Consider the following 257,777-nt stretch of genomic DNA (forward strand, 5'->3'; position numbering starts at 1 on the left):
AACACAAGACCAAACATTACAAAACATCATCATAGCTAGCTTGCTTTAATGCAACATGAACTCTTTCGAATTCCTTTTAATAGACCAATTAACTAATATTATTTTAACTATTTATTAAATAATATTTAATTTCTTGAATTATAGTGACAACTAAATGTATTTATATATTCACTACAGTCATGTACTCTATGACCTATCTCACCTCTCAGTGTTAGTGTCATGTCCTTCCTTCCTAATCATGTATCATCATCTTCACATCACATCACACCACCATTTGTTCAGATATTTTTTTTACAATCATTTTGCTCTGCATTTCAGAACCCTAATATCATTTTTCAAAACTCTTAACACAAAATTCACAACCATTGACAGAATTGCACATTTTACAAAACTCTTAACACTTTTTTTTAATGCTTGGATACAATGCACATAAGTCAAAGATACTTTGTTTATTGAACTACAATCCCCTGTTCAAAATAACACAATTTAACATCAAATTAATTTCAAAATGTTTCAAAATTTAAGATATGTGATATCAGATATGTGTTCTATAGTCCCGTGTATCACTTTTACAGACATTGTTTTCATACTTGACATTACTGTACATGCAGGAAAGCCCAATCACTGCAGATCAATGTCAGGCCTGGATTGGCCAGAAGGTACTACCCTGGACGTGTGACTGATGAATACATGCACTGTGATGTGGAGGAGACCCTGTGGCCAAATCCACGAGACCAGACTGATGGAAACACAGAACCTAAATAGACATCTGATAAATGCAAATTACACACGTGACACTAGTTTTAATTTAATATTATTTTAATAATTATACTACTTTTATATATATATATATATATATATATATATATATATATATATATATATATATATATATATATATATATATATATATATATATATAGATGACTTAAGATATAGCTTAGAAAAATAATATTACTGGCGTTACTTGTAAGGCCTTACCATCAACAATGTTTATTTACTAATTACCTATTTAATCATACGTCATTACACCATCTTTTGTTCAGTTAAAGTCGGTGCACGTAAATTTTTTGTTCCGGCTATTTGTTTTAAGCTCTCAACTTTACCGTTTTTCTTGCTAAAAAGCTAATTAAAACTAAATGTGTAGAATGCTGATCACAAATGTTTTTCTGGGTGACTTTTAATTACCCTTTCTGTTATAGTTTACGTTGAGGGACACGAATGCTTTGATCCACTTACTCCGTAAAATTTATTTTACACGTCATGCAGTAAAATAACAAGATGTTGCGCTGCTGCCCTCTGCTGGTGAAAGATGGTGATGCGGTAGTTAAATTTGATAACCGGTTCCATGTGCTTCAGTGTTCACATATAAAGCAAAAACCCTGAACAAACTCGACTAAAGAGTAGAAAACGTTCAAATAGTCTTAAATAGCTGCAGATGACGTTGTTTGTCTAATGGTGTTGAATAATCTTCAGGTAAGTGGATTCAGAAGTTAATTGAACGAGAAATCGTCAGATTAACAAGACGTTTATATAAACCATCTTATACTTATATTTGAATTTTACATTCAAGCCAAGCTCACGATTTTCATGAAATATCTTATAAGGGTAGCATAATGAGAGGTTGACATTATAAAATGATATGACAGAAATCATACATGTGACTTGTGACAGTTAATAAAAACAACTAAGGTAAATCATAACCTGTGCTGGTCAAGAATACCGCAGCAGGTATACAGACAGAAATATAAAATCAGGAGTACAGAACTGTACCACTAGAGGGCAACATTCTGTTTTCTGAAATGCAGACAATGAAGCCCTCTTATAAATCAATGGTTTTAGGCTAAATTGTCCCTAGTGTATTTGTGGGAATGAGTGTGTGTGGATGTTTCCCAGAGATGGGTTGCAGCTGGAAGGGCATCTGCTGTGTAAAACATGTGCTGGATAAGTTGGCGGCTGAAAAGAAAATGAATGAATGAATGAATGAATGAATGTTAATAATGTCAAAATATTAAAAAACTTTTTATTAAAAAAGAAATAACAAAAATACAAATTTCAAGTTTCCCACTGGGTTGCAACTGAAAGCACATCCACTGAGTAAAGCATAATATGCCAGAGTTGTTGGTGGTTCATTCCGTTGTGATGACCCCTGATAAAACAGGGACTAAGCCCAAGGAAAATGAACAAATGAATGAATGTTCCACAGTCCTCTCAAAAAATTCTTCAACAAATTAATTATATATGCAAAAAACAACAAACAGAAAAACCCCTAATTATCTCAGATACAATGATTGATCTGTCTATGTATAAATGTGCTATCTAACAAGGAGAAGGGCTAGCTTTTGTTTCATACACCCTTTCTTTGCTTTGATAAGATACTGCAACAATGAGCAATGACATCACTGGCAAGCCCAGAAAGCATTAATATTGTCAAACACGCACATTCAGAAATAATCACTTTGCAATTTAGAAAAGCAGTGTGTGTGTTGTATATATATATATATATATATATATATATATATATATATATATATATATATATATATATATATTACTGTTACAATTAATAATAACAATAATAATAACAATTATTATTAGAGTGATTTCTGAAGGATAATGTGACTATGAAGACTGGAGTAATGAAACTGAAAAATCATCTTTAAAATCACTGGAATAAATAATTAAATTAAATGAAAATGTACTTTTGAACTGTTATTTTATAGAGCAATAACATTTCACAATTTGTACTGTATTTTTGATGAATAAATGCAGCCTTGGTGAGCAGGAGAAGCTTATTTTAAAACATTTAAAATTCTACTGACCCCAAACACACCGGCAGTGTGTGTGTGTATATGTATTTTTCAGCATTATAAAGTTGCATCCATGGATGATCTTCATGACATGCTCAAAATACATATAGTTGATTTCCTAAGTGGAAAAATGAGCATGATCATGTTATGACCATGACCTAAGATACTTTGAACCTCAACCAACAAATAAAATCCTCAAACAATAGCAATCAGGCATCTTCAGCCAGCATCACATACTGACCGTGAATGAACAGTAGTACGTCAGAGTTTCAGAGAGGACGACGAGTTTTGAGGTTGCGAGTGTGTGAATCACTGATGAAGTCCTGAAGCGGGGTGTGATCTGAGCTGGGCTGAGGAACAGCTGTGGTTCATTACATCTGCAGAGGGATGTTCCTTGAGCTCAGCCAGGCTATAAGTTTCAGCTCCTCAATGAAATCTCAGTTCGGGAGGAGAGCAGGTCAAGGAGGAGGTGAATAAACCTGTGTAAAGATCTGCCAGGTTAAACAGGTATGAGACCAACACCGACTGATTCAATATGATTTATATAGAGATTTTTTATTTAATATTATAGACATTATATTTAATGATATCTAATAAATGAGAAAATACCAATTTACAGGATTGAACAGGTATGGGGTTAAGTAAAATATTATTATTGTTTTATTCTATAAGAAGCTGAAAACATTTCTTCTGAATTTCAGATAAAATATTGTAATTTACAGTGTTTTCCTCAGAAAAATGATAATTGAGTAACAAATTTAGTCATTTGCTGTGATTGAAAATCAAGGTTATTCCAGTAAATATTCGTATTAAATCTTCTGAAATTAAGTACATTTGTATTGTGCTGACTTAATATATGAAAACACCGTTTATTTTATGGAAAAATGATCTGTTTGGCCTTATTTTAATTTGAAATTAAAAAAAAGTTTTTATTCAAACACATTACTCAAGCTAACAATCAGAAATGTACTTTCTTTTATATAAAAGCTGTGATATTTGTATTATTGTTTTATTATTTGTATTATTGAAATACAGTATTTTTATTATTTCATATATATGTTTATATTAATACCAATATATATATATATATATATATATATATATATATATATATATATATATATATATATATATATATATATATATATATATATATATATATTAATATGAATGAATATATAAATTAGTCTGAAAAAATGGTTTAAAACATTACTATTGTTCTATTGTTAAGTACTATTGACTGTGACTATATGATGCTGACTGCTAAAATAGAGTAACGTTTTCATCATGAAAATAATTCTTTTTCTTTTTCATTATTTCTAGCATCTTAATGTTAAAATGGACCTCAAGCCAGTATTAAGGAAATTTGTGTCTCTGGTCCGAGCCATTCTCACATTTCTTTTTGCCCTCCTGGTGCTCGGTGTGATGTTATGGGCGTACATCGATGGTTTCCAGATCGCCACATCTCCATTCGGCATCATCTCCTTCGGTTTCTATGGAGTGCTCCTCAGCCTCCACGTCCTAATTCAGAGCTTTTTCGCCTTTGTGGAGCATCGGCGCATGAATGCGAGGCGCAAACCTTGCTCTTACAGCAAAACCATCGGCTTTACCATATCAGCCTATCAAGAGGATCCTGCTTATCTGCGTGAGTGTCTTCAGTCGGTCCGGGCTCTTCAGTATCCTTCTGAACTTCTGCGTATTGTGATGGTGGTGGACGGAAACTCAGAAGATGACCGCTATATGTTGGAGATGTTTCGCGAGGTCTTCGCTGATCAGGATCCTGGCTGTTATATATGGCAGAACAATTATCACTCATGGAACCCCAATGGGCAAGACAAGGGTGCAGCTAAAGGCCCTGATGCAGATTATGGGGTGCTGTTTGAAGACCCTCAGCGCTTAGAGGTTGAAGAACTCATTAGGACCAAGAAGTGTGTGTGTGTCATGCAGAAATGGGGAGGAAAGAGGGAAGTGATGTATACAGCGTTTAAGGCACTAGGATCTTCAGTGGATTTTATACAGGTCAGTGGTGTGCAAGTACAAATGAGCTTCAGGGATACAAGCAACTTGAGTTGTTGATGTGACATTACATTTTCATTGTCTCACTGGACAAAAAAAAAAAAAGAATATAATTAGTATTGTCATTATTTAAACCTAACTCATTGTCATGTTATTATTATTATTAATATTATTTTATTATAATAATAATTTTTTTTTTAGCCAAATCTGAAAACAGTGCTACAGTGTGACTGTCTCAAGCATAGTTCAATAAAATACAGCTGTTTTAAAATAAAAATAAAATTGTAGCATCATTAATACATATCTCAAACATATCTCTTAACAGCAATCTTTTTTTCATCCATATTTCTAAAAACATAGATCTACATTTTATCACTGGACACACCAAGCATTAAAAAAAGAGATGTCTAATAGATGTCTAACAGACATCTAAACCTAGTCATCTTGGCTAAAACAAGCTAAATGTGAGCTGTCAGTGAAAATCTAATAGACGTCTAAGAATAGGCCAAAATTAGACTAGTCATCAAACAAACAGAAATGAATGATTACACATATAAAGTCTGTCTAATCTGTCTATTTGGGCTATTCTTAGATGTCTATTAGATTTTCACTGACAGACCAAGTTTATCCTTGTTTTAGCCAAGCTACAGGTATGTAGTTTAGATGTCAATTAAACGTCTAATAAATACAAAATTGTTTGCTGGGGAGCCATGTCCTCTGATGCACATACTAATTTTAAATCTGAATTCCATATGAAAAAATATGATGGACCCCATTCATATGACTGAAGCTCATACAGTTTTTATCTCAATTTTATTTATTTATTTACATATTTAACTTTTTTGAAACCTCTATAAAATTTCAAAAGGTTTTATGGATAAAAGTTTTGGAAAGTTAAGTTTTGTTCTTATTATATTCTCAAACATCAGACTTCAAAAATGAGAGAACACTTTTTGCTGCCTATTTGTGAACTACCCACATGTATTTGTGAGAAACACTTCAATGTTTTTCTATATTCTTGTATTTTTCAATCAGGTATGTGACTCAGACACAAAATTAGACCCTCTGGCCACAGTGGAGCTCTGCAAGGTGCTGGAATGCAACCAGAAATATGGTGCTGTGGGGGGAGATGTGATGATACTTAACCTTAAAGACTCCTATATCAGCTTCATGAGCAGCCTGCGCTATTGGATGGCGTTTAACATTGAGAGGTCCTGCCAGTCCTTCTTTGACTGTGTCTCCTGCATCAGCGGCCCCTTAGGTAATACAGAATCTTACTTAAAGTTTGCATGAAATCAATATTGGCACTGTTTCTAAACTCCTTTTTCGGTTTCTGATCAACTTCACAAGGCTGAAATTAAGTTCAGTTCTTCTTTTTTCTTAGTGAATATACTGTCACTCAACATACAAAATACTCAAAATACATTTACATTTTTACAAGTAAAATGAGTTGCAAATGGTTTGTTTCTTGACTTTCTGACAATTCTTAATCATTTACGAAATATAAGTCAAAACAAGCTTAACTATTAAAGTATCTTTATTTTTGAAATATGTTTGAGAAAAGCTATCCATTTCTTAGAGTAAACATATTTTGAACATGATCCTGAACCTCAAAACCAGTCATAAGGTTTTGAAAATTGAGGTTTTGATATACGGATTGTTAGGATAAGAGAATATTTGGCCGAGATGCAATTACTGGAAAATCTGGAATCTGAGGGTTCAAAAAATTGTGAAATATAGAATATAGAAAAAAGCTAATTTAAAGCTGTCCAAGTAAAGTTCCTAACAATGCATATTAGTAATAAAAAATTAAGTTTTGATATAATTTAGGAAGGAAATTCACAAAATGTTCTCATGGAACATGATCTTTACTTTATTAAAGAAAAATCGACATAAAGTCTATTTTCAACTATTCCCACAAATATACCTGTTCAACTCAATACTGGCTTTTTTTTCCACATACATACATATAAGGTTTAGTAATATTGCTCAGCTGTATTTAGTTGTTTTAATGATATGGGCTTTTATCTAAATGTTTTGTAGGGTGTGAAGGATTAACTGATTTTCTTGATCTTTGCTTCAGGTCTTTATAGGAATGACCTGCTGCAACAGTTTCTGGAATCCTGGTACAACCAGAAGTTTCTTGGCACTCACTGTACTTTGGAGATGATCGCCATCTCACCAATCGAATGCTTAGCATGGGCTATGCTACAAAGTAAGTAGTAGAATAATTTCATGAAGTCACGTAAGTCATATAAATAATCAACAATTATTCATCATTAGCTTAAACAGTTCTACTTGAGCACTGTTTGGGACATTTTGATAAAAAAAAAAAAACATTCATCTATATTGACACAACAAAAGAGCATTCTGATCAAGTATTTATCTATACAGTATTTTCCTGCAACTGTCTCAGGAGCATTTTAGTACCTTAAGAGATATTTTAGGACGTTACCTTTTTCTAAAAAACATTTAAAGGTAAAAAAACTGTTATACAGTGATAACCGTAAATTCACTTTTCCAGAATTCCCCTGCATGACCCGTTTGTTAACATTACTATGATTCTTTTTTTATTTTTGCTCTCATCAGTTATGTACATTAGAGTTTTATGTTACAGTTAATGTTGATATATAATGTTTATTGCATTAGTGTCATTAGTGAAATTGAAAAATTAATTTTTACATTTATTTACATATCTTCTGTATACTTTACTGTAAAATTCCAGAAACCACAGCTGCTATTCTTTAACAAAATTTTTTTAACAAAAGTTTTTTTTGTATTGTATTGTATTTGTATACATGTAAAATGTCTAGTTATAATTTTATACTTATTAGGAGTGGCTATAACCCCTTTCACACAGTGATACCAATATCTGGAAAATTTCCGAAACGACTTTACCAGTAGTTTAAAAAAAAAACGCTGTTCACACAGGCAAGAATGTTCCGCAATAATTCCGGAAAAGACACATACACACATCCATTCCAAAATACCGATAAATTCTGACATCAGTAACCAGAAATGACCTCTAAACGGCTGCGCTTGTATTGGTAAACATAGAAGGAGTCAGGTTTTTTTGATGGTTTCACTTTATTTAAAGCTTTAGCATTCATGCAGCTGCTTTGTCCCAGAGACATCCAAAGGCAGAAGAGCTAACTGCAGCTAAATGTTTACACATTTGACTACATAACAAATTCTGTGTAAGTAAGTATTGTGAACAAGTTCGATGAAAACTTATGGAGGAACAGTTTCGCATGTCGAGATGTACATAATACATGTGTGTGCTGGAGCTCACCAGAGCACTTCACGTGCACACACGTCAAGCAACTGAAGCAGAGCTTGAAGGTAAACAAACATCGATTTATCAACAGTATTTTATCGATAATTATTTACACAGTTGGGATTCTGAATGAATCTAGAAACGTTATCTGACTAACGTTAACAACTAGCAGCTAAATGTGTCTGGAAAAACATTCAAAGGCTTTTATTTTCATAAACAGTGCGGATGTGAATGAATCTGAATGTTCTGATTGGCTGGAGTACACGTCTCACGTCAGCGCGTTCGAAGTATTTTCGGCAATTTTCCTTCTGCGTTCACACAGAGCAGCATTCCGGCAAATTGCTGGTAATGTTACAACCTCTCTTTCCGGAAAATTACCAAAACAAATTTAACGGTATTTAAAAAAAAAAAAAGGCGTGTTCACACATAATCCCTTTTCGGAAAATTGCCGGTAATTTTCCGGAAAGGTCTGTTTGTGTGAAAGGGGTTATTGTTACATCAGATATATATGCCACTTTTCTCATCTGATTGGTCAAATTTGGGTTTGTGATTTTTAACCCAAAATAAAGTTGCTTTAGCCATATAACAAATATTAATATGACAATAAATCTGATTAAAACCAAACCATATTCTTGAGCCCAAAATCTGAACTTATCTGTGTAAAAACCTCAAACTTGCTTTGTGCAACAGTCTTTGGAAGCTTCTGACTACTGAGAAACAAGCGAAAATAATCCAATATGGTGTAGGCACAGTGCTACGAACAGTGTTACGATGGTTTTATAACAACAAACCATAGCATCCACATTATTATCCTGTCAACTGCTCTCTGAAATCACAGTTCATGTCCTACAAACATTTTGAACTGTTATTTTGTGTTCCCACAAGGTACACAGCCCGCTCCAAATGCTACACGGAGACCCCTGCTCAGTTTTTGCGCTGGCTCAACCAGCAGACCCGCTGGACCAAATCCTACTTCCGAGAATGGCTCTATAATGCTATGTGGTGGCACAAGCATCACCTATGGATGACCTATGAATCCATCGTCTCAGGCATTTTTCCCTTTTTTGTCACAGCCACCATCATCAAGCTCTTCTGGACAGGAACTCTATGGGACATTCTGTGGGTCCTGTGCTGCATCCAGCTAATCGGGCTGATAAAGGCCGCCTATGCCTGCCTCCTACGACAAGATATAGTCATGCTGTTCATGTCCTTATACTCTGCCCTCTACATGACCAGCCTCCTGCCTGCCAAATACTTCGCCATTATCACCATGAACAAAAGCAGCTGGGGTACATCAGGTCGGCGTAAGATGGTGGGCAACTACATTCCCCTGGCACCACTTTCAGTGTGGGCGGCCATCTTGTTGGGAGGCCTGGGATACACAATTTACAAGGAGGCTAAAAAGACTTGGCTGACAGAGGCAAAACAAGAAGAGATCAAGTTTTTGATATTTGGAGCCATAGCTTATGTTTGCTACTGGCTTATAATGATCTGCCTCTACTGGATTTGGTTTCGGAGATTATTCCGCAAACGCTCTCAGACTTACACTGTGAATGTTTAGGACAATTTATTCGGGCACATTTTTTATTTATTTAAGAACACTTGCACATTTTGAAAAAAACAAAAACTAACTCCACGGTTTACATGAAATGTTATTTATAGATTTCTTTTTTACTTGCAGTTTTATTTATGATTATTTTTTTGGTTTAGGAATATTTAATAATTTTTATGGAATTTGCAGAAGTACCAGGAACATGAAAGTATTCAAAAATGACCACCATAAAGTGACCAATCTTTATGAAGTATAACAATTGTTATATGTATAACAGTATCAGTATTGCATGTACTGATATAAATCTATGGTCTTTATGAAGTTTAAGAATGACCATGTGGAATGTGCAGAAAGCAACCAGTGATAATATAACATTAAATCTAAATAATAGATGCTGTTTTTATGGAGGGGATATGGGCTTACCGAAGTAATATTTACCAATTGGGTGTACTGAAGTGATCTTTATGTACTGTTGAGCTGACCAAGCAAACACTAAGATTTCCTGTTACAACACATTATTTATAGTTCTGAGTTACAAATCTAACACAGTGAACAGCACTGACCATGAAATTGCAGAATGACTACTAACCAAAAAGTGATTGTGCAGGAATTTCCTGATGTTTATTGTAATATGTGTTCATTTTCCTGAAAATGTCACAGTGACAGGGCATTTAATGTTGTATTTTAGGACTTAAAAGAGGTATTTTATGTCTGTATATTTATTATGAAGTATGCTTTGTTAATGTGAACTCACAAATATTTATTGAAACAACATATGATTAAATAAACTATTTTCCTAACAAAGATGCATGGTATTTATTTCAAACCTATTTACTGACTAAACTACTGAATGAGACCATGAATCTGATTAAAAAAAAAAAAAAAAAAAACACTATATTAATTCAATTCATGTTTATTTCTATAGCGCTTTTACAATGTAGATTGTGTCAAAGCAGCTAAACATAGAAGCTCTAGTAATTTGAAATTGTGTCAGTCCAGTTTTCAGAGTTGAATTTCATATAGAGAATAAAGAAAATAATTAGCGTAGCTGCTGTTCATAGTGTATTTAAACAAGAAATGCAAAAATGAAGTGCTATAAATGTAAATAGTAGTTATATAAACAAACATGGAAACAAACATGTAAAGCACATGAGTATTTCTAACAAGATGTCTGGTGCATCAAGACAGGAGGAGTGTGTCCTACAGGTGGTTGTCAAGCTCACTCGCCTGCATGGAGCACATTCATGCATTATACCGGTGTGTGATGCATTGAGTGTATGCTTTACTAAAAAGATAGGTCTTTAATCTAGTTTTGAACTGAGAGAGTGTGTCTGAGCCTCGAACATTATCAGGAAGGCTATTCCAGGGTTTAGAAGCCATAAATTATAAGGCTCGACCTTGTTATTCTAGGTACTACTAGAAGCGCTGAGTTTTGAGATCTTAAAGAGCGAGTTGGATTGTAGCGAGACAGAAGGTTGGTTAGATAAACAGGAGCTAGATTATTTAAAGGTTTTTAGGTAAAAAGCAATATTTTACAATCAATACAGAACTTAACAGGCAGCCAGTGTAAGGAGGATAAAATTGGGGTGGTCACATTTTCTAGACCTGGTAAGAACTCTATATATGAAGCATCTCTTTTTTTATCCAGCTCTAGATTGGAATGAAAAAAAAAACAAACAAAAAAAAACGTACATTTGATTAAAAATTGTTCGTTTTGTTTGGTCACTTTATTTTAAGGTACAATTTTTGCTGTTAACAAACTATTAAATATGACTTGGCTCCATAAACTCATAATTTGCTGCTTTTTAAGGTAGTAGTTAAGTTTAGGTATTGGGTATATGATTAGGCTGTACAACCCAAAATCTGAAAGTTGGAACAGTATGGAAAACGCAAATAAAAAGGAAAGTAGTGATTTCCAAATTTACTTTGACTTGTATTTCATTGTAGACAACATGAACAAAAAATATTCATGTTTTGTCTGGTCAGCTTCATTTCATATATCCTTTTTACTATCATTCAGCCCTGCAATACATTTCAAAAACTGTTGGGACAGTAGCAATTTAGGGGCTAGTAATCAGATAAATTGATTAAATAATGGTGTGATTTGAAACAGGTGGTTGTAATTATGATTTGGTACAAAAGTAGCATCTAAGGTCAAGTCCTTTAAAAGCAAAGATGGGCAGAGGATGGCCAATTTGCCAACAAATATGTGAGAAAATTATTGAAAAGTTTAAAAACAATGTTTCTCGAAGAAAGATAGCGAGACATTTGGATATTTCACCTTCAACAGTGCATAACATAATTAAAAGATTGAAGGAATCTGGAGGAATTTTGGTGTGTAAAGGACAAGGGCGCAAGCCTAAGCTGGACTACCATGATCTCCGATCCCTCAGGTGGCGCTGCATCAAGAATCATCATTCATCTATAAGTGATAGATGAGCTGAGGACTACTTTGGCAAACCTTTGTCAAGTACTGTAGTTACATGCCAGTTAAAAATGTACTGTGCCAAAAGGAAGCCTTATGTTAACAGTGTCCAGAAGTGCTGTCAACTTCTCTGGGCTCAGAGGCATCTGGGATGGACCATCACACAGTGGAAATGTGGTCAGATGAATCAGTATTTCAGGTATTTTTTGAGAGAAATGGATGCTGTGTGCTCTGGACCAAAGAAGAAAAGGATCATCCAGACTGTTACCAGCATGTCCAAAAGCCAGGGTCTGTCATGATATGGGGGTTGTGTCAGTGCCCTTGGAAAAGTATATAGAGATTTTGGAGCACAATATGCTGCCATCTTCTCCAGGGACACACATTCATATTTCGAAAATTTATTATATAATTACAAAAAAATGTATAATTTAAAAGTGAATTATCGAATTTCCAACTGTATGTTCCTTTTTCCAATTTTAGTTTTAAATCTAGTGACAATAGGGCATGATCTGAAATGAATCTATTGTGATACTGAGAGGACGTAGCCATTTTTATTAAGTTGGAATCTAAACAAAAAGATTATTCTAGAGTAGGATTTATGCACTGAAGAGTAAAATGAATATTCTCAAGAAGATGTATTTAAGTGCATCAACCATATTAATATTCCTAAAATAATTATTTAGTGTAGTTGCAGACTTATACTTTTAAAGGTACGACTAGGCCGTGTAACTTACATTGGATCAATAACGCAATTAAAATCTCCCCCAATAATTACATTTTGTAAAGCCCCATCCGGTACTTTAACTAAGAGTTTATTGAAGAAAGAAGGGTGGTCATAATTGGAACCATGCAAATTAACCAGTGTGAAAGGGACTGTGTTTAATTCTCCACGCACAATTATATATCTGCCATATTTATTAGATATTGTCTGTTTATGTATAAATGGTAATTTTTTCTTTATTATAAATGCCACTCAACTAGTTTTGTTAGAAAACTTTGATTGATATTTTTGAGCTGCCCAATGAGGATTAAGAAGTGCCTTAGCAGTCTGTTTTATATGAGTCTCCTGCAGAAATATAATTTTTGCGCGTAACTTGCTTATATGATTATACACTTTACGTCTTTTCACTGGGTGATTCATACCTCATTCCAGGCATTCCAGGTTAAAAGCCTTACTATCTTTTCTCTGACTGTTTGAACTATTCTGTGTTTTAAAGTAAAAATCTCCATCTTGGCATCCGACTAAAGATAACATAAATCAACAAGCCTTTCGCAAGAACTATAAGTGTAACCCCTTCCCAAGAACAACAAACAAAACAGGAAAATACGAAGATGAACTCCCTCCCCACATCTAACATCAGATGACTTAGTTCCACGTTAATGCTGGATAACTCACCACCGAAGCAATGTAATCTTCTGTATTCCTGAGAGAAGCAAAGAATAAAAGAAAAAGAAAAAACATGCAAACTCCTGTTCCTCCGTTCAATTAAAGTACCAAATTAAATCCGATATGATCCTCTTATTTGACCAGAACATACAACGTCATTGTCAATGTTATTTAGATTTATTCAAGTTTTGTACATCCGTGTTTCTTATTTTAATTCGCAGACCAGTCGTCCACTACACGCGACAGGTAGGAGCTTGCTTTCTCTGGTGAATCAAATTTTTAATTTCGCCATTTTTTGCGGTAACGATGAGTGACGCTGGAAAAAGAAGTCCATGTCTGATGCCATTAATCTTGTATTTCTTTTTAACTTCGGCAAATCGAGATATTTGCTTCAACACCTCCGTCGTCAGGTCTGGAAAGATATGCACTTTTGTTCCTTTGTATTCCAGGGATTTCCCTTAAGCCAACTTCATGATGATCCTTTCGTTTGGTAGTGATGTAATCTGATGACAAATGCTCTCGGGCGATCATCTTTCAGTCTTCGCTGCGCTCTGTGTGCTCGATCTACCTGTACTGGTCTGATGAAGTTTTCTGGGCCCAGCAATTTTGGGAGTAGTTCCGTGATGAATTTGGTGGGTCTACCGCTTTCTTCCTTTTCAGCAATTCCTACAAATCGAATGTTATTGCGCCTGGAGCGGGATTCGAGATCATTGCTTTTTTCTCTGAGTCGTTTGCATTCGTCCACTAATTCTGCACACTGCTTTTGTACTGCTGACAGGTGTACCTCAAAATCTGTGCAAGCCTCTTCAATCGACACAATTTTTTCTGTGACAGTTGTCAGCGTCATACGCGATTCTGCAATCGTTTGCATAAAGGCATGAAATTCTTTATTAATTAAGGCATTTAAAGCTGTTATAGCGCTGTCCATAATGTCTTGATTGTTAGGAGAAGTTTTGCCACCATTATTGACAGCTTGCCTCAGCTCCTCTGGGTGGCCAGCTTTGCCGTGGTCGTCGTCGACCTCTTCTAGTAATCTGCTTTCTTTTTTCGAGTTTTTTGGCATTATCAAGGCTTAATGTGTTCTTGAATCTCTTGAGAACACGTTTGATGATTAATTATTAAATCTGAGGATCAATTATTTTAAATTATTTGGAGGATTGTTGGAGCTTAGACGCGAGCAGCCTTCTCCATGCACCCCAGAACCGGAAGTCATATTTCGAAAATTTAATGCAAAACCACATTCATCATGTTATTCTGAATACATATCATTTTTAATACCTGTTTATTTTAAAGATAAAAGATATTTAGAATTTGATATTTAGAGATTGTAGACAAGTCAATTATGGATATAATACAAATGGTTTTGTTCTTGCACGTGTAAGTGCTTGCTGCACTGAAATACAATTGCCAGACTTCAAAGAGTATGCTTGTGTGACATAAATTGCATGAATGGCAAAAATTTGAGTGCTTTAATATTATAGAATTTTTATTTCCATTACATTAAAATCTAATTCCTTAACACATAATAATGTTTAAACCACTTAAAACGTAAACAAGTAATATATGTGCCCTAAAATACACAACTGATATGTGAATTAAAATGACTCCAAACTGATTTAAATTGGATTGTTTTTGAAACACAACATTGCATCTTCCTACATAGCATGTGGTAAAACTTTTTTTTTTTTGCAATCTCTGAGCCAAAGACAGTATAAGGGAGGATTCCCTGACATTTGTACATCCAGATCAGCACTGACATAAATCAGTTTGAGTGTCATTTACAGCAGAATCAATAACACTGAAGGATAAGTTATGGCTCTCATAATTGACCTGTGGAATTATATATGCACGATCAATTGAAAGTAAATGATTTACCCTCTTGTGTGATTTAAGGGCATCTGGTCATTCATGAACACAGGCTGAATCAGAGCAGGGTTGGGGCCGTTCGGGGGTTATTGCTTTATACAAAACATTTATAGAGTTTAAACATGTTTAGACTGTTACCAAAGGCAACTAAGGAGGATGTCAAATTATAGGTTAAAATTTGTTTCAATAAAACCACATACAAAAAACAAACAGAAAAAACAGCATAGCATTTCTTTAAACACAAGCTATATAACAAATGTGTTTATGAGAATGTAACCTATTTAAGTGTTATTACTTAAATTTATTACATAATAAGTCTTGTTTTTTTTTAAACAGTACAAAAACTTAACATTTCAAAACATATTAAACATCTGTTGAATGTTAGAAGAAGAATTAAATGAAAAAAACTCCTTAAGCATATATTTAAAGAAAAGATAGTTTAAATATAGGATGAATTCAGGTCAATTGGGACACTTTTTGTGATTGAAATGACCAAGGAAAAGTGTCCCAATTTATCTGAATTCACCCTAAATTTTTACATGTATTTATTTATTATTAAAACTTCATTTATTAAAAGTAAAGCGATCACAAAAATTCAGCAGTATCTTTTTTCTGTTGAATATAAAATAAGATTTTGGAGAAACGGTAGCCATTGACCTCCATAATTCAAAATAAAATTATAGAGAAGTCAATGGTTATCAGCTTCTAACATTCTTCAAAATATCTTGTTGAGTGTTTAAAGGCAGTTTCCCAAAACTGAAAATTCGGTCATTAGTTACAAGCCTGTTTAACTTTCTTTCTTCTGTTGAACATTTAGGAATATATTTTGAAGAAAACTGGTAACCTGTAATCATGGACTTCCATAGTATTTATTTTTCCTACAATGAAAGTTAATGGTTATTGGTTTGATCTATTTTGTGTGTTCAACAGAATTAAGAAACTCATGAAAGTTTGAAACCACTTGAGGGTGAGAAAATAGTGAGGCAGTTTTCATATTTGGGGCGAATTTTCCCTTCAATAGATTAAAGAAACTGAAGTTCTATTCATGTGATCTGTAAGTAAATTATAACAAAAATCATTTTTGGGTGAACTATACCTTTAAAGTCTGCTTGAACTGGAAGTTGCTGACATTTTGGCCTCTTTTTTAACGATAGGCGCAAAGTCTAAAGAGCATGGGCGCAAAAACATTAAGGGCATTCACTAGCGAGAAAACAGTTTAACAGCCCATCTGCAGAGAGAGGATAAAGAATGAGCCTCCTTTATTCGGTCTCTTTACTTTCTCTTTATTTTACTTTTACTCTTTTACATTCGTGGATAAGGAAACAGTGTTTTACGCACTCCACTGAAGACATCCATCAGCCTACATATTTAATTTTGTTTGTTAAGCGTAAATGTTTGTTTTAAAACGATTTCTAAATTCAGTTTTAATTTCCAGCAAACTAATAAATGAACAATAATAAAGTGTGGTAAAAAAACTCCAAACACACATTCTATTCTTATGCCCCATATGGTGATGAATATAGGCTATTTGGTCTCCAAAACCTGACAGGTGGACAAATCTAAACTTGTTTTTATTAAAACAAATATAAATATGCATATAATAAATAATACTGCTAATAATAATAACATTGTAATAAAAATGCAAATTGTCATGAATAAACTGTAAAAAGACCCCCGACATGAAGGCATGGCATAGTGGTTTTTATATTTATGTAAAAAATAATAATTTTTGTAACATTTTAATCCTTTAATTTTTTTCATATGTAAAGATATTTGTGTATTGCTGTACATCCTGTGTGTATTAAGCAATGCGTGTAACAAACAGGACTGACAACCACTCATCCAGCCAGCAGAGGGAGCCCTCACCTGAATTCTGACTGCCAGTTCTTCGTTGGTTACTTCCTGTTTGGTGGCCAAATTAACCGGGCCACACCAAACACTCAGTGCAAAGTATTGCCAGTATATGCTGCCTTACAGAGCGTTTTCTCACTGTTTTATTCGGCCTTTCTGTTATGACCTTTGAGCCTGTTTTTGTTGACTACTGATTTTTGGATTACTGTTTTTGCCTTGGTTGCCTTGGAGGACTTTCTGTTCGTTACTCTGAACTTGCATGCTTACCGACTCTGATTTAGCCTGGTGATTTGGATTTGTTTGCTGAGAACTATTAAACTTCTTGCACTTAGATCTAATCTGTTTCCATGTCGTCACCACCGCCATTGTCACAATGTGTAAACGTTTAAACCGTATAAGCGCGTAACTAACATGCTCTCCACCGGACTTCAGACAAGCTTTCAGTTGGTCAATGGCACTGTCTATTTCAGTTCCTCAAAATAGCAACACGCCAACAATGCGCCTTAACACACCTCCTTTTTAGTCCAGCACACCTATGACTCCACAAAGTAGCTCAAATGCATTTGCTATTTTAACAAAGCGGCGCAAAACTTGAAAATTAGGATTGTGCTGCTCTGAAAATAGCAACAAATCACGGCAAACACGTCTCGCGCCTTATTGCGCTGGGTGTATGATAGGGCTCTTTATCTCAGTATGTTGATATACTTCGAACTGAAATGGAATATTGTATAGGGACCAGTGGCTAAAAAGCAGGTCAATAAAAATATTATTTTTTACCTGTGTCTTTGCAGTGACTGGGATGGAGAGATTGGAGTAAGAGCTGCCAGAGGAACACACTGGGAAAGAGAGGACAGCCTGAGAGAGCATTCACAGCTATTCATGTTTAATTTTACAATAAATATTCTTTATTCTAAAAGAGTCACAGACACTGCCTTCATTCTCACCCACACATTACAAACTTTTACACAATTTTAATTCAAACTTTAGTTACATAGTTACTATGAAAGCCCTCAGGTTGATATCAACAGTCACTCCAAAAGCGAAAGAGTTTGATTTGAATAAAAAATTCTAATTAAAGATTATCAAAACAAACATTTTGTTAAGTGGATTAAGATTACTTATTCAAGAATAACAATGTGAGTAAATTAAACATTGTAAATTTAGATTTCATGCAAACTGTAGGAAAGGATAAGGGTACTAAGAATAGTAAAAGGCATAACGCTTAATAAATGGTAAGTGAAAGAAAGTGCTTAAGAAAATTATGATTCATCTCTTGTCTCTTGTTAGAGAGTTGCAAAAATGTTTACAATCTCATTTCCATAATTGTCATGTTCATGACTGTCATAAAAATTACAATAATGTCAAATTATGTAACTGGTGATAGTGATCCATCAATGTTATATTATCATGGAAGGGTTTGGTAAATAACCAAGTCATTTAAATAACCATTATTCATAGTAGTAAAATGACTTGTAAATATATACATCAACCACGTTAATGATTTATGTCAAACAGTATGTATATTCAAGCATTCAATGCCAAAGAGGTTTTTTTTTTTAAATCTGCGACTAGTTTTAAACAGCCTATAGAATTGATTTTTTAAGCAAGGCAGATAAAACTTGTGGGAGAACAAATATTCTTGTCTCGTTATGTTAAACATCAATCTTCACTGCAAGAACTCTATATGATTAAAACATGGAAGAAATTTCATCAGTGAAGGTCATCACCAGCAGTAGTTATTGTGATACAGAAAGCATAAAGTCATACAAAAGTCACTGTCAAATCAAGCAAAATAATAATAATATGTGCATTTGACCTGTATTTTTGCCCGTAGGTATTTAACAGACCTTAAAGTGACTTACAGCAGGGATCAAATTAGAGAAATCTAGACCAGCCTCTCACAAATCATCGCAAGTCTCTTACAGACATCACTAGTCTCTCACAGACATCACTAGTCTCTCACTAGTCTCACACAGACGTCACTGTTTTCTCAGTAGTATGCCACAGGACAGCAAGTGTTTATTGATAGTCTGTTGTTTGTGCATTAAGGCAGTAAATTAGAACTAACATTTTAGCATTACTATAATTAATTATCATGTTTGGTATATGATATTTTGTCTTTAATACTTTATATTTTCATACTTGCACCATGTTGGTATTATAAGAATCTGTACCAGTTTGTCCACAAACAACAAAACTGAGTGCTTATGTAAATCGCCATGCAAAGGGTTGTAAGTTCTGCCTAAAAATATACTTTTTATGGGTTCCTTCAGCTCCCGAGAATGTGGCATCATCATCCCTATAAACAGCTGGAGCACAAGGCCATTGCCCTGCTTTATACTGTCAGAGGTCAAAAGGAAAATCTGATGGTAGTCTTCCTAAACCACACCTAAACCTGTGCAAGGCTTTGGCTTAGTCTTCATTTCTTTCCTTGTCACTCACAGCTCAGTACATACATTGCTATATTTCAGATTAACCAACGCCAACTGAACAGGATCATCAAGGATGCATACATTACAAAGCCACAAATAATGGAAGTATCATTTAAAGGTGCAGTAAGTGATTGTCTTCAGAGACATTTTTATTGTGCTGGTTGAAAGTCTCTTCACATTCCAATAGTAATGATTAAAGTAAATGATCTAAATGTTTTTATACGTATTTTTATATTTTGGGTAAGGCATAAGACTAAAAAATATTCATCTAATTAAAATTTGTCAGGTCGACGATTCCTATAATTCTGATAAGTAGCCCAAACTGTCTGTCAACAAATGTAGATTTGCGCATCCGTTCGCGCAGATCTGCCGTTTGCACGCACATACTTTAAAATTCTGAATCAATATTGGAGTTACCTTGCACGCTGGAGGAAGGATGACACCATGGCTGAAGTATTTCTTTTAGACAGGTAATGTTATGTTAAAATATGTAACTATTTTAGTCACGCAAAGCTGATGTAGATTGTGTTGTTTTACAAATGGGTTATATGCACGGAAGTGTTGCTCAGCCACTGAAATCTTCCAGCAAAAGATTGATGTGACTATTTTCAGTTTCATAAGAGACCTTTTACAGCATCGATAATTCATTTTCTTTTCGGCTTAGTCCCCTTTATTAATCAGGGGTCGCCACAGTGGAATGAACCACCAGCATCGATAATGTAGATATTTATTTAGTTTAACTAAACCAAACAGCACTATTCCGCCTAGCCTGCTTTACTAAGGTGAAGTTGGTTTTATATACACATTGGTTCATTTTTGAACAATGACAACCTGTGACTCGCTCCCTATATTGTTTACCATGCTACTCTTAATATTCGATCTGAAATAGCATGTTAATTTGGCTTAGTAATAAGTGTAATTCCTGCACGCTGCCAGCCAAACACTAATCATACAGTAGTCGCTTTAGGATAAAGCATGTGAGAGAGTGAGACCAGGGATCTTTGCATGCATAAAATATAGCACATATAGCTCTTTTTGAAATAATAGCAATTCTGTTTTCTTTGCTAATCTGTTTGTGTTACTGATGTCTAAGTATTGCCTGGCTGTAGTGTTCTCTTCCCTAAACATTGCAGTGAGTTGTGTTCTGAATTGTAGTGCTGGTTAACAATAATCCTGCAATGACTATCCACTTGTTAAGTGTGACGCAAATCGACTTCCGGGTCCAAGCGCTCTATCAAACTGTAAACTGTAATAATAAACATTTAAAAAGCTATGTAATATGAAAATCACGATCACAATATACATATATATTCATGTCTAATATCTAATGGCCAGAAGTTGATTCATTTTTTATAAATTGTTAAAATATTGGTGTCTCTGAAGCAGCAAGTCCAGAGACTGTAGAGTATACCATGATTTTATATAAAAATATTTTCTCAATTCAAATGAGTAGAGACTTGGACCCAGAAACAGTATTTTATACATCACCAATATGTCACGACTTAACAAGCAGATTGTACAGTGGCCGAGAGAGCTAAATGTGGTGCAATTTAAGAAAACAACTACAAAAAAAACAGCAAATTAAGAAAATTTCTTTATCTGTATGACAGCACTCATGCTGCAAATCCTCACAATGCATACACATTAAAAACGCTGCATTTTCTCACACACTTGCAAATATTACGGAACACAATGGAAATCAAGGGGACCCTAAAACGTGACGGATAATGCTGCAGAATGTATATTGTGCCGTGACTAGTGCTCAGTGAAGTTGCAGGTGATCTTTAAAAGGTGAGTTTATTTGTTTATTTAAACATCCTGATTCATCTGCGCAATAGCCTAGTGGTTAGCGTGCCAACATATGGTGCAGTAGCACTTCAGGGTGTCCTGAGTTCGAATCACTGCATGAGGACATTTCCCGACCCTACCCCCTTCGCTCTCTCCCACCTCCCTTCCTGTCTGATTAATGTCCTATCTGAAAAAAGGTTAAAAATAAATCTTTGAAGAAAACATCTCGATTCCATTGTCTTTTGTATTTCATTAGCCTAAATAAACATAAGTTAAATAACCGGGTCCATCACGTTTTAGGGCGGGACCTTCTTCACCTCGAGGGGCTTTGAAATCCATCTCTTTTGTAGTCAGTTTATTCACGATAATTTGCATTTGTAAGCTGCTATTATTAATAGTATTATTTATTATTTGCATATTTAGATTTGTTTGAATAAAAACAAGTTTATATTTGTCCACATGTCGAGTTTTGGAGATGTATGCATCATCATATGGGGAATAGGAATAGGAAATGTGTTTGGATATAACTCTTTTTCTTTTTTTGTACATTAGTACAAGTAATAACTGCAATTTATGCTCAAAACACACCCGTAACTCATTAAGAGGATAAGCACAATCCTTTTAGACCATGTGCTGGGGCACAGACCTTATTTTTGGGTCACTGAAATGCTTTTGCAAAATGAGCTTTAGAAATCACGCTTAGATCGTAAAAATAGAGCCCTTAGTTTCTTGTACATAACTTTTGAAAGTGTAAGCATGACTGATAAGTTGTTGCAAGCTGCAGTTCACTTTACAGCCACCATTGTCGCCATTGGCAAGTTTCTGAATTCTAAATACAACCAGAGTTAAGACTAAGTTCTGAGAAATTTTCCAGCTAGTAAAACAAGCACAAATGTAAGAGTGGTGATATTAGTGAAATTTTGCATTAATTAGTGAAGCTGCTATCAATAATTCCAGCTGTTGGGTTACGGGTAAGGATTTGTATTGAAATGACTGGATGCTGTGATGTAATTTTTTTTGACAAGTAACAATTAACATACTAGCAATATAGCAACATTTTAGTATGATTTTGTGGTCAATATAAAGGTTTGCTCCTACAGAAGTCTCAAACAAGCAAGAAATCTGTGTAAGGGAACTTTATCACCATCAGGTGATCCTCCCAATCTTATTAAAATGACCAGGTAACAGAAAATGTGCTCCTTTAACTAGTTAAAACACACATCTTATATGGAATGACGCAAACAACGAACTAGAGCTTTTCAATAATATAATATAGTACTTCCGTTTGTAAAAAAAATGGCCTTATTTCATGTTAAATTCCAGTAATAGACCTGCCCTGCATCATTCTTACTCACTGAACTCTGAGAGGTTGATACGTGGTCAATACTGACACTAACCAGTGATTTTCCAACCGGAGGTTTCTGTTTTGTTTAGTCATGTTGTACTTGGCTTGATACACACTGGCAATAATATAAAGATGCAATGACCTAAAGACATAACACTCATCGTGATTACGCTTGAGAAAAATGAAGAAACCTCTTACTGGTAGTGAGCCCATGGCAAAAATTACGCTTCAGCCTCAACAAATGTTTGCAATTATTGTGCTTCTGCCCACCCAGTCTCCATTCGCCTGCTTGCGTCAGAGGGTCTGCAGACCCAGACCGCACATGTGGCAATGATTAAAAGAGGAAGCAGAGCTGTGTGAGTAAGAGACGCGCAGTGTAGGCTTCATACAGTATGTTCATCATCCTGTCATTTCTGTTTCACTTTTCACACGCTGCACTCACCACAAAGCTTCACCACCATAGCAACCACAAATGATTCAGAGTCACTGATAAAGCTAATTCTACCTTTCACTGTACTGGTATTTAATTCAACTAACTAATATTTGCATCCCTAATGGCACATGACTACAAAGATCAGCCTTTACATGCACATGAACTTTAATGACATCTTAATATGTGGGTTTAATATGGTGTTGGTCCATCTATTTCAGATATAACTGCTTCAACTTCACAAGATTTAGGAGTGTGTTTATGGGAACTAGAAGCGCATTTGTGAGGTCATGCACTGATGTTGGACAAGCAGATCTGTCTCACAGGTCTAATTCTGCTCTAATTTTTTATTATGTTCTTTCAGGTTGAGGTCAGGACTCTGTGCAGGCCAGTCAATTTCTCTACACCAAACTCCCTAATCCATGTCTTTATGGACCTTGCTTTGTTCAATGTTGTGGAACAGGAAGAGTGCATTCCTAAAATATGCCCACAAAGTTGGGAGCACGAAATTGGCATTAAGAGTTTCTTTTAAAACATGGGATGCCCATGAAAGCCCATCCCATGAAAAAACAACCCCTTACCGTCCCCTTCCACCAAAGTTTACACCTAGCACAATGCAGTCTGGCAAATACAATTTTCTTGTCAACCACCAAACCCAGATTCATCCATTGTAATGCAAGACAAAGTATGATATCATTTTTTGTTTTTTTATTTAATTGTCGTGGATTTGTTTCCTCTTTGATATAGTATATTAACAGTTGACTGTGGAATATTTAGTAGGAAGGACATTTACCACACTTGAGTTCACTGAGCTCCTAAGTGCAACCTATTGTTTCACAAATGTTTTCTAGAAACAGTCTGCATGCTTGCTTGATTTTATACACCTGTGGGCATGGAATGGCTTGGGACATCTGAATTGAATGATTTGGAGGGGTGTCTCAAAGCTTTTAGCTAAATAGTGTTGATAAAAGTAGATGCCACATTCAACTTTTACGGTCAACAATATTTTAAAACTAATTGACTTTCACTCTTTCATTTACAGACAAAAACAGCTGAAAAATTGTTCTAAATATGTTCGAACTAAAACCATACAGGTTTGGAGAAGGAGTAAATGGTGAAAGAATATCTTATTTTCATTCAATCTTTACTTTAATATAATGAATATTACAAATAAAAATCTTTCTGTGGGTCTTTTATTTTCTTATAAGGTAAATAAAGTATTTTTAAATACATTTTATTTTACAGTTCTCTATAGTATGCCCCCTACAGTACAAGCAAGTATACAGTTTAATAATATAGTTCAGAATGTTCTTAAAAAATATGTAAATGAAATATTTACCTTAGAATATAGGGACGTAACGATTAACCGTGAGTCAGTTGAAAATCGATTCAAATATGTGACGATTCAAACCGGTACAAATGAATCACGATACATGTTTTGAACAGAGATGGCGCTGTGTTTACTGGTGCAAACTCGCTTTATCTTCACATCAGCGGTGAGCAAGAGGGGGAGCAGCAGACTAAACAGCGGTGATGTGTGCCAGACAAAACACAAACTGTGTGCAAATACTGCAAAAAGACGTGTACTTACAGAGAACAGTCAATATGATACAGCACAGTGAAAAGCTACTGTCACAGACGTTTATAAGCAAAAAGCTATAGGCCAAACCATGCGGATTTGAGGATTGACAGCTCCGCTTGATCCGATGAGTGCTAACATTACGGAGATCCCACAGTGCATCAGTGTTTTCATATGAAAGTGTGAAGATGTTTTTCAGACTGAAAGAGAAAGCTGTTCTGTTACAGAACCAGATATTCCAGGTGTTCCTTTTTAACCCTCTCTTTTTCAGTTTAGTTTATGTATCTTTTAGTAATTCGCTAATTATATCATATATTATAATCAGTATTTTAAGCTAGGGGCCAGTCCTCTGGAGCAGAGGACCTATTGACCACCTCTGTACACCCTGCTCTCTGGTTAAGTAAAGACTTTCCTCTCCACACCAGCCATCTCAGTCCTCAGTGAAAGAGTTTTTTTCATCAGCAGGGCACATTGTAAATGTGCAAAGATCCCAGCTTATGCCAGAAAACATAGATATTCTGATATTTCTTTAAAAAATGTAAAATCCCAGCAGTCCCAGTTTTAGTTTGTTTGTGTATTAAAGTGCCTTTAATTTGTAATGTTCATTTTTGATTTGGAATTCGTTTTAAATGTACAATTTAGCTGCACAGTCAAAGTTTTAGTTTGTTTAAATTAAAGAGTCTTCTTTAGTTTGTATTATTCACTTTTTTTATTTGAATTTTGTCTTAAAATTCCGAGCTAGTTATTGCAGAAATAATTTTATTTTGTGAAAAAAAGTGCAGTATTTGAGAAAAAATAAAAGGGCTCTTGTTCACCTTAAATTTATCTCAAAATAATTTTGTTAAAAGAAATTGTGACTAAATCGTGAAATTAGTATCGTGAATCGTATGGAATCGTGAGTCATCCCTATTAGAATATAATCACTAGCAAAAAGCTTTCCGTTTGGGGTCCATAGTTCTAATATCTTGTTACCACGCCAATAGACTTTTTTGATCAATAAAAATTTATATTTCTGACTACAATAATATAATCTGACAGATAATTTGTTCTCAGGACTGGCAGTTCCTATAGAAGAAATATGTTTTTTCCTCTCAATTGACATCCAATTACAGACACGTTCTGCTGAACTCCAGCTGTGTTTCTTTTTCTTTCTTTCTTTTTTATTATAAATTCTGTACCCACAGTCATTTCATGTGGACTGACATTAAACATTTTATAAAAAAAAAATTTCAACTCAGAAAAGTTCTCCTTAACATCTTTGAAAACAACTTTTCTATGACACATCTAATAGTTAGATAATTCTCTCAATGACACCATTGAGAAAAAAATGATCAGACATGGCTATTTAATTTACACTTTCCCAACTTTGTAATTGTTCCGTCAAGGCAAGAAAAAAGAACAGAAGGCTCATAAAACAATATCTGCACCAACATTTTTGTCTCTCTGTCTAAATCTATTTGTTGCATCACACACATACCAATTATTTTACAGTTTGCAACTGAGACTTTGGCTGATGGTTGTCGTTTTTGTAGTTTGATGCTCATTCTAACAGCCAGCAAATAAAGACTCATAAAATCACCCGACACGAAATCCAGAAGCAAGGGCAGAGTTTGTCTTTGAATTAATATATATTGTTTTCCTCTTTACTTTGACACCACGTCGTCTTCTATTTTGGGTGTTTTCTCTTAACAGCCATGACCTCAGCATTGAATTGGCGGACATCATCTTATCTTACTGCAGATAAATAGAGCTAAGAGGTGCCAAAGGAGACGAAAAGCAGAAATCTGACTGGTGGAAATTTTAAAAAATCAGCTTGTTTAGATTTATTACAAATTTTTGAAAAGGCCATTAAATCTTAAGCACTGTAATAAAATCCAGACATTGTAATAAAGTTTGCAGCTCTAAAATACACATTGTCCTAACAAACATTATGGAAAATTGCAGTTCTGTACAATGAAGCATTTCCCTCGCCCAGATTGAACTTAATGGGTTGTTGGGACAACAGCATCAAAACACTGAGTAAAAACTGTAAAAGGAGTTACACCCTGAGTCACGTCTGGCTATATTTAGTAGCATAAAGAAGCCTTTATAACTGAACGTAGTGGTGAAGTCACATTCATACGCTCAGATTCACTGCCTCTAACATTTTCTCCCAGAGGTCTTCAAAAGCTCATTTCTTTTTAGTAAAATTTGAAGGGATTCATTCTAAAAAGTTTTAATTAGGAATTACCTTTAGTGTTGAAACGCTCTTATGTTTTTCTTGTGTTTAGCAGTGAATCAAGTATTTCTTCTCTTCTGTCAGTATTGTTTCTTGGGCTGGATCAAAAACGCTGGTCCTAATTTGATACGATAACCAATACAGCACTCTATAGACAAAGAGAGATGAAATAAAACAATAGACAACATTTTTGAAAAGAAGACTAACAGAATACCCCCCCCCCCCAATAAATTTGAGCACATGTTTATTATTAAGCGTGTTAAAGGTTTTTTGACATTGTGACATTAATTTCATAAGTATTTTCTCAATACATTCTTAACTGAGTTAAAGAAAATAAATAATTGATGAAATACTAAAACAATGTCATAATGCATTCTAAACTTGTATGTAAATGGTACACCTTATTTTTAAGCCAAATTTGTATCACATCAGAAGATTTTCCTTCATAAGATTATAACATGTTTTTTGGTATTTCAAATTGTACGGTGTTATTTCCCTTACAATATGTTCCATTGTTTGTAAATTGTCTCCTTTACTTTTTACTGCCATTGTTGGTGCTTTCATGAATTTAACAACATTTAATGAAAAACCATGTATTTTTATATTTTTTTTCCCACGGCCCACTTGAACTCATTCACTTTTTACTCACCTTTGACTTGTTCCATACCAGACTGACATTTTTTACATTCTGTTGAACACAAAGGAAGATTAAAAAGAACTGAAGAATGCTGGAAACCTTTAGCCATTGACTTAAATAGTATTAGTTTTTTCTACTGTGACTGTCAACGATTCCCGATTTCCAAGATTCTTTTGTGTTCAACAAAAAAAAGAAACTCAAAGTTTGGAACAAGTCAAGAATAAGTAAACGAAGACAGAATTTTCAATTTGAGTAAACTATCCCTATAATATGTTATACTAATTCTTCAATCCTGCCATCTAGTGGTCTGTTATAGCGTGGCAGAATGACTGGTACAACCAATAACAAGCAGTGAGAAGTGAGTGCTGTGTCAATTTCAAAGAAACTATAAAACATGTCAAATTAATTTTTTTTTTTTTTTTTAATAAATAAATGATTGTGTGTATTCTGATGGATTTACACACTTGCAAAGTTTCATTCTCTAACTCAAAAGATCTCATTCATTTTCTTTTTGGCTTAGTTCTTTTATTTATCAGGATTCGCCACAGTGGAATGAACCACCAACTTATCCAGCATATGTTTCACGCAGCTGATGCTCTTCCAGCCGCAACCCAACACTGGGAAACACTCATACACACAGTTTCACACACATACACTATGGCCAATTTAGCTTATTCAATTCACCTATAGTGCATGTATTTGGACTGTGACTGAAACCGGAGCCCCTAGAGGAAACCCAGGAACATGCAAAATCCACACAGAAATGCCAACTGACCCAGCCGGGGCGTGAACCAGCGACCTTTTTGCTGTGAGGCTATTTTGCTACCCACTGCGCCACTGTGACGCCCCCTAAAATAATATCTTCAAGGTAAAATAGAATTTTTAATAGCAAAATTTGGATTAAAGATTATTTTACATAATCTTTCTTTAAACTCAAGAGGACTACATTTAAATATTAAAAGGTCTTTGAAAATGTGGCAATGCGCTAGTTTTGGACTACTGACTGTAGTAATTTTTTATTAGCAGTCATTAAAGTATTAGTGGACTGACTGCTTAATAATCTACAACACTTTGTTTTGATGCTCCTGCAACAGACATTCTGTTGATTATAAGTAAATTTACCCTACTAACCCCAATCTGACTCAGAGTCAACATAGCAGCATATCTAAAGAGTACCACCAAAATAAAGTGTAATAAAATGAGAACTAAATAAAATGTAACTATTTATCATGATGTTCCCTACAGACATTCGGTTGACTACAAAAAATCAAAATCAACATGAAATTATTTTTGTCAACTTATCACCTAAAACAGGGGTCTCAAACTCAAATTGGCGGGGGACCATTTCAGTGACACACAATTCAAAGGAGGGCCATTTTAACATTCAAGCACAATAAAAAAAGTGGAAATCTGACATACAGTGCATCCGGAAAGTATTCATAGCGCTTCACTTTTTCCATGTTTTCTTATGTTACAGCCTTATTCCAAAATGGATTAAATTCATTTATTTCCTCAAAATTCGTCACACAATAGCCCATAATGACAATGTGAAAAAAGATTTTTTGAAATTGTTGCAAATTTATTAAAAATAAAATACCTGAAAAATCACATGTACAGAAGTATTCACAGTCTTTGGTGTGAAGCTCTAAACTGAGCTCAGGTACATTCTGTTTCTACTGATCATTCTTGAGATGTTTCAGCAGCCTAATTGGAGTTCACCTGTGGTAAATTCAGTTGATTAGACATGATTTGAAAAGGCACACCTGTCTATATAAGGTCCCAGGGTTGACAGTGCATGTCAAAGCACAAACCAAGCATGAAGACAAAGGAAATGTCTATAGACCTCCGAGACAGGATTGTCTCAAGGCACAAGGCTGGGGAAGTTACAGAAAAATTTCTGCTGCTCTGAGAGTTCCAATGAGCACAGTGGCCTCCATCACCCGTAAGTAGAAGATGTTTGGATCCACAAGGACTCTTCCTAGAGCTGGCCGGCTATCTAAGCTAAGTGACCGGGGGAGAAGGGCCTTAGTCAGGGAGGTGATCAATAACCCGATGGTCACTCTGTATGAGCTCCAGCGTTCCTCTGTGGAGAGAGGAGAACCTTACAGAAGGACAACCATCTGTGCAACAATCCACCAATCAGGCCTGTATGGTAGAGTGGCCAGACAGAAGCCACTCACCGCCTGGAGTTTGCCAAAAGGCATCTGAAGGACTCTATGGAACCATAGAAACAAAATTCTATGTTCTGAAGAGACTAAAATTGAACTCTTTGGAGTGAATGCCAGGTGTTAAGTTTGGAGAAAACCAGGCACCACTCATCACCAGGCTAATACCATCCCTACAGTGAAGCATGGTGGTTGCAGCATCATGCTGTGGGGATGTTTTCAGCAGCAGGAACTTGAGGACTGTTCATCTTCCAGCAGGATAATGACCCAAAGCACACTGCCAAAATATCAATAGAGTGGCTTCACAACAACACGGTGAATGTCCTTGAGTGGCCCGGCCCAGCCAGAGGCCAGACCTAAATCCTATTGAACATCTCTTGAGAGAAAAATGGCTGAAAATCTCTGAAAATGGCTGTACACTGTCGCTTCCCATCCAAACAAGCTTGTTTATTCAAAAAGACCTGAGGCTGTAATTGCTGCCAAAGGTGCATCAACAAAGTACTGAGCAAAGGCTGTGAATACTTATGTACATGTGATTTTTCAGGTTTTTTATTTTTAATAAATTTGCAACAATTTAAAACAATCTTTTTTCACATTGTCATTATGGGGTTTTGTGTGTAGAATTTTGAGGGAATAAATGAATTTAATTTATTTTGGAATAAGGCTCTAACATGAAAAATGTGGAAAAAGTAAAGCGCTATAAATACTTACCGGATGCACTGTAATTGATGCATCTTAGGACAACAGACATGACGTTTATATTTCAAGCATTACATTTCACCAGTGATAATGCAAATCAGCACGTTTATCGTGTCACACATCAGCTGCTGAAATAATATCTGTGTTTGTGTGTATGGCTGAGTCATTCTTTCACAGTGTATATGCAGTCAAAATTCTAGCTTTTTGTTTCTTGTTATACATATTGAAGGCATAGTTTAAATTGCTATGAAAATACTACAAATAATAGGCATAACAATTATTATTCTGTCCCAGTAGCGTGAGAACAGCAGAAAGCAGTTTGGGTAACTTAAGTGACATTACTGGCGATTGTTCTTCTCAATATCTTTCTTTTATTGTAAAGCTACAACAAAGAGGGGGAAAGTGTGTACATTTTAACTTTTACTTTAACAAGTGCAAATCAACTAGCAGTACAATTTTACTAATGTACATAGTTTTTATGCAAATCTTAATAAGCATATGAGGAAAATCTATTAATGAGACCATTTGAATCAAATATTAGCAAAACTATTATATTTCTTACCCCACCAGCATAACGTGTAAGCCACGAAGAACTGTTTGTACAACAAAATACAAGTGGAATAAAACTGATAATAATCAACGACCCTTGAATATTTACAAAAATAGAGCTTTAGTAAAAATAGAGCACTTATGGACATACTGTATATCTTAACGTTTAAATCAGCCACAGAATAAAAATGCATGTGTGTTACTCTCGACCGTACACTGAGAGAAAATGAAAGTAAAATCAATCTGAATGCACTACTTTAAATGTCGACTAGGTGGGTGGGTCAAAACCACATGGGGCTAGACGCGACTGCACAACAATAATAGTGGTTCAAAAATAAATGTTTCGGTGGGCTGAATCTCGTTATATTATACGTCAGTTGTGGGCCGGAGGAAGGAGGAGGGCGGGGCGTATATGGCCCACAGGCCGGCAGTTTAAAACCCCTGGCCTAAAATATTAAGTCAACTTATCAAGTCATAGAAGCTGATTTAAGTTCAAATTTAAGGTTAAATTGGTTCTAGATAAACATTTAAGTCAACCAATAATTATTTACTATGTATAAGCAACTTATTCAACTAACCCTAAGTTTACATGGTTGACAAGTACTTTCAATGGTACTTCTAGTTAAGAGTGTTGAAACAGAAAAATTACAGTGAAGAAATGAAGACATTTACCCCAGACTGAGGAAAATCAGCAGCATGATTGCGGTCAGGCAAGTGGTGAGGAAGGCAGGCCTGGGCAACCAGTAGCTGAATGAATCTGTGCTGGACAGACGAGGAAACTGGCCTTCTGGAAGTAGAGCCTGAGCAAAGACATCCTGCAGGTGTACATGACCAGTCTGTGCCACAGGAATCACTGAGGGGGGAAAAGCACAGACATTATTGCGTAGAGGTCAGAGATGTGTCTGCTTGTGATTTGTGTGTGTGTATGTGTCTGTGGGTTCACCTGTGAGGTAGAAGTAAAGCCGGACGAGTGATTGCTCCTGAGAAAGCACTTCACACTGGTAGGTTCCGGATTGCTCAGGACGGGCAGAGGGGATGGAGTATAGAGGATCTGCTCCAACCGTCACATCGTCAAACCGCTCCCTCAGCATCGTTCTGTCCTGTTCGTCGAATTCAGAGGTTGAGAGTACAGAAGGAGTTAGAAAGAATTAGCAAGTACTAGCACAATCTTACTAACTTTAAGTTCAAGTAGTGTCTTCCACATATTAATTAGATTATTCATTCATTCATTCAATTATTAATTTTCTTTTCGCCTAATCCCTTTATTAATCCAGGGTCACCACAGCGGAATGAACCGCCAACTTATCCTGCACATTTTTACACAGCAGATGCCCTTCCAGCCGCAACCCATCTCTGGGAATCATCCACACACACTCATTCACACATACACTCATACACTACAGACAATTTAGCCTACCCAATTCACCTGTACTGCATGTCTTTGGACTGTGGGGGAAACCGGAGCACCCGGAGGAAACCCACGCAAACGCAGGGAGAACATGCAAACTCCACACAGAAACGTCAACTGGGCCGAGGCTCGAACCAGCAACCCAGCAACCTTCTTGCTGTGAGGTGACAGTACACACTACCTACTGTGCCACTGTCACACTTAATTAGATTACTTAATGTTAAATGCACTACTTTGCTAACAAAACAAATTTAACAACAAACAAACTGTTCATACCCCTGGCAAATTCTGACTTAAATATACTTTAATTCAATCAGTTAGTTTTTTTTGACCGCAAACACGCTGGTGTCTCCCAAAAGATAATAAGACTATGTACAAATAGATCACTGTAAAAAAATTTTTTTTATTAACATTAAATTAGAATTTGCCAGGGTTATTAATAACTTCAAGGGTTTTTTGCACGATATTGGAAAAAACTGACATTACAGTATTTTCATTTACTGCGATATAAATTGTGATACAAATGCAATTTCACCAGATGACTTGAATAGCCTGTAAAGAGTGGAATGATTGTGTAGCGGAGCATATCTGCATAAAATATCATTTTAAAATGACAAGCATAGTTAAATACAACAGACAAAAGATGCAAATAAACAATGACTTATTATTTTTTGGGGAGTCAAACAGTATTCAGAAGCACAAATTAAATAATCACTGTATATTAATAATAATAATAATAATATTATGAATAATAATAACGCTATATCATTTTAATTATGTATAAATGTACAATTAACCTTTAAGCTACAAATGTTTAATTTATTGTACCCAAATCAAAATTCCTTAAGTCAGGCCTTAAAAACACTTGCAAATATTACACTTTCACTTAAAGGTTAAAATTTGAAATTACTCCACTGTTGTTAACTGTAATTACTGGTAAACTATAATCCTGACTACACTGCTGATCCCTGCGATGTGACTGTTGCGGACTCGCACATTGCGATATCGATGCTGAAACCATATATTCTGCAGCCCTACTTGACTGTGTATCGAAGATAGAATATATATATATATATATATATATATATATATATATATATATATATATATATATATATATATATATATATATATATATATATATATATATATATATATATATTTATATAGAATAATAGAAAAATGAAAAAAAATTATGTATATTTTACTGTACTTCTGTTTGAAGCTAAATGGATGGATGATACATTTAAAGTTTTAAAGAAAATTAAAAACTGCAAAAAGAATATTGTAATTTTCTCATTATAAAAAGGTTCTCATTATAAAAAAGGGGTATTTGGAGCATACACATGATGAAGATACTTAAGTTCAATGATTTGGTTAAATTTAACACAGCGCAATGTACGTTTAAAGCTAGGAATAAAACACTGAAGATGCATACAAAAGTTTTTTGAAGAAAGATATGGGGGATATAATCTGAGAGTGAACCAATTTTTAGGAGGTTGAAAACAAGGACAACTTAAAAAAATTGTCTGTATGTGGTGTGAAATTATGGAACAGTCTAGAACAGATTCTCAAACAATGTCAGGATATTAATCAATTAAAAAAGTTGTATAAATACATATTATTAAAGGAATATAATGATGAATAGAGGTGATTAAAAAAGAATAAAATTAGATAGGTATGATGAAATTGCAATTAATAGCTGTTTGCAATACTATATATTTTTTGGGTCTATGTTATAAAATGTAAAAGTACAAATGGAGTCAAACGTATAATATGTCAAAGATGCCTCATGTATGTCTCATGTAAAGCTCATATGTCTCATGCAAAAAGAAGAGATAAGTAAAAGAAGATATAAGTTGAAGTAATAGACGAATGATGTGTGTGGTAATTGGGTGGGGAAAATAATAAGCTTGTGCTTGTATGTATTTTTTATTTAAAGAATTGTTTTATGAATGATTTTTCTGTTCGAAATCAAATCAAACAATACATTGCAGGAAGAATATCCTTTCATTCATTTTCTTTTCTATTAGTCCCTTTATTAATCAGGAGTCGCCACAGCGGAATGAACCGCCAACTTTTCCAGGATATGTTTTATGCAGCAGATGCCCTTCCAGCTGCAACCCATCACTGGAAAACATCCATACACACTCATTCAGACACATACACTACGGACAATTTAGCCTACCCAATTCACCCGTCCCGCATGTCTTTTGACTTGTGGGGGAAACCGGAGCACCAGGAGGAAACCCACGCATCACGGGGAGAACATGCAAACACAACACAGAAACGCTGACCCAGCTGAGGCTCGAACCAGCGACCTTCTTGCTGTGAGGTGAACGTGCTACCCACTGCACCACTGTGCAGCCCAGGAAGAAGCTATGTAACTAAAATACATTAAAATTTCTGTCTGAATAAAATGAATACAGGAAACAAACAAACAACTTCTACTGACATTAATGAGCATAGTGTGCAGAAAACAATGGACTGCCTAATTATAAACCAATTAGTTTTACACATTGGCCATTTCAAACCTTGCCAGCTACTCGTCTATGGTTTTCTCTTCACCTGTGCGTATCTCCAGACTATCTCTACATCTGCAGGCAGCAGGAAAGGGACACTACACCACATCTGAGTCCTGTTGTTCTCCTGTACAGTGATTTCCTTCCCTGCCAAAGCACGCGCACACACACACAGCAGTACATCAGACTCAACTCTATAACACTTCACCTTGCAATTGAATGCCTTTTGTCAACAGAAGAACAGAATCAGCCCAGTCTGCCCACCTTTTACCTAATTATAATATTTAAAGCGAGCCTCTAGTGCGAGCAGCCGAAGAACTGATCCGCCGAGCAGTAATTGTAGCTGTGCAGAGTGGAAATGAATACGGTGGTGTGTGGGAGACGGCCTGCCATCTTAGCTGACCCACAGGGCTATCTGTGCGCAATGATATTATGTGTGAAAGTGTGTCAAGACCCAGGGTTTCGTTTAACAACTTCGCCGTGCTCTTAAGTGGAGTTAAAAGCTGGAGATGTTTGTGCTGCGTAAATGCCGTTACGTAATTACAGAGGTGGTTCTGTCAGGTTGAGTTATAACATATCCATCATGTCAAGTGTGGAGAGAGCGGTGGGTGAGGGGCTGCGCTGAAATACATATCATAGGAGATTGAACAGAAATGTGGAGATGTGTGGGCTCTTCAAATGTGGAGAGTTTGTGGACTCACCGGGACAGTCCAGCGGGAACTCACAGGAGTCATACTGACAGGTCACGCAGTTATAAACAGCACCCTGCACCTGGAAACCTAAACAGAAAAGTTGAATCCTTATTGATCGTAATAATAACACATTTTTACTTTGAAATAATGCAACTGTATATTTAAAGACCAGAGAGCATGTAGGCTGACTTAAGTGAAGAGAAGATCTTGAATCTTGTTTTATCTACACTCAAAAATAAAACACTCAAGATTTTTGCTACTGTGGACCCCCAAATATAATCATCTTATTGCAAAATGTCCTCTTTCTCAGGCAGCTGAATATTATTATACGTAAATATGTATCCATTTTTTATTGTGAAAGATGTATATTAGGGCTGCACAATGTATTGCTTCAGCATCGATATTGCAATGTGCACATCCACAGTAGTTACATCGCAGGATCTATAATGTTGAGTTATTATATTATTGATGAGTTATTATATTATGATGGTAGTCCATTAGTTCAAAATGGAGTGAAAGTTTTTCATTTGCACGTTTTTAAGCCCTGACAGTGTTTAAAGTATTCAGGCACAAGAAATTTTACCATATGTAACTTTAATAAAGAATATTTTTATTGAATTATTTATACAGTAAAGGCATTTTGCAGTGTTATATTATAGTTTATTATTCAAATTCAATACCTGAATGCTATTGGACTGCCCCGAAACCATAAATCACTGTTTATTTCACTTTTATCTTTACTTTTAATTCATTTTTTTGACATTTATGAATGACTCACTTCCCTACAGAATCATTCCAATCAATCTAAATTCTTTCTAAATAGCAGTTTTCAATCGGTCATCTGATGAAATTGTGAATATACTGTATATATATCGTATCATCTGGTGAAATGGAATATAAATCACAATATTTATTGCAGACAAACAAAATATAGCAATATCAGCATTTTCCAATATCATGCAGCCCTAATGTATATTATAAATATGCACTTCAAGAAAATTCAGGACCCACTGTTAACATGATTCGATGTAACTTTGCAAAAAATTATTTATTTCTCCATGTTTTGTTGTATTTTAGAGGTTAAATGAAACGAATGTTATGATATTGCCATTTCCTTGGAATTTTTTTTACAGTTCTTGCAAAATATTAGCTGGAACCTGACCCTATTTCTTTTTTTTATGCAACCACATTTTATTGCATAAACACTAAAAATGTTACCTCTCATTCAGAAAAAAAGAGATTGTAATAGTAAACCAAAACTTATTTTTTTTATACATTCAATAAACAGCATAGTCTAAAAAGCCTCTTCTAAACAACTATTAAAGAAAGGTCCCACAATTTTTTTTATGAATTCTAAAGAGGAACAGTAGCTCTTACATCTTCATATAAACAGTTGGATGGGGCCTGCAGTATATTCCAGTTTAAGCCAAATAATGACTAAAAACTAGAATTTTCATGACCTTTAATGAATTGAAAACCAGGCCGCTGTTGTGCTTTGATTAATGTTTAAATGGTTAGCTCGATAGTCATTTTTACAAATTTACATTTAGTTTTTCTGTCATCTTTTTAACACCCAGTCTTTGGATATTTTGAAGCCAAAGAACCTAAAATTTATATTATTATTATTATTATTATTATTATTATTATTATTATTATTATTATTATTATTATTCACTGATATTACTTGACTTGGACAAAATATATACATACCCTGTCTTTCAATGTCTGGAATAGCCAATGATGAACTTCTGGTGAAAGGTTTATGTGACTATTTTCAATTTCATAAGGTTCCATTTATGGCATCAATGTTGTATTGTAATTAAAATATAATCAGTAATATGTATGGGATGACAATTTGCTGGAAGCCCTGGGGCCGGCTGACTGAAATTAAATGTGTGCATATACCCAATTAAACAGTCAAGAAAACCCAATACAGTGGTTCTCACAGGTCATGAAAGTTCTAAAATTCAGAAAGTCAACTCAGCTTTCAGTGAATGCTTTGTAAGATTGAAAGCAACAGTGGAGGTCTAGGGTGTAACAATATGTACAAAAAAATAATAAAAATAAAATAAAAAATCTATAACTATACAAGTAAATAACTAAATAAAATAATTAGAATTGTATTAAAACAAATGGATAAGCAGATTTCTCAGAAGGGTCAAGATCAGCTCATAATAGATGCAACTCACCACATGGGGGCAAACATCCAGATGCTGCAAAAACAAACAAACAAAACAGATCAAAACATAAAAACAGATTTTTACATATTGCTGTTTCTAAAAAAGAAGACAATTGTGATAAAACTAGAAAAAAGTGAGAGCTGTGGTTTTGAAGTAGAAGGCTCGGGTCTAGATTTCATGTTTTCTCAGGCACAAGAAATGAAGTTATAATGTAAGTCTCACCTCTGGGCAGGCTTGAGGCCGCTGCAATGAAATTGTTTGCTGCTGCCTGTAACCTGGACTCATACTCTGTATCTAAAGAAGAGAGGAGATGGAAGAAGGACAGCACCATTTGTCTCAATGTTACTCAAAGTGTGCATGTCAAAGATTATCTGTCTCCTTCAATCAGCATTTCTCTGCCGGATATATCATGTCAGTCTATGTCTGTCTTTTCCACTCTCCTCAATGTGAAAGATCCATCCTCAAAATGGCGCATCCACAACTTAATTACAGAACAAACAGAAATCACCTGAAGCCAGCAGTTATTTTTGAAATGGTTCACAGAGGGGAAAAAAACATTGTGCGTTGTTTCTGTCTTTTTTCTAAAGGATAAACGATTTTGTTCTGATATTATTGCAATCAAACCACTAGAAATGACAGGTTTACATTTTTACAACATCCAGCATCTCATAAATGCACTGAGGGTGTGGAAAGTGTAGACAAAGTGCTTCACATTTGCACACCTCAGTTTTCAGTGAATGTTATGTAAGAAACTGAGCCTGTTTATTCTGTTGTAATCTAAGTACTGTTAGCGTTTACGATACTTTTCTTATTTATAGATGGATCATGTCTGAGAGTAAATATTTACTGTATAGTCTCTTTAACAGGTCTTTCCCCAAACACTGTTATTGGTAATTAGATTAACCTGTTACCGTAATTTAGCTGCTGGTCAAATTCCTCCACTATAGGCATAATCTCAGCCATCAAAATATTCTTCAGCATCGAGTCATATCCTCTCCCTGAGAAACAGATAAAACAACAACAATATAATAGTAACAACAATTCGAAAGACCCACCCCCAACAGACAAATGTCCAGAATTTGTTCCATACATGACTCATTTGTCCTATTTTGACTGCTAAGCTATCATAAATTGTGAAAATAACCCATCAAAGGCTTTAAGACCAAACGGAATCTGACGTAAGTAAAGTCATGTTTTACTTTATTCTAAGTCTTGGACCTTGTTCTTAAAAGAAAAAACGACCAATAAAAAAGTGTGAAGCATCAAAAGCGGACCATATTAAAGTTCTAAGAAAAATTTGGCTATTGTTGTTATCTATAAATTAAATAGAGATGCTAGAAAAAATGTCAAGCTACATTATTATTATTATTAATTTAATTATTCAATATTTAAAAGGCCAAATTCTGACTGAGTTGAATGAGCTGCTCTGTTTGTTATTTGCCTAATAATTGACAATAGGCTACAGTTTTTAATTTAAAACTTTAACAGACTACATTTTTTTTCTAATGATATATGATGTAATAAATTTAAAAATAAGTAGTTTTTTTCTTAATATTATTTATTGTAAATCTTTAGGATATATTTACATCATAAAGTGTGGTATAAGGACCATCCGACAAGCTAATCCAGCTAAAAATAGTGCTTAAAATGTCTCTAAATGCAGTATTTAAACCTCATAATTAAACAGAAAATAAACGGAAAATGTCCACTTTTTGGGAAAAAGAACCACCCCTTTCACCAGACTTTCTAGGGGACAGCAAATGTTAATGCGCACCTTAAATGTAACTTACATTATCGCGGATGAAAATCATTTGTGTTTGCGTAACGTTAACGTGTACCATAGAGCTAGCTTTAGTTGAGCGTTTATATTTTTGTTTCAAGTATGTAATATTTATTTGTATTATAGGTTTTCCTGCTGTAGTCACGTCAATACTTTATTATCAATTTAGCATAATTATAGTAAGGGTTTTCTTCATCATACCTACTTTCCCTGCCTCGACGACTTTCTCTTCATTGTTGAATATGCGATCCAATGTTTTGTAACAAGAGTCTACATTCCTTACATTGTTTTCGGTAACAGTATGGCCCGAACACAAACGACGACTGTCATTTTCATCGATGAAACATTGATAGCAAGTCAAAGCCGATGTAATAACTGAGGTGAAAATCAGCAGTTTCACAATAAACACAAACATTTCTGCTAGCGCTAGACCTGCTATTCTGTCTTCAGAAAATAATTTGAATCTAAACAACAACAGAAAAATCAGTTGAAACTTTACTCTTAATTACATCAAGAGCATGATATGAGAATGTGATTAAACAATTATTTTAACACAGCAATGTATATAATTTAATCGTATTATTGTTATAATTAACATGACAAATTAATAAGGATTAAAGCGTTTTTAAAGGTAGTCTATTTAAATGAGTGGCTTTCTTAAAGTCACAGCTCACTCAAAAAAAAAATCCAATTTCAAATTTCTTAAATGTACACACTCAATTTTTTTAAAATTTATTTATTCAAAACGATTGCATCAACACAATTCCTGAGTTTGTTTCGGGACAACTTAATTGTTTTCATGTTTGATCCTGTTACGTTCCTGATGCTAAATGTCTAAAAGTGAGAGCAATGAAAAGTTTAAAGTAACTTCCATATTATTTGTTCTACCTACTATGACAATAGTTACAGGTTTATCTATAGGCAGGGATGGGCAAAAATACATTGACATGTATTTTAAAATAAAACACCAATTACCTCAATTGTATGTGTATCAAACTAAACTGCGAAATACAGCATCCACAAATGTATCCAAATAAAATACTGTATTTTGTGTTTTGAAATTCATTCATTCATTTTCTTTTCGGCTTAGTCCTTTTATTAATCCGGGGTCGCCACAGCAGAATGAACCGCCAACTTATCCAGCATATGTTTTACGCAGCGGATGCCCTTCCAGCTGCAACCCATCTCTGGGAAGCATCCATACACACTCAGTCACAGTCATACACTACAGACAAGTTAGCCTACCCAATTCACCTGTACGGCATGTCTTTGGACTGTGGGTTAAACCGGAGCACCTGGAGGAAACCCACACGAACGCATGGAGAACATGCAAACTCTGTGTTTTGACAATAAAATACTTTTACAAGGGAATATGACATTTCTTGGCAAACCTTCTATCAATAGACATATTCGATCAATCTCTTCACCATTAAACTGAAATAAACAATGATTGACAACAACAGCATTTCTCTGAGCAAGCTTCAACTCATTCACCTCTACTGTACATGAGTAAATATTCTTAAATAGTGTAACTTGTCTTTCTCTTAGAGTTTAGTATAGATTTCTACACATTTTATACAGAAAGTCCTTTCTTGAAGATTATCACTTTGATCACTGTAAAAACCATTTAATGCAGATAATGAGTTGGAATATAGTACTATATCTCTTGATTGTGAAAATTACCACCATCTCTTAAAAGTCTTATATTTCAAATGTTTCCAATTGAAATCTTCAATACTCAATGTACAATCCGGATTTCTGAAAACTAAAATCTCCAGTTTTAGTCATTTCCATAAATCATATTTTTTATAAAGAGCACCTGTAGATCAGCTACTGGCATTTGAAACAGCCAATGAAGTGTTGTAGGACTTATGTTGTTTGTCTTATATTGACTTGCTCCCAAATCTACTACTGCTATCTGTCTGTTACTTTCTTTATACTATATGTGATGCCTAATTTCCATCCATACTTCAAGCACTGATCAACTTTTTCTATAGTCTCCAATTTTTTGTTCTGATCTCAAGTCTTGGCAAATAAATGAGAAAGAACCAATGTAGAGTTCTTACAAAGAATTTTACAGTATTTTAAAAATACAAGACACTAAAGTATTTTGATACAAAATATTAAGCCCGGAGCATCACAGTGGCGCAGTGGGTAGCATGATTGCCTCACAGCAAGAAGGTCACTGGTTTGAGCCTTGGCTGGGTCAGTTGGCATTTTTGGGTGGAGTTTGCATGTTCTCCATGTTCGCGTAGGTTTCCTCCGGGTTCCCCCACAGGCCCAAAGACATGCGCTATAGGTGAATTGGGTCGCCTGATCTCACGAGAAAACGTAAGTATTTTAAGTTTTGTCAGTTTAGTGGCTAATTCGTACGAATTTCGTACGAGTTCAGTCGTATGAAATTGTACAATTTTAAAAAGGAGGCGTGGCACCTAACCCCACCCCTAAACCCAACCGTCATTGGGGGATGAGCAAATCGTACTAAATTATACAAATTAGATCGTACGAATTCATACAAATTAGCCACTAAATGAAAAAGTTACGAATTGCCGTGAGATTGTGTTGCAATTGGGTGAGCTAAATTGTTCATAGCGTATGCGTGTGAATAAATTGAGAGTGTATGGGTGTTTCCCACTGATGGGTTGCAGCTGGAAGGGCATCCACTGTGTAAAACATATGCTGGATAAGTTGGCAGTTCATTCCGCTGTGGTGACCCCTGATTAATAAAGGGACTAAGCCATAAGTGTTCAATCAAGTCCTAGACTTTCTTACTCAAAACAACCTCATGGACAACAAGCAATCTGGCTTTAAGAAAGGCCACTCAACTGAGACTGCCCTGCTCTCGGTCGTGGAGGATCTCAGACTGGCTAAAGCAGACTCTAAATCATCTGTCCTCATCTTGCTGGATTTATCAGCTGCTTTTGACACTGTAAACCACCAGATCCTGCTATCTACGCTTGAGTCACTGGGCGTCGCAGGCACTGTTATTCAATGGTTCAGTTCCTACCTCTCGGACAGGTCATTCAGGGTGTCGTGGAGGGGAGAGGTGTCCAACCTACAGCATCTAAACACTGGGGTACCTCAGGGCTCTGTTCTTGGGCCACTTCTCTTCTCTATCTACACGGCATCTTTAGGAACAGTCATCCAGAAACATGGTTTTTCCTACCACTGCTATGCTGATGACACCCAGCTATACCTCTCTTTCCACCCTGATGATCCCTCGGTTCCAGCTCGCATTTCAGCCTGCCTGTCAGACATTTCACTCTGGATGAAAGATCATCATCTCCAACTTAACCTCATGAAAACGGAAATGCTTGAAGTTTCTGCCAACCCGACTCTTCACCATAACTTTTCAATCCAGATGGATGGAGCAACCATCACTGCATCCAAAATGGTAAAAAGCCTTGGAGTAACGATTGATGACCAACTGAACTTCTCTGACCACATTTCTAGAACTGCTCGATCTTGCAGATTCGCACTCTACAACATCAGAAAGGTCCGACCCTTCCTATCTGAACATACAGCTCAACTCATTGTTCAAGCTCTTGTTCTCTCCAAACTGGACTATTGCAACTCTCTGCTAGCCGGGCTACCAGCTAGTTCTATTAAACCTCTTCAGCTGCTTCAGAACGCAGCAGCACGAGTGGTCTTTGTTGAACCCAAAAGAGCACATGTCACTCCGCTACTCACCCGTTTGCACTGGCTGCCAGTTGCTGCCCGCATTAAATTCAAAGCTCTGATGTTTGCTTACAAAGTGACCTCTAGCTGTGCTCCTTCGTATCTGCTCTCACTTCTGCAGATATATGTGCCCTCCAGAAACTTGCGTTCTGTGAATGAACGTCGCCTCGTTGTTCCATCCCAAAGAGGGAAGAAATCACTTTCCCGAACTCTCACATTCAATCTGCCCAGTTGGTGGAATGAACTCCCTAACTACATCAGAACAGCAGAGTCACTTGCTGTCTTCAAGAAACGACTAAAAACGCAACTGTTTAGTCTCCACTTTCCCTCCTAATCTGCAACTGCCTCTCTGGCTATACCACTGTGCCCTCTTTCTCTCTCTCTCAAAAAAAAAAAAATAAATAAAAAAATAAAAAATTTTCTACTAATGTTTTGCTCTTAGACTTTTACACACCTAAAACTTGTCTATAGCGCTTGTTCACTGCTGCTCTTATCTTAAATTGCTTCCTTGTCCTCATTTGTAAGTCGCTTTGGATAAAAGCGTCTGCTAAATGACTAAATGTAAATGTAAATGTAAATAAAGAAAATGAATGAATGAATATTAAGCCATTATGATCAACCCTATCAAATGCAATTTACAAAGTACTATTTTGTATTTAATACATGTATCATAAATACTGACCATGTGGGGGGAGGGGGGGAGGGGTAATTATCCCTTTCATTTCAAATGACATTTTCCCCATTGTGAAGCAAAAAAAGATATTTTAAATACTTCTATGAACAAAAAGACAATAGAAGCCGACAGACACAAAAACTGTCTGCATTCTTCAACATTCTTCAAAATGTCTTCTTTTGTGTTCCTCGAGAAATAATAGACATTTAAATTGTTTCAGGAAACACTGAGTAAATGATGGCAACATTTTAATTCATCCATATCCTTTAACATATGCGAGTAGATCATATGACGCTCATGGTGGTCTTGTATAGCCCCCCCCAATATTTCTTACTCCAAATTGACTCCATTGTCTTTCCAACCCTCTTCTTGCTCCCATTATGCACCATTTTGCTGCAAAGTAAAGAGATGGGGAGTGTGTGTGTGAAAGAGAAAAGGAGCTAGAGAAGGGAAAAGGGAGGGAGAGGGTGATGCTTGTGTGCCTGTTGATGATGATGATGGTGGTGGGGTGCCGAGATATTGCAAATGATCCAAATTGACCGGAACAAAGAGAAAAGGAAAGGCATTCTGTGCATGTGATCGATCACCGATCTATGAGCAGCAGACCAAAGAGAGACAAAACATGGAATCACAATAATGGGAGAAAGAACAGTGTAACTGGCATTTTTGAAAGATAAATATAAAGATTAAATCAAATATTTAAAAATAATAATATAGTTGGATATGGGAGAGACTTCCAGTGTAGTCAGCGTGTGTGTGTGCATCTGAGAAATAGAGAGACGACCAATCAAGCCCACAAGCTCATTGCATCCAGTATCCCACACCCCTCCCCCCCAATTCCATCACCCCAAAACCCCCTTTCTCCCCCCCTTCTCTGTCTTTTCCAAAGTGTCGCCATGGTAACGAGACAGGGTGCCTAATACATGAAGTTAATATATTTCCAGTGGCAGGAGCGACTTGGGTACTAATGCATTCATCTGTCTCCGCAAAGACAAGCCAATCAATAGTGAGCAGGAGCCCCACCACAGGCCTGCCAGAGAAAAGACGCTTGTAGTCAGTCAGCCGGCCTATAAGCAATGATCAGAAGACAGGTAGCATTGCGCTGCGCTGTCCTGAGATGCTAATTCCACAGCTGGCTCTCCAACAGGAGGCCAGAGAGTCAGAGAGGGGGCGCTGAAAAATGAACATATCATGGAGTGCCAGAGCTGCTGCTTTTTTTTTTTTTTTTTTAACGCAAAAATCATTTTTTCTTCGCACTGAAATCGCACTGAGCAACTTGTCATTGAATTCAAATCTTTGCGTTTTGTATGCTTGTGAGATTTCTTTTAATTTAGTTCAATTCAAGTTCAAGTGTCGCAGTTTTTTCATAATACACATCATTTCAAATCAGGTTTTGCAGAAAATGCTTGTTTCAGAAACGAGGCTGAGATGAGTGTCAAGTTAATGTCCATTAAAATACAGAATTACTATTAAACCAACCTGTTCTCACAAGAAAAAAATATATTTTAGATAATGATGAAAACCTGGGTAATTCATCTGATGCAGTCTATGCAAATAGAAAAGATTAGGTTTACAGTTTGCGGTTATACTGAAAAATTTGACAATATTTGGCAACCCTTCCTCTTACACTTTAAATAAAAATAATAAATAAATAAATATGTGTATATGTATGTGTATATGCATGCAAGTATATAGCTGACCTATTTTCCCTGCCCCTGCTTAGGTATGAATTGACAGTGTTTTTTTTTTACATTTTATTATTATTTTTCTTTTTATTAATTTATTTTCTACTGCTGCACCCTTTGCATATTTGTATTTATATATTTTCTGTATTGTTGTTTGGCCTAATATGTTTTACTTGTGTATATATATATATATATAATTTGTGTTTTTTATTTTATTTTCCTTAATGCAAGAATATGTTATTGTATTATTTTATTCAGAGAGAAAGAAAATGTGAGCAAGTTGTGTTCTGCTGCTACATTGGAGCAGTTGATGTCTAATGATTCTATGTATCTGATGCTGTGGCTCTCTGACTAATATATTACAATAAAAACAGAGTTGAACTAAAAAAAAAACTGGGTAATTCCTACGAATTCTAACAATTGTTATTTTACAAAAGAAGGCCCATCCTTAAACATAACCACCACTGGTGTGAATTTGATAAAATGCAAGAATGATATCTTACACAGTAAATGAATAAGAATTAGCCGCTAAATTAAATGCACATTGGTGGAGTTGATCTTCAGTGTTCAGTGTTTAGGCTTTCAGCACTGATGTTTATATTATACCGAACTGGACTAAACTAAACTGAACACCGAACTGACGTCAGGTGACAAAAATTCTATGTCTAGCCAGCATCTAAGGACAATGTTTTTTTGACGTCCAATAACGACGTCAAGTTACGTTGATATTTGGGTGATTTTAGGTTGATTATTGGAAAGTGACCAAAATCTAACGTCTGATAGATGTCAAAGTGGTAGCATCCACACAACGTCAAGGTGTTACATGATTAGACGTTGATATTTGGTTGATTTTAGGTTGGACATTAAACATTGACGTCGGTCTGATGTTGGGTTCTGACGTCAACCCGACTTTCATTTCCAAACGAAATCCAATGTCCCCATGACGTTGGGGTATGTTGGGGTACAACATCAATATGACATAATGTTGATATCCTGTACCTGCAGGAATGTTAACCCATTTAAGCCCACCAGCAACTATAGTTGCTGAAGATAATAGTTGCCATTTTCCTTTTATAAGTAATTTTCTACATGTTATCCATGTTTAGTTTCTCAATGGCATGCAAGCAACCAACTAAATAAAGAAAGACAGAAAAAGAGGAATTGATTTACTCCCTGTCATGTGAGGCATTCATTTTCATTTAACTTTTTGAAACTAGTGTGTCATAAATAAATACTAAATGTGTTTATGAATATGAATTGATCTGTTTAAAGTAGTTGTTTTGAGTTAGAATGCCAAATGTTCTCCTCCTTATCAAATTCTACAGGGTAAATTCTAAATTGTATTAGGGTGCATGCAACATATTTGCCCACCAGCAACTATAGTTGAATTTTGAACTATATTCAAATACAATTTTTTAGAAAAAAAAAAAAAAAAACCTGGAGAAAATAAATGCAAAACATATTCATAGAACACTATTAACAAGGCCACATGCAAGAAACCGTTTAGAGAAATTTGGGCACAAATGGATTATGCTGCTTTGACACAATTTACATTGTAAGAAGCGCTAAAGAAACAAAGATGAATTGAAAAAAAAAACATTAAGAATAGCCTTTATTAATACTTTTTATATGGTTAGTTAATGTCCTATTCAGTTATGCTCTTGGCCCATCACACCAAAATAATTAATATAAATTAACTACAATACCAAACTGTACACCCACTGTACATTCTGACACTATTCTTCTGTTTCTTCTAAGCACAAACTCCAGAGATGGATTTAAATAAACATTGATTAATATGCAACAATAGCAGTCCAAACTCACAGGAAAATGTAATTATTTTATGTATTGGCTACACACATGCAAAGTACTATAAAGATAACTATAATGTTGGCTACATTCTGATAATATCAATCTGTTTATTCTAAGTGTGTAAAGTAGTTTGTCATCTTCCATATTAGTTGCCAGAGCTTTTACAGCAGATAAAGATTCTGATTGACTGTCAATATTTGTAATCATTATTCAACTTGGAAGAAGTCATTCTAATTCCAAAGATATTATTTATCCAAGAGATATTATTTGAGTTGTGGTGTGAACTCTTGAAAAATGACGAAAACTAGAATATTCTGGATTATTATTTAGCTTAAAGGTAATGGTTTTATATCCTGACCCAAAGTTGGCATCACCTGGAGTCCTGCATATTTTGGCTCTGAAAATTTTCCAAAAGTCTTTTGTATTTATTAAACTGTTGAAAAGTATGAATGAATTATACCAGAACAAAGAGCCCAGTCTGCAATGCGCTGTTCAGATTCAGTCAGATCTCATGCTCACTTAATTTATGCTTTTATGGTTCACAGAGTGCAGTTAAGGTATAACAGCTGCAGAAAAGTCTCCGACCATGCTTTGTGGATTGTTTAATCTCTCCTTCATTGATGAATTTATTTTAAAATAGCTTCATTGATATGCTCGAACAAATCTTGCACACAAGAAAGTAAGAAAACTCACTGATCTATGATTAGAAAAGAGATGCACATTGAGATATATGTATGTATGAACTTGATAGTATCGGCGATGATAATAATATGGGGTCACCACCCTTGGCTGCCTTCTCATTGGACCATTTCTTTGTGTAGAACACAAAGCCAGCCAATAGGGTGTGTCCCCGGTAGTCCCTACCAAAACTGAAGGGCCAAAGTACAGTCTAATCTAAGAGTCTAAGAACGCCAATTCAAAACATAACGCATCTACTTTTATCAGACTCCGAAAAATGTTTCTAAATACGACTAAAAGACATATTAAAAGACAAATGTTCCTCCTCTGTTTGACCTTTGGGGATGACGACGCATGCAGCCCTGTTCCTGAGGACCTCACCTGTGACCTAGTTTGACCTCACAGGTTAAGGGTCTCAGGGACAAAGAGACACACTTTGGAAAAAACAGGACCATATTGCTGGAATTTAAAAGCATAATTACACCATATCTTCAAAACCAAAAACATTTAAAGCACCTGGAAAAAAGGGGGGCTACGCTGTTCAGATTTTCAGGCTGTGATGGCGCACAAAGAGTAGTAAACACATAATTTCCGTAGCAGACTGTGTTGTGTCAGTCATCATAAAGCCATGGGGTGTTGTTGATGGGTACTTTTTACTGCAATATGTTTCACCGCAGAGGCTGTAAGCCGTGGCATCACCCTCTGCATGAGCTTCAGGAAGGCTTCATCTGCTTGAGGAGCTTTTTTTTGGAGGGGGGAAATCAAAGGTACATTCGCTGACTCCTGAGACAAAGACAAAGGATTTTTCCGCACTATTACGTAACAACCAAATGAAAAAGTGAGATCAAATACAACAAACGTACAGTGTGAAGTAGTTCTTAATAAATAAAAAGTCATAAATTATCCAACAGAAATAGTCACAGCTCCTTCAGCTGTCACCAGGTAATATGAGGACAGGGCTGAACTGAGTACCTACAGAACACAACGACAAAATAATCCAATTTTTCCCAAAACGCCCAGGTGATTAAGTTGAAACCTGCGGAGATATAAGAAAACAAATGTGAATATATCCAAATCAAACAGTTTTCAGTACTAAATAGCACTTAAAATAATACCACTAAGTGCACAAACTGTAAACGGAGACCAGAAGAAGGTAAAATGGTGCAATAGTGCCCCTTCTTGGCAGACAGCTGATATAACTGACACAGTGACTGAGTAGAGACACCAAACTGTTCACATTCTTCACCCAGGCTATCACTAAAACACTAAAAACAATTCTCAAAAATGACAAATGATTTTGAGTAAAGAAAAACTGCAAGTTGGCTGATTGGCTTCATGGCTAGCTGGTTGCAGACATGCGATACTAACTGGTCAAATTCTCGAAAATACTATGATGATCTTTTTTTTTGTCATGAATTATAAAAAACAGCTGCAGCAGTAGTTAAACAAATGGTTCTAGTGTCTTCAAAAATCAAAGCTTTTATTAAATGCATTTCATAGATGTCTTACAAACATGCATGTGCACAGGTGTGTCAATCACAAGCCTTCAATAAACTGTCTGACAAACACAAATGCTGAAAATGGCATGATGATGTAGCAGGGGCGAAAGGCAAAAATCCAGAATGACATGCTCTACCTTATCGTGGCATCAGAAACATGCAGACTTTGACAATGTCAACCTTTGCGGCGACAAAAAGTGCATGTCGGTGTGCAAAATCTGTCAAAAACTAAACGTGTCTAAGATGAAAAAACAATTCACAAGCTGCATGAAGGATGCGTAAATGTATCCGACTAGAAAAAAGTTGAACCTGATGAGACAAAGACACCGTACGAAACAGAAAAGGAGAAAATGTCCATCCGCTCCGCACTCTGTAGGTCTGATCTAAGTGTCTGGTCACCTCTGGAAAGACAAGAACAGTCAGACAGGCAGTCAGACACACACACACACACACATACACACACACAGAGACAATGAGCTCACAGGCAGGTAGAGCAAAGACAATCACACTGATCCCATAGGTAACGCACAACCTACCTCCCCTACAGCAATCCTATAGTCTACAGCACCACGAGTGTCAGACACACACTCACGTTTTCTGCCTCCATCACTCTGTGTCTTCTCTCAGCATCTCAGGCACTCACATCCCTTGTCCCCAATCTCAAACTCTCTCGCTTTTTCCCTCTCAATCCCTCCCTAGCCTACAACATCCCTATTCTCTCTCTCTCTCTCTCTCTCTGTCTCTTGCTCTCTCTTTCCCTCGCTCACGTTTTTTCAGGCATCGTGTCTCCACTACTCCCCCTGCCCCCTTCTTTCGCAGTCTGTGCGCTCGAGTGTGTGTGTGTGTCTGTGTGCAAGTGTCTGAGAGAGGAAATGTGTGTGAGAGACGGAGGGAGCAGGGAGGGGGCAAAGGGGAGAGGAGAAGAGAGAGCCGCGAGTAGGAAGGAATGGGAAACGAAGGGGGAGGGTCAGAATCTCAAGCAGGGTGAGAAGCCACAGAGCATCAGGCTAGCAAAATGATAAAGCGCTGGAAAATATTACTCCCTGCGTTTGCCGCAATCTTCTGTTAATCAATCCAGGGGTACGCCTCATCAGATTACGCTCTGTCTTTCTGACGTGCCACACGGCTACACCAGTGAAGCAGATCAGCTCGTGCTGCAAAATCTTTGCACAGTACTACATATACACACAGTATATACTGTTAGTAGCCAAAACACTGTGTTGAGTGAGTCTTAAACTGCTTACAAAAATGATTAAATATCCTTTTGGATATTCCACTGACATTGTGGAAACGTGCGTGGAAATGTTTAATTAATATTAAAATAAAAACAGGAACATTTCTGTTCATTTAATTAAAGCTAATGAAGTCCAAAGGACAGATCATGTCGTTTTTAACAAATGAACAAAATGTCATCATTTGTTCACCCCAATGTCTTTTCAAACCTACGGAACTTTCATAACTTTTATGGAAGATATAAAAAATAAATGTTTCAGAGTGTGTTCATACTTGGCAGGTTCAAAACTTGGGAGCATACTCTGAAAGTTTGGTTCATCTGAATCAGTACCTGCTTATGCACCAAACAAGCAGACTTCTGACTGCTGACAAAAAATGTGAACTACAGTGTAATACAGGACATGAGGTCAATGATTTTTCATCCTAATCATGATATTGGCCATAACTGTTCAATGCGTGCATTGAAAAGCCTCTCAGCTGATATAAATAACATCACATGCACGCACAGATGAAAAAATTTAGTCTAGTACCCAGCACTGTTTGGATGTTTTATTTGTTCTGTTGTAAATAAACGCATCCTAAAAATTATAACACTTTATTTTTTAAATCAATTCAACTTAAATTTAATATAAAGTTTAAACTTATTTTATTTACTAAATATAATTATAGTCGCTTGTTTAAGGTCACCTATTTTACCCTTTTTCAAGATTTAATATAAATCTTTTGTGTCTGTCTGAAGTTTCAACTCAAAATACCCAATCAGATTATGTATTGTATCTTTTTAAATCTGGGAAATTTGAGCTGTTATAACAGTGTAGTTGTTTTGTTGCCTGTGCCTTTAATGCAACAAGCTGGTTCTCCAGTAGTCTTCATGTAGATAAACAGCACAGTGACAGACAAGAATGAAGCAGATCTTCCTTACTACAGTAAGAACTTTCCCAATGGTTATTTGCAAAATTTTTTGTGGAGTTAATTCAAGCCTTTCTGCAATGATGAGTCACACACAATGTCGTTATAAACACACACACACGCACACGCACACGAACACGCACACGAACACGCACACGAACACGCACACGAACACGCACGTTCAGCTTTGCACTGTTTTTGCATGGCAAATGTGACAGGATACACATTAATATCCACTGCTTAATGGAAATCCATTATGTTAATGTACAAAATAAACCTGATTTAGCAATGAAATTACGTAGCAATTTTACTATCCTTTTTACAAACATGCACTGTTTTAAAAAATGTTTTAAACTTGTAAATCTCATTCTTGATCACATTTGATGATGATTGATGATCACAGAGAGCTGAACAGATCTTTTAATCCTAGTTACTTTGCACACATCCTGTCTGATTATACGCATTACTATGGAGACATGTTAATATGCATCTGTCAATCAAATTGGTGGGCAGCGAAACCGCACTCCTACGTCACGTTGCGGTGGACCTCAATATAGGAGGGATTTGGATTCTATTTTAACATCAGGAAATTAAAAAAAAAGAGACTATTATTGTGTTTCTATCACTCAAAAATGACCGTGAACACACTATAACAACACACAGTTCAGTCTAAACAGCTTACAAAAGTTCATTTTAATCATAGGTGCCCTTTAAAGAACAAAATTTTTGTACATTTACTGAATGTAAAAAATGTGGAATTTGGAAACTTTTCTTTTACAGTATAGATCATGCTTCAAAGTATCATCAGACGTTTTTGCAGAAAAAAAAGAGATTTAAATTTGTGATGGTGATTTACATTTCTGGATGAATGTTTTTTTCAAAAAGGAAATCATCCGGGATATAATGCACAAAACCATGTTGTCCTACATTTAATGTCACATGCAATATGTATGTTTGCTTTATAAATAATAAACTCAGACATGCATTGGTGTATATGTGCCTAAATAGTGGATGAGGATGTACATACATACAGTAAGTACATTTATACCAGCCTTGTCTCATTGTTTATATGTACTGTATGTGGTTCTGTACAGTACAAGATGTATTTTTTCCACTGTCAGAAGTGCCAAAATAGCATACTGTACCATACCACTTTTTTGTGACTCTAACAAAACAGTACAGTACCAAAAGAGTGGAGCTAGACTGCTAAATGTTTTTTTTACAGAGAAGTGTCACTATTGTGTGCAACAAGATAGTGGAAGGACAACACAGTCTTAAAAACCAATATACATTGTTGTTGGGAAACCTGGCTCAGTTGCTTCTTTGAAATCTTAATTTAATCCATTTAAACCTATACTAAAGATTATTGTGACTACGTGTAGGGGAAGTGTGAATGTGATGTGTAAAAGCTCATTTGAGCCAGTGGCATCACTTGAGGTCCGAATGAAGACTTGATTAGTAACCACATTGTTAAACCAGTTGTAAAGCTTCTTTGAATTTGTAACAAGTACAGGTTTTGTGACAAATCAGGTGAGAGCCAATGAGCATTTACTGCCATAAAACTTTGAATGTATAACAAGCACAGGTTTTAATACTAACAATCATGACTAACGTTACTGAATAAATGCTTAAACTTCGATTTATTCCTCAAAATCACATGTAAGGTTGGGCAAAAATTATTTTTTTTAGTTAATTATTTTTAAAAAACGTGGTTGATTCAGTATTGACACTCTAAAGCCATGAACTGATTTCCCCCATATTCTACATTTCATATTCTGACTACTTCTGTACTGTATGCATTTGAAAAAAAAAAATGAGGCTCAGTTTTATTGCACAAAATACAGGTCTGAAGTTTTTCCTTTATTTTATATTAATTCACCATACGTAAATGTATATTCAGTATTAATTTTTCTAAATATCTTAAATGTTGTAGCTGGAAGGGCATCCACTGCCTGAATAGTTGTGGTGACGCCTGATGAATAAGGGACTAAGCCGAAGGAAAATGAATGAATGAATGAATCAATGAATGAATGAATGAATGAATGAAATTAAATGTTAAATCTTTATTTCCTGAACAATTAACAAATCAAGAATCAGAAATCAAATAGAATATTGTATTTAAACTGAAATAAGAGTCGGGCAATAAACTTCAAATTAATGTCCTAATTGTATAGATTTGGATTAGTTATCAAAAATAAAATGAATCCTCTTTGTGATTTTATGTTGCTTTTGGGGTTAATTTTATAGGTATACAGTGCTCAGCATAATTGAGTACACCCTATTTTGAAAATTAATATTTTTCTCTGTTTCTCAGTGAATATAGGCAATGCATTTTGGTGCATTTAAACAAAACAAATTTATTAAACAGATATATTTATTAAAATAATATTTTAGTTCCCAAACATATTTAGAACTTGAAAGATAATACAATTAAATTCAAGCAAAATATTGCAATAAAATAAAATAAAAATAAATACATAAATAATAATAAATACAACCTACAAAATTTCAACTAAGTTTTTTTGCTTCTCATGATTTTTCTGTATTTAATATTTTTCTATAACATATAAATTTGGTTGTACTAGTTTTTGAATCATTATCGTAAGTTATTTTGTTAGATAAGCTCCAGGAGAATAGGTTTAGATAGGTTAGATAGGCTTCAGTACTGACTAATCTAATGTATTTGCACAAATATAACATTATATAGCTTTCTATTAAAAATATGAATTTAAAAGAAAGATTTATTTGGGGTGTACTTATATATGCTGAGCAAAAATTACAGTGTGTCCCACAAAAAAAAAAAGAAAAAAAAAAAAGAATGGTGAAACGGTTACAGCAATGTAAATTGTTTTTAGCAATTAAAGCGTAATTTAAATAGATGATATTAAACAGTTTTAATGTTACGCATTCCTTCAACTCTGGAACTTAAAATAATCTAATAATTTATGAAGTAAACTGAGTTTATCTGTATATCATCAAAATGTTAATGCTACAATTTACACAGCTAGATTTATGCCTCTTAAGTTACACATATAATTCGTGTAAAAAATGCATCAACCTGCTTTCTGTCGGCTTATTATAGATGCTTTAATGTAATGTGTTCTCACATTAAATTAATCTCACATTTTAAATTCATAGTCCATGAAAGGCAAAAAAATGTAACTCACTTTTAGAAACACCCTTAAAATAAAATCACATTGATGTAAGCAGCATTCTTAATTTTACAGAGGGGTGGAATAATTTTCACATTATAATATACTGACTACAATTTTGAGTACTTTCAGAAGGCCTACTTTTTACTCATTATTTGAGTAGTATTTACAATAGAAACCTATACTCTATTCTACATTTTTTGGCAAGTAATGATAGCTTTACTTGAGTATGATTTTTCAGTAGTCTTTCCACCACTGGTTAAATGTCCACATTGTATACCAGCAAACAATTTTGTCTAATAGACATCTAAACTAGACAGATTAGACAGACTGTATATGTGTAGTCATTCATTTCTGTCTATTTGATGACTAGTCTAATTTTGGCTTATTTCTAGACGTCTATTAGATTTTCACGGACAGTCCAAATTTAGCCTTGTTTTAGCCAAGACGACTACATTTAGACATCTATTAGACATCTTTTAAAAACAAAAAAATGCTTGCTGGGATGTTTCAGTGTCTGTGCAAATGAAGGTAAATGTACATTTTTCTCATACAATACATACTCACGACATTATGTTGCTTATAAATGTGGGTATGCTGGCAAAATCAAAATACCGCATCAACAGTTTGCTGGAAAACCCAAAAAGTTTCAGCTGTGTAAAATGCTCAGTTCTGCGACTAAATGCTGCATTGTCCTCGCATGGCCTCTTTATCCAGCCACACTCCAGTCCCACTGCCTCGGTGGAGGTGTAGCGTTTAAATATGATTTATGACATGCTGGTACAGTGAGTGGGGGAGGCTACTCTAGTCGCTTTGAGAGCGAACAGTAACAAAGACAAAGATAGGCGCAAATAACAACGAGGAACAGCTAAGAGAAGGAATTGCCCCTTTCAGTGGCATCTCAACCAGCGGGCACCAAAGTCGCTTGTTCTGAAGCCAAAATGTCTGCTGCAGACAGCATTATTAGAGCAGTCTGGGATTAAGACGTTCAGACGTCGATGCGCAGAAACATGAAAGAGCCCACTTAAACAAGGGAGCACAAGTTTGGATCAGCGATACATTAGCTTTACAGAAGCTTATTCAAAGGGAATGCTTAATAACCTCTATTTCCACCACACCGAGGGATGGCAACAGCTGTTATTAGTGCTGCTGACTGCAGGCAGTCTGGAGTTATTTTCAAAAATGTGTGCTTTATCTGCTTCTCCACACATCTGCACCATCCGTATATAATTGAATGTCTTTCCTTGATTACCGTAGTACTGCTTAGCATGTCTTCTTTACTTTGTTTTAGTGTGCTGCGTGTGCTGCAATACTGGAGCACAGTGAGACAAAGGTTCTCGCTGGAGGACTGACGTCACCGCATTCGGTGCAGGTCTCCCCATTTGAGGGCCCGGATGGCCACATTTCTAAGTCACTCTCAGCTGAAGCGATCATCACGTGGCAAGACATCCGCTTCTTTCCAGCCACCAGACAAATGTCAGGAAATTTTCCACTCAGGTTTGAGCTGATGGTGGATGATGCTGGTTTAGATAACATTTTTCCAGGTTTAGGTCATATGTAAGTTTGTAGGATCATATTAAATGTTTGAAGTTTGTAAGGGAAAAAAATGGAAATAAGTTAATAAAATAAGGAAAAATGTGTCCGTAAATTTACAAAAAAGTTAAAATTCTATATTCTGAAAGTTCATTAGAATTAGAAATCATTTGTAAATTACATATATTTGACTACTTTAAAAGGTAATATGATGATTGAATGCACAAAACCTTATTTTCAATGTTAAACACAGTTGTACTGCTTAATATTTTCATTCATTCATTTTCTTTTCGGCTTAGTCTCTTTATTAATCTGGGGTTGCCACAGCGGAATGAACCGTCAACTTATCCAGCATATGTTTTACGCAGCGGATGCCCTTCCAGCCGCAACCCAACACTGGGAAACACCCATACACACTCTTTCACACATATACAGCCAATTTAGTTTATTTAATTCACCTGTACCGCATGTCTTTGGACTGTGGGGGAAACTGGAGCACCCGGAGGTAACCCACGCCAACACGTGTTACCCACTGCGCCACTGTGATGCCTGCTTAATATTTTTGCGATGCCAATTTTTTTGTCAGGACGAACAGTATTTCAATGAATAAAAACACGTTCCTACATTCACCGAGTTATGACTTTTCACAGCATTTGCATGTTGTTTCTTTTTTGTTGGCTTCTTTTGTTTTGCTTCTATTGTACTCGTATGTAAGCTGCTTTTGATAAAAGCATCTGTTAGACAATTAAATGTAAATGTCACGTTATAAACATTTTCATGGTCACTTTTGATAAATTTTTGTTGTGTCCTTGCAGAACAAACATTCAAACCTTCAAGCTCAAATGTTTGAATAGAAGCACATTTGAAAAGTCACATGAGACAGAAAGCGAGAGATGTCTGTCTTTGATTTTTTGTAATGTTATTAACCATGCCTATAATTTGCAGAGCCCTACTACACACCTTGCATAGTACGCATACTGTATACAGCAGATTGGTACTGTTAATTCTAATATCTCAAATGAAGCTTTTATCGTAAATATGATATGAAAATATGACGTGTTATAGAGGAATGGTCAGAATGATCAATATGGCATTCTAGTAGCCGTTTAAATCTCTTTGGCTTGAAACTTCCGGTCTCATTCACTTACATTCATTTTTAGAAGTTAAAAACAGCTCATTAAGCTGCTTGATGTAGCAAACTGATATTTTCCTATTATATTATTCGGCTTCGTCTATATAATCATGAACACATTTGTAGAGCAAGTAGTTTGACCGCTTTCTGCCGTTTATTATTCCAATTCATTTCTCCCATAGGCAAGTGAATTGGAATTCTAAAACAATCACAAAATCGTGAACCATTTGATTAAAAAAATATGTAAAATACTATTTTAGACATGCCAGGTGCTGTTTGAAGTTATAATCTTGAGCTATTTTGTCAATTCATCTTTATTTCTTTATTTTACAGATTGTGTCAAAACAGCTTAACATAGAAGTTAAATTGAAATTGAAACTGCGTCTGTCCAGTTTTCAGAGTTTAAGTTCAGTTTAGTTTAATTCAGTGTGGTTTCATTTTCACTGCTGAAAGGCCAAACACTGAAGACCAAATCCATTGTTGCGCAGCTCCACAAGTCCCAATTAAATCAAGCCAGTAGCGAGGAACCCCCCCCCAAAAAAATGGTGGAAAATGTCAACTCTGCTTTTTGTCAACTTTGTTAGCGTTTTTAAAAAAGTTTAACAAACTTAGTTAAAACTTAGTTACAGATTCAGATGTTTCCTGTGACATTTAAGCATGTTGCATTATTTTATAATAATTATGCAATCAGTTTGTAAATTATAGATTTGCTGCATATCATTCAAGTCAAGTGCTGTTATGGGGTTTACGCCTGGATTTTGCATACCCAAATAAAAAAGCTTCCCAAATCCACATACAAAGGTGTAAATGCAAAGCTTTGGTATTATTTTAAAGAAAACTAGATTAGATTTTTCATAAAACATTATTGAAATTGATTTAAATAATTGTATAAGTTGTATTATAATAAACCCCTCCAGAAAAAAGGGGCTTTTAATTGTAAACTCAAATTTGAAAGTGTACCTCTTAGGTTCTGTGTGGTCTAGGTTGCTGTAATTAATGTTGGTGGTTCCTGCACATGTCAGTAATCACAGTAAAACATGTCTCTATCATAATCTATGGAAAAGTTATTCTATTCCAACTGATGAGAGAACGGAACCACTTATGGGGGTATTTGGTCAGTACGAACCTTTAAAATTTAAAGAATGCAGAAGTAAATGATGTCATGGACCTGGTACCAGGTCCCAGAGTTTAGGAGGATAAAGAAAAATAAATGCTTGAAATGTACCCACAATTCTGAAATGAGTCATATGTATTTGTACGTGAAAGAGAGCTCAGGAGAGAGTATATGCTTTCTGTAGATTAAAAGTATCATTTTGTGGACAAGCAAATACTTTCCATTTCTACCCTATTGTTTGGTATATTTATTTCCTTGGTCATTGTGGATTTTTGTTATTGTGCTGTTGTAAGTTGCAGGACTTACCAGACTCTTTAATGAAATAACTGAAAATAACTCTTGACGAAGTAATATGGATGTGTATAATACAGTCAAGACCTGCCCCCAACTATATTAGAATCTCCATGAAAATAACTGCAATGTAAAGATAAGATAACTGGTTACAAACAACATACACTGCAGATTTTATTTGACTCCTTTAGGGAAAAAACAGCAATTGTGATTTTTAAAGATATACACATCCCCTTCACTGAGCTTTTGAAATGTTACCATCAGGACGCAGGTTTAAAATTCCCAGAGCCCGAAGAAATGCCAATAAAAAGTCATTTCCAGTGGTGTAAAGTAAGAAATTACAAATACTCAAATTACTGTAATTGAGTGGTTTTTCTCAGGAATTGCACATTTTTAGTGCAGGATCGGTACTTTTACTCCACTATTTTCCTTCAACTTGCGGTCATTACTTTATTATTTCCTATCTATTCCTGTCCAATCAAATCGCACATAGAAAGAAAATCGCATCATACTGAACTACTGCAAGACTGTTTGGAAGCATTAAAAGTGTTCAAGAAGATACTTTACACACAATGACCCAGAGACTGTCAACAGTGAGGAGATGATGTATGTTTACTGTATGATGACTGAAATGGCCTTAAACAATAAATAAATGCACTACAGAATGTTACGTTTACACACACCAACCTTTCCCATCGTAATACTCACTACTCTTGAGTACTTTTGAAAGGTCTACATTTTACTCATACTTTGAGTAATATTTACAACAGATTCTTTTACTCTACTTGCACTACATTTTTGGGCAAGTAATGGTACTTTTACTTGAGAATGATTTTTCAGTACTCTTTCCACCACTGTTCATCGATCCCAATTGCAGTTGTTGTATTAAATCGGATTATTGTTTAATGAGAATGGTGTGGTTGTTAAGAATGATCTGCAGTAATATGTATGGGGATAATTTGTATTTAAGTTTTTAATTAATGTTGTTGTCTTGATGAGTGTTACTATTGTTGTATAGTTGTATGCATGTTACCAGTGTTAAAAACAAATTTCCTTTCTGTGTCAAACAGAACAGACAATAAAGTTTAAACTAATGTAAACTAAATAAATAGTGGTTGCCAGTGGTGGAAAGAGTACTGAAAAATCATACTTAAGTAAAATTACCATTACTTGCCTTAAAATGTAGTGCAAGTAGAGTCAAAGTACCTGTTGTAAATATTACTCGAAGTATGAGTAAAAAGTAGACCTTTCAAACGTACTCAAGAGTAGTGAGTGTTACGCTGTAAAAAGCTGATGCATTTACATGTAATTTTTGGATGTGTGTAAACGTAACATTCTGTAGTGCATTTGGTTATTACCCAGCAGGTACACAACGTCATAAGACGTTAATATTACGTTATGTCTAGCCAGCGTCTAAGGACAACATTATTTTGATCTCCAATAACAACGTGAAATTATGTTGATATTTGGTTGATTTTAGGTTGTCTTGGAAAGTGAACAAAATCCAACGTCGAGCCAACATCTTAAACCAACATCATATTGACGTCAAATACTGACATTTATTCATCAAGTACAGAAGCCAAAATCTAATGTCTGATAGACGTCATAGTGGTAACGTCCACACAACGTCAAGCTGTAACATGATTAAAGGTTGATATTTGGTTGATTTTAGGTTGGACGTTGGACTCTGACGTCAACCAAATTTTCATTTCCAAACAAAATCCCCACTGTATTGGGATTCAACATCAATCTGACATCATGTTGAGGTTTTGTGCCTGCTGGGTGTTTAAGGCCATTTTGGTCATCATACAGTAAACATCTGTCATCTAATCGCTGCATCTAAACAGTCTCTGGGTCAATGCGTGTAAAGATTTTGCTGCAATTATAAATCGCCCATGTCTTGAGGTAGTTCATTATGATGCGATTTACCTTCTATGTGCGATTTGATTGGACAAGAATGACAGGACTGATTTTTCTAATCCCCATAGACAAGGAATAATAAAGTTGTGACTGCAGGTTGAAGAAAAGTAGTGGAGTAAAAGTACTGATACTACAGTAAAAATGTACTCAAGGGAAAGTAAAAGTACAGATTTTTAAAACTACTTACTAAACTACAATTCCTGAGAAAAACTACTCAATTACAGTAATTTGAGGATTTATAATTTTTAGCTTTACTCCACTAGTGGTTGCCTTTCATTTTTAAGCTAGTTTAAATGAACTCTGCGAGTCATTTACCTTACATTACATTAAACTGACATAAAAATAACTTGTTTGGCAAGTTGAAACATGGTTAAATGAACATTAAAAAATCTGATGTCTTGAGCATATTTTTTCTTCAGTGTTCACAAACTACAATGTTCATCAACCAATCAAAATCAGGCAAAATCAAAAACACAATTGATTAATATAATTTATGACTTAAACCTGCTGCAACAACGTCCACTGGTTTCTTTCATACAAAATTACCCAACTCCTGGACACACACTCACAAGTTTAAATGCACAAGCAAATACTTGTCAGTGCAAACACAACACATTTATTGTAAAAATTAAATTAAATTACACATCATGCCAATTATTTGAGCTGCAGAAATAGAGAAAGAGTGGTTAAAGTGAAAAGAAAATGAAAGCAAGCACCATTGGCCCTGTGTGTGTGTGTCAAAAAAAACATATCATTTCAACACATGCCATTATGGTGTGTGAACCCAACACTGATTCCTCAACATACAACAGAAACTATCGACATCTGACCACAGAACAACCTCTCAGCATATATATGCTGATACGTGCCCTTTTTCCCACCCAACAGAGGTGAAAGAGGAAGAAAGAGACAGAGTGAGGGATAAAGAGAATGAAAAGAGAGAGAGAGAGATACAGAGGGGGAGTAAAAGAGAGCTAGAACGCAATGCGGATGCAGGCTGTCTGAGCCACCAGCCAGACACACAGGGGGAGAGGAGGATGGGGGACTCGATGCTGATGCAGAGATAGAGACACAAACAAATAAACACACAAACACACACCAGTGTGCAGACGCAAACAAGCAGCACAAGCGCTCTGCTTTGTTAAAGGCTTCTGTGTTAAAAAGATTTGTCCTTTAGTTAGAATTACTCAAGAAAATAAAGGAAATAAATTCATGGAATCTGTAATCTAATAAACAATTAATTCAATTTAAAGCGCGAGCTGAGAGGTTTGGGTATCAGATGCATTTTATCTAACTGGATGCCAATGGCAATAAATCACACCACGTTCTCAGCATTTCTCTAAAGCTGATGCATACGCAACGGTGCATGCCACTGATGTGAGAAACATTCATTTTTGCAAATGCGCTGCTTTTCAGGCTAAACATGATACAGACTGTGAAGGGTTGCCGCTTTGTGCGTTTACATTCCTCAGCTTATACTAGACAATGAAATGGCATTGACTTCACGACACACATTCCGCCTTAAAGTACCAACTGTTGATGAGTTTATTAAATAAAAGCTTCAGTCTTTAGTTATGCACGCAATGCTAAACACAGTTAGTTGTGAGCGTCACATGTTGAATGATGTTGAGTGGGGTGCAAAAGCCTGAAACAAAGTGAAAGTGCTTCTGTTATATGCGGCTAAAGTGAAAAATGAACAATGACAGGTGAACTTGATGAACCGCAGCACAGGCAAGAGTGAGGCCGAAATATTTCAATCGCCCTCTGGTGGCTGGATGCAGTACTAATCATAAACCCCGCCCTCGCCATGACAGCGAATAGGACATGAGACAAATTTTTTTTGCAAAAACCTAATTGCATTTCAGTTATACAATTTTTTGCCATTGTTTGCTTTTATTTATTATATTGCTAGTATATTATATTGCTATATGCTATTCATTATATTGATATTATATAATTATAGTATATAAATATATACTATAAAACGGGATATGGTGTGGTGAATGTGGTTTTTGTTTGTAAGAGTTTTGATAACATTTCTCTTGTTCACGATCATAACCTTCCTACAATTTTTTTTTTCAGTCTATGAAATAGTCAAACTCATTCATTCATTCATTTTCTTTCGGCTTAGTCCCTTTATTTATCAGGGGTTGCCACAGCAGAATGAACGGCCAACTTATCCAGCATGTTTTACTAAGCTGATGCCCTTCCAGCTGCAACCCAGTACCAGGAAACACACATACACTCTCACATTCACACACATACACAATTTAGTTTATTCACCTATAGCACATGTCTTTGGACTGTAGGGGAAACCAGAGCACCCGGAGGAAACCCACACCAACACAAGGAGAACATGCACACAGAACTCCACAGAAACTCCATACAGAAATGGCAATTAGCCCAGCTGGCGCTCGAACCATGGACCATCTTGCTGTGAGGCCACAGTGCTAACCACTGAGCCACCATGCTGCCCAATAGTCATACTGGTGCCTCAATATTTAATACTGATCCTGCTTGTTGTTAGAATGACAAAACGTTTTAAAAGTTGTAATATGTTAATATGTAAATCTTTTAAATGCTCTGATGCAGCACTTGTCAAGTGTCAAAATGACTGAAGATAAAATGTTTTGAAAGTGATCCCCATTCACGCAGATCCACAAAAAGTACTGCTTTCACAATTTACTGTATGGTTTAAACAATAGTACTGTTTTCAAAACCTTGCAAAACATTTTAATGTCAGGGCACCAAAGTGCAGAAATGACAAAAGTTGAATAACATTTTTTTGTTATCCCTTGAGATTATTTAGAGTTGAAGTCAGAATTATTAGACCTCCTGAATTATTAGCCCTCCTGAATTATTAGACCTCCTGAATTATTAGCCCTCCTGAATTATTAGCCCTCCTGAATTATTAGCCCTCTGTTTATATTTCCACAATTTCTGTTTAATGGAAAGAAGATTTTTTTCAACACATTTTTAAACATAATAGTTTTAATAACTCATTTTAATAACTGATTTATTTTATATTTACTATAATAGCAGTACATAATATTGTACCAGAGGCGGATTAAGTGATTTGGGGATCCTAAGCAATTCCAGCCATTGGGGCCCAAAAGTCCTAAAATGCACCCTTTCAACTTTGATTTCATTTTTTATATCACTCAAACTTCTTTTCTATGTTTAATCTTAATGCGCTCTAGATTTTAAATGATTGGTTTTCTTAAAATTAATTTACAACTAAAAATAATAAATGTTTTTTTTTGTTTTTGTTTTTTTAGAAATTTGACTGCTGGACTGCTCTATGATTGTGGTTGGTGGACATATTTGTGCATTTTATTTTATTATTATATAACATTACATAATTATAATAATATACTTTATTCTATATTTAATAATAATTAAATGTTACGAATTTAATTTGTTTGACTCTCATGATACAATATATGATAAAAAATTGGTAGAATTTATACTACGATTAGAATTTATACTATAATACGAAGCAGCCACTTAGCTCGCTTATTAGTTAAATCTGCCCGTTTTTTACTAAATATTTTTTAATACTAGTATTCTGTAGACAATACAGTTTTATTCTGTAGACAATCGAAAAAAAAATATATTGCTTAAAAGGGCTAATAATATTGACCTTAAATAAAGAAAAAAAAATACTGCTTCTTTTAGCTTCTTTTATCCTATAGCCAATATTAAACCAATAATACTTTCTTCAGAAATAATATTAAAACACACACAAAAAAATCATAATAGCTGAAAACCAAGAAAGCTTTAGCTGTTTTTGCATATTTAACATAGATAAACATTCATTCTTAGTCATATTTTAAAATACATTAGTTCAAAATAAAATTGAAATTGCCAAAAAAATAAGACATGTCCATATATAAAAATTACTTTAAATGCTTTTTTTCTTTTCTTCTTTTTTTCCTTCTTTTTCCCTATTTTACTGTTTCCAATAAAAACCATTTCAACCAAAATGTTCAAGACATGGTTAGTGTAAAAACCTGGTCATTTTGATTTAACAATAATAATTCAAAAAACATCTGATCAATTATATAAAAAAAAAAACTGAATTTACCCCACAAAACCATGCATAAAATCATGCATATAACTTAGTTTTTTTCCCCAGGTGTCCCAGACTTATAGTTCAACCCCAAACCTTAATTCCAGGACCCCACTGTATCTAATGTAACCCCTCAAACTGTATTTACAGAAATATTTCATCCCCTATCCACTATATAAGCTGCTGTAAATGAATCACTGCTTCAGTCTGTCCACATGAGCTCATCTCATGCTGCTTCAGGCGTCAGATCTGCTTCTGAGAGCCGTAATCGTGCAGCCGCAGGGAAAGCTAGAAGGTTGTACAGTTAACTCCGGGCTGTTTATTATGCAAAACCATACAACCAACTACCTCACACCGCAACGCACATGAGGGGCCACAGACTTCTCCATCAAATGGCCACTAGAGAGACTGCTGAGGACCTTAGAACTCCAGATAAAATTGCTGCAGCTTATTGTTTAGCATCTTTACTATTGCCATCTTTTTTTTGGACTGTCATCTCTGTATATGAGTATATGAAAGCATATAAAAAAAACAACATCGGCTCATTCTGAAAACGTACCCCTATATACATTTCTGGAGATCACGAATTATTTAGATAGAAATACGTATGGCTGCATTTCATCTTTAAAACGGACGCTGCAGGGCAGTATGACGCCATTCCATTTCGCCCTTACCAGCTGACCAATTACCTCCGTATGGATGGCTTTTTAGTGTTACCAGTTTGTCCAGTAGCTCACCGCATACGTCGACGGACTTGAGACACAATAAGGAGTTAATTGTGACAATAGGGTTTGAGTCCGGCGAACGGTTCCAGAAAGCAGATAAGATTAAAACAAAATCCAAAAAATAAATAAACAATTAACAGTGTGATTAACAAGTAAGGGAAGGATTGAACGTGAGATTGATAGGCGGATCGGTGCAGCGGCAGCAGTAATACAGTAGATTTACCAGTCCTTTGTGGTGAAGAAGGAGCTGAGCCGAAAGGTAAAGCTCTCGATTTACCGGTCAATCTACATTCCTACTCTTGCATATGGTCGGGAGCTTTGGGTCATGACCAAAAGGACAAGATTTCATACAAGCAGCCAAAATGAGTTTCCTTCACAGGGTGGCAGGGCACACTCTTATAGATAGGGTGAGGAGCTCTGTCACCCAGGAGGAGCTCGGAGAAGAGCCGTTGTTCCTCCACATCGAGAGAAGTCAGCTGAAGTGGCTCGGGTATCTGTTTCAGATGTCTCTTGGACGCCTACCTAGAGAGGTGTTCCTGGCATGTCCCACCGGGAGGAGGTCTCGGGGAAGACCCAGGAAAGTGGATGAAAATGAATGAATGAATGAGTAAATAACAGGGTCAGAATGTGGTAAAATCTGAAAATGTGGTGAAAATATGGGAGCTTTTCTTTTTCTGGATTGTTTGTGGAAAAAAATGTTGGTTGGGTTTAGGAAAGTGGGTGGGCGCGTCAATCGATGCTTATGAAAACACTATTGGTTGGGTTTAGGGAAGGAGGAGGGTGGGTCAGTCGATCACTTAGTCAGTCAGTCAGTCAGTCAGTCAGTCAGTCAGTCAGTCAGTCAGTCGACAGCAGCCTCTGGTGGATTTACGAAAGAAGAGCAGGCACGAATGGCACTTGTTAGAAAAATCTGAGATCTCAAAAAGCATACACAGCAGCCTCTGGTTGATTTACGCAAGAACAGCAGGCGCAAATGCCACTCGTGAGAGAAATTCGAGATCTCAAAAAGTGTACACAGCAGCCTTTGGTGGAATCACGAAAATAAAATCTGCAAATAACGTCCCTCCTGGGATGTATGAGAGGATCTCCAGAAATGTATATGGGGAACGTTTTCAGAATGGGCTGAAAAAGAATATGGTGCCTGAAGGATATTAAATTTATGAATGCAAAACTGAAAATTCTAGAAAAATTTTGGCTTATTTTATAAAAAAGAAACAAAAACACAAACAAATGTAATTAAATTATTTGACAATGCATGATTTATAAAAAGCTTTAAATCCTTGATATTTTGAGTGCACTGAAATTTTCGTTCACAATTAGATTTTTGGTTTGTTTTGTTCCAAAGTACAGTACAATTAAGTAAATATTGCATATAGAAGAAAAAAGACTGATATGAGGCCAAAAAAATTTCTGAAAAAATGTGAAAATTGGTTAATTTTATGATTAGAATAAGATATCTAGTGGGCTGAGAAAAAAATATTCTGTTCTCCTTTGAAATTGAAACCTGCTTTTCAGTTTCTTTTTTCAGAAATCGAGAATGAATCTTACATTATTTTGCTTCTTGCAAATTAAAACTTGCTGCCATGAGGGCGAGTTAATTTAAATTCATTTAACTTTTTCTGACTCCACTTGAAGTTTGATGATAATTGATTTTTTTTTTTCAGAAAAACAGCACCACGTTTTGCTTCTCACATAAATTATACTGTATATAGTAACCAAGACAGAATACTGTGAACTTCTGCAGTGCAATGGCCCCACCTCACGCCTTACCTGCCATTCTCTATAATAAAAACAGTGTTTGAGTACACATATACACACAACAAACACCAAAAGGACAATAAACAAACTCTCTTACATATTTAGCAAACAATACAAGCAAAAAATCTTCATCTAAAGCTATCATTGTTGTGGCATTGTTGCCCTCTGCTGGAGATATAGTGCACTGAACCACCTCAGCACATTGTCTCTGCTCATTAGTGGCTTCACATACATAATACACACATGAAAGACACACACACACATACACACAGTCTGACCTCCTTGCTGAAACCACCCACTCTCTGCAACTACTAAAATATTCATGTTGCCCTCATAATATGCTTTCTTTTATAATCATCATCCTCATCATCATCACTCTCTCATACACTAATTTCTCACACACCTACACAGTTATCAAGCAAAATATATGTAATGATAAACTAATAATAATATGCTTTCTTTCATCATCATCCTCTCATATGCTAATTTCTCTCACACACACATGCAGTTTAAGCAAAATATGTAAAGCTGTAGGAAATCAGCTATTAAAAGCATATGTGTGTGTATGTTCCGTGTAAATCACCGCTGCGGGCTCATCTTGCATCGGTCTAGACGGATTCTGCTCGCCTGGCAATATAGAGGCAGGAGTCTGTCTGCTAGCAAAGAAGCTAGTGCTTATTCAGCAGGAAAGCAGCACCGTAGCGCTCCTCTGAGACCTCTCGTTTTCACACACAGACACCAAAAGGCCTACGAGAGCCATAGGTTAAAGCCGGATCGCTTTGCATTCATGCCGACTACACACGTTTCACAGATGGCATACATGCAAAGGAATGCTAATGCGTTTATCTCCACTAGCATAAGCTGCTCTGTCTGCAGCCAGGCTTCTTTGTTTGTGTTTGTTCCCCCCGTTTGTTTACAGCGCTGTGAATTAATCCAAGAGGTCTTAGCTTAATGAGTGTAGAAGTTCAGCTAATGAGTTTATGACCTTCGGTGTTTGTTGCAGATATGACGACTGCTTTAGTTGAGAAAACTAAAAGGGTCAGCGTGATTAATTTGTGCTTTCAGATGAAGCAATAAATTGTTTAAGGACATAATTGTGTGAGCCTCTGTGTGGTGTGGATGTGTTTGTGTTGGTTAAAGCTGATACAGGAATGATATCATTTTAATTTTAGCTAAATGTATTTTTTTTAATTACTATATAGTTGTAGCTCATTTAGTTTGAATATTTTAGTATTTCAGCTAGCTCAAATAATGTTTATTTCAAGCAATGGGTTTTTAAAATAATTTTTGTTTTAGTTAATGATAACTTTGGTAAGACATTTTTGAAGCAAACCATTTCACACAAAGAATTTTCTTCAGTGAAATAGTAAAACAGCCTCTGAATTTATCTTCTGGTTGACAAATGCACTGAAAAAAAATGACTCAAAGTTGATTACTTTACTAATTTAGTTTAAGCTAAGTGGTTGTAAACAGTTTTGTTGAGCTGAATTTAAACAAACAAATTACGTTGAACATTGCTAAATTTAATTTACTTGTTTAAATTCAACACAAATAGATTGTTTGCAACAATTTTGCAGACATAATTTTTTTCAGTGTATTAGTAGAACGAGTTCATTGTTAAAGTGTAAAAAGAGTGATAATCATCTATCATATAAGCAGGGACGGAGTTAGTGATTTGGGGGCCCTAAGCAATTCCAGCAATGGGGCCCAGAAGTCCTAATATACACCCTATGTACAGGTATGTATTTATGTATGTATGTATGTATGTATGTATGTATGTATGTATGTATGTATTTACTTATTTATTTATATTTGTTTGTTTGGTTTGAGGACTTTATGTTATATAATTTCTTTTCTACATTTTTTTTTTCTTAAAACCCGCCGAAAACAACTCAAATAATAAATAAATTGTTTCATTTTTAAAAGTATTTTTAAAATTTGTGCAGACTTAATAATTATGATACACTTTTATTTATTAGATCCCCGACTTTACTAAATATAAAGGAAAACTATGTTTTATATCAAATTTTTAGATATAATTTATACTTCTATGCATTTATTGGGGGTCCCCAAATTTCCTAGGGCCCTAATCGGCTGCTTACCTCGCTTATTGGTTAAATCTGCCCCTGCATATAAGTAACATTTAGCTAAATATGACTAAAATGTGAACAGAAAGAAATACTGTTTTCCCTGACACTTTGCCTCCCTGCTATTTGCTTAGAAACAGATAGACCCGCCTCAGATTCACATCATTGGTTAAACTGCTGTTGCTGTGTTGAGCTGGTCAGCTCATTTATGTCCAAGACATAGACACAGATTATATCAAACACACACACACGGAAATTTGTTAGTCAGTGTTGTTCATGTTTGTGAATGTAAACAGTTGGTGGAAAAAAAATTGCATGTGTATCAGTATATTAGATCTGTGAAACAGCATATCTTGTACACCGTGACAACATACAACTCAAAATGTAGCATATGGCGACATGTACATTTTCAGTAGAGAGTAAAATAAAGAAGTTTTAGTGCATAGTGATAAATTTTGGTCACACTTTATGTTAATGTACAATCATCACTATTCTCACTCATTAGGTATAGAGCAGGATGTGGCATGCATAACACGTACTTTATCATAAATCCTAATAATAGGCAGGCAATAAGCCACTAGTTAATAGTGAGAATTGGTACTTAAAATAAAGTTATTAATCTTTTTAACACTCAAAAATGAACACTATGTTAAATGGCACAATAGGTAATTAAGAAAGAAAGTAATTAAAAGCTAGATAAAATGCCTTTTCTTTCTCAATGCAAAGCTACCCAAATCCATTTGGTACCAAATTCTTCAAAACTTCAGAGATACTGAATCAAAATCTTTGGTAGAAAAATGACAATATGTCAGGCAACCCCTGCTCACACCTCTATGATTCTGTGTTTTTGCACAGAATGGATAAAACGATGAGCGCCACATCAAAAACCTGTGACAATTCTCTGGCATGTTACCATGGCAATACCAGGGCCTCCTTTAGCGTGTTGCCAGGTAGATTTTTTGGTCCCGTGCCTTTTTCATTTCCAAACCCATGCCCTTTTCACTTTCCTCTCACACCACAACGAATGTCGTCAGCTTCCCTCCCTAATTCTGCCCTATCCCAGTGACTTTCTGTCCCTCTACTTTTGGACCACCTTCATCTCATTCTTACACCCTCCCTTTCTTCAATTATCCAAACCTTTTATATTCCCTACCCTCAACCGACCTCCTTGTTCTCTTTTAAAATCAATTCATGCAGAAATACAGAACTGCTTTCGGTTCAGTGTCATCTTCATAAGATGTGTTTTTTAACACCCCCTTTCCCATAAGTGTTTTTTTTTTAATCATGTCCCTCAACCAATACCTAGTTTTCTGTTCCCCAGTGAACTCTCACTCACCCTCAACAAGACCCTTATGGTCCTTTCTCCATATAAATATCATTACTGGATACAATACATCTGATATCGTTTGTGTTCTGTGAAACTGTGTTTTTGAGTGTTGATGTGTAACTGTGTGAGTCAAGGTGTGGGTTGAAATGCATATGTCGGGATGAATGATCTTGAACTAGATGATAAAGCTGGGACTAACTCAACTGATACTGATCCTAAAATGAAGGGTTTTATTCTTCTGCAAGCAAAGCCATTTAGAAATATAAAATTAGATTTATTTAAATAAAAATAACCTGTCCACCCATATAAAAATTTCTTACATGACATTTATATGTGGTTCTGAACCACAACACCAGTGTAACTTTTTTTTGTGAAACCTAAAAGCTGTATAAAAAGCTTTCCATTGATCTGTTTGTTAGGATAAGACCATTTTTACTGGGATACTAGAAGAGATACAATGCCTTACAAGCTGCCTAAATATTGTGCACATTAATAATCAAAAAGAAAGTTCATAGGAATACATTTCCTAGGAAATTTATAAAATATCTTCATGGACCATTATCTGTACTTAATATTTTGATGTTTTTGGCTTAAAAGAAAAAATATATAATGTTGTCCCGTACAGTGCATTTTTAGTTATTGCCATATACAATCGAAGTCAGAATTATTAGCCCCCATTTAATTTTTTTCTTTTTTCAATATTTCACAAATGATGTTTAACAGAGCATGAAAATTTTTACAGTATGTCTAATAATATTTTTTCTTTTGGAGAAAGTCTTATTTGTTTTATTTTGGCTAGGATAAAAGCAGTTTTAAATTTTTTAAAAACCATTTTAAGGTCAAAATTATTAGCCCCTTTATATATATATATTTTGATAGTCTACAGAACAAACCAATTATCCTATCCTGCCTAGTTAACCTAATTAACCTAGTTAAGCCTTTCAATGTCACTTTAAGCTGAATAAAAGTGTCTTGAAAAATATCTAGTAAAATAATATTTACTGTTATCATGGCAACGATAAAATAAATAAGTTATTAGAAAAGAGTTATTAAAACTATTATGTTTAGAAATGTGTTGAGAAAAATCTTCTCTCCATTAACCAGAAACTGGGGAAAAAAAAAAACAGTGGGGCTAATAGTTCTGACTTCAACCGTATATAACCAAGCAACAAACGGCTGGTGTATCTCTACATTGTTAGTGGTATTGGCATATGAATTACATATAAGACAGTATATTTTATGATCATATTTATCCTTAGGATAAATGTTTATTCCTTTCATGATATACTGACACTGACCACATTTAAGTTTTTTTTAAACTAATTCAATACAATCACTATTTTATGTAAAGAGATTATATATTTATTGCTGTTTTTATCTTAATGTTTATATTTCCATACCATAATTGTCTCTGTTCTTATTCTAATTCTTAAATGTTGCACAGTTGGATCATATGCCAAGACATTGTGGGAATGCTTGCATACTTTGCTAATAAGACAGATTCTTCTTCTGATATAGTAATAACAAACAATATAAAAACTTTTATTTTAACATATTAATAAATGTTAGTGAGAAATAAGTCACAAGTACTTATTAATGACATGTAAAAATATACTTTTACTACACTTTTAAGACATCCATGCATATTTATGAGTTAGATTTATATGAGAATGGAATGTAATTGTGCATACTGCATATGGAAGTATGTTTTATTATGTACTACTTTATATTTCTTCTACTTTATTTGTGTTAATGAATATTTGTATCCATTTCTCAGTGAATAGAGGCAATGTATTTTGGTGCATTTAAACAAAACAGATTTATTAAACCGATATATTTATTAAAATAATATTTTAGTCACCAAACATATTTAGAAACTGAAAGATAATACATTAAATTCGAGCAAAATATTGCAAATAATTACAACCTACAAAATTTTCAACAAAAATTTTCAATGTTTTTGCTTCTCTTGATTTTTCCTCTTTTTTAAATTTGTATGTAATATTTTTCTATAACATTTAAATTTGGGTGTACTATTTTTTGGACCGTTATTGTAAGTTATTTTGTTAGATAAGCTCCAGATTTAGCTTCAGTACTGACTGATCTAGTGTATATGCACAAATATAATATTGTATAGCTTCCTATTAAAAGTATGAATTTAAAAGATAGGTTTGTGATGGGTGTACTTATATATGCTGAGCATTATTTATATACAGTTGAATTATTAGTTCTCCTGTTAAATGTTAAACTATTTTATATTTTTTCCACAATTTCTGTTTAATGGAGAGAAGATATTTTTTCAACACCTTTCTGCAATTTAAAGTGCAATTTAAAGGCTTAACTGTGTTAATTAACTTAGCTAGGCAAGTATATAAAATGAATAAATAAATGACAAAAATATTATCACCTTTCTTATCATGTCTTATCACCTTTCTGGGCAAATTTCCTCAGCAGTTCCTTATTTCTGCCTCTTTGCAAAACCTTCGCTACATTTCAAGGTGGCAAATAAAGTGGTTGAACGTGTTGCTATGGGAACACATTCCCTGGCAACCCCGGGCAGCCCGGCAACGTGCCAAGCGGTTGCTAGGGCAGAGTTGTCAATCACGTCAGAGGGGTTATTGTGTATGCCAGGCATGTTGGTGGGACTGAGCTCTGCTGCTGAGAAAACAGAGATACACACACTCACACACACAGCTCTGGTCATCAGCAAAATATGAAGGTCAGTTGGCATTGTATGCGCACAATGGAATGCCAAAGAAATTCAGGGACAATCAGAAATATTCAGAGCAACCTGACGTCCAACAAAGCCATTTATGGAATAAAAGATTGAGAGACAATCTTTTGACGCAGATTTGATAATAGCTGGTTCATATCTATTATATTTCTGCTGGGCTTTATAGCTGTTCTCATAAGAAACATAAGCATAGGCTGGGCCACTAAATAGGCTGAAAACAGGCTTTTAAGAGTTTAAGGTTTCGTTCATAGCTGAGCTTCAGCTCAGGTGTGTGTGTGTGTGTGTGTGTGTGCGTGTGTGTGTGTGTGTGTGTTTTGTAGGTAAAGAAGACAAAGGCTGGAGAATGATGGTGGGACAGAGACGTTTGGTTACCTGATCACTGACCAGCTGGTCTGCTGATGTGGAATGAGGAGTGAACACCTGTAGTCCCCGAGGAGAACCAGAGCTGATCTCAGGTGATGCATCCCAGCTTCTGGAAACACAAAAGAGCGAAGTCTTAAAAGACATAAAATACACACAAATGTGGAATACAGAGATAGTTTTAGATAGTAAGATAGGATAGGATAGGATAGTTAGATAGGATAGGATATAGATAGGATAGTTTTAGATACAAGTCAAACCTAAAACTGTTTAAAATGTTACATTAGATTTCAAAATACGGCCTACAAAAATATTAAGCAGCATTTCAACAATCAATAAACAGTTCTATACAGTGGTGGAAAAAGTACTGAAAAATCTTACTTAAGTAAAAGTACCATTACTTGCTGAAAAATGTAGTGCAAGTAGAGTAAAAGTATCTGTTGTAAATATTACTCAAAGTATGAGTAAAACGTACCACTTTCAAAAGTACTCAAGAGTAGTGAGTAGTGAGTATTACGCTGTAAAAAAGCTGATGCATTTACATGTAATTTGTGTTAAAACGGACATTCTGTAGTGCATTTAGTTATTACCCAGCAGGCACACAACGTCATAAGACGTTAATATTAGGTTAGATTTAGTTTGTGATGTCAGGTGACCAAAATTCAATGTTTGCCAGTGTCTAGGGACAACATTATTTTGATCTCCAATAACAACATGAAATGATGTTCATATTCGGTTGATTTTCGACTGTGTTGGAAAGCGACCAAAATTCAAGGTCGATCCAACATCTTAAACCAATGTCATATTGTCAAATACTGACATTTATTTGTCAGGTATTGAAACCAAAATCCAACGTTTGATAGACGTCATAGTAGTAACATCCACACAACGTCAAGCTGTAACATGATTAGACATTGATATTTGGTTGATTTTAGGTTGAACGTTGAACATTGAGGTCTGCTTTACGTTGGGTTCTGATGTTAACACAATTTTTAATGCAATGTCATGGGCTATGTTGGGGTACAACGTCATCTGACATCTTGACACCATTTCGGTCATCATACAGTAAACATCCGTCATCTTCTCAAAAGTGACATGTATCTAAACAGTCTCTCGGTCATTGCGTGTAAAGAATTTGGTAATCTCCTTGGCAACTTTTAATGCTTCCAAACAGTTTGCTGCAATTATAAATCGCCCATGTCTTGAGGTAGTTCATTATGATGTGATTTACCTTCCATGTGCGATTTGATTGGACAGGAATCACAGGACTCATTTTTCTAATCCCCATAGACAAGAAATAATAGTTAAATAAAAGTTGAAGGAAAGTAGTGGAGTAAATGTACTGATACTGCACTAAAAATGTACTCAAGGGAAAGTACTGTAAAAGCACACATCTTTAAAACTACTTTGTAAAGTAAAATTCCTGAGAAAAACTACTCAATTCCTGTAATTTGTTACTTTACACTACTGGTTCTTTATAATCAAATACTGTATTATAGTGCTTTAATTTCTGATGGATTCTCTTTTTTTTGTTGTTGAATCAAATGAACTTTTCTAGTCATCTCAACTACATCAATAAAACTGACTAAACATCAAGTTAAACTTTGTATAGCTGATTAAATTATTCAAATAAGTCAAAGTAACACAAAAACAATTGTTGACATGACTTTTTATCATACATTTTTTTTGTAGATACACTTAGGTAACATACTTAGGTAACTTAGACCATATAGACCATATCAATGTGGTCATGTCATTGGCCCATGAACATTTCCTGCTAGTTATGGTTGCCGTCATCAGTCTCACACATTTTTTTTTCCTTTTTCCGAAAGTCTTGATAACACCATTCTGGAGTTTTTCTTTTATTATTTCAGCAAATAGGATAGTAAAAAATATTTGTTGTACTCTCAGATTCAATGCGCTCTAAGTTTACCAAACTATGATGCCTTCTGCTACTAAGAAACCTGGAAATGTGAAAATGGATAAGTGATCAAACTACATGCTATTATTTTTTAAACAATTAACACATCTTGCTGACAAATGCATAAAACCTATAGGATAGTGGCAAAGTATAACAATTTAAAATAAGTGATTAGTAATTTGGGGCTTTTCTATGATAATACAGTTGAAGTCAGAATTATTAGCCCCCCTTTGACTTTTTACTCTTTTTAAAATATTTCCCAAATGAGGTTTAACAGAGCAAGGAAATTTTCACAGTATGTCTGATAATATTATTTCTTCTGGAGAGATCTTATTTGTTTTATTTCGGCTAGAATAAAAGCCGTTTTTAATTTAAAAATGATATTTTAGGGTCAAAATTATTAGCCCCTTTAAGCTCTATTTTTTTCGACCGTCTGCAGAACAAACCATCGTTATACAATAACTTGCCTAATTACCCTAACCTGCCTAGTTAACCTAATTAACCTTGTTAAGCCTTTAAATGTCACTTTAAGCAGTATAGAAGTGTCTTGAAAAAATAGTCAAATATTATTTACTGTCATCATGACAAAAAAATAATTCAGTTATGAAAAAAGAGTTATTAAAACTATTATGTTTAGAAATGTGTTAAAAAAAAGTCTCCTCTCTGTAAACGAGAAATTGGGGGGAAAATAAACAGGGGGGCTAATAATTCTTCAACTTTATATGTTATTAATGGATTCTTGCTCTAAGTAGATTTTTTTTTAATATAAACTGTGGTTTCAGATTTTAGAGAGTCTTTAATTCAATTCAATTCAATTCACCTTTATTTGTATAGCACTTTTCCAATGTAGATTGTGTCTTTAGCAAGTCATGGTAAAAATGTATCATGCTCATGATTTTTGTGTATTATGAAATTGAACAGGACACATTGTAGAGTACAAATAAAAATACAGCTGCTTATTTTATTTTGATGCTTTACTTCTTTGACCCACTTACATTGGTTTTACTCTTTGAAAGTTAACAAAGTTAACACATAATGCGTTTTTATTCAGAAACAGTTTACAAAAACAAAAAACAACAACAACAAACTTTTTATTAATATTTTGTTACATAACTGAAAGGCATTCACACATTTAAACGACCAGTCTATCTGTTCAAGTTCATTTTGGGTTCACAGTGCATTAGAATGTTTCAATGAATGCAATTAAATAAGCTTGATGAAGTTATTTTCGACCTCATGCTTGCATGCACGCGCTCTCATTTTTTTGTTTTCATCCAGACACCCAGGGTTTTCCCCCGACGCATCATCTTACCCAGATAATTGTGACATCATGCCAAGAATTCACATAAGTGTTTAAATATAAACAAACTCCAGCCCCAGATCTCTGGTATGCAATTCATATTTCATGTCTGTTTTGACAGGCTTCTGTGTTCATCTGCATGAGAAAGAAAAGAGGAGAAAAAAACTCTCCCTTCTGCCTGCCAGTAATCTTATCTGCACACACCATATTAAACAGGTCACGCACAGGTCAATGCTCACAACGGAAATAAAACCGAAATGAAAGGAGCCGTCAGAAATCAAAGCGAGTTCATTTTCATCACCGATTATCTTCATTCGGGAGAGAAAAAAAGCAAACAAATTCTCTCTTCCAGGCCAATTTCATAGTCTGAAGCATAACATATCTAACGCCATTAAACAGAGCAACATAAATTCCCCATGAGCTGTTATTCTGTTCCACATACTTTGTGTCCTGGGGTGCGAACAGAGCCCACGCTAATCTTATCAGTCCTGACGAGGACTCACAGCAAGTCACAACAACCCTCAGAGGAGAAGAGAAGACAAGATGCAGTTCTGCTTATAGAGAGAGGATTCATTTCAAAGGCCTGTCAGTCACTGGTTCACTGGAGTCAAGTGTAAATTGGACTTTTATTATGCTTGATAGTCCTTTTACTATCTGTGATTGCCAGAGTGGTCCTTCTATAAGTATATTTATATGATTATGGTAATAGGTTTAGGTAATAGGTCAGAGATCAGAAGGCAGATCTTGATTGTAGTCTGTCAATATAAACCACTATGGCAGGCTGGGATGAAGTCTGGAATTATATTTGCTGACTTCTGATGGGTGGAATATTGACTTTTAAAGGGCCCCTATTTTACCCCCTTTTCAAGATGTAAGATAAGTCTTTTGTGTCTCCAGAATGTGTCTGTAAAGTTTAAGCTCAAAACACCCATCAGATTTTTTATTACACCTTTTAGAATATTGGAATTTTCTGCTCTCAATCTCATGTAGCTGTTTTTGTTGCCTGTGCCTTTAATGCTGGTTCTCCCCGCCCACCATTCCCATGTGCCTGTCAGAGTGTGCCTCAATCTCCGGCAGCATCAGATAAACAGCACAGTGACAAAAATGAAGGAAGCAGATCTCACATAACGTTTGTGAGAAATACTACAGTACAAACTTTCCCAATGATTATTTGACGTATTTGTTGTTGAGTTAATGCAAGCCTTTCTGCAAAGATGAGTCACACGCAATGTTGTTATAATGTTCATGCACACACAGACACACACACACACAGCGGACACACACACACACACTGAGCACATTTAACACTGTTTTTGCATGTCAAATGTGACAGAATACACGTTAACATCCACAGCTGTTTGGATATCCGTTATGTTAATGTACAAAATAAATGTGATTTAACGTCCACAAACTGGGATTGAACCGTCGTCTTTTAGAATTGTACACTGTAAAAAATGAATCTTGAGGCTTGTAATTTTCATTAAAAAAATTAATGTGGTCATTAAAAATAATGAGCATATTTTCTTTTAAAAAATTGATATTCTGGATTTATTATAAAATATTGAGAAGATTTCGCTAATATAACTAAGATTTAAATTTTACTTATTTTTTTAAGCAAACGAGTGCAATTATTAAGCTTAATTTGAGAAACCAGTTAAGCTAATAAAATTGAGGAAAGATGGCTTCACGTTTATTTTAAGAAAATTCACTCAATTATGTGGATTTGATTGAGATGTTTGCATTTGAATCTCAACAACGGCAGTGATCAGACGACATTTTGAAGGAGCAGATTAACAGCGAGCATGTTAAGAGGTAAGCATTAACAGTTTATCATTTTATTGTCTTAAGTAGCCTGAGCTCTTTCAGGAAAGACACATGCTGTTCAAACTTGTTCAGGAGCTTAGTTTTTGCCATATGATGTATATAGGGATACACGGGTATTTTTAACCACCCATTCCTATTTGAAATTGATTTGCTTCAATGTTCATTCTGAATTATATAATGAAGTTGAACAAATTATTTGCATTGTAATATTTAACAGCAACGATCAGGCAACAGTTAAGCAGACGAACAACAGTGAGCTTGTTAAGTGGTAAATCTAAGCTAAGCTAAGTTAGCTAGCTATTCAATGGGGTTTATGTACAGCTAGTGCTTTTCCATTTCATAAGGTTCCTTTTACAGCATTGCTGATGTAATGTAATGAACTGTTTATATATAATACTGTACATAAATACTAATATTTGTTTGCTTCATTTTTCAGATCAAAGAAAACGTTTGCAGAGTTTTCCCACTAAAGAGGAGCAGTTTATTGGGGCAGATTTTGATAAAGAGAATGGGTGCCATACATCAGGTATTTTTAATAATGTTATTTGTGTATTATTATTATTATTATTATTATTATTATTATTATTATTATTATTATTATTATTATTATTATTATTATTATTATTACTAATTTCTACACTTTTTTGCATCAGACCTCACATTAAATCAGGTATGAAACGAGAGATGTCGTCCTCTGTTGCTGGTCTATCTGTATAAATAAGAGGAAGAGCTCATCCAGGAGTGCAATGTAAGTGTCTCAAACCGTTTCAGATATTTACGATCTTCAGAAAACTGTATTTTATATTTTTGCATGCTTACAAAAAAATATATAGCTCAAGCACTACATTGTTGAATGCACTATTCCTTGTATAAACATGGTTTGTTTTTATAAATGTCTGTACACTAGTATACATTTAAACACCCTGTCCATTATAAGTCAAAATACTTGTGTATTTGTGTCAGTCAGCAACATCTACTCAAACATTATGAAGAATTACTGTTCACAGAGATAAAAAGAAATGGTTTATTTCATTAATATATTTCCTTAATGTGTTTTAGTAAACGTTAAACATTTGAAATGTACAACTGCATAATTTCAATATAATAAACGTAAATGTTTATTTTACAGTGTGGGAATGCACAGAGAATTGCTGTCTGTCAGAGGGATGACCAACCATGAGGACTTCTGCATTGTCTTGGAGGATAAGCAAGTCATGGCTAGCCTGGAAAATCTAGAATCGCTGAACTGGATTTATACAAATATTCCACAAATTAAAATCACTTACAAAGAAACGAATATTAAGTTTGCAATACACAAATTCTGTCAAATATTGTCTAAAATGTGACTATTCCTACAAAGGAAAGTTGACAGGTCAGTTTTTTCCATGACATGGATAAAGGAATTTTTATCAGAGATTAGCATTGCTGTAAATTTTACATAGATTTGTTTAACATATTGTACCATTTTGTTATCAGTGTAACATGTAATAAAATGATATTTGGCCTAAATGTATTGTGTATGTATTTCATTATACATTAAATATTTTACATTTTATGAATGAGTAATTTTCAGTAATAAATTTGAGTAAATGGTGATTTATTTGCATATATTATAAAAGCACATTTCACTAATAATATTAAAATCCTCATCTATCATCTAAAAAAACTAGTAATTTTCACAGGATTCTTTCAAGTGGTTTTTGTTAAAAAAAATAAATATGAGTAAATGGCGGTGGATTAGCTTAAATTATAAAAGCACATTCCGCTAATAATATTAAAATCTTCATCTATCACTCAAAACATTTAGTAATTTTCACATGATTCATTCAAGCGGTTTTTGAAATTTTTCTTGAAATTTACTTAAAAATAATACGTGCAATAGTGTTACCACAATTTTTTTTTGTAAATAGCACATAAGATTTTTTACAGTGTACTGGCATGAGGCTGTGGTGATAAAATAAAGATGGTAAAATCGCTGTAATTCATTACAAATGTTTTAAACTTGTAAAACTCATTCTTAAGCTCATTTGATGATGACTGATGATCACAGAGAGCTGAACAGATCTTTTAATCCCGGTTGCTTTGTGCATGTCCTGTCTTGTGATATGACTATACACGTTACTACGGAGACATGTTAATATGTGGCTGTCAATCAATTTGGTGGGCGGGGAAACCACACTCCTATGTCACATTGAGGTCGACCTCAAAATGGGAGGGGTTGGGATCCTGTTTTAACCTCAGAAAAAAAAAAAAGAGACTTATTGTCTTTATATCGCCCCAATATAACTGTGGACACACTATATCTACAAAGTTCTGTCCAAACAGCTTAGAAAAGATGATTTTCATCATAGGTGCCCTTCAATAAAAAGCACAGAAAAGCCTATTCACTAACTAGCAATGTATTCAATTCATCCTCTTTCAGGGACAAATGCAGTTTAAAGAAGAGTTCATCCAAAAAAGGCAACTTGTTGTTAGCTTTTGCATCCTGTTTATCTACGATGGAGGTCACTTTTTCCTTCTACTAACAGCATTGAAAACAACTACCTCATATTACTATTATTATATACTGTAAAAATAGCTCCGTTGCTTTAACAAACTCTCATTGCACTGCACTCTTCAATTATTTGCACTCTACCTGCTATGTGCTCTCTTTTGTATATATATAAATATATATATATATATATTTATTATTTCTCTCTAGGGTTTTGCTATAATTATTTGTATTTATTGTATATTTTCAATGTTTTTGTTATTTGTATGCAGCTAGGGTGTGAGAGTAATGTAATTTGGTAACACTATTTTGATGGTCCATTTGAGTATTAGTAGACTGTCTGCTTAATATCTATTGATACTGCTCCTTCAGACTTTGCAAGTCCATGTCACTAACCCTAACCCCAACCCTAACCCCAACCTAACAGTCTACTTATAATCTAATGAGAATTAATTGGCATGTAAATGTAATGTAACTTAAATTCAACAAATGGACCATTAAAATAAATAGTGACCTGTCATTTTAGTTCTTTGATTTTTAGCTGAAACTGCAGTTCTTTGTGGTACATATACTAGCACTTTGAGAGTAAAAAATCCCATACAGGCAAAACAAAATTAATTCTTGTGGCCCTTGACAATATATTGAGGTTTTCAGCCTCATTCACATTACAAGCGACTTTGTAGTTGTCTTTTAACTTGGGTGGCGATTGAAGTCGCTAGTGGGCGTTCCCACTTGGTGGTTGCTTAGGTAACGTTTATAATGATATTTACTATAAGTGAATGAAAATTCTTGCTACTAAAAATAAATATGGTAGAGATAAAACACTAAATGGAATGCTTAATAAAATGCATGAACAAAAAAGCATATCCTCTTTCATCTTCATATTCCTCTATTAATCTGCAGCAGACGCTTTGTAGGTTTACAGCATCTCCAAACGGCTGATGCAGAAGCTGAGAAAGGATGACGGGAGCTCTACTAATGCTTGTATTAGCTGTCGCTCAAAAGTCAATCTTTATTTGCATAAAGCTGAAGGATTCTCAACTTTGAGTACGTTTATATGGACATCAATAATCCGATTTGAATAAGATTAAGTCAATACTCTGATTAAGAGTCGACCATATAAACAGCGATTTTTGATTATCTTAATCAAGGTCATAATCAAACTTAACAGAATCGAATTAAGATGTGGAGTATGTTGATTTTAGTGGCATTATTGAAGTGCAGTACAGACAGGTAAACACAGCAACCAAACTATTACCATCGTGTAGGACTTTCGGCGCATTTTGCAACCGAAATGGGGGGTTGGGTGGGACATGGGGAAGACATGAAATATTCCTAAATGAAAGTGAAAGTGCCAAACTGCAGTTAATGTTGACAAATTAAAATTGAAACACCTGAAATTACATGAAACTCCGGAGGAAATGTGGATATCGTGGTGACGCAATGAAGTTAATCGAATTATGTTCTATAACATGTAAAACAGGATCATGAAAGAACCATTCAAAAAGCAACTCATGTAAACACCTTAATCATATTATTGTCTTATTCAGATTGAGGCAAATTATTTGATTACTGATGTCCATGTAAACGTAGTCAATGTCATGTCGCTTGACACACCCACACCCAGACATCAGTGGTTGCATAGCTGGAGGTCGCTGAAGTTTGTTTGCTTTCTATTGAAATGAATGGACGCTAGTTGCTGCATGTCATTCATAGTGTGGAAGTAGAAGTGAAACAATCAGTATGTGCAAGAAACTGAACATTATTTAGTTTAGCTGTAAGTATTTGATATTTTCAAATGCATTTCATTAAAAAAAAAAACCTAACAAAGATAAAATGCCCCTGAAAGTCAACACTGGGCACAAACCAAAAGAGACTGCTTAAACTGCACTGGATGGTCACTGATGAGAAGATAATGGATCCTTGATGACTGAAATCACCAAATGGCCTTAAACGATAAATAAATACACTACAGAATGCTACGTTGTCAAATACTGTACATGCACCAGTTGCATGTATTGTGTCAGTGTTGCAAAAGCTGGACACTCATAGCTTGTTACTGAGGGTTCAAAGTGCATAACCTAAGGATAACATAAAAGAAAAAAGGACTGATGTAAGCTGCATTTTTAAGTTGCAGGTTATAAACTGGAATACTTTTCACAGTATACTGCTCACTAATAATAACTATAATAACCTTTATTTAACCAGGTATGTCTACTGAGAACCAGTTCTCATTTAAAATGACGACCTGGCCAAGAGGCAACATAAAAAAACAGATACAAAGCAGCAGGGATACAATACAATAACAATTTTACAGATGCAGATAATAGCGTATAAAACCAAGGAAAAACTATAAACAAGCACAGTGATCTTGTACTGTTGACTAGATTGAATTTTTAAAGGATGATAGTGGAATAAAAGAGCTTTAAGGTCTGCTTCAGATGAATCCAAGCATCAGCAGTAGGAAACTGAAAAGAGTAGCGATCAAATGAAGGGCGAACTTTGGGTATACAAAGGTTAATAAAAAGATTTCCACATGTTTTCTGAATGTTAAGAAGGGACTGTATATATAGTGGACTTTTCCCAATAAGAGTTTCGTAAATGAACAGAAACCAATGGATTGGTCGACGTGATTGAAGAGAAGGCCAATTCAATAAAGAACACAGTTGACAGTGATGAGTACTACTCTTGAGCACGTTTAGACTTTGTGCACATATAGGAGTACAGTATTTAGAACAGACACTTTTACATTCACTACATTTTGTGGCAGGTAATGGTACTTGACGTATGGCACTAATGGTATACAATCTTTATTAAAACTAAGTTCATTTATTCATTTTCTTTTCGGCTTAGTCCCTTTATTAATCAGGGGTTGCCACATGAATGAACCATCAACTTATCCAGCATGTTTTATGCAGCGGATGCCCTTCCAGCCACAACCCAACACTGGGAAACACCCATACACTGTTGCATTCACACATATACACTACAGCCAATTTAGCTTATTCAATTCACCTGTACCACATGTCTTTGGATTGTGGGGGAAACCAGAGCACCCGGAGAAAACCCACACCAACATGGGGAGAACATGCAAACTCCACACAGAAATACCAACTGACCCAGCTGGGGCTCAAACCAGCAATCTTCTTGCTGTGAGGTGATCATTCTAACCACTGCACCATCTTGACGCCCCTAAAACTAAGTTCTACAAAAAAAAAATAAAATTCCAGAACTAAGCTTAGCATATATTCAGTTTACTCAACCAACCACAATCAAATCTTTCTACTAAGCACTGGCCTCTGCGAGCTGCTCTTATCATGAGCACAAACCCCGTCTACACAAGGGACCTCACAGATCCTTTCATTTTCGTCCAAAGACAACTGTGCCATGGATACATTCATCTGTGTCTTTTGTTTGTGTGTCTGTGCCTCCCAATAACTGCGCTAGTACCCCTGCACACAACGGATGTATAGAACAACCTTTTGTACCTCATTTTTTCGAGAGGAAATGTCGCCCCATCTTCCCCCTCTGTTGGCCCCTCGTGGGTAATGCCTGATTGACCAAAGCACCTCTTAAAGGGGTCAAAGGGCAGACAAAACAGTCTGGTGTCTTGGCAACCTGAGCCTCAGCAGCCAGAATGATAGAGCGGGCAGAGAAAGAGCTTTGAACAGGCCTGTCGAATTATCCTTTCAGAAAGGAAAACACACACACTGAATGCAACACAACACACTGAAAAAAACTGTCTGGATTGATAACAAGGTTTTAAAATAGAATAAAGGGGTTTTAAAAAAATGCCCAGGAAATATTTATGTATTTTTAAAGAGTCTAACTTAAAACTGAATCTAAATATGTATCTAAAATTGTATTAAATATAAGTAATAGTAAAATACGACCAATAAGCAAACCTGAAAAACATAAAATAATAAAATTACAAAAACATGAGGACAAAAAGGTTAAAATTACATTAACACAATTTCAAAGTGGGCGGCACGGTGGCTCAATCGTTAGCACTGTCGCCTCACAGCAAGAAGGTCACTAGTTTGTGTCTTGGCTGGGTAAGTTGGCATTTCTGTGTGGAGTTTGCATGTTTTCCCCTTGTTCTTGTGGGTTTCCCTCAGGTGCTCCAGTTTCCCCCACAGTCAGACATGCGCTATAGGTAAATTGAATAAACTAAATTGGCCGCAGTGTGTATGTGTGTGAATGAGTGTGTATGGGTGTTTCCCAGTACTGGGTTGCAGCTGGAAGGGCATCCACTCTGTGAAACATATCATGGAAAGTGGTGATTCATCCTGCTTTGGAAACCCCTGATGAATAAAGGGACTATGCCGAAGGAAAATAAATGAAAGAATGAATTTTAAAGTTAAATTCCTTTTTTCAAGAATATAACAATAAACTTTTTCAAGCTATTAATTAAAACTACAGTAGTTACCCAGTCAAACTAAAATACATAATAATATCTACAATTTCTAATACAGGAAAAACTAGACAATAGTGTTTTATAAACATACATGAAAAAAAACACAATATATGACAATTATGTATATCATAAATTGTTATAATATGTATTTCATCACCTTACAATTATAAGGTTCTATCTGACATTTTTGTCAAAATTAAGTTTTTGACATATTCTTATAAAATGACAACTTATTTATATTATGTGATGTTTTTTATAAGTTGTTTACATTTAAAGACTTTTTATTTAAAAACAAAAAAGGTTTTATCTACAAAGTCAAACTCTAGCTGGCTATATCAGATTCTTTCTGTGAGCCAATCAGTATTTCGATTGCACGCACAAGGACCAATCAGATCAGATTTCTTTGTCATTCCGCTGGACTGCTCCATTGACAGCAGGAAAGACCAAAAAGAAACACAAAATCAGTTGACAAAATAATGCCGCACCACACAAAACTGAGAAGAAAACTGAAACGTGATGATTTAGAAACATTTTTGGATATTAAGAAGAAACGTAAATATGACATTGTTGGTGCCAGCGGTGTAGTGGTTAGTGTGTCGACACATGCACTCTGGTGCTCACGGCGACCCGAGTTCAATTCCCGCCTTGCGGTCCTATGCCGATCCTTCCCTCTCTCTCTGCTCCCCATGCTTTCCTGTCAATAATCTCTACTGTCCTATACATTAATGGCAAAAACCCCGAAAAAAATGTATTCTATAAAAAAATGTAATACAATAAATGTGAAATATTTTTATTTGTGTGTATAGTCAGTGAAACATTTTGAGTGTTTATTAAACTCATTTGCTCATTGTCTGTTTTCTTTTAAAGTCTTTAAATTTGATATTAATCCATGAAGGGCAAATACTATGGAAATATAATTCCATAATTCATATAAAGCATATAATTCAATAAATATGACCATATGAATTACATAAAATGAACAGCTGCACTGGACAAAATAATTAGCATAGACTTGTATGCTTGTATTTAAACAAGAAAAAATATTAATCAAAGCAAAACGTTAACTTTTTCAAACATCTACATATTGTTACAACACCATTTTAAATGTTTTAAATTAAATTAATAGGCAGACTGATTGCATTTCATAAAAAGTAACGCTCTAATTAATGATTTGCCAGATAGAACCTTATAATTCCAAGCAGAAAATGACTTTTTAGAATCAGGTTTTATCTGCATTGTTTAGTTTAGTTTTTTTTTACCCCAATTTGCAAATGTATAAGAATTTTAATAATTTACATTTAGAGTACATTTAGGGTTTCTGTCATGCTAATGTATGAAAGAGAACTGTTAAACACATTGTTTGCTATATGGAATGCAAAATCTTTGAAGCTCAAAATCATTTAGAACACAGAGAGAACCTTATAATTCTGAGGTGACGATATAATAAAATAAATTTACAATACTTACTTAGTACTATAATAACAATGCATAAATGTCAAATATAAACATAACCATCAAACATTAAAACATGTATTTGTTGCATCATGAACCATACACTAAAATATTTAACCTTAAATTCACAGTAAACTACTGGATAATAATTGCACTGCTTTTACAGTAAGGTACTGTATGTAAATTCACAGTAAATTACTGTGAGGTACTTCATAATAACAATAATTCTGTAAAATTTCTAAATATCAAAAGTGCCTGTACTAGCATAAACATTAATGTGTATTAATTTCTATGTTGAATAAAATAGTAATAGTGTTTGAATTCCTATAATTAACATGCAAAAGATATAGCCATTTTTACAGTAATTAGCTTTAATCGTGATGCCTGCCTTAATTTCACAAAAATTCTGAATACGTAAAATTTAACAGTTGAATCCTGTAAAGTGACACTAATGTAATTTACTGTGAAAAATTACAGTAACATGTTTTGATATTCTGGGAATTTATTACAGTGTAAAGATAAACACACACACAAAAAAGAATAAAATATGAATGTTCAGTTTGTTTGTCTATAATGCTATTTTCCAGCATCAAATGCTGTGCATCTGTGACTGTCTCCTTTAACTCGCACGGCCAACTCCATCATTTAATTAAATGTTTTTTTACCTCTCAAACTCAACGCCGCATGATATACAGTTTTCCCATTTCCTGAATGTTAATGTCTTATGCCTGAATATTGACTTTTATTATCTAATTTATGTTTCTCGGCTGGTGTGCTGCAATATGCAATTTTCTATCATGCAGCCAAATAACGTGACCTCATAACACACCACTGACAGTATGTGAGATGTTGTCAATTAATTCAGGTTTGGGGCGGTGGGAGGAAAACAGGCTAAAGTTGTTGTAGAGTACATTTCCATTGACTAACGCTTACCCTAAACCTATTTCTGCATGTCTATGGCAGGCCAATGATCCGTCCCTCGATGGATTTGGGCACAGTAGCGGGTGAGTTCACAGTTCTTTGTGTTCACTGGATAAATGGAAGGCAAATGCATTGAGATCAATAGTGTGCCATGAGAGGGGCCCCGAGTATGTGTGTGTGTGTGTGTGAGTGAGAGAGCAAGAGAGAGACGAGGGGAATTGGACAATGGAGCCACTGATTAATCATTCCTGTGCTGTTATTGACTTTCTGTTAAAGGGGTGAGTCAGAACCTCATTTATGTGAATGTGTATGTGTGTGTGTGTGTGTGTGTATAAACTTTACTATATGGTACAAATTCGTCTGCAGCTGTTTGCTAAATCTGCTAAAACCTTTGTAATAATGTCAATAAGCATTTACGCATACATAAATTATGAATTAATATTACTATTTAAAACAGTTGCATTTTTTGTTAATATTTAAAATAGTAAGTAGCATATTTAATTCAGATTTTATATATGTGTGTGTTACACTGTATATTTGTACATTTGTATGTGTGCATTTATGGGAAAATATTAAGAAAGGAAGTCATCACGTCAGTTGAAATTACGAATTAGTGAACATAAATCAAGTATACCATGACAAGATATAACTTCGGCAGTAGCAAAACATTTTTATAAATTTATGGACATATCGTTAAACAACTAGAACATATAGGAATCGAAGAAGAATTTGAGTCACGTAGAGGAGGTAATCTGAGTAAAAGATTATTACAAAGAGAAGCGTTTGAAGCGTTTCTGGATTAATAAATTAAAATCACTTACACCAAGAGGAATGAATGAGGATTTGGACCTTTCTGTGTTTCTTTAATGGTTTGTTGTTTAGCTATAGTATTGTGAATCAGGGATTTTGAGCATGTAATGATAAAAAACATTTTCATTACATTATTTCTAATGTTTTGGACAAGAATTTCATTGCATTGATGTAGACTTGAATAAGTGAATGATGATAATTGATATGTTATTTTCCAGTGAAATAATGTTTTTAAAGGTGAAGGTAAATACTTCTTGTGTATATTGAAATGAAAATGTTTTCAATGTTTAATGTGTCTGTGTTTTGTATCATCTGAAGAATGTAAAATAAAAACCATACAAAAGTAATTATTTAATGGGTGCTAATCATGACCTACTAAAAATATTAAGAGAGGCCTTTAAAATTCTCAGTTTCTCTGGATTTACTTTGAGAAAAAAGCTAAAGAAATACCTCACCCAAAAGAAAATCATTCTTTTATAATACACTCAAACTTCACTTGTTTCAAACCAGTTTGAGTTGAAAGCTGAAAACGTGTAACCATTGACATCCATCATATGAAAAAGAAAAACTATGGAAGTCAATAGTTACAGATTTTCAGCTTTCTTCAAAATATCTTATTGGGTGTTCAACAAAAGAAAGGTTTGGGACCACTTAGAAATGAGTAAATTTACAGTAACAGGTTTTTATTTGTTGCAAAAACAAAATCAAATTCATTCAATCAAATATTCATTTCTTAATTCTAAAGATCCGAAGTTAAAACACTGATATTTTGTTATTAATACATAAGATGAACTTTTTTGTTATTTTGTGCTAAAAAGACAATATTTTTATTAGGAAGAAATGTCATTCACAAAGAAAACAAATACAACATTCACTCAATCACAAAATTAGAAATTGTGAATTCAGAGAAATGTTTCAAGTATGGCCTCTTAAACTAATAAAACATAAATGATGCATTAAAAAAAGATTTAAAATAGTTGCATATTTTGTAAATATTTAAAATACTGAGTAGCCTATTTAATTCTGATTTTATATAAGTGTGTCTTCCACTGTATATTTGTACACTTGTGTGTATGCATTTATGGGAAAATATTAAGAGAGACCTTTAAAATTCTCTGTTTCTCTGGATTTACTTGATGAATTTGTTATTTGTTTGAGAAAAAAGCTAAAGAAATAGCTTACCCAAAAAAAGAAAATTCTGTCATAATACACTCAAACTTCACTTGTTTCGAGTTAAAACCTGAAAACCTGAAACCATTGACAGCAATCATATGAAAAACCAAAACTATGGAAGTCAATATTTACAGATTTTCAGCTTTCTTCAAAATATTTTGGAACAACTTAGAAATGAGTAAATAGTGAGTTCTCTGAATTTATGAGATGAATTCTGTATTGTGTTTGATTAAAAGGTTTAAAAATAAATAAAGAAATAGCTCATCCTAAAATTTAAATTCTGTCATAATTTCTGTCATAACTTCACTTCCTTTAAACCTATTTGAATTGAGTTCAAACCTGAAAACCTGTAAATATTGACATCCATCATATGAAAAACAAAAACTATGGAAGTCAATAGTTACAGATTTTCAGCTTTCTTCAAAATATCTTTTTTTGTGTTCAACAGAAGAAAGGTTTGCAACTACTTGGAAATAAGTAAACAGTGATTCTTCAAGATTTCACATATAATAATTTAGATTTATCAGAAAATATCAGAAAATGTCGAGTTCAAAATAACAGATGTTTTCATTTGTTGTAAAAACAAAATCAAGCTTATTCAATCAAATAATTATTTCTTAAATCTAAAGATCTGAAGTGAAAACATATTTTAAAGATATTTTGTTATAAACATATAATTTAAATGAAATATAGAATTAATATGAACATGTTTGAAAACATGACAACTTAAAATAATAATACAAAAACAATAAAATTACAAAAACAATTACAAAAAGGTTAAAATTACATTAATACAATTTCATTCATTCATTTATTTTCTTTTCAGCTTAGTCCCTTAATTAATCAGAGGTCGCCACAGCAGAATGAACCGCCAACTTATCCAGCATATGTTTTACGCAGCGGATGCCCTTCCAGCCTCAACCCATCACTGGGAAACACCAATACACTAATTCACACACACGCAATACAGACAATTTAACTTACCCAATTCACCTATAGCACATGTCTTTGGACTTGTGGGTGAAACTGGAGCACCCGGAGGAAACCCACGCGAACACAGTGAGAACAAGCAAACTCCACACAGAAATGCCAACTGACCCAGCCGAGGCTCGAACCAGCGACCTTCTGGCTGTGAGACGATCACTGTGCCACCGCGCCACCGTGACGCCATTAACACAATTAAGAATATAACGATTAACTTATTCAAGCTACTGTATAAATTAAAACTACAGTAGAAACCTAGTGAAACTAAAATGGTTAATATTATCTAAAATTTAATACAGGAAAAACTAGACAATAGTGTTTTATAAACAGACATAAAAAACGAATTTTAAAAAACATAATAATTAATATTTTTTGTTATTTTGTGCTAAAAAGACAACATTTTTCAATTAGGACTAAATGGTGTTGACAAAACAAAACTATAAATCGTGAATTCAAAAAAATCTTTTTAAATGGATTCTTAAACATTAATGACAAGAAACAAACAAGAAAAACGCAGAAACTACATACAATAACTAAACAGTTAGTGCATCTGTCATATTTTGAAAGGTGCTTGTTCGCACAGGACGAAGAGTTAACAACACTTGATAATGGGCATCCCATGGGGGTCAAAAACAGACACGCATCGGCCAGCCAGACACAACACAGGAGGTCGTTGGACAAGAGTTGGGGGGAAGGGGAGTGTCGCGTTTCCCAGCTTTGACATCTGACCTTCCGCCTGTGACCTTGTACATTGTCTGAGGGCAGATGGGCACAGCTGAGCACAAATCACTCCCTTAACACAGGATCAGGCTGTTTGATCACTCGTGCGGCCACATTATCTGCCAATCCTTCATTGTCCAACCATTTCTCTCCTTCTCTGTAGTCTCGATAAGTATCTGCCGTGTAAACTTTAACCGGTTAACTTTACATAACCATTTAAATCCACAGCCTGAATATCAGATCATACTGAAAGCCGACAAACACAGAAATTCCCATATTCAAGTCATTAATGTACACAAATTGAAAGCATTTGAGAAGCTTTCATCATTTTAATTAGGAAATACGACTGCTCAAGTGCTATCAACAATAATTTAAGAGCCAAACATGCTCTCGACTGTGACCGAACCAAGCAGTGAAATTGAATATATCACAGAACTGCTTAGATCTACTGATCTTATATCATGTTTTAACTCTGCTGTGCTTTCCATTAGCTGTTAAACTTCACCTTGAACTTGAACAATGCACAAGTGTTTGCGCTCAGTCTGTTTGCTGACCTTTCTCTGCTCTGAGCAAACGCCCTGAGGAGGGAACCATGGTTACTGCTTTCATCTTAATCTCTGCACATGCATCCAAAGCCTCAGACACTTTTTAACCAGCCATCTTGTAACTTTCAGTGCCTATGGACCACTCTAAATTCATGTTCCCTCAGAAGACCTGAAAAAAGTCACAGGATGTTCATTGCTGTTGTAAGTGTCTGATGTATGTGTGTATGACAGTGATTCTGTGCTGAGAGATTAAACAAAGACTGAAATTTTACTTTAAAACTGTTATATATATATAACAGTTCTGTCTGGTTCTTGAATCTGATTGGCTGATAGCCATGTGATATTCTGCAAATAACAACATTCATACAGCCTCTTCCCCCTTGTGTATTACCACATACAGCGACAAGCAGAGGACACTCTACAGTTTGACAAATATTGCTGCTGTTGGACAACATAATGTACTTTTGAAGCTTTTTAGGCAAGAATGTAGTTGTTTAGATTGCATAGGATAGTGCCTATTTTAAATAAGTATAATTTCGGAGAGACAGCGCGTCGGCGGCCATTAGTTTGTCTTTGAGGAGAGCAAAGACCTTTGACATTGTCCTTCCACAAGATGGCAACAGACCGTATAATAATCCCTTAGAGGAGAAAAACAGCTGATCAAATCAATATTAAACTGTATTGAACAATATTCTAATGTTGGATACATTTTATATTCATAAATGCAAGTGCCTTAAAACAAAACCATTGTTTCTGTTTTTCCAAAAGGAATTTTGGTTTTATGTAAATCTTTAAAAGTAGGTAAAAACTGAATTTGGAAAAAGACTCTTTCTTAAAATAAAAGATTGGTCTTGATTAAAAATCAAATTAATAAAAGACCTGGTAGTGTAAATGTTTTTTCTTTTTTTACTTTTGGTTGTGTTTGTGTATCCATTCTGTTTATTCATTCATTCATTTTCTTTTCGGCTTAGTCCCTTTATTAATCCAGGGTTGCTATACAGCGGAATGAACCGCCAACTTATCCAGCACATGTTTTACACAGCGGATGCCCTTCCAGCCACAACCCATCTCTGGGAAACATCCATACACTCGCACTCACACTCATACACTACGGACAATTTAGCCTTCCCAATTCACCTATACCGCATGTCTTTGGACTGTGGGGGAAACCGGAGCACCTGGAGGAAACCCACGCGAACACAGGGAGAACATGCAAACTCCACACAAAAACGCCAACTGACCCAGCCGAGGCTTGAACCAGCGACCTTCTTGCTGTGAGGCAACAGCACTACCTACTGCGCCACTGCGTCGCCTCCATTCTGTTTATCCATTTTATTTATTTGTATTACTGTCTTACTGATTTTATTATTATTTGTGCTCTGCACTGTAAAGGTAGATGAAAGTTGTTAATTGAACTTTGCCTTATTGCATTTGTGTTATAAATCCATAAAAAATCATTATTAATCTCTCTCTTTTTTATGTTGTAGTGCTGTATTTATACCTTATAATAGTCGTGTATTGAGGGTGAGATGGGACGCACATATCTAGAATGTATGTATTTTATGTTGGCCTCTGTTTGTATAACCCTGAGTTACTTTTTGGTTAGCCGTCTGTTTGTTTTAATGAGTCTACTGTTTTTGTTACTGCAAACTAGTTCAGTAAACAAATACAAAGAAGAAATGCCTGTGTGAGTTTAGCATTTTTCCTTTTCGCAAACACACTAGTAATCTGGTAGTGTTTGTGCTGCTTTGGCTTAATCGGGGATAATTATTATGATCTCCCAATTGCAGCAGAGAAATACTGGGAAATCTCTGTAGACTGATGGCATTTCATGCCGTTCAGCCTTATAATCTTAAAATGTGAGCAAAATCACCTGTTTTTCATCACTTTAGACATTACGCTAGAGAATCATACAAATACTAGCTCTAAAGTGACGTGTGTGAAGTAGCAAAGGTTTCTGCTGTTTTGACGTCAGCTGCAGATGTGAAGGAATGGTGGAAGAAGTTCCTCTCATAAAAGGATTATGAGACTCTCCGTGTTTGATTTTCTTATTTATCTATGCCATCAAACGGTTCTATAAACACAATATTACACTTCTAGCATAGGCGTTGTAGATGTATATGCAACATACAACCCTCAATATACAACGCACGCCCCCCACCAGTGACCGATATACATCGCACTGCTACTTCTGTGATATTACTCATTTATATATTACTTCCGCAACATCAGCCTGCAATTTTTTTACATGCTCATTTTTCTACACACAAGCATCATTGTGCTATTACTCTACAATAGCAAACATAATTAACCTGCCTAAAATTCTCAATGTGGGTGAAACTCAACTTCTATGTTGTTAAGTGACATCTTACCATCTTTCCTCAACTTTTCACTCTTTCATTGATAATTAGGTTACCAAGTATCTATTTGAACTTTTCTCTGAAGAAACTTTTTGAAGGGCATGGTATATTACAGAAATAACCCCAAATGAAACCACAACATTTTATCAAGAATTTAAACAAAAGAAAATCAAAAAAATGTCACTATGGCAAAAGGAAAAAGAAAATACATGAACACACACACACACACACACACACAAAACGAGCAGGATAACAGCCTGGACAGTGTAGGATCAGAAGATAAAACAGTAGAGACAGGCAGCAGATAGAGATGCAGACACAGATGGAAGAGGAAAAACAAGAAAGACAAAAGTACAGTACCTCCGAAAGAGAGACAAATAAAAGAGCAATGAGGACACTGGAACAAAGGTACATTGAAAACCAGGTCCACCCTTAAGCTGCAGGCCATATGCTGAGTGTGTAGTTAAAACCAAATACAGTATCATCCTGCTTTAGGTGGTGAATGTGTACATAATACCCCCGTCTGCATATCGGCACACTGGTGAATCTGTGCACGTGTCGTCCTGTGTGCAGGTTAAAGAGTGCACATGTTGTGCGTAGCATATGTTGTTGGCACCTGGGTTAAATTTCCATATATTGACATTAATATTTAAATACTTCAGTGGTTAAAAATAATCCTAAGAAGACAGTGCACCTAAGAAGGTCAGGCATAAACGTTTAAAGTTGTCCGGGTAATATACAATTGGATAAGCACTCAACACAAGCTACCATTCAAATGCCTGTTCATAACATTTATAAATTGAGCTATGATTACCTCTATTTATAATACCTCTATTTATAACTTTAACACTGTGAAATAAAACCATTTCTATTTTAATTCATTCTCTAATCTATTCTTATTAATCTATACAATTAAGCATCTTTACTTCAGTCTTCAGTGTCACTTGAACCTTCAGAAATCTTTCTCATATGCTGATTACAGTAGGTGTTTAAGAAATTACATTATTTTGAGTTTTGAAACTGGGATATTTTTGTTATTATTTTTATATTGAAAACATTATGTGTGTTTCACAAAATCTACGTTGTTCTTAAGATTTCATTAATGTGTTTCCTGAAACCTTTTTAGTTAAGAATGCCCCCTATAAGCAATACTTTCATAAGGTTGGTCTAGAGTCTAGACCAGTGTTTCTTAATCATGATTCTGGATGACTACCATCTTTGCACATTTTCTATGGTTGTTTCTCGATTCAAAGAATGCTGAGAATGGACTTGCATTCTTGTGAAGACCGTTCTTGCCAGGTTAGCTCAGAAGAACGAACTCGGGAGACCGCAAGAACAGAGAATGCGTCCGTGAGAAATGAGATGCTTTGTTCTTCCTGATGGTCACATGACATTCACACATTGTTAATGAAATGTTATTTAAACATTACAGCATCCATAAAACAATTTTCCCCATTTCAATTTATATATAACCTGCACAAAATCCTTACAAAAATACTTAGCACAATATAAATAAAACAGATTTTAATATGAATTTCAGCAAATAAACACCCTTAATGTGTTTATGCCTTTATTAAGATTTTCATGGTAATGTTTACTTTTACCGCCTCATTTAGGGAAACTCCTGAGATATACAAGTTTTATCTCTGAACTTTAATAATAAATCTATAAAAAATGCTGCGCTTCCCACCTCCTTTATTCAATCGCAATGACTTCATGGACTTCTAGAGCGAGTTCGGTGCTCAAGTCTGCATCGGTGCATCCTCGATAGCAAGAATGTATGCGGGTACTTTCACGAGTCCTTCGTTCTTGCGGTCTTGAGTTTTGGATGATGTTACATGAGAACACAAGGACGCAAGAGCGCTGCAGAATGCAAATTGAGAAACAGCCTATGTCTACTCAACCAAACACATCTGATTCAGATCATCAGCTCACTAGAAGGGGCTGAAAGACCTGTAATTGGTGTGACAGACAAAGGAGACACCCAAAACATGTTGTGTTGGTTCAGAAACACTGGTCTAGACCACTCTTAGATATTCCTTACTGCTGTTGACAGTTCACTAGGGTTTGAGCAAGAAGCTTCTTTACATCTATATAGGAACAGGGCAAACCAAACCCATGTTCAGATGCTGCCCAATGGCTGGCCCTATATACTGTGGATGTAAAGCTATATGCTCAGTGGTGGCCGCAAGTCAGGATATGTCCGGCTGTTTGTTTTGCCTCTTGTTGGGTTAACGTTGGATTGAGTTGGCCCAATTCAGCATGTGGAATTGGCATTTGGCGTTGGCTGAAGAGAATGTTCTGACTGTTTTTTTAGCAAACAATTGAAGTCGAGCTAGATAACAGAGGCAGCTCTAATTTCTCAAATATCTGCAAACAATACAAATACACAGATTATTTGATTAGTAACAAGTACTGTGAAAACTACTACATGATGCTTTGTTTACGCTTTGTTTGTGACCATTTCAGGTTCTGTTTTTTTTTTTGTGAAATAAAAAGAAAACAGACTACTGCCCTCTGCGGCTGTGGAAACACACATTCTCTCACGGAGGTGCAGAATATACAATCTCTTTGCCATTGCTACTGTCCGTTTGGTATATTCATGTGTTGCTTTTTGGTCCAGACAAGACCTATCGTGGTCAATGCGAGGTGACACAGTTGGTCAGGCACAGAACACACACTCTCATTTCAGCCTGTTGCTATCCATTTGGTCTGTATGAATATAACTCTTTAATTTGTAATATACCCAGAGCTAATTGCAGAGTTGTCCTGCACTCAAAAATGTATTTATTTTTTGCTCGTTCAAACTACTTATTTAAAATGAGCTGAAACAACATAATTCTTGAGATTTCATTGGGACAACTTAATTTTTTTATGTTCAATCCACATAAATTTATTAAAAGTGTTAAGTTAACTTAATCAATTTGTGTTGGGACAACATGAATAAATTGTGTTTATACATTTTTTACAGTGTGCAAAGAATAAATTGGCATTATATTTTTATGTATTTTTAAAAGAAATGGTTTTGATTGGAGGTTTGATGGCAGCAGACTACAGCACTAAATCAAGAGATTGCACCTCTGTAGATCCACAAATATGCACACATAAATAAATAAATAAATAAATAAATAAATAAATAAATATCCCAGCACAGGCTCATTCTAAAAACATTGCCCAATATACGTTTCTGGAGATGACGGAATGACGCCGTTCCTTTTCTAGATGACCGCTTACCTGAATGTGGACGGCTTTTCCACTGTTACCAGTATGTCCGGTAGCTCGACACATACGTCGGCAGACTTGAGATGCAGAGTGGAGTTGACTGCGATGACAGGGCTAGAGTCCTGTGAAGAACGGTTCCAGAAAGCAGGTAAAACAAAAGCCAAAAAACTAAATAAATAACAGAGTAAGAATGTGGTAAAATCTGAAAATGTGGTGAAAAAAAAAATCCGCAAGGGCCTTCTTTCTCTGGATTGCTTTTCAAAACACTGCGGTTGGGTTTAGGGAAGGGGGTGGGTGGGTCAATCTGTGCTTTTAAAAATACTATTGGTTGGGTTTAGGGAAGAGGGGTGGAGGTATCGGTCGGTTGGTCAGTGAGTCAGTGAGTCAGTCGATAGCGGCCTCTGGTGGTCTTACGCAAGAAGAGCAGGTGCGAATGGCACTCGCCAGAAAGAAAAAAAAGCATACACAGCGGCCTCTGGCAGATTTGCAAAAACAAGAACTAGAAAAAAAATGTAGCTCTTGGGATGTATTCTACTCTCTCCAGGAACGTATATAGTGGTACGTAATCAGAATGAGCCTGGGTTGAAATATGAACATCTCATAATGTCCAACCTACGAAGGTATAACTTAAGCTATGTTTTGCAGCAAAAAGCTTTATGTTCATTTTTTGCAGTTTACTACATATTTGCTGAAAAGTATTAACTTCTTAAATCTTGTAAATTACAGTAGCAAATGTAAAGATATACAGAAAAAACGGATTCTATTAATACGAGCAATACCTTTCACATGTTACAGGTTTTTGCATAATGTTATAAAGTTGAAAGAATATGTCTTCACATTTATTGGAAAGTCTACTTTTATTTTCTGTCAGCACCGCATTTATCATAACGGTAAACATTTCATATTATTATCAGTGTTGAAAATGTCTCATTATCAGATTTCTTCAATAAACAGAAAGCTCAGAACAGCATTTTTGTCTATTTACTGTATAATCATCTTTACGTCAATTTTGATCGGTTTAATGTATCCATGCTGAATAAATGTATTAATAAAATCTTCTGATCCATAATTTTATTAGTCCTCCTTTACAGCAAAATATGACTGAAGCATCTATAGCATCTAGATATAACAACGATGTTCATAATTCATACGCAAACATAAGCACAGGGCAGCGAGACTAAACACTGCACGTGGCCACATTTATATAACAAACACACACATTTAGCCTTTCCTCCATTTCACCAACCCCCAACACCTCAGTCGACATAGAAGAAACGGGAAACAAAGAAAGAATGAGAGGATGTCTAACAATCTAATGTTGAAAAAGTGAATGTTCAGAAATGAAAATGAGCCCTTGCTAAAGGAAAAGAAGGTGCAAAAACGAGACGATAAAGGGGTTTGCTGAAGCAAGCAGCGGCGCGGTGACCTACTAATGCAGAACTGAGGAATTCTCATTGCTGACCCGAAACACATTCCTCTGGACTGCAGATATTAACCCTCTATTAGCCACTGTACACACACACATACACACAATACCACTGTCACCTGGCCGTGCTAACACTTCTCTGTCACCTTCAATACACAACAGTGCCACTGTTTTTCTCCAGCTATTGGCAAGTCAGCACTCCGGGTAAAGTCACAGTATTACAGCAGTCAGGAAACTGTTAATTAGCCTCATACTGTCAGCATATTGCAGGTGCAGAATATCACCTAAAAAAATATATCAGCAGCGCTCCAGAGGAAACACTGCTGCCTTTCAATTAAAATACATGCATATTTTGCTAAAGGGACAGCTGTCCAAAATTGGTAGTAACCGAATTTTCAACCTCTTACAAACCTGTATGATCTTTTGTGTAATGCAAAAGTGGATATTGTAAATAACTCTTTTCTTTGTTTTCATTTTAAAGATCACTGAACAACAACATTTCTGTTAGAATTATTAATGTTCTGTTTAGTATTTATTGATTATTTAAATGAGCTCTTATCATTTATTCCTATTACTTTCTTGACCAAACATTTCCTATTATTATCAGTTTTAAAACAGTTGTGATGCTTATTTCAGGAAACTATAATGTCCTGATGTACACTATAGCCAAATATAGTGAGAAAAATTTATAGATTTGGAATAGCATCAGTGCTATTTTATTTTTTTCATCAGTGCTATTTTATTATTTTCCTCATTCATCTTTTTTTTTTGGCTAAGTCCCTTTATTAATCAGGGGTCGCCACAGCGGAATAAACCGCCCAACTTATCCAGCATGTGTTTTACGTAGCGTATGCCTTTCCAGCCGCAACCCAACACTGGGAAACATCCATACACTTGTACATTCACACACATACACTACGGCCAATTTAGCTTGTTCAATTCACCTATACCATATGTCTTTGGACTGTGGGGTAAACTGGAGCACCCGGAGAAAACCCACACAAACACGGAGAGAACATGCAAACAGAAATGCCAACTGACCCAGCCGGGGCTTGAACCAGCGACCTTCTTGCTGTGAGGTGACAGCGCTACCCACAGCGTCACCGTGCCGCCATTATTTCCCTTATAGTATTAATTGTTATTACTAATATATTAGCTTTTATTTTCACCATTTCTTTTTTAATTGTAGCTTTAGAAATTGAATGAGATTTTGTCATCATTTCATAACATAAATATAATCTAAGTTTATTTATTCATTTGATTTTCAGTCATTTCAGTTGACTTTTTGTTAATGTTGGATGCCAAGGCAATATTTCTAGTTTTCAGCTAATTGTTTTTCCACCTAATATTCAACTTGTGTTTTTTTATCAGCTTCATTTCAATCACCAAAAAGAGGGTCAATGTTTTAGCTTTACATTTTGTAAAACAATACAAACACCACATACCACAATGGTGAGACAATGAATAAAAAATGTTGTTTATTTCTGTGTGAAAAAAAATCTATTAAAACTGAAATGCCGAACAAAAATAAATAAATATTTAATTGAATATATTGAATAGTTTGTAGTTATGATCAACATCTCAGGAATTGAATCAATTAGACACTCAATGAGAGTAGTTTCAATGAACACATTTTTTAATGAAACAACCCTTTTAAAGAATGTGTTTTCTCGCTGTGTTCTCTTTAATGCACCTGAACTTTAGACCTTTCAGAAAAGCACCAAAAATTCCTAAGTTTTTTTATTTAATGCACTGTACATTCCCCTTTCATTTTATAAAGCCATCAATTCCCCAACAAATGCCTTAACTTTGCCTATTTTGGATGGTAAAGTGAGCTGAAATTTGATGAAATAGCTATTTAATAGCAGGTCAGTAAGGTTACCAGCTTTTTTTCCTCAATATACAATATCCACAACCACTTAGGTCAATTTGAAGTGTTCATGGACACATTTGATCCCTAAAAGCGGTTCCATTATATGTAGAAGTTCTCACTTTAAACATCCTTAACAACAGCAAATACCTTTAAACTTTATTTATAGATATAGTATATATGTATTGAATTCATATGTATTAGTTTGATCCATCAAGGTTCATTTATTTGAAAGTTAATTAAAGTATTGTACAAAAAAACTTTTTTTTTTGTGGTGGTGGTGGTGGTGGTGGGGGGGTTCACTGTAAAATAAATTTTGCACCTTCAATTCCACAGTGAGAAAGAGAGGAGGCAGCGTCGATGTCAAACCTATTGATTTCCAGAGCACTTCAGCAAGGGTGGGCTTAAGCAATCTGAGACACTTGAACATATGGAGAGTCAATAGCCCTTATACTGTTTTGTACTGGTGGTGCTATTCAGAGCTTGAGGCTCAAGGTGGAAGGTGGTTTACTTTTTTTGTCCTGAAACTGATGTGATTCTGTATAAATGCACTTGTGAGTCAATGCGCAGTTTTTGAAAGGGAAGATTTGAGAGAATCGAGCAAGCAATGACATACGTGTCAGTATAATGCAATTTAAACAAAAAGCGTGTCAGTCAGCACTGGTTTCATAACAACTCTGCTCTTTGAATGCTTGATGTATATATAGATGTTGACAGCAAACATGCATTTAGATAAATGGAACATCCAATCCTTTGGGGTTTGCTCAGCACAGAGTAATCAGGATAAAAATCACGATTCAGTTAGGGATTGTCAAATATTATTCGTTTTTATGTTCGGTTGGAATTTATGATCTAAAAGAAACAGACCACCAAGACCCTCAAAACCCATTTCCCTCCTTTCTGGTGTGTTACTAACCCCCTTTATGATGCCTTATACAGTTGAAGTCAGAATTTTTAGCCCCCCTTTTTCTTTTCTTTTTTAAATATTTCACAAATTATGTTTAACAGAGCAAGGAAATTGTCACAGCATGTCTGATAATATTTTTTTCTTCTGGAGAAAGTCTTGTTTGTTTTATTTCGGCTAGAGTAAAAGCAGTTTATAATAATAATAAAAAAAAACAATGTAAAGTCATAATTATTAGCCCATTTAAGCTTTATATATATATTTTTTAAACGTCTACAGAAGAAACCATCATTATACAATAACTTGCCTAATTACCCTAACCTGCCTAGTTAATCTAATTAACCCAGTTAAGCCTTTAAACGTCACTTTAAGCTGTATAGAAGTGTCTTGAAAAATATCTAGTCAAATATTATTTACTGTCATCATGGCAAAGATAAAATAAATCAGTTATTATAGATGAGTTATTAAAACTATTATGTTTAGAAATGTGCTGTAAAAATCTCTGTTAAACAGAAAATGGGGTAAAAAAAAAATAAATGGGGGGCCTAATAATTCAGGGGGGCTAATAATTTTGACTTCAACTGTACATAGCTTGGATATTAGACTGTGGTTGCCAATCTGTTTGACTCAATCTTAGCTTGTTTCTAATTATCTATGTTGAATGGATAGGATTTCAAATAATATTCATACTTACAATATTTTAGAGCTTTGGATAGATTCAAAACATTTTGAAGAATTATTATTATTATTATTATTATTATTATTATTATTATGAATAAAGAATGCATTTGTATGCAAAAATCTTTTCAACTTTAGAAAGTTCAGCATGCTCATGTTGTTTTAAAAGAAAGAAAGAAAGAAATTAAATAGAAAGAAAGAACTGAAATAAGATATATCTTGATATTCTTTGCATTTAAGTTCTAATTCAGTCTTGTCCTAAGTTGAGAACCACTGCGTTAGACAATAGAATGTTAGATGCATCCTCCTCATTTCATACATGGATTTACAGAATAACAGACAGAAACATATCACATACCACATGAAAGCAACTTTAAAATCACAGATAAAAATGTCACTTAGCCTTAAAGCTTTTAGGGAGTAAAGCAAACGCTCATTTGCAACTAAACACACTATGAAAAAGTTCATGGGAAAAAAAGCAGCTTTAAAAAATATAATAGCAAAACAATGACGATTCAAGAAACTAAAATCAGAGCATCAACACTCTTATATTGGAAGTAAACACAACTATTTGATCGCCATTATGTCTTATATGTCTGCAGGATAGCAATAACCATGAGGTTAAGAGCAGTAGAGGATAATCACTGTGGAGACAGGTATGTGACTTATAAAACCCTTAAAGACATGGAAGCAGAGAGATGGGATGAGACAGCAAGCATTACCAAATCATAAGAGAGCAAGAATCATCATTGAGAAGAGGATGCAGACAGAATGGGAAACACGGTTGACTAACGTTAACACACTGGTTTGATAAACACAAGCGGGAAAGCTTTTCGCAAGGGCGCAGGCGGAGGAAGACAGACAGCGGGATGAGGGGTGATGGGAGGAGCGAGGTACGGAGAGGGGACACCCCAATAAAGGCACAACACTGCATTTCAAAGCGATTCAAGTGAAACAAAAGTGCCACAAACAGAAGAGAAGCAGGACTGACTTTGCATAAAGATCCCACTCCGTACAAGTGCATCAGTGCAGAACTAATTAGACTGATGCAGACGGTGAGTATTAAACCTTTTATAAGATCATCTCCAGCGGGCCCCGTTTTAGTCATGAATATTAGTCAGTAGCGTTAACAATAACACGTCGAGCAGAACTAAAGCTAATATAAGTCGCACAAGAAAAAAAATGCAAACTGCTGTTGCAGGGGGGGAAAATGTGATGGAAGAGAAGGGAAAAGTACTTAAACTCTCTAAAAGGACGGTTACTTTTGCATAGTTCCAAGCTAACAAAACACTCAGGGAAGATACTGGAAGATAAAAAAGAAGACGCAGAATATAAAGAACGAAGGCTCAAAATGTCTGACACGAAAACAAAGTGAAAAGTCAAATACCAGCAAGCGTTGGATGAGAACGGTGGCTTCCTTTCCCCCCGATTTTGCCCACTTCCAGGTCAGCCATCCCTCGTTTCTCCTCTTACGGGCTCCTCTCCTACTTTACTCTTCTCCCTCTCGTATTTCATGTTTCTGCCAGTCCACCCTCCTCAGTCCTGCTCTCTTCTTTTACCCCTCCCTCCTTCTCTCGCTCTCTCTTTCCATCTCTCTCTCCCTTTTCATTATTCCTCCTCACAGACACCTCGCTCTTCCGCTTCCTTCCTTTCTTTACGGATAAGTCTAGAAAAAAGAGAAGGGGGAGGGAAACCTACACCGTAAAGAGAGCGAGACTCATGCGTTATAAGTAAAAAAAAGGGCCTCTCAATGAGAAACAGGCTATCCCAGTGTGTGTGTGTGTGTGTGTGTGTGTGTGTGTGTGAGAGAGAGCCGCATTGAGCTGGTTTCTCCACCCGTTGGGAGATTCAGGAATACTGGAGGCTCTTAAAGCGGTGTGCTAAAAGATGGCCCGATGAGGCAGTAGAAGAAAAGTGATGTTTAATAGTGTGTGCATGTGTAGGACAGGAATACAGGACAGAGTGAGAGAGAAGAAGGGGGGGGGGGGGGGGGGGGGGGGTTCGGACAGAATATCTTAGTGGGAGGGAAAGAGGAGGAGAGAAGTGGCAGAGAGAAAGCAGAGGGGTTGATTTTTCTCCCTGTATTCTCTTGTTCACTTTTGCTCTCATTCGGAATCAACATGCTGTTAAGGTTACACCAACATACAGATGACTCCCCTCGGCTTAGTTACCTCACTTTCTTTTCCCCCTCAGCTCTTCTTTTCGGTCAGGAACATGTAATCTTGCACTTGAACTTGAAACTCTCTCTTTCTGGTCTGCAACCCCATCCTGGCCTCTCCCTGCCTGAGAAGCTCCTGCAGGAGAAAAGGCGCTGATGTGAGGCTGGGGGATGAGAAAGGGAAAGTGAACATTGATATGCAGAGCAGGAGTGAGGTGCAGGACAGTTTGGGCTAAATACTAATAGATGACACTTTTAAAAGGTACAATGCTCAGCATATATGAGTACACCCTTTACAAATCACTCATTTAAATTAATATTTTTAATAGGAAGCTTTACAATATTATATTTATGCATATACATTAGATTAGTCAGTACTGAAGCCAAATCTAGAATAACTTATGATAACGGTGCAAAATTAGTACACCTAAATGCATATGTTATAGAAAAATATTAAATACAAAATTTAAAAAAAGAGGAAAAAAAATCAAGAAAAACTAATTTTTTTTATAAAATTTAGTTGAAATTTTGAAGTTTGTAATTTTGTTTTGCAATATTTTGCTTGAATTTGATTGTATTAACTTTCTATTTCTAAAGATGTTTGGTGACTAAAATATTATTTTAATAAATATATCTGTTAACTAAATCTGTTTTGTTCAAATGCACCAATATATATGACCTATATTTACTGATAAATTAATAAAAGTATTCATTTGCAAGAGGTGATGCAGTGGCGGAGTGAGTAGCACTCTCACCTCACCTCATAGCACCTCACTGGTTCAAGCCACGGCTGAGTCAGTTGGCATTTCTGTGGGGAGTTTGTATGTTCTCCCCGCGTTCACATGGGTTTTCTTCCGGGTGCTCCAGTTTCCGCCACAAGTCTAAAGACATGTGGTACAGGTGAATTGGGTAAGCTAAATTGTCCATAGTGTATGTGTGTGAATGAGAATGTATGGGTGTTTCCCAGTAATGAGTTGCAGATGGAAGGGCATTTCACTGTGGTGACCCTGAATTTATAAAGGGACAAATCTAAAAAGAAAATGAATTAATTTATTAATTTGCAAAATGGGGTCTACTCAATTAAGCTGAGCAATGTCAATCCACAGCTATGAAAAAAGAATTCTATAGAGACCACTTGGAAATTCTTATGTTTTAGAGTTATGTATCTGAGTAAAATAGTGTTGACAATTGTTCAAAATAACAGAAAAGACCACATTTTCAGAAATGCTAATCCATGTTAAGACAATACATATTAATGCTTTAGCTTAAAGGGAACGTTCGCTAAAACCTTTATGTGTTACTTTCCTTTGTTAAACACAAAAGAAAAGATTTTGATGAAAGCTGTAACCATTGACTTCCATAGTATTTTTTTCTACTATTGAAGTCAATGGTTACAGTTTTCTGCTTTTCTTAAAATATGTTCAAATGAAGAAAGAAACTAAAAAATGTTTGGAACCACTTAAAGGGGAGTAAATGAGGGGTAAATTACAATTTTTGGGGTGAACAACAAGTTTAAGAAGAGTTAGAAAAGCAATATTTGGCGGAATACCGCTAAATTCATTCGTCCATTTTCTTTTCGGCTTGGTCCCTTTATTAATCATTTTCCAGCCAGCTCAATGTCAAAAATTGATTTACCTGGGTGTAAAGATTTTCCACTAAGCATACATTTAGACAATATTTGACACCTAAATAATGCATGTAGATTTTTACATTGAACTTTCATTAAACTTTCCAAAGATATTTTTTCAGTATTTTTATCAGGTCAGGGCAGATTGTCAGTTTGTCAAATTGATAAGATTTATTAAAAGTTTAAAATGATATGATTAGTTTCCAACTAACAAACAAACTTGTTTCTTGGACATTAAAGATATTTCAAAATATTTCTATACAAAGTGAGTAACTAACTATCCGGTTCCCTGCATTTTTCTGAATATCTTATTTTGAGCTGAACCATCTTTTTAATGGCAGCAGGTTCGTTTGTCACAAATTACCCAGCATACTGTGAGAACAACAACTTCCACTTGGGTCAATTATCAAAAACTTTAAGTAGAAATAGTTTTAGTTACAGAATGTGCATGCTAAGCTTAAAACATGAGCGCACCCTGAGAATGACTGGACGTGTGGCAACCAGCAACCAGCCGTCATCACCATATGCTTTCTGTTATAGCCTATCCTTCTTCCTCACCTCTCTGTTTTGTGCAGAAAGGTTATTCAAGTGCATTCAAGGTGTGTATCAACGTGGTATACATGACTAGTATGAGTCTGACACTGACTGAAGCAAAGTTGGATGTTTCGCGGTGTTGTTAAAATTATACTAATTTGACGGAGTGTTTGAAAAACCTGTGTTTGTGGCTAATAGCTGAATGAGATATGACACAACTTTACAGAAAGCTAATTTCATACATTAGGCAAACAGTCGGATACTACTCACCAACATAAAAGCTTGTCATAGGTCGCGCTTCCCGCCGGTATTTTTTGCGGAGTCCGTCGTAAACCAATCAACTTCCGAGGTTACAGAGATGAAATTGAGCTTTCCTTTCTAAAGAAATAACCAAGTAATATCACCTGAATTTTCTTACCCTTTTTAATGAATAAATCTCGGAATAGCTACACCTGTCAGACAACGTGACACCAAAACGATTTCTTTAACTCTTTTAATACTTGCTCTGTAGGCTAGCCTGTTCTTTGGGTATCACTCTTTACATTGGTAACCCCCAAACGCCAGCATAACATAATCAATTCTGAATTGCAATAAAACCTAAAGTAAGCACGAAATTATTAAACAGTATTAAATATTAAATTACATCTATAAAAACAACATTTAATTTCAGTATTCACACTAGGCTACTTTCTCATGAAAAGCATGCTGGGAACTAAATTATTATTATTATTATTATTATTATTATTATTAATAATAATAATAATAATAATAATAATAATAATAATAATAATAATGATGATGATGATAATAATAATAGTAATGTGTGGCAACAAGTTACATTGCAGTTCAGTTCTCTACCCAGCAGACACACAATGTCATAAGACATTAGGTTAGATTTAGGTCACCAGCGTCTGAGGACTGTTATTTTGACGTCCAAAAACTATGTCAAATGAGTTAACATTTTGCTGTTTTTAAGTTGTGATGGAAAGTGACTAAAATCCATCGTCAAGCCAACATCTTAAACCAACGCCATATTGACCTCAAATTTGTCAGGTATGGCAACCAAAATCCAACGTCTGATACATCATTGTGGAAACGTCCACACAACCTCAAGCTGTAACATCATTAGACGTATTTGGTTGTGTTAGGTTACGTTCGAAAGTAACCAAAATGCAACATCTGTCCGACATTAGACATTGGCCTGACGTAGGATTCTGACATCAACCCGATTTTAATTTCCAAACAAAATGCAAAGTCCCATGACGTTGGGGTACAACTTCAGTCTGATGTCATGGTGATGTCCTGTGCCTGCTGGGTTAATTCTATTGGTTCAGACAGAATAAATTATATATTGTCATCATGGTCAACGTTCACATTATAATTTTTTAATTCTAAAGATAAAAAAATGCTTTCAATGTGAACATTTAATGGTGGAATTTGAATAACACAGTGCTTAATGTATGGGCATACATTTAAGTGTATTTTTTACCCGAGTTTGATTGGAAATGCATCAGAAATGCGAGTTTCAGCGTGATGTGCAGCAAGGTTTGAATGGCAGCATGCATTTTTTTTTACTTAACTGCAACCACTCAAAGGATATTTTAATCAAGCCAAACCAAACATGCACATTAAATAACATTTTACAAATTGAAGTAGATTGTACTGAAATTAACAATCAACTGTTTGCCATAACTGCTTTTTATCAAGACAAAAAAATAAACTTTCAGGGCAATTTGCTTTTTTATATTTACAGTCAAATGGATGGCTGCCATGTCAGTTGGTTCATTGCTGTTTGTTTTGTGAGCGGTCATCTTATTATTTTGGTCCTCTAAAAGAACTGGGGGGCAAATTGGTTCAATTACCTGATTTCACTGTTTAATAACTTGTTTAACAATCAATTACATCATTTGAACTTTCTGTACTTGTCATTTTTCCCACTACTAACTGTACCCCAAAAGCAATTTCACTAAATAATTGAGTTTATTATACAACACTGATGCAAATACACAATGAAAAGACAGACAGAGCTTCAGACTGTGCCACTGACATTGAGCAAGCCTTCAAAAGTAATCAAAATCAGCTCTTTGATTGCCCTCACCCGGAGTAACAAGGACAGATCACACCACACATTACCTCCACACAACCAACAAAGGTGGATCTTTGAGCACACTGCAAACATAAACAACTATCGATCTGCTTCAGAATTGGTGAAAGCTGAGGTGGGATGGACGGGGGGAGAGAAGACAAGGCAGATAACAGAGGTCAAAGAGAAGTGTGCTGCAATCTCTTTCACCTTCATTATAAAACCAAACTGGCCCTTCATACATAACGTCATTACCAGAGTGGGAGAACAATCCCATTAGGAACACTTCACTTCTAATGCAGACAAACTGTTCTTTTGCCCAAGGACAATCATTACCTGGGGGTGCGAGGGGGTGCAGAGGGAGTGTGTGTGTGTAGAGGTAACTGTGCATGAGAGGATGGTATGCTTATACTGGTGCTGATCCTGAAAGGCCATCGCTATCGATTGCATTAAGCTTGCTGGGAGCCTGGGAAATCGATACATTTTTAAAGGCGAAGCAACTAGCAGATAGCATTTTGTGTTTGAAGGCTTCAGTGACACAAAATGGACCTTAAAGTGGTTATTTACAGTGCTCAGCATAGATATGTACACCCCTCACAATCTATCTTTTAAATTCATATTTTTAAAAGGAAACTATACAATATTTGTGCATATACACTAGATTAGTCAGTACTGAAGCCAAATCTGGAGCTTATCTAACAAAATAACTTACAATAACGGTCCAAAAATTAGTACACCCAGATATATATGTTATAGAAAAATATTAAATACAAATTTAAAAAAGAGAAAAAATCAAGAGAAGCAAAAAATGTAAAAATTTAGTTGAAATTTTGTAGGTTGTAATTTTTTTTGCAATATTTTGCTTGAATTTATTTGTATTATCATTCAATTTCTAAACATGTTTGGTGACTAAAATATTATTTAAAAAAATATATATCTGTTTATAAAATCTGTTTTGTTTAAATGCACCAAAATACATTGCCTATATTCACAGAGAAATGGAGAAAAATATTCATTTTCAAAATGGGGTGTACTCAATTAAATTATAATTCAATATAAAAGCCCAGCCCAATATATATATACAACTGTTGAAAAAAATAATACATCACAAGAAAATTCTCAAGTTTCTCTGAATGTACCTTAAATAAAAAACGGGTTCAAAAAATTCAAATAAAAATTATTAATAGAGACAATACTTACTGATTATAAAAACATATATGTCTGTGTATTGTAGGCATGGGACGATAACCGTTTTCAAGGTATATCGCGGTTTGGAAAAGTCAAGGTTTTAAAACTGCCAAAATTTTCTGCTACTGCTCCTAAGGTATGTGTAAGATTTTTTTATTTACGTTTTTTTTTTTTTTTTTTAAGTTTTTTAGGACAACAGTATCTCCAGCAGAAAAGATATCCAAAGATGCCATTTTAAATTGTAAAGAAATCTTTGTTTTCGAACCAAATAAAGACAGCAGAAGTCAATTATTATTTGTATATTTTAGCTTGACATGTTGAATGTTCCAAAGCATTTTAAATGTTTCTTAAAATAATGTTTTTTATCCAGACATTAAGAAAGAATATATTTTAGAGCAGTAATCACAATACCGTGAAACCGTGATATTTTTATCCAAGGTTATCGTACCGTCAGAATCTTATACCAGCCCATGCCTAGTGTATTGCTTCAAACTTAGGATGAACACCAAGAACAGCATACAAACCCTAATCCATACACTAGCTTCCTCATCATTAATCATTTCCCATGGCCTTCAAACACTTGTGATTTTTAATATGAGGTAATATTCTGCCGTAGTAGCAATAAGTGAAAGAAATAAAGCTCACCTATTTTATTGGTGTGGATAGTAAGCCAGGGACTTGTGGGATGGTGAAAAACCTAGGGAAATAAAGAAAAATTAAAAAGTACTTTCAGAAATTAAAGGTCAAATCATGTGCAGTTTCTCAGGTAGCACATTGCCAAACTGGCACAAATTCTGACCAAACTAAACTATTTCCTAAAAAGGTAAAAATTACACAGAATACTCCCTGCATCTGTTATTGGGTGGTCAATCTGCTGGCCCTGCCCTAAAATGCATGTGATTGGTTGAGTTGCTGTTGCTGGGCTGGTTAGGATGCACAATCAAGCATAGTGTTTCAATTTTGGGGGGAAATCAACCTACGAATGGCCAAAATGTTACATTCGAGATCTCTCTCTCTCTCTCTCTCTATTGGAAAAAAGAATAAAATGCAAATGATCAGAGAACACACGATTCCTTCATTAGAATTCGAATAGCACCAACCTCTCAAGGGCCGATCAAGGTGCCAGGTCAAAAGAATGCATCACACTTTTAAATCAAGTGGGATGCCAAAAACACCCATGGCTCTTTGAGCAAATTAATTGCTTGTTCAAAGGCATGCAGGAAAAATCCAATCAGTCTACCAGCTGAGGACTGGAATTACACACTGACAAGGAATCTGGAGCCAAGGATCTATAGCCAGTCGGAAAAGACAATGAAGGAGTAGAAAATTAGGAGAAATCACACTGTTTTCCCTTTTTTGTTCTTGAATTCCTGTTACAGCACGGAGGCAGTTTCATTATTCCCTTTGCTGCACTTTCAGTACAAATCTTATTGAAAATTGTCAATGGCCATCTGATTTTCTTTTTTTAAATCTCTGTACTCCTCCTTTTCTGTCATGCACATGCTGTAAGATCTGAATGTGACCTAAGAGGACGATTGAACTGTTATCTCATGCTGCTTTCTGAACTCCTCTCTATAATTGATACCATGAGGGCGTTTGCCATTTTCAATACAAGTAAGCTGATCTATAAGCAGGTTGATGAACACGCTCTTACATCAGATCCTCACCCAGACCACCAGGAGTAAGAGGAAAAGGAATGAGAAGGGATCAATTCTGCCATCTGCTGCAGAACAGGGGAAGTTCATCCTCCATTGATCTATACTGATATACTGGAATGCCAATGAATGAATGAAGTGTCCTGGGAAGTAAGTTACATTTAATGGCATTGTGTAATCTAAGTACAAAATAATTGTACATGTAATCTGTTACAGTTGTTGAGAAAGACGTGTAATTAAAGTGCATTAACTTATTGAGTATCTGAATGATGTTCTGTGAAAAGCTAGGGTAATATTAATTTGTTGTTTTGATAGCTTCTGTTGCTTTGAATTGTAGTTGCCAGTGTTTCATTATTTGATTTCAAAAAGAGTATTGTGGTTATCATTATGATATAATTTTTAATCTGTATTCAATCTCTGAATGGTATAACAGTAAACAGATGCCATTGATTATATATATATATATATATATATATATATATATATATATATATATATATATATATATATATATATATGTGTGTGTGTGTGTGTGTGTGTGTGTGTGTGTGTGTGTGTGTGTGTGTGTGTGTGTGTGTGTGTGTGTGTTTACAATTTTTGTTTACATTTTTGTCAGCTTTGGCATAAAATGGTTTAGTATTTTTGGAGAAAGTCCCTTTTAGTGTTTCTTAGTAAACAGCATCACTTTATGAGAAAAATATTTATTTATTACGGTTATTTATTTGCTTATATGCTGTTTTAATATTGTACATTTTGTAATATTGCTGTATATTTATGTAGGCTATATTTTTGTTTTGAGATTATATCCAGAAGACATTCTTTAACATTTCAATTCCATTTACAAATGAGAAGTACATGAAAAACTAACTCGAAGAGGCAACAAACACGAGAAGTTTTACACGTAGCAAAAGTTCTTTGAATTTGTATGATTCGCTTACTTCCTAGTACTCTCATTGACCATATTTGGGCTTTGAGTGAGTCACCGTCAAAACAGACACGACTGCTTGTAGTAGAAAGGGTGTAAAGCTTGTACTGTATGGACAAGGAAGTGAGTCATCTGCTAATCACTGACGGTAAAATGACGTGTTTGCTGGTCGACCGACCAACACCACTGAAGAAACGTGGAGCACTATGGAAGGCCATTGGGGCCAAAACGTCTGCAACAAACGCGTTTACACGTTATTACGTGTTAACACGTAATTTACGCGTTAACACGCAATTACGCGTTAACACGTAGGTACGTGTTAACACGTGATTTACGTGTTAACACGCAATTTACGTGTTAACACGTTTTTTTTAAACTAGTGTCATTTTTAAAGCACAATCATTTAATAATTTCTCCAACCTGCTCATTTTAAAATGTATAATGTCATTTCACTTAAATCACAATAAATGATTTGGAGTCAATGAACTGTAGTAGATATTTTGAATTATGAAAGGCTAAACATTTTCTGCAATGTTATGTTTGATGGCCGGGGACATTATAATTCTTGTCATTCAGCTGCTGAGATTTCTTTGAAAATGTGTCCAGAGAAATCAGTATGAGCTTTATTTGACAAGTGTGGGCAATCACACTAGAAATGTTTGTGTTTTTTCAGGAGCACAGGATACATACAAATCAACACAAGGACACAGAATGACATAAGTGGATATAAAATAAACAATAAAACATTTTGGTTACAAAAATCTTAAAGAGTAAGGGTTGTGTATATGTATGACCATAAAAATAAACAGGTAACAACTGATCTAATAATTAAGATCTATAGAGATAAAGATGTGTAGAGATCTGAAGGTTGGTCAGGTGCACAGCAATAATCCTCTCCGCTGTCCTGACAGTCCGCTGCAGTCTTCTTATTTCTGATTTGGTGGCTGATCCGAACCAGACAGTAATTGAAGTTTTGTCAGATGAAGTGGTGGCAGATTGTGCATTCTCATACTATATGTAACAGGTCATTAATTACTAAACACATAAATGATTTAATGCAGAGTAGCCTATCTTGGTGAGGTTTATGTCTGCAAATAATGCACATATTGTAGAACAAACATTTTATAATTTATAATTGTGTTATACATTTATGCTTGTAATATATGTTAATTGTTTACAGAACTTTGGACTATGTACTTTTGTCTCTGTACTGGAAGCTCCAATCACCAAGACAAAATATTCTTGTGTGCAAACAACTGACAATAAATAATTGACAAGTTTCCATAAAACTATGTAATAACTAAGCTCCTTTCTGCCTTTTAAGAAAAAACTAAATTATGATTAACTGAATCAAAATTACAAGATAAAAAGTCGAAATAATGATTTAATAACTCAAAATTATGACTGAATAAATCTGTAGAAATTACATTATGACAATAGGTGGCGAAAAACAACCATCTAAATGTAGAACTTAATTCTCTAAAGATGATTAATCTAATAAAACAAAGTTTTTTAGAGAGTTATTAAATCTTTAACTGAAAATGTCATTTTTTCAAGCATGCATTTTTCTTAAACAAGCTAATGAAATAACCTAAACTTAAACTAATGTTCCATGGTAATTTACTTGACAAGTACCTTTGCATTGTAGTGGGTAACACATGCAGTTGAAGTCAATGCAAAATGTTAATTTAAAATAATATTTCCCACATTATCTTATATATATAGTCATAATAAGTCTTATAGTATATATATATATATATATATATATATATATATATATATATATATATATATATATATATATATATATATATATATATATATATAAATATATATATATATTCTCGATTGAGCAAGAGGGGCACCTCAGCCAATGAAGGCAAACGGGCAGTGGCTCTAGGCACCGGGCCACCCCACTGTGCACATATATATATAAAATGTGTGTGTGTGTATATATGTCGATCAATTATTATGCAAACTTTAATACCTTTTTTAAAATATTAAGATGTTGTTAGCAATTTTATCTTGACAGACTGGCACAATTCAGCATGTAGACTCTCAAATTAAAAAAATAAATCCCGCATTGCGGCCAGGCATGCACAGAGCATCTCCGTTCTCACAATGAGTTTCTGAGTTCTATCATCCAACCAAGTTCGTTCTTCCGAAGTAATCTGAGAACAAGGTCAGTGCTGCAAATAGCTTGTAAAGCCTGGCTCATTCAAAGAGACCTGCGCAATGAATGATAATGTCATTAATAATCAAAACAGTATAAATCAGGCTCCTCTAAAACAGTAAATATTGCACATAAAATTTAAAAAATGGTGTTTTGGCGCTGAAGCATATAGCGGACTTGTGCACTTCAGATGGTATTCCCTCTTGTTTATTGTGTAGATAACGGAGAAAGAAAAAAACACACATTACAATTAAGATACAAATTATATCAAATCAAATGTTTCAAAAAGATAATTTTCCAAGAAAAATACAAGTGTATGTTTTTGCTCCTGCCTATGAATGGATGATTTCTTTTGTTGTGTGGAAAATAAGGGTTTGATTAGTGCTCCACTGTAATTGTTGTGTCTCAAACCCCTGTCATATGTCTGCTACATTTTTAATTTCTCATTATTTTAAAGATTATGTCATGCACATCTAATTTTTCCTCATTCTGATGTGGTTTCATTTTCTCCTCACTTGCTGCAGGAGTTTTAAAATCCTAACCGATAATAAAATCTGGTTGCAGCGCACACGAGGCGAATCTTCTGCGATTTCATTATCTCAAATCTTAAACGTGCGCACACTAGAAGATATGAAAACTGCGGCACAGCACACTACAAGATACTCTTAAGAGTGTGCCTGATAGAGCACCTAATTGCAGAATAACTCTGCTTTTTATTTATTATAGGCTAGGTTACAAATATTTGACCATATGCCAGAGCGAACAGCCTACAGAATGAAAAATGCTGCTTGGGGGAAAAAAAATGCTTTTTTCCTACAACCCTACTGTATAAAATTTCTTTTTTACGTATAATGTTCTATTACTTAAAATTTTGTTAAAATGTATAGGTATAGTTTATATATAAAATGAGCCCTAGCTTATTCCGCTTTGATAATTATGCAAGGATAATATTGCATATTCGGTTTAGGCCTGGATAAATTATGTATTTTATAAAATGATTGTTTATGGACTAAGCTAACTGCAATTCAAGCGAAAGGAGAGAGACCGAGTGAGCGCGCGAGAGGACTCATATCTCCTTGGTGACCAATCTTCATTGATTGCGGATTCCAGCAGTAAGAGCAGACTGTGAAGGTTTAGTAACAGAGTTTTTCTTAAAATGTCGCAATGCACACAACATAATGAGTGACATATCAGAATTAAAAAGAGGATAAACTGTTGGTGTGCATCTCGCTGGCGTATCTGTGATCAAGACAGAACGTGTTTGTTTGAGATGATCAAGAGCCACGTTATCCAGGGTAAATCACCAAATGAAGAAGAGCCACAGCCATCAGGAGGAACTTTGGATGCCAGAGGAATCTGTCTGAAATAAATGTCTTTGTGTAATGAACAAGCATGAATAACATTCAGGTTTTAGAGTATTGGAATTCTCAGCTTCAACCTGCATGTTTTTCATGCTTGTTAACCATTTATTAATATGATTTACTATTACCATTAACAAAGCATTTGTGAGTGTAATTTATTGTAGTGTACACTCCAGCATTATCTAATGTTACATTTGCTCATTGTTTGTTCTTGTTACCATTAATGTGTTAATTAACACTGTAACAGGCGTTAATAAGAGTTATCTTACATTTCTTTGTGTTTAAGGATCACTTTACTTCTGTTGTTTATGGGGACTTTTATTTTGACAAGAAATCCGATTTTCAGAGCTAAAAAGAAATGATGAGAGAACAGTATGTGCATTTCATGACGATTTAACAGAGCTCGTACTAAAAAGGACGGTCACCAAGTTTATTCAGCAACCCCCCGAAAAGGCATACGGTTTGTTAATGTAGACTATTTCATTTAAATTATTTTCGCTAGTCTCTCTCTCTCTCTCTCTCTCTCTCGTAATTTTTTATCCTCGTATGAATACAGCCCAACGCTATTTTACAGTTAGATGACTGGTAAAGAAGCAGGCTATCGGAAATTGAAATAAGAAACTGTCTCAGCGCAATCTCTGCCTTATTCCTCGCTGCCAAATATGTTGAGCTCCTTTTAAAGGAAGTGGACCAGATGGCGTAGGCTCGACGTAGCCATTGTGTAACAAAACGATTGCGCGCATCACCACATTAATATTTACGAGAAGGATTACGAGCTGTTACGACAGACACAGTCATCGGGACACCACAGCTACGTTTTACTTGAATTATTCATGATGAAGTGACCGAAGCACTACGATGCGCTTACGGTGACCTTACCTCATCAACCAAGATCATGACGGGAGAGTAACGCACGCGGAAGTGCGTTAAGAAATACAAACCGAAAGCAGCAAGTATTGCTGCTGTTTAATGTCTGGTTCAGTTATATATCGAAGCTAGTTTCTGCCAGATACGGCAAAATCATGCTTTAGAAATAGAGATTAGGATTTAGAAAAGTCTAAATTATTGGATAAAAATCAAAATTGGAGGTCCAAGGTGGAGGTGAATAATTAATCGAATGAAATCTTTATAGTAAATTGAATCTTTAACTGAAAATGAGATTTAAAATGTTTAAAATTTTTATTATATAGTATAAAACATATACTTTCAAATAAATATCAGGACATACAAATATACCAATTAATCACACACGCACGCACGCACACACACACACACACACACACACACACACACGCACACACACACACACACACACACGCACACACACACACACACACACACACACACATATATATATATATATATAGATAGATAGATAGATAGATAGATAGATAGATATATTACAATTCTGTCTAAAGATGTCAAAGTGGCATAAAACAGTATATATAATGCACAAATATTTAATACTACTCCAGTCTATACAACAGGATGAGTCCATTTTTATGGTTGTCATGTTTTATGTTTTGTATTTGTTACAGCCAAAACATAATTTTATGTGTAAGCCTTGAATATTGTGTTGTGCTCCACCCTGATTTTCCACCTTTGACCTTTTCCAAAAATTTTACCCTTGTGCTCTCCCCAGCTCTCAGGTTAATTAGCTTCCAGCTGCTAATCATTATGAACCTGCCTGAGTCAGAGTGGTTTGGCTATAAATACTGCCTTCTGAAGCTATAGTGAGTTGAGGAACACTTCCTAGTTGGTATTTGTGATAGTGGTCACTAGTGGTTGTGGTAGTTGGATTAAGCCTTAAAGCCAAATTAATATTATTGTTCCTGCATGTCCATTACTATTTACTATTTTGTGTACTTAATTTGAGATTTACTTCCAAGTGTGACTAAAGGGTGAGTGCCTTTTATTTTGTATATCCTTTCACCTGTTCGTTTGAGAGGGGAAGCTCAGGGAAGTTTGTGTGTTTTTTTTTTTTTTTTTTTTTGCATTAGGTAAGCTAGTCCTCTAAATTTAGCTGCTTTCTCTTTGTGGTTAGGCTATACTCCCTCAGCTTGACAACTACTTTATATTAAATTTCCTATATTTCTAATAAAGATCTTATAAATAAAAATAATAAAATTTATTTTATTGAAATATTTATATTTTTCTCTCTCCTTAACCCTGTGCTGACTCTTCACTCTGGGGCTGAGGATTGAAGTGTGTTCTTCACATTTCTTTAATTCTAATTCAATATTTCTACCAAATTTTGGTCTGTTACATATTTTTGTCAAACGAGCTCCTTGATTTAAAAAATATATATAAACCTTTGAAGAGTACACTTGAAAACATGATTTATGGAAATTATTAAAACTGAATATTTTAGTAGTTTTCAGAAAATGTTTTTACATTTGAGTATAGAAGATTTAATTTGAAAAGATTTATTAATAAAAACATGTAACCTCTTCATATAACTTTTAAAATTTAAGACCGTTAAAAGATTGTCCATTTTACTGGCCACTCGATGGATGAAAACACAATGAAGCAATATAGTCTAACTCTTTATCTATCTATTTTTTTTTTTTTTTTTTTTTTTTTTTTTTTTGTGATTTACAGCGAACCTCTTCAAGACCGGACTTTCTGTATGAAATTTAGACTTGAAAGAAACTAGTTTATGAATACCTCCTCATGTAGAGGTGAATAAGTTGACAAGCTGAATTAAACTTGCTCAAACGCTGTTGCTGTCAAACATTGTTTACTTAACTTAGTCAGTTTAATGATGAAGGGATTGACCGACTATTTTACAATGCTCTCTTGTAAAAGTGTTTTATTTAGATATATTTGTGGCTGCTGTATTTTGAAGTTTATTTCGATACATGGAAAATGGATGTAGTTAGTATTATAAAATGCATTTCAATGTGATGCGGTGGCGCAGTATACTGTTGCCTCACACCAAGTAGGTTGCTGGTTCGAGCCTTGGCTGGGTCAGTTGGTATTTCTGTGTGGAGTTTGCATGTTCTCTCCTCGTTTGTGTGGGTTTTCTCTGGCTGCTCCGGTTTCTCCCACAAGTCCAAAGACATGCAGAACAGGTGAATTAGGTAGGCTAAATTGTCCATAGTATGGGTGTTTCCTAGTGATGGGTTGCAGCTGGAAGGGCATCCGCTGCGTAAAACATATGCTGGATTAGTTGGCAGTTCATCCTTCTGTGGTGACCCCTGGTTAATAAAGGGACTAAGCCGAAAAGAAAATGAATGAATTTCAATGTATTTTTTCCCATCCCTGCTCCTCCTGCTTGCGTGGGTTTCCTCCGGGTGCAAAGACATGCTGTATAGGTAAATTGGGTAAGCTAAATTGTCTGTAGTGAGTGTGTGTGAAGTGCTGGGCTTCAGCTGAAAGGGCATCCGTTGTGTAAAACGTTCTGAATGAGTTGGCGATTCATTCACCTGTGGTAAACCCAAATTACTAAAGGGACTAAGCTGAAAAGAAAATGAATATCGAAAAAATTGCCCCTTAGCCTATTTATATAACTATTACAAATATGTACATGTTATTAAACAATGTATTATATTTGATGTAAAATAAATGTATATTTTCACACAATTCTCAGTTAAAGATTCAATAACTATAATAATTAAAAAAAAAAAAAAACTTTTTATAAAATCATCCTTGGAGAATTAAGTTCTACATTTAGATGGTGCTTTGTGGCCACCTATTGTTGTAATGTAATTTCTACAGATTTATTCAGTCATAATTTTGAGTTATTAAATCATAATTTTTGCTTTTTATCTTGTAATTTTGATCCAGTTAATCATAATTTGGGTTTTTCTTACCTCATTTGTTTACACACAAGAATATTTTGTCTTGGTGATTGGAGCTTCCAGTAGAGTAACAAAAAGTACATAGTGCAAAGTTCTGCAAACAATAAATATATATTACAAGCATGAATGTATAACACAAAATTATTAAGAAATACAGTAATTTTATAAAATGTTTGTTCTACAATATGTGCATTATTTGCAGACATAAACCTCACCAAGATAGGCTACTCTGCATTAAATCATTTATGTGTTTAGTAATTAATGACCTGTTACATATAGTATGAGAATGCACAATCTGCCGCCACTTCATCTGACAAAACTTCAATTACTGTCTGGTTCGGATCAGCCACCAAATCAGAAATAAGAAGACTGCAGCGGACTGTCAGGACAGCGGAGAGGATTATTGCTGTGCACCTGACCAACCTTCAGATCTCTACACATCTTTATCTCTATAGATCTTAATTATTAGATCAGTTGTTACCTGTTTATTTTTTATGGTCATACATATACACAACCCTTACTGTTTATGATTTTTGTAACCAAAATGTTTTATTGTTTATTTTATATCCACTTATGTCATTCTGTGTCCTTGTGTTGATTTGTATGTATCCTGTGCTCCTGAAAAAACACATACATTTCTAGTGTGATTGCCCACACTTGTCAAATAAAGCTCATACTGATTTCTCTGGACACATTTTCAAAGAAATCTCAGCAGCTGAATGACAAGAATTATAATGTCCCCGGCCATCAAACATATCATTGCAGAAGATGTTTAGCCTTTCATTATACAAAATATCTACTACAGTTCATTGACTCCAAATCATTTATTGTGATTTAAGTGAAATGACATTATACATTTTAAAATGAGCAGGTTGGAGAAATTATTAAAGGATAGTGCTTTAAAAATGACACTAGTTTAAAAAAAAAACGTGTTAACACGTAAATTGCGTGTTAACACGTAAACCACGTGTTAACACGTACCTACGTGTTAACGCGTAATTGCGTGTTAACGCGAAAATTACGTGTTAACACGTAATAACGTGTAAACGCGTTTGTTGCAGACGTTTTGGCCCCAATGGCCTTCCATAGAGCACTGGCGAACTACAACAAGGAAACAACGCGTTAACTCAGGGTATCATCCTGTTTGGACCTAACAGTTTTGAGGAAGTATAGCTAAACACAAAGAAACACATCCAGCCGCTTTGGATTCAACTTATATCGGTAAGGAGTTACATTATCCAGCAACGATAAAGAATTGTACACTTTTTGTTTGTTTTCTAGAGGTTAGGAAATTAATATTGTCAAAACATTAATATGATGTGGGCAGTGTTAAGTATCAAAATATAACTATCAATAGTGTTAGATACTGTTCGTATATATTTATAAATAGTATTTTATATATATATATATATATATATATATATATATATATATATATATATATATATATATATATATATATATATATATATATATAGTTTTAGAGTTTTCGGCTTTCTGGGGAATTTCCAACGCTGGACTTTCTTAACCTCTTTGTAAAAAAAGACCGTTGCATGTGGCGCTCGTGTAGCACGTGACTGAATGTTAGATGCGCTTTTTTGTTCTTTATGCAGTAAATGGACCATAGGTTTATATTTTAAAGCACTTGTTGATTTTAATAGACTGTAACTAAAGAGTAGATCATTACAATACTATAGGCTATGTTCTGTGACACGTTTAAGAAAGTAGATGGATGAATGCAAGCAGTCAGATATGAGCGCACTGAAATAACACTTTTATAACGTGTGATTTACTGTATGTAAAATATTTAGAAAGAAGTGTTGCTTTAAATTTAGACATTATATCATGTCTTCCTAGACGATGTAAAGAATCATTGTTTTATTATTGTAAAAATGTCGTAAGTCACCGTTTTTATTTATTATTTATATTATTTTTATGTTATTTTTGTGTAATATTGATTGGCATTTCATTATTATTTTATTGATTTTTCATTTTTATTTCTGTTTCTGAAAAGAAAATCTGATATTTAGCCCAACTATAATTCTAAGTTCGTTTGATTGTTTTCCTCAAACGTTCGGGTTTAGAAACTAGTCAGCTGTCATGTTAGCCTGCCTCAAGCGCAGCCTCTTTTTAATATCTAAATATGATGTTAGACATTAAATCACACCGCAGTTGTCATAGCCTAGCCCTGTACAAAACCCTCAGCAGCACCTGTTGACCTGCTCAATACTCGCATTATACATATGAGTCAGCAGCTGCTTTCCAGCCCATCTCAAGCCACACACTTGACATTTAAGCATGCCATTCTGCTTTACTTAGCAGTTTGCAGACTCTGTCACAACTGACCCAAGAGTTAGGCATGTAGGTGGAAAGCAGATTTAATCTGATTCCGAGCTCTGTTTGAGCTCTTTGAACATTGTAAAATAGACTTATTATTGTGTCACTCAGATCAGCATTCTGACTAACGTATGAGTAAACTCGCAGTGTGTTGCTCAAAGGTTGCATAATACAACAACCTCAGCCAGCATGCCTAGACTGGCAGATAATTGCTCATTTTTACTTAATAAGTATTATATAAAGATTCTATTCTGTTTGTTTGTTTGTTTGTTTGTGTGTTTATTTATTTAAATTAAATTATTATATATTAAAAATTCAATTATTATTATATTATTGTAATAGACTATCTTGTTTCACAAGATAAAACCAAATGTGTAATTAAACAGCTGTTAATTGAAGAATAAAAGTACTAATTAAACATAATATATTCATGTTTGTGTTAATGGAACTGAACATATTTGCACATTACCATGTACTCTCAGGAATAATGGTACAAAACTGTCACGGTGGGAACTTTTCAAATGGCGCACCTTCGTTTCTAATAGGTAATTTAGGAATTGACTTCCATAGTATTTGCTTTCCCATGAATCTCAATGGCTATCAATTTTCAACATTTTTCAAAATATCTTTTAACGTTCAACAGAAAAAAGAAGCTCATAAAGGTTTTGAGAATGAGTAAATAGTGCACTGTAAAAAGTGATTCATTGGCTTTACTTATTGGCTTCTAAAGTGATTTTGTTTACTTTAAAAAGTGAATAAACCTGTTGTCTTGAAATCTTTTAGTTAACTATGTGCATAAATATAAAATTTAGGGTCACACTTTACAATAGGGTTTTATTAGATAATGTATTTTCTAACATGAACTAATTATGAACAATACTTGTACAGCATTTATAAATCATAGTTCAATATTTACTTATGCATTAATAATATCCAACTTCTTGCTTGTTAACATTAGTTAATGCAGTGGTTCCCAAAAGTGGGGGTTGCGGGACAATGAGAGGGGGTCGCTTGGTGATTTCCAAAAATCAAATTCATTTTTATTAAACTACTACAATTACCTTAATTTATCCATAACCTACAGAAGAAAAAAAAACTGTCATTAATAATTACATTAAACAAAACAACATGCAAATAAAAAGCAATCAGCATTTCGATGGCTTTTTTAATTAATTAATTAATTTTGCGAACTCTGGTGATTACTTTATATTAAAGACACAGAACATTGATTTTATGGCACCAGATTAAATTTTCTGACACCTTTACGGCACTCACGTACATCAAAAATAAATACAGGCCACAACTGAACATGGAGGATGGTCTCTGAGTGGTTGTCTTTAAAATTAAATGATGAATAGACTTGGGCTTATTGGTGTGTGCGTCTTTGTGTGCTAGGTTTATATATTTATAACCACTCCGGAGGATATTGGGGGTCATGAGTCACTGGCATTGTAATTTTAAGCGTCGCGGGCTTAAACAATTGAGAACCCCTGATTTAATCCTCTGTGGGTTAACATGAACCAACAATGAACAACTTAAATAACGTTAACTAACATGAACAAACACTGTATGAATTATTTATTTACTTATAATTACTTCTTGTAAAGTGTAACCAAAAAACTTAACTTAACAGTTTCAAGCTACAATGAGTTTACTCACTTTTTAAGTAAAATCAACTTTTAGGCAGTGGATATTCTAACTTTTTAAAGTACTAAATTGCTTTTTACAGTGAGTACATTTTCATTATGAATAAACAATCCATTCGGATCTCTTGAATAAATAAAATCCTGCAATTCATAAAAGGTTGCCAATGCTAAATCTTGATCAGGATTGTAGCGTTATCTATTATAATACATATTTACATTGATGCATGATCTTACGTCTAAAGGATGCATGTCTATTTGCAAATCAATCTGAATTTGCAACTGTAAACCTTACTTGGCAATATGCTGTGTGGGACAGGAGCCACACGTTTTCTATATTTGTATCTTATTTGCATTTAATGCAAATTATATCTCCGCCATTCTCTCAGTACAACAAGTCTTCACATGTGATAGAGCTAAATAACAAGTGACAAAAGAGAAAACAGTGCTGGGGAAGTATTACCAGATGCTAATACAGATAACCTACACATGTGTAGGGGTTTTTGGTTGTTTCAGATTTGACGTGTTATTGTTTTTAGCGGGGTCGGGGGAACCTAATGTGATTGGTATTTTTTTATTTGAACCAAAAAAGAGAACGTTATTTCATGGCTCTTGTTTTTCAGTTCCACCTCATTTTAAACTTAGTAAAATTCTACTGAGCATACCCATCAGGTTCAATCGGATGTCCTGACTTTGTGGTTTATGATTGTAATAAAAAGCTCCAAGGAGGAATTTCAGTTTTGTTTTTCTTTTCCAGTGCTGAGAATGAAGAGGGAAGTGAGAGCTGGGGTGAACTTTCTGAAAGGTTTGGCAGTGCAGCGAGGAGGTGTGGATCAAATTAAAGCCAAACTTTTTGCTTCTAAATTGCAAGAGCTTCTGCTGGAAAAGTTCACAGGCCACTGGTATCCAGACAACCCCAGCAAAGGGCAGGCATACAGGTACATGAGGATTTACTCATCTGGTAAAACATAGTGTAGTGTTTTTATAGAAGAGGTAGTGTATGTATTGAAATCTGTTTTTGTTTTGAATTGTAATGCACTTATCAATTTAATGTTAATCAAACAGTAGATTAATTAACTTTGCCAGTATCAATTCACTAATGCACAAAAGTTTGGGGTTGGTAAGATTATTTAAAAAGGTTTTTGAAATATATCATTTATGCTCACCAAAACTGCATTTACAGAAAATATAAAAAGTTATGATGTGAAATGTTATCACAATTACATTTAAAACAACTAAAAGTAAAAGAATTTAGACATAAACTAATAAAAATCCCTAAACACCCAAAAAAGAAAAAAAAGCATTTATTAAAGCATTAATAAAAGGTACAGTGCTCAGCATATATGAGTACACCCCCCACAAATCTCTCATTTAAATTAATATTTTCTATAGGATGCTTTACAATATTATATTTGTGCATATACAGTAGTTTAATCAGTACTGAAGCCAAATCTGGAGCTAATCTAACAAAATAACTTGCAATCGGTGGCGCTTATAGTTTAAATGGCACCCTGGGTGCAACCACCCCAAACATACCCCCTCCCCATCCCTCAAGAAAATAAGACACTATGTGGTTGACTTTCTATATATTTAAAAAAATTTAAATATATATTTTAAATAAATACACTTAAAATAATTATTATAAATACATTTAAATATATTTATTTATTTTCAATAAATATAACAATTTGTTTATTATTATTATTATTTTTATAAATAAACCGAAATCTATCTTAAATGTAACTGAAAAACAATATAAAGTAAACAACAACTGGAGTAATATTCTAAGATTTTTGCATGAATATTAATTATGACAGTTCTATAGAATACTATAAAATATATTTTATAGAATTTATAGAATATATAGAATTTGTTGTCTTAGACCCGACTCATGGCCGAGAGTTAATGTTATGAAGTCTTAGTTACCTTCCTGACTCATTATTCCTCCTTTGTGCTTCATAGCCATGCTATAGTCAATAGCTTAGTCATCATCATATAATATAAATTTCAGTTTTGTCGACTTGCATATCGGCGTGCATGTAAACAACCAGGATCAAGAATGGCTTTCTGCGCACATCCGTCAATTTGTTTTCACCAGCGTTGTTTCGGTTGCACATAGAGTATAACAAACTTGCATGTGCAAAAAAACGCCAAATGTGAATAGCCCCTAATGTCTTTATTCTGGGATAACCACTCTAAATTAATACACTTGCATAAAATAAATCTTATCTCAAAGCATTTAATGGGACACTTTTTTTTTGCGCCACCTACCCATGCCTACCCCAGCAAGATGCTGCCCTGGGCGATTGCCCATATTGCCCATGCCTAAATCCGCCACTGCTTACAATAATGGTTCAAAGATTAGTAACCCAAATTTATATGTTAGGTAAAAATATAACATAAAATTTTCAAAAATAGCAAAAATCAAGAGAAACAAAAAAAAATATACAATTTTTTTAATTTTGTAGGTTGTAAACATTTTTTTCAATATTTTGCATGAATTTAATAGTATTATCTTTCCATTTCTAAAGATGTTCTGTGACTAAAATATTATTTTAATAAATATATCTGTTTAATAAATCTGTTTTGTTTAAATGCACCAGTATATATTACCCATATTTACTGAGAAAAATATTCATTTTCAAAAGGGGGTGTACTCAATTATGCTGAGCACAGTACAATAGTTTCTACTCAGTGATACTTAACGCAGTTTCTAAATTAATGTATTTGTTAAATGTCATTTATTTTTAAAGTAATATTTACACAAACAAATTCTTTTTTACTAAAAACGCTTTGATTATTAGAAAGTTCATAACAGCACTGACAATTTATGGTATTGCTGCTGAATAAAATATTTTCTTTAAACAAAAAAGAATAATAGTACGTATGTTATATGCAAACAGTAGTAAATGCATCTAAAGTGATCAGGTGCACATCAAGTGAAGCAATGGTTCCATTTGTTTGGGTGAAAATGATTGTCTATGACTTTGACAAACATACAAAGCAATCATTTACAACATGAATTTATTTCATTGATTCCTCAGATGCATCAGAATAAATGCTAGCCATCCCTGTGATGAATCCGTATCAAAAGCCTGCATGGAGAGCGGCTTAAAGCCAAATGAGTTGGGCTTACCTCGTGAAATCACAATGTGGATCGACCCCATGGAGGTCTGTGTTCGGTAAGTTCTAAATCGAAATTTAATTAAAAGTCTTTTCATTTATTAAGCAAAGGATGGTTCCTACAGACCTTTTTAGAATCGACTATCCCTGAAGTGAGCTCTTATCACTCAAAGCAATGACTTGCATTCGTATGTTTCCACAGGTCTGGAGAGAACGGCAGATATTTCACAGTGGCTCATTTTGATAAAGTGGAGGATGAAGAAAAGGACTCGAATAATAATGACACTCTTAGCCAAGTGGATTCTGTGAGTCTGGATACATCCGACTATCACTCGGCGAGCTCATCTGACTGCGGCTCAGCGGTCTCAAGTGATACAGAAGAGGAGGTGAAAGAGGACAAATTGAGAAAAGTGCCTGAGAGGACAGCGGAGAGAACACTTCTTACAGCAAAATCAAAAACAAGGGAGCCAAAAGGAAGACGCAAGTTTCCTCCATCTCAGGTAAATACCATCATGCATTGCATCATGTTTACTTTAGAAAACTGCACTGATTTATTATTGTATTTAACATCATAAAAAGGCATTTTTGCACAAAGTATAAACCTGATAAATAATATCAAATTTACTATGAAACTGCTTCGAATTTGAATTGATAAAACGAAACTGGAAGATTGTGTGGCCAAGTCTATCTATCTATCTATCTATCTATCTATCTATCTATCTATCTATCTATCTATCTATCTATCTATCTATCTATCTGTCTGTCTGTCTGTCTGTCTGTCTGTCTGTCTGTCTGTCTGTCTGTCTGTCTGTCTGTCTGTCTGTCTGTCTGTACATGTGAATAATTTTTACTACAGATAATTAGGTATGTAATGATTCACCTGACACACGATTCAATACGATTCACGATTTAGTCATGATTCTTTTTAAACAAAATTATTTGAGATAAATTTAAAGTGAACAAAAGCCCTTTCATTTTTTCTCAAATGCTGCACTTTTTTTTTTTTTTTTTTTTACAAAATAAAAGTATTTTCTGCAATAATTAAAATGGAAATTTTAAACAAAATCCAAATAAAAAGTGAATTATACAAACTAAAGAAGACTCTTTAATATAAACAAACTAAACTTTGACTGTGCTGGGATTTTACATTTTTTTAAAGAAATATCAGTATTATATGTTTTCTGGCATAAGCTGAGATCCTTGAGCATTTACAATGTCCCCTGCTGATGAAAAAACTGGTACAACACTGGTACAACCCTCCCTACTCTCCAAGAACTGTACTTATCCAGAGCGAGCAGAAGGGCAGTCAAAATCACTCTGGACCTCTCAGACCCAGCACACGGCCTCTTTAAACTGTTCTGGTCGACGCTACAGAGCACTGCGCACCAGAACAGCCCAACACAGAAACAGTTTCTTCCCTCAGGCAATGCATCTCATGAACACTTGATGATAATGATTATGAAACAAACATCACTACTTGCCATACACTTATTATACACTTATTTAACAACACACTTTACATGCCAATTTGCACATAACAGCTGCACATCTAACGTTGCATATAGTACCATACCTGTACATACACTTTAAATTTGTATATCTGCAGTCACTACTTGCTTCTATTTTTAAAATATATTTATTATCTGTTTTTTGTCCTGTCTTTGTCATTCTGTTTCGCTGTAGAAGCTCTGTCACGAAAACAAATTCCTAGTATGTGTGAACATACCTAGCAATAAAGCTCTTTCTGATTCTGATAATGTGGCAATAAAATCGGAACTGGATTGTGCTATTACACCATGGCCATATTCATCTACGTAAACACACGAAAACAACATTAACATTGTACCAGATACTGTAAAAAGGTCAATCCCAGGCACTAGACTTTTCTGACTGGGTATTCGAATTTTGACAGAATGTTGTGGGACTGCTGTACAGGAGTTATTATTAGGGATTATAGATAGCGAAATTTAGTGGTTTGAATTTTAGCATTTTTTTTAAAAAAAGTATAATGGTAAAACACATACGCATTTATGAATGTATTAAAACATATGCTTGTTTGTTGTAAAAATTAGTAATAGTGGGAAAAAAATACTAATTTCTGGATGTCCTTACTTCCGGATGCAGCTATGCTGCTGTTGTGGCTGGTGTATTCTGGGAAATTTTCTTACCCCTTGGTTTTGAGTGTGGTCCTGAAAAATCTCCGCTCCAAGGGGTATATAGCCCTTTCCCTTAGCCCTACGCCTTCACTCTAAAGAGAATTAGGACACCCCTACCCCTTCACTGAATGCACAAAACAAGGGGTAAGGGCTAAGGGGTAGAATTGGGATTGGGCCATAGACTTTCATTAACATTCTCTCTCTACATTTAAAAAAAAAAAAATCAAAGGCCATAATTGATTAAAACGTAAAATGATTATTATTTTGATGGATAAAGCAAGGACAAGAAGTGAAACGCATTTTAAAATGCACTAGGTTTACAATTGTAAAATAATAATATTTAGTATAGCCTACAATTAGACTTTTTGGTGGGTTTGAAACAGACATTTAGGCTGGAATACATAAAATTGTTGCTGTTTTAAAATAAACCACACTTCATTTAACAATTTACTTAATCTTATCGGTACTGTATTTAAAGTTCAATCGTCACATATATGAATAGATTTTCAGCTGACTCGTGGTGAATCGTTACGTCCCTACATATGATGTCTAGGGAGCACATGAAGAGTTTGTATTTATAGCAACAGATTTGACAGCACTGTCTCAGAGGTATATAGAGAAATACAGTGCTGATCAGAGTGGTTGAATCATAGGTATTCTAGCCTAAATTAATAAAAAATATACTTTTATACTTTGAAATGATGCTATAAATAAAACCGCTCACGTCCTTCTTTATAGACATTGTGTAGTTCTTAACATATTGCTGTATTGTTTTCCCGTTAAGTTTCTTTAGTTTTAAATGTATCCTCATAAAATGTGCAGAAACCCTGGGACAGCAATGCAGTTTGAAAATCGCAGAATAGATGCAGAATTGATTTATTGAACGATCTGTTGCTTCCAGTGATGTGAATTTCAAATGACATTATATATTTGCATATTGTGTCATAAATAATATGAAAGGCCCAATTTAGTTTGCCCTGTGTAAATGGAGGAGGTTTAAGAAATCAGAAGGATATCTTATAAAAAAAACACATGAAAGGACAAGTGCGAGTCATTAAACTGACATTGTGAAATATTTTCTGTCACAAACAGATCCCTGGCCCACAGTACTTCTATAACCCTGCACCGATGTGGCCCCACTACAAGAAAAAGAGAGGCATGTTCTTCACCACCGTCTGTGCACCGGCACCTTCTCCACTGTTTGCATACTATGTTGTGCCCAAAACAGCTCCTCAGTTCATTGTGCCTCACGCTGCCCTGCAAACCTGGGGGACGGTGAAAGGGTAAAAAGCTCTAAAGCAATTAACACATACACCTAGTATGTCGGCGTTTCTGAATAATGTGAGACCTATCTGCCACTGCAGGGAACTTTATAGCTTATCATAATGAACTTGAGATATATGTCAAGCATACCAACTGTGTAACATTTATATATATTTTAATACGCCTTTTGCTTTTAACGTATTCGATCATTATTTAGGCTTTCTTTAGTCAAGCGACGTAGTCAATCTGCTCATGCACAAAACACTCGGTTATTTAATCTTTGGCCAAAGTTAGATCGCTGCATACTTGAATTTTTTACTTTTATTTATTTTTTGGAAATTGCAGCTTTTACACCTGCTTGTGAAGATGCTTTACTAACATTTTATTCATATGACCTTTGAGAGTTTTCATGCAATAGAATAGAATGTAAAAACACATTTTTTCAAATATTACCAGCTGTACCTCAGCAAACACCAAGCATTTTCTAATATTTCTATACATAAATCAACTCGCACTGAAGCCAAAGATGTTTGGGAGAGGTTTGGAATTAATTGCTGCCTGTAGATTCAATTCCTGACTATGTGAAATATAATTCACCCTTTCATTTTAAGGATAATCGTATCTGCTCAATATTTAGAGGGGACTGCATTAATAATAACATGCCTTTTAAAAACTATTTATGCTATTCTATGCACATATTTGCCTTTTTTAATGTAATGGTTGTTTTATTGTAATTTATTTAAATACCACTAGGTGGTAGCACACATTGCCAAAAGCCATATTTATACATTTCATCATCTTTCATGTTTTGATTGTACATAATATTTTTTTTTCTGACCTTGCTGGTGTCAGTTTTCTGAAAACTGCATGTAACAGTTTATAGCAGGGATGCCCAAACTTTTTCATATGAAGGTCCAAAAAACAAATATCCCTGAAGATAAATATACCAAACTATTTTACATTAAAGTTGCTATGGGTAATTTCATAATTAATTTCATAATATTGAAAAATAAATAGAAATCTTTACTTTAAATTGTATTAGCTAATGCAGTATAACTTTAATTATAACTTATTGCAATAAAATCATGAACATTTACATTTTTAACACAATGGAGTTCAACGCTGAAGACACCAGGCAAGCAGAATCTGCCTTTGCCTCTATCTGTCAGGTGACAGTGTAGATTTTAAATTAAGTCAGATTAAATGACATCACTTGAATTGAAACATTTAATTGCAGATAGCTTTTTGTAGCTTAACAATATAACAAACAAATAAAAGGGCAAATGAAATTTGAAATGGCAATCGCTAAACCAGGGGTGCCCAAACTTTTTCTTATGAAGGGCCAAAATCCAAACTTGATTGAGGCTAGTGGGCCAAAGGAAAGCGTTGATTTATATTAACTAATACAGTATATATATATATATATATATATATATATATATATATATATATATATATATATATAATTTTTTATTATTTTTTTTACATTTTTATAATGAACTTATTATAGTAAAAACATTAATAAAGGAATGGAGTTACACTAGTTTTTGCCTTGATTTGCTTGCCAATGTCTTCTGCTTAGTCCTCTATTTGTTGTGATGGTATTTACATTTTAAAAACTCAGATTTATTTACATTTAAATTAAACATTTCATTTCAGTTTGCTTTTTTGTAGCTCAGCAATAAAACAAACAAACAAAAAGGGTTACGTTAAATTAGGGCTGGGGGATAAAATCGGTATCAGTATTTATTGACAGAACACCATTGTCAATATCTATAAATAACTTTGATAAGAAGTTTTGCTATGAAGCATATAGTTTTATTAATGTGGTTGTTGGTTTATTAATTGCAGGTGTTGTAATAAATTGCAATATTGCCCATCTCTACGTCAAATTAGAAATGACAATCTCTATTAAAGGCATTGCCCCAACCCTCTATCATTCTCTATGGGATGGTGGGCAAAATCAAAGGTTATATGGGCCAACTTTGGTCCACGGGCCCTACTTTGGGTATCTATGCTCTAAACCATCCCCATCATTCTCCCTCTCAGATTGAATGGCGGGCCAAATCAAAGGTTACCATGGGCAAACTTTGGCCCCCAGGCCCTAGTTTGGGCATCTCTGGGTTATAGTGTCCTCATCTCACTGGTGCTTTCATGAATTCCAACAAATTGTTTTAATAATCTACATTTTGTAGATGTATTTAATTTTTATACAGTAATGACTTATGTACAATATAGCATATTGAATTTCAACACTGGAACTGTACTTTTGGTTTATGCGCATTGTTATATAAATTAATTGTGTGCAGTTTTTGGATGTGAAAATTACCACTTTTACTGCCTTTTGCTCAGTTTTCAACTGTGTATTTATAAATGCTTCCGTTTAGTGTATTTTGAAATGTTTTGTTATGCAGTCACTGTAAATATGGCTCCTGCTTCAGCAAAAGAGCTATGAGATCTTTTTTTCATGACTATGTTCAAATATGTATTTTCTTAATAAAACAATGACAGCTTTTAAAAAAATGTTTGTAGAAATATTTTTTCACCCACCACATTTATTTGATTCCTGAATTAATCACATTTTGTGATTTTTATTTATTTATTTTTTATTTATTTATTTATTTATTATTATTATTTTTTTTTTTATTTATTTATTTTTTTTTAGAATTCTTCGCTGACTAAAATAAACTAATTCTGACTTTTAAACTTTAATGCTTCTTATTAAATCTTTCCATAAAGTCAGCTAATCTTGATGACCTTGAAGAAAGAGAGCCTAAAGAATATTGGATCTCCAAAACATTCCTGGAACTCTGAAAAATGGAAATTCTGTCATCATTTTCCTCTTTTTCTGTTTCTGTTTCAAATTCAGAGTGTTGGTAGCCACCAATTTTTGTAGTATTTTAGTATAGTTATAGATGTTGATGGCTACAAACATTCTTCTAAATACCATTTGATCAACAGAAGAACAAAAAAACCTTAAGATTTGTAATCACTTTTAGGTGATTTAATGAGTAGGTTTTACACTTTTGGGATACCTTCTGAGATCTTCAGTCATCTTAAATCAGGCCAAATGTACAGTATGGTGGAAGCTTCAGCTGGATGTGGTACTCCTCAAAAGCTTATGGACTGAGTTGGATTTAAACATTTATTGGGATGGTTGTTGTAAGTTGTGGTCTACAGGATGCCCTGGCGGAAGGATCCACACGGGACAAGTGCGTCACTTGGCCCAAGGTCATTACGTCATTCCTAGAGGAAGACAGGCATGGATTTCAGTATAGAAATAGATTCTGCTTGGGGTTGAAGGAGGGAGATTGTAAACGAAAAGGAGATGACAACAGACCTTGTGGCCAGGCTTGTATAGTTTCTGACTTCCTGTCCCTCTTGAGTTCATGATGGTTTAATGTTTTGTTTTCCAGGTGGTCCAGCAGGACAAGGGTCTCTTATTTTCAACTTCTTTCAAATATCAAGTGCAGGTTTAAAATAACTACACTATGCTATTAAATGAATTGTGTTTTTTATGTTTTGTGTTAAAAAAGAAGTTTAATCCCAATTTAAAAACACGAATACATGAAGTGCTGTGAACATGAAATAATTGTTAAGTCTATAGCATTGGGTAGTCAATGATTACAGGTAATGTAGATCTTTGTGGGGTCTAGATCTTTGAATGATGGACCCCCATGCTAAGACATAAAGGCATTCTGTACAGCACTGTTAAAACATATTTATTATGGAATTTTAAAATCATTTACATTGTACATTTAGATTCCATCTGTGTGTGTTTTAATCTTTTTCTTAATCATTTTGGTAACCATATTTTCATTTTGATAAATCGCGATAAAGTGTTAAAAAATAGGAGTAAATATTTCCTATGTTGTTTATTTTCTATTATCTTTATTCTATGAATAAAGCTACCATCAGTTGCATATTTGTGTCTTCAAATATTTAGTTTTGTTTTTGTTTGTAAAATAGTTTATTCAAGTTAATTAGAGATTTTTATGATAATCTTTTAATCAGCTCATAATCCCCCAGCAAAAGTTTTCAAAATATATTGCTTAAAATAATGCCGATTATTATCTTATCAGGGCGATGCGGTGGCGCAGTGGGTAGCACATTTGCCTCACAGTAAGAAGGTTGCTGGTTCAAGCTTCGGCTGGGTCAGTTGGCATTTCAGTGTAGAGTTTGCATGTTCTCCCCGTGTTCGCGTGGATTTTCTCCGGGTGCTCCGGTTTCCCCCACATGTCCAAAGACATACGGTATAGGTGAATTTGGTATGCTAAAATTGACTGCAATGTATGAGTGTGTATGGATGTTTCCCAGTGATGGGTTGCAGCTGGATGGGCATCCACTGCGTAAAACAAATGCTGGATAAGTTGGCGGTTCATTCCGCTGTGGCCAACCCAGATTAATAAAAGGACTAAGCCGACAAGAAAATGACAGAATGAATGAATTATCTTATTATTAAAGGTGCAGTAGGTGATTGTCTTCAGAAAAATTTGGTGTGTTGGTTGAAGCTAGAGGATGTGTCTGGGGAGAGGGAGGTCTGTGGTTCTCTCCTAAGACTGCTGCCCCGCGACCCGACCCCGGGAAAGCGGTAGAAAATGAATTAATGAATGATTAAAATAAATGATCTAATTGTATTTATTTGTATTTTTATATTCTGGGTAAGGCATAAGACTAAGGCATCCAATTAAATATTGTCAGGCAGATAATTCCCATAATTCTGATAAATAGGCCAAACTGTCTGTCAGCAAATGGAGATTTGAACAACTTCGCACCCGTTCACGCAGATTCCTGATGTGCTTGACACGAGTGACAGCGGTAAAAACAAATGCTCAATCAAAATCAAAACTTTTTAAAATCCTGAATGAGTATTGGAGTTACTTTTGCACGCTGGAGGAAGGATGACACCATGGCTGAAGTATTTCTTGTAGACAGGTAATGTTAATGTTATTTTTTTAAAGTGTTTTTGTTACGCAAAGCTGCTGTCGATTTTGTTGTTAAGCGAAAGGGCTATGCACAGAGGTGTTGCTCACCAACAAAATCTTCCAGCGAACGATTGATGTGACAATTTTCAGTTTCATAATTTCATAGATTTTTATTTAGTTTAACAACAAAACATAAGTAAACCGCGCTATTCCTATTAGCCTGCTTTACTGGGGTAAAGTTGGTTTTATATTCACAGTGATTCATTTTTGAACATTAACAACATGTGACTTTCTCCCTATATTGTTTACCATGCTACTCTGAATATTCGGTCTGAAATAGCATGTACATTTGGCTTAGTAATAAGTATCCCGCGCTGACCAACGACTAAGCATACAGTAGTCGCTTTAGGACAAAGCTTGTGGGAGAGTGAGACTGATGAGATGAGAGTGATGACAAGTTTTGCTCGCTAACCACATAATTGAAATTGAATTGAAAATATTTTCGCTGGGAATTGTATTATTATAAAGTACTATACAGTTTTTTAACTGGCGAATGACATGATCTGGACCTCTGTCATGTTTAATGTGCGCTTTCGCGAGTTCAGGAGACATATGGCTCTGGATGACAGGGGAGAGATTGTATTTGAAAGATATTATGCTAACCGTCTACTGCACCTTTAACTGCAGAAATACTCCCAGCTATGACCACAGTAGTTGTGGAAAAGGTAGCTGCATGTAACCAAACCTTTAGCTCTGCACTAAACTTGTCTCCCACTAGAGGTGCCCACGTGGACGAATTTACCAGAGTATATATTCATGTCTTGGCTCATCTCCTCAAATGTGCTGAGAAGGCAAACGCTGCATGAGATGACAAAAACGTATTTGTAACAGTTACAGTATATGGAAACTTCACTCTTCTGCGCTTCACCAAACTATCTTCTATCAGTCGCGCGCTTTACCACATCTTGAACTTGGGAACGTGAAAAAAAGAAATGGAAACAAATTAAAAATAAACGCATTTCACATTTAAAGCACGACGATACACTATTTGAAGATGAAGTTGATGTGGTTTATCCACAGTTTACGTAAGAGCGTCTGATAGAGAGCGCCTTCCCACAGACTCAGTCAAATGCTGAGGCGCGTAACAGTCTGAGTGGAGGATCGCAGGTAGGAGCGCGCATTTCGCTCTTCACTCAGCACATCGTGATAATACCTGGTTTCGCTGTGCTATGTCTTCCGAAATTTTGTTAGGAGAAGGGGAAGGACAGGATGGGGAACAAGGCGACTGAGGGCGACAGTGTCGACTGAAAACACGAGCGCGCTATGGAGATGACCGCTCGCTTCGCGCACTTGGAGACCATGGTGGACGGCAGAAACTGCGATGGGCTTGTGAACCACAACGGGGAAACGACGGAGATAAGAGTACCGCTGACCCACATGGGGAAGAGAATGAGTCCGATTGAAGGGATGAACCTTTACAGACTGCGCGACAGAAAGTTCCTGCTGGAGGACAAAAGGCGCCTGTGCGCGTGGGCACTGGGCACCGCGCTGTTGGGTATTCTGCTGATGGTGTTGCATGCTGAGCTGTGCCCGGTAGTTTACCAGCCGGTGAGTACATCTCTCTGTCATTAAGTAGGCTACAGGGTAACGGTAGTAGTGTGCTTGACACAGCAAGTGATGAAACTGATGAATGGAGCATCAACCATTAGAGGGTAAAATTGTATTTAATGAAAAAAAGATTACCCAGATATGAATAAAAACACACTAGTTACACTTACAAATAATAATATATAATAATTTAGCGTTTTTGAAGCAGTAATAAAGTATGATGTGATCTGATGTGTTCATGGAAAAGTTCACCCAAAAATGAAAATATTCTCACTATTTAGGCACCCTCAAGTGGTTCCAAAACTTTAGGAGTTCTTTCTTGTGTTGAACACAAAAGAAGATATTTTTGAAGTATGCAGAAAACCGGTAACCATTGACTTCTATAGTTGGAAAAACAAATACTATGGAAGTCAATGGTTACAGGTTTCCAGCTTTCTTCAAAGGATCTACTTTTGTGTTCAACACAAGAAAGAACTGCAACAAGTGATTAAACTATGACATAATTTTTTGATTTTTTTGATTTTTTTATCGTAGTTACTGTGATAATACAAAAACTATAGTAATATAGACAAATTGCCAATACTGTTCTAAGGTTTACAACTACACCACAGTTTTGTTTTGTTTTTTTGAGTAAAAATGAAAGTATTCACAATTTAGTAAAGTTTTTATCAGTTCATAATGGTTTATACAGTATGCTGTAAAATAAATTAATAAAGAGTTGTAAATATTATATACAGTATAATAGACTTTACTATAGTATGGTTCAAAACATCAGTATATATATATATATATATATATATATATATATATATATATATATATATATATATATATATATATATATATATATATATCTGTAGTGTTTTTTCATTTTTTCATGTGGGGGAACATGTATACTTCACGTTAACTTTATTGAGTATACTTAGGCTATTTATTAACTTTATTAACCACAGCTTGGAACTAAATTAGCCCATTCTCTAGCACATTAAAATGGTTAAGTGTTTCATTTGTGTGACCTACTGTAACTGTGTAACAACCTTTTTAGCAAACATTGAGGTATATTTCCAATTAACTGCTTTTGTAGTTTTATATTGCAGCTTGTGTTATAATATTTGCTGTTCCACCCTAAAGCCCTCTAAGTATATAAGCTGCAACATAGAAGTCTTTAAAGACAGTATGTAAAACTGTGGAAAATGTGTTTTAATAGGCCACTCAATTAAAATAGTAAACACAACAACAAGCCAAGTGTACTTACAATACTAATTACACTACACTGAGTACGTGTACAGGCCATGAAGTATACTCAGGTGTAATTTCATGTAAATTACTAAGAATACAAGCTCGTGCAATAGGCTAGTGGTTAGCGCGCCGACATATGGTGCAGTAGCATGTCAGGGCATCCTGAGTTTGAATCCGGCTCGAGGACATTTTCCAACCCTACACCCCTCTGGCTGCACGGTGGTGCAGTGGGTAGCACATTTGCCTCACAGCAAGAAGGTCCCTGATTCAACCCTTGGGTGGACCAGTTGGCATTTCTGTGTGGAGTTTGCATGTTCTCCCCATGTTTGTGTGGGTTTTTTCTCCGAATGCTCTGGTTTATAAATAAAAACCTTTATAATACTGCATTTTAGTACCACAAAACGTATAATTCAGCACCTGAAGTAACAAACGACAAAAGGATACATATTTCTAAAAAAGCCTCGCTCCAGTGACAAATTTTGCACCTTTTTTTTCGGAGAGTGTATCATCTTCACAAACAGAACATACTAATAAAGCACAACACAGCATGAGCTGTCAGTAAAAACGCCTATGTTATATTTACTTATGATGTCTCTATCAAAACAATACTGTATGCCCAAGCAGTCCAACACAACTTTAGCACACTAACTGATGTGTTGGCCACTGAGGTGCATTGCACATCTTTTCTGTTAGTCAAAAAGTTGTCTATATTTTGCTATTTTTTATATGTTGTCTGATTATTTACATGTTTACAACACTCTTGCAGGCAAATCTGTTTACAGTGTTTTCAGGTATACAATGAAATATTTAATAGAACTAGTAATGCCATAATACCTTGTTTAATCATTTTAGGTACACTACTAGTCAAAAGTTTGCAGTTATTTATTTTTTTTATAATTTTTATTTAATAATTTAAAGAAAATTACTCTGTTCATTAAGGCGGCATTTATTAAATGTAAGTTAAAAAATGGTTAAATTGTTAAATACTTATTTATTGAATATTTATTTATTACTTATTGTATGTAGTTTCAAATAAAATGATTACTCCAGTCATTATTGCTTTTATTACTATTACCATTAATAATAATAACATTAATAATGACAACAATAATTAATATTAGAGTGATTTATGAAGGATCATTTGACTCTGAAGACTAAAGTAATGGAGCAGAAAATTCATCCTTTAAATCACTGGAATAAATTATTAAATTTAAATTATAAACTTCTTGAACAGCTATTTTATAGTGCAATAAGATTTCACAATTGTACAATTTTTACTGTATTTTTTGATTAAATAAATGCAGCCTTGGTGAGTAGGAAAAGCTTATTTTAAAACATTTAAAAATCCTACTGACCCCAAACTTTTGACCAATAGTGTACATAAAAATAGTGTACAAATAATAAGTTTAAACTAAACATTAAATACATAATTTTTCATGTTTATTTTAATATAATAAATAGACATAAATACACAAAATTACTGATTTAAAGGCTTTACTAAAGGTTTATATATTTATTTATAAATTTTAACATTAAAAACAACTCCTCTTTTAGACATTTATAACACACATGTCAGAATAATTAGCCCCCCCTGAATTATTAGGCCCCCTGTTTATTTTTTTCCCAAATTTCTGATTAACGGAGAGAAGATTTTTTTTACACATTTCTAAACATAATAGTTTTAATAACTCATTTCTAATAACTGATTTATTTTATCTTTGCCATGATGACAGTAAATAATATTTGACTAGATATTTTTTAAGACACTTCTATACAGCTTAAAGTGACATTTAAAGGCTTAACTAGGTTAATTATAGGTTAGCTAGGCAGGTTAGGGTAATAAGGCTAGTTATTGTATTGTATTTTTTAAAATTAAAAACTGCTTTTATTCTAGCCGAAGATATTTAAAGAGAAAAAAAATTCAAAGGGGGCTAATAATTCTGACATCCACTGTATTTGACTTTTCCCCCCTTAGGTTGCTTATGAATCAGATCAGCCATCTTCAGCCATTTATATGATCATCTCCCAATAGAATGTTCACCATTAAATTTTTTAACTGTAATCTATGTGAATCTAATGTCATATCAGCTTCTATTTTCAAGGAAGTGTTTGCATCCTTGAGTTCGGTCGTTACAGCCATCGTTAATAGTTCTTTGTCAAATGGAGCTGTACCAGCTAGTTTTAAGCATGCTGTGGTTCACCTTTTTCTTAAGAAGCCCTGTCTTGATCCATCGATCCTTAGTAATTTTAGACCTATTTTTAAGTTATCATTTATCTAAAAACTGTTGGAGAGAGTTGTATTCAGCAGCTGTATTCTTTTATTAGTATGTGTAATGTTTTACACTTTTCAGGCAGGATTTAAACCACTGTACAGTACAGAAACTGCATCGTTGAAGGTCAGCAATGACCTTTTGCAAATTCCTGACACTTGTTCATGTGCAGTGCTTGTTTTACTCAGTTTGAGTGCAGCATGTGACACAATTGATTATAGTATTCTATAACATCAGCTGGAAAGGTGATGGGCATACAAGGTGTTGTCCTGCAGTGGTTGGCTTCCTCAAAGACAGAACTTTCTTAGTGAGCATGGACAAATTTTCTCCTTCCTTGGCTTCCTTGCCATGTGATCGTGTGCCTCAAGGTTCCATTTTAGGTCCTCATCTCTTTTCTCTTTATATGATACCGCTTTGGTGCCATTTTTAGGAAATATATTTTTTCCTACCGGCGCGGTGGTCCAGTAAGTAGCACTGTCGCCTCACAGCAAGAAGGTCACTGGTTCGAGCCTCGGCTGGGTCAGTTGGCATTTCTGTCTGGAGTTTGCATGTTCTCCCCATCTTCACATGGGTTTCCTCTGGGTGCTCCGGTTTCCCCCACAAGTCCAAAGACATGCGGTATAGGTGAATTGAGTAAGCTAAATTGTCCATAGTGTATGTGTGTGTGTGAATAAGAATGTATGGGTATTTCCCATGAATGGGTTGCAGCTGAAAGGGCATCCACTGCGTAAAACATATGCTGGATAAGTTGGTGGTTCATTCCGCTGTGGCGACCCCAGATTAATAAAGGGACTAAGCCGAAAAGAAAATAAAGGAATGAATAAATTTCTCCTAACACTGTTATTCAGATGAATTAGCTGCCATTTAAAACTGATAATAGTGGGTCCTTGATTGTGCTCTGTGACTGTTTTGATAAAATGTTCTGGATGGATAGCTAATAATTTTTGCAGCTAAACGAAAACAAAATCAAATTTTTGATTTTGAATTTCCTTTACCGTGGCCTGCCTCAGAAGACCATTTCTTGCTTTCAAATTGTTCAAAATGCCACAGCAGGGCTTCTTACTGGAACAAAAAAGAGGAACCACATATCACCTATTTTAGTGTCTTTACATTGGTTTCCAGTAAAGTTCAGGATTGTTTTCAAAACAGCAGTAAATGTGTACAAGGCATCATCTGAACTTGCACCAAATTACATTAGTGACACTCTGATTCTCTGCACATCTCAAAGATTACTTACCAGCGTCTTCTTACAGTCCCATGTTGTCATTGTAAAACTAGGGGTGTTTTTTCAACTGCAGATTCGAAACTTTGGAATAGGTTAACTGAGATTGGTTCCTTTGCTGGCCAGTTTTGAAACTGCTCTCAAATCTTATTTGTTTTCACTGGCTTTTGATCAAGTTCCCGTTCCATAAACAGTTGATGTCAGAATTATTAGCCACTCTTAATTATTAATGTTATCTTTGCCATGATGACAGTAAATAATATTTGACTAGATATTTTTTAAGACACTTCTATACAGCTTAAAGTGACATTTAAAGGCTTAACTATGTTAATAAGGTTAACTAGGCAGGTTAGAATAATAATTAGGCTAGTTATTGTATAATAATGGTTTGTTCTGTAGACTATCGGGAAAAAAAATATAGCTTAAAGGGGCTAATAATATTGACCTTAAATTGTTTTTTTTTTTTAAATTAAAAACTGCTTTTATTCTAGCCAAAATTAAACAAATAAGACTTTCTCCAGAAGAAAAAATATTATCAGACATGCTGTGACAATTTCCTTGCTCTGTTAAACATCATTAGGGAAATATTTAAAAAAAGAAAAAAATTCAAAGGGGGGCTAATAATTCTGACTTCAACTGTAAATGATCCATGCTTTTATTGATTTTATTATTGTGGTTTTACTCCGTTGCTTTTAAATGTGCTATAGAAATACATTTAGACCACTATTAATCTAAGTTTTATTAATCTAACCAGTTTTAGTATGAAGTTGTCAACATGAGTGACTGAATAGTTTTAACACTGCCTGAAAACTAATCGGTTTGTTCATCCACAGTATGTATTTATGTTTCTCGTCTATGTTGCCCTATAAAGTTTCCTGCAATTATTTTTGGTTCACACTGCTTCAAACTTATTTTTGATCTACTTAATCTGAAGTAAGCATAGCCTACTTCTGCGAGTGTGACGGTGTATTTAAACCTACCATTCTCATGGAAACCAAATTATACAGGAAAAGCAGCTATTTATGCAAGTTTTTCCACATTTTGTCCCCCTTCCCTTCAGCTGCTCAGACTGCCTATTGCATCTTTCCACACCATTTAGTGCATAATTAGCGCCTGTTTGAATAATGGATTTGAGTGTTGACCTCAAACGGGACATAAGCACTATGCTGATTTTCACGTGTTATCCTACCCACATACTTCGGTGAATGGAGTGGGCAAAACAAACTTTAGCCTGACCCCCCTGTAAGCTTAGCTCACTGTTTTATTAATGTTGAGTGTACTGAGTTCATCCACGTTAAAATGAATTCTAAGAGACCATTAACTGTGGTTCCAAAACAGTGTTTAGGAGGTTCCAAAACAGTGTTAGGAGCTTTTATAATGTGTGATTATAATTACTCAATACAACAAAGAAAACAAAACTAACTATTTTAGAAATTAATTATATGTAATAAAATGTAATGACACAAGGAAAAAGTATTGAATGCAGGAAGAAAGGGAGGTGTAAAAAGGTATGGAAAGCCCGGACCGCAGCTGAAATCTCTTTGTTTTTAGAAAGCAACTCTGCCATTTGTCGGTGTAAATGAATATTACCTGCTTCAGTCTCAACACCTACATTACCAGACGATGAAGATGGACATTTCAATATGACAATGATTCAAACTAAGCACAGTCAAGTAAACTCTAAATGAGTTTCTTGATTGAAAAAGAAAATAAAACTGCTAGAATGACCTAGTCAACTACCTCACCTGAATCCAATTAAAAATAAGAACTAAAGATCAGAGACGAGACCCACAGAATGGCCTAGTTAACTACCTTACCTGAATCCAATTAAAAATAAGAACTAAAGATCAGAGATGAGACCCACACAACCAAAAAGATTTGAAGACTGTTGAAGTATGTAAAAAAAAAATCACACCTGTGTCTAGGCAGGAGTTTAGTCAATAAAAGAAATGCATGTGTTGGATGACTTTTTACAGGATCAGTTCTGTGTGAGCCTTTTTTCAATGTTCTAAAATATTCGTTAAACAAACTATAAGCACAACAGCACAGCTTACATGTTAAAATTGTAAAACCGAACAAAAGTGTCTAGGACTTATATAGGAGTTGATCAAAAATAAAATAGCCTAAATCAATGAAATCTATAATTTCATTAGTTAACACTTGAAGTAACCTATTTAGAAAGCATTTTTATTTGGTGTGGTAGTCTACTTTTAATTAGATTGACAAAACACACAGTAGATGAAAAGGGTAGAATGTGGACAAAATCCTGGTATTAAGGTGCATTTTTGTTGCTCTGATTACACGTGGACCTAAGGAACACATTATTGTTCACACAAGGCTTTTTTAAAGCTTTTATTTGTCCACTTGTGATCAGACCGATGAAAATGAATCTATAATGCCAGGTACTGTACAAACAGGGCCATAGACACTGTTAAGTTGTTTTGTGGTTATTTATTTGGTGTTGTGCAAAGAACTGCAAGAAAATAATAACATTTTTGTTTATAATATGTGCCTGTTAATATCATGAGTGTAAAAAAGAACAAAAGTTGTTGGTGTCATACTGCCCAGCAATCATTTTACCTAGAAACTGTAGTCAAATGTGTTAAAATACATTTATGCAGTTTCACAACAATGTGGAATGAAGCATTTATTTCCATTGAGTCTGTGTTGCAGACTTCCCACTTATAGCTGTAAAACACTATGTTTCATCAAATACAGTGACCAAAACAGGCAAATTAAGATGGCAAAAACAATAGATATTAGAACAGCCACTTGTGTCTATTGTTTTTGCTTCCTTAAGTAGATTGTTTTTGTTTCATCTCCTCTGTTCCTTTTCTTACTGGCTCATTAATGGAGTTCTCATTTCGTTTCCCCATTCATCAGAATCTCTGTCTCCAGAATTGTCTGGTTTCAAGATTAATTAATGTGTATTTTACGTCATTAGTGGTCTGAAAAGGAAATTAATTACTGGCCAATAATTTTTTTTTGTTGGATGAATTATTTCAGACATGTGCTCCCACAGCTGACGTGTGCTTTGGAAGAGTTTATGTTAAAGGGAAGACAAGATGTCAACAGTGTGGCAGTATTTTACCCTGAAAAAAAAGACGGCTTGAGAATTGCAATTTCTAAATGATTTTGAGGAAAGAAATGTTAGTTTTACTGCATTTGTTTGATTTTGTTTTTATAATCAGGGTAAGAAAAATTCATATCAACATGCAAATGTATCAGCACACCATCAAAATAAATGTACAAAACTTGTCACTAGGACAGAACCTTTTCAAAAGGTGCACATTTGTGCTTTTAAGGTTCTTTTTTGTACCTTTAAAGTACTATGAGGTACACATTTCTACTTTAAAAATATTTCTGTTATGATAACTCTCTGTTAAAAAAGGATATATAGGAATGTTGATGTGTTTTTTCTTGGTGGCATAGATCTGCTATCCTGCTGCTGTTTTGATAATTATGGCAGAGCAAGTACCAAGACTTGCTACAGCTAGTATATTTACAGACATGCATATTGAGAATTTAACAAAATTCTGCTGCAAACATAATATACATGTAACCCCTGGAGCAGACCTAAAGAGGGGGAGCTGGGGTGGAGGGTGGTCCCTGAAAATGCATCACACATTGCTAGCATAAAACTGAGGCATTTCAAATGTTAAGGAACAAGCTCATTGGCTGCTAGGGCAACAACAACCAATCACCTGCGCCATGTAGTTGATGATGTAGGATCAGGTTTGGTGTAATCAGTCTGCACACAGAGTTTCATGACAGAAATTTGTATTCATTTAAAACACAAATGGGCACCTTTTGAAAAGGCACCGGCCTAGTGACAGGATTTGTACCATTATTGTTGAGAGTGCATATATTGTATATTGGTTATTGGTAAAAATTCCAAATATGAAGAGTTACCAGGTATTGGACAAAATTTCCAATGCTGTCCATCCTTAAGCAAAGCGTCCACTAATAGTCTAAAACAGTGTTTCTCAACCATGTTCCTTGAAAACCACCAGCACTGCATGTTTTGGATGTCTCCTTTGTCTGTCACAATCATTTCAGGTCTTTCAGTCTCTGAGTCAGGTGTTTTTGGTTAAAGAAACATAGAAAATTTGCAGAGCTGGTGGTCCTCCAGGAACCTGGTTGAGAAACACTGATTTAAAGACTGCTAATTGGCAACAGAATATCTAAAGAGGACCATCACAGTAAAATGTTACTTCCAAGTCTAGTTATATTGGTATAACATAATGAATTTAAGTTAGTTCAGTGATTGTTTAATTAGTTAAATTTTCTAGATGAAATCTGCTCTATTCTGCCAATTTTACAACAAGATATCTGATTTATAGAGTTAACTCAGCAAGTATTTGGTTTGTGTATATTTAAAATAGATCAAATAGATGTCCAAATATACATGTCTTGGCTAAAACAAGGCAAAATTTGGTCTGTCAGTAAAAATCAAAATAGATCTCTAGTCCAAAAATAGTCATCAAAAAGAAAGGAAAGAATGGTTGCAGATGTGGAGTCTGTCTAATCCGTCTATTTGATGACTCGTCTATTTTTGGACTATTGTTATGTCTATTTGATTTTTACAGACAGCCCAAATTTAGCTTTGTATTAACCAAGACATCTATGTTGTCAACACCAATAGCATTGTAGGGAGTGTGCTGGCATATAGTACTATTACATATCAGGCATCCCAAGTTCGAGTCCTGGTTTGCAGTTTCCCGATTCCAAGCCCCCATCTGTCTCTCTTTCATATGCTGTCATTATAGGTTTGGATGTCTATTAGACATCTGCTTGGTGGGATCATACTTTTTGTTATGACATTTGTAATGCATTTCGCTACATATTTTTTTGTGTTGTATTATTTTAGTGGCATTGGTATGGAACGCCTGCTAACAGAACGATCTTCCAGGCATAATTTAAGCACACTATTCTCTTGGAAAACTGGTTATGCAGGAAAATTGGCTATTTATGCTAGTTTTTCCACATTTTGTCTCCCTCCCCTTTGTGCTGCTCACACTGCCTACGGTCATATTGCATCTTTCCACATCATTTAGTGCATAATTAGCGCCTGTTTGAATAATGGATTTGAGTTTTGACCTCTAATGGCTTGATTTGGATTTTCATGCACTATCCTAGCATGCTGGTATTTTTGCCATTAGAAAAGCCTCCAGTCTTAAAACAGATCCTTAAAAAATGTTAAATTGCTGATTATGTCATGCCTTATTCAGTAGGAGACATTTTATTTAAAGCAAGTTATGAATCAGAACAATAGTACTTAAGTTTAAGGTTGGTATTTCTATTAAATGTTCTAATAACTGCTGTTTTTTTCAGTTTTCACTTTGAAAAGTAGTATAAGACTGTACATTTTATTGTTATTCAGTCTCATTATCTGTTTTTTCTGTTCTCTCCAGGGATCCATATATGCCCTCTCCATAAACGGTCTCATTAGTTTCTCCACTGGTTGTCTGCTCATTCTCATCATCGCCTTTCATTATAAAGACATCAGAGTGAGTTTTTTTCTTGTTGTTGCACAAATCTGACTGTGAATTGAATTGAATGACTGACCATATTAACCATCTTAATCCTTATTATGCATTCAAAATCTGTGTACTGCTTTTGCATTCTGGGTCTTTTTGAAACAAAGATTATAGATTTTTATAAAACAGCCAATTTAAGCACTCCACTGGCTTCCTATTAGTTTTGAGTTTAATTTTAAAATTACTTACTTATTTACATCCTTAACTGAATGGTCTGTGTCTTCAATATTTGTCTGAAATTTAAATTAAAATTTTAAACTGTGCACTTCTTTGACCTCTGAGATTAAGAATGCAGAATCCCTGACTGTTTTTAAATCATTACCTAAAACTTAATTTTGGAGGATCGCTTTAATGTGATTTGAGATGTTTTTATTATCTTGGTTTAGTTTTGCTGTCTAGTTTTTATGCATGTATTGTTGTGTGTATTTTTTAGCTTTATTATTATTATTAATATTATTATGGCAGCACGGTGGCTCAGTGGTTAGCACTGTTGCCTCACAGCACCTCACCGAGCCCCAGCTGGGTCAGTTGGCATTTCTCTGGGTGCTCCGATTTACCCGCGGTCCAAAGACATGCGGTATAGTTGAGTAACCTAAATTGGTAAATAGTGTATGTGTGTGAATGCGAGTGTGTATGGATGTTTCCCAGTGATGGGTTGGAGCTGGAAGGGCATCCGCTGCGTAAAACATATGCTGGATAAGTTGGCGGTTCGTTCCGCTGTGGCAACCCCAGATTAATAAAGGGAATAAGGCGAAAAGAAAATGAATGAGTGTATATTATTATTCATTCATTCATTTTCTTTTCAGCGTAATCCCTTCAATTATCAGGGGTTGCCACAGTGGAATAAAATGCCAACTTGTATTTTACGCAGCGGATGCCCTTCCAGCCACAACCCATCACTGGGAAACACCCATACACTACGACCAATTTAGTTTACCCAATTCACCTATAGCACACGTCTTTGGACTGTGGGGGAAACCCGAGCACCTGGAGAAAACCCATGCCAATATGGGGAGAACATGCAAACTCCACACAGAAATGCCAACTGACCCAGCCTAGGCTCGAACCAGCGACCTTTTTGTGTGAGGCAACAGCGCTACCCAGTGCACCACCGCGCCACCTATTATTCATTCATTAATTCATTTTCTTTTCAGCTTAGTCCCTTTATTAATCAGGGGTTGCCACAGTGGAATGAACCGCCAACTTATCAAGCATATATGTTTTACACAGCGGATGCCCTTCCAGCCTCAACCCAACACTGGGAAACACCCATACACACTCTTTCACATACATACACTACGGCGAGAACATGCAAACTCCACACAGAAATGCTAACTGACACAGCCGGTTCCCGAACCTTCTTGCTGTGAGGCGACCGTTCTACCCACTGCGCCACCATGACCCCCCTGCCCCCCTATTATTATAATCATTATTATGTATAATAATAATACAAGTTTATTATTATATATATATATATATATTTTTTTTTTTAATAATACAAGTCTATTACTACTACTATTATTATTATTGTTATTATAATTAAGACTTTTCAACCAAATTCACACTTCATCAGCAGTGTGGATGTTTCTGTTTTTATTATTCTATTGTTTAGTTCACCCCTTTTTTATGAACTGAAATACTGAGAAATGTTCATAAATTTCTAATTAAACAGGAACCACACCATACTGTGACTAATTTGAGCTGAAACATTGTTTTCAGTATTTTTTGCAATATTTATTAAAAATGTTATTTCATTATAGGATTGTTTACAATTTATAAGAGCAGGTAATGTTCCAATTGCCTGTCCTAACCCAAATTGCCTTAATTTTTTCCATAGAATGAATGGGATGAACACAGTTATTTTGAATGACGCTGAATATTTTAACTCATGGTTGCTGAAAGCAAACTTAAACTTGAAATGAAACTTTCACTTTGAGATGGAGAAATGGGTGTACAAATACATTAATTAGCGAAAATTTGCGAAATATCTATATGATAAACAAAACAACCAATAAATCTTAGAAAAAAATGTATTTTGAGAAAAAAATACTGTCATGGTTTACCTGCCCTTCACTTGCTCCAAACCTGTTTAAGTAAAAAATTTTAACAAAATAAGATATATTGAGAAATGTTGGAAACTGGTAATCATTTACTTCCATGGTATTTTTATAGTATGAATACTATGAATGCCAATGGTTACAGGTTTTCAGCATTCTTTAAAATATATTCTTTTGTGCTCAACAGAAAAAAACAACAACTAATTATTAAATGATTATTTACTCTCCCTTAAACACTTAAGTGAATGTAATTTTTGAATGAACTATGCTATTAAAGCATATGAAAAGTTACAATAAGCGCACATTATAAAGTTTAAAGGCACAAATTGCCACTCCTATGGTTTCAAAAGCCATATGATTCCAATCCTTTTGTCTGACAAAAAGAATTGTGTTTGTACATATTATGAAAAGTAAAAGAAAAGTACAGAAATATAGTCTTTAAAATATGTAGTAAAACATGTTTTATTAGTTCCTTTAAGAATATTTTAATTCCCTTTAAGTGTCTTCTAGTGTCTTCTGTTGCAATATCTTACTGATTGAAAGGAAATTTGATGTGTTGTGTTGACAGAGAGCATACCGTGTGAGCACACACTAACGTTAAAATGTTGCTAGCAATAAGATACACTGTTGGGATATGTTTATCTTATGATGTGTCATGTCTTGTCCCTATAAGAGGTGTTAAAGATCAGACAGAAGATCAGACAGTAACTCAATACATTAGGACTCAATATATGAACTCAGCTTCATAATGGTAAATATGGCAGTTTCGACTACAGTTCTTCACTGTGGGTGTACATGTACTGTATGTTGGTTTGGGATAAGTAAGAATAACTGAAAAACAAAAAACTGATTGAGGCCAGGGGAAAAAACCTGACTGAATATTATTTAGCCACAAATTCAGAAAATGTTTGATGGCAATGGATCTACAAGTGCACTATGCAGATAAGAAGGGTGAAGTTTATCTAAACTCGTCACACTGAAACAGCAAGATGAGGCCAGAGGGACCATAGGTTTTTAAAGATGTAAAACAAGGCACACTTCACCCAGTTAAATTCTTAGTGTGAACTTAACTGAAAGCAAAGAACAAACAGGAACAGAATAATTTAGAATCAAAAACATGGGAAACTGAGTAAGAATGAAACGAAATATACAAACTGTCGTCTGTTACTGTTTACAAAGTACATAGTGGAAATGATTGTTTGAAATGTATCCTGTTTGTTACACAGTTCTTATAGTATGATCTTGATTACCTTAAGATAACTTTTGACCTTGATCATTGTATATATCTTGTAAAATATGTACATAAAAAACAAAGCACTAAAGCATCTTTTTTTATCAACAAAGGCTTACTGAAAAGCTTTTTTAACCGCATGTCATGACCATTAACTAAAATCAAAGAACTGTGAAACAAATCTGTAAGACTTTTATACACAAATAGATTATTTGTTTTTAGAAATGAAAAAGATAAAGGTACACTGCCGGTCAAAAGTTTGGGGTCAGTACAATTTTTAAATGTTTTAAAATAAGCTTCTCCTGCTCACCAAGGCTGCATTTATTTAATAAAAAATACAGAACAAATTATACAATTGTGAAATGTTATTGCACTATGAAATAACTGTTCAAAAGAAGTTTATAATTTAATTTAAAAATTTATTCCAGTGATTTAAAGGATGAATTTTCAGCTTCATTACTCCAGTTTTTAGTGATACGATCCTTCAAAAATCACTCTAATATTAATTATTATGATATTACTTATTATTACTTATTATATTACTTATTCTTATTATTAGTAGTAGTATTAGTAGTAGTAGTATTAATGGTAATAGTAATAAAAGCAATAATGACTGGAGTAATAATTTCATTTGAAACTACATACAATAAGAAAGTAGTTATTTTTAAATTTTAATAAATATTTAACAATTTAACATTTTTTTTACATTTAATAAATGTCGCCTTAATGAACAGAATACTTTCTGTAAAAAAACATGAAAAAGGTGGTAGCGTATATAAAAAGAATTGAGGAGAATCCTTTACTGCCATGCATAATCTGAAATTGTGTAATCAATAAAAAAGCTGTCTGAATATTTTAAAAGGTAATATAATTTTATTTAATTCCAAATACTTCATTTTTGGATTCTGATTATGTAATCCTGCTATGTATCATCCCAGAACTGGATGGGTCAAAATGTGTCAAAGACGAGAAGTCATATTATTGTGTATGCATCAATTTTTATTTTAAAAAATACACACAAAGCACAGTAAAGGGCACCTATGATGAAAATCATCTTTTCATGTAATCATGTAAGCTGTTTGGACAGAACTGTATGATATAGTGTGTCCACAGTCATATTGGAGTAATAGAAACACAATAAGTCTCTTTTTTAAAATTTCCTGATGTTAAAATTGGATCCAAATCCCTCCTATTTTGAGGCTGACCGCAACGTGACTTAGTGCAGTTTCCCCGCCCACCGAATTGATTGACAACCGCTTATTAACAAATCTCCGTAGTAACGCGTATGATCATATCAGCAAGATAGGACGTGCGCAAAGCTACCGGGATTAAAAAATCTGTTCAGCTCTCTGTGATCATCAGGGGCGTTGCTAGACAATAATAAAAAAAAAAAAAAAATATATATATATATATATATATATATATATATATATATATATATATATATATATATATATATATATATATATATATATATATATATATTTGTATATTTTATTTATTTTATAAATATTTATTATAAATAAATGTATTCTTGTTATTATACAATTATTATTCTAAATAATCTTAAATGTAACTGGAAAAGAATGTTTAGACAAAACTGGAGTGATGCTAAGATCATTTAAGAAATCTTTTGCATAAATATTAATTTAATTTGAATGAAATTCTATAGACAATTCAATAAAATACAAATAAAAAGATGTTTTATAGATTTATCTGTTGTCTTAGACTTGACACATGGCAGATAATTAGGTTTATTAAGTCTTTAGCTCCCTGACTCCTCATCCCTCCTTTTTGCTTCATTCAAAAAAATCAGGAGGCATGCTTAGTAAGATCACCGTCATATTGTTTAAACTTTAGTTTTGTCAACTAGCTAAACAAAAAAGGCTGTTACGCAGGTTTTACAACGCATGAGAGACGCGTCACAAGTAAGTAGCCTGCTTTTTTGGCGCGCATGTTAACTACTGGGACTCGCACCGGCAGAAGAGCAGCGCTTGAGAGAGGCGCACACGCGGAGAGGCGCAATTTCTCTGCGCACACGCGGAGATGCTTCAGTATGCTTTTTTATTAAACACACTGCTTTCACCAGCTTTGGTTTGGTTGCACATAGAGAATATCGTTTTTATTTCGGAATCACCACTCTTAATAAATACACATGCATATGAAGTAAATCATATATCAATGCATTTACTGGGGCACTGGAGATTTTTACTGTGGCACGTGCCCCAGTGAATTGGGTCTAGCGACGCCCCTGGTGATCATCATCAATTGTGATCAAGAATGAGTTTTACAATATTTAGAAGATTTTTTAAACAGTGCATGTTTGTTATGTATTACTGCGATTTTACTGACTTTATCACCTCAGCCGCATGTCAGTACAATTATAAAAGAAGACACTTCACTCCCGGTTTGTGGACGTTAAATCAGGTTTATTTTGTACATTAACACTACGGATATCCATACAGCAGTGGATATTAATCCTGTCACATTAGCCATGCAAAAACAGTGCAAAGTTAAATGTGTGCGCTGTGTGTCCACTGTGTGTGTGTGTGTATGTGCGTGCGTAAACTTAACATAACGACATTACATGTGACTCATCATTGCAGAAAGGCTTGAATAAACTCCACCAATACACCAAATAATCATTGGGAAAGTTCTTCAAATAATCATTGTAGTATTTCTCACAAACAATATGTGAGATCTGCTTTCTTCTTGTCTGTCACTGTGCTGTTTATCTGACGTTGCCAGAGATGGAGACACTCTGACAGGCACGTGGGAGCGGTGGGCGGGGAGAACTAGCATTAAAGGCACAGGCAACAAAAACAGCTACATGGTGTTCAGAGCAGAAAATTCCAATATTCTAAAATGTATAATAAATAATCTGATTTAAAAAAAACTGTAAAAAATTTAAGCTGTTTTTACACTGCTTTAAAGTTTTGATGCCTCAAATCCTCTTTTCATCTTTGACCCACATATACATTAGTGTAACAGAACAGAGAACTCCTTTCATGTGAATGTCTGTCTTCTGCAATCTGATGTGCTTTGAGAAAGCCTGACATTTGGCCAAAAGCTTAGTCTTAAGTGCCTCAGCACATGTCTCCATCAGACCACTCTGCCAAGACATCACCTGCTTTTACACGATCTCACATCTCCAACAGTTCACCCCAACCCCCACCATGCTCCCTGCACCCACAAACCCTTTACTGTTTTCCCATGGGACTCATATTGCACCCATCAGTGGCCCTCATCCTAAAAGTTAATCGCTCATTCTCTAAATTTCTGCAGCACAATTAACTGACTGTAACTGTAACTAACTGTATTCCAGATGATGCTCAAAGATTCTGATGTTGTTTCAAAAGTAGTGTTCCGTATTGTTCTAAGCAGTGTTGATTCCTATCAAATAAGGAACTTGTGCAAGCACATGTTGCGTATATTCGGTTATCAGCAGCATACAACAGGCTAAACCCAAATATATGAACAAAATCAATATTTATATTTATGAATTATTCAAATAGATATTATACAGGGGTGGACACAGCTATTTCAAGGGGTAAAAACAAACACAATACACTCATACAGTAGAAAGAATAAATTAAAGAATGAATTAGAGACAGTTGAACACATTTTTTTTAAAGAAAGCTTAAGAACCAAAGCGATAAGATGTAGCATGTGTATGTTATATCATAATCATAATATGTAACCTACTAATTCAGACAACTAAAGTCATTGAACACTTACAGCTAGTCCACACCTAAATGTTTGTATAGGTCTACTTTAACCTATACTATATGGTATGTTCATGTAATACTAGCACAGATTAAAGCATAATAGATGACTCTTCATTTACAAATATATGCAAATCCTCACTGTATTTTCTGTGTCGCATTAAAAAAACTGTTGCAAAATGACAGCATTTCTATTTTATTATGAGACTAAAAGTCTTGCGACAAGTCATTCCAAAAATCATGGCGATAGACACTAGGTTTACTCATATCACAGTTGACACTAGGCATGGGCCGGTATAAGATTCTGACAGTATGATAACCTTGGATAAAAACATCACTGTATCACTGTATTGAGATTATTGCTCTAAAATACGTTCTTTTAAAATGTCTGGTTAAAACACACAACTTTTTCCCTGTTTAAAAACAATATATTTTATTTTTTGAAAGATTTAAAATATTTGGGAGCAGTAAACATGTCAGGCTAAATAATTCAAATGAATCATCGACTTCTGCTGTTTTAGTTTTAAAAACACAGATTTCTTTACAATTTAAAACGGCATCTTTTGATGTCTTTTCTGCTGGAGATACTGTTTTCCTAAAAAACAAAACAAAAAAATGTAAATAAAAAATCTTACACATACCTTAGAAACGGTATTACAGAAAATTTTGGCGGTTTTAAAACCATGACTTTTCCAAACAAACCTTTGTTCAAACAAACTAACAACAAACCGCGGTATACCTTGAAAACATTTATCATCCCATGCCTAGTCGACACTATTATTTTTTCATTGATGGAGACGGATACCTCCTATATGCAGTTTTAATTTGGTATAATGATATTAATTAAATGAATTATAAAGGCCAAATTCAGCACACAGTTTGTAAAAAATATGTTCTGTGCACAGGCAAGCAGATCCCACAGTTTGAACACAAAAGAATAACAAAGTTTCTGATAAAACCAACTCCTCCCATTAAATGGATGGATGTGGATAATGGACAGTGGGAATTGTGCCGTTATATTTGATGTGGTACATAAAAACCCTTTTTGTCTTCTGCTATGAAATCCATAAAAAAATGTTCATCTTTTTTTTGCCACTGAGGTCTAAAGATGATCTGAGTTGTGGAAACTGGAACAACTGTGTTGGAGGAGTTCTAAATGATGGACAGGAGATTTGGATGATTATGATATCATTGGTACTGATTTTTCTCAACATGATCCAAGGAATGTGTCAAGACCAGTTAATGCATTGCAAACTATGAATTTCCTTTGGGGTTTACATACAATAACATAACTCTAGTTCAAATTACTCTCTTTCTTAATAGATTATAGTACAGAAATTTCTGTTACAGTGAAAGTATTGTACTGATTACATGCTCATTTCAAGTTTTTGTGCCTATTTTTGTCACAGTCAGTTGATTATTCAAGACATGTTTATAATTATCTCTGCAGTGAATCCCACATTTATATAAGTATGTCACTATACCAAAACTTTGCAGCATGAATACAGCGTTTGTTTCTAGTAGCATCATAAAAAAACAGACCTTCAATTCAAAATCTAAATGGATTCTAATTCTTAGTGGGAGCCCTAAAAGTGGTCTCTTACTTCAGTTTTTTGCGAGCTCACTCAGTCCCATTATAACCAATGAAGCTCTCTATACTGTCTATGGATCTCTTATTTACATTTTGTCTACACTGTGTTGTTTTAATAAGGTGAAGAATGAGTATGCAAGACTTAGTACTGAACAAAACTAGTGTCTTGGGTGGTGAGTAGATTATGCCAATTTGAACACCTATGATTGGCCAGTGCATTTAAAAGAACAACAGATATGCCTGTGATTGGCTGCTTTACTCAACGCTACATGTGATGTTGTGAATAGAGACTTCTGATGCACTTAAACACAAATACACACTTGAGTTTTTGCCAATTCCGTTTCAGCAATTTGCAATTAATACTGCATCAACTGAGGGTCATTTGGTGTAGGACCAGACCTAGTATAAAATTAAATGGTTAAATGTTAGTGTGAGCCTTTTCTTTTGGCAATAGCCTCTTGAATGAGGAAACCTTTTAAGTGCTGAGTGTCAAATGTTTTCAGATCTTTCAGCAGCTGGAACCAGTACAGTAAATGCAGTGGAAAAATGTAGACAAATTACAATTACAATCTAATTTTGTTTCATGTATTCCTCAAACTGCCGAGCGCAATCCAAGTGGAGTGTTGATTGATATGGTGTTACTCATTTTCAGCTCGAAGTCATGTTTAATTTTTTTGTGTGTCGTGTAATTAATGAGGCGTTCATGTGTGATTTATGGCTCCGAGTAGTTTCACTGACACACTTGTCCTTCACAAGCAAAACAGTTTACAGCTGGACGTCCTATCAGGGAGGGCAGGGCTGTGTTTGTTTTGGCTCGGCTGTTCCAGTGAATCAAGAACGTCTCGCTGGCTCTCTCGTCTATGCCATACTTTGTTAATCATTGCTTCCTTATGAGATCAATCAAGTGATCCTCTTGTTGATACACATCCTGCCTCTGTTTTTCTTTCCTCTCTTCAAGCTTTTCATCATTGACCACAACCAGGTGGACTGGCGCATTGCCATGACCAGCAACCGGGTGCTTGGCATCTCCCTGGAGCTTATGGTCTGCGCCATCCATCCCGTGGCCATCTACCTGAGGCCAGACGGGGAGGACAAACACGGGAGGAAACCGGAGCAGAATTCGTCAACCCCACTGTGCTTGTCGTCCAGTCACAGAGAAGTCATGCTGGATGTGGAGCTGCTGCTGTCGGCCCTCATGTTCTTGAGACTGTATCTGGTGCACAGAGCTGTCCTGTTACACAGTAAAGTGCTCCTCAGCGCCTCGTACAGGAGCATCGGCTCCCTCAACAACATCAACTTCACCTTCCGCTTCGTGCTCAAGGTGTTAATGAACAAATATCCAGCCCGAACGCTGCTGGTCTTCATTATGTTCTTCTGGCTCTCTGCATCTTGGATGCTGCGACTGTGTGAAAGGTACAGAATGTGCGATTGCAAGCAAACACAATTGCAACAATATTTTTGATGGCTTTTCCATTGGATTCCTCATTAGAAACAGCTCATCAAGTGTTAGCACAACGCTTCTGATGTTGATGGTCAATTTAAGTTGTTCTTACAAACTGATTTATTTTAGAAACAAACACATTGTTCATTGGGACTGGTTCATTATTGACTTTCAAACAGTGCAGTCTGGTTAATGTTTCAAGGATTAGACAAGAGGCCTGGGTTTTTACCCAAATCTGGGTCAACTTCATGTCAACAGCTCCTTTAAAATTATATTTACCCTGTAAAACCCAAAAAGTTAAGGTAACTCAAGCCTTTTGAGGAAACCGATTGCAACAAACCATTTAAGTTCAAAAACTAATCCAAATGAGTACTGTGAACTTAATCCATTTGAGTAAATGAAGCAATTTGAGCACAGTAAAACCCAATGAATGAAGAGAACTCAAACCAACTGAGTACTGTAAAACTCAATAAGTTAAGGCAACTGTTTGAGGAAACCGATTGCTATAAACCATTTGAGTTAAAAATTTAATCTATATGAGTACTATGAACTTACTCCATTTAAGTTGAAGTAATGAGGTATTTAATTAACTCATTATCTTCAACGCTGAGTTCAAAACTCTTTTTAAATGAGTAGAATTAACTTTCAGTCAATTTTGAGTTAACTGCACACATTTCCTTTGATAAAGCTGACTGTTGGGTTTACAGGTTACCAGAACAAATCATGACGTGTTCAATACTTATTTTACCTGCTATTTATATCAAGATTAACTGACTGATTGATCCACAGATAGATTGATCCTTGTCAAAAAGTGATTAGTTACTTTAAGTGAGTAAGCCCATTGCCTTAAATGTAACAAGTTGATTTTACTTAGAAATAAAGTCAGTAAACCCATTGTGGAACTGTGAACCTTAACTTGGAACTGCCAATTTACTAACTTAAAGTATATATAATAAATATATATAATAAAGTCAACTAATCGGTTTTTACAGTATATGTAGAAAAATGCATGTCCATGTAATATATTAAAATGCCCATGAAGTCATGCCTTTTTAAAATGTAATTTACTTACATTAAATGAGGCTAACTCGCATATAATTCTTTTTGAAAGAAATAAATACTGGTGTAAGTGAGCAAATTAGATTAATTGAACTAAAAAAAAGAAGAAGAACAATGTTTTAGCTTATGTTATTGTTTGCTTTTCCCCCTCGTGAGACTCCCTGGTTGACAACCACTGGTATATGAAGATGTTTTGAGTTTTGTATACTCTCACAGTCACTCTCTGTCTCCACCTATAGGGAGAAGCAGGTAGACACAGGTGGCATGGACACAGCACTGTGGCTCATCGCCATCACCTTCCTCACAGTGGGCTATGGAGACGTGTCCCCTCACACCAGCTGCGGAAAGGTGGTGTGTCTCTTCACAGGCGTCATGGTAAATATAACTCTAACTTTTAGCCCTGGTTGTACTGCTGTATCGGTCTACAGATGCTGAAAACATCATTGCATCTCTTCTGTGCAGTGTGGTATTTGTTTGAGAAGAAACACATGGCTTTCTAATGAAAAGAATCAAGTCTATTGTTTTAGCAATCCTCATAGCTTTGCTTTAGTAAAGTAATAAATATACATTTAACATTGTCATATAAACTTTTAAAGGGGCCATATACTGCATTGGTTTGCAGTTAAATTGTTCTCTGATATCTACATAGTAGGTTTATGGCTTCGACAAGTTCAAAAAATCCCGGAAATTGTTTTATAAGCTCATTTATTACTTCATAAAATACCTATAGAATCAGATGGTCCATGACTGACCAAATATGGCTCGTGGCGTGAATATTTATGAGCTCCGCTATGACGTGCTGCTGTTACAGACACACACACACGGAATGATGTATGCTGAACATGGACAAATATAAATCCAATCAGAGTAACGTTAATCTATGTTGCTCACCAGATCTTTTGTGGATAACGGCTGTTATAATTAAACTTGACAAGAGAGAGGGATAGAGATGTATGGCGTTGTATTTTGAAGCTATAGTCAAAGAAAACACCGCCAGGAAGTAATATCAACCTTTGCATGAACATATGACAGTTGAGCTGAATGATTTGACACGATTCAGCAGTGTACGTATTGATGACATGGCTTCTCGTCAGGTCCGGATGAACGACCTAAATTAGGCTTACATGCAAATGCAAAGGGCATGACCCATGAGTCTTGTCACAGTTTGTTTTGTCTTCTGATTGGCCCACTGTCCACCGGGGTTTTACACTCGTGGAATTTACATGAAAATGAGGAAACAGTGGTGTCTGAGGCGCACAGTATGCCTATTTCCATAAACTGATCTGTTATTATTCTACTATGCCTTGGTATACTCAGATTTTCATTATAGGGCACCTTTAAACTTTTTGCTGTAGTTCAAACAGCAAGGAATGGCATAAACAATTCTAAGGTCGTTGGTTAGATTTCCAGGTAGTATTCACATAAATAGTCAAACATTTGATGATATTTGCAGCACGGTTAACACCAGACAATGAGCAAACTGAACTGAGGGCAGTATTTACAGAGTGAGGTCATTGATCAAAACTAGGAACAGGTGAATGAAATGAAACAATAACTAGCAATGATGAAAACATTCTTGGAAACCGTGATAGCAGAAAGAAAACACAGGAAATGATCCAAACAAAAGCTAATGGATCCAAACAATAACTAATGTACTTATAACTTCTGTTGATATAAAAGCTTCTTTTGTTTAAATATACCGTCAGGATTTACTATATAGGCTGGGAAACATTAATGGAAAAGCATAGATCCAGGGATTTTTTACTGTATCAGATGGATTTGCAGTAGTATCCTTTTTTTAGATGCAACAATAAACGGAAAGAGAGTATTTAAATTAATAATGTGATTTGTGTTAATCAGTTATTTACATCATTACTTAATGCCTCAGACTAGCATGTCTTAAAGGCACAGTATAGAATGGCAGTTTCCATATGTGCCTGTGTGTGTTTTCTGAATGAAAACTATAGATTCATTCAGTGCCAGCAAGAGGAGCTTTTGGATATCCAGCAAAGAAGTACTATGAAAGATACACTAATATAAAATTCTTCATTTTGAATGAGAACATAATCAGTGATTTGTTAATCTACATGATAATTCCAGTACTCACTCAGAAGGTTGCAGAAGTTCCTCGTCTATCGCCAATTGCAATTACTCCACAACACTTTCTTCCATTTCATTAAAGCAGCGCAGTCCTTTCTTTTTCATTTGGCCATTTTAAAAGCTGCGTACGGAAGGATTATGTCCTCCTATTGGTCAGTGTCACCCGTGTGAGGGTACCTGCCGGGAACAACGAGAATAAATTCAGAATGCACATGCAGTTTATTACAAGAATGGTCAGGCAGGCAACGGTTAACAGGGTCAAACAGGTACATGGCGAGCAATCCAAAGTCATGGTCAAAAAACAGGCGAGTTGTCGGTACAGGCAGCAAAGTATCAATAGCAACCAGAAGACAAGGCGAGGATCAAACACAGGATAAACTAGACAAAGAACGCTCAGAAATTTTACACTAACAGATAAACAAGACTCAGCAAAGATGTGTGTGTGTGTGCTGTTTATATATTCCTTGAATCAGTCCATGAATAGTTTCAGCTGTGTGTGTTTGCAATTAGCAGAAAACCGGAACAGGTGTAAGTGTGTGGTGCATGACAGGATTTGTAGTTCCTTTGGTGGCAGATTTGTAGTTCTCCAGTGATCTGTATGGAGTTGATCGCTAATGATTGTGACAGAATCAAGTATTCTGAATGGGGTGTCAAGGTATGTTTTGTTGTTTGTCGCAGATCCACATCTTTCTTGTACACATCCTCGATAAGGCTGGGTTTGTAGTACAGGTCACCTTGCAAACATCTGACCTAAACTCTTCCCTAAACCAATTATTAATGTTTTTAAAAGCAAACGTAAGAGAAAAGTGTAACGTGATCACATAGTTTTACCTTGATTTTACATTGCGTTTAACTCATAGACAGGTTAAAGATAGCTGAGGCAAACATATTCAATTACAAATCATAGACACTGTTGAGTTGTTTTGTTGTATTAACACAGATAAGTCACCCTGCAGTGGGAGACCACATGGGAAAACTAGGTTGCTGTTGGCAGTGGTGCTAGTGAGGCCAGCAGGTGGTGCTCAGTCTGCGTCTGTGTGAGTCCTAATGCCCCAGTATAGTGAAGGGGACACTATACTGTCAGCCTTTTGGATGAGACGTTAAACTGAGGTCCTGACTCCCTGTGGTCATTTAAAATCCCATTCTCGTATAAGAGTAGGGGTGTAGCCCTGGTGTCCTTGCCAAATTCCCTCCATCGGCCCTTACCAATCATGGCATCCCAGTCATCCCCATCCACCGAATTGGCTTTATCACTGTCTCTCCACTCCACCTATTGCTGGTGTGTGGTGAGCGCACTGGCGTCGTTGTCCTGTGGCTGCCATCACATCATACAAGTGGATGCTGCACACTGGTGGTGGTGTGGAGAGACCCTCCTCATGATTGTGAAGCACTTTAGGTGTATGGCCACACAATAAATGCGCTATATAAATACACATTACATTACATTATATTATTTGATGTTATGCAAAGAACTGCACAAAATAATTCTTTATTCGTTGATAATATGCTCTTGTAAATATCATTAGTGTGAAAAAACTGTTAGGATTATACTGCCCATAGCATTAATTTTACCTAGGACCTGCAATCAAACATATGTTTAATATGTTGCTGAGTAAAATATGTTTCAGCGTGATGATGTGTATGGTTAGTAGGGAGAGTGGAGCTGGTCTTTTGTAGTTATTTGAATTGTGGGCAAAGTATACTTATATGTACACTTGTGAGAGGAATGATGAATGATGAAAGTGCATGGTAATGTCAGGTGTAAACAGGGCTTCTTATTTACTGGTTTGTTTAATGAGTGAGCCAAAAAGATCTGAGATTTAAGAATTAAGCCAATGAGCCAGTCAGTGAATCATTTAGTCATTAATGAGCTCACAACTGATTCCCTCACTTATGTCTGTTTCTGGCAATGTCTGATTACATATTAACTGGAAACTCTGTTTAATCAGTTAATAATGTTTCATTTAAACCTAACATTTACAGTTTTAAAGCAAAGTTGGTTTCCTAAATGCACCTGTCTATTTTTTTACATTGGTAAATTAGTCAATTTATCTGTAATAATTTCTGTCGCACTTTACAAAATTGTTTCATTAATCAACAAGAATTTATTAGACCTCCTGATTTCCGCAATTTAGGCTCTCTTTCACAATTTAAATCCAAACTCAAAACACATCTGTTTAGAACAGCTTATTCTCTTTAACTCGACTGCATTTTTTAAAATTTGTACTATATTCTATTGACTTTTATTGTGTTTTTATGTGATCTGATTGTAATAGCTGTCTTGTACGGTGACCTTGAGCAAAGAGCTTAGAATGACCAAGAGGCGACACTCAATAGAACGTTCCATTGCAACAGCAGCGCCCAGCAACAGCCCCGGATTCCGCCATTTTGGAGTGAAAGCGATCAGCTGTCCTTTGGATCTTATTTCTGTTGCGATGGCAAGCAGCTGCTTTGTTTTTTATTTCTTTATTTTAAAAGGGCATTAAAGCTGAGATACAAAGTAAAAAGACGACAATACAACACTTACTATCACAATCATCAGCACTTTTAATAGTTTATTTTACAGACTTATAATATGCTGTTGTTCTATTGGAGTTTTCATTCCAAAATGGCCGCCGCGCCATCTAGTGGCTGTTTACCAAATTGCACTAAAGTGTCGCCTCTTGGTGATTCTATGCTCTTTGCCTTGAGTGTCAAGAAAGGCGCCCTTAAATAAAATGCATTATTATTATTATTATTATTATTATTATTATTTATTAATCATAGTTCTACATTTACTAATGCATTATTAAAATCCAAAATCATGCTTGTTAACATTAAAACAGTGAACAATTTTATTTCCATTAACTCCTTAACTGTCACCATCCACATTGTGGGATGCTTTAGTTTATTTCATTGCAATTAAATCCTTATCTAATCATGAAAAACTATATATCATCAGAAAGCTCCAACTCTTCTGAATACACATTTTACTGTTGTTGTTTTTTTGTTGTTTTTTTATTATTTAGGAAGAGTAACAGATCAAATGTACTGTCATCATTCAACCTGTGAGACCATTTGCGGTTACATATTACATTAACTAACATTAACAAAGATAAATTGTATTGTTCATTGTTTGTTCATGTTAGAAAATACATTAACTAACATGAACTAAAGCAACCTGATTGTAATGTGTTACCGTAATATCTGTTTCCACACACTGAGAGCTTGTGTGAGCTATGAGATCCACAGATATATTTTTGTTCAGTCCCAGCTGTTCTCCCACCCATCCTGACAGAGGCACTGAAGTCCAACTGAGATTTCAGTGAAGCTGTGCTGACAGGCTGACACACTGATGAAGATTAGGATTTAAAGTCATGATCGCTGACAACTTTCATAAAGACTTTCATCAAACGATTAATGACCACATATTGAAAGGTGATCTGAAGGAATGAGGTGCATTTGAACAAATATCCAGCAACTAATAGTTTGTCATTTATTGTACACCACAGAAATTCAATCTTTAAAACACTATGAAGATATTAGTGCTTTTAATATCAACCTTCAGGGTTTGCGCGTGTGTGTCTGGGTGTATCTGAGCATAGAGTTCAGTAAGTGGAGGAGGGAGGGAATGATTCAGTGAGATGATACACAGATTGTTTTGTCTGTAAACCAAGTACTTTGGTTACACCCGTACAAGATCATTTAAGAGCAAAGGATTGAAAATAATTGATATATTTTTCTTTCATGTCAATCATTACAATTAATTATTTATTTTTTTTATAATAATAAAATATGAATACTGATCAAATAAATATTCAAATATTATATAATATGTTCATATATTGTTATTTATATAATATTAAATATTCATATCGACATAAAAATAATCATAATAATAACTTTACTAACATAATAATAATAATAATAATATTAATAATAACAATAATAACAATAATAATAATAACAATAATGATAATTATTATTATTATTATTATTATTAATAATAAAGTTATTGTTAGTAAAATTTCATTGATTACATAAAAGAAACAACAAAAATGTTATCTATTGGCCGTAATGTTAATTTACTAAAACATTAATAAAAACATCCGTAGATGCAACTGACAGCTGAACATTTTTACCATTAACAATGATTAATAAATACTGTTAAAAAAATTATTAAATAAATTATACATCCATATACATACATATAAGTAAATATATACATCATATAGCTTGTTAGGTTTAGGTCATGTGTGTTTATGCGTAATTAATTTTAACAATTTTTTATTATATATGTCACAATTACCAGTGATCTAACCCTTTTAGATCACTGGAGAACATCTTCACTTGGACTACAATTCTGCCACTATATGAACTACAACTCCCTTTAGGCACCACACACAAACACACACACCTGTCCCAGTTCTCCATCGATTACACACACAAAGCTGGGAGCTACTCAAGACTGATTACATGAACCAAACAGCACACGCACTCACAGACATTGCTGAGTCTTGTTGGTGTTTATCTCCGGCAACATTTCTAAGCATTTATACAGTCTAGTCTTTCCATGTATCAATCCTTGCCCTGTTTTCTGTGTCTTGATTCTTAGCTGTCTATAGCATGACTATTTTCATGTTTAGACTATGACTTTGGATTGCCTGTATGCTTCTGTTTTGCTTCGTTGTTGACCATTGCCTGCTTGACCATTCTCTGTTGAATAAAGAGCTGCACGTGGCTCTTCAACCCCGTCATCCAACACCGTTGTGTTACAGTATACATGCAGTGAGAGACAGAGTAAATCTTCGTTAACACTACAATCAGGACTTAATTAGTTATGATTAGTTACTTACAGTACAATGAGCTATAAATGTGTTATGGTATTTGTTTGTCCGTGTTAACATTTGTTACAATACAACGTCACGTCAGCGTTAAGTAATATTAACAATTATTATTAATTATTAAACTAATTTGTATCTTTAATTATGAATTTAGCATTGATTCACATTAATAAATGTTTTTAAAAGTATTTTTTTATATAGTTAAAGATAATTCATGGAGTTAAAGGCATAGTTTGCCCAAAAATGACAAATTCTTTTGAAACCTGTAACCATTGACTTCCATAGTATTTGTTTTTCCAACAATGGATATCAATGCATTCTTCCAGCATTCTTCAAAATATCTTCTTTAGTGTTTAACAAGAAAAAAGTAAATCATAAAGGCCCAGAACCACTTGAGGGAGAGTAAATAGTGAGTCCATTTTATCTCTGTGTAAAGCATACCTTTAATTATTGTCACCAAGTGTAATGTAATTGTAAAGTGCAGTATCAGTGATGGTTCACTGTGTGGGTAAGATCATGTGCCAGTGTGTATTTCCAGGCTCAGACAGCTGCATCTGCACAGGACTGTCCGCCCTGCTCCTCTCTCCATCCCTCATTTCCGATCAGGCCAGATAAGCGGGCAGGATAGGAGCACGAGGCTCACACGACAGGAGCACGGGGCTACAGCCAAACCCAGACACCTCCCTGACACAGTGGAAAATAATCCTTCACTCCTCTTTCTCTCCCGCGCTCCCTGTTTTTATAAGCTTTCCCCTTTTTTTAGGGAAAACTTTCCACCATTGCCATTTTTAGGTGGTTTATAGCATTTGGCGCCACTAGATCAAGAGGGTGTGCCAACCTGTGCCCAAGACTTGGAAAACCAGAGGAAAAAAAAGTTTCCTAATCCAGTTGGAACAGTGGACGCGTGTTGATTAGTGAGGGATTGCCTCTCACCTGTAGTTCACTCAGCAGGAGTGTTGCCTCGTGCAAATGCCTTCTTTCTCCACATAAAGATGAGACTTTAATGACTTTCCGTTGTCACGAGTCCATTTTCAGCTTCCATTATCACCTGTTATCCATCAGGTCGAATTATCTTGTCTTGCATGTCAACCCGCTGCAATGAAGAAGAAAAAAGAAGATATATAAAATGGGTTTTAAGTATTAATACAAAAACAATATATGCACAAAAATGAATGACTTAACGATTGTCTAAATAAGACACTCAGTTAAATGTGATTCAGTATTTGTTTATATAGCAAATAGTACGGTGGTCAGGAAGTGCAAAACAACATTACAAAGTGTGAAACACTTTTACAAAGCTCGAGACAAATGTACATTTTGAAAAACGTTTTAACCTATCAAATGACACAATTACATAGGAAAAACAATTTTACCAAGGACGAAACTAATTTACATTTTAGAAAAAAATTAACAAGACGCAAAACACTGTTAACAGTCCCGAAACACATTTACAATGACAGATTCCTTATGGAAAGGGAATGTACCACACACTGGAAAATATCAGCTCGTGTGTGACTTTGTAAACCAGGGGTGGGCAAACTCGGTCCTGGAGGGCCGGTGTCCTGCACAGTTTGGCTCCAACTCTAATCACACACACCTGTTTATAGATTTCTAGTGATCTTGAAGACACTTATTAGCATGTTCATGTGGGTTTGATTAGTGTTGCAGCTAAACTATGCAGGACACCGGCCCTTCAGGACCGAGTTTGCCCACCCCTGTTGTAGACCAAGGTTACCATAAGTCTACAACTATAAAAATCATGGTTTGACCAACTGCGATAAAACATTAGAGCTATTCTGAGAAAATATCAGCGTGAGAGTATGTAGAAACATGTAAACGTAAGTACGATTGATACTCGCGCTGAACCTTTTGAATGCTTCACTGTGATTGGATCACAAGCCTGTCATATATTTGCTAGTTTTATAATATGTCATTATTTTTATAATTATGTCGTAAGCATTGGATTTTTCTTTGCTGCTGCTATGTGCTTTCATTTTCTCCGCACTTGTTCAGGTGAGGGATTGTTTAATAAGAAACCCATGGCAGAAAAATATTTAAAATCTTAATGTTAAAAAGGAGTCATAAGTTTGATTCATCCATGTTGTAAGGAATGTCCTTAAATAATGTACTTATTATTGTCTGCAAGCATCAGTGTTTATTGAGATTGAAATAAGAGAGAAAAAAATTTAAATTGTAAATATCGTTGAAATATCGTTATAGTAACACTTGTGACTGCTGTGGGAAATAACGCTTGTCGTAGATGTCACGGTATGACTGATCGTGAAGAAACATTTAGTCTGGCACATTTGTTACCCACATTAGCCACCCATCTGACATTGTGAGGTCCGTAACCGACAATTAAAATCGTGTGATCTGACCGGGGCTTTAGGCCTATAAGTAGGCCCACACGGAATCTGCGCGCGCAGAATTTAGCAGATTTTTAGCTCATCATTAATTCTGTTTATTTACTTGTGTAAATGTATATTGATTAAGTTTCTAAATTAATTACAGTAATATTATTGACTAATATGAAAATGTTCATATGATTTATTTACAATACAGTCTGTAAAGTTGTATTTTCTGTCTTTTAGTAGATATATTATATGAGAGACTTGCTTTGTTTACCAAATAAGTGGATCTTATTGGATTTGCATTGTAAACAGTAAATAAAAGTTAAAAAGGTATTACTTTTTATTTAATATATTTAGTTTTTAGTAACAATACTCCTAAAATAATTACACATAAATCCGCAGATTTTTAACACAATTCTGCGCAGAAATAGCAAAAAATGTCCGCAGATTCCGTCTAACTCTACCTATAAGTTACTTCAAAAACTAGCCGTTACTTCACTTAACCAACAATAATACAAGTTTCTGGCACCGCAGCATCTTGTCATAGTTTATTTGTTGATTTTATTCAACAAAACTAGCATAAGCCTAGAATTTAGTGCAAGTTGGTGCTTCTTTGCCTTATGGTCAATGCAGTAAGTGACTTATCATCAATAACGTGACTTTAGCACAAAGCTCGTAACACAAAAACGTAAAAAAAACGAAATCTTACCCATCAAATGTTATGCCTTTATGCTTTGTTTTCTTTGTTTGCTCATTACTTCACCCATACGCAGCGCAAAACTCCAGCATGTTCAGATTGGCTTTAGTCTTGCTTAGTACGGTTGAATGACATTTGTACTGGATACACTGTACAAATGAGGCAGCGCTATTGACGCATGCTCAGGATCCATAAGGGATATCTAGTGTATATATCTATGGCTTGATATATTTGACTTTTTACTATTTCTATATATCATGCATTGCATGTGGAATAATAAGAAACTGCTTCTTTAATATTAATATTTTTATCCTATAAAGGCTTACATTCCAAAACTCATTTGTATAATATATTAAAATACATATTTTGTCATTTGGAATACAAAGAGTGTAAATCTCTTGTTGCCCTACTGGTTATAAATGTGAAATAATTTTATGCTTAATTTCTTGAAATAAAAAAGAGAGAAAATATAGTCATTTGAATGAATAACTTCAAGATATTCTTTGAAAAACTTTCTTGATTATTCGGTTTGCCCTTTACCAAGAAATCTTAGTTTAAATGTATTGATTGATTTCACTCATTTACTGACTTATATTTCTTTAGCAGTGTATACCTTTCTGTATCTAATATGATTTCCAGAAAAGTCCCTTTATGGGGTGTGGACTGTTCAAAAGATGAATGTGTATCTCCATATATTACATTATAACACAGTGGAATTCACACTGTCTGCCAGCGGAATAAGAGATCATTTAGGGAGAAACTCTTGTGAAAAATGATGGTAGTATTAAAGATTTTGCCCTTTAAATTGATTAATTCTGGCTTACTGCAATGATTGACTAAAGGGGATTTCTGTGATTACACTTCATTTTCCTTGACTGCTGTGAATAATCAGCTATACGGAAAAACTCTAGGCCTTTGAGGTGTTTTCAGCAGGTTTAGTCCATAACATGAAGCAACCTTAAAACAAAATGATTAAACCACTGCATGCTAACTCTTTCTTTCTCTCCATAACAACTAACCATCTCTCTGTTTTTCTCTCTTTCTTTATCTCTCAATCATTTTTTCTCTCAAATTCAACAAATTAAGGAGCCCAGGTAAATGAACTGTTCAGTCTATTACATGGAACATTCATCAGAATGACTTTTTTCAGTGTTCTTCCATGTCATGCTTATTTCTATTGCATTTTAATTGTATTTATTGTTTTGAAAAAGTTTTCTACATTTGAAAAGAAATTACATTTAAAAAATACTGTCATATCATATATATATGCTGTATATATAGAATGTAATTGTAATTTATAAAACTGTTGCGAGTTGTTGTGTGCGCTATCTGCAAATCATCAACTCTGGATGCTTTATTTCTGAGTATATGTTTGGAATAATGAGACAGATGGTAACCATGCTTATGTCTGTGTGTGTTTGTTGTCAGGGTGTGGCTTGTACTGCTATGTTGGTAGCAGTCATGACTAAGAAATTGGCACTTAACAAAGGAGAGAAACATGTGCATTTCTTCATGATGGACATTCAGATCTCAAAGCGGGTAAGAACACAGACCTCCATATAAAACACCTCATAAAACCCACTCTCATTCATGTCTTCATCTGGGTTTTTCATGTTGTGCTTAACACAGATTATACCATTTTTAACCTCAGGTAAAGAAACATTTCACACTTGTAATTTAAAAGCGGGGTGAGAAAGGTTATGAAACCCAATTAGCAATGCTTTGTACTTGTTGTACAGATATAAAACAGTAAAGGGTTAACGTTAAGAAAAACGAAACAAAATGATGTGCCTTTGTAAACTAAAGAAATGCTATATCTTTCTATTATTTTCCTCTCTATTAACAGAGATTTTACAGGTGTGTAATGTCTGTTGTTAAAGCTGCCTTTTCCTATTAATTTAACATTAACACTATTTATATATAAATTAGCGTTTAATGACTGGAAAAAGGGGCAACGCGGTGGCACAGTGGGTAGCGCTGTCGTCTTACAGCAAGAATCTTCCAGTTGCTCCTGTTTCCCCCACAGTCCAAAGACATGCGCTATTGGTAAATTGGGTAAGCTAAATTGTCATATGCTGTATATGTTGGCAGTTCCTTCCGCTGTGGCGACTTCTGATTAATAAAGTGACTAAGCCAAACACAAAATGAGTGAATGAATGACTGAAAAAAATTTGAAATACAGTATAACATCAAAATGTCTTTTGTGGTGTTGCGTTGCTTGTTGCATATTAGCATTGTTATATTTGACTATATAATATTGCAAATAACATGCTCTCACGTGTTTTTTTATTTATTTGTTTTACATTTTGGAAGGAGTGAAATGAACATATGTGGGTTGTGCTTATTCTCTTAATAGGTGTGTTTTGAGTATAACGTGCATTAAACCAATGAGAGTCTCCTCTCCCATTCCCTTCAAGAGTCAGTTGCATCTTGTCGTGGTGCATTTGCTATTTACAAGGCAGACTTTGTAAGTGGAAAACTGAAAAAAGAAAACAGTAAAACAGACTATCTGCAGCGTGAGGATAAAGAACGAGCCTTCTCCATTCAGCCTCTTTACTTTCTCTTTATTTTACTTTTACTCTTTACTTTACTCCTTTACTTTTGTGGATAAGAAAACGGTGCTGTACCCACTCCACATCCATTAGCCTACATGTTTAATTTCGTTTGTTAAATGCAAAAGTTTTTGCTCTTAGTTTTTTTCTATTTAACTATTTCTAAATTCAGATCTTGTTTCCAGCAAACGAATAAATAAAAATAATAATGAAGTGTGGTCAAACAACTCAGTTATATCCAAACACGTCTTATTCTTATGCACCATATGGTGATGCATAGATCTTAAAAACTCGACAGGTGGACAAAACTAAACTTCTTTTTATTGAAATAAATATAAACATGCATATAATAATTAATACTACTAATAATTATAACATTATAATAAAAATCCTTTAATTTTTCCATATGTAAAGACATTTGTGTATGCATAGGCGCATAACTAACGCGCTCTGTGTTGGACTTTAGACCAGCTTTTAGTTGGCCAGTGGTGCAGTCAATTTCAGTTCCTCAAAATAGCAATGCGCCAACAATGCGCCTAACACACCTCTATTTTAGACCAGCACTCCAATGAGTCCACAAAGTGGCACAAATGGATTTGCTGTTTAAACAACGTGGTGCAAAACATAAAAATGACTGTTGTGCTGGTCTGAAAATAGCAACAAATCACGCCATACACATCTTGCGCCTTATTGCGGCTGAAGTTATTTTGATTGATCAGATATACGTAAATATGTTTTGAATGGCATTTACACTATCCATTTTCACAATATCATAGCTATTTACTTAGAGTATATTTATGAAGTGACCAGTTGTAAACAGTCCCTGTATTAATGGATAGTTTGAATAGTTTGACTCTCTGAGGATCACAGTTGAAGAATGGCAGAATTAGCTGAGTCAGAAGTCTGAACCAAACAGAACTGACTTCACTGTTTCTGCTCTGATCCCAAAACTAACTCCAGCATATTTAGATGCCAGACACTACTAATTTCAAACAGGAAGTGTTCTATGGTCAGATTAAACACAATTAAGAGCTTTGCACACAGGGATAAAAAGTACCCCATGTCCACAGTTAAATGTACCTTTAGATCTTTCATGTTGTGGGTCTGTTTTTCAACCAGACCATCTGGACTCGTATCTTGTTCAAATACATGGCATCACATTCTATCGAATACCAACAGTTAAACAAATCTTAACCTGACAGCCTCTGCAAGAAATCTTATCATAGGCTGTGGTTAAATGTTAAATAAGACAGCAGTTCAAAACAAACCAAAATCAGCACAAAAATGGGTCACTAAGTACAATAGTAAGGTTCTACCACAGTCCCCGACCTTGAACTCTTTAGAAAATGAGTGAAATCTCTTGGAGAGATTAGATATGGAAAAATCATCAGCTTCATAGAAAAAGAGTTAAAAATGTTGTTTTGGAAAATGAAAGATGCAAAAACTACTAGAAAATAAGCACCAACATGTACTGGAGAAAAAGATTTATTTCATAATGACACTTTTGCCCATTTTCATTAGTTGTAATTGTTTAAGTTAGGATCTAGACAAAAACTAATGCAGATTTATATCGACAACTTTCTGTTTATAATCACCAAAGGTGCCACAACTATATGAGGATGTGCAACACAGTTATTATTTTATTTTTTTAAAACACTTGCTTCATTTGTCCAGAATATCACACAACACACATGTGCATTAATGGATATAACTTAAACTCATGGTTTACATGAGTAGATTTTTTTTTATAATTATTTTTTCAGGGTTTTTTCACCTTTATTTGATAGGACAGTAGAGAGTATTGACAGGAAAGCATGGGGAGCAGAGAGAGGGAAAGGATTGGCATAGGACCGCGAGGCAGAATTGAACTCGGGTCGGCGTGAACACCAGAGTGCATGTATCGACGCACTAACCACTACACCACTGGCGCCGTCATGAGTTGCTTTTTGAATGCTCCTTTCATGATCCCGTTTTGCATCACCACAGTATTCACATGTCCTCCGAAGTTTCATGTAATTTCAGGTGTTCCATTTTTAGTTTGTCGACTTTAACTGCAGTTTGGCACTTTCACTTTCATTCAGGAAAATTTCATGCATGCCCCCGATGACAAACGAGATATTGGATGCAAGTTTGAACTGCTGGAAGAGTGTTGTTTTAATGGAATTTGATACTGCACGCTGTATGTTTTGCAATTCAGGTGCTGGTGATCCTTTCTGACTCTGTAGGTGCAGAGAATAGTGTCAAACAGCCTTGTGTGTATAGACTATCCTGTTGCAAAATGCAGTGAAAGTCCTACATGACTGCAATAGTTTGATAGCGGTGTTTACTTGTCTGTACTGTACTTCAATAATGCGACTAAAATCGACATACTCCACATGTCTTGGTTAGATTTCTGTTTAGTTTGATTATGACCTTAATTTCATTAAATCAATCAAACATCGCTGTTTACATGATAGACTCATAATCAGAATAATGTCTTAATCATATTAATATTGGGTTATTGGTGTCCATGTAAACATATTCATTAAAGGGTTAGTTTACCCAAAAATGTTGTTATTAATTACTGACCCTTGTGTTGGTCCATTCCATTGACACCTTTGTTCATCTTTAGAAAACAAATTAAGTTATTTTGGATGAAATTCAAGAACGTCTTGGCCCTCCATAGACAGCAACGAACCGAGACAGTTAAAGTCCAGAAAAGGGAAAAAAGCATTGTCAAAACATTCCATATTTCGTGAATCAATTGTAATCATACAAAGGAAATCACTTGGCGATTTCCAAAAATCTAATTTATTTTATTGAACTATTAGAATTAGCATATTTTATCCCTAACCTACTGAAGAACAAAATAGTAGTTAATAATAACATTTTTAACCATTGTTAAACATAAAAAAAAAACAACATACAAATAAAAAAGCCATCAGCCTTTCGATTTTTTTGTGACTGCTGGGGTGATTACGTTATATTTAAGACACAGCATTATTTAAGATGTCAGAACATTGATTTTATTTAGGACACAGCAATGCCATGTTTAAGACACAGCACTAGCGTCAGCACGTTGATTTTATGGCACCAGGTTAAACTTTATGGCACTCAGGAGTCTTCAAAAAAAGAAACCATTTTGCTGGATATGAATGCTAGAGCTGAAGATCTTTGGTCGAACCCGACGGGTTTGGGCTTAATTTCTATAATTTTGGACAGGGTTGGGCCGGGCTCGGGCTTGCGATGTAAATGAATAGTCATGCAATGCATTTCGATTAGTGCGAGAAAGTAATCAAATCGTTTGTTGCAACATTAAAACCCAACGCTTGCAAAGGTGAAACAAAGGATGATGGAGAAGTTAAAAATAGCTAAATTTGCGGAGTGGGAAAATGTACAGCAACCTGACAGGGAAAATGACGAGGTCACTCGCTACATTAAAATCGCTGTCATGGAAATTGAAATAGATGTTCTTGGCTCTTGGAAAATGAACAAACAATTCTATCTACACTTAGCCAGATCAGTAGTAGCCTATATGCATCCCAGCCAGCAGCAGATGTAAGGTTGTTCAGTGCTGCTGTACGCACCATCAGTAAGCGCAGGACCGCACTAAAGCCATCTACAGTAGATTCAATAATGTTTCTCCACAAAAACACGTTTACAAAGCCTAATCTTGGTGAGTAAAGTATTTTCAAATTATAACTAAATATTAATTCAATCATAAATGCATAATGTAGTCAGAGTATAGGCTAATGTTGGCATTATTCTTTAAATATTCAGCTTCACCATCACATTAAGGCCGGATTGTGAAGAGAAGTGGTGAAACGAATCCTGCAGAGCCTTTATCTAATTTCCTTATTGCCAAATACCCGTCATAATTAGAATTTATTTTAACCTAATTTAAGAAATACTTATTTTTATTGGTGTGTTGGCCAATTTAAAGGCTAAGTGTATGTACCTAGGCCTATTTAGAGTTCTGAGATGTTACGAGGACTTATTTTACGTTCCAACTTTTAAGTGGCCTATACGTTTGTTATCAATAAATTGTTAAAACACATATGAACAACTCATTCTTGAAAAAAGCCATGTGCACATTTGAATAATGTCAGCTGTAAACGGATTCAGGCTTTTAAAAAGCTGTCAATCAAAATGTACTTGTCGGGCCTAACTTTTATGGCCTGATTACAGCTCTAATGAATGCCATCTCAGGAAGGATGGAAAGTCAAAATGCAGAGCAAAAGATGTTTTTAATAAATCTGTATTAGTGTAAACATAGCAACAGTGTTTAGGACTGTACAGTGTGAAACTTCAGTGCATTCAAACACCCAGGATTAATTGTTAACCCCGGGTAAAATGTGAGCAGTGTGAAGCAGGAAGTTGAGAATGACCTAGGGTTAACTTTTCCAAGTGTGAAAAGCTCTATTGTCTTTTTGTCCACACCTACACTTACTTATTTCCTTATGACCGATTGGGTAGCAATAAAAAAGATACGTTAATGATAATGAGACTTAGCTTAGCCATTTGGGAATGCTTAACCTAATCGTTAAAAATATCCCTACGCTGCGGATGAGGAACATAAAAAGCAATGGCCTGGCGGATGCAGAGGCATGGATGGAAGCAGCAGTTATTTTCCGCATTGTACTCGTGTTATGATTTCGGAGGTTTTTTTATAATATTATTTTTTCCTTAAATAGGGAATTCCAAACAGCAGCGCAGTGTGGGAAAATGCTTAGGACGGCCAGGCAGAGATGAACACTGAGCTCTAATAGCCGACAAAAGGCGTCAAAGGGAGGAAACAATCAGGTCGCTGTCAGGAAAAGAACTTGTGTCAGTCCATGAGAAGCTGAACCGCAGGCAGGAAAAGCAATGCACTGATGTGTGTCCTGTGAGCGAGTGTTAGCGTGTGTGCTTGAAGAGAAGGTGCTGAAGGCTGGATCTTGAAGGTTAAGTGGCTGTGCGAGTGACTTGCGTTCCTCTAACAGGATCCATCTGTGGTGTACTTATCAGAGGAAAGGTGGAGAGACCCCAGAATTAAGGCAGAGAGGAAGATACTTAAATCAAACCCCTTTTACCCAGCCAGGAGAGACAGGTGTTATTCAATTGAATTCAATTCATGTTTATTTCTATAGCGCTTTTACATTGTAGATTGTGTCAAAGCAGCTTCACATAGATGATTATAGTAGATTGAAACTGTGTCAGTCCAGTTTTCAGAGTTGAAGTTCAGTTTAGTTCAGTTCAGTGTGTTTTTTTACTGCTGAAAGTCCAAACACTGAAGGGCAAATCCATCAATAAATCAAGGGCAAGCTCCACAAGTCCCAAACCAAGCAAGCCAGTGGCAAGGAAAAAAAAACTTCACCAATTTATGAAAGTGAAGGAAAAAAAACCTCGGGAGAAACTAGGCTCAGTTGGGCACGACCATTTCTTCTCTAGCCAAACTTCATGTGCAGAGCTACAGCCATAAATGAGATGGCTCAACCTCCTTTTGCAGACTCTTAGCAAGACAGGAGGTTGGTTAGATAAACAAGAGCTAGATTATTTAAAGCTTTATAGGTAAGAAGCAAGATTTTATCATCAATATGGAACTTAACAGGCAGCCAGTGTAAGGAAGATAAACTTGGGGAGATGTGAACTCTGCCAGCTGCATTTTGTACTAGCTGAAGTTTGTTAATAGAGGATGCTGGGCAACCAGCGAACAGAGCATTACAGTAATCCAGCCTATAAGTCATAAAAGCTTGAGCTAGCTTTTCTGCATGTGAGATGGATAGCATACTTCGTAACTTCGATATTCCTCAGATAAAAGTAGGCAGTTTTTGTGACATGGGAGATATAATTTTCAAAAGTTAAGTTGCTGTCTAATATGACACCCAGATCTTTTATAGTAGAGCTAACGCTAACTTTGTAACCCTCTAACTGCAGGTCGAGTTGTGAGATCTATGTACAGGATTTAGGCCCAATAAGTAACACTTCTGTTTTGTCTGAATTTAAGAGAAGAAAATTGTTGGTCATCCAAGTCTTTAACATTTACAAAAAAACGAGTTCATATTTCATTGATTTCCAAGAATTTTCCAACTTGAACTTTCCTTAATCAGCTTAATCAGAACAAAAAAACCTTGTTGTTCCTCATTTTTTAAATTACCTTTGAATCTGATGTTTTGAAGCTGACACAAAAATCCTTGGAATAAATCAAATAAAGGGCGTCACGGTGGCACAGGGGTAGCAAGATCGCCTCACAGCAAGAAGGTCACTGGTTCGAGCCCTGGCTGGGTCAGTTGGCATTTCAGTGTGGAATTTGCATGTTCTTCCTGCATTCGCATGGGTTTCCTCTGGTTGCTCCGGTTTCCCCCACAGTCCAAAGACATGCGGAACAGGTGAATTGAATAAGCTAAATTGGCTGTAGTGTATGTGTGTGAAAATGTGCATATAGGTGTTTCCCAGTGTTGGGTTGCGGCTGGAAGGGTATCCGCTGTGTAAAACATATGCTAGACAAGTTGGCGGTTGATTCTGCTGTGGCGACCTTGGATTAATAAAGGGACTAAGCCGAAAAGAAAATGAATGAATGAATAAATCAAACGAAATATTAATATTACTATCAGATTAGGTTAAATAAAAGTAACAAATAGATAAATAATTATTTTATATACTTTAAATGATGATTTTAACTATTGATTTATATAATTATGTGATATGATATTTATATATATCATACACAAACGTACACGCACACAAAGAGAGATATAATGACATTAATATAAGTCATTTTTATCATGTAATTTATTGTCAGCAAATTATTTATTTAATTAATGGACATACCCCTAAATACACTGACATTTAACAGCTTTAAAAATAGATATTATTATTTTGTTTACAGTTTATTACAGTAAAGTAATTACAGTAGAAGTGAATGTCCCAATGGCCCATTTATTCAGGAAAACATTAATTATGAAGCTTATAAATTTGTAACCGCTCTTAATATATTATTTTTCCTGTTTAAAAATGTATATTATTTAAGCTGTAAAGTTGTGAAATTGGATGTAACTATACAGAGAATACAAGAGCTCATTGTTTTTCACTGTACAATCAGGTTAACAAACAATTATGTGTCCTGTAAAACCATTGAAATCATCATTTTTGCAGTCATTTTAGCAGTGCAGCTGCTGGGTTGTAAAGGCAAAGTTGCAAAATCAGATGTAGCTATACTGAAAAGTTAATACCTGATGTTTTCCACACTAAAATCGTGTTAACACACATATTGTTTACATCTTGCAGCTACAGTGTTGAAATAGTGAGCATTACGACATTCACAAATTGTCCACATTCACTTCTATCGTAAGTGTTGATAGATTATTCTTTTAACATAATCATGAAGGTCTGTGCTTTCAGCTTGGCAAAAGCCATTTCCTGTCGCCGTGTGTGTATGTGTGTGTGTATGTGTGTGTGTGTGTGTGTGTGTGTGTGTGTGTGTGTGTGTGTGTGTGTGTGTGTGTTTGCATGCCACAGGTCCAACTCATCAGGTCCTGCAATGATTTACCTTGATGATGCTTTAAAGGAAGACATCTGGACACAGTTGGACTCTCTAATAATAACCACAAACACAGAGAACTGCCAGGGAACTTGTGACGTCGTTATGAGCAGCTCTTCAACAGGAAAACCCATGCAGAGACTGCAATAGAATCAAAGAAAAGAGAAATGTGTGATTCAACAAAAAGCCCTTGACAGTCCGTAATCCACATATAACTTTATGGCGGCTATTCTCATCCACAAACTACCCTCAGAATAATCATTACTTGTCCTTCCGTTCCCATCTTTCCATTTTTGTTTTCATCAAGGCCATCCCATTAATAAACCGCAGCAGTTTCCTTGCATACATCCTGTGCAGATTTTCTAGTAAATGTAATGGGCAGCAACATTTACGGTAGTTTTAGTGTACTTACTGAACACTTTAAAGGGATAGATCCCAAAAAACAAATATTTACTCACACTTAAATGGTTACAAACATTCATGAGTTTCTTTTCTCTGTTGAACACAAAAGATATTTTACAGAATGTTGAAAACAAGCAGCCATTGACTTCCAGGAACCATTGAAATCACCAGTTTGGTACTTGGAGGGGGTGTTTATAAGACCCTTTTCATGAATAGGAATGAGACTTTATGCATGCTTATGACAGATGTTAATAAGTGTCATTTGCTCATTATGTCAATTTAAATGCAAAGCTTTCATTGTTTGAGATGTCTTTGTTATAACAACTTGATATTAGGGTGACACGGTAGCACAGTGCAGTGAGTAGTGCTGTGGCCTCACAGCCAGAATGTCGTTGGTTCGAACCCCAGCTGAGTCAGTTGACATTTCTGTTGAGTTTGTATGTTCTCCCCGTGTTCGCAGAATTGAATAAGCCAAATTGGCCGTAGTGTGGGTGTGAATGTAAGAATGTATCAGTTTTTTCCAGTGCTGGGTTCAAAATCAAGCATATTTTTCTGATCATTTAACAAAATTAATTTGTCATTAAAAAGTCTCTTTAAAAGTGTCATTAATTTGTCAATTTACTTTTATAACAACGTCATTAATAAAAAACACACAAAAAAAAACAATGATCCTGTCATGACAGTTAAAATGGCTACATGACAATTATGTTTATGGCGGATGTATGTCAAGTTATGTTGTCTAAGTAATGTCAAGTTGTCATGACAAAAAAAAGACAAGTTACGATGTATAATGGCGGCATGGCCGCCGTTGGTAGTGCTGCCGCCTCGCAGCAAGAAAGTTACTAGTTCAAGCCCCAGCTGAGTCAGTTGGCTTTTCTGTGTGGAGTTTGCATGTTCTCCCTGTGTGAATAGAAAAGGCCAATTGGCCATAGTGTGGGTATGAATGTAATAGTATATGGGTGTTTCCCAGTGCTGGGTTGCTGCTGGAAGGGCATCCGCTGCATAAAACATATGCTGGATAAGTTGGTGGTTCATTCCGCTGTGGCGACCCCTGATAAATAAAGGGACTAAGCTGAAAAGAAAATGAATAAATAAACCTGATATTACCAAGACAACATAAATTGTCATAAATACATCAGGTACAGTTGAAGTCAAAATTATTAGCCCCCCTTTGAATTTTTTTTTTGTAAATATTTCTCAAATGATGTTTAACAGAGCAAGGAAATTCTCACAGTATGTCTGATAATATTTTTTCTTCTGGAGAAACTCTTATTTGTTTTACTTCGGCTAGAATAAAAGCTGCTTTTAATTTTTTTAAATCTGAGTGAATGACACTTATTGACAGTTGTCATAAGCATGCATTGAACTTCATTCTTATCCATGAGCTGTGTCATGTCATGATTATAAAGATTTCATGAGAGTCTCATAAACACCAAGTGTAACCCCAGTGTGCAACATTCTTGAAAATGTCCTCTTTTGTGTTCAGCAGAAGAAAGAAACCCAGGTTTGGAACAGGTGAAAGGTCAGTGAATGATGACAGAATTTACATTAGTTTGTTGAACTACCCTGTTCTTCCCTGTTTGCTTAATGAATGAGCTGCAGACTCTCAATAGAGCATCATTGTACATTTATGATGGATAAGTGACTTATTAATACTTTTATCATCTTCTCTGTGATTCAGATCAGACACGCAGCAGCCAATGTGCTGAGGGAATGTTGGCTTCTGCATCGCACCACCCAAACTAAATACACCAGTGGAGAACATCGACACCATCAGAGGTGCCTGCTGGAGGCCATCCGTGTGTGAGTGACCCTTCACTATAAGCATTTAGACATTACGTCACAGAATTCATGCCCTGAGAAATTCCCTAGCAGTGAAAGACTGGGAGTTTTTTTTGTGATCTGTAGGTGTTGTCGACATAAAATACTTTTGGGCAGTTATCCCTTTAACTACCCCACCAAAAAAATTTTTTTGGATTACATTTCTTAACTCCTAATGTCGCTAGTTAACACACTCAATACATTTTTTTTCAACACATCCCATAATATCTAAAATATCAACCTCTACCAAATAGCTGATAAGTCGGTTTATGGTAAAAGTACCGGAATTAATACATATACTATGAAAAATCTGAAAATATGAAGTGTAAGACCAATTTATTTAAAAACACAATCAAAATAAAACATTTCTGAATACTAAATCATCTTTATTTTTTGAATTATGCATTAAATATTTCAGATTCTCTTTTAACATGTTTTATTGTTTGTTTGTTTTTTACAATATAACCAAAATCAAGTGTAGTAGTGTAACAGAATTATGTTTGTTTGATTTATTTATTTGTAAACCGACAATGCTGTGTGTGTAAACCATTCTTTAAAACAGTCCAAATATGGTCAACCGTTAAGCAGAGAGGCAGTCAAAGGGAAAAAAGATTGTTTGTTTAAAATGCATTTAAAATTGAAAACCTTTCAAATTAAATCATATTTGATTTAATCGTTCACAAAATATTTTTTTCTTAATTTTAATGATTTGTTTACTGCAATAATCTTTGCTTCTGAAAGAAAAAAAAGACAATTGAATGACTTAAATTTTCCTGCCATTTATTTGGGAAAAACAATCACTTTTTTTTGGTTGTTTTTTTATGCTAAAAGAGCTTTACGATCCACACACAAGCAAATGTGTGTAGATATCCACAAATGAATCCCAGAGAAAGCTGTAGTTGTAACCTGAAGATATAAACTTTTTATTTGCCAATATTCATTCATCATTCATTTTCTTTTCGACTTAGTCCCTTTATTAATCCAGGGTCGCCACAGCGAAATGAACCGCCAACTAATCCAGCATATCTTTTACGCAGCGGATGCCCTTCCAGCCACAACCTAACACTGGGAAACATCCATACACACATTCACACACACTTATACACTATAATCAATCTTAGCATACCCAATTCACCTGTACCACATATCTTTGGACTGTGGGGGAAACCGGAGCACCCGGAGGAAACCCAAGCGAGCACAGGGAGAACATGCAAACTTTACACAGAAATGCCAACTGACCCAACCGAGGCTCAAACCAGTGACCTTATTGCTGTGAGGCGAACGTGCTACCCACTCCGCCATCGCGTCGCCCTATTTGCCAATATCCTTGTATTAATTTGTTTTATTTAATTAATTTTTGCAAAATTCCTGTAGGTGTTTGTGGATGCTATTGTATTCCGTTGTGTGTGTGTATATAGGTTTATGTCGTTTATGAGGATAATTTTTTAAATGACAGGTATGACTTAGGGCTGCACAATATATCATTTCAGCATCGATATCGTATTGTGATCATTCACAATAGTGACATCGTGAGTATACACAATGTTGAGTTTTGATTGTAATTTATCATTTCGGAAGTGTTTCTTGAGGCCTGTGAGTGTTCTGAAAGCAAATCGTACAGTTGGTAACTTTGACAAATGAATAATGATAAATTCTATTGAATTTTTTTCTAAAACGGAGACTATGCCGTATTATTTTTCTTTAGATTTAATAAATTACTCTATACCTGAGTACAGGAAAACAATAAACTGCTGTTTATTTCATTTGTATCTTTTTCTTTATTGATTTTATCTATGCTTGTTTCTTATATATTATGCACTCCCCTACAGAATCATTCCAATCAATCTATAATTACAAATTCTTTCCAAATTATTTTTGACACATCTAATTGTATTCATATCGCAATATATATCGCAGAATAAAAATAGTTAGAATTTTCCAAAATTGCATAGCCCTAGTATGACTTGCCTTGTGTCCTCGTAATTCAAAACACTTAAACATACTTAACATGTACTACATTCAAGTACATCAGGTAGGGCCTTAATACATTTTTTACTGTATAAAAGACATTATAACTATGGAGCCCTTATAAACCATATAAACAAGTGTTTGCATACATACATAGTCTTATTCATTCATTGGCTTAGTCCCTTTATTAATCAGGGGTCGCCACAGCAGAATGAACCGCCAACTTATCCAGCATGTTTTACGCAGCAGATGCCCTTCCAGCTGCAGCCTATCACTAGGAAACACCCACACACTCTGATTCACACATATACACTACGGACAATTTAGCTTACCCAATTCACCTATAGCACATGTCTTTGGACTTGTGGGGGAAACCGGAGCACCCGGAGGAAACCCATGCGAACACGGGGAGAACATGCAAACTGCACACAGAAACGCTAACTGACCAAGCCGAGGCTCGAACCAGCAACCTTCTTGCTGTGAGGCGACAGCGCTATAGGTGGTCTTATATGGATGTTAAAAAAGAAAAGAGAGGAAACAGATGAATTTAAATAATATTATATAATAATGGATTTGCAGAATGTTCAATTTTGCACTAAAACTTTCATGCGGCATAACACGAAAATGTCAGTTTCACAGAGATCACATTGTGCAATGCTAAGCATCTTCTTTAATATATGGTCTTGTGATTATCTTGTGGTCCTTGCAGTTTCCCTGTCTCTCAGCTGATTGTTGACCAGTGTGTTGTTTACGGTGTGTCCTCACATCTTCCTGCAGATAAGCCTACAGTTCCTTTATGAGCAGTAGGAAGTGCTGATGTGTGAATTTACACTGACACTATTAATGTCTGCAGGAATCTGCCTCTAGAATATTCCAGATGTGTGTTTGAGATCCATCAGTAACTGTGAATGGCCATAAGGGTGGATGGATTTCTTACTTCCTGTTTTACAGTTAGCAGAACCTCCAAAAATACTGGTGCCACAATGACAGCTGAACCACCATGCCAGAAAGCAGACCGCCAAATACTTAGGAGGTCATTCGGGTTTGTGTTTTTCAGGCTGTTTTTTTTTTTGCCTCATGACACATGGACACTGGTGATTTCTGCATGCTTCTGCATGCTTCGGCAGCTGCTGACGGTTCCCCTACAATAACTGGTTTCCGTTTTGCTTTTTTGGGACACTACATATTCAGACATGTGCCCTGTCAGCCTGTTGGAAAGCCTGGTATCAACACATGTCAGAAAATGCACAAATGTACAGCGAAACCTTTCAGTGCTAGAGATCAAATGTCATTAGCAGAGATCAAATCAGTTAAATTGATTCAGTAATTGAAATAAAGCCCAAGTAAAATACAATTTAAAACAATAAATTAAAGCAATTTTTTTATTAAATGACAACAGCTTAAGACTATTTTAAAAGGGTGGTCCAGAGTGTATTTTTAAGGCTTGGTTGTGTACATAAAAGGTAAAGCAATGTGTGCTCAGGCTTCACTAACATGAAAACAACTGCCATATGTCCGGTAAAATCTAGATTGGATATGCGGCCGGCCGGAAGTGCGATATGCACATTAATTATAATAGCATTTTTTATGACACTGTATAACAATATTTAATATTTTTACAGTACTGTGGCGGTTGGGTTTAGGGTTTGGGTGGGAGTAGACGTTCATAAAATACAATAACTGGGAAATATCATAAATAATAGAAATCCATATCCGATCTAGCAACAACCCATATTTCCTTGTTCCTCCAAAAGCCCGCCTTCAAAAGGCTCTGATTGGTCAGTTAACATAATGTGCTGTGATTCTCAGATTTGGCTCCACGTCATAAGGAAGCGTCAACAGCACACACTGTGCCTCTGCTGTGTAAATATTGTCAGTCAGTGTAGCTGTGTCAGTGTAAGCCTGAATTAGACAAAAAATAAAGAGGACACAGCTGAACCTCACGCCTGCTCTCTAAAGTAAAAGCTGACAAGTGTCTTTCACATATATTCGGGTTATAAGCGTGTGTAAGTAATATGAAATGTTCACATTTCTTTTGCGAGTTTGTTATTTGAGATGTAGAACGCAGGTAAAGTGATTGCATGGAGAGACAATGCAGTGCTGCTGAGGATTGAGGGTGTTTACAGGGGTTTGATGGATAAATATGAATTTGTAGCGAAATTTTTAGCGATGCCAAACAGCATTTACCATTGTTTACGTCCTTGCTACAACATACCGCTAACACTAGACACTATGCATGTAATGTATCAATTTTAACAAATAAAAATTCTTACAGGTTGTGGCTCACAATTCACAGTTTCGTCTATTATGGTTGGAACTGCTCCTTTAAAGAGTTTTTAGCCGAATCCAGCACTGAACTGGAAGAGATTCTGGATGCTATCCTTTGTCAAATGCTAGCTATATATTTTTTATAATTCTCTGGAACATAATTCAAATTAAATTGTAAGCACTTCTCTTTTTGTGTCGTGTCCTTTGGAAGCCCAAATACACAAACAGAAGAAGCTCTGTGAAAATAGCATTTGGAAAACATTTTAGCTTTCTCTGCTATAAGATTACAGCACCTCTGGCCACTCCCCTTCGCTGCACAGGGTGTATGTGCATAACCTGAAGCATTTGTGATCTCACTAGCCCTAACTTCGCTAACCCTGTAAAAGCCATTGTCTTCCTTTGCATTGAACTTTGAGCGTCTTACATTCAGAGATGTTGTTTATGTTCACACCAACACAATCTCACGGCAATTTGTAACTTTTTGATTTAGTGGCTAATTCGTACGAATTCATATGATCTAATTCGTACAATTTAGTACGATTTGCTCATCCCCCAATGACAGTTGGGTTTAGGGGTGGGGTTAGGTGCCACGCTTCCTTTTTAAAATCGTACAATTTCGTACGACTGAACTCGTACTAATTCGTACTAATTAGCCACTAAACTGGCAAAACGTAAAATACTTACGTTTTCTTGTGAGATCAGGCTGGTTCACACAGCTACATTACACATCAACTAAAGGTTAAAATGTGATATCGTAGTAGACCACCCCTTTAATACAAAATTAAAATAAAAAACACTTTTAAGCTCATAAAGCAAATTTTATTAGTATATGTACTCTATAACAGCATATTCATTTAAAATTACACTGCTTTGACCACTTTTATGAACACTAGGCCTAGTGATACAAAAAGGTTATTTTAATAGACATATCATCCGCACATGCAAATGAGATGACTGAAACTTACGAATACAGACTTACAACGTAATATTATATATTATTGGGAGAGGAGAATTCAAACTAGAGATTTTTTTTGGCAGCAAGTGAATGTATAATAAGCGTATGTCTTTCTGCCTTTGACTAGATTTCGTCATTTGCGGTTGAAGCAGAGGAAGTTAAGAGACTATGCCAGTGAAATGGTGGATCTCTCAAAGGTAAGTCAGACATACAGTACACACTAGACTGGTGTCTACATTCGTTTTCCCTAAAAAGAGGCATTCACCTAAGCCAGACATATAAATGTTCTGTGAAACTATAAAAATCTCAGTAAAATCTACCTTAAGTCTGACTGTGTCTCATGTAGCTACATAAATGGAAAAACAGGGCCTTGACAGTCAAGTTCCAGAGAGGGTTTCACCTAAATAACTGAGACTAATGCTACAGTATATTTACATCGACTGTGTTTTGAATTGACAATCATATTTACTTATAAGTTTGTGTTTTAAAATGGCCTGTTCACTCAGAATATTATGCCAGAATATCAGTTTTATGCATAACTGATGAACTTGTGGCTTGTTTCCACTGACTGGTACGGTACGGTACGGTTCGGTTTGGTACGGGTCACCTTTATCAGGCTTGAGTTTCCACTAACAAGAGTACCCTTTTGGTGGGCATGGTGTATGACAGAAAGTTTCAGTCGACGTCATTCTCGCTCGAGGAAATGTCTACAATAAAGCTGTATGGGACACTTACATATCATATGAGAAGCACTTCTCACAAAACAGATGCTTTACACACACAAATACTTGTGTAGAAATGTTTATTACTAACTTTTCAATGAACATGAGTTGATTATAACTGCAGATCAATGACAGTGCGAAACAGCCTACTGTAACGTCTGTAATTATATAAAATAAATAAATAAATGAACATATATAAACACATACAGCCCCTTACAGTCTCCGATATGTTACCAACTACAGAAGAACTACACACAGCAGACATTTCGTCCGTATTTAGGTTCAAAAACAACACAAAATTTAGCCCACAGTCAGTGAAAACCTCTTATCTGTTTATGTAATCTTCAGCAGCACATGTAGCCTCTGTTAGACAGTAATTCCATCATTTCCGGTTCATATCAGTCCAAAAGGTGAAGATAATAAGTTAGTTATACATGGCATTTTTTTCATGTTTGCTGAAAAATAACGTGCTCCTTTTTTTCCGGCTTCTCCTTTGCTTTTTCACTATCATCAGCTCAAGAAGTTTGTTATTTCAGATATAATGTTAGACGCGCACGAGCGCAAGCAAGAAAGCGAAACCACTCGCGCCTCAGACTGCCTCGTAAAAAAGTATGGGGCACAGGGTAAATCTGCTCTTCTTCTTGGCTTTGTGGCTGTTCATCAAGACGACGACAAGGTTTGTTTGAGCCCGGGTCGACCATGGCTCGTTATTATTTGTATATATAATTCCGCTGTAATCTCTCGCTGTGTATTTTAAACATGGCGGGGTTTTTGTTTTCATTCTGGCTTGTTGTGTAAGTAAATGACGTATCTCTATAAACCAATAGCGTTCAGCTGCGCGTCTAGCTCCGCCATTTGGTACCCTTTCTCGTGCTTGGTACCCTTTCGAAAGGGTGCCGAAAAAGTGGTACGGTTTGGTTCGGTACGCCTTTTGACAGTGGAAACGGCCATAAAAGCTTACCAAACCGAACCGCACCGTAACGTACCATTCAGTGGAAATGGGCCATTAGGTTCTCTATTTGTGACCATCGCCTGATGATGGTGATAAAAATAAATATAAATGATGGCGGTGTCCAAAATCACAAAATCTCCCATATGGGTCATGGCACCAATTGCTGTTTTTCCACCATCATGCCAAATGGTTTTTCCATTTATTCTGTGGCAGTCTGGGTCAGTTTACATTTTACCAGCCCAGCTGATTCATGCTGGGCTGGTAAACAATTTTTGATTTATATTTAACCATAAATGAACATAATGATAAACAATCTAGCAAACATTTATTAATGATTAATTGTTGCAATGTTACTGATGTATGCAACAATCTAATTATTTACCTATAATGTACTTTTAAAAACTTTATAAAATATGTAAAAAAAATCTGCTATAATCTAACTAATAAAATCCAGTTTTGATCTTGTACAACAAGGATGTTCTCATTCCACACTCCCAGTCCCAATGTGTGGTGAACCAAGCTCAAATGTGTGTATACGACCAACCGATTCATGACTTTGGAAGCTGATTGAGACACACATTATTATCCAGATCAAGCTAACAATGTAACCTCCTTGCCCCAATCTGACACTCATTTGTGGCCAGTGTGTGGTGAGATTTTATTTATTTATTTTTACAGCTCTACCTATCTGGCATCTGTTACACTCACCCCTGTAAAGCTATAACTCCAGCCAGGGTCACAGCACCAGTTTACCCTCTCTGGCTGTACTTGCACCATAACAAGCTGGTTTCAAACATTCCAGGGAAATATTTGGTGGCATCAGTTTTCTAGCATAAGTCATTAGTACTTCCCTTGAGGTCAAGGAAGTGACATTTATGGTCTCCTCTTGCTGTCTAGTCTCCATTAGCAACACAACACTACCATTAATTAAATTATTAATCATTATTAATATAAATTAATTAAGTATTAATGAATCAAACTGTATACTGAATACTTTAACATTAAAGGATTAATGAATCAAACTGGCGACACGGTTGGCGGTTCATTCCAATGTGGCGACCCCAGATAAATAAGGGACTAAGCCGAAGGAAAATGAATGAGTAAATGAATCAGTCAAACTGTATTGGGCTACTGAGTGAGCATGTCCTAAATGCTCATTGTTTTATACTGCTGTTGCAAATCTAAGAAAACACATTACCTTGTCTTCCAACAGATGCAGATGATCATGTGTGATCTGAGCGCAAACTGGAACAGCTCTTATCACGAGCTGGAGCAGCGAATCATCTCCATGGAGCAGAAGCTGGATGAACTAGGACGCTCCTTCCAAAACACCTCCGAGCTGCTCACACAGGCGCTACATCACCGCAGACTGGACTACAGGTACACTGTCAAACATAAAGAATCAAATGATGATTAGTGGAGTATGTTTTACAGGGCATATTTCAGTCTTTCTATTACAATTTTTCACATTTACGGGCAAATTTACTAAACAGGACAAACAAACATGACATATAACATACAAGGGCAGATAAAAGTGTCCAATTAAACTAGAAAAGTAAAGTTCGTAGACAAACTTTGTGGTGTCTAGAGAAAGCCTCGTCTGAAAGTTTGAAGTAGTTTTAAAGTTTAAATAATTGAAGCCGTTTTTAAGATGTTTATAACAGTCGGCATAGACAGATAATTACATATATGTCAGCATAATTCTAGTATGGAGTGGGATGTTTCTTGCTAAGGCATTGTTAGGGTGTTCTGAGTGGTTACCAAGGCATTGCTAAGGTGTTGCTTGGCGGTTGCTAGGGTGTTACTTGGCAGTTGCTAAGGTGTTGGTAGGCAGTTGCTAAGGTGTTGCTAGGCAGTTACTAAGGTGTTCTGAGTGGTTGCTAGGCAGTTGCTGACAACCACTGAAGCATGTGAAATGCAAAACAAGTGAAGGGATTCTTTATTTGAGTGTTAAATTACGGCAAAAATACCATTTGACAGTTGGCAGCTGCCAACCATAAACTCAAAAAATATGATTCTGTCTTGAAAAAAATATAATGAAGTCTTGAGATTTTGTTGGAACAACTTAATTGTTTTGTTCAATCCACTTAAATTTGTGATAACTAATAAATTAAATTAAATTCCTTCGTATTGTCCCAACACAAATCAATTACGTTAACTTTTGTTTTTACAGTTGACTGAACATAACACAATTAAGTTGTTCCCCAAAAAAATCTCAAGAAGTGTGTTGATTGAGAAATCTTGAACAATTTTTACACATATTTAGACATATTTAAAATTTTGAACAAGCAGCAAAAAAAAAATTTCAGTGTACCTACAAGATTCATTTAACCCTTTGAAAAGAAAACTCCAACAACTGCATATCCAACAAAGAAAAAAAATTATATCAAGATTTTATGAAGCATTTAAGAAGCATCCACTTGTTGGAAAATAAAACGACCAATTCTTGAATTGCAATGCCCATTCTCATTTAAGAATCACCACAGCACACTACATCAAATGAATGATCAACATGTAGCCTGAACCTAACATTAGCAAATCTCTATCTTACAAGCCAGAGTGTTTTATCATTTGTTTGTACTCTTTAGTTTAATTTACAAGCGATTTCTGAGTGAAAATAATTTCTACAGCATTTATTTTTCAGTGTAATACAATTAGCTGTCGCCAGTCTGTCATAATGTGCTTATCATGAAAAAGTATGTTATAGTAAAGTCTTTCTTTTTACACAGGTGACCTGTGGCATCTCTTTGCAAGGCTAATAGTCTTCATCCTCTGAGCACTCTACAGCCAAGCCACTTGGACTGATGGAAGATCTTTATGACATTTTAAGAAGATCCATTAAAACCACAGTTTTATCGCGAACAGACGCTTTACCGTGCATATTTAAGAATGTCTTTCTCAATTCTACAAACATGAACTTGGGTAAAGGTTTTTTGGTTACTTTAAAAGTTTGACCTCTGATTTACTTTCACTTCATCGATTATTTCATAACCATGAGATGGAGATTCTGGTGTTATGCTATGAAGCAAATTTAGATTTGTTGTAACACACATCACACAGGCCTCAGTGTGATTTATATTATTGTGAAAGTCATTTTTTTTTGTTTTTATTATCAGCCTATAGTTTCTGTTTGTTGATAATAATGGGGAAGTTAGTCATTCCCAATCCAAATCTCGGATATTCATCTCAGAATTTTTGAAGTATTATTCATTCTGAGCACCTTGAGTTGCGTCCACTGCATAAAAACATATACCTGAGTAATTAATGGTTCATTCCTCCGTGGCAACCCCTGATAAATCAGGGACTAAGTCGACAGATAATTTCATATCTCTAATTTAATACACGATTTTCAAGATATTTCATGAAAGTCTCCATTAAACTCAAGTATTCTTCAGTTTTTAATATGTACTTTAACACACACACAATCCAACACACTGTCCTTCAGAGTGCCCTCCATTTGATAGCATGCATGAACATCAAAGTTTGGAGTGAAGTGTATGGAAACAAGAGCTGTGTGTGTAAGCCACACTCCACTGGGCTTAAGAGGCACACTAGCAACTGATGCTATATGATGTGTTTTTAAGCATCATTGTAGGCGCGCCAGTTTCCCATGCCAGAAATTGAACCAGGAGTTGAGAACAAAGGGGTTACATACACATAACCTACTCATGAATACCAAATTATACTTAGGGTTAAACTTAATGGAAACTTCTTCAAATGCAAGTTAGATCAATCATAGTCAATCACCATAGTTGGGTCCCAAGGATAAACCAGACTTCTCACAGCCTATTCCCCTAGTACACTGTTATTTTTAGAGCAACCCTTACTCAGGCAGAACCACCTGCACCCACAGAAACCCAATAAAAAATCTGGGAATGACTTGAATTTCCATCAGCCCCTTTTACCTGACAGGGCATCTGTCGACGACGGCATGTGCCAGCTCTAATTACACCATGAAAAGGTTTTGTGAGTAATGCTCTTCAAAATACTGGTGTAAAGGAAAAATCTTTATTGCTGAAGTCTGTGTTTAAGTTAAGGGCTTAAAACAGAGGCTGTCAGACCTCTCTGTTAGCCCCTCCTGGTGGGCTAAAGTATGTGTTACACATTTGAAAAAGCTAAAATTACAATTTAGTCACCATTACTCACCCTTAAATGGTTCCTAACATTTAGGGAGTTATTTTTCTGTTGAAGAAAAAATAAATATCATTTGAAGAATGTTAGACTGGTAGCCACCGACATTCATAGACAAAAATAATAATAATAACCTATGGAAGTAAATGGTTAATGGTTCCCAACATTTGTAGACATGTCTTTTTTAACAGAAGAATGAAACTAAAGTAGTAGGATTCTAAATGATGACAGAATCTAAACTTTGGGTGAACTATGCCTTTAAGACAATTGTTGTTCTTTATTGTTTTGGATGAGCTTTTTTTTTTACAGTAGACTGGGTGCATAGACAAGTATGCAGCATAAGAGGACACATAAGAGAAAGCTCATATCTATTGTATCCACTTCTTTTCACAGGAACTTCATCTTAGTTTTACTGATGCCTTTCCATTTGAAACTGCTGGCATAAGGAAAGCACATGAATGGCACCTGACTCATTATCTGACCAATCATTAACTGTTGCTGTTTATACAGGAATGTAAAACAAATATAGTGAAAGAAACAATTTTATTGCTTTAGATTCCAGATAAGTTGATCAGGAATTCAGTTTTGCGTGTTCTATTGTGAAAACTACAAGAACAATGATGGGGAAATGACTGAAAAACGTTTACAGCATTATTTTTGCACATTTTAATAAAGCCATCTCATGTTAACGCAACTTTGTGTTTTCCCAACTATAGAGGATGAGTAAGCCTGAAAAAAAAGCAAGAGACAAATGTCTCTGTGTATTTATGTACAGTTTTTATTACAAAAGAGTTAGAACCAATCACTGATGTATGACACAAAACACCTATAAAAATGAAGAAAATTGTGTTGTATTTTTCTTTGGTCAATAAAAATATGAACTTGCATAAAATATTATTAGTCAGAATTCTTTCAGTAGTCTAAATTTTTGACCAGTAAAAAAATATTCTATAGATTCACCAACTATCTAAATTATAGCAGTGCTCACATTTCTTTCAAACTTAGTGATTAAAGTGTCACGTATTTGGCCATCGGCTCATGTCAAGTCTTAAATAAACTGTATTAGATCCACCACCATTGACCACTCAACAATGAAAGTGTTTTTCAAAGATTAATCAAGTAAAAAAAAAAAGTTCCAGTTGACGGGAAGTGTTTCAATTATTACTTTCATCTCATTTATTCAAACAATTCAAACAGTGACAGGTTTTGAGTGTTTTCCAGTGTGTTTTGTGTTTTTAAGCATATGCCACAACAACGCGGACGGCCTTGCAAATATCTGTCCACAACTACAGTCAAAGACCACCTTGCATTTCTTCTTTGTTTGCCGCCTACCTTTTCTATGCTTCCGTTTGTGGGAGGTCAGTTTATGTGCCCCTTTGAACGTATTTCCACACCACGTGCAGACAAACTGAACCGACTCCGCATGCTGGACCTGATGCCTCAGCAGATGCAGCTGCCTTTGGAAAGACCTTCCACACTGACACCTGTATAACCTTGATCCACGGTGAAGGTAGCGATGGCGGACCCTCAGCGACGGTTGTCTGGAAACAGCACCACAGTGACGACAGGGGAAGATGGTCTTGGAGCTCCAGCTCTGCTCGAGAGGCTTTTGCAGAGCCATGTGGTTCATGTACATGCCCACTATTCGTAACGGAGCCTGAATCTGGGCAGGATAAACCTGAGATTGGTTATTCCTGGTAAGAGCGCTCACCAGGGTAGGACAGGCAACTGAGGTGACCGGCGGGATGTTCACAGGTATAGGTCTAATCGTAGGCACAGGCGTTTGTCTAAGAACAGTCCTGCTTGAGGATACCAGAGCAGGTGTAGAAGTGTTCACATTGGGGGAAAAAGAAACGACAATTGGAAGAGGACGACTGGAAGGCGTAGGGATACGAATGGTCAACCTCGATGGATTCAACAACAAGGGACGCACTACTGAAGGTGTAGGAACGGGAATGTTTGGGTGGGAAACAAATAAACTAGGTGCAAAACTGGGCCTCACAAGAGTTTGTGGGACAGCCACAACTTGTGGAACCAAATTAGTTACTTTAGGATTGACCGCAGGAGTTGTCTGAAGCAGTTGGTGCAGCGTCAGAGCTTCTGTTGACCCCAAGGATGTCACTGGACGTGGAGGATCAGTGGAAACGTTGTTAAGTGCTGGAATAAAGTTAAGAATGTTAACTGTGCTCTGATTGGTGTGCAAAGCAGAGGCAAGGGGCTTTCCCTGATTGCTGCTATAAGACAAAGGCATGTTGGGTAACTGGGTTAGTGGGGTGACCATGTTGCCTCTAGGTTTCAAACACACATGATTTTTGAAATTTTCCTGTCTAGGGAAAACTTTGTGGCAGGCCGAGCAGATATACGAAGTCTTAGGGTGTTTTTCGGTCATGTGCTTTAAGAGCGACTCTTCATTCTCGCATGCTACCTTACACAGGCAACAGGACCACATCGTTTTCTTACTGCAATCATCCATGTGCTTTCCCAAATTGGCGAATTTGCCATAGCAGCAAAAGGGGGAATCGGACTGAAAGCCAAATTTCTTCTCAATGCCATTCAAATCCAGATTCGCATTCACAGATGCTTTCTTGTCAGGCGTCTGTGGCTTCAGTCTCTTTTGCAGAGATCTGCAAGACTCATTATAATCAGAATCTGAGCTGAAGTCCTCATCTGGATTGTATGCAGTGTCACCTGGGGGCAGCGAGTCAGGGTTGGCATCTTCATCAGAGTCTGTACTCTCTCCATCCCCTGTCAGGCCAATGACCTCCTCTGCGACCACCTTGTAAACGGACACGTCTTCAACCTCATTGTCATTCTCCTGCTTTAGTCCAGAACTAAGGTGCTCTGTTTGTGTTTGGTTCTGAAAGGAGGAAGAGCTGAAGGTGTCATTTTGTTTCTCTTCATCAAGAGGGAAACTTTCAGGTTCTGTTTTGATGTGTAGGGTTTCATCGATGGAGTTTGTTTCACTATCAGTCTGTTTCTGCAAGCGACTGGACGTGTTGCTTGCCACATTTTGTTCCGAGTCAAAATATGCATGATCCATTGAGATTACTCTTTTCAAATCAATGCAGCTTGAAGTCTTGGCGATGCTAACTGCTTCAGTCTCCTCGGTTTTAACAACAGGTTTTACCTTCATGTTGTCTTTCTGATGCATTCCTATATGCCCATTGAGATGCCATGTGCAACTAAAGAGAGCTCCGCAGACATCACATAAATGACAGTCCTTTGTGTGGGCATTTTTTAAGTGCAACGCTAGTGACATTACACGGCCAAACTTTGTCTGACACAGGTGACAATACACCACCGCTGTGTGTGTCTTAAAGTGCTCTATCAGTTTATCCAGGAAGGGGATGTTGTCTCCACAAACACAGCACACAGAGCTTTTCTCACTAGCCGCCAGTGGTATTTTGTATACCTCCTCATCACTGGAGTCTTCAGAGAAGCTGTAATATGTTGAGATGAGGTTGTTGTAATACTCCTAAAAACAAAGGGAACAATCAAGTGAAAAAATGGCAGTCTATAGTAAGTCTGGGCGATTATTCAAAAAGTAATCAAAATCGACATTCAGAATCGATCAAATTTTTCCAGGACGATTTTAAAATTACTTTCCCTACCGCGTGTGGAGTCACGTGACCCTGCCAAGTTCAGACTGCATGATTTTCAAAGACGTGGTGTCATAGATGTTTTCACACTGCATGACTATCTGGGCTAGCGCTTTGTTCACACTGCAAGATGGATCGGCGACAGGGGGTTTCACATTGCATGACTTTACAATAATAAGAATCACCGACAACTTTGTCCAAACTACGTCTCACAGCCAAAAACACGTAGTATATCTTTTGTTATTAACTACATAACGAGAAAGAAGCCTTTAATGGGGTCGAAAATGTACATATATGCGCATAACTAACCAGGATCAACTTTTTATTCAATAAGAAAAGATGCGCATAAACTACAATTTTACTGAACAAATTCCAGTACGCGCATTAAAAAAAAAAGGTCATGTGATTTTGTTATAAGAGTCCATGGGATGATAAAGATGTGTGTGAATGGACAAACCAGTAGGCTGAGCACACTGTGAAACATCTGAAATGTTGCTTTGGTCCTTCTAAAATGCCTAAACCATTTTAGAATTAGTGATATTATCTTAATGACCTCCAGAACTGTCAAGAGTGTCTGTGCTCCGCGTCTGACACCTTTAAACACCACCAAACGTTCATTGCATATCGGCATTCATCTTTAATTAATCCTAATTTATTAAATAAGGAAATGATTCACACAGCTTCTCATACTGCAGCAAATTCCATTTTACTGTTGACATTTGGTGGCAGATAATCAAGAAGTGACTACTTTGTTCTCTTTGACTCAAATGGAAACGCTGCTTTATTCGCACTTCTTTTATGCGGCATTCCAGTTATGAGCATAAAGTGAATTCGCATTTTTGAATGGAAACATATCTAGAGATAGTAGATAGTGTGCATTTCCTTCAATTATTCTGAAAATCAAAGAATGCACCCTTCATTCAAAATATGTAATATGTGAGCATATTTACTATACAAAACTTGTCAGTGAACTGTAAAGGCAAAATAAATGAATAAAATCATTCTTCATTAATTGTAATCAAGTTCAAATATTCACTTAATCGAGATTTGATTTAGGCCAAATTGTCAAAGATCAAAAAACTGGGTGATCGTGATGCTACTCTTTCCCTTTAGGAAGATGTGTGGGTGGTATGGAAATGGAGTGAGTGAAACATCAAAGGGTAGCAAGGTGGCGCAGTGTGTAGCACAATCGCCTCACAGCAAGAAGGTCGCTGATTCAAACCCCGGCTGGGTCAGTTGCCGTTTCTGTGTGGAGTTTGCATGTTCTCCCCGTGTTCACGTGGGTTTCCTCCGGGTGCTCTGGTTTCCCCCACCTTCAAAGACATGCGCTATAGGTGAATAGTAAGCTAAATTTTCCGTAGTGCATGTGTGTGAATGCGCGTGTATGGATGTTTCCCTGTGATGGGTTGCAAATAGAAGGGCATCTGCTGTGTAAAACATATGTTAGATAAGTTGGCGGTTCATTCTGCTGTGGCGACCCCTGATTAATAAAGGGACTAAGCCAAAAAGAAAATTAATAAATGATAATTATAACAATAACAATAATAATAATAATAATAATGAGAATTAATTGTAAATTAGGAAGGTAAATATGGTGTTTGTGATCCCTTTATTTAATTTTGGAAAGAAATCTCTTATTTTCAAAGGTTTCATTTAATTTGTTACAATAAAAACTGTAGTAATACAATATTTAATAATACAATTACTTTTTTATTCCATTTTTATAATATTTTAAAATTAATTGATTCAGAGGGCGTGAATGTGAGAGTGTATGGATGTTTCCCAGTGCTGGGTTGCAGCTGGAAGGGCATTCGCTGTATAAATATGTTGGATAAGTCAGAGATTCATTTCGCTGTGGCAACCTCTGATGAATAAAGGGACTATATATATATATCTCTCATATATATATATATATATATATATATATATATATATATATATATATATATATATATATATATATGTTACATGCATCTTTTTCCAGGTTTCATGGATGAACACGACGTAAAGAGGAACAGAATATGAAATTAAATCTTTTTTCACAATCTAAAAGGTATTTGCTGTCATATTAGGCATTTAATTATTACTGAATAAGTACTTTTTAAACAACAACAATAATAATAATAATAATAATAATAAAGTATAACAAAAAGCACTGTTTATTCATTCAGCAAAATGCTCCAAGACAGTAAAAATATTTGATACAGCACATACTCCTTGTTAAAATAGAGTCTCTATAGCCAAGACTGCAAAACTGTAACCATAGCAACCACCTTCTTTAGCTATGCATTGTACCAGAAGTAGTAAATCCATTCCTGACACTTTATAAATAAACCTAATGTTACAGCATTACCAGATGACCTAATCTAAAAATGGCTTCAGAATAAGCAGTGTAAATGCCAGGCCTATTTTGCATGCTTTATGATCCATGTGCCTGACTGAGACAGTCAACAGATGAAAGCAAGCAATTCATAGTGCTAGAGAAACATTATTTCTACAGTAAGCTACTACTCTGGAATGTATGTGTCCTGTGGTGTGTTTTCACAGGCAGGGGGAGTTCAGTGCACCACTTACTGAGTTCTGAATGTAAAGAGCTTTCTGCTGCAGTTTCTTTCTGGGACCAACAACACGCTCCACCTCCTCAAATGGCAAGACTTCCATAGTAGCACCTGTTTTAACCTGGAGCAACAGGGGGAAACCAACTTTAGATGACCAGCACACAAAATACAGCAAAATGATAACACACAAGTAGGTTGCATATATAAACACAAGTAATGGAAGATCCTGTTTAGCAGCTCAGTGTGTTCTGCAACAAAACTTTCCTTCAATTTAACATGACTTTAAATCTTGTTCCAGGAAGGTAAAGAGTGTGGTCACTGGGGTTTCAACCTTTTTATGAAATCATAACGATGACGTTATATGCAATACGGCGGATATCACACTTTATTAAATAATTAATGGTACCCCAAAAAAACTGACATTTAAAAGTACTTGATAGGAGTTTGTACCAGAGCTTCTATGTAGTATATTTCTCACAACTTATAGTATATTTCTCAGTACGTAATAGAAGCTGAAAATGTTCTTACCGAAGAATTTACTGAGAATAATTCGATTTCTTTAATAATTTTCGTGTTTTGGTTGTAGCTCCTCCCTCAGTTCATGCACGCACGCGCGAGTCCGTCTCCTAAATTCGTCCGGCCAACAATTCTATATTGCGCATGCGCAGCACTTAAAGAAACCTAATAAGATACTTTCAATAATCTTTTAAAATATTCTTTTATTACAGGTTTATGTAACAAGTTTTATATAAGTGTGAATATATATATATATATAAATATAAAAATGCAGTAATGTTATGTTGCTGAAACATTAAATAAACAATTTTACTAATACTATTTTCAAAAACCACCAATATTTGTGTTCCCCTTTTCTATCTACAATATCTTCCATTTCAGCATGCAGCAATGTTATCTTGCAGTTGTGAGTTTTTATTTATTTATTTTTACAACGTAATAACATCTAAAAACAAACAATTGTTTTATTATGTTCCCTAGAAATTCAAGATCTAACAAAGTGCACAATTTATTTTTAATCTCATGAAACAATTACACAAAACCATGCTGTAATTGTATTTAAGTTACAAGTTTGTTGAAACAGACATCTGTGAAGCAACATGTGCTGAATCATGCTATTTCCAGCAGATGACCACAATAGAAAAATCACAGATTACTTCAGATTTTTACAGTATCAATCAACAAAAGTGTTCACATGACTGAATCTTAGCCCCTTATCCTGCAAAAACAGTGGGTCACACATGACTAAATGGACATGGGCAAACACCTGATCATTTCATACAAACAACTCGTCCCAAACTGCACAGCACTCCACTAGTGTGATCCAGACATCACAGAAGTTCATTCAGTGCTCTTGTTTTTCTATAGCCCAGTCTTCTCCTGGAGAACTTCCTCCTGAAATCAGGGCCTCAGTTCTCTTTAATGAATTCACAGGTTTATCTAGCACCATCATGACTATGAGAGCAGTCTGCTATACTCAGACAGCGCAGATGACTTCTTAACACCATCCCAGATTCTAGCTGCATAATGAAACCTGTAAAAACACACGCAGACATTAATAATCTTAACATGACACGAATTCCACAAACATGAATGAAATGTTGCTTATATTTCATTCGCTTAACTGTTATAGTGAAAATAAAGTACAAAAAAGTACATTTAAATAAATAACACAGCTCCAAAAGTAAACACAGAAGCAATGTGTGTACCAGTTTTTCTCCGTGAGGATTGTGTGTGAGAGCTGACTGCGGGACATCGCCAGAACCTGACTGCGGAATTTAGAAACTAGAGAAGAAAAGCTGGGATGACCTCTATAGCCAGGCAGAAGAGAGAAGAGCGGAGGACCTGAACCTGCAGCACAACAGTTGCAGACCAAGATAGTAGATTATTATGAGAGCAGTGGAGAATCATAGCAAAGCTTAAAAATAAAATAATAATAATACATGCATCCTTCTTGTTCATGGGAACGATGTAACAATCTGTGTCATCGTGAAGCGGTGTTTGCATGAACTCTCTGATAATATGAGCTAAAGACTAGTGAAACAAAACATCTAATGAAAGTAGTATGGTGGCACGGTGGCTCAGTGGTTAGCACTTGTTAATTACAAGAATAAAAAGAGTTATGGCATGAGTTAATTAACCATTTTTAACGGTGTACAAATATTTTGCAGCCAGTTTAGATGTCATTTTATCCTCTCTGAGTAAATAAAAAAGTCGTTTTGATCAAATAATTAATCATGTAATGTTTCTCTTGGTCTAGCGGCTGTGCACATGCTGTCAGCTGCGAAGCCAAGTAAATCAGGCTTAAAATAAAAACGACGACGGCTTTGAAAGTGAAACCAAAAGCCTAATCCCGGACAATTTAGGAGATTTAGAAACCCTGGATGAACGTATTTTTAAGTGCCAAAAAGTCACGCCTCTGTAGGTCTCTGCACAGCATGTGAGATTGTCTCCGAAAGTGTTGACAGTTCTCGCAAACACAACGAGAAGTAGGTAAAGGGCGAGAGATATTCCACTGGTTAATCGATCACGGATGTTTGGCTAGTGGGCTGCTACCAAAAAAGTGTTAAGGATGATAATAATAAATAAATAAATGTCACTAAATATACTTGGGCTGCCATTAATATACCTGGGTGGCTCGCCCAAGTAAAGTCTATGTGTGAGAATCACTGTAATGACAACAGACATTCAACTAATTCTAAAATCTCGGATATAAATATGACAAAAAATATTACATGAATGGTCAGAATGATCACTATGGCCGCTCCTGTAGTTAGAATCCTGGTAGTTTCAGTGTAAATGTTCTAATGAAGGAGATAGAATGTGTTCTGCATTTTGGATGGCTCGATGGTGAGTAATTTAATAGTAAATGTACATTGTTGGGTGTACTGTCTCTTTAATAACATTTTTAACCTGCTCTTGTCAAAGCATCCTCCCCATCATTCTCCATTAAAGGTAAGAGAAAAAGATTGACTTCTGTTTCCATGTAGTCTCGGCTCAGTCCCGGAAATATGTTACAATCCAGCATGGACAATGTGCCTACAATAGGAAGCAAAAAGAAGAAATAAATCAGCCAAATATCGATTCAAAAATCACAGATATTTTCAATAATATGTAGACTGGCCTTTATATTTTAGGTGTGAATGGGCCATGAGTTTGTCAACTGCCATGTGCATCTTCTTCAGGTTTCGTGGACAGAACTCTTCCCTCCTCGCTTTATTCTGCAAGAAAACTGTTTAGAAAAAAATGACATGCATGAAACCCTAATACAAGACTGAATCTGTAAGCATTTGACCCCAAAAAAAAATTAATTCTGGAACACTAATAAAGGAACACTAATAAGCATGACTAGTTTTTGCACCTATGTGAGGATAATACTCTGATCCGTCATCTGGCCCTGAGGAGCCGGTGCTGTCGTGGCTGGCCGAAGGAGTGGAGGGTTTCAGCATCTCAGCCGTCTGCAGAAACCTGATTATGGACACAGCTGTGAGTTTTACACCATACTCCAGTTTTGTAAACAGTTATCCTATTATTATTATTATTATTATTATACATTGCAATAAATACAGTGTAATGTGGAATTTAGGAAATCATCACAGAATCTGTGAAAATGTGAATTATTTTGACCAAATTAGAGAGATCATACAAAATGCATGTTACGTTTTATTTAATTCTGTCCTGAGTAAAACTTTTTTTATTTTTTTGTCTTGTGATAAACATGCAAATGACTTTCATGTAAAATTTCTTACACAGGACAGTACAAAATAATTTAAAAAAATTGTATGACCTTCCTTATTTTGTCAAAATTTTTACAAATTCTGCAAGGGGTTTCCATGTAACACTGCATACCTGGCCTTACAATATGCTGATCATGACTCAAATATCCACACAATCATATTCCTAAACTACTGCAATTCTCATATTAACTCATTTATAACCTCTTTATTAAACTTTGACATTTACAATCATAGCAAAAATTAAAATCATGAATGTGCTTTAGTCTTTTCAGCCACATCGTATTAAAAATAATAATTACTTGATGCTTCTAATCAAGGTTGAGCTTTTTATTAATATTAATTTAAATTATTTATTAAAATATGTTTACATGCATTGCACCAAATGAAACAAGTTGTCCATTTTGAATTCAGTCTCTCAGTGTATATAACACGTTAAATGTATCAAAAGTGACGAGCGGATCATATCGGATCATATTATATCATATCATATCATATCATATCATATCATATCATATCATATCATATATCGTATAGTATAGTATCATATCATATTTTGTATCGTATCTTTTCATTTATTGTACCGTATCGTATCATATATCGTATCATATATATTGTATGGTATCATATCATATATCATATCGTATCATATAGTATCATATCATATCATCTCGTGTCATATATATAGTATGGTATCATCTCATATCATATCGTGTCATATAGTATAATATCATATATTGTATCATATCATACATCATATATTTTATCTTATCATATCATATATTGTCTCGTGTCATATATATTGTATCATATCATATCATATATCGTATAGTATCATATCATATTTTGTATCGTATCTTTTCATTTATTGTATCGTATTGTATCATATCATCTTGTATCATATATATTGTATGGTATGGTATCATATCATATCATATATCGTATCATATCATATATTGTATCATATCATATATCATATATTTTATCATATCATATCATTTATTGTCTCGTATCATATATATTGTATCGTATCATATCATATCATATAGTACCATATCATATATTGTATCGTATCATATATCATATTTTGTATCGAATCGTATCATATCATATATATTGTATCGTATCATATATATTGTATCGTACCATATCATATCGTATCATATTGTACCATATCATATCATATCATTATCATATCATATCATATATCATGTCATGTCATGTCATGTCATATCATATCATATCATATCATATCATATCATATCATATCATATCATATCATATCATATCATATCATATATCCATTTTTATTTAATGCCATATCAGCAACAATAGCTATTTTAATGGCAAAAACTTTATACGAAAATTTTTTTATTTAATTAATAAATATACAATAGAAACCTCAAAAGTGTCAAAGTTTATAACATTAGAAAAGATTTCTATTTCATCATGTCAGCTGCTTATTTAAAGCATCCTAAAATAAAGCATCCACCAAAAAATAGTACACAGCATAATTATCCCACATTATTAAAAAACATTTATAGAATCATGTGGCAGAGACAGTGTTCAAACTTCAATATTTTAAGCTTACAATATTTAAACCATTAAGCCATTAGCATACCTATACAAGTTGATGTCAGTGAACCAGTCCTGTATCACAATCACGACATGACATACCGTGAAGAGGAAGGCAGTGATCTGCAGAGACTAAACCAAACAGTTGGAGATAAAGAAAAACTAAGAAATTTTTCATTTACCTAAAACTACAGAACATTTTTGTTTTGTAAAGTAATGTTTTTGTATACTATACATCTGTATACGTTATGGAATACTATTTGTAAAAGACTACACAATAATAATTAGTCGTACAATTGCAGATAAATTTATTTGCTCTCCTGTAAAATTAACATTTTTTTTATATTTCCCAAATTATGTTTAATTTTTAAACATAGTAGTTTTAATAACTAATTTCTAATAACTAGGGCCAGACAGATTCTGCAGACATTTTTTGCCATTTCTGCACAGAATTTTGCAAAAAAATCTGTGGATTAATGTGAATGGTTTTGGGAGTATCGTAACTAAAAACTTAATATATGAAATAAAAAAATAATACCTTTTTAACTTTTATTTAATGTTTACAATGCAAACCCAATTAGATCCAATTATTTGGCAAACAAAGCAAGTCTCTCATATAATATATCTACTTAAAGACATAAAAAATTACATTACAAACTGTATTATACATAAATCATATGAACATTTTCATATTAGGCAATAATATTACTGAAATTAAGTTAAACAAGTAATTTAACACAAGTAAATACATAAACTCAATGATTGGCTGAAAATCTGCATATTTCTGCACGCAAAGATTCAGTGGGGACCTACTAATAACTAAATCTATAGTGAGAATATAAAATATTTACTACTTATTTTGCAATATAATAGTATTCAGCTTAAAGTGTAATTTCAGGCTTCAAAAACTAGGCAGTTTAGGTTAATTAGGCAAGTCGTTAAAAAAACAATTGTTTGTCATTTAGACAATTTAAAAATATATATATATTTTCTTAAGGGGGCTAATAATATTAACCTAAGCTATTTTTATAAATATACATTTTATTCCAGCTAAACTAAAAGAAATCAGAAAAATTCCAGGAGAAAAAATATATAATAAGAAATACAACAAAAATACAACATTATCAGGTAAACAGTACATGACGTATACTGTAGGTCATAATCAGCTCACCTGCATCTCCACGTATGTGTGTGGCAGGTTGTATTCTGGTGGAAGCTTGCGATCATTATTGATGAGATGATCCAAAATAGAGGGGCTCAAAACTGGCTGCAGATGAAAGCGATAATTAGTTTATCAAGCAGACGCCTATACTGTGAAAACAGCTAGCCTTCGGTCTGACCTGCGTGTCCAGAAAGATGACCCTCTCCTGAGTGATGTAGAAATCAATCCCACTGCTCTGGTTTCCGGCTCGCTCCTTGATCTCCTGTGTCTGAGCTCTGAATACATACGCCCTGTTTAACAGAGGATCAATGGGTGGAGCGCAATAAAGATGAAGTGGAAAACAAGGCAATAATAAAACACATAATTGGGATGCTGATGACGAACTGACCTCTGATCCTCCTCAGGGCTGTTTGCAGACAGCAGAGACATGATTGTGGATTTGCCTGTGCCTTGTAGTCCAATTACGCCAACTACTAGCATATCCGTCTGGTCTCGCAGGTACTAAGGTACAAAACACACATTAACCATACATTTAGTCATATTAGATGCATGTATAGGGAGGAAAATAGAGAGAATATAAAACCGTATTGTTTCTTAAGCCCTTTTTCCTGGTGGTAGTAACATGTTTTCAGTAGAGACATGTTACTTTTGAAAGTAATGCATTACAATATTGAGTTACTCCCCAAAATAGTAACTATTATGATGAGTAATGCATTACGTTACTTTTGAGTTTTCTTTTTCTGACCTAGCTGAGGCTTGATCTGTTTTATAACTTGCAGGATTTTTTCCTTCTTTTTTTTTTTTTTAATAAAGGAGCTCTGCAATTAACAATGCACCATATAATCTACACGTCAGTGTTAATTACGTTGACGAAAAAAATTCGTCATAATTTTAATGACGAACAAGTTTCTACCAATCAAAACGAGACAAAAACTAAATAAAAATTAAGCGATGATGACGAAAACTATAATAAAAATATACTGACATTTTCGTTGCCTAATAAAAATGAGATGAGAATGTGATTGAGGGAAGTTTTTAGAAAATATCCTATCAGAATTAATCTTAGTGTGTGATGCATGACATGACATATCTTTGCTTTAGTATTCCTCTACGTGAGTTATGTAACATTTTACAGCATAACGCATTATCATTTGCCAGTCTTCGGTCATTAATTTAATCAGTACTATACAGCTGAGCACCTGCATGGACTTTAACGCCAACTACAACAGTAAAGCTTGGTGGCCTATAGACTGACATTACAAAGTAGACTTTAACTATTTTAAGCCCTTTCAAAGATTTAATGGCTTGAAACAGTTTGGCAGACTGGTCAAAAACATTAGTAGTTAACCATGTTAAAAAAAGGCTACTGTTCTTACATGTGGATTGATTGCAGACACATAATTTTACATATTACTTATGATATATATAAACAATGCATATCTAATTTATGGTCTAAGTTCAGTTGGCTAAAACTAAAATGATTCAGAAGACTAAAATACGACTAAAACTAAAATGGAATTTTAGTCAAAAGAGTACGACTAAAACAAAATCAAAATTTGCTGTCAAAATTAACACAGCTACACGTTTATTTACCTTAAAACACATCAAAACGCATCAAAAAATAATGATGTAGGATAATCTTACCTTCTGAGAATTTCAAGACCCTCAAGCTATATGCCGTATATACAGATTAATGAAAGTGTAAAGCAATGTTTACTACTTTTGTAATTTTTGTCTTATTAGTGAAGTAAAATCACTGCCCACTGAGATATAAGGTCCAATTTTCTCTTTCTTTGATCCAAGCAGACTAATGGGAAAATTTACTTAAAACCTTACTTGTAATGCATTACCCCAACACTGCTGTATATACTTGTTATTAACCAGCATTCAAATACTACTAAATTAACTTATCATCAATAACATGCAAGAACAAGAGCATGTACATAAAAAAGATTGGGATGTACAATTTTTAATCGTAATCCTTGTGTTTTGGTGCAACACAGTAAAGCCACATCATGTCCATAATGGTATTCATTCATTCATTTATTTATTTATATATTTTCCTTTGGGCTAGTCCCTTTATTTATCAGTGGTAGCCACAGTGGAGTGAACCATCAACTTATCCAGCATATGTTTTACGCAGCGGATGCCATTCCAGCCACAACCCAGCACTGGGAAACACGCATACACTCTTGCTTTCACACTACAGCCAATTTAGTTTATTCAATTCACCTATAGCGCATGTATTTGAACTGTGGGGGAAGCGGAACATCTGGAGGAAACCCACGCCAACTCCAACTTAAACATGCAAACTCCACACAGAAATACCAACTGACCCAGCAGGGGCTCGAACCTGTGAATCGACAGTTCTGACCACTGAGCCACCATGTCCCCCATAATGACATAGTGTTACTATATAAAAAAGTATACATGTTCTTTTATACACTACAATAGCAATATGACTGACTCCATTAAGTGTTGTCCTTCCCTTGTGCCAGTAAACTTCAAAGAAGAGATGATGTTTCAATTGAAGATTAAGTGGGCACATTATTTGCATGGAGTAATCCTTAAAATGCTGCATTTTCCCATAAAAAATAACTATACATTTTAATTTCATGACTATAAAATAAAATACGCCCTTACCTCCATAGCACTGTCACACCAATTCATTTGGTCATCCACAAGTTTGATGCTGTGCTTCATCTTCTCTGGGGGGAGGAGTTTAGTCTGGCCAATCACAGCTGGAAATCAGATTGTGGAAGATGATTTGGTAATCAGGGTGAGAAAAACACACACTAAACTGTTTAAAGTCTACATGTGTACATGTAAATGGTTAAAGTGCAGTTCACCCAAAAACGTTTCAAATGTTGCCATTTTTTTAACTTCAAACCCATGACACAATTTTTGAGATATAAATGAAAAAGAAAGAAAATAAATCATTCTTTTTCTCCATTGAAAGCCCTGATGCCTGACACAAAATCAGTTGAATAAACTCTGGATTGCAGTAAATTTCGAGTTGATAAATCCAAGGAGACGCAAACTGGTTAATAACAGGTTAAGTTGACTCCTTGATGAGTTATTAAAACCAGACAAACATATCAGTTCGGTTATTAGCTCCAGTTTTTAGCAACTCCACTTGCTATCTAAAGTCAAACTTTCTTAAATCCCACCACACTAGAGATAGCACTGTTAGACTGCTGCAATTAACTTTACTGTGGCATTTCAAAATCTCTAATTTCTTGCCTTTAGCTGGTTCAAAGTGTTACTGCTAGATTTATTTGCAATATCAGGAAATATATCCACATTACCCCTCTTCTAAGGGGCCTCCATTGGCTGCCCATTCATCCAATTCAGAATTGATTTTAAAGTGCTTTTACTGGTATATAAATCCCTTCATAATCTAGTCCCTACCTATCTCTCAGAGCTGTTGCACTTTTACACTCCCGTAAGATCTCTTAGATCAAATGATCAAAATCTTCTTTTAGTTCCTCAGCCCAGACTGAAACATAGAGGGGACAGAGTTTTCTCTGTGGTGGGTCCTTGGTTATGGAACACTTTGCCCCTTGAGATTAGAATTGCTTTCTATCTCTATCTATTTTTAAATCACTACTAAAACGTACCTATTTAGCTTGGCTTTTTAATATTATTTTAATAGTCCTTTCTACTGCTACATTTTTACATTTACTCTTAAATTTTTTACACTCTTGTCCTATTCTTATGTTTTTATATTCTGTCTTTTTATTTTACTTTGTCTAATGTACAGCACTTTGGTTAATCTTATGACAGTTTTTAAATGTGCTCTATAAATAAATGAACTTGAACTTGGTTAAGATCTGGTAAACTTGCTCCACAATGCTTGATATAAAAATGATCTGTTAACTCAAGGTTTAACCCATAGATAGTGATTAACTGTGGAGCATGCGTATGAATGTGTGACCAATTCAGCAAAAGCTCAGAGTTTGCTCAAACTAAACTCAAACTTAACTGGGTAAAAACATTTTTAAAGATTTATAAAAACAAATCTATATGACTCAAGCAGTTCGGGTGAAAACTTGTGAAGAGATGTGATGATTTATGTATGATTTAGAAAAACTATTATTCACATAGAAACCCATGCATAACGTGGATCACATATGGTAAAAACAACCGTTTGTGTGACTTGTGCAATTATTTATTACATATTTATTGCCATATCAGCAACTTATGGCTATTTCGTGGCCAAATGGATATACATTAAAATATTACATGATGAAAACAAATTCGTATTATACTAAAAAAAGTTACTTAGACAAATATATAAAATATAAATAGATAAAATTCACAAAAAAAATTATTCAAAGTTAAATATGGTTTTTCAGTTCTATTTTTGATAAAAAAAATGTAAAACTCTTCCTGGTGGTACCTTTTTAAAAATGTCCATCAAAGTACTCTCCTTATAAAAATTTTGTCTAATGGAATTTAAACTTCTCCATTCCAACAAAATATGTTTGATGGTAAGAGCAGTCTGGCAGTTATTACATTTAGGTGATTCTTCGTTATTTAATAAATATGAATGTGTCAACCTAGAATGTCCAATTCGACATCTGGTATAGACCGTCTGATCATGCCTGGTCTCAAAATTATAATTTGCTAAATGTCTTTCATTTATTTTCGAGTTATTTCATATAATTTGTTGTTGATGTAGTTGTCCCATTCTCTTAGCCATGTTTCGTTTATGTACAAATTGATGGTGGGTTTCAAGTCATCAGGAGGAATTAAACATTCGGTTACATTCAAGGAGATCGCCTTTTTTGTGACTTGTGCAATAAAACAAACCATTGGTTTTTGCATGTACACAAACGTCTGTTTTGACCATGTTTATGTATGCATGTCAGTCATTTTTATGTAAATTTAAGTCTAATTTAAATCTGTTCATCTTAACAAACAAATCTCTTCACAACACTTAGATTTAACTGCTCAATTTATTTATTTTAGATTTCATTATTTATTTTATTATTGGTCAAACATGACTTTAAATGGAGGAAAAGCATCCTCTAAGGTTGCATTAAAAATATCATAAGTTGTTTTGTGAAAATAAAGTCGTATGATTTGTAATGCCAGGAGGGGGAGAAATGATAGCAGCATTTTAATGTTTGGCTAAATTAACCCTAAATAGAAATAAATGTGTGAAAATGACTGACGATCCACAGCTCCACCAGACGCAGCTGAGCCCATGCCTCTGTTCTGGATCTGATACACAGGTTGGGTCGGACGCTGTCCTTCCCTCTCCATTTTGGCCGTTCCTGCTCCTGAGGCTGAAGGGGGAATGTCTGGAGGGTTCCCAGGTTTCCCCCCTTCGTCTCTGGTTTTAATGAGCATGATCGGCTTTTCCAAAGATGGGGGGCCACTGGCTGGAGCACACGGTTTGGACTGAAACAGAAACCAAGATTATATTAACAATATGGTATACAAAACAAACCTAATGAAGAATAAAGGATTCACTTCATATGTTCATTCATTCATTTTTGTTTCGGTGTAGTCCCTTTATTTATCAGGGGTCACCACAGCGGAATGAACCGCCAACTTATATGCAGCATATGTTTTATCCAGCGGATGCCATTCCAGCAGCAACCCAACACTGGAACCCATTCACTCTCTTTCACACACATACATTACGGCCAATTTAGTTTACTCAATTCACCTACAGTGCATGTCTTTGGACTGTGGGGGAAACTGGAGCACCCGGAGGAAACCCACGCGAACACAGGGAGAACATGCACTTCATATGTTCAATATGATAAATATAAATTATCCACTTACTCTCTCTCCAGGAGGTTTAGCAAGAATAATAGGGGTCTTTTGAAGAAGAGGTCCAGTTGGTTCTTCACTTCCATCCTGAAAATAAAAATATTATACCGTAGACATTTTAGTCTGTAAATATTTTAATTACTATAAAAAAAATGTAAATAACAGATAATTAATTTAAATAATTAATATATTTCACAGAATAATCTTTGAATAATCATTTTAAAAACTATATGCAATAAAAACATCTCACATAATATTTAGACATATTTTAATGTCTGCATTATATTCCAGTCCTAAAGTGAATTTTTAGGCATAAAAATAATTTTAAATGCAAATTGAGTTCCTATTTTAAGTCAAATAACTTTTCTGAAAGTAAAATGTCAAACCAGGGGTTTCATCATCATTCAGAACAACATATTTATTCTGGAGTCTGGACTGTGCATAAAGTTAAGAGATCACAATACATTTTTATTTTAAAGGATTCCGAAGAATATTACTTCAAAACCTTGTTTTCTGATGGATATTGGCAAAGCTTAATGATTTAACAAGCCAAGAATGTGTGCTTGTAATAATTCCATCTTTTAATACTTCATCAAATGATTCTTGCTGTAAATGAGACTTATTTCTTGGTATATAATGTTGTTGAACTAAATAACATTTTGATGGGTATGATGGGATCTTCTGTAAATAACAGTGAAACTGTATGATAGCTTGCTTTTTGCTCAGGAAAAAAAAATTAAATAAGGACACGTGATAAAAAGTAAAAGCCTTAAATGTTTTGCTTTGCTCGACTTCTTATAAACATTGTTAATAGTATAAGCAACGCATTTAGTTTATCAATCAAAAATCGTGTCTAACGTTAGTCAGGCAGCTCGTGTTCTCACCCTGCGCTCGCGGGGAACATAGTCTCGATCTCGACTGGGGCCGGAGAGGTTTTGACCCGGAGGTCCTGCTGGGTCTCGGTCTCGGCGTCTCCTTCTTCGCCGTCCCTGACCGTACAGACCGGGCTGACTGTGACCGGACTCCGACATGCTGACACCGGGATAACACTGCCGACAGCTCGACCTCCGCTATCACCACTATTCTTGTACAGAAGAAGTTTCTAAATTTTCAATACGAATATTTACCACTCGAACGGTGTATGTGCTTTTAATAAGACAGCACTTCGTTTTAAGACATATTAGACTATTCCGAATGTCGACAGTCATAGACTTAAATATAAATGGTTAAGCAATATCAATATAAATAGTACGATTATGATGGGAATATAAAAGAAACAGCTCTTTTATTCTCTATGTGCAAATGTCTGCGTCTACAGGTACAAGACTGATGTATGGGTAAAACGGTACAAACGTGAAAACGGTCCGACTGGGAAACGCAATTTCGACTTTTGGTTCCGTTTATCATTGTTTTTATCTATTTATTTATTTATTTAGGTTAATAAAATCGCGTGTGCAATCAAGTTCTTTATCACAAATGCATCAATTTAATTAAACAGAAATATACACAGTGCACGGCATAAATGAGTATACCCCATTTTGAAAATGAGTACTTTTATTTTATGCATTTCTAAGTCAATATAGACTGTATTATTTTGGTACGTTTTAACAGAACAGTGTTATTAAACCGTTATATTCATTGAAATAAGAGTGTGATCACTTAACATCTTTGAATATAGAAGGATAATACATTTATGTTCAAATGAAATATTGTGCACAAAAATAAAAACTACAAAATTTTAACTAAAGATATTTTTTTGATTTTGATAGGGACCTATTATGCAAAAATCCATTTTTATAAGTAGTTTAAACACAGCTGCATTACAACAGTTTGTGAATTCTGTAATTGTAAAATGTTATTAATTATATATATTTTTAAGCCTAAAAAGGCCAGTTTCAAAGAGTTATGAAAAATATTTGTGTTAGATTTTAAGTATAAACCTCATATTTAAACACCCATCAGGGACATCAGAGACCTATTTTACATCTAGTGAAAAGTGGCATAACAGGTCCTCTTTAAAACTGTATTTAATATTTTGCCTAGCATATACATTTTTATTAGGTGTACTAATTTTTTGGATGGTTATCTTCAGTTATTTTGTTAGATAAGCTCCAGATTTAGCTTTGGTGCTGGTTAATCTTGATGTTTATGCACATGTAATGGAGGCCAGCTAGTGAAGTGCTGTGCAGGTAAACCTCCCTCTACTGACCTCTAAAGGTGCTCTAGCGACAGACGCTAGAGGCCATGGTCTTTAGCCTCCTTGTTAGTGCAATCAACTCCCATACAAAGAATCGCCGGTTCAATCCCACTTGGGTAGTGTAGGACCGGCGGGTTTACATTGGTGCCGTGACCCGGATGGGAGTGAGGTTTAGGGGAGTGAGTGTAACGGAGGCCAGCTAGTGAAGTGCTGTGCAGGTAAACATCACTCCTCTGACCTCTAAAGGTCTGTCTAGTGACTGACACTAGAGTCCATGATATTTAGCCTCCTTGTTAGAGCAACCGACTCCCATATGGAAGGTTGCCGATTCGATACCAGCTCGGAGCAGGTTGGGTGGCGTAGGACGTAATTTAGTATGGCGTAATTTAGTAATAGTAATTAACTAGTAATAGTTATTTAAAAATTTAATCTGTGAGTGGTGTACTTATTCTGGGCACTGTAATATATAATTGAATTATTAATTATTTTAGTTGCATTTAAGTGGTTTAACAAGCACCCAATTCAAATGTTTTCATTCCTGTCCTGCATTTCATGTTTCTGAGTGTCTGTTTCTTTATTTTATTTTTTAGATGATGTTATTAGTAGTAGTAGTACTAGTAGTACTAATAGTTGAAACCTCTTTAAGCCAATTTTAACTTAATTACATAAATAACCCTTTATTTAACCCAACCCTTAGGCCAACATGAACCCATAATTAATTAATGTACAGAAAGACAAACAGACAGACAGATAAATATTTAATAAACAATGATTCATACTTTCATTTTAAAGATTTATTAATCATTTTACTGCTCTTAGAAGAAGGTTAAAGCATTAGAAAACAAACGTACAGTGACAATCAAACTTAAGCAGCCTGTGAAGGTGATGGTGAAGGTCTCACCTGCTGTCACGCATCCCGTTATGCCTCATTCCAAGAATTTGTTTTGTAAAAATGTCGCTGTCACAGAAAAATGCAAAAAAATAGTAAAAAACTAAACATGCCATGTAAACATGAGATTTGCATTCTTACAAAATGCATTTGTCCAGGATGGTGCCGATATCCATCTCTGAAATGTGTGTGACAGATTTTACCATTTATAAAATATATGAATAATAATATTCATGAAAAGTATGAGAACACTGTATTTTTAAAGTGTTCTTGTTGCTGGGTAATTATAAATTTAAGTAGTAATAAGGGTGATAATTATTACCATACTGTAACTGTTGGGGGTAGTATGGGTTTGGTTTATGATTAATTACAATCTGTAATTATACATAATTTACTCTTATTACTACACATGTAACATGTTAAAAGGACACTGTAAAATAAAGTGCTACCAAAACATTTCTCTCTAAAACCTTGTAATCAGTCATGTTTTTTTGGTGAACTGTCTGTAAATGCAGTTTAATGTATACTTCTAGACTGTTTTCATTTGTGAGTTATGAATTGCACACCAATGAACAATGTTTAAAGAAAAAAGATGATAAAAGTGATATACAGACCTAACATAATGAAAATAATTTTGCCTGTGAAACTTCATTTTGAAAGAATGCATCCACACAATTAAAGTCAATGAGGTTTATTGTTGTTTAGAATGCAACTGGTGATTATTAATTATTATATATTTATTTATAATATACTTTACAATAACAGTACAAGTATAATGATGTACAAATCTGTAAACTAAACATTATTTGATTATTAACTGATTATGAGTAATAAGGCATGAACTAACTTAAACTATATAAAGGGAGTCACATGAGTTCATGTGTGAATTATAACTACCTTAATTCTACCTTAATTCTTACCTTAACATTTTAGTTTTAGCTGAATATAAGCAACACAAAAACAAAGGAAACAGTGAACACACAGCAGCGGTAAACTAAACACACCACTCAACACAAATGGCTACATCTGCTGAACTGCAATACTTTCCCAGGTTTGATATTGACACAGACGAATAATCTCTTGCATTAAAATGGAAATAAACAGCTGAGATTTGAAACATTTTTGAACGCCACTGGTATGACTGTAATAAAACCAGAAAATGACTGATGTTAGTGTACTATGCAGGTGAAAAAATACAGGACATTTGTAAAACAATCCCTGAAAATGGTGCCAGGGAGGATTATAATAAAGCTTCTTACAGAATACTTCAACCCTTGCATCAATGTTGAGTATAAAGTTTATGCTTTCAGACAAGCCAGGAGAGACTTGCTTTATTTACCAGGTGAAGACAGCATGCAACAACCTGTGAATTCATAAAATCAGAAAGAGAAATAAAATCTCAAAATGTTCTCACCTGCTAATCTTCATAACTATGGAGAAGAGCACCAAATGACAGCAGTTTGACATTGAAAGTACTCTTGGATCTAGCCAAAACATTTGAGACATCTGAAACACAGGGAGCTGGCAATAACATACAAGCCAGAAGCACTCAATGTGTGGCAGCATTATCAGTCAAACTTCAAAGCTTAACAAAAGCCAACAACAGAAAACTTTACAGAACAAACGACACACAAAATGCATAAACTGTGGTGGAACTTTCCACATCCTGGTGGACAATATACATGTCCAGCTAGAGGGCCGACATTCAAATCCTGTGCCAAACCAAATCACTTTCCACGCTGTTGTTTAAGCAAACTGCACATGGATTAAAGCCACAGGCAATATGTAAAACCACAACAAAAACCAAATCTTATGCATAAGGTGAGAAAACTGTGGCTAAACACCTGAATGAAACCAGTCCTGGAGGAAACCTATGCTGCTTTTTCACTTTTGGGCCTAATGGTTCTCTTTACTTAACCATTTAATTGTGTACCAGTCAGCACAGATACAGTTTCACTTTCCACTATGATGCTGATAAAATGGAGCTCTCTGGGATTTAATGCTAATGTGTAAGTCATTGCCGTGGTAATGCAAGCCAGCAAAACAATTTAGTGTTTAATAGACGTCTAATAGACATCTAAACATTGACACCTTGGCTAAAACAAGGCTAAACTTGGGCTGTCAGTGAAAATCTAACAGACATCTAAGAATAACCCAAAACTAGTCTAGTTGTCAAGTAGACAGATTAGACAGACTGTATATGTGTAGTCATTCATTTCTGTTTATTTGATGACTAGTCTAGTTTTGGCCTGACGTCTATTAGATTTTCACTGACAGCCCAAATTTAGCCTTGTTTTAGCCAAGATGATGTTTAGACGTCTATTAGACATCTTTTAAAAACAAAAAATGCTTGCTGGGTAGTGTAATGTAAACAGTGATCTGGACGAGGGTCAGAAATTAACATTTTGAACATCTTTTTTTAAATATTTATATAGTTCAATAACAAAAAAATAAAATAAATAGCATGCTTTTAATCCAGCTATGAAGAGCTAGCAGCCGGGCAGATGTTATGTGCACAAGTACTCTACCAGTCAAGCGATGTTCAGCATGGATGTCAAACTGTGCCTAGAATTCCAGGCTGAGAACGGCTTGTAGCGTGTCATGCCATAGCAGGCTCACATGAAAACCCAAACAGAACTGTTCCTGACTGTTCAAAGAACTGTTTGGCACAATAGTAGAAAAGCATCTCTGGATTCAACTGAAACTTCAAGCACATATGAGTTTGTTTATGTTATGCAGGAACTTTTAAAAATCAAGCAACCACCAATAACAGTGTGGGTATCTCAACAAACTTTGAATGTGCTAATTGACACTGGAGCCGAAGTCAACCTTATAACCAAGAATGCCCATGACAGAGTAAGAATTGTGACAAAAAAGAAACCAGAAAACAAGAAAATACTAATATATTGCAAGCAACATCCCCTTCCACTCTTTGAAAAACTAACAACCCAAGCTCATTCTGATTAGGCAGCCCTATATACATTTCTGGAGAGAGCGAAATACATCCCATCACCTACGTTTTTCGCAGTTTTTGTATTTGCAAATCCACCAGAAGCCGCTGTGTATGCCTTTTCAGATCTCAAATTTCAATCACGAGTGCCATTCGCACCTGCTGTTCAAGTCCGCCGATGTATGTGTCGAGCTACCAGACTTCAGCTTTCTCTTTCTGTCGCTCATCAGCTCATGCTACAATACCCCAACAACACCAAGTGCTTTGAAAAATTTAGTTAAGAGGTTAAGCTGCACATTGATGCCAGTGTCAAGCCTGTCATATAGCTGCATCATCACATCCCTTTCCACATCAGTAAAAAGGTGGAAAAATTACTACAAGGTCCAATGCCATGTAGCAATGCCCAAGCCCAAAACCCCAAAGAAAATACACCCTTGTCCTGACATGCACCTGCCAAACCAAGCTGTGCTCAGCTGACATAATCCCAAACCTCAATGGTGCTGTTTATGTTCTCAAAACTGGACCTCACTTCAGGTTGTCACCAGCTTGAGCTACAACCATGATACATCACTACATATTCAACACCCATTGGACTTTGAAGGTACACAAGGTTCATTTTTGGTACATCATTTGTAGCCAAAGTTTTTCAAAATACCATATAGCAAACAACCCAACAATCAACAATAGCAAATTGTTTAGCAAAATAGCAATAATTTTCATAAAACATCCCTGGAGTATTTTTGGATAGATCTTCTCAAATCACAGCATCTTAGTTGACCACTCAAAATTAATGCAATCACATGTATGTCACCCCACACACTGTGAAGCCTCCTGGGCATGGTCGACTACACTGTCAGAAAAAAAGGTACAGGAGCTGTCACTGGGGCAGTACCTTTTTTTAAAAGATACATATTTGTACACAAAGAGTCCACAGTGGTACCTCAAAGGTGCATTTTGGTGCCCAAATGCATCTTTTAAATGGGTATCTTTTAAAAAGGTATGTATCTTTTAAAAAGGTACTGCCCCTGTGACAGTTCCTGTACCTTTGTTTCTGAGAGTGTACTATGCAAGATTAATTCCTGATTGCTACTCAATCACATGACCCTAGAGAGAACTAGCAAAGAAAGACTCTGACTGGCTTTGGGGTAAATGGCAAGCAGATCAACTGCTCTCAAACAAAGATCAATATCCCTATGATGAGATACTTTCACCCTGAAAGAGAAACCAATGCCATAGTTCATGCCAGCCCTGTAGGCCTTGGGGCTATCTTGGCACAGAGATACACAAACACTAATCTCTCTTACATTGTCGTTTATTCAAGCAGGGCATTAACTCTGATATAGAATATCCTGATATGAGATATTCTCAGACAGAAAGAAAGAGAAGCTCATGCTATCATCTGGCGCTGTGACCACTTTCTGCTGTATTTCTAATGAGCAGAATTCAATATGATCACAGACTACAAACCTCTAAAGGTAATTTTCAACAACCCTAAATCAAAACAACCAGGAAGAATTAAAAGATGGGCACTCAGGTTCCAGCCCTACAAGCAGCTGGCAATTTACAAAGCAGGAAAGATCAACCCAGCTGACTGCATGTCTTGCCACCCACTGACACTTCACAAGTCCTCTGTCACAAATGATGTTGACAAAAATAAATGTCAAATTATTTATACCAATGCAGTTCTTTAAAGTCATGACAGTGGATGAAATCAAGACTGCAACTGTGAAGGAAAGCCTCCTTCAGCATGTCATCAACATTAGCCAAATTCGTCAATGGCAAAAACTGTATGATCGCTTCACCACAATGCGAGATCAGTCTAATCTAGTGAAAAACTTGAATGACAATAGTATACTTCTCAGAGGACATAACCTAGTTGTGCCGAGAGTTCTATAACACAGACCATTTGAATCCACACATGAAGGCCATCAAGGCTTGGCCAAAACAATATTCCAGATTCCCCTTTGTGGAGATAACATCACCAACATCTGCACACTCAGTCAGTCCACTTTTGGAGAAAACATTTTCCACAGCAAGCATCCTCAAAACAATGAAGTCTAACTCTGGCCTACTATTCTCAAGGCAAGACCTTTCAAACTTTAAAACATAAAAGATGACACACACAAGATTACCCCCTATTGGCCACAAGCCAATGGTGAGATTGAGAGGTTTGTGAGAACCCTTGAAAAGGCAATATCCACAGCTACCGGAAAGGTATGGGAACAAGAACTCCATAAATTGCATGCAGAAAAGCTAGCTCATGCTTTTATGACTTCGAGGCTGGATTACTGTAATGCTCTGTTCACTGGTTGCCCAGCATCCTCTATTAACAAACTTCAGCTAGTACAAAATGCAGCTGCCAGAGTTCTCACCAGGTCTAGAAAATTTGATCACATCACCCCAATTCTATCCTCCTTACACTGGCTGCCTGTTACGCTTCGTATTGATTTTATATTCAATAATATTGCTTCTTACCTATAAAGCTCTAAATAATCTAGCTCTTGTTTATCTAACCAACCTTCTGTCTCGCTACAATCCAACCCGCTCTTTAAGATCTCAAAACTCAGGGCTTCTGGTAGTACCTAGAATAGCAAAGCCGAGTAAAGGAGGTCGAGCCTTCTCATTTATGGCTCATAAACTCTGGAATAGCCTTCCTGATAATGTTCGAGGCTCAGACACACTCTCGCAGTTCAAAACTCGATTAAAGACCTATCTTTTTAGTAAAGCATACACTCAGTGCATCACATAGCGGTATGATGCATGAATGTGCTCCACGCATCTCGTTTGTATACACTATGAACAGCAGCTATGCTAATTATTCTCTTTATTCTCAATTTCCACCTGGGGATACTTATCCCGAAGCCCCCAGAGATTATGCAGTGCCACTGATGCGATCCAAGACCTGTGAAGAGATAATCCCAAGGGTTCCACAATCCCGGACCAGGTCGTAGCCTGAGCAGCTGCTGTGGTGGTCATGGAGGAGTAGAGAGAACGCATCTTATTCCTGTGACACTCCAGGGATAGCTGAATCTTCGCTGACGTCCAGCATTCTCCAGCTTTCGGTGCCTAGACTGCAGCTCTGCACAAGACGTTTGGCCATAGGAGAAATATTCGTGCTCAACTGAGCCTGGTTTCTCTCGAGGTTTTTTTTCCTTCACTTTCGCCAACTGGTGAAGTTTTTTCCTCGCCGCTGTCACCTCTGGCTTGCATGGTTCAGGACCTGTAGAGCTGCACATCGATGGATTACTCCTCAGTGTTTGGACTCTCAGCAGTGAATATTAAAACACACTGAACTGAACTGAACTAAACTGAACTGAACTTAAACTCTGAAAACTGAACTGACACTATCAATTCACTATAATCTTCTATGTGAAGCTGCTTTGACACAATCCACATTGTAAAAGCGCTGTACAAATAAAGATGAATTGACTTGAATTGAATACATTTCTGAGCAACTATAGAGCAAGTCCTCATCAAACTACAGGGACATCTCAAGTGGAACTAATCTTTAGACAATTCATCAACAACATGAACAAAGTGTCACATTCTGAGCTTTAGGTTGATGCTGTAGTATTTTTTTGTGAAAGGAAAATAAAGAAAACTCATGACACCTTTTGATCCAAAGTCCTACGAAGTCATAAAAACAAAAGAAATTATGATTAACATCAAAATTATTAGGTTAGGATTTACCAATACATTGCCACCAGACACATCTATCATCTGAAGCCTCTGAAACAATGCACATCGGTTCAACTTGACAACACCACTGATGATAAGACGGATGATTCTGTCGATGAAAGCAGATCTCAGGAGAACAAGATTACCCAGAATTTCCGCAACATCCTCAGCAGTTATTTAATGTAGGTTAAGGCTATTTCATTTCATGTCTTCCAGTGTTAAAGTCTGTATATATGTTAATATATTTTACACACTGACTTTATCTGACTTGCTTATTATCTTAAGTTAACGTAATTAAAAGGGAGCATGTTTTTGGTCAGTAGTATGTTAAATCCTTAACTAAAGTGAGGGATGTAATGTACTTCTACACCTTTAAGAGGGAAGTCCCTGTATGGTGTTGAATGTTGTCCAAGTGTGTCCTGAAATGTGACACCTAAATGGCGTAAAATTTTAATATTTGACACAATGTTGTTGGTTTGGGATCATTACACTGAAATCTGGTAAGGGATCATCAGATCATATAGCTGGAATGAGAGATTTGGGTGTTGTCAGCACAGCAATGGTAGCAAAAGTGATGTTTCTAAATGACAGACCCAAGTCATGCTATTTAATTGGAAAAGTGGTCCAAGAATAGAGCCTTGACGTACCCCAGTAGCAAGAGAGTGTGGCTGAGAGGGTTGTAAAGAAAATTTGGTGGTTCACCATGTCAAAAGCAGCATGCAGACTTTTTGGATGTAGCTCTTGTGAGTCTTAGGGCTTCCGTAACAAAGAGCAGGGTAGTCTAAGTTCCTGCTTTTTGAAACCGGACTGGTTAGTGTCCAGGAGATTGAGACTTGGTTGAACATAACAAGTTCTAGTGCTTTTGAAATAAATGGCAGAAGTGATATTGGTTTGTAATGCCACATTTTGGTACAGTTCAATGGGCTATATGTGCAGCTAGTGTTTTTTAGCCAATGATGAACTGAAGCTTTATGTGACTATTTTCAATTTCATAAGGTTCCATTTACAGCATTGATGCTGTAATGTAATTTCAATACATTCAAATAAATAGACTTAACCATTCATTTAAAAAAAGAGACGAAAGAACACGCTGTCATTAGCTCAGGCTAGCACAGAAATTCCATTAAAAATACTGGGGTTAAATTAATTTCCATATTTTAAAGACATGGCGCAAAAAAATATAATTTAATGCAGTGATTCTTGTTTGGTCTGATACCCACTTTATATCATATCTCAACCAGGCAGTGACGATTGTTTTGTTTTTTTTTTTTGTAAGAAATCAGGTTTTAAACGTGGCAGTTTTGTATGGAATGACAATTAACCAGAAGCCCTGGGGCTGGCTGATTGAAATGAAAAGTCTGTGTGCCTGTACTCCATTCAGTAGAGCATGGTTTGGTATGGCTCACCTTGGTTAGGCTTGTGTCATGCCATTTCAATTTTTAAGTGTTTTAGCTTCAAGAAACTGCTTTATCAGTTTTGCAGTATGACAGGGCTTGCTGTTCTGCATGAAAATAACTGGCTCACTGGACAATGAAAGGAACGGTATATACAGTTGAAGTCAGAATTATTAGACCCCCTTTGAATTTTTTTTCTTTTTTAAAAAAATTCCCAAATTATTTTTAAAAGAGCAAAGGAATTTTCACAGTTTGTCTGATAATATTTTTTCTTCTGGAGAAAGTCTTATGTGTTTTAGTTTGGCTAGAATAAAAGCATTTAAAAAAATTTTAAAAACCATTTTAAGGTCAAAATATTTAGCCCCTTTAAGCTATTTTTTCCGATAGTCTACAGAACAAACCATCGTTATACAATAACTTGCCTAATTACCCTAACCTGCCTAGTTAACCTAATTAACCAAGTTAAGCCTTAAAATGTCACTTTAAGCTGTATAGAAGTGTCTTGAAAAATATCTAGTCAAATATTATTTACTGTCATCATGGCAAAGATCAAAGAAATCAGTTCTTAGAAATGAGTTATTAAAACTATTATGTTTAGAAATGTGTTGAAAAAAAATCTCTGTTAAACAGAAACTGGGGGAAAAAATAAACAGGGGGCTATTTATTTAGGGGGGCTAACAATTCTTTCTTCAACTGTATATGTAAATCATGAAATATGTTTACAAGCGGCTCTTTTATTCCTCAAAAGGTTACATCAAATAGTGAGCTGAAAATGTTTAAGATTCTATGTTGTTTCCTAAATTTGACCTTCAGTGTCTTTATGTTAATATTGTTCAATGTTTATTTTGTTAGTTCTTGGCACTGCATTAACTGAATTAAACAATACTTCAAGTTTTGACAGATTTTCCTTCCACTCTAACAAATTTTCTTTCCAGATAAGATAAAGCACATTGCTGTGTGGTTCCTTTAACAAATGCAATGCAAATAAGACCAATGTAAATGCATAGAGTATATAAGAAGTGATCCTGATGAGCTGTCACTCATCCTTCAGTTAGTGAAGCAATGGCACTTCTCATTTCTGTCTTCCTCACCAGCTTTTTTTTCTCCAAAGGTACAGTATGCACAATTGATTCTGTCTTTTCACTTTCATAAAATTTTAATAAGAGTTGCAAACATGCATTCCTGTTTAAAGTCGATGCTTCCCTTTAACATATGCTGATACCTATTTGTTATATATCTCATTTTCAGCACTGACACTGATGTGTTATGCATGTGATGGAGGAGTACAATGTGGTTATAGCATTGCATGTTCATCTTGTGGCTCAGTTACCACAACTGCATACTTAAGTAAGAACAACTTGAGTTTGAGAAGTGTGAAAGTCTTGTTGGAGACTTGTTTTTGAAGAGGTTCTAATGTTTTGTAGATGGCAAAATTGTAAGCAGTTTCAGCAAGTTGAATTGCGCGGCTCCTTCGTGTGTTTCTGGAAGCATAAATGCTGGACAAAGCAAAGTGACCATTAATTCCCAGTGCTGTAATAATACAGTTTACTGCATCACTCAGCCTCTGTCAGGTATTGTGATTGAATCTTTTTAATTTGAAAGATTATTTGGTATTTTCAGCTTTACAGTTATAGTTCGAGTAAAAATTGTTAGCACTGCTGTGACATTTTGATTCTTTTAAAGAATATTTCCCAAGTGTTGCTTCACACAGTTTTTTTTTTTTTCAACATATTTTTAAACATAATAGTTTTACTAATTTCTAATGACTAATTTTGCTTGTCTTTGCCAAGGTGAAAGTCCAAAATATTTTTCACCTTATTTTGCAAGACACTAGTATTCAGCTTAAACTCGGCAAGATAGGTAAATTAGGCCAATCATTGGATAACAGTGGTTTGTATATAAAAATATTAAGGGGCTAATCATACTGACCTTATTTTTTAATTCTCATTTTTGAAAATAATTTCAGCCAAACTAAAACAAATAAGACTTTCCCCTAGAAAAAAACAATTATATGAAATACTGTGAAAATTTCCTTGGTCTGTTAAACAGTACGTAGGAAATATTTGAAAAAGAATTTTAAAAAATGTACAAGAGGGCTAATAATTTTAACTGTAAATTCATACTATTCCACTCTCTCTCTCTCTCTCTCTCTCTCTCTCTCTCTCTCTCTCTCTCTCTATATATATATATATATATATATATATATATATATATATATATATATACACATACATTTTTTTGTTTTAATTTTTTTAAAAACCATTTTAAGGTCAAAATTATTAGCCCCTTTAAGCAATATTTTTTTCCGATAGTCTACAGAACAAACCATCGTTATACAATAACTTGCCTAATTACCCTAACCTGCCTAGTTAACCTAATTACCCAAGTTAAGCCTTTAAATGTCACTTTAAGGTGAATACTAGTATCTTGAAAAATATCAAGTAAAATATTATTTACTGTCATCACGGCAAAGATAAAATAAATCAGTTATTAGAAATGAGTTATTAAAACTATTATGTTTAGAAATGTGTTGAGAAAAATCTTCTCTACGTTAAACAGAAATTGGGGAGAAAATAAACAGAGGTCTAATTATTCTGACTTCAACTGTATATATATATATGTTTATGAAAGAGTTCATTCAGTGAAAGACTAATAATGCCTCAATGCTTCACAGTGAGATTTAGAAGGTCTTTTTTCCCCAATTATTGTTAGGTTTTTTACAAAATGTTGTTATCTATGTGTGTGTAACTTTTTTTTGTATTGCTTTGTTTTTGATTTTGTATTGCTTAGTTTTTTATTTTTTATTATTATTATTATTTTGGGGTTTTCACCTTTATAGTATAGGACAGTAGAGAGTATTAACAGGAAAGTTTGGGGAGCAGAGTGATCAGAGGATCAGAGGATCGGCATAGGACCTCGAGGCGAAAATCGAACTCGTGTCACCGTGAGCACTTGAGTGCATGTGTCAATGTACTTTGCACTTTACGCGATTGGCACCGACTGCTTAGTTTTTACTGCGTTGGTTATGTGTTGTTGTGGAAAATTTATTGTTTTTGGACTGGGATGTGATGCTTGTTGTCTAATAATTTGTGGAACCATGGTGATAAATTCCCAAAATAAAGTTTCATATAAACGTTCATATTCATATTTTAATTTTGGGCACTTTTTGTTTTCTGAACTGTCCAAAAAGACCCTAATGACAATATTTTTAGTGTGGAATTTATCAGACTTTTGTAGAATTAACAAATAATAACATTTTACACATACCTCATAAGTTTACTGTAAATGTTTTTTCAGACTTGCCAAAAAAGAGTCCTAACGGAAATCAATGCTTCACCTGCAATATGACAGACTGCTCAAAAATGCTGGCCTGTGAGGGCGATGAGACTCAGTGCTTTACTGCAACAGGTGAATCATTTGTGTTCTAAAATCATTTATCAAGAATGACTGTGTTTACTTAAACTGCATTTTAATTGTTGTTGTTGTTTGTGTCAGTTTATGGTAATGATGGGAAGGTGCCGATGAAGGGATGTTCAAGCAGGCAGCTCTGTGGCATCAACGGGACACAGACTCTGGGTTTACCTGCTCCTCTCGGTGCTGCTGTTACCAAATGTTGCCAGGGAAACCTGTGTAACCAAGCTCAGAGTCCGAGAGCTTATTTCCCCATTCTGATAGCACTTCTCTCTCTGTTTTTGTTCTGATGTGTTCGGCCTTCCACTAATTTTGAAGCACATCTAAACCAAAAAATAATAATAATGGAATTTTTTTATTCTCACTGTAAACTGAAAAGGAAAATTAATTTCCACAGTCACTGAAATAATAAATATCCCTTAATTTGTACATGTTTTTTCCTGAGTGGTGCAATCAATCTCCTAAACTTTTTCTGTTTTTGAAGAGAGAGAGAGAGAGAGAGAGAGAGAGAGAGAGAGAGAGAGAGAGAGAGAGAGAGAGAGAGAGAGAGAGAGAGAGAGAGAGAGAGAGAGCGACTGAATGGAATGGAATACAGATAGATAGATAGATAGATAGATAGATAGATAGATAGATAGATAGATAGATAGAGATTTTTGCAATTTGCTCATAAAGCACAAAAATTAGTTTCTATAACCTCCTGAAAATGTAATAAAAAGAGGAGATGGAGTTCTCTAGTGGAAGAGAAGGAGATTGATGACCTGTAAAAAAAACAGAAGATTTATTTTACTTAAAAAAGTGAGTAAATCTGTTGCCTTAAAAGCGACCCGTTTACTTTACTTAAAAAGTGAGTAAAGTCATTGCAATATGCAACTGTTAAGTTGACCTAACTTTATTTTATAATCATCCACATAGCAATAAAAAAGGCAACAGTTTTACTGACTTTCTAAAGTAAAGTCATGTAATTGCTTTAAAAGCAAGTGTTTTTCTGACTATTTAATAAAGTCATCTAAAGTCATCTACAGATTTTTTTTACATACACATATCACTTTTAAAGATGCTACATTTTCCAGACTGTTTGTGGTTTCACAGCATCTCCAAACAGCTACATTTCATACCTGTGCTAGCAGTGTATAGGAGAACGTAAATAGAGTTTATTCACCTTATTCTTCACGTACGAGCGGGCGCAGCCATTGGAATCTTTTTGGCTCGAGACTTCCGGTCTCATCCATTTCTGTTCATTTTTAGACGTTAAAAACAGATCGGTTTGCTGCTTGATGTTGCAAACTGACGTTTTCTTATTATATTATTCTACCTTGTCTGTATAGTCATAAAAACACTTGCGTGTAGAGCCAGTAGTTTGGCCGTTTTCTGACGTTTATTATTCCTAGTCATTTCTCCCATAGGAAGCTGAGTCGGAAGTTCTAAAACAATCGCAAAAACGAGCGCACTTCCGCATCGAAGAATAAGGTCAATACAGAGGTCATGATTTTCCTTAAGGTAAAAAAAAATTGTTTGCAAAGGTTTCAGAACCTAAAACCAGTCACACAATAATACACTGTGACTAAATGAATATTTGTATTAACCAACAAAAGTTAATAAATGCTGTAGAAATACACTGTCTGTTGTTACTCCACGTTACTTAATGTATTATGCAGAATGTTATCAGATTATTGTAAAGTGGTAACTGTTTTAAATAGCTTTTGTTCTAAGAAAAAAAATTAAATGGTATATGTTCAGTGCTCACCATAATTGAGTGCAACCCATTGTGAAAATTTTAATTTTTCTCCATTTCTCAGTGAATATAAGCAATGTATTTTGGTGCATTTAAACAAACAGATTAAACAGATGAATTTATTAAAATAATATTTTAGTCACCAAACAGATTTAGAAATTGAAAGATAATTCAACTTAATTCAAGCAAAATATTGCAAAAACAATTACAACCTACAAAATTTCAACTAAATGTTTACATTTTTTGCTTCTCTTGATTTTTCCTCTGTTTAAAATTTGTATTTAATATTTTTCTATAACATATAAATTTGGGTGTACTAGTTTTTGGACCGTTATCGTAAGTTATTTCGTTAGATAAGCTCCAGATTTGGCTTCAGTACTGACTAATCTAATGTATATGCACAAATATAATATTGTATAGCTTCCTATTTAAAATATGAACTGAAAGGAGAGATTTGTGAGTGGTGTACTTATATATGCTGAGCACTGTATATACTGGATTCCAGCCAGGAGATAATTTGGTTAATGTTGATCCTTTTTAAAAATGAAAAGAACAGATACAAATCAGCTTTGAAAAGGTTGAGTTCCACCGCTGTAACACATTCAAATCTTAACTGTTAGTGTATTTATTCATTTAATTTAGTAATATTAATTACTATTTAAAATGTTGTTAAATATATACAGAAATATAGAAAATCATCACACCCCTTAGAAATAATGACTTGATTTGTCATTCAGCCTGAAATAAATCACATTACAAATAACTTTTCCAGCCTTTGACAGGTTTTTGTAGCCTTCTCCTAACCTGTACCTTTCTACAACTTCATCCCAAAGGCCTTTTAAAAGTAGGGTGCAATCTGAGTAAAGGTATAGATTTTCACAAGATAGGATGCTTTGCTATAGGCACTGTAAATCCAGACTTATTTACACCCTGCTTACGTGTTTGCTTTCTCTGCATTTTTTCTCTGCACACCACAAACCTTCCAATTTCTTGCGATGTATAAAATTAAATGTAATATAAACCTAATTTCTACAGTCTACAGAAGTAGAGATGAGCTGTACAGTATATCTCTAACACCATAACAATGGCTTTCAGACAATAGAAAGAGCATCAAGCTTTCCCATGAACACAAGGTGAAGTCACATCCTTATCATATTACCGACACTTCATTTCTGAGTGTCTCTAATGTCCAATATATTAAATGATAAATAATACACATATAAAAAGTACATCCTACGCATACTGTGTGCAAAATCATACCAGCATCTGTCAATAAAAACAACAGGTTTGAAGTTTTCACATTCAAACCTGAAAAACTATAGTTGTGTGACACATTGAAAACCTTTTTTGTTTTTAAGTGTATCAGTTTCAGGATGTTTCACGCATGGAACAGAGGGATTTAATCTCCTGTTTCTACTTCTTGTTTCATTCTGAGCTCAAATCACAATGGCACGGTCTGTCCTCTTTATTTTTACCTGCACACTTTTCTCCGAAGGTAACTGATGATTTTTTACTTCAAGCTAATTTGTTTATGTGATATTCTTTTGTAGTCTATGATTAACTATAAGTAAATGTGAAGGACTATGTGAAAACAAAGACTTGACAAATTAAAATACAGATTAATAAACTGAATATTTATTTTAAGGAATGTATGTCTTAATATTTGTTTATTTCTTTACATTTATTATTTGCTCTAGTTTCACTTCCTAATCTAGTTGTCCAAACCTGATGTTTTATACTATGGTAACACTTTACAATAAGGTTGTAGTAGTTACACTGTAAAAAATTATATGATTAATTGTAGATCATTATACCTTATTAAAGTTAATCATGTTCTAACTTAATTTTCTAAGTTACGCAAGCTGTTTTTGGTCAGTTAAACATAATATAAGTTCAATGGACTCATAAGGTTAATTTGAGTCAGCTTAAAAATGTAAGGCAAGTAGAATTTTTCTTCACAGTGTAGTTAATATATTTACTAACATGAATAATGAACAATGTATTTCATTTTTGCTAACATTAATTATTGTAATTGTTTATTGGTTAAAAATAAACAACTAAACAACTTGTTAATTATTGTTGTTGATTGTTTGTTTGTTAACCCACAGTGCGTTAACTACTGTTAACAAGTATTTAGATTTTAATAATGCATTAGTAAATGTTGAAGTCTAGGAGTATGATTATCAATTCAAGTGTGAGAGATTCCGGGTTCAGATCCCGGACGAGCCCCCGGTTTTTACAACCTATTCTAAATGTTGACTAATAAATAATGTACGAGTGTTGTTCTTTCATGCTAGTAAATACAGGTATATTTTGCATATTTGTTATTTAATTTAGATATAAATCATCTGCTAAATGGCTATTTTTAAATTTATAAATGATTTTTATAATAACACATTTAACAGATTGTGTGTAAATAGTTCTTTATGTTCATTGCCCTAACTCACTTATATAGTTTGCATCATAAACTAGTCTAATAATATTACAACTATTGTTGAATCAAATTGCTTTAGTCCGTTCTTGTCGATTCATGTGGATAAAATCATCCTAAATGTATGAATTTATAATAAAAAGAATAAAATAATATAAAAATGTTGTTTGTACATAAAATAGATAATAAAATGTGTTTACTTTCAGTAAGTTCTCTAACATGCTATCAGTGCATACCTGAGACCTCCATTAAATGCACTGAAACTACAGTGAATTGTCCTGTTGGTCAGTGCGGAACCATGAAAACCACATCTTATTTGGGTACGTCCTGCAGGAGACCGAGCATTTGGAATGAAAATTAGTTATCGTAATTTTTGGTATGTTGAAAAATAAGTCAAATGTACATTTGTGCTGTATAGGAAACAACGCAATTTCTGCCATGATCATGAAGAACTGCTCTGCAACTCAAGAATGCGTGACTGCATCTGTAAACTTTGGAGTCACAAAAATCATCATCAACAATGAGTGCTGCAGCACTGACCTGTGCAATGACCAGATCAAGCAAGGTGCATTTAACACATCATGAAGAATGTTATGTGACTTTTAAAATGTGGATATATTCATCATTCATATATTTATACATCACCAAACTAACCCAGGCTCATTCTGAAAACGTACCTCTATGAATCTATAAAAACCACTGTCGACTGACTGAATGACTGACTGACTGACTCATTGATCGACTGACCCATCGTCCTCCTTTCCTAAACCCAACCAATTGTATTGATTGACCCACTCAACCATTTCCCTAAACCCAACTAACAATTTTAAAAAGCCCTCGACTGATTTTTACCACGTTTTCAGATTTGACCACATTCTCACCCTGTTATTTACTTGTTTTTTTTTTTTTTTGGATTCTGTTATTGTCTAAACCGCTTTCTGGAATCATTCTTTAACAAACTCGAACCCCGTCATCGTGGTCAACTCCTCTTTGCATCTCAAGTCTGTCAATGCACATGGCAAGCTAACGGGACAAACTGGTAACAGCGGGAAAGCCGTCCATACGGAGGTAAGCAGTCAGCTGGTAAGTGCGAAAAGGAACGGGGTCATCCCGCCCCATAGTGTTCATTTTAAAAATGAAATGCAGCCATATGTACTTCTGGCTACATAATTCACGATCTCCAGGAGATATAGGGCTACGTTTTCAGAATGAGCCTATGTTGCATTAGACATAACGTCAATGGAATTTTTTCCCTGTTGTTGATTTAGTAATCCATATTTTTTTATAGAATCCCAAAATAGGCTCCCAAATGGAATGCACTGCTACACTTGCAAAGGAGAAGACTGTTTATCAACTTTACCTTGTGCTGATGGAGAAGATCATTGTGTCAAAGCAACAGGTACCATAAAATGCAAAACAAGAGTCTAGACTGTCTTGCTTAGAATCTTCTTAATTTGTATACCCACAAAACATATTACATTTTAATGTTTCAAATATTGTTTTTGAATATGCCAAAATATGAGTAAAATAATATTCTATTTTCATGAAGTGTAGCACTAGCACACTCCAAACGAGATATAATGCATTCCAAACAAGATATATTGCCCTCCAAACGGTACTTCAGTGTGAAACAATCATGGCTGCCATATTGAAATGTTGTTTCAAACCAAATTTATCAAAATTGGCTACTTCAAAGGGCCCTTTGGAATAAAAAAGTTTGAAAAATACAACTGATGGACACTTTAGCGAGGTTTGTGTTTAGCTGGTTGAGAATGCCAATTTTTATTTTGTTTTGTTTAAAATGGAGATCTTTGATTTTGCCATTATTCTGAATACCCTTAACAAAATGTAAATATTGCATTTAAGTAAAAACTCACCCATAATGACATCATTACTGGACAAATCATAATTTTTTAATAATCTCTTGAACAAATTCTTCACTGACAAACACATTTTAATGGATACAACCTTCATTTGAAGCATGATTTTGAATGCTATTGTACACTACCTGACAAAAGTTTTGTCGCATATCCAAATTTTAGGAACAACAAATAATAACTTGACTTCTAGTCAATCATTTGGTATCAGAAGTGACTTATATGAAAGGCAAAGGCCTCTAGATTACGCTTATTTTACTAAAATAAAATATGATCATGCCTTGATTTTTAATTATGTAATTAGGACAATAAGATCTGACTTTGCTTAGATAAAAGTCTTGTCACTTAACAGAAATGATGTACAGTATAGAATATAAATTCATGGTGCAGTGGAAAAAGAATTAATATTATGTATGACTCCTATGAGCTTGGACGACTGCATCCATACATCTCTGCGGTGACTCAAATAGCTTATTAATAAAGTCATCTGGAATGGCAAAGAAAGCGTTCTTGCAGGACTCCTAGAGTTTATAAAGATTCATTGCATTCATCTTCAATGCCTCCTCCTGCAGATATACCAGACATGCTCAATAATGTTCATGTCTGGTGACTGGGCTGGCCAATTCTGGAGCACCTTGACCTTCTTTGCTTTCGGGAAATTTGATGTGGAGGCTAAAGTATGAGAAGGAGCACTATTCTGCTCAAGAATTTGCCCTCTCCTGCGGTTTGTAATGTAATGGGCACCACAAAATGTCTTGATACCTCAGGCTGTTGATGTTGCTATCACCTCTGCAGATATCTCGCGTGTCTCCATACTGAATGTAACCCTAAACCATGTTTTTTCCTCCATTAAACTTGACTCTGTGAGAATCTTGAGTCCATGTGGGTTCCAATAGATCATCTGCAGTATTTGTGAAGATTGGGATGCAGTTCAACAGAAGATTTATCTGAAAAATCTGCCTTCTGCCACTTTTCCAAATGATAACCTAGAAGTCAAGTTATTATTTGTTGCTCTTACAACAGGGATAGACAACTACAAAAGTGTAGACATCAGTGTTTGTACTCCAACTATAAACTGTTTGCCCCTGAAATAACACAGAAATAAAATATTGGTTGAAAAGACTGAAGTTCTTTCATAACCATGCTTTTGCTTACTCTGAGTAAAAACACAGAGTTTAATGTACAGATGTGATTGTCAAAGGTTTAAAATGATCATTTAGGATTGTGCGGGTGTTTGAATTGAGACTACAAACATTTAACGATTAGTGGGTGTTTTCTGTATATTATGGTAACATGTACAATGGTCATTTTTGTATTATTTTATGAAATAACGAGAAAAAAAATAATTACCCTTAAAATTAAGATTGAGACATATTATGGATTTAGTATGTACAATCAAATGTTTTCTTTTAACTGTTTTTTTATACTTCGGCTTAGATCGGCTTAGTATGAGAAACAAATATGAACCTAAAGTGTATTTCTGACATTATTTCATTTTCCAAATCCTCTCTGCCCCATATAAGATTCTTGTGTGTCACTGTTGTTGAAAGGTGTTTTTTTTCTCCTTTCAAGATAAGCGATGGACTGTGATCGTCTAGTTTGTCCTGAATTTTACCCTATCATTTTTCTACAGTCATTTCAGAGGGACAGATGATGACAATGAGAGGATGTGCAACCAGAAGCTTTTGCAGAGGTGACCTGTCCTCCCAGATCAGCCAAAACAACACAGTGGCAGTGGGTCTGACCTGCTGTAAGGGACATTTGTGTAACAGCTCAAAAACTCTCATTCAGAACCGCATGGTTCAGCTGAGCCTTCTGATGTGTGCCATAGTTAACTTGCTGTTGTAAGGTTATATAATACGGTAATGTTGATTGGCTTTTCACTGACACAATTTAAAACAACTGAAAACCCAACCAATATTAATACACCTTTAAAAATTCTGGGTTGTTGTAAACAAATTTTTGGATCAAATATGAACAAACCCAATCATGTTATGTGTTATGACAACCCAATTTTTCTAGCAAACTACACATGATAATGTTAAATAGGTTGTTCAATCGCAAATTAACACTCATTTACTCACCAAACTCATAAATTGTTTGTCTACAGAAAAACATTACTTTACATTAGTTAATGTATTTAATAACATGAACAAACTGTCAATCATACATTTATTAATTCAAATAAATTAAGCAATCTTTGTTAACATTAATGAAAATACAGCCTTTCATTTTCTGTCCTTGTTAAGCTCATAAATGTTAACAATCATATCTTTGGATTTTAATAATGCATTAGTAAATGTTGATTTTAGATATTTACTTGCATGGCACACCGCCTCACATTGACATTAACAATGATTAACTAATGCTGTACATGTGTTTTGTTCATTCTTACTTCATGTAGAAGAAAAAAATCACCCAAAGCTGAAATTCTGTCGACAATCCTTTGTTCTAAACCATTATGAGTCTCTTCTGTTAAACACAAAAGCAGACATTTTGAAGAAAGCTGAAAAACTAACCATTTACTTCCACAGTAAGTGAATGATTACAGGTTTTCAGCTTCAAAGTATCTTCTTTTGTGTTTGACAGAATAAATACACTTTATTTATATGAAGGTTTCGAACTTGAGGTTGAGCATAGTGAGTAATTTTGGGGTGAACAACCCCTTTAACTAATGAAACCTTGTGTAAAGTGTGACCAATATTTAATAAAATTAAAATAATAATATTAAATAATAAAAAAAGACTTCTGTCCATACACTTAAAGTCTGTTCATCCAAAAACTCCTCAAACGTTCTTGAAGATATTAAAGGGATATTTCTACAAGTTTAAATGTGCTGTTAAATTACTCACATTCAGCTCATCTTGTAGACTCTCTTTTGCAAAACAAATTTAGTTTTAGCTGAAACCATGGTCCATATCTTTCTGATTCTTTTAACAATGATAACAATTACTCTGAGAGTATTTGAATAAAAGTAAACCAATGGTTTATGGTTTAAGAGGATACACCGAGGAGTTTTAAAGCAAAAGGTTTAGTCTCTGCTAGAAACTCCACTCCGCGTCTTGCTCAACATCGCCCCTTAGCTGTTATGAACGGAAGTTAATGAAGACGTTTTTATTTTGGGGTGATCAAACTCTTAAATGCCCGATCCTGTTTATGAACATATACAAAGTATGAGGATTAGTCAAGTGTCAAGTGTGTAATCTATCTTGTACTACTCTTAATAATAATAATAAAAAGATCATGGAAAACACTTTATTTTAACCTTCTCCTAAGTTCCACAATTAAAACATTAAAAACAAAACTGTAATGGATCTTTGATCACTTTTAGTTAGAATCTCTTTCAGGAGGGTGTTGCTAGTTTTAGATTTCGACATGGAATTCTATACACTAAAATAAATCGATTACGCCCTGGGATACTGAATTGTCTTAGACAAGGGAAATGAAATAAGATGACTTCATAACACCTTGTGTTTGCATATTTATTTGTATTAAGATAGTCAGACTTAAACACGTGGTCTCTTCATCTTACAAATTTATTCCTTAAGCACCAACAGAATCTTACCTCTGTATTTAGAAATTGTCTCTGGACACGACACACAAAATGTTTCTTTAATTACGGTGAATGAGAATGAAGCAGAAGCGCCTTTGAGTTGCCTTTTTACCCTTCACACAGAGAAATTATATAATCTCAAATATTCAAGTACACAGATATTTGTTAAACAAATTTCCATGACGTTTGCAAAACTTAACGTATTTATTTTTTACAGAACTTGTCCATGTCAAAAATCCATGACTTTTCCAGGTTTTCCATAACCGCACCAACCCTTTCCCATTTAAAAATAGCGCAAACACCAATTAAAGGGCCAAACACAATCGAAGTAGTATCAGGAGGTGAACATGGCAGAGCCAGAGGCTAAAAACGGATTAAATGGTCATTGTACCAAAGACATGTTGCGATCAGTTCAGAAGTTATGATTAAAAAAGACAAGTTTGAATCTCCTGAGCACAAGAACTGTGCAGGTAACCTCAAGTTAATGTTATCATAACACATCCCAAGCTTTGTCTGAAAACAACAGCGCATAACTTATTGTATTTTATGAATATTGTGCCGTTTTTTTTTTCTTTACTGCTTTATCCCCCTGGCTTCCTCTATGTTCCTTCTAGTCCACAATGTTTCATTATACTGTAAAAATTGCTGACCATTTGCTGTTCAATAAAAAAAGAAAACAACAGAGCATTACAGGGATAACATTTCCACAAGCATTCAAGTCAAATTTGTTCAGACTATTTGAGGAGTTATCTAAAGATGTCATATTTTCATGAAAATTAGGTAAAAGGGGAGAAATTTGCAATGTAATTTTTACTGTTCACCCTTGCTGCAGACCCCTAAAACTTTTCCATTTTAATATCTTTAAAATGCAATCTATTCCTGTGATGAAAAGTTTAATTTTCTAAATCGTCAATCTAGTTTGAACAATGTTATATTTATTATGTGTTGAAAACATCAATGTTCTTTCATTTTTGTCAGAACTGCATCATTCAGTTTTCTTTTTAACAGATTTTAAACTTAAATTTTGTTCTAAAATAACAAACATTATTCACTTTTAATTATTTTAATTCACCTTTACTAAACAGTACACCAACTACAGTCCTTAGAAATGATCAGATGTGCTCCAACATTAGGCTCATTCAAATCTAGACTGAAAACACATCGGTTTAGCTGTGCCTTTACAGAATGAGCACAGAGTTTGTCCAACAGATCACACTTTTATGTCTTTTTCTTTTTTCATTCTTTTATTAGCTTTTTTAATACGTCTTAATCTGTTTTTAATAACTGTTATTAGTTATTTTTATTTTATTATACTAGTCTCTTTTAATCCTGTTTATGTAAAGCACTTTGAATTGCCACCGTGTATAAAATGTGCTACATAAAAAAAAAAACTCGCCCTGCCTTATGCCATTTTCATCTTAATGATATTTAATATTATTTGATAACATATTTTAAAAAGGTTTTACCTCCATCACAATATCCTACTACCCTAACAATCACACATGCTATTCCAAAAAAAATAAAAACACATTACAAAATCATTGTGTTAAATTATTTTTAATCCACTTACATGAAATTACATATTTTCCCTCCAAATAACATTTATGCTTGGGTGTTCTGTATGAAAAAAATCCAGAGACATGACACAAAGCTAGCCGGCCCACGATCTCCCTTTCCTCCCCATATTAACTACTTCATAGCCACATGCAAATTAGGCAAGTATCAAAAGAAATCAATGGAGAAAAAAAAAATTAATAAAATTAAATAAACTAAAACAAACCATACCTGGAAAAACAAAATTACGCTAGTATATCCAACTACTCGGCTTGTACAGTCATACAGTAACAGCATCAAGCTTATGTGCTCTTTGTTCTTGGGTCCTCCATACCTCGTGATTAACGGGGAAAAATATAAATGCCATTTGCAGGGCACCAAATTCCTGGAATTGGAGATTTGAAAATGACAATAAATGGAATGTAACCTTTTTTTCTTTTGTCCATCATTTTACAGGACGTGAGCAAACAGTTGCTTCTTTCCTAGCTAAAGACTAGCACTGCTAACCTCACTTCTACTCGAAGAAAAGGGCTTATATAATGCAGACGCTAAACTGCAGCTGTACGACAAACGCACAGACCCCTGGACTGAGATTTACATACAGTATACGAATAACAAAAGGGTTTGACTTGCAACTTTGCATGAGCTGAGAACTTGCCCTCACCCGCATTCATCCACGCTAAAGCAACGACCCACGGAGAAAACAAGGCAGACAAAACCTCATCCCCTCCCAGTCCCCCGTCCCGACCCAACGCATCCCGAGTGCCCACCCACCCCGCTTAATTAACCCGTCCCACCCTCCTCCCGTTACACAAATCCTTAGAAAAAAACCCCACAATGACAGGGAAGGAAGAAAGCAAAGGAAGGCGCGAGAGTAAAAGAACTAAAAGAGACAGAGGTGGATGATGAGGTGGTCTCAGTGTTTGATGGTGAGCTGGAATGATGGCAGGTGAATGACAGGGGGAAGGACGGACAGAGCCAGACTCAGTTTTCCCGGCCCTCCTCGGCGTCTTCGCCTTCGCCCTGGTTATCTGAAGTCCACAGCTGAGAAACAGAGACGAAGACGCAAGTTATTCGTTTCAGTCACTAACTAGACTGAATGCTTACATGAAAAAAAAGTACATTATGTATATAAAAAAATATAAACTATACAAATAAACAGTAAAATTATCCACAAATTTATTTATTCAACAGTTCTATCTGGGTCTTGAATCTGATCGGCTGATAGACGTGTGATATTCTGCCAGTAACAGCACTCGTCCAGCCTCTTCACCCGCGTGTATTACTACGCCCACATACAGCGACAAGCAGAGGATCCTCTACAGCAGGGGTTTCCAAACTTGGTCCTGGAGGGCCGGTGTCCAGCAGATTTTAGATCCAACTTGCCTCAACACACCTGCAAGGATATTTCTAGAAAGCCTAGTAAATGCTTGATTAGCTAGCCCAGGTGTGTCTGATTGGGGTTGGAACTAAACTTTGCTGGACACTGGCCCTCCAGGACCAAGTTTGGACATGCCTGCTCTACAGTGTGACAAATATTGCTGCTGTTGGGCAACATAATGTACTTTTAGGCTTTTTTGTCGAGAATGTAGTTGTTTAGATTGCAAGTATGCAGTTTATTTATAAGGAAAGAGCCTATTTTAAAATATTTATCATTTCTGAGAGACAGTGTGTCGGCTGCCATTAGCCTTTCTTTGAGCAAAGACGGTTGACTATGTTCATCCACAAGATGGCGACAGAAACTGCATAATAAGCCCTCAGAGAAAAAAACAGTGCAATTTCAAACTACAGCTGATCAAATCATTATTAAACAGGTAAATGACTTTATTTTCTTTTTAATCTCTTTCTTTTGCAGGTTGTAGTGCTGTATTTATACCATGGTAATATTATGATCTTCCGATTGCAACAGAGAAATACTGGGAAATCTCTGTAGACTGATGGCATTTCAAGCTGTTCAGCCTTATAATCTTAAAATGTGAGCAAAATCATCTGTTTTGTCATCACTGGTTTAGACATTAAGCTAGATTCAAATACTAGCTCTAAAATGACGTGTGAGAAGACGCACAGGTTTCTGCTGTTCTGACGTCAACTGCAGATGTGAATGAATGGCGGAAGAAAGTAGTTCCTCTTACAAAAGGGTTTTGAGACTCTCCGTGTTTGACTTTCTTTTTTATCCACACGATTATGCCGTCAAACTGTTGTATAAACGTAATATCACACGAGTAGCAGTGCAATGTGGCTGTATATCATGCACATAGATATATTAGGGTCTTGGATACTTTTTTCTCTGCGATATACTTTCACCAGATTATTAAATAGCTTTGCAAAGGCATTACTTGGGATGATTTTGTAGGGGAGTGAAATATAAATATACGTTTATATAATTTATTATATACATAAACTACAGTCATAAACACAACTGAGCAAATATTAGCGGAATAAACAATGCTTTATGTTTTTCTGGAAAGAAAGAGTTTTCTGGGTAAAGAAATTGAATAATCAAATGTAAAATAGCATTGTATAGTCTTCACCATGAAGAGAATTTAATAGAATTATTCTTTATGAAATTTATTTATGCACTACTGAAATGTTTTAAACTCTTCAAATGCAAAATACAGTCATAGGTCCTAAAAACACATGCTGGTAATAAACTTTTACTATTACGGTTCAATTCAGCAGCATCTCCATAAATCTCGTGTTTTGACTTGTAGTTTCTGGTCATCCTATCCGATGTGACTATTGCGGACGCACACATTGTGATATCAATGCTCAAACAATATATTGTGCAGCCTTAATATACAGTTGAAGTCATAATTAATAGCCCCCTTTGGATTTTTTTTCTTTTTTTAATATTTCCAAATTATGTTTAACAGAGCAAGGAAATTTTCGCATGTATGTCTGATAATATTTTTTCTTTTTATTTGTTTTATTTTGGCTAGAATAAAAGCAGTGTTAATTTTTTTAAAAACCATTTTAGAGTCAATATTTTTAGCCCCTTTAAGCTATATATTTTTTCGATAGTCTACAGAACAAACCATCGTTACACAATAACTTGCCTAATTGCCCTAACCTGCCTAGTTAACCTAATTAACCTAGTTAAGCCTTTAAATGTCACTTTAAGCTGTATCTAGTCAAATGTTATTTACTGTCATCATGGCAAAAGATAAAATAAATCAGTTATTAAAAATGAGTTATTAAAACTATTTTGTTTAGAAATGTGTTGAAAAAAAATCTCTCCGTTAAACAGAAATTGGGGAAAAAAATAAACAGGGAACCTAATAATTCAGGGGGGCTGATAAAATATATCAAATAAAATAAATCTGACTTTAACTGTATATACCTAGATCTGCCTGTCTGTCCGTCCGTAAATGTCTATCTATCTATCCATCTATGAAGAGTTTAGATGCAAAAACCTCTAAATGCAGTCTGAAATTCTCCTCTAAAATGTGTATTCTTATCGAGCTCCTGTGTGTGTTCAGTAATATCACTTTTGTGTCAAAGAATAAGTTATTTTCCTGGTCTTTTAAGTAAAATAACTCAACGTAAACATAGAATTTCAGACGACACTTAGAGGTTTTTGCCTCTGAACTCTACATATACACAAACACACATTGAATAGCCAATAAATTACCATTAAATACCAGTTTAACAATGGCAAAAAATCTTATGCACACATACACCTGTATTCTCTATGAAGGTAATTCAGATATTTAAGGTAATAATTACATTGTGGCATTAAATCCTGAAAACTATTATTACAAATCAGATTCAGTTCGTATTATATTCTTTGTCTATTTTACAATGAAAAGCTGTTGTTTTTTAATTTAAACATTACAAAAGGTTACTTCAAGAACATTATTATCATAATAAATAATAAATAAAGAAAAAACTGACTGTCAAGTTGTCCCGCAGTAGCTGCATGATCAATGTGCTGTCTTTGTAGGATTCTTCATTCAGTGAATCGAGCTCTGCGATGGCCTCATCAAAAGCCTAGAAGAAAAAGATCCAACAAAAAACATTACAAGCTTAATGTAGATATTCTATGTATTCACAACATGCTTCATGGCTAACACTTTCATAGTTTGTTGATTAGCTTGTGTGGGTGTCTGTTAACCTGTAGAACTTACTGTTTTGGCGAGCTTGCAGGCCTGTTCGGGCGAGTTGAGAATCTCATAGTAGAATACGGAGAAATTGAGAGCGAGACCCAGACGAATGGGGTGTGTGGGCTGCATCTCTGCCTTACTGATTTCAAACGCATCCTTGTAGGCCTCCTGCGAATTGCCAATGATAGCTGAAGATAGAAAGAAAGAACATGTGTAAAGAATGTTGAACTTTGACAATAAACTCTGTAGTTATTGTTTTATTGTGTATTGAAGCAATTTTCACAATTCAATATTTGTGCTAATGTAATAAACATTGTGAAATTGTTTTATTTAATAACAAAAAACGAAGCATCAGAAAATGAAGAAATAAGAAAATAACTGTATTTTTAGTTGACATGAACCATTACATTCTGCTCTAAAGCGGTGAAATTTCATTTTACACTAGGGGGCGTTAAAGAACTAATAAACCACCCACAATACACAAAAATGTTCAAAGGCCCCAAAACAATTTATTTTGTAGGGCAGTTTTAGATTTCCAATAGTTTTCCAGGTTGAGAGATAACATTGTAAATATTCCCTAGTATATGTTTACCAAGACTGTGGGAATTAGAGCTGGACGATATGGCAAAAATGCAATCTCGATAATTATTTTCCATATTGAATTATTCCTCCATATCTGGAGGTTATTAATAATATAACAATAATACTGAAATGGCTACAGCATTTTAGAATGACCAACATGTCAGATGTTTCACAGTGTGCTTAGCCTGCTGTTTTGTCCATTCACACACACTTTTACTATCACATGAGCTCTTAAAATAAAATCACATTACTTTTTTTAACGTGCATGCTGGAATTTGTTTGGTAAAAGTGTTTCCATCGTAGTTAATGCGCATCTTTTCTTATCGAATAAAAAGTTGATCCTGCTCAGTTATTAGAAGAGCTGCACAATTCTGGCTAAAATGAGAATCGCAGTTTTTTTGCTTAAAATAAAGATCATGATTTTTTAACGATTCTGTAGATGGAAAATAAAGGTTAAGATGAGTCGGCAATTATTATTGTTTTTTCTCAAACATATGGTAAAACAACAATAATATTATGTGTAGGTCTACTGATTTCTATAAATAATTCTATTCTACTTATAATAATTCTGATGTTGAATTTTGTTTGAGATATAGGCCTATGCTTGCAATCTGCCATGGACAGCATTATTAGACCATTTTATTCACTGGTAAAATCAACATTATATAGGCTAGAGTAGTTATACTGACACGGTAAACATTTATTTTCATGAACAACTGTGTGTCCGCTATGAAAGAAAAAACATATCAAATGCGTGTAGCAATCATAACTCTAAAATGCGATATGATGATTTAAATGATGTGCACACTTTCGGTTTCATTTTCACTGCTTAGTGCTGTTCATACTTCGCAAGCGGCTCTCAAACGATCCCTCTGTGCCACAAACTGAATATTATTTACAGCTTTATTACCTGTTACTCACAGCCTATGCAGGTTCTGTTTACTAAAGTAAACGCGCGCGTCTATCATTAAGTAGGGCGCGCGCCCGCCCTCTCTGTGATAACAGCTCACGGTCAGCAGCTCCATCCGCAAATTTCCCGGCCGCAAATCCAGCATTATATGAAGAGAATGAATTTGTGAAATGAATTTTTTAGGTAAATTATACCTTATAAATACAGTATGTGACTCTTTCAACATCATTTGGAGGTGTCCATGTCGCTGAGCAATGTGTGTGAAATAATGAAAAGACTCGTGCAGCTGCCTTTGCTTCTCTCCTGAACTTGAAAATATGATTGGCAGAATCGTAGAAATGCTGGATTAGGATCGTCTAGGGGGTCGAATGAGATCGCGATCTTTTTTCGATTAATTGTGCAGCTCTAGTTATTAACATTTTTATATACATTTTCAAAACTGATGCGTTTTCATCAAGCGGTTTATGCACATCTCCAAAATACGCATAAAAATAGGTGGATGGAAACATAGCTATTGACAAATTTCATCGCGATTCGATATAATATTGTTTATTGGCCATAGTGGAAATTCTGGTTTCTCAAAAAAAAAAAATGGTTTCAGGTTATGGATAATGCATTTGTCCTTCTAAAAACACATCGTCCATGACTTAAAGCAGCCTCTTTGAGACGCGATGCTGAATAAAGAAATAAATAAAACCCTCAGACTGTCCCTAAAATCTAGCATCAGCTAAAGGATTGTCTAACTATTAATCAAACTTTCAGTTTAGTTTATAAAAAAAAATGTATAGTGCTAAATAATAGCTTAGCAGCATTCCTGAAGTACTAACAAACTAACTATGTTTACATGACAACAAAAACTCAAAGATCTTTAACGTTTCTGAAAGGTTTAACATAGACAACAATGTTGTTAAATCAATCCCCGTTCATACAGATTTCTCAAATTGACAAACACAGATTGACCTTAATAAGCTATATATTTTCACCAAAGCCCATTGTTGGCGTTTGATAATGGAAACATTTTCAAATCTTTTGATACCAGTTTTTAAAAGCCCTGGGCAAAATGAATACATTTTTCTGTTTTTAGCTGAAAAGAGTGTCATGTAAACACCCTCTCAGATGGTGTCAGCGAGAGACGTCCAAACGGCTAAATTAATATGAAGGAACTGTATTCCAGAAGGCTGTGAAGCTCAATCCACCCACACATGTGAACACACACACACACACAGCTCTTTCATTCATTCAGTAAGGTGGGTGGACTCACATGTCTGCACCTGTTCCAATGAAGGAAGGAAATCAGGCCGCTAAGCATTTCCACTACAGACCCTCCTTTAATTTTTTCCCGCTCTCTCTCTTTCCCACAACTGAATCCTAAAGCCACGCCCTGAGCTTGTCAACCTCCTGGCACAGGAAGCCAACAGCAAGAGTCTTCCTGTTATGCACATCACAGCCCTTGTTCCTTTCTGACTCGGCCAAGACAGACAATGGAGCGCTAAACTTTTCAAGGTTTACATAGTATCTGCTTTAAATAGAATTGGCCTGTGAACAGAGTCAGCTAATATGGTGTCTGGTAGTCAGTTTCATAATTGGTAAACATTTTGAGGTTGATAAGCTTCACTTTAACACTGAGAAGTCTGTTGTTTTATTTGTGTGTGTGTTTGATGCCCACTAAGGCTATGCTTATTTAATCAGAAATATAAATACTGTTATCTTGTGAAATTATTTAAGCAGACATTTTAACAAAGTCTTGTGAATTCTCAGCAGCTATAAAACCTTTGTTTATAATAATCCCTAACTATCACTATCATCCTGTGAAATTATATACACTGAAACCATGAAGAACTTCATTTAAAATAGATTTTGCACCAAATTATAAGATTTTACTGTTACTTTAATCAATTTAAGGTGTGCTTTGATGTGTGATTGCTTCAAAAATGTAACACTTACTAACGGTACATTTTTAAAATGGTATGTTATGACTGAATTATGAAACTATGAAAACCAAAGTTTATGAATGGGCCACAACTGCACAAAACCCCCCAAAACGGATCCTCTTTAGAGATTTCCACCCCCTTACTTCCTCTCAAGCTTGGCTTCGTGTCAACAGTTTGCGGAAACGGTACAATTTTAGCAGAAGTCAGTACGCTCATGGGCAGGTGGTGAGGACTTGTCACTACCGCAGCTATGCAGCATTATACAAACAACTGCACAATTAACTAGCAGGCTAATCTGAAAATGGTAACTAGAATTAAAGATGGAAGGAGCTCCAAGTTTTGCTTAGCCCACCAAGTAAAGACTCATTTTCCTACAAAACCTACAATTTAGCATTTAATTGAACACAAATGGAATAATGTTCAAAGTAGAAACAAACAAAAAAAATCTATAATATTTCTAAATATCAAAAACATCCCACAGGTTTGGCATAACATGAGTATTGCCGTTAATGTTAAATAGATAGACTTGATAAAATGGCTTACCGTTTTTCTCCTCTCCCACAGCCACCTCTGCTAAGTAGCGAAAGTAATCGCCTTTCATTTTCAGATAGAAGACTTTACTTTCAGCTGGGGTCGCTTTGGGGATGAGATACTTGTCCAGAAGAACCTACAAAGCACAGACAAAAGTGAAAAGCCTTATTAGCGGTTTGTCAAATGATTTTGGATCCTGCTTTCAATGTTTTTAAAGAAAACAGGGAAGCAGTGCTGAGTACCACAAAACTAAACAGCAGTAAAGATATGGCGAGATAAGGGTTCTGTAGAACTTGTTTGACGGCATCCTGTGTCAAAAAAAGAGAGGCTTTGGTGAAACCATGAAACCTCATGAGCTAATATGTCTAGGATATCGTTTGCAGTAAAAAGCGTTTAGTCTCACAATGTTATTTCTAGAGTTTTAGCATTCTAGGTATTTGGACAGCAACCTTGTATCGCCTTTGGGGACGACAGAGGCCCGGCAGCTTGTGGCAAGACTGCAGTTTCACAGATGCTTCTGAGACTTTCTGTTGCAGGGAGGGGGAAGGGGAGAATGGGAAAATTGACTACGCCGTGTGAGCTAGTGCTTGTACAACTAGGTCATCGAGCTTGCTGGACTTGTTCACAGCTCGACTGGCCTGATTGTCACCACCCTGAACAGAACCACAGGGTCATCGCGGCTATAAGCATCTGTAAACTCTCCAATGACAACCACATATATGGTGAAGGAAGTCTCAATGGATCAATTGATTTTGTCATGGTTGATACCGTTCCAACACATTTAAGGATTTCATTGGTTTGTGACCTTTATTACATCAAAGGTCAAATTGACAAGATCTTTAAAAATGACTTCAATGTCTCAATAACTGGAACCGTTTATGCATTCCAGTTCAAATTATTCATTTAACCTTATTAAGTGACATCACCGATGAACCAATGACCTACTTGTGCTTTTAATGGCAGGCTGCAATGTACAGTGTCTCTACTCTGACAGATACAGTTATTGGTTTGCATAACCATTTCCTCCCCATTGTGGAGACACATGGATGAGATCACAGCAGTTTGCGTAAGAGCGGTTTAGTCTTTTTATTAGACGTGTATTTAGTGATAATAAAAGTGCAACCTGCCTGCCTACTGCCACTTACTTCCCCCTTTATATTAAATGATAAAATGCAAATATATGTAAATGTATGCTCATGTTGGCAAAATGGTCCAATAGTGTAATAACGTATGACACACAACTACAGAGAAATCACTTTTACATCAAGCTTGTTCTGAAATGGTGGGAGAGTTGTTAAATTTATTGCATTTATGATCAATTTACTGCCTATTGAAAGGATGGAGTTCGGCTGTGCATTAATTAATTTGACAATTTAACTATGACAGACACAAGAAAATAATTACTACCATCAAAGTCCCTTTAAGGCAAGTCATTTCACTCGGTAGCCATCTTTGAAACGCCTCTTGGGCAGTACACTTGGTCATTCTGTTTGAATGGGGAAACATCAAATTCTCCAAAACTGTTTGCCAAGCTTATTTACCAGTAAAATTAAACAACAACTATCTCATAAGTGTGTTTCTAAACAATGGAATCAAACTAAATCAGCATTTTTTCAGGATGCCCAAGCTAATGCGCATACGCACTCGAAAGGAACAAGATCACGTCACCAACCTCATTTATGGCTGTTCTACACAATATCAATGCATTCCAGTGCGTTTGTTGACCACCAAACTGTTGTAAAAGCACATATCTGGTCCGATAATCACCCCAGAGAAAGGTCAGTCTATAAAGATCCATGATTGGCTCTTGTAATAGTAGGCGGGGCTTCATTCGCCATATTGACAGTTACATTTTACTCCATTCAAAACTATACGAGTGACATGTCTTGTGTATTCTATAGTTTTGCTACAATATGAAGTAACAACAGAACAGAACAGGAGTTTCTAAAAGTATATAAAAAAGTAATTGAAGAGCATCAGTCATAATTTATGCATTCTAGCCCTCATAATATTACCACATCAAAATGAAAACTTTAGATTTAGTCTCTGAAACATTGTCCTAACCAGTAATGCTAAGGCTCTATGTACTCGTGATATTAAGATAGATTTGTATGATTCTGATCACACAACACCAAACACTGATTGATAAACAAAAAGCTTTGAAATTGCTTTTCAGATCAAGTGCTGTGAGAAAGTAAAAGACCAAAATAAAGTAGACACTGTTTTAAAACACATGGATTATGATAAAATTCATAGCTGCTCTCTTGACTTCTAACGTCCTGACTACAAACACATTTTAAAACCAGGTGAAAAGGTCAAAGTGAAATGTGACGCTATATTTTGTTGGTCATATTGTTTCTATCAGACCAAAACCCCACTTGTGTACATTAAACACGGAAAAAGGGACTGAATTGGGGCTGCACAATATTGAAAAAAAAATCTAACATTGTGATTTTTTTTTATACTGTGACATATACTGCATTATGAATACAATTTCACTAGATGTGTTAAGTAACTATTTGGGAAAAAAAAAATATATTTAGATTAACTGGGATGATTCTGTAGGGGTGTGCATAAAATATAAGACACAAGAATAGATAAATTCAATAAAGAAAAAGATACAAATTATTTAAACATTGGTTTTTAAGGAGTTGAATTGTATTCAGGGATACAGTAACTGAATAATCAGATGTAAAATATTACTGCATAGTAGAGCTGCACGATTCTGGCTAAAATGAGAATCGTGATTTTTTTTGTTTAAAATAAAGATGACGATTCTGTAGATGTAAAAGAAAGTTTAATATGAGTCAACTATTATTGTTTTTTTCTCAAACATATGGTAAAACAATAATAATAATGTGTAGGTCTACTTGTTTCTATAAATAATTCTATTCTACTTATAATAATTCTGATGTTGAATTATTATGTTTGAGATATATGCTTGCAATCTGTCATTGACAACATTGTTAGAAAATGAGACATGTCATTAGCAGATTCCCTCTTACATTATATTCAAGGCTAGAGTAGTTATACTGACACTGTAAACGTTTATTTTCATGAATAACTGTGTGTTCGCTATGAAGGAAAAAAACATAAGATGCTTGTCGCAATCATAACTCTAAAATGCGATATGATGATTTAAATGATGTGCACACTTTCGGTTTCATTTTCACTGCTAAGTGTTGTTCATACTTTGTGTGCGGCTCTCAAACGATCCGTCTGCGCCACAAACTGAATATTATTTACAACTTTATTACCTGTTATTCACAGCCTATACAGGTTCTGTTCACTAAAGTAGACGCACGCACGTCTATCATTAAGTAGGGCGCGCGCCCGCCCTCTCTGTGGTAACAGCTCACAGTCAGCAGCTCATGTCACGTGTGAGTTCCCGGCCGCGAATCCAGCATTATATGAAGACAAATGACATTTTTGGGTAAATTATACCTTATAAATACAGTATGTGACTCTTTCAACATCATTTGGAGGTGTCCATGTCACTGAGCAACGTATGTGAAAGAATTAAAAGACTCGTGCAGCCGCCTTTGCTTCTCTTCTGAACTTGAAAATATGATTGGCAGAATCGTAGAAATACTGGATTAAGATCGTCTAGGGGTTGAATCGAGATTGCAATCTTTTTTCATAGTCTTCATTTTTATAAACAATTCAATAAAATTTATCACTATTAATCTTTCAGAGTAAAAATAGTACAATCTCTTGGGCCTGCATGCTTTTAAAACCCTCACACAGTCAGTCTCCCCCGCCCCAAAAAAAACCACACGCAACACTTGTAAAAAGTTTCATTATATCCAGACTCAACATTGCATATACTCACGATGAGACTACTGCGAATGTTCACATTGCGATATCGATGCCGAAATGATATATTGTGCAGCCCTAGTCTGAATGTGTACGTTCAGAAAAACTGAACATTACACATTACAATACTACATAAAATGCTTCCTTACAAATGGAAATCATACCATCTGGAGATGAAAAAAAAGAATCTGTGAAAAAGACGTGTAAAAACAGTTCATGTTCTGTTCTGACTGTCTGTGATTTAGTTTTCTGCTTCTAGCATGGAGAAAAAAAATGTTTGGCATTGAAATCTTGTCCTATCACGCCTGATTAGCACGCAGTGTAAAGACTTTAAAGAACTCAATGCAACATGAGGTTACATAATACGCAGGAATTCACATGACATCATAGTCTCGCTCCACTCTTCTGAATACTAAAGCAGTGCAGGTAAAACTCCCTTTGGCTGTAATGTGGAGAGCTACGGGTCAGTGGCCCAAAAACAGCAGCTCAGCTGCTGTCATTATGGGATTAGAGGTGAGTCAACCTGTACCGTAGCTCACTTTCATGCTATGCGCACACAGGGCCAGTTTATTCCCCCCCCTTCAAACAAAACTCTTACTCTCCTGTGGTTTGATCTCCCATTCACCAGGATCTGGAGATGAAGGTAGATAAAATAAATACTGTCTTAAGGAAAAGTTCTGTGCATCCACATGCAGCTTTAGTCAAGTACTTTACTGTGCCCATGTTTGGTCCTCAGCCATATTGTTGAGTTCAACTGTCCTCGTGCCCTCTGGAGGACTCTTCACTTCCCACACCACATTACAGAGCCTCTTCTCTCCCACCCAAACAGCTGCTAAAAGCTAATTAGTGGCCTCTCTCACTTCCTCAGACTTTGGCCGAAGCCTCCGCGAGAGCATGCTACTCGGGGGACTTGACTTATAGCTTACTGAAGTGGACTTAAAATTCCTGTCTTCTATAATGTACCAACAACAAATTCTTTCACAACTCAGTTTAAGCACTATTGCCTAAAGACAGGCAGTGTAAAAAAAGAAAGAAAAACATGAAAACTTGCATCTACATTTTGTGCTAATCAAGATGCCATTTTTAGTTCATTAATTGATGTTTACAAAATTCACTGCCTGTAATTACTTAATCTTTTCCTAAAATGTTTATCAGTACATTTAATTACTAAGGTAAACAAACAAAATGAACCTTCTATAAAATATTTAGTTATAAAATAACACAATGGCTTTGAATTGAGAGAAATCCCTGCTTTTGAGAGGAATGTGGGAATGGTGCATTATAACTAGGTCCACACAGAATCAGTGGGCGCAGAAATCCGCAATTTCCACAAGTTTATTTATTTACTAGTGTAAATGTTTGTACATTTATATTTATTTTGTTTTTAAATTAATTTCAGTAATATTATTGACAAAAACAAACATGTTCAAATGATTTATTTACAATAGCGTTTGTAAGGTAATATTTTGTCTTTTAGTAAATATATTATATGAGAGACTTGCTTTGTTCATTAAATAAGTGGACCTAACTGGATTTGCATTGTAAATATTAAATAAAAGTTTAAAAGATATTATTTTTTTTATTTCATATATTAAGTTTGTAGTTATGATCCTCCCAAAAAGATTCCGAATAAATCCACAGATTTTATATACAAACTTCTGCGCAGAAATAGCAAATAATGTCCGCAGATTCTGTCTGGTCCTAGTTAGAATCTACATTTCCTCATAATTATCTTTTTGCGTCTGATGTCTAGGTTTTTGATAGTACAGATGAATATATGACAATAACATTTTATTCACAATAACATTTAACTCCTTTACATGCGTCTCTATGAATCTGTGGTTCACAACCATTACGTCAACAAGAGACTAGAGCAACGAAAATTCCCCGTATTTTAAACTTCTAATTCATCCTAAAGGATAAACTTTGGATGATAAATAGTTTTTTAATTAAAAATACATTGAGTTCTGCACAATATAAGTCAAGTATAAAAGATAACTCATTTTAAATAGTCTATGCGACGTAAATAGTGAAGTCAAATCTCTACAAACTGGCATTTCAGCAGGTTGGAAGAGAAATTAAATAGACCCTGACCCCTTAAATCTGTCATCATCTAAAGAGGGCGACAATAACTGTCCCAGCAAAAGGACACCTGTGCATTGCGTTGGAACAAATGAGATCAGGCCTGGACTAATAGGCTTGGCTGAAAGAGGGCCTTGCTCATGATGAGTAATTAACACAAGCAGGATTATCAACCTACGTTACCCACCAACACTTGCAATAAAGAAACAGGGACGAAAGCAAAGACGTGCATCTTGCGTGTATCCCAGAGGTCAGAATGTGAGATGCACAATCCAAATGACTGGGATTATTGCAGTCGTAAGATTCTTACCAGTACGTCATTGCAGATCTCCTTCAGCTCCTTCTCGATCTTTTCCCGATATTCCTTGACCATTTGCTGCTTCTTGTCACTGCCCTCCATCTTCTGCTCGATACTGGAGACAACCCTCCAGGATGAGCGACGGGCACCCACCACGTTCTTGTAGGCCACCGAGAGCAGGTTGCGCTCCTCGTTCGACAGTTCAATGTCACCCTCAGTGACAGCCTTCATAGCGGCTGCCATGTCGTCGTAGCGCTCTGCCTGCTCGGCCAGCTTGGCTTTTTGCACTAGCTCGCTCTTGTCCATGGCTGCTCAGTGCTGAACAAAAAGAGTTGAAGTTCAATTAGACATTTGATTTGGTTTATTTCAAGTCTGACAGGTTACATACAAGCTTACCCCCAAAACATTTTGTGTTACCAAATCAAAAAAAAAAAATGTGTCAGGAATACATGTTTATTTCAGATCTACTGTAACCAAAATAACTTAAAAAAAATCATATACAGGATCCACATTTAAAATATATGGGTCATCTATGGAACATACAGATTTTATTTTTTAGATTACAATGTGTCCAGTCCATACATATGAACGTGTCCCATTTACATTGTCCTACTTTATTTGTTTCTGGCAAAAAAATTGATTATTTTAGATACAAATATCTGTGTACTAGGGATGCACAAAATAACAGATTAACCATTAACCCAAAAGGTGTGTTTTTAACCGATTAATGGTATCAGTTAAATTATTAAAACGTATTATTTTATATGTTTTTAAAGTTTGGCTGCATAAGGAGCCGATCACTTTTTGCATTGAGAGGCGCATCTTTTAAATGGTTTACTAACTATTCACTGTTTTGCTTCTGCGTGCTGTGCTCACAGTTGAATTACAAGACAAAACCTGAGGGGATTATTTCGTTTTTCAATTCTTCCATTAAATACGTTCTTCAATTAAATAAAAGTAGAGGCTGGGCTTCCTTTGAGGTGACAGCAGTGTTTGTGTTGTCAAGATGACTACGGAGATTTTTTAAGATGGAGGAGAGACTTGTGGTCGCTGTTTCAAGTTATGTAGCGTTGTATCACTTTACAAATCTTGAATATCACAATATTATTGAATATTACAATTATAAAAACATAGACAGCAACACTCACTCACAATACGCAGTTGATTCAGTCATTTCCTAGTGACAAAAAAAAGAGCACCGTGCTTCTTTTTTTCTTGTCAACAGGCAGTGTGTTGCACCTCGCGTTTTGGAAACACTGCAGGTGCGTGAAGATGTTGTTGTTCGGAATGCTGTTGTCCGCATATTAAAATAAATCAGTATTTTAAAATGCAATATTTAATATGTCACACAAAATAGACCTTTTAGAGTGTAACTTTAAAAAAAGGTACCGTCCCAGACTTCAAGTGACAAATTTTGTACCTTTATTTCTAAAAATCAGTGTAACAGCGTATTCACTGTTATTCTTCAGTTTATAGAACAAAAACTTCTGGCGTATTATTTAAATAGTTACACGAACAATTTTAAAAAAGTAAAAAAAATCTAATTCATTTAATTTTTGTTAAGGATTCTTCAAATCACTAGATGTTTTTAATAATTTAAAATATCATTGAATTAAAATGTTACATTTCTAATTGGTAAAGGCTTGAATCATTTTGTTTTTGACCTTTATACGTAAATATACTCTAACACTAATTGTTTCACCTAAATTTTGACATTTTTGTCACTAACATTACTTGAAACACAATATCAGGCACTTAAAATGCTTTCTATTTAAACACTTTCATCATCGTTCTCCAATAGACATAAAAATCAAAAGCTATGACCATATTATTTATTTTGAGTCATAACAGGTTTGCTTGATCAGTCTTCTTTTGGGCCTTCATGTGGTGTCATGTGACTAACTATTGATTAAAAGCAAATGCAAGTTCATAAAGTCATCCTTGTGAAAATCCTGAAAAATGTCATAGCATTGAATGTATTGTTGTTTCATCCAGTGCCACTACATATCATAAACAGAAGCTGCTGTTCCACTTCTCTTCAATAATCACTTAAAGTGATAGTTCACCCCAAAATGAAAATGTACTCACCCTCAGTTCCAAACCTTTATAAATTTCTTTCTTCTGTTGAACACAGAAGATATTTTAAAGAAAGCCGATAACCTCTAAACATTGACTTCCATACTAGAAAAAACAAATACTATGGAAGTCAATGGTTACAGGATTACAAATGGTTTCAAAATATATTTTGACACAAAAAACTCTAAACAAGTAATGGGTGAGTAAATGATTTTTGTTTTGGGGTGAAAATTCCTTTATTATGTTGCATAACATTCAAATTATACTGCTTTCCTAAATAAATACAACAAAAAGTCATTGATACAGTATCTCTGTGAACAAGTATATAGTAGCCTTTAGTGAAAACTCAAAAAGTGAAAGCAAAGGGTAACGTAAGCAACCACATTTTGCAAACATACAAATATCAGATTAAACTGATAGGCTTGTATTCGTGCACGGGGAGCAATCATATAGAGATAAATAACTAAAAGTTAGTTGTAAGTGTTTGCCCTCCAGTGTCATATTACTGTGAGGGGGAAATATGCGGATGTGCCGTTTTCGACAACCACGCCCAGTTCCCATAGCTACCCATTCACGCGCTTTACATGTTATATTATACCTTAAAGAGACAGTTCACAACCAAAAATAACATCCTGCCCTCATTCAGTCCTAAAACATTCCATTCCCAAACCGTACGACTGGCTTCATTCCGCGAAAAACAAAAAAGCGACATTTGGCAGAACGACAGCACTGGTCACCATTCATCTCTTGCGTGCTCGCTAATGGCGACTGAAGCTGTCAGTCTTTCACATTCTGGTTAACACATCCTTCAATATCACCAGCGAAAACCTATTAAAACATTATGCTTATACTTCTGGGTTAACTACCCTTGTGGAGTTAAGAGGGGCCAAATTATAGATCGCTGTCGAGTGGGTAACGTTAACTCGCTGACTACACAAAGCTTAACCAGCAACTAGAGGTCTGGGGCTTGTTTAGTACAAGTATTTTAGTGTGCCGTGCACAAAACCAACAACATGCCTTCGAGTATCTACGCAGAGCGGCGAGTGTGTGCGGAAAAATGTCACAATGACATAATTTGCCGCTGCTTTCAGGATACAACAGTTAGCTTGTTGGCTAAGCCATATGTAGAAGGCAGGTCTGCCCTGCCCATCTCCACGGCCGACTAAAGAACCCGCTACTATCGGTATTATCGAGAAACAAGCAATGCCTTTTATTTCATTTGCACACGTCCACAAACCGACGGCGCTGTTTGTCATTCAGATCTCACGATTAAGGTTATATACACGACGCGTTGAATTTTGAACGTCCGTCTGATATTGTCACCTGAATTACTCAATATAATATAGTCTGAATCAAATTAACTTAAAGTAAAATGACAGAACCAATTACCGTCGATTGAAAGAACAAACCGGAGAACCGAGACACGAGCGCGGTTTCGGCTTGTTTCAGCACAAAAATGACGTTGCGGTTCACTGAAACATCGTTATATTTAAGGGGGCGCGCAGAGTTACTGACTGCACACAAACATATAAACATGTAATGTTATCTATATCTTTAACTGTATGTCCGACTATACCAGATATCACACCAAGAGGATGAAACAAAAAGGGGCGGCCTAGATCTGCCAAGCAGAGGCTTATTGTTCATTTTCAGCACGTTAGCATCATCAGCTACTCGGTCCTGTGCACTGAATCAAGCATCGCCAATAAAATTAATTTCCGGTCGCTGATAATAAAGCTATGGAAACAGCGTACGTAAGCATTGCACTGATCCCGATGTGGTATGTTCTCTTACCTGAGTGTCTGGGAATAACGATGGTCCTGTCTGAGCTAAGCTAACCGCGGCTCTCAGCTGATCCTCACGGGCTGTCGGTCGGGCTAATCCACGGGGTTTCCCGCCAATCAGACCAGCCCCAGGAGCCGAGACAAGGCTGGGCCACGTGACGTCAAAGGTAACCAAGGCGACGGCTGACTTCACGCTGTCTGTGATTGCACGAGAGCGCGTTCGTGATTCAGTGGTGCACCATTTTCCCTCCGCTTCTCCTTCCATACCCTCAGCCTGTCACTTTCCATACATTACAGCACCTAAGTGTGTCAGTGCAGGTTGTTTCGTCATAAAAATATGACGTTTAGTTTTGAGAAAAACGCCATATATAATATTATCGTCGCAGGATAACAATGTGCAGCATGTACCTGTGATGGTTGCATATCAGGGGATTGAATTTTTGTAGCCTATACACAAACGATGGGGGTCCCTTGCACGAGGACCCCATAGGGATACCATAAATGCGAGAAAATCCCTACAACCCAATTCAAAAAGCTTGTGTAAAGACCCAAAGTTTACTGTGAAAAATTATGAAAAATTGGTTTCACTCATTCATGCATTCATTTTCTTTTCAGCTTAGTCCCTTTATTAATCAGGGGTCGCCACAGCGGAATGAACCATCAACTTATCCAGCATAAGTTTACGCAGTGGATCCCCTCACTATATGAAATGTACTCACTATATTTACTTTTCCTCATGATTCTTATGCTTTATTAGTGTTACACTTCAAAAAAAATCTGTGACCATTCACTTCCATAGTAGGAAAAACTAATACTAATTGTCAATTTTACAGCTTTCTTCAAATTATATTCTTTTGTGAAAGTAAATCACTCAGACTTAAATAACTTCAATTAACCTGTAGCGCATGTCTTCAGTCTGTGGGGGAAACCGGAGCACCCGGAGGAAACCCACGCTAACATGGGGAGAACATGCAAACTCCACACAGAAACGCCAACTGACCCAGCCAAGGCTCAAACCAGTGTCCTTCTTGCTGTACAGCGATCGTGCTACCCCACTGCGCCACCGTGCAGCCCTTAACAGCAATGTATTTATTATTTTTATGTAGTTTATTCATTTGTTTGCTTATGTTTTTAATTACTACTTTAGTCAAATTTTCGGTAACATATTCAAATATTTTTATAATATTAATACATTTTATTATTTTTAGCATTTATTTTTTTGCTTCTTTCAGGCTAATTTATCATTTATTTTGTTAATACAATATTTTTTATTTAATCTTATATTAATTATATTATTTTAGTCTTTAAAATGTTTATATTATTGATTAATTTCATTCATTCATTCATTTTCTTGTCGGCTTAGTCCCTTTATCAATCTGGGGTCGCCACATCGGAATGACCCGCCAACTTATCCAGCACGTTTTTACTCAGCGGATGCCCTTCCAGCCGCAACCCATCTCTGGGAAACATCCACACACACTCATTCACACTCATACATTACGGTCAATTTAGCCTACCCAATTCACCTGTACCGCATGTCTTTGGACTGTGGGAGAAACCGGAGCACCGGGAAGAAACCCATGCGAATGCAGGGAGAACATGCAAACTCCACACAGAAACACCAACTGACCCAGCCGAGGCTCGAACCAGCAAACTTCTTGCTGTGAGGTGACAGCACTACCTACTGCACCACTGCGTCACTCCTGTGTTTAATTTGTCATTTATTATTCAATTCTGGAGTGACATGATGGCTCAGTGGTTAGCACTGTCGCCTCACAACAAAAAGGTCACTGGTTCTAGCCCCGGCTGGGTCAGTTGGCATTTCTGTGTGGAGTTTGCATGTTCTCCCTGCGTTCGCATGGGTTTCTTCTCTGGGTACTCCGATTTCCCCCACAGTCCAAAACACATGTGCTATAGGTGAATTGAATACAATAAATTGTCTGTAAAGTGTATGTGTATGAATGAGTGTGTATGGATGCTTCCCCGTGATGGGTTGCAGCTGAAAGGGCATCTGCTGTGTATGCTGAATAAGTTGGCTGTTCATTCCACAGTGGCAACCCCTGATGAATAAAGGGACTAAGTCGAAGAAAAATGAATGAATGAACATTAGACTATTTATAATTATTAAATAATTTGTAAATACATTTTCTGTTGTATTTTTATTTATATTATTTTGCTTAATAAATTAATATTTTATTAAATTACTTTAATAAATTATAAAAAATATTAATAAATTATTTTTTTATTGTTAGTATTTTTTATTTTATTATAAAATTATTAATTTTTTATCTCAAATTTGCACAGACTGTAGCCTCTATTGCAGCCTCCTATCCCAATATTGAAAACCTTTGGCTTACAGAATAGCAAAAAAAGATTATTGCTTTGCTACTACATAGCACACTAAGGACTCTCGCATAATTCACACAGTGCTTTAAAGTGTATTATTAAAAGCATCAATCAATAGTTGGCATTAATCCAACTACCATATGTCTGAATGTGGAACTATGCTGTTAAATTAACTAGTGTTTTCATGTGAACAACATTTATTCAGAACTGTGAAGAGACTTTCACAAGCAAAATTAGAACGCAGGCCACACTGAGCTCGCCTGGTAGAAGAAGAGCTATTTCTGCAATACTCCAGTTTGTTTCCATGGGGAATGAGTCTATTTTCTACATTGTCACATGTCCTCCCATCAGATATGCATTCTGTAACCTATTTCAGGGAAAAGCCTGGTATTACTGGTGCAACATGAGGCAACACTACAGACAGAAACATTTTTTCATGCATCTGCAATTTTGAGATTTGGGTCCTTTTTGGCTTTCCATGAAGTGTTTTTAGTGTGTGTTGTGTGTCTCCATGTGTGTGTAATGTAAAGAAAGCATCAAAAATATATATTTAAATTCTTCGTTTGTCACACGATGTTAGTTTGTGTTCAATTGCAATATATTTTTAAAGGTAACTTTCTCAAAAAAATAAAAATAAAATAAAAAATCTCCTGCATTGAGCCATATATATACTTTTTCAGCAGCAGTTACATACAATAACCTTCAGTTTCATTCATATCTGTATTCTGAGGGAGGTTCACAAATTTTGAAGTGTTCAGAATCATCAGATTTATGCAAATTGGGTCATATCTAATTGAAATTAAACCTACTTTGCATATTTAAACATAAAATTCTAAAAAACTAGATTACAAAAAAAGTTTTTAAAGGAACATTCCACTTTCTTTTGAAAATAGGCTCATTTTACCTGTCACCTAGAGTTAAACAGTTGAATTTAACCATTTTTGGAATCCTTTCAGCTGATGTCCAGCTTAGCTTAGCGTAAATCATTGAATCGGATTAGACCATTAGCATGTTGCTAAAAGAGCCCCTATTTTGCATTATAAAAGA

General features: G+C 35.2%; 9 protein-coding genes and 1 long non-coding RNA gene across 11 annotated transcripts; 6 read left to right on the forward strand and 4 right to left on the reverse strand.

Annotated features, from left to right (window-relative positions):
• The first annotated feature begins 3,257 nt into the window (after positions 1-3,257).
• has1 (hyaluronan synthase 1) lies at positions 3,258-10,349 on the forward strand. Its single transcript, XM_056475468.1, is given in 6 exon segments — positions 3,258-3,317; positions 4,134-4,829; positions 5,862-6,087; positions 6,910-6,981; positions 6,984-7,041; positions 8,989-10,349. Coding segments are annotated over 5 exon segments (1,713 nt in total). The 5' UTR covers positions 3,258-3,317; positions 4,134-4,148; the 3' UTR covers positions 9,665-10,349.
• A 16,206-nt stretch (positions 10,350-26,555) lies between these two features.
• Positions 26,556-104,514, reverse strand: spaca6 (sperm acrosome associated 6). Its single transcript, XM_056475644.1, has 10 exons — positions 104,386-104,514; positions 73,993-74,092; positions 38,740-38,826; positions 38,051-38,122; positions 37,838-37,861; positions 35,658-35,735; positions 35,003-35,103; positions 31,970-32,126; positions 31,699-31,879; positions 26,556-27,124 (listed from the first exon to the last, which is right to left on the reverse strand). The coding sequence occupies exons 3-10, from the start codon at positions 38,807-38,809 to the stop codon at positions 27,025-27,027; spliced, it is 783 nt and encodes a 260-aa protein (XP_056331619.1). The 5' UTR covers positions 38,810-38,826; positions 73,993-74,092; positions 104,386-104,514; the 3' UTR covers positions 26,556-27,024.
• Positions 79,492-80,449, forward strand: LOC130243469 (uncharacterized). The gene is made up of 3 exons (XR_008839147.1): positions 79,492-79,551; positions 79,679-79,773; positions 80,155-80,449. It is a non-coding gene; the product is annotated as an uncharacterized LOC130243469 (long non-coding RNA).
• Positions 104,515-121,599: 17,085 nt separating the features above from the next.
• Positions 121,600-132,208, forward strand: si:dkey-79d12.5 (maternal B9.15 protein). The gene is made up of 5 exons (XM_056475426.1): positions 121,600-121,726; positions 125,243-125,423; positions 127,530-127,667; positions 127,811-128,108; positions 130,857-132,208. The coding sequence occupies exons 2-5, from the start codon at positions 125,251-125,253 to the stop codon at positions 131,049-131,051; spliced, it is 804 nt and encodes a 267-aa protein (XP_056331401.1). The 5' UTR covers positions 121,600-121,726; positions 125,243-125,250; the 3' UTR covers positions 131,052-132,208.
• Positions 132,209-136,896: 4,688 nt separating this feature from the next.
• kcnn4 (potassium intermediate/small conductance calcium-activated channel, subfamily N, member 4) lies at positions 136,897-192,234 on the forward strand. Its single transcript, XM_056475548.1, has 9 exons — positions 136,897-137,560; positions 147,706-147,801; positions 157,394-157,848; positions 159,175-159,310; positions 170,335-170,445; positions 181,040-181,161; positions 186,498-186,567; positions 189,258-189,424; positions 190,774-192,234. The coding sequence occupies exons 1-9, from the start codon at positions 137,276-137,278 to the stop codon at positions 190,775-190,777; spliced, it is 1,446 nt and encodes a 481-aa protein (XP_056331523.1). The 5' UTR covers positions 136,897-137,275; the 3' UTR covers positions 190,778-192,234.
• si:dkey-79d12.4 (zinc finger protein 865) lies at positions 166,796-198,934 on the reverse strand. 2 transcript variants are annotated; one of them, XM_056475546.1, is made up of 6 exons: positions 198,861-198,934; positions 198,349-198,453; positions 193,508-195,650; positions 189,243-189,429; positions 178,966-179,097; positions 166,796-166,951 (listed from the first exon to the last, which is right to left on the reverse strand). In XM_056475546.1, exons 2-4 carry the CDS (start codon positions 198,433-198,435, stop codon positions 189,419-189,421), a joined length of 2,241 nt encoding a protein of 746 aa, XP_056331521.1. In that variant the 5' UTR covers positions 198,436-198,453; positions 198,861-198,934; the 3' UTR covers positions 166,796-166,951; positions 178,966-179,097; positions 189,243-189,418. The 2 variants fall into 2 exon arrangements, with proteins under 2 accessions (XP_056331521.1, XP_056331520.1); XM_056475545.1 differs by lacking the exons at positions 166,796-166,951; positions 178,966-179,097; positions 189,243-189,429 and having other exon boundaries at positions 192,723-195,650.
• Positions 198,935-199,340: 406 nt separating this feature from the next.
• On the reverse strand, positions 199,341-211,943 carry smg9 (SMG9 nonsense mediated mRNA decay factor). Its single transcript, XM_056476150.1, has 13 exons — positions 211,490-211,943; positions 210,618-210,692; positions 209,999-210,227; positions 207,462-207,559; positions 205,207-205,319; positions 204,997-205,108; positions 204,828-204,923; positions 203,703-203,788; positions 201,709-201,815; positions 201,472-201,579; positions 201,261-201,386; positions 200,057-200,198; positions 199,341-199,881 (listed from the first exon to the last, which is right to left on the reverse strand). The coding sequence occupies exons 1-13, from the start codon at positions 211,634-211,636 to the stop codon at positions 199,803-199,805; spliced, it is 1,518 nt and encodes a 505-aa protein (XP_056332125.1). The 5' UTR covers positions 211,637-211,943; the 3' UTR covers positions 199,341-199,802.
• An 11,190-nt stretch (positions 211,944-223,133) lies between these two features.
• LOC130243089 (sperm acrosome membrane-associated protein 4) lies at positions 223,134-225,537 on the forward strand (the record flags this gene model as incomplete). Its single annotated transcript, XM_056475138.1, has 3 exons — positions 223,134-223,284; positions 225,011-225,121; positions 225,209-225,537. Coding segments are annotated over 3 exons (468 nt in total), but the record flags the coding sequence as incomplete, so codon positions are not given.
• Positions 225,538-228,283: 2,746 nt separating this feature from the next.
• negaly6 (neuromast-expressed gpi-anchored lymphocyte antigen 6) lies at positions 228,284-233,907 on the forward strand. The gene is made up of 5 exons (XM_056475664.1): positions 228,284-228,351; positions 229,494-229,607; positions 229,706-229,852; positions 230,576-230,686; positions 232,798-233,907. The coding sequence occupies exons 1-5, from the start codon at positions 228,303-228,305 to the stop codon at positions 233,010-233,012; spliced, it is 636 nt and encodes a 211-aa protein (XP_056331639.1). The 5' UTR covers positions 228,284-228,302; the 3' UTR covers positions 233,013-233,907.
• A 2,351-nt stretch (positions 233,908-236,258) lies between these two features.
• Positions 236,259-254,503, reverse strand: ywhabl (tyrosine 3-monooxygenase/tryptophan 5-monooxygenase activation protein, beta polypeptide like). The gene is made up of 6 exons (XM_056475029.1): positions 254,395-254,503; positions 250,537-250,842; positions 244,341-244,464; positions 240,399-240,562; positions 240,166-240,261; positions 236,259-237,315 (listed from the first exon to the last, which is right to left on the reverse strand). Exons 2-6 carry the CDS (start codon positions 250,828-250,830, stop codon positions 237,256-237,258), a joined length of 738 nt encoding a protein of 245 aa, XP_056331004.1. The 5' UTR covers positions 250,831-250,842; positions 254,395-254,503; the 3' UTR covers positions 236,259-237,255.
• Between the last annotated feature and the right edge of the window lie 3,274 nt (positions 254,504-257,777).

This window comes from Danio aesculapii, chromosome 16, assembly GCF_903798145.1.
Source record: "Danio aesculapii chromosome 16, fDanAes4.1, whole genome shotgun sequence".
Taxonomy (NCBI): Eukaryota; Metazoa; Chordata; class Actinopteri; order Cypriniformes; family Danionidae; genus Danio; species Danio aesculapii.

What these genes read in the sequence shown, in the direction of transcription:
- spaca6 (XM_056475644.1), bottom strand. Translation starts at nt 38,809, where the DNA reads ATGCTGAAGAATATTTTGATGGCTGAGATTATGCCTATAGTGGAGGAA. An exon ending in GGCCTCAAGCCTGCCCAGAG is followed by an intron (nt 37,862 to 38,050) that starts GTGAGACTTACA and finishes TTGTTTTTGCAG; the next exon opens with CATCTGGATGTTTGCCCCCA. An exon ending in GTTCCCGCTGGACTGTCCCG is followed by an intron (nt 35,104 to 35,657) that starts GTGAGTCCACAA and finishes GTGCTTTGGCAG; the next exon opens with GGAAGGAAATCACTGTACAG.
- si:dkey-79d12.5 (XM_056475426.1), top strand. Translation starts at nt 125,251, where the DNA reads ATGAAGAGGGAAGTGAGAGCTGGGGTGAACTTTCTGAAAGGTTTGGCA. An exon ending in AGCAAAGGGCAGGCATACAG is followed by an intron (nt 125,424 to 127,529) that starts GTACATGAGGAT and finishes TTGATTCCTCAG; the next exon opens with ATGCATCAGAATAAATGCTA. An exon ending in GCAAGTTTCCTCCATCTCAG is followed by an intron (nt 128,109 to 130,856) that starts GTAAATACCATC and finishes TGTCACAAACAG; the next exon opens with ATCCCTGGCCCACAGTACTT.
- kcnn4 (XM_056475548.1), top strand. Translation starts at nt 137,276, where the DNA reads ATGGAGATGACCGCTCGCTTCGCGCACTTGGAGACCATGGTGGACGGC. An exon ending in GCCCGGTAGTTTACCAGCCG is followed by an intron (nt 137,561 to 147,705) that starts GTGAGTACATCT and finishes TGTTCTCTCCAG; the next exon opens with GGATCCATATATGCCCTCTC. An exon ending in GTCTCTTCACAGGCGTCATG is followed by an intron (nt 159,311 to 170,334) that starts GTAAATATAACT and finishes GTTTGTTGTCAG; the next exon opens with GGTGTGGCTTGTACTGCTAT.
- si:dkey-79d12.4 (XM_056475545.1), bottom strand. Translation starts at nt 198,435, where the DNA reads ATGGAAGTCTTGCCATTTGAGGAGGTGGAGCGTGTTGTTGGTCCCAGA. An exon ending in CTCTTTACATTCAGAACTCA is followed by an intron (nt 195,651 to 198,348) that starts GTAAGTGGTGCA and finishes CTTTGTTTTTAG; the next exon opens with GAGTATTACAACAACCTCAT.
- smg9 (XM_056476150.1), bottom strand. Translation starts at nt 211,636, where the DNA reads ATGTCGGAGTCCGGTCACAGTCAGCCCGGTCTGTACGGTCAGGGACGG. An exon ending in CTAAACCTCCTGGAGAGAGA is followed by an intron (nt 210,228 to 210,617) that starts GTAAGTGGATAA and finishes TTTCTGTTTCAG; the next exon opens with TCCAAACCGTGTGCTCCAGC. An exon ending in AGAGTATTATCCTCACATAG is followed by an intron (nt 201,580 to 201,708) that starts GTGCAAAAACTA and finishes TTTTCTAAACAG; the next exon opens with TTTTCTTGCAGAATAAAGCG.
- negaly6 (XM_056475664.1), top strand. Translation starts at nt 228,303, where the DNA reads ATGGCACGGTCTGTCCTCTTTATTTTTACCTGCACACTTTTCTCCGAA. An exon ending in GAAAACCACATCTTATTTGG is followed by an intron (nt 229,608 to 229,705) that starts GTACGTCCTGCA and finishes TGTGCTGTATAG; the next exon opens with GAAACAACGCAATTTCTGCC. An exon ending in TCATTGTGTCAAAGCAACAG is followed by an intron (nt 230,687 to 232,797) that starts GTACCATAAAAT and finishes ATTTTTCTACAG; the next exon opens with TCATTTCAGAGGGACAGATG.
- ywhabl (XM_056475029.1), bottom strand. Translation starts at nt 250,830, where the DNA reads ATGGACAAGAGCGAGCTAGTGCAAAAAGCCAAGCTGGCCGAGCAGGCA. An exon ending in AGATCTGCAATGACGTACTG is followed by an intron (nt 244,465 to 250,536) that starts GTAAGAATCTTA and finishes TGTGCTTTGTAG; the next exon opens with GTTCTTCTGGACAAGTATCT. An exon ending in TACTGCGGGACAACTTGACA is followed by an intron (nt 237,316 to 240,165) that starts GTCAGTTTTTTC and finishes TCTGTTTCTCAG; the next exon opens with CTGTGGACTTCAGATAACCA.